At 47.7% G+C, this 288,358-nt stretch overlaps 2 protein-coding genes and 1 long non-coding RNA gene across 50 annotated transcripts; 2 read left to right on the top strand and 1 right to left on the bottom strand.

The window, feature by feature from the left end:
• The first annotated feature begins 98,285 nt into the window (after window positions 1–98,285).
• TSPAN11 (tetraspanin 11) lies at window positions 98,286–163,436 on the top strand. 2 transcript variants are annotated; one of them, XM_016923700.4, is made up of 8 exons: window positions 98,286–98,417; window positions 125,582–125,676; window positions 135,313–135,504; window positions 150,041–150,115; window positions 151,046–151,150; window positions 154,002–154,160; window positions 154,534–154,620; window positions 163,312–163,436. In XM_016923700.4, exons 2-8 carry the CDS (start codon window positions 125,593–125,595, stop codon window positions 163,369–163,371), a joined length of 762 nt encoding a protein of 253 aa, XP_016779189.1. In that variant the 5' UTR covers window positions 98,286–98,417; window positions 125,582–125,592; the 3' UTR covers window positions 163,372–163,436. The 2 variants fall into 2 exon arrangements, with proteins under 2 accessions (XP_016779189.1, XP_016779191.1); XM_016923702.4 differs by lacking the exon at window positions 163,312–163,436 and adding an exon at window positions 154,779–154,860.
• Window positions 150,035–210,602, bottom strand: LOC104001578 (uncharacterized). 5 transcript variants are annotated; one of them, XR_010148333.1, is made up of 6 exons: window positions 210,389–210,601; window positions 210,167–210,259; window positions 170,690–170,807; window positions 169,427–169,495; window positions 153,977–169,007; window positions 150,068–150,155 (listed from the first exon to the last, which is right to left on the bottom strand). It is a non-coding gene; the product is annotated as an uncharacterized LOC104001578 (long non-coding RNA). The 5 variants fall into 5 exon arrangements; XR_010148332.1 differs by having other exon boundaries at window positions 169,427–170,807; window positions 210,389–210,602; XR_008538489.2 differs by having other exon boundaries at window positions 153,977–169,495.
• Window positions 210,603–217,057: 6,455 nt separating this feature from the next.
• DDX11 (DEAD/H-box helicase 11) lies at window positions 217,058–279,716 on the top strand. 43 transcript variants are annotated; one of them, XM_063786766.1, is made up of 29 exons: window positions 217,429–217,662; window positions 218,318–218,440; window positions 247,203–248,958; window positions 253,245–253,392; window positions 258,667–258,915; window positions 259,438–259,524; window positions 259,823–259,980; window positions 262,786–262,831; window positions 263,912–264,019; window positions 264,271–264,358; window positions 264,756–264,964; window positions 266,593–266,745; window positions 267,727–267,773; window positions 268,122–268,201; window positions 269,478–269,522; window positions 269,643–269,710; window positions 271,225–271,263; window positions 271,519–271,627; window positions 271,741–271,872; window positions 272,772–272,884; window positions 275,526–275,598; window positions 275,918–276,021; window positions 276,725–276,874; window positions 277,134–277,202; window positions 277,318–277,418; window positions 277,827–277,911; window positions 278,213–278,286; window positions 278,466–278,620; window positions 278,696–279,716. In XM_063786766.1, the coding sequence occupies exons 4-29, from the start codon at window positions 253,249–253,251 to the stop codon at window positions 278,926–278,928; spliced, it is 2,919 nt and encodes a 972-aa protein (XP_063642836.1). In that variant the 5' UTR covers window positions 217,429–217,662; window positions 218,318–218,440; window positions 247,203–248,958; window positions 253,245–253,248; the 3' UTR covers window positions 278,929–279,716. The 43 variants fall into 43 exon arrangements, 41 of the variants coding, with proteins under 41 accessions (XP_063642839.1, XP_063642849.1, XP_063642843.1 ...); XM_063786776.1 differs by having other exon boundaries at window positions 217,430–217,662; window positions 278,208–278,286; XM_063786773.1 differs by lacking the exon at window positions 276,725–276,874 and having other exon boundaries at window positions 217,426–217,662.
• Window positions 279,717–288,358: the final 8,642 nt, after the last annotated feature.

Genomic DNA, 288,358 nt, shown 5'->3' with positions numbered 1-288,358 from the left:
GGCAATGAAGAGAAGGTCAGCCACCTCTTCTGTGGAGGATTCTGATGCCAGCTCAGGGACACAGAGGCTGGTCAGAATGCCTCCCTACACCTCACAGTGAAGCATTGTTCTTGGAGAAGTACGAAGCCAAATAACCCAAAACGAGTGGATAGAGTGAAGACAAGAATAAAACACGTCAGGCAGGGCATGGTGGCTCATGTCTGTAATCCCAGCACTTTGGGAGGCCAAGATAGGCAGATCACCTGAGGTCAGGAGTTTGAGATCAGCCTGGTCAACATGGTGAAACCCAGTCTCTACTAAAAATACAAAAATTAGCTGGGCATGGTGGTGGGCACCTGTAATCCCAGCTGCTCGGGAGGCTGAGGCAGGAAAATCTCTTGAACCTGGGAGGTGGAGGTTGCAGTGAACCAAGATCACGCCATTGCACTCCAGCCTGGGCAACAAGAGTGAAACTCCATCTCAAAAAACAACAGAAAGAATAAAACAGGTCTTGGTTTCACAAAGTAAGACGTGGTACAAATATACCTATCACATGATTTTAGAAAAATTGAGGGAAATGGAAGCAAACACAAGATATTCAAAACAGTAATGTCCTAACTTGTTTGCAGATACCAGAATAATGACTTACAGATACCAGAATAATGAGGGAGAAGGAAAGGAAAAAATCAGTTGGGGAATACTTGGACTGCAAAAGCAGCCTGCCTCAAAAGTCAGAGCAACAGGAAAACACACTCACACACACACACACACACAAAACAAACAAACAAAAACAAACATGGGTAAAACCTCAGGCTGCACATGCACACAGATAAGCAGACAGGGTCCTGCAGAGAAGCCCATTGTTCTTTGTATAATTAGCAAACTCCCAGGAAAAAGTTTCTTCCCCCTTTCAGGCATATACACGGTGGGCTCCACAGAAACTGGCACAGGGAGGAGGGGGACTTACCTAAAACAAACCCACAGTTATATAAATAAGAGAAGTGGCGCTTAGTGCCTGCCTAAAGACATACCTACAGCTGCATAAGGGGAATTGCACAGACAGCTTTACTGGTAAAAAGTTACTAAAACTGTTACAGGGAGGAGAGCAGTTGCTTATAGAAGTTTACTGCAATCAGCTGCAACCTGGCAATCCACTCGGACTCCCCTCTGCTGCGGAGAGCTTTCTTCTTTAGCTTATTAAACTTTTGCTCCAACCTCATCCTTGTATCCACATTCCTTAACCTTCTTGGATGTAGGACAAAGAACCCTGGGTACTAGTTCAAACAATGAGAAACTGCTACAATAAGATGCATCAGTGAGACTGCAACAATACCTTTGCTCATCATACAAATTAAAAGAAAAATCATTCCCTTTCCCTCAATCACATAGAGAAAAGCACTTAAGTGTTCAGAAGTAACCCTTGTCACACTCCAAATACAAAATGATTTACATGCAGCAAATTACACAAGAAGTGAATTAAAATATAATCATTATATTCACTTGGCACAATTGTAACTCCATTAAAAAAAATTTGAAAAATACTGAAACTGACCTGAATTTAAGTTTCTTCAACAGAAACATTACCAAAGTAATAAAAAATTACATGAGATGTATCGAAGCAAAATGCCTTCTTGAGTTTTTCCTTTAAATTTCTCTGTGTTTTTTTAAAATATAGTTTTAATGCCAAGGGAACTCACAACTATATTTTTAAATGAATATTATTGCATTGTTTTTGCATTATCTTGTGGGACAGAAATGCAAAGAGTTATGGATTACCACCTTAGAAGTAGAGACAGTGGTCTGTTTTTGTATTCAAACGGTCCCAGATTTAGATCTCCACACAATTAAGCCAGAATAGGGGGATCGTGTACTCACAGGTGCCATGGGCACACGATATGGGTGCATATACATTTGGACATATGTACACAACCTACTACATACACACATGTGTAACACACACAAAGACTCTCTCACCCATGCTCCTCCCTCCCACACCTACCTATACACCCAGGGTAAAATGGAACCGAACTCAATTACCTATATTGTGCAAGATATATCAAGTGCATTGCCAATTACCTTTACATTAGAAAACTAAACCAAGCCAGGAACAAAAAAAAAGGATTACTACTTAAGGGATTTATAACAAATTACTGGGCATACACAATACTTAGTATAATTCTCCAACAAAGGCTTCTATTGAACCCTACCTGGATAAAGGAAACCACAACCATTTAAATAATACAAGAAAACCAAACCCGAGTTACACTGGCAAAAGTGAAAACAAAGTGGGTGGCTACAGGACTTTGTAAACACTCTCCTTCCTCTCCTCTCCTCTGGGAAAATAAAAACCCAAAAAAAGAAAAAAAAAGCCCAAAACAAATCAAAAAATCAAAACTGCAAGAAAAGTGTCAAACCACAAAACAAAAGAGCGCTCCACAGAAGCTCAGCACATCTTCATTTGGTGGGCGCTGGTGCCCTTTCCCTGTGGGCGGCGCCAGCTCCTTTCTCGGCTGCCTGCCCAGCTGCTGGGCTGGAGCTCCGCGTGCTGGGTGTAGGTCAAGTGATCCCGTCGCGGGCGGGCGGAGGTGGCCGGGCAGCCGTCGCTGTGCCCGGGTCTGGGGTGAGCTGCACTGCTGCCCTGGGCCCCGGCTCCCACGCCTGTTTCCCGGAGCTCCGCGGCTCCGGCTGCTTCGCCCTCCCTCTGTGGGCTGGGCTGGGGTCCTCGCGAGAAGTCCTGCCCCGCTCCCTTCTCCAAATCCACAGGCCCTGTTTCTCTGGAGACAGGGAGGCTCATACAGGATATGTGCAAATGCTTTTATTACAAGCTGAGTTGAAAGACACCCGTTTGCTCTCGGGTCCTTTTGGTGAGCGCCGCAGGAAGCCGGGCTCCTCTCTCCCCAGAGGCGGCCGCAGGTTCGCGGGGCAGGGCCTGCAGTGCCAGGAGCAGGCAGGGGCCTCTGCCCTCCCCTCCGTCCCTGATCTCCCGCCTCCTCCTCACCCGCCGTCTCTGCGAACTCACCCTGGGCTGCGGCCTTTCTTCCCTCAAAGCAGGCCCTTTACACACCGGACTCCGCGTCTTGTCCCAATACAAATACATGAAAATGCGGTCCCTCAGGTGGCGAGAACAGTGAGCACTTCTGAAACAAGCCCATTAGGAACATTGAAGTAAATCTGAAGCCTAACGCCCCGGCGTCCTGACTACGGGCTGCCGAGCGGACTCTGCGGTCCCGCAGCTTCCCCGCACTCGCGGCCCTGGACGCGCAGCTCCCAGGCTTTTCTGCGCTGGCCCCTGCCGGCATTGGCCAGGTCCCCGCAGTTCACTAAAGGCAAGAGGGCGTCTGCAGGGCTCCGCGGGGCGCCCCGCTGAGGACGCTGTGGGCCTCGCACTCCACCTCGTCTCCTGTGCTGTCACAGGCGGAGGCCAGCTTCTGGGTTGAGACCTCTGTGAACTCCGGGTCTTGAGCAAATTGCCCCAGTCCTGAAATCAAAACCTAGGGGGCGGGGTTGGAGGCCATGAAGAATCAAAGGAACATTATCACTGGAGCTCGACTCCTCTAGAGGGTGGCAGCAAGGAGCTTTTGACGCGGAACTTCGCGGGCCAGTGCATGTGTGTGTGCGTGCGTGTGTGTGCGCATGTGTGAGGGGTTGTGAGGGGTGCTTGTAGGAAATGAGCAGAGAGGGAGCATCAACCGAAGGATTAGGGATGTGTAGGCCGGAGAAGAGAAGTTTTGCCTGGGGTATTAAAAGCCATCATCAAACAAAGACTTGGCTCACAGAGGGACGGGGAAGCCTGCCCTGCTGCTTCCTAGGCCTACCCCAGCCTGCCCTTCTCTTCTTTCTGATGCCTTTCGTATTATTCCTCCCAAGAAACCTTCATTCTCCCTGCTGAAACTGTAGCCCCGAGCCCACTGCCCATAGCCAGCTGGCTGTATTTCCTGGGGTGAGGATCCAGAAGTATGCATGGAAACACCGTGCACGCACCTGCTCGGAAGGGCCAGCAGGCGACCCCTAAAACTCCATCCTCCCTGTTGGCAGCTTTATGCCTGGCTACGGGAAAACAAGCTCCTGAGACAAAGGATGGGAGGAAGCCACAGAGCGCACCTCGCACAGCTCCTCCCGGGTGTCTATTCGTTTTTCTCCCAACCCACATCACTCTCTCCTGACGCTGCCTAATTTTACTTTGGAGCTCCTGCCCCTTCCTGACCCGTTGCATACGTGTTTATTTATTATCTGTCTCTCCTCACCACAATGTGAGTCACTAGAGCGGAGGCTCTGTTTCTCAGCTGTGTCCCCGCACCTAGAACAGCACCTGCACATGGTAGGTGCTCAGGAGAGATCTGTGAAATGAATAAAGGATAACAAGGCCACATAAAGCATCAGAGTTTTGGAGTTTCAAGGGACCTTCGAAGCCATCTGGTTTAACTCCCCATCTCCTGCATGACAGCCTGATGACTGATGGGCACCATCTCTGCTTGTATATGTCTAGTGATGGGAGGCTCGCTACATTTTAGGAAATGCCCCCTCATTTTGGGAGAGCTCAGTTGGGAATGTCTTCCCCACGTCAGCTGAAATGTCCCCGCCTGTCCGTTGAGCTAGTTGCTCCAGGAGCGTGACCCTTTCCCCGTGCCTCCCATTGCAGGTGTGAGATGCCCAGCACAGCCTCTGAAGTCATCTCCTTTCCTGGTTTACCTAATTCCTTCAACCAGTTCTCCTATGAAATGGTTCCTAGGGACCTTGCCATCCTGATCATCCTCTTTTGGGTTTGTTCCAATTTGTTGAAGGTCCCTTAAAATATGGTGCCAGGATGCTCTAGATGCTCTCACCAGGCAGAGTACAGTGGAACTGAAAGCTCTCTTGTTCTAGCTAGACAAGCGGCTCTCAAGCTGGCTGTGCATTAGAATCATCAAAGGGCTTTTAAAAATATCAGTTTCACTTGTCATGGATTTCCAAAGCACCACAGGTGATTCTTATGAGCAGTCAGCATTGAGCACCACAGATCCTGACCTTCTCTGTGCATAAATACAGTCCAAAATCACATTTCCATCTTGTGCAATCACAGCACATGGCTGGCTCATACGATGGAGCCTCGAGGCCTTTCTCGAGGTTTACCGGCCTATGGTAGGGATACTTTTCTCAGTAGCTTCTTTCTCTGCCTGTATCAGGCCCAGCCTCAAGAGAGCCAGTAACATCTTGTGTGGTCATATTTTCCCAAGCCAGCCATCCTTCTATAGCCCTGAGAGGGAAGGGAGGGTCTTTCTGGCTCAGAGGCTTGACATACCATCAGTTTGGAAAGAGCCAGGTTCTCCCTTCTCAGCTCCCCATGCCAAGTCCCCTTGCTGCCCATGGCCTCTCCCTCCCCTGTCTGCTGTGTGATGGGGAGTCATGTACCACTTCACCAGGCTGCTGGCACTGGCATGGAATTGCCTCCTAGGGTCCCAGCCTGGCTGCCCACCATGGAGAAGATAGGCCAGGCTCTTTGGTTTGTGCTGCCAACCCTGTGCCAGGGGGTGGTGTCTTCAGCACAGGAGCTGCAGTGGTTGGACAGGACACTGCTGGTGAGGTCCTTGCTGGACTCAGCCACCTCCCGCACAGGGTGGGAATCAGCTGCAGGGCCTACCTGGGCTGGGGGCTATGGCAGGGGTGGTGGAGAATGGCCTGGGAATGAGGCAGGGGAATGGCTTCTCTGAAGAAGAGGGCTCAGGCCCACCACTGAAAATGCCTGTGGACACACAAATAGTGTGAGTTGTTGGGAGTGGTTGGCACCAGGCAAGGCAGGCCCCTGCTTCTGAGCAACCACTGCTTTGCAGCTGTTGTTTCCAGCTAGTTCCACCCACCTGGGATTCACATGCCATCATCTTCACCCATCTCAATCCTACCTCATCAGACCTGGCATGAGTCTCAACCATCTCAAAATATATTTTATGATTATCTCAGTCTGATGTGGCCTGCTTCTCCTCTAACTTCAGAAAGCTGTGGTTGAGTGGAATCAAGAGAATCTGCATTTCAGCCCTGGCCCTGTCACCTAGTAGCTGTGAATTCTCTCACTCTTGGTCTTCTCATCAGTATAATAGAGAATGATGATGCCTGTATCTTCTATAAACCGGAACACAAATGCCCTCTCTATCAATCTGCCTTACAGGGTTGGTGTGAGGTTCAAGCAAAATAAGGTCTGTGAAGAAGTACAGTGCACATCTCACAGAGCTAGACCAAACCAGTATTTGCTGTTTTAATTTTTACAATTAATTGGGCCATTAACAATGCCCCATCAGCCTCTAGCTCAGGTTGTCGTTGATCCATAGTTTAAGTCTTACACTGTATTGTAATCAAACGATTTACATATCGTGTCCTCTGTCCCAGCATGTTCTTGAGCATCCTGAGGGCAGGGACCAGCCTTGACGACCCACCCTGGCAGAGGCTTCCCAGCGGCAGCTGCTCTGATGAGATGTGCTCCCGGGAGAGAGCAACACTGTGTGGGGAAAGCCCAGCTCTGAGAGGCAGAGAAAATGAGAAGATCACCACCTAGGTGGGAGGGAGGAGAAAGGGATAAAGAGGAGTACAAAATAAAGATGACCTTCTTGCCTACCAGCAGGCTGAGAACAGATGGGGGAAATCAACTGTTAGAAATATTTTAGAGTGCAGCAAACCACCATGGCACATGTGTACCTGTGTAACAAACCTGCACGTTCTGCACATGTATCCCAGAACTTAAAATAAAATAAGTAAAAAAATAATAATAATAAAAGAAAAAAAGAAATCTTTTAGAATAACGCACACAGTGTCCCCACATTTTGCCACCTCCCTATCCCAGCTCATCATGGTCCCAACCTGGGGCTCCTGGGTCCCTGGAGATCTAGGAAAAGTTTAAGGTATGTTCAATATTTTGGAAAGCCCAGTGGAAATCATACCTTTTTAGGCAACGCCACCTGGGCTAAGCAGAACAGTGCATTTCTTTGATGTCAGTTGGGTCACACTTGTCATCTTATGCAGATTATGAGCTTCGATTAGCAGCTGAATGCCTTTGGGTAAAAAAAAATTATTTAAAGCCTAGGTCCATGTAGGGAATATATAATTAAATGAGTAAAAATTCAGGAAACCAAGGTTTAGACCTCATCTTCCCTGGGGTTAATAGAATGATCTTCGATAACTCTTTAAGTGAGTAGTCCTAAATACCAAGAATACGTTTGGTACTGGCATCTTGCATTTCACTATCTCAGCTAGAGCCAGCCAGGCTGAGAGGGATTCCATCCAGGGAATCTCCCTGACATGTTTTCCTTGGATGCCATTCCCTACTCTTGGCCATGTTGCTGGCGGGTTCTTGGACCATTTCTCTACGTCGGTGGATGGATTGTTTTGCAGCTAAATTTCCAGGATGTTCAAACTCCATCTGCACGGGTGCCCCACAGCTTAAGCCTGTTTGGTGAGGAGACATCTGTGGCACCAAAAGAAGATAGCTCAGGCAGATCCTGCAGTTGCTGATTCTTCAGGATCCTGGGAAGAGTTCCTACTCAGCAGTATTTCCTAGATCCACCTTATGACATTACTGACCTTGCTAAGGCTCTCGCCTGCCCAGGAAGAGTGGGCAGCCCTAGCAAGGGGCCGTTAGGGCCAGGGGTAGGAGGTACCAGCAGTTGGAGACAGGGAAGACTGACTGATCTCTCGGGGATTTGTCTCTCATCCTGGGGACCATCTATCCTGCTGGGTGGTGGCTGGCAGCCTGTCCAAATGTATGAGCCACCAGAGGGTCAAGTAGACGCAGGGCAGGACCGTCTTCTGGGAGATGTGTCCCCCTAAATTCTTCTGTCACTTCAGACATTCCAGGTAGAAGGAGGCCCTTTGACCTGCAAAGCCAGCCAGAGAACCAGGAACAGGGCAGGGAAAGAGCATGCTAGCCTGAGACGGCTCACACCCACCTGGGGTGTGAGGAGCAATGTCTGTGGCCCCAGGCACACCTCCTTTCTCCACCCTGTCACCTTATCTCTGAGACATACTGTGCAGCATATGTCCAAGGCCCATCTGGGCACATCCTGCCTTTGGAATTCTGTTTCGCCACTTTGAAAATCTGCCCAGCCCACTTTGGGGAGGTTGTTTGAGTCAGGTTTCCATGATCTCTCAATCAACCCTCAGCACTGACCGGTGTCCCCTCAGAGGGGACCACTGGCCACATCTGGAGAGCAATGTGTGTGTTTAATAGTGAGGCAGAGCAGAGGGAGCCCGTCTTCAGGGATTGCTGGATGTCTCTCTTGTCCTCTTCTGGGGGTGTCAATTGTTGATTTTCATCACCCCAGTAGGAGAGCCTGGAACACAGAACTCTTGGGGCTCGTTCCTGGAGGCTGAGAAATGCCACTGCGTAGGGACAGCTGCCACCCCCAGAAAGCAGTTTGCTCTTTTCCTTAGTGAAGAGATCCTCCCCCTGCCCCCCCATATTGTGCTTACATACAGGTTGACGCACTTCCCTCCCAGGAAATTCCACCGTGCCCCCGGCATCACAGATGTCTCCAGACCTGCTGGTTGGGAGTTTCCAGCTCCTCATCCACAGCCTGTCCTACGAACTTGCATTTCAGATTTAGGGCAGTGAAGGCAGTCTCAGGTCAAAGGTGTCAAGAGAGTTGAAAACATTCTAGGCCCATTAGGTTCTTTCAGGGAAAGGCCTCAGCTCCTGTGTTTGCATGTGTTGCTGCTATGTGCCACAGCTACTCTCCAACTTTAACCCAGACTTATCAGCCACCCCCCATTTCTCCCTGCCCTGCCAACCTCTTCATCACCAAGGGCACATAAGCAGCTGCCTACAACAAGCATACAATCATTCAGTCAGCAACTAGATGCACTGTAAGGAACCTTGGGAGGTATTAAGTCAATGGCATCCAGATCTTTTGATGGTGACTCACAGTGAGAATGTATTTGACACATTCCCATCACGCACGGATGCACCTAATGGAATCTTGCATTTCAGTATCTCAGCTGGAGCCAGCCAGGCCAAGAGGTACTCCGTCCAGGGAATCTCCCTGACATGTTTTCCTTGGACGCCATTCTCTACTCTTGACCATGTTGCTGGCAGTTTCTTGGGTCATTTCTCCATGTCGGTGAATGGATTATTGTGCAGCTAAATTTCCAGTGTGAATACATTGCACACTGGTAAGTTCTAGTCTACTTCAGTCTGTTCTCATTCATTAAAATATTGATTTCACAATCCCTAGTGTGTCGGCCTGCAGTCTGAGAGGCACAGTTGCCTTTTAACCTCCTTTTGCAGATGAAGCCATCAACTTGCTGGTCCCTGGTGCAACCCCCACCCTGAGGAGAGACACAGCTGCCTTGATCTTCTGTGAATCCACCCTTGTTCCTGGCACAGTGACTTTGAGTCTTTATAGACGTGCAACAGCCTTTGTTGAGTGAGACCTCACATTCTTATGCCTCCAAGCCTTGCTCTCATTCTCAACTAGTCAAGCCCTCCCTATTATATTTCCTCTTAGACAAGTCACCCCTACTCTTGCACTTCCAGCTGTTTGACCTTGTGCGTCGTACATGTTAAGCTCATCCTGCCCTCAACCTTCTCTGAATGCCTGTACCCCTCAGGGTTTGTACCACCCTGTGGGCAATTAGTTAGAGCTCTCCATGTTATCTTCCTCTTCTGAGACCCTCTTAGCTTCCTAACTAGTTTGGAAAACCTCCTTGAGTATGGGGACTGGTTTATTCACAACCTATCAGAGTGCCTGCATGCACCAGGCACTCAAGAAGAGCCAAAATGGGTTAAAGCATACACTTTTCCTGACTTCTAGGATAGGTGGTTATGCATGAGTTTGTATTCCCCAAAAATCAATTTAGGGAATGTCATCTCTTAAGAAGCTTCCAATGTTTCTTTTGGTTTTGTGTTGACTGTGTTTCATTTTGTCAGGAACATGAAGGTCTATCACCCCCACCATCCTATTTTGCTGATGGGGACATGAAGGCACAGGGTGGTTGATGGATTTGTCAAGAGCTCCTTGTCTCTACTATTTCCATGCTTTTCCTTATTCACTAGATTCTTCTTTCTTCATCAGGGGGACAGGAGACACTTCTGCTACTCCTTCAACCCAATTCTGGAGCAGAAAGCTCTGGACCCCAGGAAGCCACATGCTGTGCTAGCTTGTCTGGAGCCTTTCCCCCCAACCCCCTGGGGGGCCTGGGGCCTCCCTCACTTCACCTCCAGCCACACCTTTCCTTTCTTCACAAGCCTAAAAAGCTAGTCCTTCCTCAATATAAAGTACTTTCAGGAAAGCTTCTAAAAACAGTGTGTCTTTAATGTTTTTTAATGTAACCCACTGTCATCAAGGCATTTTACAAGGAGACTTTCTAGATACACACACATATTGGCAATGAACCAAATGTTTCATCACATAATACTAACATTTGTGACTTTTGATGCACTCTGATATTTCCTATTGTGCTACGCTGTGCAATTCTTTTAAAGGGCTGACCAAATTGATGTCACGACCTCCTAATGGATCTAGGTCTGCAATTTAAACACTCTACTCCAAAAATTCCAGCAAGAACAAAAATCTCAGCCCTAGATTTGCCAACAGTGTCCTTTTCTGGGACTTTATTATAAGGCTTTGCATAAAAAATTTGTTAATTGTTAATATATGGATGTGTGCACTGAGTCTCACTGGAAAACATATTGATGACTATTGGTTACAGCCTAAAAAGAATGCTTGAAAGTTTTCCTGGTGAGGAAAGGCCAAGCTAAAAAGGGGAGTCGTGTGTGTGTGTGTGTGTGTGTGTGTGTGTGTGTGTGTGAGAGAGAGAGAGAGAGAGAGAGAGAGAGAGAGATGGGTGTGGTCCCATCCCCCTAATGAGATGCCACATGCTGTGCAGATGTTTTATAATATTTGATCTCCTCTTCTTCCCAAAATCATGTCCAGAGGAGAAATTCCATGGATCTGCCCCTGCCTCCCCCAGACCCTTCCCCACACCTTGGCTGGCCTGGGCAGAGGACTGCAGAGCTCACATCTCTGTGGGGAACAGGCTGGACTCCCTGTGGGACTCAGGGTCTTCACTCACCTTTACTTCACATGTCTCCTCCTGAGACCCCTTGTCCTGACACACTACAGCTCTCTGGCTGTCTCAGGAGTGGCACGTAAAATGTCCGAGATGCAGACAAAAAATCAGAGACTGCCAACCCTCCTGCCCTTCCCTCAGCAAGTAAGGCATCACATACACATGCAGGCATGCACACGAGCACACAGGCACACATGCACATGTGCACACCAACACAATTGCTGTGGCCTTTTTCCTCCTAAAATCACTGAGGAAGCCATGGAGCCACAAAAGTGTTAAGATTAGGGTGAGGGTTTTACGTGGGAGAAGGGTGTCTGATTTGGATCCAAGAAGATCTGAGTTCTGACCCCCACTCACTTTAGCCCAAATCACTTAGCCCACCCTATGCCTCAGTTTCCCTTTCTATGAAATTGGGTTAACACATGCCCTGCCTGACTCAAAAGCTTCTTGTGAGTCACAAATATAGTAACAGATGAGATGATGCTTTGAGTATGCAAAGAACCAACTTGAAAGAAGGGTCCTGGGCCGTACGATATAGGGCAGTGTGGCCCTAGAGAGAAGGCTGTCCCTCCCCTCCATTGTAGACAGCTGGGCCTTTGGGCCTTTGTTTGGCACAGCTGAGAAGTTCCTGATATCTTCTTTTGATAGTGTCTTTGAGCAAAGGATAGTGAGTCTGAGGCCCTGCTGAGCCTGAATCCCACCTGAGCTCCAGATCTTCCTATGCCAGGATGTGCCTTGGGATGTAACACTTTCCCCACTGGGATGGGGGCTTTTGCTCACCTAGTCACACCTTCTTGAGGTGTGAGCTAAGTGTTCTTCCTTTTCCTAGCAGTGCTTAGCTCAGTACCTCCCTCCATCTTTCTTTCTATAGACCCTGCATGCTGGGGGCCACTTTATCCTCAAGCCCCTGAGGGTACCAGGAAAAGATCCTGGCTTTGAGCCACTCAGACAGGGGAGGGGCAGAGCTCTCTCGGGGCTACCCACCTGTATTTGTCTGTCCTTGTATTGCTATAAAGGGATACCTAAGACTGGGTAATTTATAAAGAAGAGAGGTTTCATTGGCTCACAGTTCTGTGGGCTGTAGAGGAAGCATGATGCTGACATCTGCTTGGCTTCCAGGGAGGCCTCAGGAAACTTACAATCATGTTAGTAGATGAAGGGGGAGCAGACATGTCACATGGCCAGAGCAGGAGCAAGAGAGAAAGAGTGAGGTGCCACATGGTCTTAAACAGCCAGATCTTGCAAGAAGTCACCCACTATCACAAGGACAGCACCAAGGGGATGGGACTAAACCTTCATGAGTAATCCACTCCCATGAGCCAGTCACCTCCCACCAGGCCACGCCTCCAATACTGGGGATTACAATTCAACATGAGATTTGGGTGGGGAGGTATATCCAAACTATATCACTACCCCCCCCCAGTTGGAAGGAAAGATGAGCCATGGGAGCTCCAGGTAGAGCGGGAGAAGAATATGGCCTGTGCTTTGGAAAGACACAGTGGGCTGAGCTGAAGATGCAGAATGGCAGAGGGCAGGCAACACCACTTCTGAAGGGACCACGACCCACAGGACATACTGGCCCATTCTGAGCAAGAGCAATCCTGGAGCCAGACCTGCCCTTATCCTTGAGCAGCCACATAGAGGACAAGGCCCCAGAGCTAGAACTTGGGCTTTATTTTCCTTCTTCACCAGGCTGAAGCATCCTGAGTGTTGTTTTTACCAACTGCAATGGAAGAGAGGGTTATGATGTTCAATGAGCACTTACGATGTGCCGGGCATTGTGCTGAGTGCTTCGCTGTGTTTTATTTCACTGACAGATGTATCTGTGGGGAGAAGAAAACCCCTGGGGCTTCCTCCCCCAGCTCCTCTAAAAATCACTCTTCCTTAATGTAATATAGAACAAAGTTTCATATGAAAATGCCCTTAGAGGGAGGTAATTAAAACAGCAAACACTGGTTTTATCTAGCTCTACACCCTCCCCTCCCCTGCTGGGAGGGGTCAGAGGTGAAGGCCCTTGTCCAGGTCTGTCCTCAGGACAGAGCCCAGAGAGCAGGCTGTGCCCCACCTCCTCTGTGCACCCTGAGGTGGTGGCTGGGCAGCCCGTTCTCATGTATGCACAAAAAGCCCACCTCACAGCTAGGTGAATGGCACTTTCTTTGTTCAGGTTGGCAAGGGCAAAGTGGGTGAGTCCATTCACTTTAGGGAGGTGGGGGACAGAGCAGAAGTGAGGGCAGCACCCACCTCTGAACTGGCTTACCCTTTCTTCTGTCCTGTCTGAGGGTTCTCATCCACTTCTGCCTTCCGCCCCCACACCCACGCTGGAAGGCACCTTCCCTCACCTCCATCCTCCACCTCCAGCTGAAGCCACAATGGGGTGTTGATGAACCTAATGCTTTGGTGAGGGACTGGGAAGCCAAACCTGGAGAGGCAGAGGTCCTGGGAAGAGGCCCAGAAGACAGCAGACCTTCTTCCTAGGATTGTGAAACAAGGTGCTTCCAGTCCACATAGCTGCCCTGCACATTACAGTCCTAATGATACAGACAGGAGACAGGGAAATACTGGGTAGAAGAGGGTAGTTCCCCAGCAAAGGCCCCACCCCCAAGCCTGGAAGCCCACAGCCCTAAATGGGAACAGGCATTCCTGTTTTCAAGCCAAATGTTGCTTTTGGACTGCCACACCCCCCTATCCTGTACCCATACAAACCCCAAATCCCAGCCTTCACAAGCAGACAAGCAGATGAACAAAAGAGCAGGGGAGCAGAAGGGTGACGCAGTGGAGAAGGAGAGAAAAGAAGGAGCATCCGAATGTCGAGAGGAGTTCGGCTGGGGACAGTCAGAGAGATCTGCCATGGGACAGCCAAACTCCAGGAGAAGATCATCCTCCCACTCCATCCCCTTTCCAGCTCCCCATCCTTCCCTCTCAGAGCCACCTTCATCACCCAATAAAATCCCCGCATTCACCATCCTTCAAGTCCATGTGTGACCTGATTCTTCCTGGATGCCAGATAAGAACCCAGGTATCAAGAAGACACTGAGCTGGTTAACACTTAAGCCATCTACGGACAGTAGAGCTAAAAGAGCACTGTAGCATGCCCACTGGGACTTTGAGAGTCGTAGGCACACACCCCTAGATGCCACCATGGGGCCAAATCCCAAAAGCAGTCACCTCAGCTCCTGCACCTGCCCGTCTGTGTGCTTTCCCTCCCGTAAGGGATTTGAGTGGCGGCCAGACAAGCCACACCTGTGTGGCATATCCTGCACAGGGTTGTTGGGGGAGCATGGAACTCTCCTGTTTAAGAGGTGCAGCCTTAAGTTACCTTAGAGGGCTGGAAGGGACCAGAAGAGGCCACCTATCCCAGCTTCTTGCCCTGGATAGGAAATCCCCTGGGCAGTTTCTGAGGAGACCGCTCAGAGAGATAGACCACTCTCAGACCTATCCGATGTTAAAATGGGAGAAAAATGTGACTGGTTGTAAACACAGCCCTGCCTAAATTAATTTGCTGTGTTTTTTCTTTTCTATCACTATTAACTAAACAAAAGGTACATGTGACTGTGATAGGAGTTTGTAGTTAGTGGTAATCAATTATTCATAGACCTGTGGACAAGCACCCCTCACCCCTACAACTTTCTACTACCCATAAGATGCACGTATGACCTCAAGTGAAAAGATGTAGCCCAAAGAACAGGCTGAGATCCTGAAAGTTGATATCTATTAGCACGGATTTCATCTCTTGATTCTCATGTTAATTTTTATTGAACTTATTTCGCATGTGAAGAAATGGAGGCCCCAGGAGTTAAGCAAGTTACCTGAGGATAGTTGGTAGTGAGGGGCAGGGTCTGTCGGAAGCCAAATTGAAGTTTTCTGATGTTTTCACCACACCATGATAAAACACCTCCAATGAAACTCCCACCTCCAGCAGGAGAGAAACACTCCCCTCCCTCTTTATTCCTTACAGGGACATTTACAGTTCTTCTAGGTTCCTTAGAAGACAATGAAAAGGATATCTCTCCAGAAGGAACATTGGCAACTTTATGGAGGCACTACAAGTTGCTGCTAAAATGAGGGCATCTCAGACACCTTCCTGGCTCCAGCCAGGGTATGTTACAGGTAGTTAGAGAGGCATGAGCAGGGCAGAAGAGGGTTCTTCTCCGCCACTCACTAGGAATGTGATGGTTCTACAATTATCACACTGCCTCCCTAAAAATGATAATTCAGCAGCAGGGCCAGAGCACCAGGGAGAGACAACCTCCTGAGGATCCACAGCTGTTAACCTTAAAGTGTTAATTGAATGCAGACCCTGGAAAAAGCAACTTCCTAGGCATGCAAATTAAGAGACAAAATGGTGAAGTATGACCTCCTGGGTACACTCCACTGGAAACAGGAAGAAAGCCTCAGATGGGCATGCATAGGACTTCCTAAACACACTGCGCATGCTCAATTCCAAAGGGTAAGGATTTCACTGTGCATGCGGGCAGCCCACCCTAAGGGAAGAAACATGGGAAAGAGGTGAGCCTGTGAAGTCCTAGGCTCATGGTTAATCACTGCTCTTGCACTTGTTCTCCAATTTGCCCACTTGGATCTCTTCCAAGTGTTCTTTCCTGTTCTAAAGACTTTTTAATAAACTTCTACTCCTTCTCTGAAACTTTCCTTGGTGTCTATTTCTGCTTTATGTCCCCCCATCAAATTCTTCTGAGAAGGCAAGAATTGAAGTTGCTGCAGACCCAATGGATTCACTGCCAATAACTCAGACACCTTCTATTGGTAACAGGTAGACCGCCTCCATCAAGGTAGCTGGCTGGGCACATACCCAGGAGGAAGTCCTGTCAGCAGAGCACTACTTGGTCCAGTGCATTCCCAGCTCCAGGTCTGGTCACCTGTCCCGAGACTGACCCATACCTTCTGCTCCCCTGAAGCCATGGTCCAGCTTTAATCCTCTCCCTAGATCAGCTCCTCTTCTTTTCTCCACCAGGGATCATCATTCTCTTTATTCTCTCCCTTTAGCCTTCCTTTCTTCTTGAATCCCCTCTCTTCTATATTTGTTGGAAAGCAATTTTGGAGGAACCTTCAAGTTACTAGAGGTCAAAACAAAGACATCTTAAAGAACAAGATGTCAACTCCACTGTGCTAGAAGGTGACAAATATCATCACCAATTACCAGAGGACAATGGTGAGGAGCCCAGGCTTCAGGTTAGGGAATGGGGAAAGAAGGATTCCAGGTCAGAGCCCAGGAGTTCTCTTTTGGGGGACTGATGACGTTTGGAAACTAAGTGTGACTTGGGATATGAGTACCTCAAGTTTCTAAACAGTTTGCTAGAACCCATTTCTTGTATCCTGAGCACATCTTATGAACTGTGATCTGGGCGGAATTGAAGATATAGTGTTAGTGTTGGGGTAAAGGGGCAAGGCAGGAAAAATGAGATGAAAATGGGGAAGGATTGGGGATACTGGCCCCAAAGTCTGACCTGGTCCTCAGATGGTGTCCTAAACCTCCTTCTGGGATAGCTTAGGCAGTCACCTTTGTTATTACAACCAACTCATCATCCCAGTCAATTGACTGACCAGCTGTCTGCTAGTCCACCTTTAGACTAAATATCCATGCCATCTGCCTATCTATCTATTCACACACTTTTGTACTTACCTTCCTGACACTGGGTTAATCTGCCATCTATTTTCTTGGTTAACTGCTGCCTATGCGGTGTCTCTCCCAGTTTCTCTGCCTTCCCTTCGTGCACTTGTTTTCTGATCCAGACCTGTGACCCACCAGGGACTTTCCAAAGTTGCTTCCACAACTTCTGCCCACCTTCCTACCGTTCACTCATAGCTGCCGGGGAAACTCTGTGCTCTGGAAACTCCACCCCAACACGCAAGCCAGAGACTTTCCAGACTAAGAACTCGTCCCTTCTTGCCTTGTCCTTGTAGAGTGTGCCTTGCACACTCTAGGGAGCTCTTCCCCTCCATCACTGGGAAGGTGCATGTTGGATGGGGTTGGAGGCTGAGATGAGTTCCTGCCCTCTTTGTAGAAGAGAATCACTTAATGACCGAAGCTGAATCTGAGAAGCCTGGAGACTTGTTTTGGGGATGAGCCATGGAACTGTTAGATATGAGTTCTAAATTTCCTTCCAAAGAATCAATATGTCGGTATGTTCAATTCTTTGCCTTCTACTTTTAAACTTAACTTCCTCACAAAGCAACCTTTTTCGATCACCTGCTCCATCCTGACTCATTCTGATTACATGCTCCACCCTGACTCATTCCGATTACCTGCCACCTGCTCCACCCGAACTCATTCTCCACCCTGCATAACCATTTTTCCTACCAAACCACTCACCCCGTCACTCTCTTTAAATTAGCCAATCAGAATTCGTTTAGCCTGGGTGGTCTAACCCTAGCCAATAGGGGAAGGACACAGCAGCAGGGGCCACGTGCATCCAGGATAAGAACTCCTTCCCCTCCCTTGTTCAAGTGTGCGCTTACCATTGCTCCATCTGTGAGGGCGCACCCTTCTGTAGGAGTAACTTGCCTTGCTGAGAATTAAGAAGAAAATTTTATATTCAAGTGCTATTTCTTTGGTGGCACCGAAACTTTATTTAAACAGAACAGTTAATCACTCTTCTTTCAGAGGCCACATGGAGAACTGGAAGAGATGTATACCTTGGTCTGAATGGCTCTAGGGTCCCACAGCCCAGGAATGATCATCATCCAACTACGAGACAAAGTACATCTGCACACACTGCCCCCAAGGAGCCTCCTGGTGGCAGAGGGGAAACAGCCTCTGCCAGAATATAGATGCCTGTGATGGAAGTGTTAGTCTGAGAAGAGGACAGGGGCAGCCGAGGTCAGGGGCGCTGTATGGACTTTTCATTCTCCTAATCCTTCTCCCTGGGCAGCTCCACCTATGGGCCACATGTGGTGGCTCATATCTCTAATCTCAGCACTTTGGGAGCTGAGGCAGGAGGATTGCTTGAACCCAGGAGTTTGAGACCAGCCTGGGTAACATAGCAAGACCCTGTCTCTACAAAACATTTAAAAATTAGCCAAGCATAGGGTGTGCACCTGCAGTTCCAGTTACTCGGGAGGCTGAGGTGGGAGGATCACTTGAGCCCAGGAGTTCAAGGCTGCAGTGAGCTATGATCACTATGAGTGCACCACTACACTCCAGCCTGGGCAACAGAGCAAAACCCTGTCTCAAAATAAAAAAGATTATTGAGGGGGTCTGAGACCAAAAAGTTTAACTGCTGATACAGACAATAGAGCAAAGACATTACAAAACAAAATGTGTTGAGCAGCCTCACATATTAACCACTATAAAAGTAAGGAAATCTGAGGTGGGAGGACTGCCTGAGGTGAAAAGTTGGAGACCAGCCTGGGCAACACAGCAAGACCCCATCTCTACAAATTTTTTTTTTTAAATAGCCAGGTGTGGTGGCATGTGCCTGTAGCCCTAGCTACTTGGGAGGCTAAGGCAGGAGGATCTCTTGAGCACAGGAAGTCAAGGTTGTCATGAACTATGATCCTGCCACTGCACTCCAGCCTGGGTGACAGAGTGGAGAGCCTGTCTCAAAAATAAAAATTTTAAAACAGTAAGAAAATGTCATGCAGGTGTGCCCAAGGACATGTAGTTTCTTCTCAAGCAAGGAAAGTATCTAGAATGCAATAACATAAAGAGGACAGCACAGGGGTAAACAACGCCAACTTAAGCATCAATGACGTGTCAGGGTTTGTGATGACTGAGAGCAATGCAACCATGATTAAAATTCACCAACTATTCCCAAAAAGCTTACTGTGTAGAAGGAAAGAGAGACACAGCTGAAATTTTGATTGATACATGGGTAGGGAGAAGGGAGATGTATGCATGGGACATAGGAGGTCAGTGGGGAGGGGCCTTGTCCCCTTGGAAAGGGGAGAAGGGGGGCTTCCTGAGAAATGTATGTCTGCGCTGAGTCTTAGAGGATGAGTGGGAATTTGGCTACTGAGTGGGAGAGGCGCTTCGGGAGCAGGGGGTGCCCCAGCACCGGGAAGATCATGAGCCCAGGCCCAGAGGTATGAACCCGCATGGTGTATTTCAGGAAGGTATGAAAGCGGGCAGAGAAAATGAAAGCAGACTAGAATGGCCCCCCAACAAAATAAATGTAATGTCCCTCAATAAAATTAAGATTTTTAAAAAATCAAGACTTAGCAGCTCTGATAACATCAAGTATCTATTCTTCTTTTAGAAGAGAATAGGCTGGTTCATAATTTAGGTGTATGGAGACAAAGTACCTGTTTTGGAAAACAAAAACGAAACTCTGCTCTCACATCTTGATACAAAGTGAAATGCTCCTGTCACTCCTTTGCCTTCCAGGTGCCTTTCTGTCTTTGTGCAGATTCTGTCTCTGGCTCCCAAGGAATGCCCAGAGTGGCCATTGTGGGCCATTGTGGTCCTTGGGGGCCAAAGGAGGAGGAAAGTTCACCCCCTCAGGGCTCATCAACATGAACCCCCAGGACTCCACGTGGTTCAGAAATGGGTTGTGTGGCTAGGTCACGCCACGCATGTGAAATTGTTTTTTCCACCAAATGAGCTGGTCAGGATGGCTCAATGCTTATTTCAGAAGCAGCAGATCAATGCCATTCTGAAAAGTGAGTACACTGTTCTAAATCACATGGGGGCAGGGGAAAACCCTGCTAGTTACGTCAAATAAAAGAGGGGAGGGGAGAGAAAGAGAACACTTTATGATAGTAATCCATGCCCACCTATCCCACCAGCAGCCTTCATCAAAGGTTGAAATGACCCAAAAGATGCTCTGGCATTTACTCAGGGGTCCCCGGGGGGAATCTGGCATTTCCAACAGGCACTGGTAGGTGGCAGAAGAAGCCTCTTTGACACACAGCTGGGACTCTGCTTCCAGTAGAAGCCTGACTGAAACCCCTGGAATTAAAGAGGGTTAGACAAGTCTCCAGACAGGGGACCTGGGTCCCAGAACCCCTCAGAGCGCCAAGGCAGGCTGGCGGCAACCTGGGCAGGTGTCTGCCCAGAACAGCAGGCATCTGAGGCAGTGCAACCGGAGTGAGACTCTGCTGGCAGTCAGGCTGCGGGGCTGAGGCAGTGCGGGGAGAGAGCCAGCTCACACTGGTCTGCAGGTGGAGGGGATTCTGCAAACAGGGAAGAAAACTATCAAGAGAAGTAAGAGGCCCCAGGAGCCAATTGATATGAGACTCTCAGAGCAGAGCAGGGACAAACAGTAAAGGAGCGAATGTTTGAGTACAGAGAGAGAAAGCGAGCCTGTCCTTACAAGTGAAGTGGTTCAGAGACAGGCAGCCTAACACAGGATCTTACTTTAGGGACCTGGGCTTAAATCCCTCTTGCCAGTAATCCAGTGGTATAACTTCACTCACGGGGTTCGGGAACATCTATGGGCCAAGGAACAGGCGGGCAGTGATTGTGCCCAAGGAGGTGTGAGGGTGGGTGTGCGGAGGGAGCCCTATGTCCCCAGGAGGGCCTTGGCTTTCCTTTCCTCGTGTTCCAGGATGATGGTAGTGATGCAGGACAGGCAAGCTCCAAAACTGGGGCTTAGCAGGCAGTGATTGTGCCCAAGGAGGTGTGAGGGTGGGTGTGCGGAGGGAGCCCTAGGTCCCCAGGAGGGCCTTGGCTTTCCTTTCCTCGTGTTCCAGGATGATGGTAGTGATGCAGGACAGGCAAGCTCCAAAACTGGGGCTTAGCCCTGGAGAGATTTTTGCTTTGCCTGGGAAAGAATTTAAGGGTGAGCCGATTGTGTTAGCAATCTTTTATTGACTGGTACTGCTCCTTGCAGAGTAGGGCTAACTCATAAGCAGTGCACCTAGAGTTGGCAGTGTACGGACTCTCGTCAACTATATTTATACTCTCAAAAGCCCACTTTTAATAATATGCAAGTTAAAGGATGGGTCAATGCAAATTGAGGGGCAGGTTATTGAGACCTTTCTAGGAAAAGGGCAGTAACTTCCAGGTTGTTGCCATGGAAAGGAGTGGGAATTTCCGAGTTGTTGTCATGGCATTTGTAAACTGTCATGGCGCTTGGTGGGAGTGTCTAATGCAAGTGAGCAATGAGGTCAGCTAGCAATCATTTTGTCACCATCTGCTGGTTTTGTTGTTTTTTTTAACTTTAACCTGTTTGGACTGCATCCTGTTTCGGTTAGCAGGGTTGTGACTAGAAAACAAGTATTCTATTTCAGTAGGAGGCCTGACTGTGAAGGCTTATCAACCTAGTCTCTGAATCCAAGTGGAATCATATGGGATCCCCCCCCATCAATGGGGCCAGGTATTAGGTGGCTCAGAGATGGCTCTAAGTGGTCTGATGACCTCATAGCCGACCCAATAAATACCGTCTTCATGTTTCTTTCACCACTGTCAATAAATAGGATCCTGTTTCAGTAACAGAGGTACACTTCACACACATTATGCAACACATGCATGTGTACATGAGGCCATTGGAGCATATTTCATTTTCAGAAGGCACCAATATCGGATATTTGGTCAGAACAAATAACTGCATGTGGAGCGGTTCCCTCACCTTTTCCCTTTCATGTCTTTTAAGCCCATCAGGCAAATTGAGCTGATAAGCATTGCCCTGATTCCCCGGAGTAACACTGAGAGCTGATTATCTATACAGGCTGCCAGAAGTTAGTACCTGAAACACCACAGCTGCAATCATGGTGACAATTGCTACTAAATTAATATGTGACAGTGCCAGGTGCTGTTCTAAGCTCTTGACAAATAGTAACTCATTTAACTAGTAGTAGCTGATACAGCATTTTATAAGAAACTTAAATCAAAGTGATTCACCTGTGTTTGGAGACGAAAAATAAAAAAGGCATAGTATCAACCCATTACTATTCTGTGCTCTGGGCAGGCCCAGTCCTCCCATGGGAGGCAGTGACGAAGCCACAGGCTGCCAAGATCACTCTACCCCGGCACCCTCCCGAGGCACAAGGAGGATGAACATTTCCCTCTCCCTATGCCCATTTTGTTTAAGCAGCAATGACAATGAGGAGGCCACATGAGACAATGTGGATATAACTCCGGATCTATTACTTACCCTCTTGGTCTGATTAAAAGCAGGAGCAGGAGGTCCCCATGCTTAGAGGCTCTCTCCAACCCATGGCTCCAAATAACTTTTTATGCTTCATTCAAAATCTCCCATTCCTACCAGCCATTCCTTTCTGTGGTACAAAGACCTCCCTCCCCCATGTTCCCCAACCTTCCCCAAAGGGAACCAGGGGAACCACAAGGTGGCTGAGCTCCAGGTGACCACGGGCTTTAATTACCCACTGTCTTTTCATTGCAATGCCATAGCACAGGGGGTGTCTGCTGCCAGGCTATCCAGGGGAGAACATGCCAGGCAGCTCAATCTCGCTTTTCCTCAGCTTGGTCAGAAGCTCTCAGTCTTAATATTGGACAAAGACAAACCCACCACTGAACAGCCTGGGTTTTCTTCTTGTTTGACTCTCTTGTCCTACCATGTTTAGAAGCCTGTGCTGTTTCTCCTAAATGTATCATTCTAGCTCCTTAAATAGAAATTGTGTTAACTGGCATATTCTTGGTGCCTTTCCCTTTCCCTCTTATATAGACTTGACCTCTAAATTTTCCCCTTTGACCAAGACCTTCACTCAACACTTACTGATCACAAAACATGTCTAGAAGAAATCGAGAATATGACTAGAAAAGAAGGTTTTGCAAAAAGACTAAAAGTGGGTGGCTTTGGAGGACAACTACTTGCCCCTCCTAGGATTTTACCCTAGCAAGGCTAGTTCCAGGGCTACTAAGGAGAGTGGTCCCAAGGATATTACCTAAGCCAAGTGACCTTTGCCTTGGTGCCCATCCCCTTAGAGGTCTACAGGCCAAAACAGTACAAAAAGCAAGATGGCAGAGTCAGATGGAGATAATGCCTGGTTTAGAGGCAGGAGGGCCAGGATGGTATTGCATGCAGGACAGTAATGTTTACTAAGTATCTGGGAATAGGACTTCGCTTGATCCAAAATGACTGGGAAAAAGCTCCATGGCACATCTGATAAGAAAGGAAATTAACCCAAATCCTTATCTGGGTTCCTGACTAAGAAGAACTGGAACCTCTCATCACTGGTCAAGATGAACCTGTCATCACTGGCCATTCCTATTCAAGTACAGAAATGCATGAAAACTTTTAGATCACCTTGTACATAATGTATTGAAAATATAATCGGGAGTTGTGATAGGTGAATGATGGGAGGACCTCTAGTTTGGGCCTAAAGAGATGATGTTTAGGCTAAACTCAGGCAATTAAAAGAAATTAACTGTCTTTCAGGGGCATGCATTGCAGAAGAGGAAGCTTATACAAGTCTCTAAGGCAGGAACAAACTTAGGGGACAGACACAAAGACAACCATGGCTGAAGCCTACTGCCGGGAGGGGTGAGGGAGGCAAGGGCAGGCACTGGCAAGGTCCACAGGACCCAGGCCCTATGCAGCTTCTAGGGAGAGGGGTCTGGATTTCTTTGCAAATCAGATGGACAGCCCCTGGAAGCTTTTAACCAGGAGGGTGATGTGATCAACTTAGATTAAAAAGACAACCTCCAGATGGTCTATGGAGAACACCCGAAAGGGGAAGAGAATACAAATATGAAGGCCAAGCAAGAGGCTGCTGTAGTACTCCAGGCAGGATGTGATGGTAGCTTTCACCAGGCTGGACATAGTGGAGAGGGAGGAAGCTGCATCCATTTGGGAAATGCTTTAGAGGTCATCTCGACAAGACTTTATGGTGGATTGGATGTGAGTTAAACGGGAGAAGGGAATCGAGGGTGGACCTCTAGGGTTTTGGCCTGAGTGACTCTGGGTGGATGGTGGGGCTAATACAGGAGTTATTAAGAAATAATTTTCAGGCAGATAGAGAAGGTAAAAGGAGTTCTCAGTCAGGGTTTTTCTTTTAATGAAAGCAACCTCCAAACTATTTCTTTTCTAACAGAAAGGCACTTAAAGAGGGCCAGGCGGGCAAGCTTTGATATGCAAATGCATGCCATTAGAAACTGGATCCACCCAATATGGCAATTCCCACCTTCTTCTTGTCACCAGGTGTGCCAAGTGTCATGGGCACCTCCAGATAACTCCACATGTTCGGGACATCATGCCAGGTCCGCATGTTCATACTAAAGGGCTAAGTTGGGATGGCCAGGTTTTTTGCCAGCTACGTGAATGACACACCTGTTCAAACCAATCCCTTGGGCCCTATACAAATCAGACACCGCCTCGTCCAGCCTCCCATATAACCAACCACTTTTCTGCCACACAAAGGGTTTCTCTTTGCTTGGATCCCCCCTCCCTCTGTCTCTGTATGGGGGAGCTGTTTTCTTCTTCCTTTCCTCTTTCTTGCCTATTAAATTCTCTGCTCCTTAAAACCACTCCAGACTTGTGTCCATGTCGGTCATCATGAGACCAAGGACTCTGGTGTTCCTCTAGTCATGGGAGCCATATCATTTTGGTGCATTGGCCGGGAATTCATTCAACGGATTGGTGAGTACAGAGTGGAGCAAATCTCAAACTCAAATCTGTCCTTTAATCTCAAGGCTCTCTTCCTGCTATTCTGTCGCCAAACTTTCTTTCTCTTTCTATCCGTGGTCTCTTACTCTCTCTGTGTGTGTAGAATGTGCAGGAATTTTTACAGCCTAAGGGAGTAATCCTGTTAAGCAAGATCAGGAAATGCTGTAGCACTGGGGATATAGCTCAGGAAAATGTCCTTGCAATCTTCTAGGAACAGAGATTCCTACCCCTCCACGCCATCCCCCCAATGCCACCTCCCCCACCACACCACCACCTCCCCACCACGTGGTGAGGTTACTTGCTACTAATTCGCTGTTAAGACATGGTATTCCTAAGACAATAGCGCCACCTAGTGGAAATAGAAATTCTGGCCAAGTATGGTGGCTCACACCTGTAATCTCAGCATTTTGGGAGGCCGTGGCGGACGGATCACATGAGGTACGGAGTTCGAGACCAGCCTGACCAACACGGAGAAACCCCCATCTCTACTAAAAATACAAAATTAGCCGAGCATGGTGGCACATGCCTGTAATCCCAGCTACTCAGGAGGCTGAGGCAGGAGAATCGCTTGAATCTGGGAGGCGGAGTTTGCGGTGAGCCGAGATGGCGCCATTGCACACCAGCCTGGGCAACAAGAGCGAAACTCCGTGTCAAAAAAAAAAAAAAAAAAGAAAAAAAGGAAAGAAAAAAATCCTCTCCGTAAGACACATTGCTGGTTCTCTGCAGTATATTACAGCTTTCCAACTTCTCCTTTTTGCGCCTTTTCTACTGGAAGCTAGGCTCTGATCTACTTCTGTAAAAGGGAAATTTCTGCCTTTTGCAGTTAGGAGTAAGATGTCTTCTGCAGCCAAATTTTGTCACGATATTGACCCATCAGCAGAAAAATGGCCATTTAGTTCCTATGTTCTTTTAAGGAAACTATTCTGTCTTCGATTAAAATGATATTTAATTAGTAAGGGGATTTTAGCCAGAAGTTAACCGGAACCATTTTTCTAAGGGTAAATGCTTTAGCATAGGCCATAGTAGCAGGCAATCTAGCACACTGCTTCCGTTAAAGGAGCCTTGCCCTAAGGCGACACAGTCTCTCCCTAGATCCATTTTTCGGGGAGCCAGGGGGATCACACAGATTTAGGAAGTCAAAGGGGAATTACACAAGGTGGATAAGCTGAAGCTGCATGGGTAAAGTGTGGTTAGTCCCATCACTTAGTTCATCCAGTTCCATGGCTTGGAGGACCATGGATGGATTGGAGGACCACGCCTACAGCCATGGGTGGCATATTTAACATGGTGCCAGGACCCGGGAAGCAGGGAGGGAAAACAGTGGGAGGATGCTCCCTGTCTCCTCCTCCACCCTGGGTCATACGGAAAGGAAGGAGACTAAAAGGACGCTTTTATTCTTGCTTCTTTTTCTAGATGGGAAACAGATTATCTTTGGCTTGCACCCGCTGGAGTGCACTCTGAAACACTGGAACTTCCTTAACCTCAGGACTTTGAAGAAAAAAGTGACTCATTTTCTTTTACACAAGGGCATGGTGTTTTTACAAAACCCGTGCAAGCATTGTAAGATCAACCCAGGTCTTTTAGCAATCACATCGGGCAGACCCAGGGAGAACAGTTCCCCCAAATTAGAAAAGCAACTTCCAGGGGAACCATCTGAGGATCCCCCTTATTTTGGGCCCCTTCAAGTTCCCTTCTTATTACAAGACCTTAAGCAAATAAAGCAAAACTTAGGCCGATTTTCTAACAACACTGATAGGTATATAGAAGCTTTCCAAAATTTAACTCAGGTGTTTCACCTCACATGGAGGGATGTTATGCTGCTCCTAAACCATACCCTCACAGCAGCTGAAAAGCAGGCAGTTCTGCAAGCAGCAGAGATTTCGGGGATGAGCAATATATCTCCTATAATATACCAAAAGGGAAGAACGCAGATAGGGAAAGCGAAAAAATCGTGTAGACTCCATTCCCACTAGGAAGGGAAGCAGTTCTGGTAAACAACCCCGATTGGGACCCCAATAACTCAAGAGATGAATGGAAAAGGAGGCACATTTTAAGACGTATATTAAAGGGCCTATGGAAGACCAGGGCCAAACCTCTCAATTACGCTAAACTGTCTAGGATAAACCAAAAGCCAGATGAGAATCGTCTAGCCTTTATGGAAAGGCTAAGAGAGGCACCAATAAAGTACACCTCTTTATACCCTGATTCAGTCGAGGGACAGCTCATTCTAAAGGACACATTTATTACACAGGCAGCTCCCGATATTAAAAGGAATACAAAAGCAGGCTATAAGACCAGATAGCACCTTAGAGAACCTCCTGAAGGTAGCCACTTTGGTCTTCTGTAATAGGAACCAGGAGGAGGCCCAAAAGAAAGAGAGAAAGCTCAAGAGAAGGACAGAGGCTCTAGCAGCTGCTTTGCAGGTTTGCAAAATCCAGGATCCCCAAGGTGCATTCGCTAGTTGCTGTTGGTGCGGCAGCCCAGGGCATTTTAAAAAGGAACCCCCAGGAAGCAAGACAAAGCCACCTCTACCCTGTCCAGCCTGTGGCAGAGACCACTGAAGATGGAACTGCCCCCAGAGATGGAGGCCACTGGGTTCAGGACCAGTCTTACAGATGGTCCCGCAGGACTGATGGGTCCTGGGGCTCAAACCCTGGCTTCAGTGGCTCAAACTGCCATTATAGCACAGGAGCCCCGGCTAATTCTGGAAATTAAAGGAAGGAAAGTAGACCTCCTTCTAAACATTAGAGCCAGTCTCTCCCTTTTCTCCTCTCTAATCCAGACCTCTCCTCTTCCCATAGTACGACCGTAAGGGGTGTCTCAGGAAAAACTCTAATCCAATATTTTTCTCAACCATAGTTGTAGTTAGGAGGACCTATTTACACATGCTCCCAAGTCATGATAACTCTACTAGTCAGAAAAGCCTCCAAGTTAACCCTAGGAAATAATTTAACTGTTTACACTTCACATAATGTGTGAGGATTACTGTCCTCTAGGGGGAGCTCTTAGCTAACAAACAGCTGGTAAAGCAAGAAGTACATAAGGCAGGATAAGCAGTCGTCACTCTTAACGTCTCTCCCCAGGCACAAGTGCTGAATTAGCTGAGCTAATAGCTCTTACAAGAGCACTTAAATTAAGCAAGGGGAAGGTAGCTGCCATTTATACTAACTCCAAGTATGCTTTCTTAGCTCTCCATACTAATGCTGCGATTCAAAAGGAAAGGCATTTTCTTACCACTAATGAATCTCCTATAAAATATTGCCAGGAAATTGGCAGGTTATTATCCTCAGTTTTTCTTCCACAAAAAATAGCAGTCATCTGTTATAGGGGACATCAAAAGGAAACAGATAAGGTAGCCAAAGGAAATAGAATGGCTAATCAGGCAAAGCTAAGTCAGAGGCAAGGAAGCTTTAAGGCATTAATGCACTTCAAGCCCTTCTAATCTAGGAAGGCTCCAAAAAAGAAATTAAACATCAGTATTCCCCTACAGAAATAAAATAGGATCACCTTTATTTAACCCAGGAAATTTGGTATTAGTACAAACTCTCATCTCTGTCTCCTTCCCTAAGCCAAGCTGGGAAGGGCCCTACACTGTTCTTCTTTCAACCCCCTCGGCAGTAAAAGTTACAGGAATCGACTTCTAAATACATCACACTCAAGTCAAAGCCTGAAGAGCTGAGGGAGCAGCCCCTAACAGCCCAGAGAAATATCCTGAATATCAATGCGGGGAAAGAGATCTTTTTCTTTTTCTTGTTTTTGTTTTGTTGTTGTTGTTGCTGTTGTTTTGAGACGGAGGCTCCCTGTCGCCCAGGCTGGAGTGAGTGGCGCGATCTCCGCTCACTGCAGGCTCCGCCCCCCGGTTCACGCCATTCTCCTGCCTCAGCCTCCGGAGTAGCTGGGACCACAGGCGCCCACCACCACGCCCGGCTAATTTTTTTTTGTATTTTTAGTACAGACGGGGTTTCACCGTGTTAGCCAGGATGGTCTCGATTTCCTGACCTCGTGATCCGCCCGCCTCGGCCTCCCAAAGTGCTGGGATTACAGGCGCGAGCCACCGCGCCCGGCCAGAAAGAGAAGATTTTAAGCTGAAAATCATAAAAGATAAGTAACTGAGTGAGGGCTACTCATCTTACTCAGTCCCACTCCTGCCTCACCAGATACTTTTTGCTATTTCTACCCTTTACTCTCAAAGTTCACCACCAAATATTAAAACTTCTTTTTAAAGCATATTTGCAGGCAGATTTTAATTATTCATAGAATCGCATTTGTAACTTTGTAGCTCCCCAAAGAGAAATGTTATATCTTGGTAAGTGAAGTTTTAAATGGAAATTATTTACTATGCCACTCTTGTAAGAACTGTTATACTCACGCTACTGTTTACAATAGAACTACACACTGTAGCACCCAAGATGTGGAATTCTGGTTGTAAAATTCTAATTGCTGTAATATTTTGCCTAATTATCAACCTTATAACAGGATTGATAGTTGCAGGAAAGATTTAGTCAAAATTGTGTTGCTTATAGCAGGAGTAATAGTTATGGATAAGAAGCAAGGATGAAAGTTTTACTATCATTAAGTTTAATAGGACTTTTTCTGAAGGTTGGTAATATAATGTGCTCTAAGCTATAAAGAGAAGATTATAAAGAAAGCTTTTATGTAAGAAAAGATTTTCATTGGTAAATACTTGTCCTAAAAGGAAATGACTGGTTGTTTAAAGGATGAATGCTTAGGGCAAGTCAGAAAGTTTAAGTATGTTGTAAGAGGGTCTGTGAAAGTCATGAAATTATTAAAGGAAAGGAATTGTCAAGATGAACATTAAAGTTATTTTAGCCACCCACTAATGTATTTCTCCCAAGCATATTGCAAGTTAGGAAAATGGCCTAAGCTTAAAGTTATTCTCTAATGGCAAGTCAAAGGGGAAATGTGTGGTTTTCTCAAGGAAAATGTTTCTTTTATATTAACGTTTCTGGTCATGTACAGCGACATACCGGTATTGCAATCCATTGGTGTAACTAATAGGTATCAAACTCAGGGTCTATAGGACCCCCACTCACGGTGGTAATCTTAATACTCACATTCTAACCCTATATTTTAAATTTTCTTATAAAATTTATCTCTTTTCACCTAGAAGCAATCAAACTCCAAACGGTGCTGCGAGCAAAGCCACACATGTGTTTGAAATGCTTGTAAAGAAATAGCACTTGAGCATCAATTTATTTAGTAAGGCCATTTTTACTTCTTGCAGAAAGGGTACACTCGCCAGCAGTTTTGCCAGGAGAGTACACTGAACAAAGGAGACAGGGTCATTTATAACCTGACGCGTCCACCCTGCTGCTGTGTCCGGTTTCCAATAGCTGGAACGGGACCTCACATTCTGTATTTGTCCCGATTGGCTAGCAACTTAGAACTTTTTAAAAGAGGCAAAGGTAGAGGAGAACAAAAGAAGGAGGAAGTAACTTGTGGAATGCTGGGAAAGGTAAAAACACTTTTAAATAAGGAAGAGGAACAGACTGTGATCTAATGCTTGCTTGGACCAGTATAAGCATGCCAGGGCAAATATTTAGGCTAAATTGTGGGAGCTAAGAACATAAAGTACATTGATTTCTTTATTACGGCTAGCAGATATTTAAGAATGTTAGCACAGGTCTTTGAATAAATTTTGCTTTTAAGAGAAGTTACTATTTATTTCTTATTAGACGGGGCGGAAAGTCTTTGAAGAGGAACCTCTACTTTACTTTTTACACATGGTCACGCCATTCTTCCAAGAACCCTTAGATAAACCTCAGGAGAAGGCACAACTGCTGTTCCCCACACAAAACCCCTTTTCAGCAGGAAGTAGCCAGAAAGAATCGCCATCCAACACCCCCTGACAGCAGCTGGGTTTGCTTCTCTTGAGGGGGGGAATGATACAGGAGTTACTAAGAAATAATTTTTAGGCAGATAGAAAGGGTAAAAGGAATTCTCGGTAAGGCTTTTTCTTTTAATAAAAGCAACCCCAGACCTTTTCTTTTCTTTTTGAGACAGTCTCACTCTGTCGCCCAGGCTGGAGTGCAATGGTGCAATCTGGGCTCACTGTAACCTCTGCCTCCCTGGTTCAAGTGATTCTCCTGTCTCAGCCTCCCATGTAGCTAGGATTATAGGTGCCCGCCACCAAGCCTGGCTAATTTTTTTTTTTTTTTTGGATTTTTAGTAGAGATGGGGTTTCACCATGTTAGCCAGGCTGATCTCAAACTCCTGACCTCAAGTGATCCGCCTACCTCAGCCTCCCAAAGTGCTAGGATTACAGGCATCAGCCACCGCACCTGGCCAAAATCATTTCTTTTCTAACAGAAAGGCAAATTAAAGGGCCAGGCTGGCAAGCTTTGATATGCAAACGCAGGCCATTAGAAGCTGAGTCCACCCAATATGGTGATTCGTGCCTTCTTCTTGTCACCAGGTATGCCAAGTGTCATGGCCACCTCCAGGTAACTGCATGTGTTCAGGACATCAGAGCGGCCCACATTTGCACATTAAAAGGATAAGGTGGGAGGGCCGGGTTTTTCACGGGCTTCGTGAATGACACACCTGGTCAAACCAATCCCCTGGGCCCTCTGTGGGCGGCAAGCCACCCAGGTGACGAGGCAAGAGACTAAAAGCACAAGCTATTCCAGTATAATAAAGAAAATACTTAAAATAAGAATAGTTATATTAGGCATAGAATATAGATATGATTATATATGAATATTACTAATCATTAGTTTATAGCATTACTCTTTATTCTAATATTATAATAATCTTTGTTCTACAATTATAACCTAGGAAAAACCAGGACATACAGAGATAGGAGCTGAAGGGACATGGTGAGAAGTGACCAGAAGCCTAGTGTGAGCCCTCTGTCACACCCAGACAGGGCCACTAGAGGGCTCCTTGGTCTAGTGGTAACACTAGTGCCTGGGAAGGCACCCGTTACTTAGCAGACCTTGGTCTAGCTGTAGCGCCAGTGCCCGGGAAGGCACCCGTTACTTAGCAGATCGGGAAAGAGAGTCTCCCTTTCCCCGGTGGAGTTAGAGAAGACTCTGCTCCACCACCTCTTGTGGAAGGCCTGACATCAGTCAAGCCCGCCCGCAGCCATCCGGAGACCTAAACGTCTCACTGTGATGCTGTGCTTCAGAGGTCACGCTCCTGTTTCACTTTCATGTTCTGCTCTGTACACCTGGCTCCGCCTTCTAGATAGCAATAGCAGAATTAGTGAAAGTATTAAAGTCTTTGATCTTTCTGAGAAGAGCATAGAAGAAATAATGACGTAAGCTATCCTCTCTCTCTCCGCCTCGGCTACCTAAAAGGGAAAGGCCCCCTGTCCGGTGGACACGTGACTCACATGACCTTATCAATCACTGGAGATGACTCACACTCCTTACCCTGCCCCTTTGCCTTGTACACAATAAATAACAGCGCCACCAGGCATTCGGGGCCACTGCCAGTCTCCACATCTAGGTGGTAGTGGTCCGCCGGGCCCAGCTGTCTTTTCTTCTATCTCTTTGTCTTGTGTCTTTATTTCTACGACCTCTCATCTCCGCACACCAGGAGAAAAACCCACAGACCCAGTAGGGCTGGACCCTACAGCTCTATGCAAATCAGATACTGCCTCCTCCAGCCTCCCATGTAACCGACCACTTTTCTGCCCTCCCTCTGTCTCTGTACAGGGGAGCTGTTTTCTTCTTTCTTTCTTCTTTCTTCTTTCTTGCCTATTAAATTATCCGCTCCTTAAACCACTCCGCATGTGTCCATGTCATTTTATCTAAATCAGCATGAGACCAAGGACCTGATGTTCCTCCAGTCATTGGAGCCATATCAGGGCCATTTACTTTGATAGAGAGACAAAGCTGGTTTAGTGGTGGATAGGGGGCTTGGTCATTAAGGAACTCATTTTTGGACATGGTGAATTTGGGTATTAACTGCTTATAAAATGTAATGCTATCAGATCCATAACACTTTCCAGGAACTGTGGCTTTTTCACTGGGGTTTTAAGCTCCTCTGGGAAAACGAGGGGCAATGTTGGACAGGAAGAACTCCCACCCTCCAGGAAGCCCGAGTGGACCATCCCTTCCCCAAAAGCAGGCTTCCTATCAAAGCTGCGTTGTCCTTTTCATCCTTTCTCCCTGCATGCCTCCATCCAAAAATAGAAGTGTGTTACCCTGCGGGTTCACTGAGCCTCCACATAACCACACATGTCAAAATCATGGAACACTGAGGAGGCCTTCTCAAAATATTTTGGAATTATCTACATTCAGTTTTAGTTTTTAAAACTTTAAAAAAATGCAATTGTACTTTAATTCACCTTGCATCCTGATAGCATTATAAATTTGAGGATAATTTTAGAAAATGGAGATTATTTGTTATTCCCATGATATACTTTCTGGGAAATATAAGTAGGAAATTTGCATTTAATGGTTAATTCCACTACTCCCTTAAAAACATAATATCTATGAGCAGTTCAGCAGTGAGGGACATTTAAAATAGAAAAAAAAATCCTCCGTTAATATTTTTATGTTCCACAGTAGTAAAAAGGTGAAAGTTATTTGTTGGTCTCAATAAATGATGCTTGATCTTTTAAAAATCAATACTAAGTGTTTGATCTTAATATATTCCAAAAAGCTTCTCCTATAACTGTGCCTGGTTTCTGAAACAGATTCCAAGGAGACTATCACCACCAAAAGACTGCTCAACAACCACCCAATCTACGTTGTCACCCTTCTTTGATTGGATATTTCAATCAATAAAAAGTATAGAGCACATTATTCATATATGTGTGTGTATATATATGTATGTACATGTATACATACATATACATATACGTACACATACACATACATGTGTATGTATATGTATGCATACATATACATACATATACATATACATATACATACATATATACACATACATATATACACACACACAGACATATACATACTTTTTTTTGGATGGGGCAGGGGGCCTTTACTTGGGTGATAAGGTGGTCTGTGAAGGGCTTTAAGGGAAGGTCTCATCTGATCACATTGGCTTTCTGGTTGTGTCTTGAAGAATGGGTCAGAGAATCAGGAGGCTGTGGCTGCTGCAGGGGAGGGGTGAGGGGGGCCCAGGGCTAACAGTTGTGGGGTCCAGTAAAGGGTGCAAGTGGAGGCCGGCAGGTCATACATCCCACTGCCAAGAGCAGCCGCCTCTCGACCTGACATCACCCCTGGAACCAAAAAGGGGAAAACATGTCCTTCCTGCCTCTGTCTGTGGTAAGTGGGCCCCTCCAGGAGGCAGGGCTGCAGGCAGCATCCCCGTGACCCGGATATAAGGGCAGAACTGCGCCTGGGGCTCGCTGCTGTCTGCAAGGTCCAGGAGGGAGGAGGGTGCAGACACAGGCCCTATTTCTGACCCCGCAGGGCCGGGAGCGCTGGAGCCCTAGGAGGGTCTGATCTACCTGTCGCCCACCCGTGAGGTGCATGAGTGCAAAGGTGTGGGAAACCGCCAGACTCCTGAGGCCCTGTGGGGTCGCAAGGCACCAGGACCCCTGGATATGGCTTAACTGGGTTGCAGGGAGAGGGCGCCCTTGGGAAGGGCAGCCTTTAGCCAAGGGATTCTCAGGGAACCGACATGCTTGTCTGAGCTCCGGGCCGGGTCCACCTCCGCTGGCTGGACAGCTGCCTCCACACCCAGACAGACCCCGTGGGGCACAGCGTCCCGCAGGGCTCCACAGTACCCCGCTTTCCAGCGCCCCTGGAACCCCTGCCCAGCCCACGAGGTACAGATTCTGTCATCTTCACTGAGTCCTCTGGACCCTGCTAGACTAGCCCAAGGTCACACAGCCGGACAGCGGAGGAGCTATTTCTTTCTATATAATACATGTATGTACTTACTAATATATTCACTATGAAACAAATGCTTTTTAAAATATGCTATAAAAACTAAAAAGTTCTTAACATATTCACCTTTAGTTATTAATTACATAAAAATGTCTGCTCTCATTAAAATATTATCCATAATCATATTTGTAGTGAGAGCAATGTGGTAGAATTTGCACCTTTTTAAAAAACCTTGGAATTATTCTTTGAGATACATCAATTCAAATATCTCAAATACCAGACTTTTCATACATCAATTCAAAAGTTCAATTTCTTTTTTTTTTTTCGAAAGTTTCATTTATATTCAGGCTTGCTTTTAATGGTTGTCAGAGCTGAAAAAGATAACTGGCAAAGGCACAATGTGCACACTGAACAAAGTGTATTGTTAGTAAGAGGAAGAAATCCATATCTTAAGAGAATTGGGGGCCAGGCTCACTCCTGTAATCCCAGCACTTTGGGAGGCCGAGGCTGGTGGATCACCTGAGGTCAGGAGTTCGAGACCAGCCTGGCCAACATGGCAAAACCCCATCTCTACTAAAAATACAAAAAAAAAAAAAAAAATTAGCCAGGCATGGTGGAAGGTGCCTGTAATCCCAGCTACTCAGTAGGCTGAGGCAGGGGGATCTCTTGAAACTGGGAGGCAGAGGTTGCAGTGAGCTGAGATCACACCACTGTACTCCAGCTGGGACTACAGAGTGAGACTCAGTCTCAAAAAAAAATTAATTTAATTAAAAAGTTAAAAATAAAAAGAGAATTTGGGGGTTTTAAGACAACTTCTTGTTGGATCCAATTAGGTCTTCATTGTTTTTAGCTAATAGTGACACTGATTCAGAGATTATTCCAGGCACAGGAGGGTTGATTCTGACATTCGCTTGCTGTTTTCTTGTCTTTGTATAATTACTGTTCTCTTCAACCTACCCATTTCTTTGCAGAAATCTTTATTTTAATTTCTGGGATACATGTGCAGGATGTGCAGGTTTGTTACTTAGGTAAATGTGTGCCATGGTGGTTCTTTGCAGGAATCTTTAAGTCACTCATCCATTTCATGAGGGTTAGTTTAGTTCAAACCAGATAATACATTTTAATGGAGCATGAGCAAACTGCAAAACATTGCAATATGAAAGCTAACAAAGTAGTCAGGAGGCCATTGTCCACACTTTTGCATAATGAACCCCCTCCTTCCCTCAGTAACATCTATGTGCCATGACTGCCTGATGTAGGGAACCAGTCACTATCCAGATAGATTTTTTTTAAGATAGCATAATTATCCATATAAAGTCTAATATCTTCATTTTGCACCTTGGTGGTCTGTGTGGGTACCCCCACATAAAGACCAATGTATTTGTTTTCCAGATGCAGAAAGATGAGGCACAGAGGAGTGGCCACCTGCTCCAGGTCCCATAATTAAACATTACCGTCAGGATTAGAGTCCTGGGGTCCAAACACCCAGTGCTCTCTCCACACTACCATGGTGCCCAATTCATATTCCTGCCATGACTACCCTTTCCATTTCTGGCCCTGTTTGAAGCCCCTAATTCCCACTGAAAACAATAAATGCTCTAAAATTAAGGCAACAATTTCACACAGTAGAGCAAATGGGTGGCTGAGAGTGAATTTACCCAGCAGCAAAGCCAGTGTAGAAGGCACTATTTTTTGGTTACCATCAGATTAAGGTTGGGCCCCAGAGGGTCACCCCATCTTTGTTTCTCTTGTGAACCCCTCTGAGTTAAATGGTAACAATAGTTGTTGTAATTGTAAGTTATAACATTGAATTAGCGACTATTGAAAAGTGTAAATTATAATAGCAATTGTTGAGAATGAACCCTGTAACGGTGAGCTAACAAAGGAGTTTTATGCTAATGAGTCCATCAAGAAGGACATTGGGGCCAGGGGCAGCGGTTTGTGCCTGTAATCCCAACAATTTGGGAGGCCCAGGCAGGCAGATCACTCGAGCTCAGGAGTTCAACACCAGCCTGGCTAACCTGATGAAACCCCATCTCTACTAAAAATACAAAAATTAACAGGGCATTGTGGCATGCACCTGTAGTCTCAGCTACTCTGGATGCTGAGGTGGGTGAATGGCTTGAACCCAGGAGGCAGAGGTTGCAGCGAGCCGAGATCATCATGCCGCCGCACCTGCACTCCAGCCTGGACGACAGAACAAAACTCCAACTCAAAAAAAAAAAAAAAAAAAAAAAAGACATTGGGATGTAAGCTGAGAAAGGGAGAGTCTAAGGTTTTAGAAAAATAAGGAAGTTATTTTAAAATACATTACTTTTGTTTCTTTGTTTGTTTTAAATGGATTACAGAACAATCAACAAAGCAGCCAGGTGTGTTGATGACAGCTCTCAAGCTTTCACAAGGTGTAATAGGACGGATGAGCCCATTCCATTGAGACTAGCACTACCCAGGAGAGCCAGGAAGGTAAAGAGACCACGTACAACAGTGTAATCCGTCCAAATAAGGACATCAAGTCAAATGGATGGAGGGAGACAGTAAATTTAAAACATTAAATTTTAAGTAAAAACAAGTCATACACTTCATGTCTAAAACACCAAAAGCAATGGCAACAAAAGTCAACATTGACAAATTGGATCTAATTAAACTAAAGAGCTTCTGCACAGCAAAAGAAACTACCATCAGAGTGAACAGGCAACCTACAGAATGGGAGAAAACTTTTGCAACCTACTCATCTGACAAAGGGCTAATATCCAGAATCTAAAATGAACTCAAACAAATTTATAAGAAAAAAACAAACAACCCCATCAAAAAGTGGGCAAAGGATATGAAGAGACACTTCTCAAAAGAAGACATTTATGCAGCCAAAAAACACATGAAAAAATGCTCATCATCACTGGCCATCGGAGAAATGCAAATCAAAACCACAATGAGATACCATCTCACATCAGTTAGAATGGCAATCATTACAAAGTCAGGAAACAACAGGTGCTGGAGAGGATGTGGAGAAATAGGAACACTTTTACGCTGTTGGTGGGACTGTAAACTAGTTCAACCATTGTGGAAGTCGGTGTGGCGATTCCTCAGGGATCTAGAACTAGAAATCCCATTTGACCCAGCCATCCAATTACTGGGTATATACCCAAAGGATTATAAATCATGCTGCTATAAAGACACATGCACACGTATGTTTATTGCGGCACTATTCACAATAGCAAAGTCTTGGAACCAACCTAAATGTCCAACAATGATAGACTGAATTAAGAAAATGTGGCACATATACACCATGGAATACTATGCAGCCATAAAAAATGATGAGTTCATGTCCTTTGTAGGGACATGGATGAAGCTGGAAACCATCATTCTCAGCAAACTATCGCAAGGACAAAAAACCAACACCACATGTTCTCACTCATAGGTGGGAGTTGAACAATGAGAGCACATGGACACAGGAAGGGGAACATCACACACTGGGGACTGTTGTGGGGTGGGGGGAGTGGGGAGAGATAGCATTAGGAGATATACCTAATGCTAAATGACGAGTTAATGGGTGCAGCACACCAACATGGCACATGTATACATGTGTAACAAACCTGAACGTTATGCACATGTACCCTAAAACATGTACCCTAAAGTATAATAATAATATAAATAAATAAATAAATAAATACCATACTGTTTTCGCTTAAAAAAAAAAAAGAAATAGAACCATATTGATTCTCTGAAATCTTTTTTTCTCTTGGCAAGTCAAACTGTAAAGATAAACTGGAAAAATATTTTTACCCGAAAAAAAAAGTCATACAAAGTTGAGATAAGATGTAGAATAGAGTTAATTTATTTTCACGGTTTTTATTATCTAGATTGCAGAAAGAATTGAATGTGAATGCATGAAATTTAAATGCACATCAAAAAGCATGCAGGGTACATCAAATTAAGAGGCATGTGACAAACTGATATTTTCGCAAATATTTTCCATAGAAATTAATGTTTTTATTTTCAATTGTATTTATTTATTTTTCTGCTTTCCAACTTTTATTTTAGGTTCAAGGGGTGCACATGCAGGTTTGTTACATGGGTAAATTGCGTGTCATCGGGGTTTGTTGCACAGATAATTTTGTCACCCAGGTAATCAGCATAACATCCAATAGGCATTTTTTCGTTCCTCACCCTCTTTCCGCCCTTCACCCTCAAGTAGGCCCGTGTGTCTATTGAGGAGTTAATGTTTTAAAAATATATCTTGCAAATCAATGTGAAAAACATTAACATCCAGTGGAAATATGGGCGAAGTTCCTGAACAGAAAAATCACAGAAATTAATTTAAAATATTGTTTAAAATTAATCTCCCATTTGTAAAAAGAAAGGAAATTAAATACATAATAAATAAATGCTCATCATTTTTAAGAAGATATTTTAATGCCGAAAAAAGTAATCTCTGAATCCCAAAGGGTAAAGAACATCCCCACAAATAGAGTACGCTTAGCTTTGTGCAAACTCACCACTCTGTTCTTGTAGTTCTTGTTTCACTGTTAGCCAGTGACTGAAACCAGTCTGTGGGTCACTATTTGAAGCACTGACCTGGAAAGTTCTGAGTGGATAGGTAAGCCTGTGCAAACGGATAGAGGAGACCCAATCTGTGCAAACACTCAGGATTGCTGGGATATCAAAGGAGGTCACCGAGGGTGCATTTGTCTGATGGCCTTGGAGCCTCCTGGGAGAAAGAGAATCAGCAAGAGGACTTTGGGACTACCCGCCTTGCCCCTGGACCCTAGAATGAAAGGGCTCTACCAAGAGACCATGTGAATATCATGGCGGATGGGGAAGCCAGCCTGTGAAAGCAGGTGTGTTATGAAGAACGCCGTGCCTTGGAGGGCAGCAAACTGTCAGGGGGCTGACAGCCAGTCCCCACATGCTCTAAGTTCTTCAACAGAGGAGGCTAACAGGACAAGGCACTTGAGAGTTACAATCACTGAGCCTCAAGGCCATCTAGGAAAATGACCACATAGCCCTTAAGGACTGCCAGTGGTTCTCGTCACTTCACACAGGGGGTGGCAGTGGCTGCAGCCTGCCAGCCACATGTCAGAGTGTAGGGCGCCGGATTAAACCAGAGAGGTTTCTGCATCTGGAAAACAAAAAGATTGTCTCTACAAATAGGAGATGGTCCTTGCATGAGGACCTCGCATAAGACCCCTTCACCAAAGCAGCCTCCCTCTACTTCTCTGAACACAACCCCACCTAGGATAAGCAGGACCCCTCAAGGTGTGTTGCTGGCAGAGCAGAGGCAGGAGGTCCACCTCCTTCCTAGGGCTGCCCAAGGACTTCCCCAGGCTCTACCTTCAGAGGAGGCCGTGCCTTTGTCTGCAGGTATTGTAGACTTTGGAGCAGCTGGATCTGCATTTTGCCAATGACTTCCTCCTGGGAGCCCCAGGTCCTGTAAGAGTCCTATTCTTCAATTACAGCAGTGGGAATTCTGACAAGATGAAGATTTCCAAACCCCAAGTTACTGCTAGAACTAATTGGACAGTCACTGTGTGTCACACCCTGTCTTAGAAACACTCGGTGTCCATCATTCAGTCCTTACTGCGTGTGTCACTGTGAGCTGCTTGCTGCCTTCACTTTGCAGCTGAAGGCAGTGAGGCTGGGGGACCTCAGAGAACGTCCCTAAGGTCATACAGTAAGTAGCTAAGTTGAGATTCAGACCGAGGTCTATCCACTCGCAAGGCCCGTGTTTTAAGCACACTACACGCCCAGCAAGAGTAGCTAAGGGAAAAAAAAAACCACCTAGAAACAGCCTGAATGAACATCAGAAGGGAAATGATTAAACTTCACAATAGGTGTCCTATGTAATTGCATGCAGCTATTATAAAGAAGTGAGCTAGTTTTATATACGTTAACTTGGAAACTTTCTATGTTGTATGGTTAAGGAGGGAAAAGAACAAAGTTGCAAAAAGATACATCATACTATTTCATTTTTTTTTGATAAAAGTTTTACATGTGTGGATATGTTTCTAGAAGCATGGAAAACTTATGGAAGCCAATAATGCAACCTCTGGAGTTACAGGGGCGGGCCACCGGACCCCTGAGCTTAATAACCGGAAGATTTGAGAAAGGCGTGCGGCGGGCAAAGATTGCAGAAAGAGTGGAGAACTGGTGCCACTCAGACACCTTAGCTCGCTGAGAGAAATGGAGACGGCCTCCAGGACATCTTAGGACCCTGGCTGATTCCGAGAATCACAAATCACATCTCTGAAAAAAGTGAGAACTTCATTCTTTCATTCAGTGCAAAAATGTTTACTGAACACCTACTATGTGCCAGACACAACTGAGATGCTGGTGATATGATGCAGACAAAGTAGGCTCAGATCCCTGGCCGGGAAGAATTCACGTACTATTTATGCATTCTAGTCAGTCCGTCTGCTCCTCCTACATTGCCTCTGCCACCTCAACTCTGTCTCCCCCCACCCCCAACACACACACAGAGTACAATATTTGGCTGATTCATCTTGCTATGTTCAATGTTTTTCTTTCCAAGAAAAAAGTTGAACAAAATGAGAAAGCAACAGATTGGTAGGGCATTAGAGCTTGGTGATCTCAGATAACCCCACCCTTCAGTGAGGGGCTGCCCATGGAATTAATTACATATACGACAACACCTAAAATCCTGCAAAGCTTAGCCATATCAGCATTTTATGGAATAGAAAAAAAGATCAAGTCCCTGTCCTTCAAAGCTTGTACTCATGAGAAATAAGATAGCAGCACCAGGCCGGGTGCAGTGGCTCACGCCTGTAATCCCAGCACTTTGGGAGGCCAAGGCAGGCAGATCACGAGGTCAGGAGTTCGAGACCAGCCTGGCCAACATAGTGAAACCCTGTCTCTACTAAAAATACAAAAATTAGCAGGGCATGGTGGCAGGCTCCTGTAGTCCCAGCTACTTGGGAGGCTGAGGCAGGAGAATCACTTGAACCCGGGAGGCAGAGGTTGCAGTGAGCCAAGACCACACCATTGCACTCCAGCCTGGGTGACAGAGAGAGACTCTGTCTCAAAAAAAATAAAATAAAAAGATAGCAGCACCAAACATATATTTCCTTTTCTATATTGTGTATACTAAAGTTGTTTTGGAAAGTGGAAGAGGATGAGTTTGCTTGTCAAATTATAATACATTCCTGAAGAGGGCAATGAGAATCGAAAGCCAAAAATTAGTGTAGGCTTCCAAATAAAGTAGGTTCAGGGTGCTACCTTAATGAGGATTCTTGACAGCACACCGTGTAAACAGCAGGGGTAATGTTATGAAGGTGAAATAAGTACACCCACAAAAAGCGACAAGATCTAAGAATAAGTAGGGTAAAAAGACACAGATCTTAGTCCATTTAGGCTGCTAAAACAACATGCCCTCAACTGGGTAGCTCATAAACAACGGAAATTTATTTCTCACTGTTCTGGAGGCTGAGAAGTCCAGGATCAAGATGCCAGCCGATTTACTGTCCAGTGAGGACCTGCTTTCTGATTCATAGATGGTGCCTTCTAACTGTGTTCTCACAGGGCGGAATGCGCTGGCTAGCTCTCTGGGGTCTCTTTTACAAGGGTACTAATTGCATTCATGAGAGGCCAGCCCTCATGACCTATTCACCTCCCAAAGGCCCTACCTCCTTATACCATCACCTTAGCAGTTAGGATTTCAATGTATGAGTTTGGGGGGACACAAATATTCAGACCATAGCAACATTGATGAGAAGATCCACAGAAATCCTGGAATTCAGTGAGGAATAAATCAAAGTATAGTACCTTTGGTAGTTTCCATCTATGTGGAGAAATTTAATAATGAGAAATTCATCCTAAAGCATACAGGTCCTGGCATCTTGTCCATGGCAAATGCTGGACCCATCACAAACAGTTCCCAGTTTTTCATCTGCACTGCCAAGACTGAGTGGTTGGAGGGCAAGGATGTGGTCTTTGGCAAGGTGAAAGAAGGCATGAATATTGTGGAGGCCATGAAGCGCTTTGGGTCCAGTGGCAAGACCAGCAAGAAGATCACCATTGCTGACTGTGGATAACTCTAATAAGTTTGACTTGTGTTTTATCTTAACCACCAGACCATTGCATCTGTAGCTCAGTAGAGCACCCCTCCACCCCATTTGCTCGCAGTATCCTATAATCTTTGTGCTCTCACTGCAATTCCTTTGGGTTCCATATTTTGTTTCCATCCATGCCTAGCTGGATTGCAAAGTTAAGTTTATAATTATGAAATAAAAACTAAATAACAAAAATAATAATAATAATGCAACCTCAACATTGAGTACCTCAGGGAGGTGTGGTTGAAGGGGTAAGGGGGTAGCCTTCCAGCTTAACACTTAAAATGTTAGAACAAGAATATTTCATTTTCATAATCTAAAAGGAAAAAGAAGACCCTTATTTTTGTCTACTTTGGACACAGTAGGAGGTGAGTAAATGTTTGCTGAATTGAATCAAATTGAACCTACTGAATCTCCCCGTCCGCTGGGACACTAGCTGAGCAGGCTGCCCAGAAGCAGGAATGCAGAGCCTGTGCTTCCAAAGATAAAGTATCGCTCTGCCACAGAGGCTGAGGCATCCCTGGAGAGAAAGAACAGCCTTGCCTGCTAGATTCATTTCTACCATCACCCAGGCCTCCATCCTCACTGGGAGATGCTGGAAATAGCTTCACCTTGCTTCTTAACTGACTCATGGCTTTTGCATTTCCAGGCAGCAAAATCATATTAGCAGCCCCATAACCCAATAAGGACCATGAACCCAGTCAAAACTTCTCAACACAAAAGGAGACAAGTGAGCCTGGTCAGCTGCATTCTGGTCTCCTCTTAGAAAAATCACTGGTGGCATGAAATCTTTAGTTTATCAACAGACATCTCCTGCATTCTGACAATAGTAGCTCATTCAAAAACAAAAAAAGAAGAAGAAAGCAAATGGTGACCCAGGTTCTGAGGGATGAAACCAGAATTTTATCACAGTAGCTCAGCACCTGGCTCACTTGGGGCTGCTGAGCAGTGAAAAGATGGAGAACTTTTGACTTTCCAAGGCATGGACTTGAAAGTCACTCACTGTTTCTGTGGTTACTGTATTAAGGCGTTTTAAAAGCAAGTGAGTGCCAAAGATGAAGGTGATTGAGATGCGCAACAAAAAAAGCTGAATCTTTCTCCAGGACTTAGATGAACTCAGTGTGTAACTGGATCCTAACCATCTTCACACAGTCAGGATGGGGAGGGGGACATTTTTACTTATTTTATAATTAGGTAAGCAGAGCCTGAGGCACCCAGTAACATTCACTCAAAGTCACAGGGCAACTGAGGCCAAGCCTTCACCCAACCTCATCACAGGTGTGAACTCTCCATTCTGAACACATGCCATCCTCCCCTAACCCCCAAAATCATTCCTCCTAAGGAGGAATAAATTGGATATTGGGCCTCAGTTTCTTTGCAGATGCAGGGTGTCATCCAGGACCAATCCTTCGTTTTCCTGCAGATGAAATATATCAAGCTTAACTCCCATCCTAGGACTAAGAAAGGACTCACAAGCCTGTGTGGTTCAGAGAAGGCGCAGATCAAAGCACATGACATTGTCATTTCTACAGCCATATGGCACTTGACAGATTTAAAAGCATTTATGCAGGTTTAACTTCATGAACCTCACAACCTATCCCCCCTTCCCTTGAGTAGGCAGGACTGGCCTAATTTTTCCTGTTTAATAGCAGAGACTCAAACAGCTGGGAACAGGCAGAGTAAAGACAAGAAAGTCTTCTATTCCCCAATCCAATGCTCTTTCTGCAGTGCTTAAAGAGCAAAGCAAAGCAAACTTCTCCAGAGATGCCTCCGCCTCATGACCTTTGCCTGGCCTGAAAGTGAAGAATTCCACTAGGCTACAGTAGTCAAGCACCCTGTTGGGAACATTTCCTCCTGAACCCCCCCAGTCAGTCCTGCCTTTTAATCATGGCCTCATGTAAACCCTTGCACCCTGTGGGAGTCTCAGCTGGGATCTGAGTTTTTTAAAAAATGGGGCTTCATCCATGTTCACCATCCCCCACAACACACACGTCCCCTGAACACACATCCTGATCAGTGGCTTCTGGGCACCAGTGTCTGGAAACAAGCCCTGCCCTCAGCTTCATTTTCTGGGAAGCTCCTTCTGTAACTTGCTATATCAACCGTCTCCCATTGTGAGAGGGAAAAGACTGAAGAATCTGTAGGGTATCTGGACAGAGTGCCATTTTATGGTATGTGTGTTTAAATAGCTTTTGCTCCCTGATTTTATGTTGCTTAAGGTTATGTTGAAATTAGCATGTCTAGGAAATAGCAGTGAGGAAAGGTGGCCCGGAAACCTTTTTTAGATAGCATGAAGAATGTTGGCCTGCTTTTAATTCTGTGCATGTGGATATATAACAGTGAATGGGAATTGATAAAATCTGCTTTTCCCTACTATCTTTTCTTGCTTGTGCCTAGTAACCCTCAGAGAAGGGGGTCAATGTAGGGGCCTCTCGGGAGCACCTCAGTGTTAGCCTTCTCTCTTTTCTGAGCAACCTTACTCTGGGTTCCTCAACAGTCCCAAAAGATTTTAATGATGGTGGTTTCCTTCTTAACAACTGAACCTCCAATTCAGAAAGCTCAGCTTTCTCCTCTCCGGGTCATGGCAGATGATCTCACAGTTGTGTGCAAGCCCCATCATTTTTCCCTTCATCTCCCCTTCCCACTCCTACCCACAGGGACCCACTCAAATGTCCTTTCACTGAAGAATACCTAACATTTTTGAGAATGTATGTGCTTTTATTTAATAAGAGTGATACTGGGTTATATATCTCACTTTTTCATTCAACACTACTTTTTGAAGATCTTGTCACTAAATCTGATTCATGGTTTCTGACTACTGCAGAATATTTCACTGTATGCACCCCACCGTATCCCACTCTGTCTCTACTAGCTGTGTTGTCGTTGGCAAATTACTTAAGTGCTCTGTACCTCAGGTTCCTAATATAGAAAATGGGATGGTACTAGTGCCTACATCACAGGGTGGTTATGACGATTAAATGAGTTTTGGACTGGATGTATCTGAAGAGCTTCGAGAAACACTTGGCACATAATAAGTGCAGAGGAAAAAACACCTTAGTTAACATTATTGTTACTTCCCTATTCCCCTGATGAAAGATGTGTTGGTTAGACAGCTCTCTGCTACAACAAACAATTCTGAAATGGGCATCCTTGCTCATGTTTCTTCTTATAATTGTCTGCGAATTTATCTGGGACATATACCAAGCAGTGGAACTGCTGAATTACAGAGCATGTAAATTACTTTATAGAAAATGCCAGACTGCACTCCAGGATGTACAATTTACAACAGTCCCCCTGTTGCAGCTTTTTTCATTCCGGTAGTTCAGCTGACAGGAGTGTCACAGCTCTTTTATTATCACAGTTCAGTGAGTTCTGGGTCCTTGTCTCACGACCAAGAGGAATAAGGTACTGGAGAGGGGGTGTATTATAATTAGTCCATTCTCACACTGCTAATAAAGACATATCCAAGACTGGGTAATTTATGAAGAAAAAGAGGGTCAGTGGACTCACAGTTCCACATGGCTGGGGAGGTCTCACAATCATGATGAAAGACAAAGGAAGAGCAAAGGGACTTCTTAAATGGTGGTGGGTAACTGTGCAAAGGAACTACTCTATAAATCCATCAGATCTCATGAGACTTACTCACTATCATGAGAACAGCACAGGAAAGACCCACCAAGACCCACCACCATCATCCCCTTACCTTTCATCAGGTCCCTCCTATGACATGTAGGAACTGTGGGAACTACAATTCAAGATGAGATTTGGGTGGGGACACAGCCAAACCATATCATGGGGTAAGGCAGGGTAGAATTTATTGAGCAAAAGAAAAGCTCTTGACAGCAAAAAGGGACCCAAAAGTGGGTAGCTGGCTGACAGGCTGAGTCCAGGGTTTATATGGGCTTAGAATGGGGAAATGCATGCTGATTGGTTTATGGGTAGGACTGGAAAAGGCACCCTTCAATTAGTTTGTGAAAAGAACCAATCAGGAGAAAGTGGGCATATGCAAAATAGTCTTGGAAAAGGCACCATTCAATTGGTTAAGAGGCATCATTTAGAAAGAACCAATTGAGAGAGAGTAGGTAAAATGGGGATGGAAGTTCTCATTCAGGTTCATGGATTCTATCCGGAACTGTAGCTCAGTTTTCAGGGTTTACAGTGTTCTTGGCTTGAAGGTGGAGTTTCACCAGGGACCTGTCTCTGTCTGCCCAGGAATTTGTCTGTCTCCTGTTGCTATCACCACTAGCAGTCTTGAAAGCTCTCACTCCCCACAGCCTTATCAATGCTTGATAATATCTTACCTCCCACTGGCTGCTAATCTGATGGGTGGAAAGTGGCGTCTTCTTTTGTTTTGTGTGTCTTTCATCACTAGTGAAGTTAAGCATCTGTTTGTACATTAGTTAGCCTCTTGTGAGTTAATATCTTGTCTAATTGTTTCATGTCTTTTCCTTCTTGATTTGTGGTAGTCCCTGGTATATTCTAGAAATATCCTTGTTAGTTTTAAAAGTTGCATGTATCTTCAAACCTACAATCAATCTGTCATCTTGGTGTATGGTGTCTTTTATTAAACAGAAATTTTTAGTGTGGTTGCATGCAACCATTTTGTCCCTTATGATTCACGCTATTTGAATAATGCGTGAAAAATCTTTTATACCCCCAAATCACACATGTGCACACACAAGCTCCTTCATTTTTTCAATATCATAAATTTGCCTTTCACATTTAGGTCTGTATTTGGAGATTATGTTTGTATATGATAGAAGATAGAGATCTGAATAATTTTTCTACAATAGTAAACCAGTTCTCCAAATATCACCTATATAAGCCATCCTTTCTCCACTGATGAGTGCCACCTGTCTCATATAAAATGACATATAGCCACGAGTTTATTTATGCACCCTCTGTTCTGTTGCATTCACCTTAATCATCCTGTACCAGCAGGAGATTCATTGAATTACTGTGGAGTTTGTAGGATGTCTACAGTAGATGTTAGGGTGAATGTTTTCTCTTTTTTGAAATTTATTATTTCATACATATTTTAGAATCACTTTGTTATGCCAGTGCCAAAATTTTACCTTAATTCTTATTGAATTTTTATTGAATTTATGGATTAATTTGTGGAGAACTTATATTTTTAGAATTACGTTACATACACACTCTACCTCTCTGTTTAAGTCTTATAATCTTTAACAGAGTTTAAAATTTTTGTCCTTAAAGAACTTGCACATTCTTTGTTGGACACTTTCCTAGGTACTTCACAATTTTTTTTTGCCTCTGAAAATAGTATTTTTTTCCTATTCTATATGCTAGTTTAAAAAAAAAACTATTGATTTTTGTAAGTTGGCTTTGTATCCAATAAATTTGTTGACATCTCATTAGTTCTAGTGGTTTGTCTCTTGATTCTGTTGGATTTCTATGTCTGCAAATGACTTTTTGTCCCTTTTCTCTCTACCTTTATTCTTCTTATTTTTTTTCATGTATTATTGCATTGGCCAGGATCTCTAGTAGTATATTGAAAAGTAACAGTGTTTCAGAGGTACTTCATCTTTTTCCAAATCTCAAATTAATTAATAGTTTGTCTGTTAATATATATATTCACAGTAAAATCTTGGTATATAGATTTTATCAAATTTTACAAAAGCTTTTATTTCCACTTATGGCAATTTACTTTGATGGATTTTACAATTTTGAGTGATCTTTGCATTTTTAAATACACTCTTGGATTTAGTGAGTTAGTATTTAAATAGGAAATCCAAATGAAATAGATTATGATTTTCTTTTATTATACTGTTCTTATCTGATTTTGGAATCAAGGATATACTAGCATTATAAAAATAAGTCAGGCAGAGTTTTCCCTTTTTCTATTTTCTGAAACAGCTTGTATAAGATAGAGATTTTTGATTCCATTAAAGTTTGGTGAAACTAGCCTGTAAAACCGTGTGGATCTGGGCCTTAAAAAAGGGAGGATAGGGCATGGTTTTGATTACTCTTTAATTCCTTTAGCAGCTATAGTTCTGTTAACATTTTTTATTTTTGTGTAATATGTTTAGAAATAATGCATCCAACTCAAAATTTCATCCAACTAAAAATTCTATGTAGGTTTTCAAAATTTTTGCTTTCTAGATCATAGAATTCTTTTGATATTTATCAATTACTTAGGCAAATGTTTCCCATTTTGAATCCTTCATTTTGTTTGCATGTCATCTATTCTTGCTCATTTTTGTCAGAGGTTTGTTTTTCAGAGAACAAGCTTTTAGTTTTGTTAATTATCTCTGTCATTACTATTCTCTATTTCATTATGTCCTCATCTTTATGATTTCATTTTATATTATTTGCATCAGGTAACTCTGTTGCTCTTTTTCTAAATACCTGAATTGAATGCTTGGCTACTTTGTTTTCAGCCTTTCTTGTTGGGTAATAAATGTGTTATTCTAAGCTATGTCTCTCAAATTTCAACCCATTGTGCTTTCATTATTGTTCATCACTATTTTGTATTTTCCCATGTGTGTGTCTGTTTAAATAGGGATTCTTTTCAGGCAGGTAGGCTTTTTTAAAGCTATTTCTTCATTAGTAATTACTAATTTTATGGCATTACAGTCAGAGAATAAAGTCTCTCCACACACCCTCAACCATGTTAGTATCCTCTACGGTTATAGTATGAAATTACTACGGCTAGACCTCTACATTCTAAGTTCCTTTTAACATTTTGTTTTCTTCTCCTTCTCCTTCTTCTGAGACAGGGTCTTGCTCTGTCACCCAGGCTATAGTGCAGTGGTGTGATCACAGCTCACTGTAGTCTCCCCAGTTCAAGCAATCTTCCCACCCCAGTCTCTCAAGTAGCTGGGACTACAAGTGTGTATCACCACACCCAGCTATTATTTTTATTTTTAGTAGAAATGAGGTCTCCTTATGTTGCTCAGGCTGGTGTCAAGCTCCTGGGCTCAAGTGAACCTCCTGCCTTGGCCTCCCAAAGTGCTGGGATTACAGGCATGAGCCACCATACCCAGCCTTGTTTTCTTCTTGAAACCAGTTTTCCTGTTGAGAAGATGAATATCTGTTTGATTAATGTTCTTTCATGGGTTGCTTTTTCCCTTTGCTGTGCCTGCCCAGCCCCACTGCCCTCTAGGTTGAGGAGGAGAGGGGGGAAAAATCAAGGAGGATTTATCAATCACCTGTCCCTTTTACCTTCATTCCAGCCCAGCCTGGCTTCATCTCAGTCCTTAGATTAACCTCCCTCCTCTGCTGCTACTGGGTGGTGTCTGCAGTTTTCTGCCTTGTGCAAAGCAATGGGTAATGGTCCATCCAGGGCAACAACAGAAGATAATATGACTACCTAGAAAGTCCCTCTTTCCCTCAGCCTATGCCCAGTCAGTGGCATCTGGCCTACCCACTTTGTATCATTTTCCTCTTCTTCCTCAACTGAGATCTAATTTCCTTTTGTCTCTGCTAAAATTCCTTGGCCTCCCACCAACCTCCTTCTGGTGCCTCCTGTATCTCTAGATTGGTTTTGGGATCAGGGTTCAGGATCTCTGCTGGTTGACCATTTCTTCTGAGAGTATGGTGGTTCCTTCCACCTGTTCGTTTAATGTTCCTGCTCAGTTTTAGACCATCTCCATGCTTTCACCACCTCACCTCATATGTGAAGTCCCAAGTGGCTGCATTGGAAAGAAAAAGAAAGAGAAAGAAAGAAAGAAAGAAGGAAGGAAAGAAAGAAAAAGAAAGGAAGGAAGGAAGGAAGGAAGGAAGGAAGGAAGGAAGGAAGGAAGGAAGGAAGAAAGAGAAAGAGAGAGAAAGAAAGAGAAAGAGAGAAAGAAAGAGAAAGAGAGAGAGAGAGAAAGAGGGAGGGAGAGAGGGAGGGAGGGAGGGAGGAAGGAAGGAAGGGAGGGAGGGAGGGAGGAAGGAAGGAAGGAAGGAAGTCCTTCCCTGGAACTACAGATCAATCCAGATCACATGACCAAGCCATAAAGATGAATGGAAGGCCAAGCAGGCACAGGGTCCTCAGACTGTTCCCCAGGAGAGCCTTTCTCACCTCTCCCCTTGCGGCTCTCCAGCCCCATCAGCCTCCTGAGCCATCTCCTCCTTCCAGCTCTTCCTGTCTATGACAACCAGATCTCCCTCTCAGGAATCTCAGGTACTGTACCTTGGGGTTGTATGCCTTGTGTGTAATCTTCTCGGCATTCTGTTCTTATTTTTGTCTTTCCCCAAGACAGTTATTTCAAAGTATTTTCATTTTGCACAAACAAGATGGTAAGTTCCTTGAGAGCCTATCTTACCCTGTGGTCAGCCAACATACTGGATAGCAGAATCACAGTCCTAGGTTCATCTCCACAGGCTGGAGTGCAGGTCCAACTTGCTTCCTGCAAGACAGAAAGTGAAACCAAATGAAAGCCAGGAGCCCCATCTGGTAGCGAGACCTACTGTGAGCTGCGTTGTTGCATTGCAGCCCTATCCCTGCCACCAGCATCGACTCAGCCACGCCTGGCCTCTGCTCAAATCATCCTCTTATCTGGGCCTTTCACTTCAACCTGGGTCTTCTATGAGACCTTTAAGATCCCATGTCCCCTTACGACCACTTCTAAGGGCATTTGGGGGCACTTGCCCCACAGGCTGCAAAAGAAGCTTCAGCACTCTTGAAGCTTTGCAGTCTATTCCAAACTCCTCTGTCTATAAGCAAAAATTCCTGCTCCTTTAATGCCCTCACTACCCGTCAAGAGCATTCTCTACCCCTCCTTGTTGCTGCCAGGCTGCGACCTACTTACTGCTCACCTTCAATCTCTCTTGGTTCCTTCCCAGGTATGTAAATATGCTCAAGCCTCAGTCAGCTCCTCTGATGCCACCCATGTCTCACTTTCTCTAGAGAGACAAGCTTCTTCAAAGAGCAGACTGTAAACTTTGCCATTCACTCATCTCCCATTCACTTTACAACCCTTGGCTCAGACTCTCCAGGGAAATAGTTTGGGCCAATGTCTCTGGAAGTGACCTTCTACTTTGATAATTTAACTGACATTTTTTACAGCCATTATCTTGTTTGACTGCAGTACATCTCTCTCCATCTCTCTGTGTCTTTTTTTTTTTTTTTTGGAGACAAGGTCTCACTCTGTTGCCCAAGCTGGAGGACAGTGGTGCAATCACAACTCACTGCAGCCTTGGCCTCCCTGGCTCAAGTGGTCCTCCTGGCCTCCCAAGTAGCTAGTACTATAGACATGCGCTGTCACACCTGGCTACATTTTTATTTTTTGTAGACATGGGCTCTCTCTCTGTTGTGCAGGCTGGTCTTGAATTCCTGGGCTCAAGGGATCCTTCTGCCTCCCACTCCATCTTTTCTTGATCTCTGGGATGCCATCCTCTGGTGGTTTTTAAGCCTCTCCAGGCCCCTCCCTCCATTAACCCTGAAACAGGAGTGTCCCCAAGTCCAAAACTTGGTCTGCCCCTTCTGACTCCTTGATCCCAACTTCCCAAGCTCCCCATCATGGTGAATGACATCACTGGCCTCCCATACTTGGAGGCCTCTGCCTTCTGGAGGCCTTTCTGAGTCTGCTCTACCTTAAGCCCCACATTCAAGTGGTCCCCAAGTGCTAGCGACTCCAGCTTGGTGCCCTCTCTGCTATTGGGCTCTCTCTCTGTGCCCACTGTCACTGCTTTGGATCAGGCCCTCACCCTGGTCAAGCAGAACCACTGATGTCCCTTCCCTATTGGTCTCAGTCTTGCCTCCTCCCAACTCATTCTCTGAAATGCAAGCAAAAGGGTATTTCTGAAACAAAAATCTCTGCCACTGTCTTTTTGAGGTTACCCATTGACTTCAAAATCAAGTCTAAATTCCCTAGCATGTCACATAAGGCCCTGAAGGATCCGGACACTCCTTGTCTCTAAAGCCACAAGTCTCTCTGGCTAACTCATCTCATTTCTCCAGAGTCTGACAGCCACACCTTCAGGGCACCTACCCTGCACTGCCCCAGCTTCTGGCTAGGAGCTCTTCCCTTACACTCCATGAGGCCCCCTGGGCTCACTGACCTCTACCCCTGCTGATGCTGTATTAGATTGCCCCTCACCAGGCCACTAGGCTATATACTCCTTGTCTTTTGCTTCTGTGTTTCCAGCAACTGTCATAGTGCCTGGGCCTTAGCAATTGCTCCAGAAATGTTGGATGGATGGATGGATGGAAGGATGGATGGATGGATGGATGGGTGAATGTTCTACTCTGTGGTCTCAAGCCCTGCCTCAAGTATATTATGGTTAGTTCTTGGAGTCAAACAAACTAGAAAGGTTTAGATAATGTCAAACAGTGCAATTAAGTGGCTTGAAACTATGTCGCTTGACAAGTTTAAAAGGGGTAGAGAATAGGGTAAGGGAAAAGGACTTAATATTTATAGGATAGCTACTTATGACATCTTATTAGGCATTTTTAAAGATGTTATCTCATTTAACCACCATAAGAATACCCTGAATCAATATTATCTTCATTTTGTAGATCTGGAAATAAGGCATGAAAATACAAACTTGGCTGAGGTTATGCAGCTAAGTGGCAAAGCCCAAATTTAAGCACAGGTCCCTGTCTGATTCCAAAACCCATGCTCTTTCTACTACCTTATGCCAAAGTTCTGCTCAGACCACCGTGAAGTTTGACAGACAGGGGGAGGAGGCAAAGGGACCAGTGACAAGACTAATGGGATGTCCTAGTAAGAGTTCGAAATCTCAACAGGACAATGGCAGTGGGACTCTGAGACAGACAGAGTTTATGGGCTGCTATGAGGCAGCATTACCCAGGTCAATATCCAGTTGGATGTGAAGGACAGAGAAGGAAGGGTGAGAGTGAATTTTGGGGCAACTGGACAGATGAAGGTGCCATTTCAAAGAGATTTGTTTTCCATGCACTCTGCAGGGACATTACAGGGAGTCAGATTTCTGCTCTCTACAAAGAAGGACTTTCTGGTCAGAATAAAAGAGATGCCTGTAGAAGTAGAGGGAGATAGCACCAACTCATCACACCTTGGCTGGGACAGTGGACAGCAGGGTGCAGACTCCAGAAGGTGAGTGATAGAGCAGATAGGCCTCCACAGGCATGGCCTTCAAGCCCGTGGCTCTGATTCACTCAAATAGTATTGAATGAGTAGCAAAAGCAATGCTTTTTCTTTAGCTTTTTCTCAAGGTGACAAGAATGGGGTTTTTTAAGAGTGGTTTGAGAGGATGGATTTAAAAGTTGAACTTTTAAAAAGATTTACCAGGCTGGGTGTGGTGGCTTATGCCTGTAATCCCAGCACTTTGGGAGGCTGAGGTGGGTGGATCACTTGAGATCAGGAGTTCGAGACCAGCCTGGCCAACATGGTGAAACGCTGTCTCTACTAAAAATACAAAAATTAGCTGGGCGTGATGGCAGGCACCTGTTATACAGCTACTTGGAAGGCTGGGGCAGGAGAATCACATGAACCTGGGAGGCAGAGGTTGCAGTGAGCCAATATCGCATCACTGCACTCCAGCCTGAGTGACAGAGGAGATCCTGCCACACACACACACAAAAAAAGATTTACCAAATAGGTAAATCTGCCGTGGCTTTGTTCCCCTTCACAGCCACTGTCTGTTTGGTACTAACACCAGCTTTTAGCTTAGAAGGAAACACATGAACTTTCATATTAACTTCCTTTAAATTCAATAGTACTCGCTGTATAATCAAATAAACTTATTTGGTTAAAATGGAATGTTTTTGGTACAGATTTTTTTTAAGCCATCAGATTTCCCCTTTTCACTGCTTTGCACTTTGATGGTCTGATGTCTGGATCCATAGACAGTCTGATTGTCCCCAGGGCCCCTCATCAGTTTGGTCTTAGGATATAGCAAGTGGCCAGTTTCCAGTTCAGACAACCAGGGAGCTCTACCCCAGCTTTCCTTGTTTATTACCAAGATCAGCCCTTGCAGTTCCAGAGAGGCAGTTTCCCTGAAATAGTGGGACATTTATACAGTGGCTCTTGTGGGACTGCAGCTTTTGCCAGCTGAAATGGTTGATAAAAGGGAGAATGGCAGTGGCTGGGACCCCAAAGCCATAGCCCAGCCACCTGACACCTCAGAGGCTTGTGGGAAATATTGAAGCACCAAAGAAAAGCTAGACTTAGAAATGAGCTTGGGATCATTTCACAGGTGAGGAAACTGAGGCCCAAAGAGCTGAAGGAAATGTGGGCTGCTGGGCTGCTCTGTACCTCCAGGTGGACATGCACCCCTTCCAAAGTCCCAGATCAGAGTCTTCTCCCCACAGCCCCACCCCACTCACTGCCCCCAGCAACTGGAAGCCTTTGTGTGGGCTGCCCTGGGAAAAACTGAGGAGGGAAGTTGTGCAGGCCTGAGCTGGAGCCCACCCCCATGGCAGGCCGGCAGTGTGGCTGTGTGTTTGTTTCCCTGCAGAGGCACAGAGACACCTTGCAATCCCACCTCAGCAGCCGCCTTTGCCTCAATCTCCTTGGTCATTGCACTGAGTTATTCATGAGGTTAATGATTCTGCTTTCATATAAGTCAGCCTGACAACCTGCTCTTTGAAGCATTAAAAGAAAACAAACAAACAAAAAATGCTGTAATTAAATACTGTGTCTTCAAAGTGCCTCTTTCCCTGAGATGGCAGTTAAGCTGGAGGGGAGCCAGGATGAAAGTTCAAACGCAAGTCCTTTTTGTCCCCAGGGGCACATTTCAGGCTCTTGTGCCTCAATGTTTTCCAAAGTGGCCAAAACAACAGAACCTGGGCAATGGGGTAGGAAAACTCCATATCTTTTATATCCAGCCCAGACCAGTTAACGTGACAAATTGGCGGGAGCCTGGCCTCCTGTGGGCCCTGGTGCCTGCTTCCTGAGGACCAGGGATCTAAGCAAACAGAGGCGAGCTCATGGATCCTCCCAGGCAGGGAGGGGAGGGCTGGAGATCACGTTAATCTGCTGCTGCCGCTGCTGCTGCGGCCAAGTGAGGCCCAAACTCAGCTTGGAAGATGTCCTCTCCTGGAGGGAAGCCTGGGCCATGGCTAGCAGGAGTCTTTCTTTCCTTCTTCCTTACCAGAGAGGCTGCCAAAGCCAGACTCAAGACCTGACAGACTCAGTGCAGAAATAAACGTCTCCTCCTAGATGCTGACAGTCTGTGGAGATGGACATGTGCCTTTCCCCATCTGTTTTTAAATATGTATTTTTAAGCTAAATTTAAGACATGGAGGAGGAGGAGTGGAAAGGCTCTCTATTGGTAAGATAAGGAGAATGTCTTCCATCCCCGTCCATTCCAAAACACAGTCACAATATCTCATCCTCACGATGGAATAACTGCTATTCAATATAATTTTTTAATCAGTCATTTTGAGCATTATTATTTCAGCTTTATTAATAAGGTGTGTGCAGTAGATGCTACACTCCCAGCCCCGGGGTTTCCCCCCTCCCTACTGAGCTGCACTCCGACAGCACTGAAGTAGCCCCATCCTAAGCACCCTGTGAAGTAGCTGAGGACCAAGCAGGTGAGCTGAGACTTATGGTCCCATCCACAGAAACTGACTCTGGTCCCCTTACGAGCATAAATAGAATGCATTGGAGGAAATCAGGCTGCTCCCAGACCTGACAAGAAGGCATGGAAGAAAGCAAGCAAGTTCATGCCGCAGGAAGGGATCTGGACAGCATAGTGACCACCACTCCTGAGATTGTCAGTGCAACCCCCCACCCCACCACCTCTACTGGAATCACTCTCAATTGGGCCTGCATCTTTGCATTATTCTTAAGACTTGAAGACCTAGGCATGAGCACCTCACTCCCTCTCTGCCAGGAGTCAGTCATAGCATCTGGCTTTTTCAGCTTCCCAGTGGGAGACAGACCCTGCCATGGAAGCTCACACAGTAGTGGATCACCAACACGGAAGGGGGTTCATAGGCTGTGCAGCCAAAACAAACAAAAGACAGCCACACAGTAGGTCAACTGTTATCCCCATTTTACAGATGAGGAGACTGAAGCCCACAGCTTCATTATATTAAGTGACTTGCTCAGTGTCACACAGCCACTAAGAAATGTCACGCCTCTCATGGGTCGCTGTACTTTGCTCATCAAATCAGGACAAGCTATATGGAGAGAGAGAGAGCTTCATTTGCAGCCTTGCTTTGATAGGTGCCACCCACCTCTGAATCTGAAGACAGTGCCCTCTAGGTTGAGAATATCCAATACAAAGCAGGTGTTTCCATGCTGGCAGACGTTCGGTACAGCCAGGCTCAGCCTTTCCCCCTCTCTCCCCATTCCTGTGATCTTTCTCTGGCTCCCTCTGGCCCCATCACCAAAGTATCCACAGCACGATAAGGTCAGGGAACTGAGCAACCTTCTGGCTGGGGAGCTGTACGAGGCCGAGCAATGGACAAGTTGGGAGAGGGGCAGGAGCCTTGTGCTAAGGTTGGGGGGCTTCATTTAACCAGAGGGTGCTGGGAGCTTGGAAGGGTTTTCAGCAGGGGAGTAACCTTTTAGGAAGTGGGAGAATGGATAGGAGGGAATAAAGAGTGGATGTGAAGAGGCTTATTAATAGGCTTCTGGTAGGCAAGGGGTCGTAGTGCAGATGGAGAAAAGTGAGCAAGTCAAATACTAAACAGGTGGAATTCAAGGTATCGGTGATTGATTAGACACAAGGTGGGTAGGGAGGTGGCAAAGGGGAAAAGTCAAGCTGCTTGGACAGCTGAGAGCTCTAAGAGAGACAACCCTAGTAGATAAACAGGTAAAAGAAAGTGTGATGCTTCTGGAGTTGAGGGCTCAGGAAGGATGTCTGGAAATGGAAAGGTCAAATACAGCCTCTTGCTTGGTCAGTGTGGATCACTCCCCTTCCTACCTCTCTGTTCCTCCAGCTGAAAGCTGTGGCCAGTCAGCTTCTGACTTCATCACCAGGTGTTACAAAGCAAGTTAACTGAGCAAGGCGGAAGCCCCTGGCAGGTAGAAGCACAAAGCCAGGAGACCTGGGCTCTCCCATTGGTTCAGCTGCAAACTAATTCAGTGGCCTTGAGCAAATCTGGGTCTTGGTTTGCTGGCCATCACTAACATTCCAGGGGTTTATGAATGAAATGTGAGGAGGTGAACTGCTACGTAAATGTTTACTGTTAATAACCAACCATCCACAAAACACCTGTGAATCACCTGGGCAACCCAACAGTTTTAAAAATCTTAAGTGGCTCTTGTTCTTCTGATTCATCACGTTCTACGCATTTAACTTCCAGAACAAATTTAGCCCTCAAAATATCTTGGTACATTTTCTACCCATCTCTTACCCTTTAAATCCTCCATTGTTTAAATGACACGTCACCATTTCTGCACACCTGTTACCCAGCACACCCTCATCCTTTTCCTCTTGAAGCAACCAGCCCAGCCCCACCCACGCTTTCTCCAGAGGAGACAAAAGGCACTGGAGACTCTGCCTTGCTGGGTCTGCTCCAGCCATGTCCTAAAAGAGAAACTGGCAGAGCAACTCAGGCAGGGGCAGGGAAAGCAGGGCAGGGGAGTGGGAGAGAGGGGAAGTTAGCAGTCAGTGAATAGGTGCAAGGTAAGGTTGGCAATTAAAATAATTTCCACCTACATACACGGCAGCTTTGAAGGCACAGGATGGGGGAAGATTGCCACAAGATGCCAACTGCAGCATCCATTTTAAGACTTTCTGTTCACTGGCATCAGCAGCCATCGGGTGGACCAGCTTGGAATCTTAGCCCATTCTATCGCTTATATGGACCATTATCTGCTCAAAGAATGGCTAGAACCAAGGCTGGCACTGTCCTGCCAGAAGCATTTTCCTTAGCCACTCTCAGTTCATGGTCACTTTAAAAAAAAAAAAAAAAAAAGAGCAAAAATTGCCTCTGAAATATCTAGCAATTCCCTTAAATGCAGGGCTTAGAATAAGCTATGAAGTTTGCTTAAGAAAGGGCTGAAGAGCCTTTCAAAGTGTTTGCACTTGAGAAATGGAAAACTCAGAAATGTTTGCCTCCTCTGGCAGCCTCAGCTATGGGCTCTTCTGCAGTTGGCTGGGGCTTAGATGGGAAATTCTTTCAGAGCAACAGGTGCCACCATCGTGAAAGCTAATAAGAATGATAGAAAATGTTTATTGAGCACTTACTATGTGCCAGGAACTGTTCTAAGCATCTGCATGCGTTAACTCATTTACTCCTCACAACAACTGCATGAAGTAGCAACCATTATTTTTCTTCATTTTACAGGTAGGGAAATCCAGGTACAAAGAGGCTAAATATCTGGCCCCAAGTTCCCCCGCTGGTAAGCAGCAGAGCTGGGATGTGAAACCAGGCAGGTGGCTTCAAATAAGGCCTCTCTGAAGATAAAGCGCATCCAAAGTTACTCAAGGAAAAACAAGTTGAGTAGGTGAGATTTTGATCTCTTATTCTTCTTCTCTTCCCAAGTGCCATTCTAAGCCCCTTCAGTGATGAGAAGAATAATTCTCAAAGCCTCACTAGAGAGATGTGTGAGTGACAATATGGAACGAAGGCCTGATGGTGAAGTTTCAGAAATTAGTTCCTGAGAGTGGTTCATATGTTAAGCTGAGGTGAAATTACCAACCCCCTTTAAATTATGTCATGCTACTTCGATGATACATAAAGTTTCTCCTACCCTGCCCAGCTCCTCTTCCTCACCCTCCCTAAACATTTATAACATCAAAATGAGATGCTCTGGAAGCCCTTTCAAAGCTACTTCCAGCTGGGTGCGCTGGGTCACGTTTGTAATCCTAATACTTTGGGAGGCCAAGGCGTGCGGATCATTTGAGGTAAGGAGTTCAGGACCAGTCTGGCCAACATGGCAAAACCCTGTCTCTACTGAAAATACAAAAATTAGCCAAGTGTGGTGGCGCTTGCCTGTAGTCCCAGCTACTTGAGAGGCTGAGGCATGAGAATCCCTTGAACCAGGGAAGTGGAGACTGCAGAGAGCTGAGATTGCACCACTGCACTCCAGCCTGGGTGACAGAGCAAGACTCCATCACAAAAAAAAAAAAAAAAAAAAAAAAAAAAAAGCTACTTCCAAAACCTGAGGGTTTTTATTCTTTTGTGAATAACACGAGAACTGGGCATGTCTCTGCATTCCTGGCAATTTCTTGAATTAGCTCATATTGAGTGACTAGCTTTTATGAAAGTTAATTCCTTGAGCTTAACCTCTGAGAATCTGCCAAAAATCTCCCAGACAAGGTGAAGACAAGACTCATCCTCTCGCCCCATCCCTATGTTGCTCTTTGATATTTGATTGTTACACCAGCTAATTCTAATAGGATAGACTTGAAATCCTTTCCCCCCAGTAAACCTCTATGCTGCAAGGAAGAGACTCCAAGATCTATGTACTCCACGTCTCTCATTCAAACATCCTTGGTTTATAAATCTCCTAGACCTCTCTACTCCATTACATGCCTCTGCCCAGGTACCTAATGGAAGCCACTGAAAACCTGAAAAACTCTGGCTTCAGATCCATGTAACAGTTCCCTTGAAAAGGCTCCTTTTGCTAAAGAACTGGAAGTATCCCCTTCTCCATACCCAGCACATTGGTTTATCATTATTATTTGCCACCAGAAATCTCACAGGCTGTTTGTTCTCTGCCCAAATTCATATTCCAGTTATTTGTTCTCAGGGCCAGCCCACCCTGCACCTGAGAAAAGGGGCTGAAACCTGCAGGGGCCCAATCTCTCTCCAGGCAATTTCCAGTCTCTCCAGACCTGGGTTCCCATTACAATGCTTCCCCCTGACATTCTCTTTACCTCAAACAGCACAACTTGTTTTTCTTTCTCCGGTGTCTGCTCCCTCCTGACGCAGGATCCACCTAAGTCTTTCTGAAACTGACACCAGGATCAAGGGAGGAAAAACCAGGCAGCACAAAGCCTTTGGCAGGCTCCTGCAGCAAGTTCTGTGCTGCCTGCTCCTCCTGAAAATCCTCTCTCAGCTCTTTCCAGATGTGCCCCAGACTCTCACGAGCACACTTCTTTCAAACAGCCCATCAATCACTCCATGAGTGTTTACTTAGTGCCCGCTTCATGTGAGACATTGTCCTCCACGCCCGGGAGCATGCCTCCATGTGGGAGAATTGATTCCTGCCTTCCAGACCTCATGACCTCTGCAAGGAATTGTGACATCAGCCAAAGAAAATACAAAGCCTGGAGAACTCTTTCCAAATGAGAGGCACAGACTCTGCTAGCTGAAGAAGCTGAAGATTAGAATTAAACCTTGAGGGGTAGGTAGGAGAAAGGGAGGGGGAACGATACTCTTGATAGAAGATCAAGTGAGCAAAGACACAAACATATTTGGGGGCAGTAAGTTTATGACCTGGGCAGGCCGAGGAGACTTTTTTTTTTTTTTTTGAGATAGGATCTTGCTCCATTGTCCAGGCTGGAGTGCAGTGGTACCATCTCGGCTCACTGCACCCCCCTCCTCCCCGGGTTCAAGTGGTTCTTATGCCTCAGCCTCCCGAGTAGCTGGAACTATAGGCACGTGCACCACACCCAGCTAATTTTTGTATTTTTAGTAGAGATAGGGTTTCACCATGCTGCCTAGGCTAGTCTCAAACTCCTAACCTCAAGTGATCCAACTGCCTCAGCCTCTCAAAGTACTAGGATCACAGGCGTGAGCCACCATGCCCAGCTCTGAGGAAATTTTTGAATGCTGCGCTGGAAAGGTGTCTCATAGACACTGCCATCCCTTGTTGAAGCTAACCTCTCTTCAAGAAAATGGAAATAAAATAAGGGGTAGAGGGGGCAGGGCTTCCCACCAACAGGCATGGCCCTGGTGGTGCTTCTGCGTGGGAAGGTCCAGCTAGACCAGGTGACCCTTCACTGGCAGTTCTAGCCCAAAGCTATGGTCCCAGTCCTGGGAAGGAGAGCCCTGTGACTTCCCCCAGTCTGCACTTACTCCACAAATTCCTCTGGAAAGAGCACCAGCCTGGGAATCAGGGGACCTGGTTCCTGACCCAGCATTTTCACTAACTAGATGGCAAGCCACATGGCCTCATGAGCCTCCATGTCTGCACGTGTACAATGACAATGAAGAGTTTGGAGAAGATGTACTAAGTCCTTTCTAGCTCTTAGGTGTTATTTCGCAATCATTTCTGTAGCCCACCTTCCATCATCCATTATTCAATGGGTCTCATGGAAGATCTTATTTTTCAGTTCCTGGGGTATTGTGATATGGTGAAATATATATATTTGGTCTTTATCCAGTTTCCTGGCATACAACTCCAAGTCTCCATAGTGATGTCTTTTTGTATGCCAAGGAGTTGACTGGTGGCTGATAGCCCCTAAGTAGCTTCAGAATGGGGGGTGGTCATCAAGACCCAGGCTGGATGAGAGGATTGGGACTTTCAGCCCCATTCCCCAGCCTCCAGAGAAAGGAGAGGAGCTGAAGGTTAAGTTGATCACCAATGACCAATGATTTAATCAGTCATGCCTACATAACAAAGCCTCTATAAACACCCAAAAGGACTTCCATACCAACCCCAACAGGGTTTGAAGAGCTTCCAGATAGCTGAACACGTGAAGATTCCTGGAGGGTGGCACCCAAGGAGGGCATCGAAGCTCCACACCCCTGCCCACCTGCCTTTCGCTAGCATCTCTTCATCTGTACCCTTTGTAATAGCCTTTACAATAAACTCATTATTTCCCTGAGCTCTGTGAGCCACTCTAGCAAACTAACTGCACACAAGGAGCGGGCTGTGGGAACCCTGATCTATAGCCAGTGGGTCAGAAGCACAGGTAAAACAACCTGGAACTTGTGATTGGCATCGGAAGTGGGGGACATTCTCATAGGACTGAGCCGTCACCTGTGGGCTCTGATGCTACCTCCAGGTAGATAGTGTTGGAATTGAACTAAAGTGGAGGACACCCAGCTGGTGTCCGCTGCTGGAAGATTGCTTGCTGGCTGGTGGGAAGAAACTCCACCCGGCAAACACATGTCTGGTGTCAGAAGTACTGTGTGACTGCGTTGGGAGGGTGCAGTAGGAAGAAACTGGGCTTGTTACTCCTGTATGCTCTGAAGGTATCATCCTTTTTGCCAGCTTTCTTCCTCTGCCTGCTATTTCCTGGCTGTCATCTTTTTGAAAATTTGCATTTTTAAATATGAAAAGACTCATATTTATTATAGAAAATTTCGAAAATACAGGAAACACAGAGACAATATGGAAATCATCTATAATTCAATCATTCAAAGACAACCACCATTAACTATTTGACCTATATCTTTCTAATACACAGTTGTCCCTCAGTAGCCTGAGGGGAACTGGTTCCAGGACCCCTGTGCATACCAAAATCTGTGGATGCTCAAGTCCCTTATATAAAATGGTGTAGTATTTGCATATAACCTACATGTGCCTTCCTGTATACTTTAAATCATCTCTAGATTACAATATAATGTAAATTCTATGTAAATAGTTATACTGTATTTTTTATTTATATTATTTTGTATTGTATTGTGTTTTTTTCTGAATAGTCATTTACTGCATAATGACATTTTGGTCAATGACAAACTGCATATGTAATGATGGTTCCATAAGATTATAATGCAGCTGAAAATTTCCGGTCACCTAGTAACATCATAGCTCTCATAACATTGTAGGGCAATACATTACTCATGTGTTTGTGGTGGTCCTTTCAGAGGTATTCCAGAAGGAGGCATTGTTATCATAGGAGATGACAGCTCAATGCATGTTATTGCTTCTAAAGACCTTCCAATGGGACAAGACGTGGAGGTGGAAGACGGTGATGTTGATTATCCTGAGCTTGTATAAGCCTAAGCTAATGTGTGATTTGTATCTTTGTTTTTAATAATAAGGTTTAAGAAGTCAAAATTAAAATTAAAGAATTAAAGAATAGAAAAAGCTTATATTAATAGAATAAGAAACAAAGAAAATATTTTGTAGAGCTGTAAAATATATTTGTGTTTTAAGCTAAGTGTTATTACAAAAAAGTCAAAAAGTTTTTTAAAATTTTAAAGTTTATAAAGTAAAAAAGTTACAGTAGGCTAAGGTTAATTTATTATTGAAGGAAGAATAACTTTTAGAAATAAACAGTGTAGCCTAAGTCTACAGTGTTTACAAAGCCTACTGTAGCATACAGCAATGTCCTAGGCCTTCACATTCACTCACCACTCACTCACTGACTCACCCAGAGCAATTTCAGTCCTGCAAGCTCCATTCATGAAAAGTACCCTATACACGTATACCACTTTATATCTTTTATATTGTATTTTTATTTCACCTTTTCTGTGTTTAGATACACAAATACTTACCATGGTGTTACAACTGCCTACAATGTTCAGTACAGTCACATGCTTTACAGTTTTATAGCCTAGGAGCAATAGGCTATCCCATATAGCCTAGGTGTGGAGTAGGCTCTACCATCTAGGTTTGTGTAAGCACATTCTGATGTTTGCACAATGATGAAATTGTCTAACAATGCATTTCTCAGAATGTATCCCTATTGTTAAGTAATGCATGACTGTATATTCCATCCTCAGTTGGTTGAATCCATGGATGCAGAACCCATGGATACAGAGGGCCGACTGTACATACATACTGTCTTAGTCCATTTTCTGTTGCTATAACTGAATACCTGATACCAGGTAATTTATCAAGAGAAGACATTTATTTCTTAAGTTCTGGAGGCTGGGGAGTCTAACGTGAAGGTGCCAGCATCTGGTGAGAGCCTACTTCCTGCATTATAATGACAGAAGTCATTATGTGGCAAGAAGGCAAGAGCATGCCAGTTCAGATCTCCCTTCTCTTATAAAGCCACCAGTCCCATCATGGGCCCACCCTGATGACTTTATCTCATCCTAGTTACCTCCCAAAGGCCCCACCTCTAAATACCATCAACATATGAATTTGGCGATTAAAGTTTCCAAAACATTGAAACCATAGCACATGCTTTTAGTTTTAGCCAAGTTAGTACCATACAGCACATAAATTATATATTGTTGACAATTCCACTTCCTGTACGGACAGACTAGGTTGGTTTTGGACCAACCCTCCCCGAGAACTAGAAAAGCTGGATAACATATAACAAAATCTGTTTGAAGGCTTCTGAAAAATGGTCAAAGCAATGAAACTTTGTGGTGTTACAATCTGAAAGAGGAAGGAAATCAAGAGAAATGAACCTGGAATTTGGGGCCTCTCTGCCCCTCAAAGCAACAGGTAGATTCCATAAGCAAGAAGAGTGACAGGGGACTGATAAATCAATGAGCTTTCAGCCGTCTGGTGAGGCAATGTAACCAAAATGGAGGTCAGGATTCACTCGGGAGGAGGGATCCTGGTAACACCCCAGGAATTCTGCTGGGACCCCAAAGGCCTGTGCTCTAGTTATAAGAGTAAATGCACCCTCACAAAGAATGAAGCCAAGCTTCAAATCATGTCAATTCAATCTAACCTTTGACTAGCTAACAGCCAGAAGCAAACCTTCCTCTGATGGAAGATAACATCACATAAAACCTCAAATTATCCCTACATTTTTCGAACACTGTTTGACCCTTAAAATGGTAAATAATAGAGAAGGCTAGAGAGCTGTCTTTACTGGGGAAATAGCTGTGGCAGATCATTGCACCATAGAATGTGATTAGAAAAGCAGATCAATATGCAAGAGCCATAGTTAAAGGCATCACAGAGCCTAGGAGCCAATGAGGGCTATACAGGATCAGATTCTGGGGAGGGGAATCTGCAGAGAGGAAGCTGGCGATCTCTGTCAATTCTGTGAATAGGTAAAAAGCTGAGAAACTTTGCCCAGGCAGTGAGTCACTCCCAGGTGATTGAGAAACCATCAGAGCTTCAGAAGTCTTACGAGGTGTAATTGATTAAAATTGGAGACTTGAGGACTCTCAAAAATGTGGTTTGTTTTGCCTCAATAAGTTGGCTAAATTCTGTAATTGTACAAGGAATATGGCTAAAATTTCAAGCAGAGAATTTTGGGCAGTTTTATGGTGTTGAGGAGAGAAAGATTAGAATTTAGGGCCTGCCCGGGGAACATGTCTCAGTGAACGTTTCAGAGAATGAATTAGAAACCCTGGAGGTCTATGCCCCAGGTTCAGGAGCTAACCAGAGGCAACAAGCTGCACTGGAACCAGAACGACTTCATCCACCCTCCCAGTTGCTACTACACCCTGCCTCTCAGGCCCTGAGCTGAAGCAGCACCCATCTCCCAGGGCATCAATGCCTTGGCTACCCAGAGCAGTCACACTCCCTGGTGCTGGAGCTGAAGTGGCACTGTGTCTTCCAGGGAATTCTTGCCTTGGCTACTCAGGGTAGTCACACCCCCAGCACCTGAGCTGAAGTAATGCCTTACCTCCCAGGGAATCAGTGCCTTGGATGAGCCTGGCAGCTGTACATCCCAGGGCTGAATTGACATGGCACCTTGCATCCCAAGAAAACAGCATTGGGTGAGCTGAGACCACCCACCAGGCCAAACAACTGTAGAAACTTGTCTTCTTGGAACTGGACTACCTCTCGCCCTTGACACCACAAGATTCTGAGCTGCTGAGGCACCCTGCCTCCTTGGAAAGTGGAGCCATTGCTGTGCTGCTCCATGTCCCCTGGGGCCCAAGCCACAGCTGAACTCTGCCATTCCTGGTCGTTGCTGTCTCATGGAGCCAGGGATACTGCTATGTTGTCTCATCATCCCTGGGTCCAGAGTCACCACTACACAGTGCCTTATCGTCCAGGACCTGAGTTACTGCTGTGCCCTATTGGCTCCATTTCCCAAATTATAGCTGTTCTCTGCTCATGGACCTGAACCTCCAGAGCACCCCTTCTTCCCTGGAGCTGAGCCAGTGCTGTACCCTGCCCTTCAGGGTTGGAGTCAGAGCTACCATCCAGCCTAATGAGCCCGAGCTGCTGGAGTGTACCTCAAAGCCACAGACACCAGCTTTATTGACCATCTGCATCTACCTATGCCTCAGAGAGTGAACCTTCACTCCAAGTGCCAGCTGCCACAGTAGGTTTGTGAGACCGTGAGCCCAAACTCAGGTTTTAAAGCCACTCTGAGCACCTGTACCCTGGAACCTAGCACCACTGCAGCCACTTGTGGGCCATGCCAGACCCAACATGAGGAGAGATGCCCTCACCTAAGACTCTTCTTATGGAGGAAATGAGAATGGGAGGACCCTAAAAGCTCTTGCTACTGAGAACTCTAACAGCACACACTTCTGCCACTGCTGTCACAAACTCTGGCAGCCTAGGCTGGTGAGGTGCCCACAGTCATTCTTGACCTTGACTGCAGCTGAAGAAGCTGCACAGAGACTATACCACTGCCTCCACTTGGAATCAGGGCCACCACACCCTGCCCAAACAGCACCTTAAGACCCACCTGCAGGTGAAAGTCTTTACCTACAAAAGACACTCTGTAAATTTTGGAAGAGGTGACTGTTCCACCAGATGCACAGACATCAATACAAGGATAAAAGAAACATGAAAAAGCAAGAAAACATGACACCACCAAAGGAACACAATAAATCTCTAGTGACTGACCTCAAAGAAAAGAAAATTTATCAATTGCCTGAAAAGGAGTTCAAAATAATATTTTTAAGAAAATTCAGCAAGATATGAGATTCAGGATACAGATGGACAACTCAAAAAACTCAAGGAAACAATTCATGATCTGACTGAGAAATTCAACCAAGAGATAGATATTATAAAAGAGAACCAAACAGAAATCTTGTAGCTGAAGAATGCAATAAATGAAACAAAAAATACAGTAGAGAGATTCAACAGCAGACTAAATCATGCAGAAGAATCTGTGAACTTGATAATAGCCCTGACCCCTTGTGCTTCCCGGGTGAGGCAACACCCCACTCTGCTTTGGCTTGCCCTCCATGGGCTGCAACCACTGTCCGACCAGTCCCAGTGAGATGAACCAGCTACCTCAGTTAGAAATGCAGAAATCACCCGTCTTCTGTGACAATCACACTGGGAGCTGCAGACCAGAGCTGTTCCTATTCTGTAATTTCTTAAGAGATATTTCTAGATGTGGGATTCTTAGGAGCATATTTAAAGTCTTTAATCAATAATTCCCCTACCAACACCACCAGCCCTCCTCCCCAATACTTAGAAGTCAGAATGGTTCAATGCCAATTGTCATAACACTGTTATTTATTAACCCTGGAAACCAAAACACTCTTTTCTATCTGGCCTTGGGGTGGAGTCAGAGATCCACTCTCCACCAGACTCACATGCCCACTCTAGCCTGTGCCCTTCCCCAAATGCTTAGAGCTAATCTTCATACTCTGAATTCATGATGAAGGTTCTACTGGTGGGCCAGCTTAAACTAGTCTTCAAAGTGTACAAAAGGCATGTAGATAATGAGCCTCAGTCATTAAGCAACCTCCTAAGGGAATAAGGGAGGAGATGCTGTGGTGGTTGCCCCTAACTTCAATGTGAAAGAGAACACAATCCACAACCTTGACTCAACCAAGCGCAGCATTTCAGGTAGAGTTCTACTCCTTATATGGAGGTACATGGGAATTTCATGGAGTCAGGGCCCCAACTCTCTTCCATCATGTCATTTTAGTAAATTACAGGCAAACCTGCTACTTCTCAGCAGAGGAATACTAGTTTTTCTGCCCTGAATGAGTTGAAAGGAAACTGGTGATTACAGGGAGAAGTTTCTTCCTCCACTCCCCAAATTGCTGACTCTTTATTTAAACTCCCTGAAAACTTGACACTGGGGGTTCTCTGAGCCACTTAATTCCTGTCCATGCCCCAGCTCCCTGACTCCCCACCTGTGAAAGCTATGTAATACTGAAAAGGGTTGCTCATCTGCATCTGTGTCCTGTGGGTCCATGAGACCTGTGTACATCCAGGGACCATTACAGAGACCACACCGTAGGTTGAAAAGTCACTGGTAAGCTGTGCTCAGGCCTGCTCCACGATGAAACAGGGGAAGTATGGCAGGGGGAGCCAATAAGCCCTTTCAGTTGTAGACTAAGTTGGAGTGAAAGATGACAAGGTGAGACAGCCTCAGTGGTACAGAGTCAGGGTAGGAAGGTGGGACCCTTAGGTTCCAGCCTGGGAACAAGCCCATTCCCTCAAAGGAATGGCTGACAGCTTTCACCGTAACATGGACTTCCGTCTCCATCTTCAAAGGGCCTCCCAAGGCCATTTCCCCTACCACCACCAGAAGCAGCACTTCTCCCCCATACTTAGAAGCCAGATCTATCAGATGGCTACCTTTTCATTCCCCCTGCCTGGTGAGCCATAGAAGCCTCCTAAGGTCATCATGACTAATTCTTGTCTTCCAGGCTAGATAATAACTGAGTTACATGTCACCCAGGGGCAGAGCAGGTCATGTCTTGACTGTCCACCAGTCTCCTCCAGCACAGAAAAAGAAAGGAAATGAACCCAGGAGCCTTATGGCTGGTTGATTTTACATAAGGGCTAGATGGGCTGGATGAGCAGTGTAATGAAATCATCACTGCTCCCGAGCTGGACACAGGCATCCATTGGAATGCATCTGAGTAAACTGCTAAATCTTTCATTGTCCAAAGTCAGAGGGCTCCACGAAGGGGAATGCCAAAAGGCTGCTGTGAAGTATTACATCAACTCTTTCCTTCTGAATGTGACAGTATTTCTACATGCATAATTGACACAATGAACAGTATTGCCTTGCGGCCACACTGTGAGGCACTGCCTCCCTTATGCAGCACCATTCTTGGCTCTCCCTGCTGTCCTCATTGGCCTCAAGCCAAAGCCTAATGGGCTGAATCCCTTCCAAAACTGCCCCCAACTTGTAGAATCCTGCAGTGGCCCCCTATTGCCTGCAGTATGAAATCCAAACTCCTTAGCATGACATGCAAGATATTCCAGATCTGGCCCCAGGCTGATTCTGGCCTCCAGTACCACTGTGTGCTTCCTCTCATCCTGTGTACCCGAAACATTTGCAGATTCAGTATGTTCTTAGTATGTCCTGCACCTTGATGCTGCCAAACCTTTGCTTGTGTTCCTTGCTCAACCTAATATACTTTTTCCTCTTCCTCTATCTGTGGAAAGTCTTCTCATTCTTCTAGGCCTCAATTAAAAGGCACTTGCTCCGTAAAACACTCCTCGTTCCATAATTCAGAGAGCATTAGTCTGTCCTCTGGCCCCCCATCTGCACCCCAATTCAGCTTGTTCCATTCTGTTCTGTATTTTTCATGTGTTCCTTCCTTTGGTGGTCATGTGTTGAAACATCTACTATGTGCCATCACTGTGTTCAGCACTGGGAATATATACATGGTCCCAGCTTGGAGAACCCACAGTATGGAGGCAGAGACAGATACGCAAAAAGCTGCAGTACAGGATAACGTGGATAATCCAAATTATGTCCCCTGCCAAAATCTTTCAGTGGTTTCCCACCTTACTCGGAGTGAAATCCAGTCATAACTGTTACCTGCAAGACCTCACACAGCCTGGCTCTGATCACCTCTTGGGACTCTTCTCTCATCACTCCCCTCTCTCACTCCAGTGACCTCTGACCTCCCCACTGTTCCTCTCACACCCTGCATGGTTTTCCTGAGGGCATTTGCACTGCTGGTCCTTCTGCCTGGAAAGCTCCTCCCTGAGGTGTTTGCATGGCTGGTCCCCTCACTTCCCTCTAGTCTTTTGTCAAATGTCACCTTCTCAATAAGGCCTCTACTGGCCACCTATCTCCCTCACAGTTTATGTCCACCTTCCTCAGCACTTATTCCACTGTATGCACTGTGTATTTTACTCATTTATTGTTCATGGTTTGCTCCTCTGATAGATTGCAAGCTCCGTGTCAGAAGGCATCTTTATCTGTCTTGTTCCAAAGAACGACCTGGAACAGCATCTGGCACATAATAGGTGCTCATTAAAGATCTGCCAAATAAATAAATCACAGAATGAGCGCATGCTATGGGAGACAGGAGCAATGGCAAAGGAAGGAACAACTCTGGTAAATCCCCTCAAAATCCACTCCCTAGAGCCCAGATAGTTCACATAAGTGAGAAATGCAAATCCAGAGAATGGCCTGTATCACTGGCTTCTCCTGCTGGTATAATCAGCAAAATACTAAATGGCTACATGGCCTGATCCACAGCTACTCATTCAGCCCCAAATATGAATGAAATATCTACTATGTGCCAAGGGGTACTAGGATCTGGGGGCTCAGTGGTGAACAAGACCAGCTGTTCCCTGCCCTTATGGAGTTTATAATCTAATTAAAAACAAACTGAATGAACAACACAAATTGTAACAAGTGCTGGAACTCCTGCCCAAGTCATATCCTCCTGGGACTAAGTGGGAATTTTGCTTAGTGGGTAGAAATGTGGGCTCAGAATCAACTGCCTGATTCAGTTCTAGTTCCACTATTTATTAACTGTGTGACATTGAGTAAGTAACTTATCTTCTCTGAGCTTCAGTTTCTTCTTTTGCAATATAGGAATCTTAATGAAACCATCTTTAAAAAAATGTAACATGGAGAGAAATCTAACCTAACTGACTCTGCCTTGCTTCTAACCTCACAAGACTTTGTTAACTTTGAAACAGTTCCTCCAGAAATTAACCCCCTCCTTGCTAGGGGACCAAACCTCTTCTGTCAGACTCATGAAAGGCACAAAATTAGGATTATGGGGCGGGGGAGGTGGGGGCGGGGTTGAATCCTGCCAAAATATAGGCATAGTTAAACAATAATCAGCCATTGTTCCAGAGGTTACAAGATTTGTTACTTCTTCAGTTGTTCATATAGATAACATCACTATTGTCAAAACCTAAGATTGGTCTTTGAGATATTTTTCAGACATTTGTATTCTGGTGACCAGTTGACTTCACCTGGACCCATGACTCAAAGAAAGAACTGACTCCCACCCAGAAACTGACTCAGTGTGCAAAGACACTTTGGACATGCCTGTGATTTCATCCCAATTAATCAGCAGGACCTATTACCTAGCCCCATGCCTGCCAAATTATCCTTAAAAACCCTAGCCTCCAAGCTTTTGGGGAGGTGAATTTGAGAACTGTATCCCATCCTGCTTGGCTGGCCAAACGATAAACCCTTCCTCTGCAACACCACTGTCTCAGTATATCAGCATTTTTTTTTTTCTGAGGCAGGGTCTCACTCTGTCACCCAGGCTGGAGTGCAGTGCCACGATCTCGGCTCACTGCAACCTCCACCTCCTGGGTTCAAGCGATTCTCGTGCCTCAGTCTCCTAAGGAGCTGGGATTACAGGCATGCGCCACCATGCCCAGCTAGTTTTTGTATTTTTAGCAGAGATGTGGTTTTGCCATGTTGTTCAGGATGGTCTCGAACTCCTGACCTCAGGCAATCCACCTCCCTCCACCTCCCAAAGTGCTAGGATTACAGGTGAAAGCCACTGCGCCCGGCCTATATCAGCTTTTCTGTGTAGCAGCCAAGAAGTACTAGTTGGGCAGTTACATTCCTAGTACCTAATTATTGGGATACTGTGAGGATTAAATAGATAATCCATAAAGAGACTGAAACAGTAAAATATCATCCAGTTGTCACTGATGTTAGGAGAAGAAGGGCTCAACTGGGAGATCGAGCGTCACCCAAAGCTATGCTGTATGAAGTCATTACATCAGCTCACTGATAGGTAAGCACATGTTTTCTGACTAGCATGAATTGTGTCAACGGTTAGTGGCAGAAACAGAAAAAAGCAGCCAGAAGTTTTCACTGTGTTGGTCTAATCGACATAGCTACTCCCTCCTTCCAGCTTGTGATGTGATTATTCTCTTGCTCAGAATAAGATTTGGCTTACTTTAGATCCCATAACTAAGTGTCCATTATGCTGTGTACTGAGCAGCAAATAGGAAGATCACAGGGCCTCCTGTAGCTGGAGCTTCCATTAGTGCCCTAGGGCAATTGTGTGCTGGTTTCTCAGTGTCCTCACCACTTCTGGCCCCCTCCGCCATGCCCACAAACACAAGTGACTCTGGACACTGGGAAGCCATGGAGGAGGCTCAAGCTCTTTGAACTGACCAGTTTTCAGTTTTTAATGACCACCACCAGTTGCAGCCACCCCAGCTGCACCAATTAGTCCTGAGACTCTAACAGGGTATATTCCTGGGTCCCTTCCAGAATCCCCTTGACACACATCACAGCCCTGTTCTGCATTTCCTTTGCTTCCCCTACTTTTCTTCCCTTTCCTTTAGAGCTCCCACCTTCCCCAGAAAACTCTCAAGTGGCCACATAATTTCAAAGCACCCTTGCTTTTTCTGTGTCCCCAGAGCAGTAGATGACTGTTACTCTAGTATTGAGCACAATGGATCATGGTGCCAGATTATATTCCCCTCTCCACTTAAACAGTGACCTCCTTGAAGGCTAATAATGTGTTTCTTTTTCTAAATTCCTTTTTTTTTCTTTTTTTCTTGCTTTTCTTTTCCTTTCTTCTTTCTTTTCCTTTCTTCCTTTCCTTCTTTCTTCCCTTCTCTCTTTCTCTCTTTCTCTCATTTCTTTTCCTTTATTTTAATAGAGACAGGGTCTCACTTTGTTGTCCAGGCTGGTTTTGAACTCCTGGCTTCAAGGTACTGGGATTACAGGCATGAGCCACTGTGCCTGGCCAACACTGTTTCTTTTTGCTTCATACCTCCTGTGCCTAGCATGGGATCTGGCACACAGAGGGAGGATAATAAATGTTGGTTAAGAATGAACAGGGAAGGAAGAAAAGAATGAGCAAATGCCTTCCAAAAAACAAGACAGAGAAGGGAAGGGTGGGAAAGGACAGTGCAGGATCAAGGGCTGGGCAAGTGCTTGACCCCAGCAAAGGCTACACAAGAGCATATCCTTAGGGATTTTGCAGCATAATAAGCATGGAATCTATAGTTCCAGCCCCAGGTCTGTCAGTTACCAACTATGACCCTGGACATTTCACTTACCAGTCTGGGGCTCCATTTCTTCATTGACAAAGGAAGAGAGTTGGGCTCTGTCATCTCTTTCTTTGAAACAAATAGAAAAATATATTCCCCACTCCCATCTGCAGGTTTCCTCAAGTCCCCTGATATGTTTGGCTGTATCCCCACCCAAATTGTATCTTGAATTTCCATGTGTTGTGGGAGGGACCCGGTGAGAGGTAATTGAATCATGGGGGCAGGTTTTCCCATGCTGTTCTCATGAGAGTGAGTAAGTCCCATAAGATCTGATGGTTTTAAAAGTGGGAGCTTCCCTGCCCAAACTCTCTCTTTGCCTGCTGCCATCCATGTAAGACATGACTTGCTCCTTTTTGCCCTCTGCCGTGATTGTGAGACCTTCCCAGCCATATGGAACTATAAATCTATTAACCCTCTTTTTCTTCCCAGTCTCAGGTATGTCTTTATCAGTAGCGTGAAAACAAACTAATACATCCCCCTTTATGAAAGAACCCAGAAAGTGTTCTGGTCACTGCAATGCTGTCTATGGATTTATCTAGTGTGGTCTTTCTCACACGCGAATGGCTGATTCCAGAATGTAATTGCATCACTCACAGTGTGGTGCTGGCAAGCAGTTGAGGTCTTGGGCACCATGGGGTCAAATCAGAGTAGAGCTCCATAATCTAGGGTCCACTGTACAAAAGCATAATTTATTCACCACGTTTCAGGTAGTATAGTCAGAGAAGGGTGAATTGAGAGGCATCAGGCATCAGCACACACACACACACACACACACAAAGTGCTTAGGGAATAAGAAGGAAGAGACCTGAGAGGGGAGATAAATGGTCTTATATGATCTTAAATATCACTTTTTTCTTGTCTTGCCTGAAGTAAGACAGATGAGAAATGCTACCCCCAGCTAGTATAGGGTAGTAAGCAGTAAAAGTGCAGGGTTTAGAGACAGCCAGATGTGAGTTGAAATCTCAGCTCTGCCCCTTACTAGCTGTGGGACTTTGAGCAGGTCTCTTCATCTCTCTAAGACTCGGTCTTCTCATGTAAATATATGGATAAAAATAATGCTTGCCTCCCAGGGTTATTGTGAGAGTTTAAACGATAATGCACAATTATTATCAGTGGAAGCTAAAACCACTAGACAAAAGACTTACGGGGTTAGTCACATGACCTCAAAGTATCACTCCAGACTACTGTTTAGGCTCTTCAAAACTGTCAATGTCATGAAAAGGGAATGCACAAAGGGGAGGCTGAGAAACTACTCTAATTAAAGGAGATTAAAGAAACAGGAAAAGTAAATGCAATGTGTGATCCTTGGTTAGATCCTAAATTGAGAAAAAGAAGAGAGGAAGGAAGGAAGGGAGGGAGGAAGGCAAGCAGGCAGGAATTATTGAGAAATAGGGGAAATTTGAACAAAGATTATATAATAGATAATGGAATTGTTTTAATGTTAACTTTCCTGAGTACAGAGAGGGAGCAATTAATAAAACTAGATGTTTCATTGCATATTATTCCAAATTTTTGCAGGTTTTAAACGTTTTCAAAATAAGGATTAGGCAGAAAAAATAATGCACGTAAAGTTCATGGTACATAATAAGGGCTCAATGTGCAGCAAATATGATATGCTGGTGATGATATCTTGACTTGATTGAAACTATTAAAATTTCAAAATGCTTATTTTATCTCCACATCTGTTTCTGACTTGCTATGTGAGATGGCTCAAGCCAGTGACCCATTCCAAGGTTCAGTTTTCCCATCTAGAAAGCAGGAAGACATCAGAGCCACATGTGGAATACCAAAAAGAAACAAATACTGAGAGTATGATAAAGATTACACACATAATGAGGAAATCAAATTCCTCTCTAGGGTTGGGATACATTAACCCATGTTACTGTAATTATGATGGGAACACTCTCTGATTATTCAAATAAACTCTACCCTGGTGTATTTTTTTTCTTTTTGCATTTTCTTTCATACTATGATAAAGTTACTGTCACTCTGTGCTTTTAAAATGTGCTATGAAGCTTAAAAGGGGAAAAGCAATGCCTGTTTAAGAAAGCTCGAAGAGAAGGCAGGCCCTACTGCATGAGTGACACAATTCCATGAACACTGATTGAATACCTTCCTCTGTGTCAGCCACTTGGGATGCAAAAAGAGCAATAAGATGATTTTCTGCTTTTGCTTGAAGGCCTCATGACCTATTGGAGAAAAAAAAACACATAATCAAGAAATTAGATAAGCCATATATAAACTCTTTGCCGAACATTGTGTCATGTAAAACATAGTAGGTTCATAGTAAGTAGGTATTCACTAAATCACTGTTAAATGAAAGAAGACTGGATGGATGGATGGAAGGATGGATGGATGGATGGATGGATGGATGGATGGATTCATGGACAAACAGGCGGACAACAGAATGGAGAGAATGACATGAGAAACACCAGAAAGAATAACTAATTACATATAAAGACTTTAGGAGGCTGGGGAAAGGCCACTAGTTTATTGATATTTGAAGTGGATGTTGAAGGACCAGGATAATTTCACTTGGAATGAAAACCATCTTAGGGGAACAACATAATGTAAGGAATAATTTTTTACTTTTCAATCAAATCTGTCCTATTGGGAGAAAAAAATCAGAGGAATACAATGTTAGTGATGTAGTCACCTAGGTAAACCTGTTCTGAATCAAAAGAGAGGATGATAGCACTTTCTGGAAGAGGAACAACACAGTTTTGTTCCGTGAGCATTATTAAACATGCACCATGTTGAAACCATTTCTCAGTCTGATGATACAAAGACTGTCAGACATTGCCATAGGCCAGAGAGTCCCATGACTTGGTAGCAAGATTTTTTTCTACAGATCTTTCTGTACTGGTCCACAAAAGTAAAAGTTAAAGGACAAGAGACAAGCAGTCAAACTTAAAACTAGCTCTTAAGTAAAAGTCTTTGCTGAACATTGGGTGGCATGTAAAACATAGTTGGGTCAGAGTAAGTAGGAATTCAGCAAATCACTGTTGAATGAAAGAATGGCTGAGTGAATGCATGGATGGATGGATAGATAGATAGATAGATAGATAGATAGATAGATAGATAGATAGATAGATAGATAGGTGAATGGATTGACAAGCAGACAAAAGAATGGAAAAGTTGATCACAAATAACTCTAAATACAGGCAAAATAGAAATGCCCAGAGAATTGCCTCCTGAAGAATATGTCTATATCTAAGCTGCCAGGGGCTGGTTTGGGTTCAAAACAACTTGGTTTGGCTGATTGGGTTTAAAACAAAAGAGTTTTAAAATGCCTGAAATCACTTAGAAAATGCAAAAGAGTAAAGAAAGCCAAAGCTTAGAGAAGGATAATTGAAAACAGTACTTGAGTGAGACAATTTATACCCATTGCCATATTTTGATTTTGCCCTAATTATATATTTTCTTAAGAACTGTAAAGCCTAGGTTACAAGGAAGATACAGCCTAATAGTTTAACTGTTGATCTAATAAGAAGTTTTCCTTTTAGAAAAAGCAAAATAATATGGCTGAATCATGCTTTTCATCTCTTACCCCTTCTCTGTCACACAGAACTGGCGTAAATGTATTCATCTTCCCTCTCTAATTCCTCCAGCTAGTAGGAAGGAACTGAAATTGTGGGTACAGTCTAGGAGAAATTACCCGGCTTTTGGAGAATGTCTTACTACCATCCAGAATAAATGACAGTAAAAGACAACGGGCTGGGCGTTGTCCCCAGCACTTTGGGAGGTTGAGGCAGGCAAACTGCTTGAATCCCAGGATTTCAGGGCCAGCCTGGCCAACATGGCAAAACTCTGTCTACTAAAAAAAATACAAAAATTAGCCAGGCGTGGTTGTGGGCACCTCTAGTCCCAGCTACTCAGGAGGCTGAGGTAGGAGAATCTCTTGAACCCAAGAGGCGGAGGTTGCAGGGGCCAAGATTGCACCACTGCACTCCAGCCCTGGAGACAGACTGAGACTCCATCTTAATAATAATAATAATAATAATAATAATAATAATAAAAGACAACAAAGGCTTATTTTACTGGGGAAATGGTGCGGTGTAGCAGCTAATCATGCTGACTCTGGAATCAGTGTATGGGCGACATCCTTAATCTTCCTAGGCCTCAATTTCCTAATCTGTAAAATGCAGACAATGACAGTACCTATCTCATAAAGTTGTTATAAAGATTAAAATTATAAAGGATGCAAATCATTAGCATACTGTAACTCATAATAAACACAAAATAAATATTAGCTATTGCTGAGAGATGAAAAATAAAAGCAGATAATTGGGAATTTGATATATAGTGTTCAACTGAACCAGTCACAGCTTGGTCATTCCACCGGCTGACATTGGAATGAATCAAAATTTGTTTAAACCAATGGCTGTCGATGGGAAGTGGTATTGCCCCCAAGGGAAGTTTGAAAGAAGTTGTCACAGTGACTAGAAAACTCCACTGGCGCTAAATAGGTGAGAATCACGGGTTCTCCTGCAGTGAGCAGGAGAATCCTGCACAACAGTAAATTGTCATCTAAAACACCAGAAGCACCCCTAATGTGAAATCCTGGATTAAACTCTCCATGGGATTCCATTCCCCTGGCCGGATTGCTTTAGGCTTGGACATGGGCTTATTTTGGCCAACAAGACATAAAAGCCTGTTGGGATTCTGAGAAAACCTTTTCTTGTGATTAAAATAAAAGCACATCCCCCACTAGGGGAACTTGGGGCCTCCGCGGCTGACTTGCATCCATGAGGGGAAAGCCCAGAGACACAGAGCACACCCACAGCCCTGACATTCCTGAGATGCTGAATTAGCCAACCTTTAACTACTTACCTCCAGGTGTCTTGCAGGGCAAAAAAAATCATTTCTTTTAATATAATCAAGTTTTAATCTGATTTAATCCATTATTTGCAGCCTGATGCATTCTGAATAGTATATTGTTTGGCCTAAAGAAGGTGAAAGGGAAAAAAAAATTACATGATGATAGCTCTAATCCCATTAATTAAGGTGCTGCCCTCATCACCTAATCAGTTCTTAATGCCACCACATTGGGGATACCAACACATATGAATTTTGAGGGGACGCAAACATTCAGCCCATAGCTGACTTGCATGCTAACAGCTACAAAACACTGTTGGAAGAATCAAAGATCTAAATAATTTAGAGATCCACTGTGTTTGTGGTTTAAAAGACTCAACAGAGGAAAGACATTCATTGTTCCTCAAATGTATATACAGGTTTAACACAATCTCTATCAAAATCTGAGCAAGGTTTATATATATATATATACATATTATATATATATATTATATATATATACATATTATATATATATAATATATATATAATATATATAGATAGTGTATTTTAAAATTTACATGACAAGGCAAAGGAACTAGAATAGCTAAAACAAATTTGAAATAGAGGAATAAAGTGAGTGGAATTAGTCTACTCAATTTCAAGACTTATTATTTTGAAATATATAGCTACAGTGACCAAGACTGGATGGTATTGATGGAGGGATAGACACATAGCTCATTGGAACAGAATAAAGAACCCAGAAATAGACTTGCACAAATATGCAGAAGTGATTTTTAGAAAAGGTGCAGAAGTAATTCGATGGAGAAAAGAGAACCTTTTCAACAAATGGTACTAGAGGAATTGGACATTTACAGGGGAAAAAATACCTTGCCCTATCTACTATTTGGTACAGAAAAATTAACTCAAAATGTATCATGGACTTATGTACAACTATAAAACTTCTAGAAAAAAAGCACAGGAGAAAATCTTCATCATATAAGGTTAGGCAAAGAGTTGTTAGACTTGACATCAAAAGCATGATCCATAAAAGGAAAATTTGGCCGGCCGCGGTGGCTCAAGCCTGTAATCCCAGCACTTTGGGAGGCCGAGGAGGGCGGACCACGAGGTCAGGAGATCGAGACCATCCTGGCTAACATGGTGAAACCCCGTCTCTACTAAAAATACAAAAAATTAGCTGGGCGTGGTGGCAGGCGCCTGTAGTCCCAGCTACTCGGGAGACTGAGGCAGGAGAATGGTGTGAACCTGGGAGACAGAGCTTGCAGTGAGCTGAGATTGCGCCACTGAACTTTTGCTCCGTGAAAAACCCTGTCAAGAGGATGAAAAACAACCCACAAATGGAAGAAGTTACTTGTAAACCACATATCTGACAAAGAATGAGTATTTGTAATATATAAGAATTCTTAAAACTCAACAGTTAAAAAAATTAGAAAATAGACAAAAGATATGAACAAATGTTTCACCAAAAAGGCTATACAGATGGCAAATAAGAACACAAAAAGACATTCAACATCACTAGCGATTAGGGGAATGTAAATTTAAACCATTAAGATGTCATACACACTTATCAGAGTGACTAAAATGAAAGGTAGTGCCAATGAATGCAGCTGAGGACATAGAGAAACTGGATCTCTCATGCATTGCTAATGAAAATTAAAATGGTATAGCCACTGTCTAAAAATTAAATGTGCAGCTACCATATGACCCAGCAATTGTACTCCTGGACACTTATCCCAGAGAAGTGAAAACTTATGTTTACACAAAAACCTGTACATGGGCCCAGGCATGGTGGCTCACACCTATAATTCCAGCACTTTGGGAGACTGAGGTGGGAGGATTGCTTGAGCCCAGGATTCAAGGCCAGCCTGGACAACATAGTGAGATCCCCATCTCTACCAAAAAAATTTTTTTCTTAAATTAACCAACTGTTGTGGTGCATGCCAGTAGTCCCGGCTACTCAGGAGGCTGAGGTGGGAAGATCACTTGAGCCCAGGAGGTCGAGGCTGCAGTGAACCATGATGTTGCCACTGCACTTTACCTTAGGTGACAGAGCAAAACCCTGTCTCAAGCAAACAGACAAACAAACCAAAAAAGCCTGCACGCAATTGTTCATAGCACCTTTATGCATAAAAGCCAAAAACCGGAGACAGACCTGATGTCCTTCAATGAGTGAATGGTTAAACAATCTATGGTACAGCCATACACTGAAATACTGTTGATACATGCAACAACTTCTTGAATCTCCAGAGAATTATGCTGAGTGAAACAAATAAAGTTAATCACAAAAGGTTACATACTGCATGATTCCATTTATATAGCTTTCTCGAAATGACAAAATTATAGAAATGGAAAACAGATTTGTGGTTGCCAAGGGTAAAGAAAGGGGCTTGTAGGAAGAAGGGAAGTGGGTGTGGCTATAAAAGGGCAAGAGTGATGGAAATGTTCTCTATCTTGAATGTGTCAATGTCCATATACTGGTTGTGGTACTGTACTATAGTTTTATAAGACATTACCATTGAGGGAAACTGGGTAAAGGGTATGTGGAATCTCTCTGTATTATTTCTTACAACTGCATGTGAATCTACAATTGTTTCAAAATTATAAGTTTAATTGAAAGAAAACTCCGCACCACAATCCACTAGTCCGTGGAGCCATGAAGCCCAGAGCTGTGTGGCATGGACTTAGAAACAAAGACAAAAACAGGCCCTGCGGGTAAACAAGAGGGAAGAAGCCAACAGCCACACATGGGGTCAAGATAAATGTTCATTGATATTACATTTGCAGAAAGAAGAAAAGAAAGAAATCACCATATGAGCTGATCTACAAAAGAATCTTCTTTCAACCCAAATCCATCTGAAGCCAGAGATTCCATTCAACCTGGCACACGTTCAGATAGCAAGTCTGCCTGGTACAGAAATCAGAATCTCCTGCTCACACTGAGTAATTTGATCCATTTACTCCAAGTCAGCAGTTTGGACATATGTTTGCAATCTGAGGGCTTCCTGTGAGGTACACAGAGCCATAATAACATTTTTTTACGGGAACTTTCTGGTTTTGGATGCCAGGCCAGACTGGAGTTGAAGATGTGGTTAGATGTAAACAAGAGTTTTAAAGGTCAGTTCTCCAGCCAGGAGGCTGGACTCTGTGGACCTTGACGGTGGGTGGGAAACTGTTCTCAATGGGTTTTCTCATAAAAAGATCATTTGCATGTGTTTCCTCGTACCAGAGCAGAAAAAAACCCACAGGACTTTTCCACTTTGCTTCTGCATCTGATGGGAGGCAGAGGAAATGGCACAAAGCCAGCACCCCCCCATTCAACCCCAATTCTCCCAGTCCAGCCCTGAGAGAAATGCTAGCACACTGGGTCGTATGTTAAGCAAAGCCACAGCCTCTCCTCTGACTGGCCAGTACACCTAAATAATAAATATCCTCCTCAACCCCATCGGTCTCTCTAATTCCTTAAAAAATCCCACTACACTCCCAGCCCCTTGGAGAGCTGCTGCACCCTGCTCACCCTGGCTTTTGCACAGGGCCCATTTTACATGAGTCACTCCCAAAGGAACAGTTCTCTTCCCAGTGTTCTCCTTAGGCATTTCAAGTGATTCTGTAAACCACATACTAAAAAAAGTAATGTTCTCATGTATTAATTTGACTAATATCCCATCAAATATGCCCCTACTGCTCTCAATTTATTTTACCAAACACAGAGATCTGGAAAAGCTCATTCTTTCTTACTGAACGCTAACAACCTTTTAACAATTTCATCTCCTCCTTCTGCTGCAGGAAATAAAACTCTGAGTTTGAAGGGAACATTTCCTTAAATTATAGACACAAACACTGTCTCTGTCTGTGGCCTTTGATCAGGAGTCCTAAGCCCTCATGCCTCGGTCTCCAAAGGGCTGTCCTCAAAGGCCAGGGGCAATAGAAAATTGACTGACTAATTCGGCAAGAGGCTCTTGACCAGGGATTCCTAACTCATCTGTGGCCTCTCCAGCCCCCCAAACTGGAAGTCTATAGGATTATAGGAAGAGCATGAATATGCACATCTTCCACATGTAAATTGATCTTTCTCATTTCCTATGTTTTTCTTCAATGGGGGATGGGGAAGGGTACAGAGAGAAGGAAAGCAGAAAACGGGATCAAGAAAGCAAACTGCCCAAATGACTAAGAAACCTCATACCAGAATGGTTGCTGAATTCTGAAGTCCTGGCTCCCCACTCACAGGAGCCAATCTCATGTCCCAGTGAGTTGTGGGGAGTGTCTTCCTGAGCAGGTGAATGGGGCAGTGGTGTGGCTGCTCATCACCCTTCATCGCCATACTGTGAAGGTCACATGCAAGACAGGAAAAGCCATGGAGCAGATGAGGTGTGGGGCCAAGAACACTCAAGTTGGAGGTTCTCACTGTGGGCTCAGCTATGTGATTATATGCTAGGGCAAGCCTATTGTCCTGTACCTCAGTTTCCTCATTGGTAGAATTCAAATGTTAATACCCACCTCAGGAAATGATTGTGAGGAGTCAGTGTTAGGAATGTGTTCTGCTGCAAGTAACAGAAAGCCCAACAACTACACCTAAACAAATTAGGAGTTTGTTGTTCTCACATAAGAAGTCCGAAGGTAGATATTCCAGGGCTCAGATACCTGTGCAATTCTCATTGATTCTAAAACCCACTTTTTTTCACATTTGAACATCTTGGGAATCTGGTTGTGTCTTAAAAACATGTCAAGTTGTAGTTTAATTAACAGAATTTTATCTTTCCTAATGATACTTAAATACTGCTGTGTCTTATAATATTGCTTATGTAACCAATGAAGACAATATCAGGGGCTAAGACCCTTTCTAGCGTTTATCTCCTCCATCCTTAGTCTGTGGATGACTTCCTGCATCCTCAAAACCTCATGCCTTGCCTCATGGTTGCAACATAGCTGCTGCATCTCCAAGAATCACATCCATATTACAGGCAGGAGGGAGAGAGAAGTGGGAAGAAGACAAAGGGTTTTCTTTTCTTGACTTTTTTTTTCTTTTAGTTAGAAAGAGATGCCCTCTCTACCAACTTTCACTTACATATTATTGGGCAGAACTATGTCACATGGCCACCTACAGAGTTCTGGGAAGTTGAGTGTTTAGATTTCCAGGCTCTCTAAAAGAGGAAGGCAAGGGAGGAAGTAGGTGCTTGCTTGGGTACTGAGTGAGCCCACCTATTGTGTCTGCCACAGTATTTAAAGTACCTAGCACAAGTATCTGGCATGTAGCAGATGCTCAAGAGAGAGAAATCCTGTACCTACTACTCACACAGACACACACACACACAAACACACACACACACACACACACACGATTTCTCTTGGAGATGAGGGAAGCCAGCCCACCAAACAACTTCATTTCTTGGAACACTACAATCAACACTCTGTAGGAATGCAAATGAGGTTTACCCAAGAAAGAGTGATAAACACACTTCTATCCTTTCCAATTCTGCAGAACCGTTTCCGTAGGCTCATGCACCAGAAGATTCTGGCACAAAATAAATAAACAAACTGTTTTGCTTTTCTCACACGTGAGGGTATTTTGGTTTCCATCCACCAAGCTGAAGCTATCTCTCACTTCAGCTCTGCAGCAGCCACAGCCCTGCAGCCCCCACTTGGTCTCAGTGGGAAGCATTTGCAAGCTGGCATCTATGAGCCATCCTCACTTCAAATCTGTGAGCGGGGGATAAGCATTTCTATTTGCCAAAACTGCATCTCAGAGAAATCAGGAACATGTTCAAGGTCATCCAACTGGTAAGTGAGGAGTAAGACAAACCGAGGTCATTCTGGTGTCGTACCCTTCCTTGCACATCTCCATGCCCCCCAAAGGATTGCTTTCTGTTTAACTCTCAGTTTTAGGCCAGAAAAGTCAGGCATCACCCCAACATTAGGATCCCACGGAAGGGTTGTCATAGTGATGATAGAACTCTAGGGTTTTCTCTGTCCATCTGCTCCCAGGCAGGCCTGGGGCTCTGCCAGCCTCCTTGAGACTCTTCAAAGACATCTGGGTAGCAGAGTCAATCCCTGGGGGCTCATCTAGGAACTCCAGGGACTGTGTGCTTCCTTCTACTCAATAGATGGGAGACACTGAGACTTCTGCAAAGAGGAGGCGATGCCCAAGGTCATAACAGGAGTGAGAGCCTGTGTGAGGACCAGACCAAGGGCTTCATGCTGCCCTCTCTCTGGGGCCCAGGGCTGTACTGGCTCCTGTTTTGTCCTTGATTAGAGATACCAGCTCTCAGACTTCTCAGGGTCACAGACAGTAGGGCTGAGCTTGGAGGGGATGGGTTGGGAGGGAGGGATGCTGAGGTAAGACAGTGAGTCCCTGGGCAAGTATTAGTTCAAAGAGCAACAGGAGAAGGGAATGAAGTGGGGAAGCAGTGGAAGTGTGCAAATAGCCATGGTCCTTGGCCGTTTTTCAGACTTCATCAGGTAGGCCTACCCTGACCCTCATGATCTAAATGAGCCTTCTACTTCATTATTTCCTCTGTTCTTTTCCATTATAGCACTTACTACAATTTTTGACTGCCTATTTCTTTGTATGTCTTTTCTTGTTTATGTCTGTCCAGGCCACTAGACTCTAGAGTCCATAAAGGCAGGAAAGACATTGGCTGTCCATTTGCCCAGGATCCAGAAGTGCCTGGCATATAGTAAATGCCCAACAAATATGTAATGAGAAAGTGGTTTTTTTTTTAACATTCCTGATTCATCTTGGACATTGATATGAACCAAAATACATGACCATTGAATAGCTGCAACTTGTGTCTGTGAGTACTCACCATTAGGTACAAGTTTAAAACAAATGTAATTTATTATAAAACTACTTTTTTGATCATCTGTGATTTTTTTTAGTGCTGAGGCAGATAATAAAAGATTAGGCTGGGTATTGTGGTTCATGCCTGCAACCTCAGCACTTCGGGAGCCTAAGGCAGGAGGATCACTTGAGCTCAGGAGTTTGAGACCAGCCTGGGGAACATGGCAAGACCCTGTTTCTACAAAAAAAAAAAAAATTAAGATTAATATATTTTCCTATAGACATGAGTTAATTAAAAGATTATTTTTGATCTTATTATTTCTCATATTTACTTCACGGTATAATGATCAAGTCTGGCACATAATGGTTTGTAGTCTGTCTTACTTTTGTGTAGAAAATGATATTAAAGGGATTTGTATTTTGCTCCTTTGACATGAGAACACAGGGTAGAAGGTATCTTTGAGCCTCATAAGGGACCAAAAATCCTCTGGCCCACTACACACAGCCTCAGAGGGTACTGTTCCTACTGCTGTTCAGGTGCAAGGCACCCCTGGAGTTGGGCAGTGTGCAGCCTGCACAGCCTTGCAGGAGCAGCCTTGTGAAAATCCAGGTTTGACAGCTCATCTGCCTGTTTTTACTCTTGCCCCTTTCTGTTCTTCCCATGACATCCAGAATGATCTTTTCAAAATTTAAGTGAGATCATGGGATTTGTCTCCTTCAAATCCTCCAGTGACCTCTCATTGTATTGAGAACAAAAACAAAACCCCTCTCCCTGGCCCTCGGGTCCCGTAGGATCTGCCCTTCTTCGCCTGTATCTCTTACATGTTTCTTACCTCCCCTTTCTCCTTTGCTCGCTGAACTCCAAACTCCGGTCCTCGGTTAGCCAAATTCATACCTGACTAAGGGTATGTGTGCCTTCTGCCTGAACTTGGTCTCCTACCCTGGCTTCCTACTTTTGACCAATCTTCATTGGTGTATTAGTCTGCTTTCACACTGCTATAAAAGAACTACCTGAGACTGGGTAATTTATCAAGAAAAAAGGTTTAATTGACTCACAGTTCCACATGCCTGGGGAGGCCTCAGGAAACTTACAGTCATGATAGAAGGCAAAGAAGAAGCAAGGCACATCTTACATAGCAGCAGAAGAAAAAGAGTGAGATGGGGGTGAACCATCACACACTTAAACGATCAGATCTCATGAGAACTCACTAGAACAAGAACATCATGGGGGAAACCGCCCCCATGATCCAATCACTTCCCAGCAGGTCCCTCCTTTACACGTAAGGATTACAATTTGAGATGAGATTTGGATGGGGACACAAAGCCAAACCATATCAACTGGCTATTTTCTTCTCATCACTCAGATCTCATCCCCAGGAGAGCTCTTCCCTGACTCTGATTCTGCACTCCTCAGTCACTCTCCATGACATCTCTGTGTCTCTTCTCTCCACAGAACTCATCCCTATCTGATATGTCCTTGTTTCTCTATGTTCATTCACTCATTATCTGTGTGCTCCACTAGACTTTAAGCTCAGTGAGAACTGGGGCATTATCTATGTTGTTCTTTGCTGCACTTCCAGTGCTGACAGCAGTGCCAGGCCCATGGTAAGTGCCCTTGAAACATTTATTAAATGGAGGAATGAAAATCCACAAGGAGACTTGGTGGTGGTGGTCCCCAGCCTGGCTTGCTGACCAACCGGGGGAGTCCATCTGAGGACTCGAGAACCAACAGGAGCCTGCTGTGCTGGAAAGAGTCAAGAAGTCAAGAGGCCTGAGTCTACTGCCTTTTCTTGTTGCAGCCATTAGCCTCTCTCTCGCTCTCGCTCGCTCTTGCTCTCTCTCGCTCGCTCTTGCTCTCTCTCGCTCTTGCTCTCTCTCAGGACTTCCATTTCCTCATCTGACCTGTGAGGCAATTGGATTGGGAGGTCTCTGAGGTCAGAGGGTGGGAGTCATTGGGGTAGCCAAGTCCCTCACTCTCCGGAGCCACTGCAGGCCCTGAGCCTGGGGTGGGAGGGTGGGGCCAGACCCCACACACAGGCTTCCAAGAAGACACATTTGCAAAGCCTGTGTGCTGGTCCCTCCCGCAAGGCTTCAAAAACAGGTGCTTGAGACAAAATGAGGAACGTGATGGGAACTCTGTGATTGAAGAGAGTGTGGGTTTGACTTCCGGGCACTGTACGCAACACTCAGCCCGATGTGAGTGGGTCACCCACTGCCTCAGTTGCTGGCCTCCACTCTCAGCCTGTACCCCATGAGAGTCTGGCTGATTTTCTGACTCTTCATTAGCACAAATCCAGCAGTGCCAATGTGATATCTCCAGACAGAGGCCAAGCTGGCCCTCGGCACTGCCGACTGGAGAGCAGATAGACCTTGCTGCCATTTCCTCTCCCCACCCTCCTGGGGTGGGCTCTGCCACCTCTTAGAGTAGGACTAGGGAATGGCCAGAGGGCAGTTCGGGGTAGGTGGGAAGAGAAACTGCTGCAGACCTGAATGAAAGGAAGGAGTAAGGCACACACGGGACCACAGGAGGGAGGCGGAGGCTCCAAAGGCTATTCTGCCAACACCTAACCATGTGACATCACCTTCCTCTCTGGGGATCAATCTCCTGATTGTGAGATCAGACTAGGTGACCTCTAAGCCATCTCCCAGTGCTAGAATTTTCAAGTTCTCATTAAGTGCTAATTTCTAAAACTGCGCTCATCACATATGTGCTATGTAGGAAATACAGCAGGGAGAGAGATCGCAGGAATTCCTGTCTGATAAGAAGGAAGTGCATTGGTCAGCAGACTCCGGCTTTTCTTTCCACAACAGCACACTTGATGAAGGCTAATTGAGAGTTTAACATACCCCCAGGGATTTTTCTGGACTTCAGCACAGATGCAAGGGATCCAGGGCGATGCATGATTCTTGGAGGCTGGGGATTAGGGGTTGGGGTGACAGCTATAACTTTTACCATATCACATAGTGTATTGGACACCACATTTAAGAGCCACTTAAATCTGCACCAGCAGACCAGATTGGAAAATTTATGTTAACAAGGCTATAGACTAGGCCAAAATCATGTTGCACACCATTAGCAGAGTGTCTTGATGGTTTTATAATTTATTCTACATGTTTTCAGTTCTGTTATTGTCCAGCACTATAGTAAGTGCTAGGGAAGTAAAGATGAATAGAATCCAGCCCTTGCTCTCTAGCAGTTCCCAAAGAACCTGCTGTGGCACCCAGGAATGCCCAAGCCAGAGCCCCCACCATTAGTCCCAATGATACCTTTTGTACAAATTTTAAAAAGGCCTGCCTTTGGGACAGATGCAGTCCAGGGTGCACACAGCCAGGTGAGCACATTAAACTGACCATTGGTCCCCCTTTTTCCCCTCAACTGAGCACCCTGGTGCAGTCAACAATCTGTGTAACTGATCCTGGTGGTCATGGTGGGCTGCCAAATTTCAATTAACATCTAACATATATTTTCATTCTAATGGGATATACATGCTAGCAATGCCTGTCAAATGGAGCACGGACCCCAAAACGTCATATCACAATGGAGCGTGGGGTAAGCTGGCTATGATGTGAGGTGAGAAATGTAAAATCTGGCCAACTTGGTGTTTATTGGAACATAAAAAAATGTAACAGAACAGAAAACCAGTATTAAAGGGAGATCAAATGATAGTGTGGCAATAGTTGGGTGCTTTTATAGTTGCTTTGAAAATCATTTATACTGCAGTAGTAATTGCATTGTAATGATTCCTGACTTGTTTAGTGTGTTTTAGTATTTTAATGCTGTGATGTATGCACACACACACAACAAAAGTTGGGAATCATCACTCTAGTGGTTCTAGTGGAAAAGAAGTATATAAAAAAAATTCTGTTCCATATTAAGTTCTTCTTAGAGATTTGAGATAAAAACAAGTCACTTAACTCTGCCTAGAGAGGCCAGAGAGGGCTTCCTAAAGGAGGTGCTAACTAAAGCAAAACGTGAAGATTAAATAGGAATTCACCAAGCAGACAGGGTGGGAAAGGGCACTGAGAGCAATGGAAAGCACTTGGGCAAATGTGTGGAAGAAAGGACAAATTGTGTGTACTGAGCTGCAAGCTGTGATATGGACTGGAGAGGAAAGCATGAATAAGAGCATCAAGAGGTGAAGGTGAAGCCAGCTCACAAAAGAGTCCTAATGGATGTGGCTCTGGTCCTAATCCTTCCCCCAAATTCAAACCTCCCACCACTGTCACCAATCCTAAAGTAAAGGTAAGAATTTTCCCAAGATACACATGATGTATTTTTGCTTTGGGCTCAGCAAAATGCCACAAGCTATACTCTTTTAACTTGGGTAGAAAATGTATAACACTAGCTAGGTGTTTTTCAGAAATACCAAGGACTAGTACAAAATGAAAACATGGAGACTCTTTTTCAAAAATTATTGAGAATTTCAAGATAGCAACAGTAGAGCATTTAATGAAGTGCTAGGCCCATCAAAGTGTGGGGCCTTGTGTAACTGCACAGATTGCACGACCATAAAGTAGGTTTTGTCTGTAGTTGAGGGCAACCAGGAAAAAGGAAGAAAGAAAGGGTTGGGTGGTGGGGAGATAGAGAGAAAGAGAGGGAGAGGGAGAGAGAAAGAGTGATTGAGATGCTAATTCAAGGCAGTCAAAATCCTTTTTTTTAATCACGCTTCCAAAATTTTGTCCTCAAAGGATCCCTAGTAACAAGAAGAATCTGCAGTATAGCAACCCTCCACAACCTTGTATTCTATGACACAAGAACATAATTTATTTGAGTTCTTATGTCACTGGAAAATATTTTGCATGAATTCTTTGTAATGATACATAGTGTTTACTTTAATATGAAAAGTGTCTTTAGTAAGGTGACTGGTTATGAGATAAATATACAAAAACTTATATCATGATGGATCAGGAGGTCAGAGTGCATACCATCTTCTACATCTTCACCTACACAAAGTACCATGAAATAACAGAAATTATATTTTGAAAAAAATAGATTTATAATGTGGCTGGAAATCAAGGAAGAATGCTACCTGCAGACTAGAAATATTGAAGTATGATTTTTTTAGAAAGATAGGACTGAATTGATTAAAAACAAAAACAAGAGAAGGTAAGAAAAAAAAAAAACCACCAAGCCAAAATGAGTAGGAGGGACTACACAAGGCAAGAACAGTTCCAGAGCACCCCAAGTTAAGAGTGATGAGATCCATGTGGGGAAGAGAGCCTGGGATCTCAATGTCATCAGGTGAATACTTCAGAACAGCTGAGCCAGTCAGGCCTGTCCCCTTCAGGCCTCCATTTACATGGAGCAAATTTGTAGATAAAGCATTTCCTCCTAGGTTCAAGCTGTTGTCACTGCGCTCTGAAAGGGGAGTTCTGACTCAATAAATCTTGTGAGCTGGGGCCAACAGGCAGAGTAGGACCTCTGGTGCCATGGACTCCTGAGAGGGAGAGAGAATCCCTGCCATCCGGGTCATGCTATCTGCAGACCCCACCTGCATAGACACCTCCCCATAATCACTGGGAAGGGCAACAGAAATTGGTATAGGCAATAATGATTTCCATTTGAGTTGGGAAAAGCATTGTATTTGGATATCACAGCCTCTGCCAAAACTAGTTTTCACATGTTTTTGAGATCTTCCTATGGTCAGGTGATTGATCAATTTATAAATATTGCATGACTGAAAACAACATAAAATCAGGTAAGTCAAAATGTTTCTTTTCTGTAATTATTATACCATATTTGTTATTTGTGTTCATTTAAATCCTCTTCAGTGCTGTCCAATAAAAATACAATGAGAAACGCGTATGTTATTTAAAATTTTCTAGTCACCACTTTAAAATAAGCAAAAATAAACTGATGAGATTAATTTTAACAGATTTTATTTATCCATTTATTTTAGGTTGCAATCTTTTTTAACTTTTATTGTAGGTTTGAGGGTACATGTGAAGGTGTGTTACATATATAAACTCATGTCACAGAGGTTTGTCATACAGATCATTTCATCACCCAGGAATTAAGCTCAGTACCCAATATTTATATTTTCTCCTCTTCTCCCTCCTCCCAACCTCCACCCTCAAGAAGACCCTAGTGTCTGTTGTTTCCTTCTTTGTGTTCATAAGTTCTCATAATTTTAATAGATTTTATTTAACTCATATCTAAAGTATGATCTTTTCAAAATATAATCAATATTTAAAATATTCGAGCTATTTTATTTTATTTTTTCATACCAAGTCTTTGAAATCCAATGTATGTTTTACACTTTATAGCACATTTCAACTTGGATTAGCCATATTTGAAGTATTAAATAACCTAGTGACTATTGGCTATACTGTGTGGCTAGTGGCTACTATATTGGAAAGTGCACCTCTCAATCCTTGGTTATTTTTTGTCTACTTGTCCTGTCATTTTTATTTTATACATTTTGGAGCTATGCACAAAGGTTCATGGGTGGACACGAACAAAATCAAAAAAAGTCTTCTTTGGCCAGGCACAGTGGCTCACGCCTGTAGTCCCAGCACTTTGGGAGGCCAAGGCGGGCAGATCACTTGAGGTCAGGAGTTCGAGGCCAGCCTGGCCAACATGGAGAAACCCCGTCTCTACTAAAAATACAAAATTAGCTGGGCATGGTGGCATACACCTGTAATCCCAGCTACTTGGGAGGCTGAGGCAGGAGAATTGCTTGAACCTGGGAGATGGAGATTGCAGTGAGCCAAGATCATGCCACTGCACTCCAGCCTGGGTGACAGAGCAAGACCCCATCTCTAAATAAAGAAATAAATAAATAGTCTTCCGTGACCATTAATTCTTTGGGCTTTGGATTCATTTTATCTTATATTAATATTGGCATATCTACTTCTTGGTGCCAGCATTTCCTTAGTTAATATATCTTTTCCACTCCTTTATTTTGAAACTTTGTGTCATTTTTTCATGTGTGTCCCTTTTAAGTAACGTATAACTGCATTTGGTTTTGTTATCCAGAGAGTTGCCATCTTTTAATAGACACATTAACCAAATCATATTAATTCTAAATATTGGCATATTTGGACATATTTGTCCACATGCTTGTACTTTTTAGTTACTGTGCTTTCTTGTTGTTTCTTTTAATTTTTTCATTTCTTACTTTTGTTGGATTAATCAAGGTTTTAGGTGTCCTGGTTCCTTTTTTTTTCTTTCAGCAGTTTAACATTTACATATCCTATTTCTATTCTTCCAGTAGTTACCGTTAAGTATTTTCAGCAAAAGGAAGCAGATCATTTTATTTGCAATGATGTGTGATTGCCACTTGATAACTACTTTATCTTGTCCATTTTTGGTTATTGTTACCCTTAATTTTAACTAATTTTAAGTTATACATATATTTTCTCCCTGTGAAAAAACTAAAAGATTATAGGTTTGGTCAAATTCCCCTGACTGCATCCCCAATCCCAGTCTCTTCTCAAGAAGTAACAACCATATTTAAGTTTAAAACATTTTTGACTTGTTATGTGTGTATATATATATATATATATATATATATATATGCGCACATACATATGTATGTATATATGTGTGTACATGTGAATAGGTCTATATATACACATACATACGTATGTATGTATACATGTGTGTATGTGTATGTGTGAATATATCTATACGAGCGTGTGTGTGTGTTCAGCTACCAAAAGAAATACTTTCTGTGACTCATTTTGTAGGAATTTGCCATAAAGAAATAATTGAATAAGTAGGCAAGTATATATATTAAAGAATGTTTCATAACAACATCATCAAAAATCTTTTTTAATTGAAAACATCCTGGCTGGAAGTGTGGCTCACGCCTGTAATCCCAGCACTTTGGGAGGCCTAGGTGGGCAGATCTTCTGAGGTCAGGAGTTCAAGCTCAGCCTGGCCAATATGGTGAAACCCTGTCTCTACTAAAAATACAAAAATTAGCTGGGCATGGTGGTGCGTGTCTGTAATCCCAGCTACTCGGGAGGCTGAGCAGGAGAATCAACTTGAACTCACGAGGTGGAGGTTGCAGTGAGCCCAGATCACGCCACTGCACTCCAGCCTGGGCAACAGAGTGAGACTTTGTCTCAAAAAAAAAAAGAAAAGAAAACATCTTAAATATTCATTAATAGGGTATTAGTTAAATAAATTGTGGTATATCCATATATTACATTTAAAGTGATGTAACATATTCTTAAATCCATTGACATAAAAAGCTGACTAGAATATAGCCTCAAATTTAAAAAAATCTGATTACAAACACATACTCACAAACACAAACGATTAAAAGATATTCACCAAAATCCAGTAATACAGTGGTTATTTATGATAGGTAAGAGTCCAAGTGGTTTTTACGTTCTTATTTAATATTTTATACTGACCAAATTGTCTAAAATGAGCATAGATGGATGTTACACTTTTGAAAATATTTTTTTAAAACCTATTCCCTTCTTTCCAAAAAATCTTATATAAAATCTTAAACAGAACAGTTGCTCCAGGAAAATTCATGATGTTTATCCAAAGGCTTCTCTTCCTTCCCAGTATGTGACTTTGGGTCCAGAGAACCTTACAGAAGCAGGCTTTAGAAAGCTTCCTGGAGAAGATGAGAGAGGATTAGCAGTGTGCTACCTGTAGCAAAAAAAAAAAAAAAAAAAAAAAAAAAAAAAAAATTCCATTTGTAAATAATTATCATTTTGTATGTTATTTATATATTTGCTCAGCTGTCTCTACTTATGTTTCCTGTATACTAGATATGTTTTTCTGTTTTGCCCTCACTAATTTTCTCCTGGGAAAGAACCAAGCTGTAAGTTCCTTCATGTAGAATGCCAAGAGAGCATGGACATTTGAGCAATGCTTTAGACACTGCTAATGAAGATCAATATTTCAAGCACTAATTAGTGCAACTAATGTTCTTGGTGTGATTGGAAGTATGCCTGAAAACAGTTGAAAAATTCCTGCTTGTAACATCTTTCTCATGGGAATTATACCTGAGACTGTGAGGTTCAATTCCGCAGTCATTTCTTTACCTATTAAGCAGCAGATACTATTGCAAAAATCAGAAGGGTCAGTCATCAAGTTCATAGCCAAATGTAGGCTGAATTAAAGCTAAGCCTAACTGATCAATATTTAACATCTGGTCATTCCCTAGTCCTTCCAGAAGAAAGACAGACGCTAACAAAAGGCTTTTTAGCTCTATTTTTCACATGGATTAAAAAACCAAGGCTAGTTTCCACTTTCTAAGAGAGTAGAAAGAATCTTAGGAGGAGTTTCTCCCCATTTTAAAGATGGAGGCTGAGTCAGATTAGCTGTCTCTGATGGGTATCCTGAAGGGAATGTTTTCTATTAATATCTCCAAGAACCTAACTGATCTTCCTCAGAATGGCTCAGTCAGGAGTTTATACAAAGAGTACTCATTAGGGCCATATCAGGACAGCAGCTTAACCAAGCATGGATGTCAGGGAGGCAGAAGTAGCTTCATTTCCTTGCAATCCTCCTAGGTAGTGACTAGAAATTGTTTTGAAAGACAAGCTTGGCCCAGCACGGTGGCTCATGCCTGTAATCCCAGCACTTTGGGAGGCCGAGGCGGGCGGATCACGAGGTCAGGAGATCGAGACCATCCTGGCTAACACGGTGAAATTCCATCTTTACTAAAAATACAAAGAATTAGCCAGCCGTGGTGGCAGGTGCCTGTGGTCCCAGCTACTCGGGAGGCTGAGGCAGGAGAATGGCGTGAACCCGGGAGGCGGAGCTTGCAGTGAGCCGAGATCGTGCCACTGCACTCCAGCCTGGGCAACAGAGCGAGACTCCATCTCAAAAAAAGAAAAAAAAGAAAAAGAAAGACAAGCTTATGCTCGGAGGATGGAGAAAAGCAAGTTTTACAGTTCCTGACCTATGAGGGTTTACTGTAAAACCTGAATGCCAAATTAACGTGCCATATATCCGGGGGATGCCAACAATAACAGAACATTCTCCTCACTGTCGTGTGTGTGTGTGTGTGTGTGTGTGTGTGTGTGTGTGTGTGTGTGTTACCGTTAAGTTAACCACAAAACAAAAAATTACCGTTAAGCCATCCACAAAACAAAAAATGGTATTTTCTGTGACTCCATTTCTAGGAATGGATATGGACACTGTTGTTGGGTAGAGAGGCTATCAGGCCCTGTGCTGGCATGGAGCAGGGTCTCACAAGAGCTACACTATATCACCAAGTAGCAATAGATGTAGGTCATTTCAGATAACAAACAAGGAAGTCTAAGTTGGGTTTTTTGGGGGTTTTTTCCTAAATTTCTAAAGGAGTCTCTACAAACTCCATTACTACTGCATCCATTGACAGATCTCCCTATCAGATATAAAGGCAGGGAAATGGTGCCAGAGCATGGCCTAAAAGCAGAAGCTGCCAGCACCCCGCCGGGGACAGAAGATGAGCTACAGGCCTGAATATGGGGCTGTCTTAGTCAATTTGTGTTGCTATAAAGGAATATCTGAGGCTGGGTAGTTTATAAAGAAAAGGAGTTTATTTGGCTCATGGTTCTACAGGCTGTATAGGAAGCATGGTGATAACATCTGCTTCTGACAAGGGCCTCAGGAAGCTTCTACTCATGGGGGAAGGGGAGCCGCATATACAGATCACAAGTTGGGAGAGGTGGCAGAGAGTGTGGAGGAGGTGCCAGGCTCTTTTCAACAATTAGTTCTCACAGGAACTAACAGCAAGAACTCACTCTTGCAAGAATGGCACCAAGCCATTTATGAGGGATCCACCCCCTGACTTGAACCCCTCCCACCAGGCCCCACCTCCAACACTGGGGAGTAAATTTCAACATGAGACTTGGAGGGGACAAACAAACCATATCCAAACCATAGCAGGGGCACAGGTCTCCAGATCTGGGATTAAAACTCTCCTTTGGAGGATTTCACTTAGCCCCTTCCATTTTTTTTCCAAATACTTAACCACATCCTAGTGTTCGTGACTCAACCAATGCTCCATGCTCATGGGAAGCTGCTAAAATGGGAGCCTGTACAAACAGGAGTTGTCCTGTTCATTCTCACAGCACCGTCCATTCAATCTCTGGAGTACCCAACCTGGCAGAGAAACCTCCCTCCTCATACAACCACAGAATAAGAATCAAAATGGAATATTTCCAACCCCTATCTCATCTTCCTCATACCTTTTCTAGTCCAAGCTGAATTCCCATCTCCATTTTCATAGATGGTGGATTCTCATTCTTCCCCCTCACCTTCTTCAAGTATGTTTTGTGAAATAACATGGAATAGGTTAGGATCTTGTTAGTGGTGCAGTGCTGGTAGAAGAGGCCAATTCCTTCATAAAAGGTAAGGACAAAAGAAAGCCAAAATCAAAAAGTCTAGGAATTAGAATTCTAGGCCTATGTGGTCTGATATGGTAGCCACTAGCCACATGTGGCTACTGAGCACTTGAGATGTGCCACATGCAACTGAAGGGCTGGATTATTTCATTTAATTTTAATTAATATAAACAAATTTTAATTAATATAAACAAATTTAAAAACTGGCTTTTGAAAATCCATCTTCTACTACGAATAAGCTTCCTCTTCGCTCCCCATTCCCCAGGCTCTTTCCTTCACACCACCTTCTCTGAGTCTTTCTAACCATCCCTGTCTGTTTAAACTGCTCCGTTAGAGGCCAAGTTTTGTTTCCTGCGCCCCTTCTCAGTGTCCCTGTACCTCCGGTTGGATTTCTAGGAAACAGACCCTGCACAGAGATGGCGATGGTATGTGGGAGGTCTCCTGGGAGGTGCTCTTGGGAACAACACCTTGAGAGAGTGAGGGAAACAGGATTCGGCAGAGAATGAACTTTAACTGTGCTGCTTTCCACAGAGGCCTCGGCGGATCCCTTGGGAAGCTATGGAGCTGGGGTGGCCCTTCAGGGCCCTCCGTAATGGAAGCAAAGAGGTGAACCTTTGTATCTCCCCATCAACCAATTGGATCCGAGATACAGATGCCCCGCCCCAAGGAGTGGCAACCTGGTTTATATAAGCCACCACTCAAATAGTTATCTTGAACTAGCCCAGAGATCTCCTTCTTTCTAAATCTAAACCTATTTTCTTGGGCGCCCTCCTCCGTGGTGTCCCTGCAGCCCGGGCCCCGGCCCCCATTGAACCTCCCTCTTCTCCTGAGTCCTGACACCCCGCACAGTCCTGACCTTCCCTTATGGTTTCTCCTGATGGTTTCCGTTCCTTTCATGGGCTCCTTCTCGGTAGACCTAGATTCTGTCTTCAGCCCTGTTCTCTGTACCTTTTCTACCCTCTCCCTCCACCTCTTGTGTCGGCCCAACTTCTTTCCAGATGATTCCAAAATTGACATCCCTTGCCTCAGCCTCTCCTATGAACTCCAGAATCACCCTTCCAATTGCATTTGCTGGATATCTGCCCCTGGAAGAAGGTGGCCTGCTTCTCCAATCCAACTTGCTCCACACTAAACTCAGTCACATCACTCCAGGTTCTCCTCCAGACTTCCACAATGTTACAGCCCCAGTGTGCTCCTCCTACACCACACAGTCTGTAGACTCTCCTTTGCTGCAGCTTCCGCATTCATCCCCCAGTTAAGGTCTTCATCTCACGGGACTATTGGAATCATCTCCTTCCTGTGTGGACCCCCGCGAAGCCCTTCTCAGCAGCCAGCTGGGGTATTTAGAACGTTGGTGCTCCCGGTACAGTGGCTTTGTCAGCGTCCCCTGCCTCCAGTGGCTTCCCTGATCTAGCAACCTGGTAAATGGGTAATCTTCCTCACTGCAGCTAAGTTTCAAAAGAACACGGTTGGATAAGCACAAGGCCCTTGTTACTTTGGGAAATAGATAATCCATGCCCCACTGTTAGGGCCAGTCCCGTTAGGGCCAGCTTTGCACCTTCACAGGGACTCAGCAGGAACAGATGGGCTCTACTCTCTGTTACCTTTTTGCTTCAGATTAGAGAGACCTTGATTCTCCCCGGGGCCCAGGAAATGTAAAGCTGATGCTCCACAGGACTCGAAGAGGGACACGGCAGTGATGGGGGCTGGTGAGGAAGGGGGATGGAGAACCTCTCTCTTATCAGACAGGCTTGTCCCTAGGGTCCCTGGAAACCCCCAAAGGCCAACCTCTCCCAGGGGCCGACAAACGTAAAGGGCAGGGGGACCTAAGCGGGGAGCTGCGGAGCGCGGGGAGTTTGAAAGCCGCTCCACCGCCCTACTAGTCCGTCCTTTTGCCCCGCCCCCCTTAGGGATCCCCCCGGCAACCGCACAGCTGCCTCGGACTCTGACTTAATTCCCTCCGCGTGCTCTGAATCGCAGAGAGGCAAACCCCCAAACAAAGAGCCGGCAGCTCGCGTGCGGGGCTCCTGGGCGCGTCCTGCCGGCTGGGCTGGGAGAGCCGGCGCCGGGGCGTCGCGGCGGAGCGCGGGGCAGGCGGGGACGAGAGGGCCGGCAGGAAGCCTCCGTGGGCGCAGGGGCGCGGGCCGGGCTGCCCGCACGCTGACCTTCCCGGGCTGGGAGGGAGGAGCGCTGGCTGCGGGCGGTGGGCGGCTGGGCGGCCCCGGGAGCCGCCGCTCTCAGTCTCTCTAGGCGCAGCTCCCTTCGCCGCGTCCGGAGACCCTGGCAGGGTAAGTGCAGAAGCGCGCCCGAGGAGTGGGGGCGCCGCGGGAGGGGGCTGGGGGTCCAGGAGAGGCGCCTCCACCTCCGCTGCCCGCCCCGCCGGCAGTCCCGAGCTAGACTGTCCCGAGCTTCCCCCGGGCGGGCAGAGGGAAGCCGGCTGGGGATGAGGAGTGGAGGAGGCAGGAATGCCTGGGACACTCGCGGGGCATGTGAGCAGGTATTGGTGTCTGCATGGGACACGCAACACGGCGTCCATAACTACGCGCATGAGTCTGCCTTTCTGCACTTGTGCCTTGGGAGAGAGCTCTGGGCCTCTGAGGGCCTCGTGCCGTCCAGCGTGCCCGGGGCATGTCTGTTCCTCTTGAAAATGTCATTCTTTGTCCACCCTGAATTCGAGTAGCTGCCTCTCATGGCTACACCAAAATGCTGTATCGGGTGCACATTGCTTTTAGAGGGCCTGTCTGCCTGTGCAGGGATGTCCTCGTGTTCTGGGCACGTCTGTGTATTTGTGACAACATGGCTGTGTAGGCCCTGTCACCTGTGTTTTCGTGCACTTCCCTGCATGTGCAGTTGGCCGGCTCCGTGTGGAAAGAAGGCATGGAAGGTTCTGGGGTGTATCTTTTTCACCAGCCATATGTGCAGTGTGCACATGTGTGAATTGGTGGAAAGTATGAAAGGGAGGCAGCCCAGTTGGGCTTGGCGGGACAGCATCTTAACTTGAGTCTAAGCTGCTGTGTGCAGGAGGAATAAGTGTTCCAGAGGTCTCCAGTTCGTGGCAAGTATTGTGAGGTGAGCGTGGGGGTGGGGGGTGAGGAGAAGAGGCAGCTTCTGGAAAAACTCATAAGTGCACTCTGGGGCATAGGGTGTGTGCGGGGGAGCGTGAAGAAGAGAATGAGGGTGGTATTCGGCCAAAGTGGATAGTCTGTGTTCAATTTGTGGGCAGCTGGATTGCAGTGGAAAGCAGCAGTTAGAGGCTGGAGACAGGTTTGAATCAGAACTTAATGGTTGTCACTGTGTCAGTAGCATTGTTCCCTGGACAGATAGGTCATCTGGGGCTCAGTTGCTTTGTGTGCAAAATGGGACTAATAACCACTGGCCCCATCTGTCTCCCAAGGGACTGGAGGCTCCAATTAATGCCTGGAAATGCTTTGATGGTAGTTAAGACTCCTAGGGTAAGGGGCACTACTGGCCTACAGGGGCCAAGTTGGTGGTCTGGCGAGGGCTTAGGTGGCCCAGAGCGGTTTGGTTTGTGGATAGCAGAGGGAGGCATTTGTGTGCTGTTTCCCACTATATTCAGCATAGCAGGAATTTTATACCCACCTTTGGACTCGTGTGTAAAATATGTACAGGCCTGTGTGATTCCCCATAGTTCTTGTGTGAGTGCTGCAGAACAAGAGGAAAACTGGCGTTGATGTCTTTAAGTCTGCCTAGAGCACCTTGACTTTCCAGAGAGCCTTTCTTCAGATGAGCCCAGGACATTTATAACCACCAACTTGCTTTTCTTTTTATGCCGCCAAATGAAGCAGTAAGGAGCACCCTTCACAGTTTGTAGCCAGGGAGATAGGAGATGAAGAAGCTTTCCCAGCCAAGGTCACAGGCCTGGGGTGTCCACCACCAAGTTCTATCTCTTGGGTTACAGTGCCTTCAGACCCAGAGCCAACGCTGGACTGGGCTGAAGAAGGAGGGAGGCATCAAAAGTCATGCACAGACGGCACTGAATTCCAGGATGTAGTTGGGTGGTTTGTCCACCCTCGGATGTCACCTGTCACTGAGACTTCTTTGTATGTGATAGCTGTTTAGTAGTGTTTGTAAAAGGAAAGATCCTTGGATGGGAGATGCCGGCAACCCAGGTCAGGTCCCGGCTCAGCTCCCTGCCTGGGGAAGGTCACATCACCTCTCTGGGTCTGCTTCTTCTTTGGTCCAAATCAGGGCATCTTTCCAGATTATCGTTCTGTTTTCAACTGTGTTTTGCTTCCTCAGAGAGGCCTTTCCTGATCCCCCATCTAAAGTAGCCACCTCCCAGCCATGATCACATCATTGTTCCTTCCTAGCACTTGCGACCTGTCTGAACTTAGCTTTGCCACATCCTACTACAATGTGAGCTCACCAAAAGCGGGACTGCCTTTGTGCCGTTGCCTGCTGGCTCCACCTGCAACACAGTAGGTGCTCAAGAGATATTATTGTTTGTGAACGAGTGAGTGAATAAATTAGTAAGGGGATGTGCATGTGTGTTTTTCAAATTGTCCTCCCAGGAGCTCTGGAAGGGAAGAGCAGGCTCCACTGGCAGGGCGCCAGGTCCCTCACACCAGCAGCTCGGGGTCAATCTAAGTTACATGTCAGCTTTCAGATAGGATCTCCTTTGAAGAAAAGCCTCTCTCACTAAAATAAAACTAGAAAACCGTTGCACCAGAAGACTTAGAGGGGTCTTTTCAACTCCAAGTAGAAATAATAGTACCACAACTGGAAGAAATCCGCACTTGACCCTCAACGAGGATTATAGGCAGGATTCAGACGTACAAAGTGGTTATTCCACAAACCATTTCTGCTTGGCCATGGAATTCATCCTATGGCTATTTTTATGCTACTGGTTTAATTTCCTGAATTTTGGTCAGAGTTAATATGGAAATGATTTTGCTTACAACACAGCAACAAGGGCTACGTGAGAACTCTAACCCATCTATATCTGAGACAGGCACCAGACGGAGGACACGAAACATCTGCAAGGTGGACAAGCTGTGCGCAGATATTTGAGAGCTACCTATCTAGGGTGACTCTGTCTGTTATCGTCCTCTATTGGGGGTGTTCCCAGGCATACTTGCCCGGATGTGCCTCACCCCCAGTAGATGTCCACTCAGCATTGTTTTTCTTGAGTAGTTGGCAGTGCTGAGGAACTCTGGTCTCTGAGTGATTACTGAGCGTAGACGACAGCCACGTGATGAAACCTGGCTATATTTACATGTGATGACCCTGATCTGTATTTACAGCAGCCATGTTTCCTGGGGTTTCCAAGCTCTCCTCCACGTAAAATAGTCTCTTGTGCTCCCTTTTCCTAGAAATATACTTGGAAGTGGCAGCACAGCTGCTGTGTCCAACACCATGCCCAGGTTTGGGGCACAGAATCTAGATTTACCACCCTTTTCTAAGCCCCATAGGGGGAGCATTAATGACCGTGCCCATGATAGAGGAGGTGGTAGTGTTCTGTTTGGTTGGTTTAGGTGGGTTGTTGAGGACGGAGACTGTGGAGAGAAGGGTCGGGAGTAGAGAACTGGACCCTCTGTTCATTCCATTGATACTGCCCTTGCTTCGTGTAGATGCCCTGCTCTTGCTGACTCTGGTGGGTTTCTGGGCTCATAGGTTTATACTCACAAGATGGCACTCCACAGGGTAGAGGGAGTTGGGAAGGGGGCAGCAAATATACACTGTACATGTGTGTTTTCCAAGTGCCTGCTGTGAGCTTTGAACCTCCAGGCTATGAGACATCCATTAAGGACCCAGCCCCCGACCTCTGAGCACTCATTGTTGAGGACATTAAACTCATTCCCAGGAAGGGATGAGAAAACAGCTGAGTGCAGACTAAGTGGCACTCACCCAAGCCTCAGCTGGAGCTGCGAGAAGGAAAGGTGTGCAGAGAGGGCAGGCAGAGGCAGCCAGCAGCAAGGGTGGCCGGAGAGCCCAACTCTAGGGCCAGATGGTTCAGGCACAGATCCTGGCTCTGCCCCTTCCTCTCCGTGTGACCTTTCGTGTGTTATGTGACCTTGCTAAGCTTCAATTTCCTCATCTGTAAATCGAGGAAATGACCTCAACTCGTAGCAGGGTGCATGGATGCCTGCCTAAGCTGAACTCAGAAGAGGGGTACGGGGCGCCCAGGTATCTGATGACCACAGTGAAGGAGTTTGAAAAAGGTCTCATGGCAAGGAGGGGGCATGAAGGGTGGTGACTACTGTGGGACCTTGTCTAATGCTGGTCTCCCCGGTAGTAGTCAGGGGGTCTGTGGCGTCGGGCTGGGTAGGCCCCAGGCCAGTCAAGCACTCCCTTTCTCCCTGAGATGCTTTTCCAACTGGCCATGCGACTTCCACTCACAACTATGGAGGGGGAAGTGGCTGCATCCTGGCAGCCTCACCCTCCCTCTCTCACTGCCCTGCACACATACAAGCACATGGCCCTGCTTAGAGGCTTAAGGATTTTTGCTGTAAAATACCAAGAATTGAGGATGTTACAGAGGTTCAGGAAATGAGAATTGCTCTGGCGGTCCCCTGGTCTGTGTTGAAAGGGAGTAGGGGACCCTCCTTGATGGTAGTGTGGGATAAACCCCCCAGCGGTTCTCAGCCCTGTCCCGGCTTAGGCATTCATTTTTTTTTTTTAATATGTACTTCGTGTTTTGAAAGGGTTTTGTCAGCCAAACTTCAATATAAATGAGAATGTGTTTCTCTATCTTAAAAAGATTAATAATCAAAGACCCTATAACTGATAGTTTGATTCCTTTCTGCTTGATACATATCAGTTTAGGTCACTTGCTAGCAGATTCTAGTGTGTTTAAAAAGCTCAGAAGAAAAAAGGACAAAGGACAGAAGCAGACTGGTGTTGTCTGGTTTGTCTGAGGTCTGGCACAGTTAGCAAACATTTAATCACATAGCTGGTGTGGTAGCTTGACTGAAGCCTTTTGGTCAGGTAGAAATTCAGGTTTCTATGAGCGTTCTTGAAATGCGGTAAAGAGATTTCTCTCCCAGAGCTGCCTTTTATAGATAAGCACTAGGGTTTTGATAGTTGGAAACCACAGTCCTATACTGTGCTTTTAGAATTAGAGTACCTGGCTGGGCGCGGTGGCTCATGCCTGTAATCCCAGCACTTTGGGAGGTCAAGGCAGGCAGATCACCTGAGGTCAGGAGTTCAAGACCAGCCTGGCCAACATGGTGAAACCCCTTCTCTATTAAAAATACAAAAATTAGCTGCGTGTGGTGGTAGGTGCCTGTAATCCCAGCTACTCGGGAAGCTGAGGCAGAAAAATCGTTTGAATCTGGGAGATGGAGGTTGCAGTGAGCCGAGATCGCACCACTGCACTCCAGCCTGGGCGACAGAGTGAGACGCTGTATCAAAAAAAAAGAAAAAAAAAAAAGAGTCCTCATCCTATCCTACTTGAGAATACAATTGTTTATTGACTTTTTATCCCTAGCAACGAGTGCAAAGCTTGGCAAACAGTAGGAATTCAATAAATGTTCATTGAATGGACATTTCAGGAAGGAGCTCATGAGTCATCACCGAGACTGTGCCTCAGGGAGACTCAACCAGAGCCAGATAGGTAATTTGTGGGACCCAGTGCAAAATGAAAACATGGAACCCTAGCTCAAAATGCAGGAAAAGATACCATTAAAGTTATCTTTATACCTTTATAAATATAAGCCCTTTCCTTTTTTCCATGGTCTTTCTCTCAACTTGTCATGTGGTATTTTTATTTACTATTTAATGATATTCTAAGTAAAGAAAAATTAAAATTTTAAATTATTAGTATGAATTTTACTGTTCATCCTTATATTGTGCAATGCCAGTTTAAAAGACTCTGAGCATTTAACGTGTGTAGAATCACCAAACTACACAATTCCGATTTCATAGAGCATATATGCACATGTATTTTGTTCTTACCAGAGCAGTGTCATTGCTGCTCTCAACTACTCATCAATGCACTCAACATCGCTAACTCAACTGTTTTTATTCCTCTAGTAGCATCCCTGGGGCTCACTAGGTCTCTGCGACTGTGCTGGGCATATGGTCCTTCTCTCGAGAGTTGATAATTCAGGACTTGTCTGTGCCTACCCAAAAAAGAAGGAAGGGTTGGACATCAGTGATTCATACCCTGTTTGTGTGAGGGAGTCACAAACTCCTTTGGAGATCTACTAAAACCTATGGAACCGCAGCACATAGATGGTAAAAATGCTTTATACAATTTCAGGGGCCCCCAAGTTATAACTCCATGGAAGGAACTGTCTTTTAGGCTTACTGCTACACCATGGTATCCTGTTTCGGAGACAAGATAGGGACTATTTTGAAAGCAAATGAGAAATTGTTCAAATCCTCCTATCTGGGAAAGAAGATGAGATTTTAAGTCATTTGGCTTTTTAAATTCAATTCCTGATGCCTGGAAGGGAATGACGCTGCCTTTCTGATTCCCAGTGGGCAGGTTGTAAATGTCCTTAAGCATGAAATGACGTGGTCCACAATGAAGGCTTTTGTGGGAGAGCCCCTCTTTCCACCCCATAGGCTAGACTCTCCTCCAGCCTGACTGACCCCTGCCAGAGCCGCAGGATGACAAACTGCCACCATCCCCTTGCTGGGCTGCAGCTGCTGCTCTAGTGGGGAGAGGCAGCTGCACATCCAACCAACACTGACTGAATTCAGGCACAGGCTGGGGCATCACTGTCACTCTCTGGGTAATCCTTGTCCTCTAATTTAACTGGGCAGAGGAGGACACTGGCTCAGGTAGGTTAGGTGACCTGCACAAGGTCCCCCAGCCAGTAAGAGTGACATTAATCTTCCCTCCATGTATGTGACAGCCAACCCCCAAACCAGGACACTGGCTCAGATAGGTTAGGTGACCTGCCCAAGGTCCTGCAGCCAGTAAGACATTAATCTTCCCTCCATGTATGTGACAGCCCAACCCCTAAACCAAACATCAGAGAACCAGGCTCACATTTATGTTCCCCCTTCCAGCTCCTTCCTCTCAGCACTGGGGATGGGGAAGGGGAGGAAAGCCACCCCCTACCTCTGCCCAGGATGGTGCAGGAGCCTCTCCACTGAAGACCTCTCCCTGAAGCTCATGGGTGTCCTCTACAGCATCCAACCAGAGTCATTGCCCATCCAGCTCTCAGAAATTGTCAGGTCAAGCAAACAGTGGTTGCAGCTCTAGTGGCTGCAGCTCTAGTGGCTGCAGCTGTGGACCTAGGAGGGGCTGCTCTGGGGACCCTGTCCAGTGGAAGGGACAGCAGTGTTGTTGAGGCCCCTGTGTCTTAGACTCTGGGTCCCCTGTGTCAAGCCTGATGGTGAGCTCTTGGTTCAGACTGAGTTGGGATCATTGTAGATTTGAGGCCTAGAATGCTTCCCATGTCCTCTAGACAGCCATGAGGAGCCATGTTCTATACCCCTTCCCTTCACACCTACACACAGCAGTGAACACACACCAGGGCCCCCATAAGTAGAGATGCCTATGGGCCTCTAGCTCCAGTCTCAGTCCTAAATCCAAACCTGGGAGTCCCCAGAACCTGGAGGTGTCATCCACTTTGGCCCGGCTCTCTGGGGGACTGTGGATGCTGGCTTTCAGAGTCATGATTACCCAACTCTCTAGCCTTCTCAAATTTCTGCAAGGCACTAACCCCCAGCTGTTGGGTGGGCCAGGCCCAGGTGGACAGGGGTGACCGGGAAGACCCACTTCAGATGTTTCTGTCTTGGCCCCATGCCTGAGGGGCAGAGCACAGCCAACCACAGAGGACTCCTGCTCTGCACCTGCTGGAATTGGCAGCCATGTCTGCCTTGTTGTGGTCACATGGACTCAGATCCCAAGGCCTGGATACAGGCTCCAAAAAGTCCATCCAGGCTCAGCTTCTCTGGCGTCTTAGTCCATTTTCACGCTGCTGATAAAGACATACCTGAGACTGGGAAGGAAAAGAGGTTTAATTGGTCTTACAGTTCCACATGGCTGGGGAGGCTTAACACACCCCTTCAACAAAAGAAGTCCTGCTCTATCTGCCTTATATACTGAGGTTTTACATCAAGTTTGTCAAACCTCTGGCCTGCATGTGGTCCAGGACAGCTTTGAATGCGGCCCAACACAAATTCGGAAACTTAAAATATTATGAGATTTTTTTTTTATTTTGCAATTTATTTCTTTTAGCTCGTTAGCTGTCATTAGTGTTAGGGTATTTTATGTGTGGCCCAAGACAATTCTTCTTCCAATGAGGCCCAGGGAAGCCAAAACATTAGACACCCCTGCTCTACATAAAAATTTATTTGAAAGAATCTGCTGCTACAATAACTTTCTCAGTATACAGGTAAAGACACTGAGTCACAGAGAGGGTCAGTGACTTTCCTGAGATGCTGGCAAGCAGAGAGGGACCTCCTGAATCTAAGAACTCTGCCCCCTGAAACCTAGGCCTCTGCCTGTCCCCACCCCCATCTGTGTGCCATTGCCTTTATAAACACAACACAGCTGTCAGCAGATGTCCCTTGCATCACTTTGGCAATTCCCCTTTCTTTGGTCATCATGGGAAGCAAGGACTTCCTCAGCCCCTGCCCCTCTCCTGTGATCCAAGAACACACACTCTCCCCAGCCAAATTCCCCTTGTGCCAAGCACCGGTCTTCCCTGCAGAGAGGTGAGCAAACAGCTCCCACCCAGACAGGGCCTCATGCAAGATGTCTCCACGGGGTGAAGAAAGAGTGGCTCTTCTCCACAGAAATCATACATCCATTCAGTCAAGAAGACTGGGGAAATTATCACAGAAATCATTCTCTGAGTGTGGGAAAAAGTGTAGACTGTACCCTTCACTATAATTAAGCTGGGCTTCAAGGGAGCAGTGAGTATGTTAGCCAATGCTTTGTGGTTTTTTTTGTTTTGTTTTTTTTTTTTTGGAGATGGAGTTTCACTCTTGTCGCCCAGGCTGGAGTGCAATGGCGTGACCTCAGCTTACTGCATCCTCCACCTACTTGGTTCAAGCAATTCTCCTGTCTCAGCCTCCTGAGTAGCTGGGATTACAGGCACCCACCAACATGCCCGGCTAGTTTTTGTATTTTTAGTAGAGACGGGGTTTCACCATGTTGGCCAGGCTGGTCTTGAAGTCCTGACCTCACCACCCACCTCGGCCTCCTAAAGTGCTATTATATAGCGTTGTTCTTTTGGAAAAGTATTTTTGCGACCCATTGTGTGAAAATTAAAACCCTGTGCTCTTAGTGCTGAGAGGCAGTGATTTTCCTGCATGGGCTTAGGGTCACCAGCAGCCTCCTCCGCTCCCCTAGCTGGGTCCATTGGTGCAGTTAGGCAGCCTGGGTCAGCTGCCATGGACTGACCATAGGCCAGGCTGGACAGCCCTTGACTGTCCTAGGTGACATGGTCTCTGCCATGGTCTTGCAGAATCACAGGAAATCGATTAACACATGCCCAATTATCCCTGCAGAGAACCAGGCTCCTGAGTGTATTTTTAGAACTCATCTAAATGGATGCTTATTCCCTAATGCCAGCTCTGGTTTATAACCTGCTGAACCATTTGGGTTTCTTTAATTTAACCTCATAAGTGGTGGGTGACTCTAAGTCTCATTCCCTGGATCAGAAAATCCAGTGGTTCCCTATTGCTTACAAAATAAAATCCTGAAATCTTGAGCCTGGCACATACCTTCTCTGTCACCTTCTTTGCTTAATTCCTGCTCTTCCTTCAAAACCCTTGCCCACAGCTCCCTCTTCAGTACTCCTGCACACATTTTTCTTCCTGAGCTGCATACGTTGTGCTACAGTGATATTAATGTGTCTGTCTTCCCAGCTGTGAGCTCTTTGAGGTCAGGGACAGCTTCATTCATTCTCTTTTCTTCATTCTTTTTCTTTGGGAATCTCTAGCACCTAGCACATTGTGTGCCACATAGTGAGGCCTCAGATGTTCAATGAATTAATAATTAACTGGTTAATTTCAAGGGAGAAAACAGATACATGAACCACCAAACACACCCCTACAGTGATAAATGAGGAGGGCAGCCTCAGGCAGGGCAGCAGCAGGGAGAAGAGTGGAATGGTGGGTTCGCAAGATGTTCATTGAGGAGAGCTGCAGAAGGGGATGGCTTAGTGTTGGGGTGGGAAAGTGATAAAGCTAAGAAAAAGGAGTGAGCACTGCATAGGTGGATGGAGTGTCACTTACTGAGATTAGAAATACAAGATGGATGGGTTGCAGTGGGAAGATACTGACTTAGTTTCGGGCGTGCTGGATATTAGGGAGCCTGTGGTCATAGGCATGAGCCTGGAGCCCAGCAGGCTTTGAGAGTCATCAGCTTGTTGGAGGTGGATGGAGTTGGGCATGAATGGGGGTAGCAAAGAGGAGACAAGAGGCAAAGCACAGAATGTTCCCCACCTCACCCTGGAAGGAATGCCATCCTTAAAGGTGTAAACCAGGAAGAGGACGAGTTGATGAGGCCAAGGAAGAAAGGACAGTTTTGGAGATTTGGTCATGATGTTCAGATCAAGGCAAATTGGAAACTTGGAGAAGAATACAATGAGAGTGGTAACATGAAACCAGCAGTGGGGAGAGAAGGCTTCAAAAGAAGATGTGACCAACTTTTCAAATTCAGCAGAGATGAAGCAGGAGGAGATAGGAAAAGCCACCTTTGGCTCTGGCAATTGGAAGTGACTTTGGGATAAGTGGGCGGTGGAGGAGGTCAGACAGTGGTGGGGTGCAGGATGAATGGATGAAGAAGTGAAGCTTCAGAGGAAGAAAGATCTGGCAATAACTTAAGAGGGAAACAGGATCTAGGAAAATGTGACTTGAGAAACAGTATGCATGGTCATTAGGTTGAACTGTTGCATCTTAACAGCTGAGATTATATCCTGGCTCACTATACTAGTCTTACACAGGACTAATTTGTTGCTTCTAGAAGTGGAGCTAAAGCGTACTTTTGGGGGGGGCGGCAGGGGGCAGTGGGGCAGGGACATTTGTACAAAGACTCTGACCCCCAGGTATAGGAGTCAATTAAAACAAAGGCTGAGCTGCTGTGTCAGAAACCCAACAGGACTGTGGCTTAAAGAACAAAGAAGCTTCTTTTTCTTTCATGTAACAGTTCAGGCTAGGCAAGCTGTTCTGCTCCACACAGTCATACAGGGAGCCAGGTTCCTGCCCTTTTTGTCTACCATCCCCAAGGGCAGTGCGTGGTCTCAAAGTGTGGTCCCCAGACCAACAGCATCAGCCTCACCTGGAAACTTGTTAGAAATGCAGAGTCTCAGGCATGACCCCAGACTTACTCAGAATTTCTAATAGGGGAGCACTGTAGTTTTGAAAGCCCTCCAGGTGATTCTAATGTACCCTTGATTTTGAGAACCACCGCTCTGAGGTGCCGTCCTTGTCTGCATGGTTGAAGCTGATTTCAGACACATCCATGGCAAGGGAAAGACTGGAAAGGGAAAGATTGTGGCAATGTGCATGAGCAGTATTTTAAGGTCCAGGGGTGGAGTACTACTTCCACTCATCCATTGTCAAGAATACTATATGGCCAGAGCTAGCTGCTAGAAGGGTTGGGGAATGCAGTCACTTGTTAGGTGGCCACATACCCAGCTATGACCCCATTTTAATGGAAGAAGGGGAGAAAATCTTCTGGGAGACCATTAGTAGTCTTGGCTCCCTTAGGAATCAAACTGAAGGAAGTTTAATGCCACATCCCATCCTCTAGAAGGAAGAAAAGATATCTACCTACAGATCACTACGGCTTGTCTGTTTAAAGAGATCCATGGGGGTCTTTTATTGGATGAACCAGCCCCCCAAATGTCTGTCCACCCTCAATGGACATGAGCAGCCCAGCCCTTGGACACCTGCCTCAACTGCTCACCCACTATATACTGTGCTGCCAAGTCCCTGGTTGGTAACTTCCAATAAACATCAGGATTTCCCCAGCTGACTCCATCAGAAGGAAGGCACCCAGGCTGGGCAGGAAAGGATGGGTAGTTAGAAGGGGTGCTGGTTTACTAGAAATGAGAGCTAGAAGATAAGCTGCTTGTCCAATGAGCAGCTGGGCACTTGCAGGGCAGCTGTGCACACCTGCACAGACTGTGCCTTGCACAATTCCAGGGGCAGCCATTCTCATGGGTCTCAACCATGTCCCACCCTCAGGAGAACCCCAGCACCCTGGGGTCTTGGACCTTCTGCTGCTGCTGCTCTTTGCCTTACAGATCCTGAGCTCACCCTGAATGGGTCACCCCTGAAGCTTCCATCCTTGCTCTGAGCAGCTTCTCGGGAAGCATCTCAGTGCTCCAAGGACCAAGCCTAGACAGAGAAATCAATTCTGGATAGGGACAGCTTATCTTCCCTCCTCAAAGCCTACTAAAAGCCCAACCCTGAGAGACTTTGACTTTGGCATCAGCAACACCTGGGCTTGATTCCCAGGTCTGCCAAAGGAGCCTCAGCCTCCTTGTTTATAAAACAGAAGCGGGCTGGTTGTGGTGGCTCACGCCTATAATCCCAGCACTTTGGGAGGCTGAGGTGGGTGGATCACTTGACACCAGGAGTTCGAGACCAGCCTGGCCAACATGGTGAACCCTGTCTCTACTAAAAATACAAAAATTAGCCAGGTGTGGTGGGCATGGTGGTGCATGCCTGTAGTCCCAGCTACTCATGAGGCTGAGGCAGAAGAATTGCTTGAACCTGGGAGGTGAAGGTTCTATTGAGCCAAGATTGCATCACTGCACTCCAGCCTGGGCGACAGAGCAAGACTCCATCAAAAAAAAAAAAAAAAAATCCAGAAGGAGTGGCACCTGCCTCACTGAGTTATTGAGACAAGTAAGAAAACTGGGCCAGTTGAGGGCCCGACCACTGTGCTGAAGCTGCAGGGGGCTGGGTTTTTTACTACTGACCAGAGTCTGGGAGAGGTGCCAGTGGCCAGAGGTGGTTTCTCGAGGCCATAAAACACCTGTCTTCATAACTAGGAAATCACAGTTTCTGAAACAGAGACAGGATGACGCGCCTTCCTCAGATCTGGCATTTGTTTATGTAATGATCTACCTTCAAATTCAACCACATGCACGCGCTCCATCTCTAACAGTTCTGCCACTTGTGACTCTGAGTTCTGCAGCAGGAGAAGGGAGCCACTTGTGTTTGCCGACACCGAGATCACACTAGTGGTGGGTTTTAGGGGCTCTGGGCTTTCCCGGCCTCTGCTGTGGGTCCGTTTTTAAGGGCTGGAGCAAAGGCAAGAAAAAGAGGGCGAAGGGTTAGGAGAAGTGAGGAGACTGCATATACATTTTCAATCCCTGTCAGAGCTGCCCCCTTCTGCTGTGGGTTTCTTCTGAAGTCTCACTCCTCTAAGGAAGGGCCCGATTACGCCCTCAGGTGTTTCCCATCAATGGAACTGTCCTGTTCACATTGGTGCCTTGTTTGGATTATTTTCAAAAGGATTTTTTACTTTGATGTACAATGGACATAGGTCTGTGTCTCTCATCTGAGGCTGAAATTGGAAAATGAGAGAAAAGAGAAGACACTGTGGAGAGTGCAGAGAAAACTCAGGGAGAAAAAGACAGGGGAAATCCCTGGGCTGGCTTGTGAAAGACTCCCAAAGGGTCCTGTTGGGAGAACTGGCTGGTGCCTGCACTAAAGCCATCTACACAGAAATGCATCCTGCACGTTCCCACAGGCGCATGCCATAGAAGCAGTGGCCTGAGTTTCACTTCTCTCCTTTCCAATACCTTTGACTTAGGTTTCTTGGGGAACCAGGTGAGAGCCTGAGTGGGATGAGAAATATTTATGTGATTCTCAAAGAGTTCATGAGTGTTCACATGGCTCCTTAGTGCATTCCTTCCTTCATTCATTCATTCAGCATCCGACACCCATACATCAGGTACTCTGTTGGGTGTTCAGGGCCCAGAACTCAACTCATATTTTATCAGATAATATAGCTAAGGGGCATGCCTCAGGCTTCATTAATGGGGATTGTTGACCCTGGGATGTAAGAGCAGGAAGTGGGATGGAGAAATACATAGAGTGTGGAGGGAATCCGACAGGTTTGGAGGCTTGAGGAGTATTGAATATTGTTGACAAGCAGCATAACATGGTGGTAAAGAGCCAACCTGGGATTTTTTTAAGTGAATAGAAGCACTGCTCATAATTATGTCCACATAATTATGTGCAGGTGTAAACCTCTGTCTCCCTTTCCTCTTCTGTAACATGCGGACAATGCGCACGCCTACCTCATGGGGTTGTGAGGATTAAAAGAGATAACGCTTACAAGGCAGGGGTCCCTGACCCCCAGATCATGCCCCAGTAGGAACCAGCCTCACAGCAAGAGGTGAGTGGCAGGTGAACGAGCATTACCGCCTGACCGCCACCTGTCAGATAAGTGGTGGCATTAGATTCTCATAGGAGCACGAACCCTATTATGAATTCACATGTGAGAGATCTCAGTTGCACACTCCTTGTGAGAATTTAATGCCTGATGATCAGAGGTGGAACAGTTTCATCCCAAAACCATCCTCCCCCTACCTCCACCATCCGTGGAAAAATTGTCTTCCACGAAACCAGTCCCTGGTGCCAAAAAGGTTGGGGACTGCTGTTATAAGGTACAGCTGATCCTTGAACAGCATGTGTTTAAACTGTGTATGTCCACCTATATGTGCATATTTTTTAACCAAATAGAGATCAAAAATACAGTATTTGCAGGATGCAAAACCCATATATACAGAGGGCCGACTTTTCACATGCAAGGGTTCTGCGGGACCAACTGCCAACCTTGAGTATGCAGAGATTTTGCTATACTTGGGGATCTTGGAACCAATCGCCCGCATATACGTGGGACAACTGCTCTTAGTACCATGCCTGATGCATGGTACATGATAAACACTAGCCACGGTTATTCCTTGGCACACAAAATACACAGAGCCTTGGGCGATGCAGAAATGGTCCGAAACTACTGTGCCAGCAGTAAGTCTTGGAATCAGGCCACATTTTTACCCAACCCAGTAAGGAGGGTAGTCACTCCAGTTTTATAGGTGAGAAGAACTGAGGCCCAAAGGCAAGGAGCAAGTTAGAAACAGAACTGGGACTAGAACCCAGGTCCCTGGGTGTAGGCCTAGCCCCCCTTAAGTTACAATAGTGTTTGGGGGCCTATTGAGAAGGGAAGGAATGTGTAGAGGTGACCCAAGCACCAAGACAGCTGTCACCTTCTGGACTTGATGACCTCACTAGCCCTGCTGGGATGGCAGAGGCCCTGCTGGTGCTGCCTCCTGGAACCCCACCCACGGGGCACCCCAGCTGCAGTCCCGCCTGGGGGCACCTCTTCCAACCCCACCAAGGGTTCTCCTTTTGCTGTGCCTTGCTTCCATCTTGTTGAAAACAGAGATGAAGGGCTTCTCTCACTCTACAGCACTTATCACTGTAGCCATTGCCTTCTTCCCACTTCTTTTAAATGACTTTCCTGTCTGAGCCAATTTGCTTTGTTAAACTGAGGTCTTGGTTTTCTCCAAGTAGATTTTTCATGGCCACTTGGGAACAGGGCCTTCCCTCACAACCATCGGAATAGAGTGCACTAGCAGGCCGGTGGGCTGAGGGGCAGGGGTGCTGAGACTGCATCCCAGCCATCAGATTCGGGCTCTGGATGATGTATTTTTAGGGTTACCCAATCTTTTCCCATTGTCCTTCATCGGGAAGCTCTTAGAGAGTTGGGTCTAATCATTCCTTTACCCTTGTCTGGCACTGACGCCATAAAATTGAAGTGCATACTGTTCTTACAAATCCTCCATCCCATTTGGTCCTCACAGCCACCATGCAAGGGAGACAAAGCCGTCCCAGCATCATCTCCATCTTACAGAGGAGGAAGGGAGGCTCTGGAGGTCACAGGATTTGTCCAGGGTCAAACTGCTGTAGGTGGCAGCTGGTGCTCACACCCAGATCTTCAAACCTGCCAACTAGTGGCTATTTTCTGCTTGCTTCATCACTGATTTTTGTCACAAGCACTGAAGTTCTCATTTCATAGGTCAGACGGCAGCTTTTAAAAAAGAAAAAATGATCTAGGAAAAACATAGCATGCATGTGGCATTGGAATATAACCAAAAAAGAAAAAGAAACACACGTAGCAAACCATCCAGGGACTCTGTGTGTATGTCTGCGTCTGGAGAATAAGGACAAGCCAAACCACTTGCCTGATGATAGGAGCAGAGTCCTGACTAAGACATGGAATGCAATTTGTGACTTGCAAATGAAGTTAAAAAAAAAAAGTCATGTACAAAAGTCATGTACTTAGGAAAACATGTCTCTCAGGGCATAGAGACAAAGAATTCTTAGTGCTAGGGTTTTAATTCGAGTTCTACTGCACCATCCACGTGACTCTGTAGTTAGCAATCTAACCCTAAGTTTGGTCCAAAAGAGTTGCCTGAATTCATTTACCTGCACACAACGAACATGGTGATAGAAAAGGCCAGCAGTTGCTCAGAAACCCCAGCCCAGCCTGTGCCTCACTGTGGCACTGGCAGCCACTGGATCTCTTGGCCTCAGTCAAGGAGACAGAGGACCAGGGAGAAGGTGTGATTCCCTCCAGAGGGTTCTCCAAGCAGTTGGTTTCTTTGCAGTGACGGCCATCATGACACTGCTGACTCAGGTTCCCTTAAGGGTCGGAGAACACTGGCCCTGCTGCCTCCCACAGCCCCGACTGGGGTCTCTGCCCAGGGCAGATCCCCTCATTCTTAGCTTCCACCAGAGACCACCAAGCTAAAAGAAGCTACAAGAAACCCAAATTAGATCTGCACAAGGAAAAGTCAAACATCTGCTCTGGGTGTCTGGGTCTCACTTACTGGGTCTCAAACATCTGCTCTCATGTGTCTGGGTCTCCACTTACTGTTCTGTGCCTCAGTTTTCTCCTCTATAAAAAGGGATGATGATTCCATCATGGGATTATTTTTAGGATTAAATTAATTAATGCACATGCATCACTTGGTTTGCTGCCTAGCATGTAGTTAGCATTTAGTAAATGTTTATGTTTATAATTACTGTATCCGCCAATCAAAATCTTGTTGGTAGCTGTGGAAAGAACACTGGCCTGGGAGACAGGAAACCAGATCCTGCCCTGCCACTAATCTGCAGTGTGACTTTGGCCACAGTGTGACCTCCTGTTCCCCCACCCCAAGCTCCACCAAGCTTGCTTGATTCTCACACAAAGGAGCTGAGCTCGGGATCCTTTTGGCTCCTTCCAGCTGCCCCATTCCAAGAGTCTGAGGAAGTCTCACTTCTATGACTGCTTCAGGAAGATGGACAGTCACAGTGTCCACTCATCGGGAATGGAGCAGGAAAGTGAAAATTAAATAAGAGGGAAACGGGCACAGAAGGACAAGGCTGTTGGCATGGGGTGTGGAAATCCACCATGCAGGGGCTGTAACCTAGTTTCATTAGAGGCCTAAATTAAGTTATAAATTAAACCATTTAGACTGTTTTTTCCTTTCCAGCTGTCTTTGGCCATCGAGCAGGCATGACTTCTTGTTGGTCAAGAACTCAGAGGTAGAAACTGGCACTTATTTAACTGAAGGGGTGGGGAGCGGGGTCTAGCTTACCCCCATAGCAAACACACTAGTTTTGTGGAGAGTTTTCTTTTTTTTTTAAATGACAGATAAAACTGTATGTATTTACCATGTACAACATGATTTTTGAAGCATATATACATTGTGGAATGACTAAGTCTAAATAACAAAGGTAGTACTTCATATAATTATCATTTTGTGGTGAGAGCATGTAACATTCACTCTCTTAGTATTTTTCAGGAATACAATATATTATTAACTATAGTTATCATGTTGTACAATGGATCTCTTGAACTTATTCCTCTTGTCTAAAAATTCTGTACCCTTTGACCATCATCTCCCTAATCCCCCTCACAATCCCCCAGCCCCTAGGAACCACCATTCTATTTCTATGGGATCAACAATTTTAGATTTCACATGTGAGTAAGATCATATGTTATTTGTCTTCCTGTGCCTGGCTTATTTCGCTTAACATAAGCCATTTCTGTGTCTATATCCAAAGGAAGTGAAGTCAGTATGTGAAAGAGATATCTGCACTCCCATGTCCATGTCAGCACTGTTCACAATAGCCAAGATATGGAATCAACCTACGTGTCCATCAACAGATGAATGGATAAAGAGAATGTGTATATATACACAATGGAAGACTGTTTGGTCTTTTAAAAGAAGGAAATCCTGTTGCTTGTGACAATATGGTTGAACCTGGAAGACATTATTTAAAGTGAAATATGCCAGCTTTGTTTTTATTTTAGAAGCACCAAGTTCCCCAGAAGCCCTCCCCTGAGTATGGGGTTCTCCCTGAGTATGGGGTGCTCCCCTCTTAGGGAATAGAGAGTCAGAGTCCCCCAACCTGAGCTTTTGCTAATGGGAGCTTTTGCTAAAAAGCTGATAGGATCCTAACAGTAGAGGATGTGGAGAAAGGGAGGAAAGTCACAACTAAGTGAGGCCAACCAGACTGTTCCAGGCCCTAACCCGAACCTGACTTCCCAGTGCTTCCTGTTGCACTGGCCCATGCTGCCCAGCCATTCCCCCAGGCCTTTGCTCACACTGCCCCCTCTGACTGGGCAGCCCCTCCTCCTTTTCTGCCCTCAGAAACCCTGCCTGTCCTCAAGGACCAGATTAAATGCCCCTTCCTTTTGCCATCCCCCTGCCCCCACCACCCCTGTCTGGCAGAATGAACACCCCTCCCTCTGTGTTCCCATTATCAACACAGGCCAGCATCTTGAAAGCGCTCCCCAGTGTCTGGAAGTTGTTTATATGCCTATGGCCCATCCTTCATGGCTTCTGTCAGCTCCTGAAGGAGTAAGTCCAGTGGTTCTAAGTACCAGGCCTGGCACCTGCTGGGGACTCCATACATGTTTGAGTGTGTAAAGGATGCAGCTGGCCCAGGGCCTGAAAATGCCTTGTATTTATGTCTGATTTATAAAAATCAGCTCCCAAGCATTCCCCAACTCTGCCACCCATCACCATTAAAGGACTCAGCTCTGCCCCTCAGCCAACAGTTGTGGTCCCTCTGCTCCTGGTCGCTGGCCCTGGATGGAGCCTTGCCCTGTTCACTAGGACTCCCAGCACATCTGGCCAGCCAGCTGGGCCCTTTCTACATGTCCCTTGTCTTCTCGGTGCTTGAGCCTCATTCACTTAGGGAAGAGGGGATGCAGCCGAAGACACAATGATCCTCAAGTCTCACAGCCCATGACATTACACATCCGGCCCTGAAGAAAGTCGCCAAAATCCATCACCTCACCATCAAGGCATCTGCGGTTGCTTTTCTGAGATGTCGTATGGCGTGGGTCCTGCCTATGACATTAACGGCCCCCAGGGCCTGCTGGCTCCCCCTGAATCCCAGCTTTGTTCTGCAGTCAGAACCTCAGCCTGGAAGAAGGCCCGCTGAGGCCCATTACCAGGATATCTGGGAAATCCTTGACATTTCAACAGGAACTGTGTCCTAAATGTGAGTTTGCATGAGAGGACAGGGCCAGCCTTGTGCTCCACCCCGCTCAGTTAGTTTGTTTCAGATGTGAAGGATACTTACACTGCAGGGTCCTGAACTTTCAGAACTGGAAGGGGCCTTGAAGAAAATTGATTCAAAGTGTGGTTCCGAGACAAGCAGCATCTGGGAGCAGTGGCCAGCCATCCTGGTTTAACACTGAACAGCACTACCATATTCCAAGAAATCCCCCTGTCCTGGGCAAATGGAGATCATTAGTCACCCTTCTGAGAGCAAATTCTCCAGTGTCTCACCCTAAACCTAATGAATCAGAAACTTTGGGGGTAGACCCAGCAATTTGTGTTTTAACAAGCCCTCCAGATAATTCTGAGACTTGCTCAGGAGAACCACTCTACTGATAGCTGGGAAAACAAACACCCCGAGAAGACAGTAACATGCCTTACCAAGCACAGACAGCAAAGAAGGGCAGACCCAGAGAAAGGGTCCTGACTGCACTGTGTGGTTCAGCTGCTCCAGCTCAAGCCAACAGGCTCGGAGGGTTACCCAATCAAACTCCATCAGCCTGCTAAGTAAATATGGTACTGAAAAGGACCCAGATCACTTGCTGTGGTTCCTGGGCACTGGGTGCTGCTCTGGGGATCTGGGAAGGTGGGGACAGCCACCTTCAGAGAGGATGGGATTCCTCTGAGCCCTGGAACATTCAGACAGGCAGAGAGGAGCAGGTGTTTCTCATTCAGATCACAGCGTGAATGAAAGCCCGGAGCAAGGATGCAGCAGGGCCTTTCAGAGGCCAAAGAAAAGACCAGCTTCACGGAGGTGGGGGGTCTGGGGGTACGGTCCCTCTCCTTTGTCCTCCTGGGGCTGTCCGTGATTCTGTGTCCAGTGTTGATTACCACCCCCAGGTGGGAGTCTCTGCCTTGCCTGCCCCCTACTGTCTTGCTTTTGCCCCTTAGGGACACCTCCTCCCATTGGTTCAAGAAGCCCAATTCCTGTGAACAGAAATAACCTACTTAGGAAGGCCCATCTGCTTCCCAGAATTCAGAAGACACTCCCCAAAGCTCAGTGAAAACAATTTCAGGGGATTATCCAAAGCCCAGGTCCCTCCGTTCACTGGCGGGGGCAGATAAGCCCACATCAAGTGGCATATGTTTGCTTCTGTCCAGGGGCTACTGCAGCCATTACCATGCCCATCTCATGTGTCACTCTCTAGGCAAAGAAAAATTGTGGGGTACAACAAGGTCCTAGACAGGGGAGTCCATTAGGACAGCCAGGAGGAGGGCTGGAAGTGGTTGCTAGAAATAGTAGCTCCTCCTTCAGCCCTGTCCCCTTTCCCTGGAGGCAGCAGAGCTACGTAGGTTTTGGAGCCTTTCCCAGTGCACCAGGCATGCTCCAGACTCCCTTCCTTACAACACAAAAGTGCTTCTGTATTAGTCCGTTTTCATGCTGCTGATAATGACATACCTGAGACTGGGAAGAAAAAGAGGTTTAATTGGACTTACAGTTCCACATGGCTGAGGAAGCCTCAGAATCATGGCAGGAGGCAAAAGGCACTTCCTACATGGTGGTGGCAAAAGAAAATGAGAGAGAAGCAAGAACAGAAACCCTGATAAACCCATCAGATCTCATGAGACTTATTCACTGTCACGAGAATAGTATGCGAAAGACTGGTCCCATGATTCAATTACCTCCCCCTGGGTCCCTCCCACAACATATGGGAATTCTGGGAGATATAATTCAAGTTGAGATTTGGGTGAGGACACAGCCAAACCTTATCATTCTGCCCCTAGCCCCTCCAAATCTCATGTCCTCACATTTCGAAACCAATCATGCCTTCCCATCCATCCCCCAAAGTCTTATTTCAGCATTAACCCAAAGGTCCAGAGTCCAAAGTCTCATCTGAGACAAGGCAAGTCCCTTCCGCCTATGAGCCTGTAAAATCAAAAGTGAGCTAGTTACTTCCTAGGTACAATGGTGGTACAGGTATTGGGTAAATACAGCCATTCCAAATGGGAGAAATTGGCCAAAACAAAGGGGTTACAGGGCCCATGCAAGTCCAAAATCCAGCAGGGCAGTCAAATTTTAAAGCTCCAAAATGATCTCCTTTGACTCCAGCTCTCACATCCAGGTCATGTTGATGTAAGAGGTGGGTTCCCATGGTCTTAGGCAGCTCTGCTCCTATGGCTTTGCAGGGTACAGCTGCTTTCACAGGCTGGCATCAAGTGTCTGCAGCTTTTCCAGGTGCATGGTGCAAGCTGTTGGTGGATCTACCATTCTGGGGTCTGGAGGACAGTGGCCCCCTTCTCACAGCTCCACTAGGCAGTGCCCCAGTAGGGACTCTGTGTGGGGGCTCTAACCCCACATTTCCCTTCCACACTGCCCTAGCAGAGGTTCTCCAAGAGGGCCCCGCCCCTGCAGCAAACTTTTGCCTGGGCATCCAGGTGTTTCCATGTATCTTCTGAAATCTAGGCAGAGGTTCCCAAACCTCAGTTCTTGACTTCTGTGCACCCACAGGCTCAACACCACGTGGAAGCTGCCAAGGCTTGGGGCTTCCACCCTCTGAAGCCACAGCCCGAGCTTTATGTTGGCCCCTTTTAGTTACAGCTGGAGCAGCTGGAACACAGGGCACCAAGTCCCTAGGCTGCACACAGCAGAGGGACCCTGGACTCGTCCCACAAAACCACTTTTTCCTTCTTGACTTCTGGGCCTGTGATGGGAGGGGCTGCCATGAAGACCTCTGACATGCCCTGGAGATATTTTCCCCATTGTCTTGGGGATTAACATTTGGCTCCTCATTACTTATGCAAATTTCTGCAGCTGGCTTGGATTTCTCCTCAGAAAATGAAGTTTTCTACTGCATTGTCAGGCTGCGAATTTCCCAAACTCTCATGCTCTGCTTCCCTTATGAAACTGAATGCCTTTAATAGCACCCAAGTCATCTCTTGAATGCTTTGCTGCTTAGAAATTTCTTCCACCAGATACCCTAAATCATCTCTCTCAAGTTCAAGGTTTCACAAATCTCTAGGGCAGGGACAAAATGCTGGCAGTCTCTTTGGTAAAACATACAAGAGTCACCTTTGCTCCAGTTCCCAACAAGTTCCTCATCTCCATCTGAGACCACCTCAGCCTGGACCTTATTGTTCATATCACCATCAGCATTTTTGTCGAAGCCATTCAACAAATCTCTAGGAAGTTCCAAACTTTCCCACATTTTCCTGTCTTCTGAGCTCTCCAAACTGTTCCAACCTCTGCCTGTTACCCAGTTCCAAAGTTGCTTTCACATTTTCTGGTATCTATTCAGCAACATCCCACTCTACTGGTACTAATTTACTATATTAGTCCATTTTCACACAGCTGATAAAGACGTACCCGAGACTGGGAGGAAAAAGAGGTTTAATTGGACTTACAGTTCCACATGGCTGGGGAGGCCTCAGAATCATGGTGGGAGGCAAAAGGCACTTCTTACATGGTGGCAGCAAGAGAGAAAATGAGAAAGATGCAAAAGTGGAAACTCATGATAAACCCATCAGATCTCGTGAGACTTATTCACTATCATGAGAATAGTACGTGAGAATAGTATGTGAAAGACTGGCCCCCATGATTCATTTACCTCCCCTTGGGTCCCTCCCACAGCACATGGGAATTCTGGGAGATACAATTCAAGTTGAGATTTGAGTGGGGACACAGCCAAACCATATCAGCTTCCTTTCCCAGGCCTCCTAGCTGCTTCCCTCCTGGCCTTGTCATTTGAAAATATCCACCTCCAGGTCTCATTTCCTCCCACCTCATGGGGCACCCCTAACCCTCCACCTGTCCTCCACAGATGAAAGTGAGCGCTTGCTAGTCCTCATTTGACTGAGACCTCTTGACAGCATGTGGCACTGTGGGCCACCCTGTCTTCCCTGGCTTCCAGGACCCTGCACTCCCCTGGTTCTCCTTCTACCCTCCCCCTAGCACATCATTTTGCTGCCGGTTGCTTCTTCCTCCAGTGGCTCTCTTTTTAGACAGCAGGGCTCCTCCTCAGAATCTTTCCTCCCCTGCCTCTTACACACACTGCCTGCCTGATGGGACCTCCTCTCTATGCTGTTCAGGCATCTGTCCCCTACTCTCCATTCCCCCCACCCCCTTCTCTTTCTTGGACTTAAGCATCACCATCCTGGGGTTGGCATCACCTTCAGGATGTGAATCCTAGTCCCTGAGCTTGGCATGTAAGGTCGCTCTTGACTTGACCCCCTACATACCCTTCAGCTCTCACTCCCTCCACTCATACTCTGTACCAGTGGCCTCCAAAGTGGAGACAGACAGTATACTGGGGTGCAGAGAGGACTTACTAGAATCTGTATCCCTAATTATTTTTTCCTTTAAACAATGCAGAATTAAACTTTGAATATCTGCAATATAGATTGACAATAGTACGTGAATAATATTTATCAATAAATTAGCGGGGGCAGTTGTACAGTCAGAATTGCTTGGCCACCACTGCACGGCATTGTCTCTGGTCTTGCTGTGTGAGACCTGCTGTGCCTCAGCATGGGATGCTCTCACACCCCTTAGTACCCACTGCTTCCTCTGCTGTACCAGGGTGATGTTAGCTGTGAGCAATAGCATATTCAAACATGTAGCTGAAAGAAACTACAAGTTTGTCTTTCTCTCATGTAAACTCAGTTTGCAGGTAAGCAGCTCAGGGATGGTATGGCAGCTCTAAAATCACCTGAGACCCAGACTCTTTGAACTTATTGACCTGCCCTTTTCAACCCATGGTTTCCAGCTCATGGCCCAGGATGGCTGCTTGAGCTCCAGCCATAACATCAGCATTCCCACCAACAGAAAGAAAGGGAGAAGAGAGACATCCCCTACACACACACATTGAGGATACCTCTGATTATTAGAGATAAAGAATGGCATTTATTAATGATTAAGAATTTGATCTACCAGAATGATATCACAACTCCAAATTTCTTTACAACCTATAAAATATCTACAAAATATATGAAGCAAAAATTAACAGTATTAAGTGAGGGATAAATAAATTCACAATCATAGTGGGAGTCTGTAATATACCTTTTTCAATAGCCAATAGAACGTATCAGTAAGGATATAGAAGACGTGAAAAGTACAATTAACAAATTTGATCTAACTGACACATACAGAATTCTGTACCCTATAATGACAGGATTCTCACTCTTTTCAAATGTGTGTGAAACATATATCAAAAAATGATCCTTGTAAGAAGTTGCCTATACCACTTCTTATATACCATTTCCTGGCCAGCAGTGAATCCTGGCTATACCTAGCAGGACAGGAGGCTGGGAAATGTTGTCTGTTCCAGGTGACTAAGTATCTAACTAAAATTGAGAAGTTCTATTCTAACAAATATTCTAACAAATATTAGGGGAACCAGCAGTCTCTGGTCGCTCCCCTTCCTCCTTTGCCCTGGTAGATCTGGTCCTGTGAGTATTGCACAGTGGGTAAAAGCTTGAGCCCAGAGGCAGAGATTCTTTATTCAGCTCTGGCTTTGTCATGTACTTGCTATGTGACTTTGGATGAATTATTTAACCTGTCTAAACCTCGATTATATTATGAAATGGAAATAACCCTATTTCATAGGGGTATTGGGAAGATGGACCGAAATAATGAGTGTAAAGCACTTAGTTCTGTACCTGGCACATAGTAAGTGTTCCATAAATACTAGCTACACAGGGAGGTTAAATAACTTGCCCAAGGTCACACAGCCAGTAAAATGGCAAAGCTAGCTTTCAGATCCAGTCATCTGGCTGCAGGCTGGTACTGACACTTCTTTGGAGCCTCTGCCACCCTGGGCCCCAAATATGGTGTTAGGGGAAAGGAGCACCAAACGGTGGACAATAGGAAACTCAACTACAGATTAGCCATGTGACCTTAGAAAAGTCATTTTTAAATATGCATCTTAAATATGTAAAATTCCTCATTCTTTCTGCAGAAGATTGAATTAAGTGAGCCCAAAGGTTTCCCCTGACCCTGACATTTTGTGGTTCTATTTTCCCCACCACTAATGACTGAAATTTTACCATTAGAATGGTTTCTTTTCCTTAAGCCTTGTCTTCTGCCTGAAGTTCTTTTTAAAAAATACAATTTTCCTTTAGAGGGCAGGGCCCTGACTCTGTGGTTTGAGTGAGTGAATCAGGCCCCTTTGCTGCAAGTAGAGAGAAAGCTCTGGGGCAGAAGTCCAGTGGCCCTGCCTGGGAGGGGAGAGAGACTGCAGACAGGAGTGGCCAGGCCCCACAAACTCTGCCACTTGCTAAGAGCCTGCGGTGGCCCAGGAGACGCTGCACCTGGTCTCTTGTCAGGACTGACTGCATAATGGCCGTGAAATTGCTCCCATTAGATCCCCTGGCCGACCCCATCCACGGACATTTCTTACAGGCTTCCTTTTTTTCTCCTTTTATATTTATTCCACCACCCTACCTTGAAAACTGAATTGGAGAAAAATGAGTTTTGTGTTTTCTTAACAAGAAGACTAGCAGTCTTAAATTACCTTCTTCAACGTCTGCAAATAGAAATCACAAATAAGTCAGCCACATTGTCTTTTCCCTCTTCCTTTCTTCCTGTCTCAGTGAGCCCATGAGCTTGAAATAAGAGGCAGAACAGTGGCTCAGAGGAAATAATTGGGGCGTGGTCAAGCACCAGCCCAGGAGGCAAGAATAGGATGAAAGGATGGTCCAGTTGGGGGTTGGAAATAATGGAGGAAGAGATGGAAATGCTAAATTCCCCTGGCCCAGCATGTGTGTCTTCTCTGCAGGCCCAGCAGCCATGGTCCATTATAAGACTGAACAGGACGACTGGCTGATCGTCTGCCTGAATAAGCATAAGCCATGCCTCATTGCTTATGGTTCTGAAATAAAAAGAGGTTCCCAAAATGGGGGTAATTTCTTAAAGAGCAACTACTCTGTGAGTGTGGGTGTGCAGGTGCCCAGGGGCACATGCAGCTCGAGGAGAAGAGGAAACTACAAAGGCTTCAGACTTTCTGAGGTTCAGACTGAGAAGCAAACAGGATTACCAGGCACAGTAGGCCCTCTCTGCCTGTATCACCACCATTGATGTCATACTTCCCAGAGAGTCCATCAGTGGGCATCAGAGCAAGGGACAGCATGGTGCTGGGGTAAAGACGGGAGTTTTAGGACTAGAGTCTTAGGCTCTAGCCCCAGTTCTTTGACATGTAATAATAGCTAACATTGAACACTTATTACATGCCAAGGACTATGTTAAACACTTCACATAGATTATTTCATTTAATCTTCAAAACAACCCTATGATATATGTGTCATTATTATCCCCATTTACAGATGAGAATGCTGAGGGATGGGAGGTCATGTAACTTGCCCAAAGTGTCACACATCTTGTGACAGATCAGGGTGTGAACCCAGAGAGTCAGACTCCAGAGGCTCTTGTGCTTCTTCCTGCCAAACCACCAGGCCTGTCTGGGCCTGCTTCCTCATCTGAAAAGTCAAGCTGCAGCGGCCAGGTGGGGTGGACTGGGTGATCACTGGGGCCCTTTCCAACACAGGTGCTCTGCTCTGGGGCTCAGGCCACACCTGTGGATGCAGAGTCCTGTTCAAATGATGCAGAGTGCAAGTTTCCTATGCAAAGTAGTGATGCTGAGTGTGTGTGTGTGTGTGTGTAGGACAGGTAAACTTGTGTCCTGCAACCCTGGTGAGACAGGAAAAGAGATTAAGAACACAGTAAGACCAGCGCAAAGTCTGTGGGAGACTTGTAGGTTAGACCTTTGTCAGGAGGACAAAACTGACATCTAAAGGTCTGGAAGATTCTGCCCCAATTCACCTCTATTTGGTCTCCTTAGCAATTCCCACATCTTTGCTCCATGCTGCACATGCAGAGCCTCAAAGCCCCTGGCAGATAGGTTAATGAGCCCTTTGAAGGGAAACTTGCCAAGATGCTCTGGCTCTGGGAAGGACAAGGTGGTTCTCGGTGATTCCCCGGCCCAGCATATGTGTCTTCTCTGCAGGCCCAGCAGCCATGGCCCACTATAAGACTGAGCAGGACAACTGGCTGATCATCTACTTGAAGTATTTACTCTTTGTCTTCAACTTCTTCTTCTGGGTGAGTGAATTCTGCACACACATCCTCTTCCCCGAGCACTGAATGAGTCAAGCCACCTTTTGTTTTTTTGTGTCACCACTTTGAGGTTGATATATTCCAAATCAAAGATCAACGATCAACCATGGGTGAATTCTTCCCACTTTAAAGCAAATATGTACATTTGCTACTGAGAAAGAAGAAAAGAATTGGGTCTGCAGGTTGGCATGGAGTTTGTACCACATGGCATCTGAATAGAGGCACAAACATAACAATAGGCTTTGTGTTCTAGCCCTGCTGTACAAAGGGTCCAGTTCTTTCTTCCCCACTAACTTGTTGCACCAGCGCCTTTTGGAAAATGTGACTGCCTGAAATAATAACTTGTTTTCCACTGAAATCCATTCACCTTTCATGGTTAACATTCTCCAGGCCCAGGGCAGAGAAACAGAAGTCCTGGAGGCTCCAACTACTGCTGCCTGTGATGAAAATAATCTCTATGGCAACTCTCCTCAGGAGCCTGCCTGGGTGAGGTCTTCCAGAGGAGTGTAGTCTGTCCACTTGAAGCAATCATCTGGGTAATTGGGAGCAGAATACCATCAGTTCCCAAAAATAGACACTGGAATATATATATTTGTTATTACAGTCTCACTAAATTTGAGAAGGTAGAAGAGTGACAAGAGTGCAGGCTTTGCAGGCAGCTGTACCCATGCTCTGCTGACTACTAATGGTGGAGCCTTGGGCAACTTACCTAACTTCAAGGAATCTGCTTCCCCAGCTGCAATTCAATGATAATTTCTAGCCTGTTGGGGTTGCATTCAATAAATGCAGTATTTTGAATATATTAGATGTCAAATGCCTGAAAATACCAACAAATCAACCCATGATAAGGCATAGCTGGGCTTCCTGCTACCATGGTGAGGGAGAAGACACTTGACAGAGTCTTAGAAGCATCTCAGAAAGGCAAATGCAAAAGTGGGGGACATGTCTGAGTTTTCAGGGTCTTTCTTGCAGGGGCTTGCTTAAGATTGGGAAAGACCATGATGTGAGAGTTTAGAATGGGTAGACATGGCAAGGCAAGAGTTTTGAAGAGTCTTGGAGAATAAACCAGTCATTAGATGCTATCTGTTAAAAAGTTGTGCGATCTGCTATTTGTTTAAATGTTGTTTGCAAAGTTCCTGAAAGGAATAATAAAATAATTTGTCACTTTTATCTTCCTGGGCAAGAGTTTCCTGCAATAGTGAAGTTGTGATGATGAAGATGGTGCAATAATAAAGCTGTGTTGATATGGATAGTAAACTGTGTGGTAGAGATGGTTTCCATTCTGAGAGACAAATCCAATAGGATGATTAGGATTCTTGCTAAGTAAGCATTTCTTTTTAAGAATAACTATTTATTTCCTGATTATAAAAGTCTTATGTATCCACTACAGATAACCTCTAAAATATTAAAAAGTATCATAAAATAAAAATTGTTCTTATCTCATTAAGTTTATTTCAAAATGCCATAAACTGGATGGCTTCAAACAACAAAAATTTATTCTCTCACAGTTCTGGAGGCTAAAAGTCAAAAATCAAGGTGTCACAGGGTCAAGCTCCCTATGAGACTTGGATAGAATCTTTCCTCGCCTCATCCCACCTTCTGGTTGTGGCTGCTGATTCTTGGCACTCCTTGGCTTGTGGCTGCATCACTATAGTCTCCAAGGCCTCTGTCATCACACACTGTTGTCCGTGTGTGTCTCTGTCTTCACATGATGTTTTCTTCTTACAAGGACACCAGTCATATTAGATTAGGGCCCACCCTAATGACCTCATCTTAACTTGATTACATCTGTGAATATCATATTTCCAAATAAGGCCACATTCACAGGTACCAAGGGTAAGGATTTTGACATATCTTTTGGGGGACCCAGTCCAACCCAAACCACTGGCCACCCCAGGAATAGCCTCTGTTGACATTCCCTCTAGACTTTGCTTTGATCAGGGCAGGAGACGGTGGTGACTTACATTGTGGGAGTGTCAATGGGGATCTAAATATTTGCAGAGAGTGAAGGGATTTATAAGGTGAAATTGTCAAGATTGGGTCCTTAACCTAAAAAGGCATGTGGGACATGTGGATGGTGAATGGTAGAGCTCTTCATTGTAAACAAGAGACCAAGGTTCAGCTTCAGTCTCCAATAGCGCTGGCTTTAAGACTTTTGGGATCTTGTCCCGTGTAAGATATACACTGAAGCATAAGGAATAGTTACGTGGAACATTGTTCACCAAAGTAAGCTTTACGCTTATGGTGTGTGATGCACTCAGATATTTTTTTCTATTTTGATTCTTTCCTTCTTTTCGTTTTTAGTGCAGCTTACAACCCACTAAACTTATATCACAACCCTAATGGGTCACATTCCAAAGTTTGAAAAATTCAGAGCCATCTTCACCTCCACCTGAACGAGGGCAGACTTCAGGTGGCAATCCTTCCCCATCACCCTGTCCCTCACTCCCACCTCCCCCTGGCCCCTGCCACCTAGAATTTAAGTTAAGCTGATGTCGATTGGATGATCCTACAGAGCAGGGAAGGAACCAAAAACGCTGACACTTTCATGCCTCCTTTGGGACCGTAAAAGAAAATGTGGTCCAGGGTTTCCTCTGTGGCCACCCAGGAGATGTTTCTTTCCCCTCCGTTTTCTTCCATGGCTCCCTACGGTGCCCATCGCCCCTGCAATGGTGTTCTCTAACTTATTATTTTATTCAGCTGCTTGGCTGTGTTAATAATCAAAACTTTTCTAGCCCCCCAGGCACTCTGTCAGGCTATGGGGAGCACTGAGGAAGCAGCTGCTCCCTTGCCTGGAGAGGCTGCCTCTGCTCCAGAAGCTGTGTCCTGCCCTTGAGCATTAGCTGAGGCCTTGGTATTTCCCCGGGGACCAGGGATACATGGGGCTAAGACAGGTGGCAGAGAAGACGGAGGACTTGAGCCCCAGCAGGGGAGTGAGATGACTTGAGAGCATCACTTCAGGAGTCAGGGAGGCCGTGGGAGGGAAGCACCTTCTGCCGAGTCTCAAAGCCCTTCTCTTCGTACATCAACATCCCACTGAACGTGGCTGCTGCCCACCTTCCAGGCTTGCCATCTAAGAAAGAACAGGTGATGGCTTTTCTGCTGCACCCCTTTTTGAGTTGCTGAATGGCCTGGGACCCCCCCACACCATGGTCTTCTGCCCCTCTGTGCTGCCAGGATCTGCTGGGAGACAGGGTCACAGTCGAGGGGGATGTGCATTTGGTCTGCACAGTGCCATGGCAGGTGAGACAAGTCAGGATGAAGCCTGGGATAACCCCTTCTAGCTGCTCTGCTGTAGCTCAGGACTCTAGGCCTGCTGTAGCCCAGACACCAATGACTTGCTTCCCGGGCCAAGCAGCTTCATTGTGGGTCAGCAGCCCAGTTGGTTAAATGGGCACTAAACTGAGCATTAGGATTCCTAATTTCCGCTCTCCATGCTTCCTTTGGCTTTCTTGTGTGACTATGGAAAAGCCACTTCTCTCTAGGCCTTGGTTTCTCCATCCAGAATACAAAAGGGGTTGAAATCAATCAATCCCTCCCTCCCTCCCTCCCTTCCTCCCTTGCTTCCTTCCATCCTCCTGTCCTGCCTCCCTCCCTCCCTCCTTTCCTTCCTTCCTTCCCTCCTTCCTTCCTTCCCTCCTTCCCTCCCTCCCTCCCTCATTCCTTCCTTCCTTCCTTCCTTCCCTCCCTCCTTCCTTCCTTCCTTCCTTACATGTGTAGCCCTCTGCTAGGGATATTAAGATGAACGAAGTTTAATCAAGAGGCTAAAAGAGGAGGCACACAAGGTAACCAATAAAATAAATAGAGTATGAGTGTAATTATGGAAACATGCAAGACCTGGAGTTGGTACAGAGGACAGAATGATTTGCTGGGAGAGGGGGGCAGGGACAGCTCCAAGGAAGGTTTCCTCTGGGCTCTGAGCTGGGTTTGGAAGATGAACAGGTGATCTCATGTTCCCTCCCAGCTCCACCCCTCAGTAAGACTCATGAGATTTTGCTCTTGTTATAGGGGTAGATGGGACTGGGGAAGACAGCAGAGGAGGTAGTGTTCTGATTTATTTTATCAAGGGCTCTTTAAAGCCAGAAAGCCAAAAACAAGGATGCCTCAAAGTGGGAAATAGCCCTTAGCATAACAAGCCTATCCTTGAAGATTCCATAAACCAAGGCAGCAGGAGCATGGGCAGAGCTGGGGAGAAATGCATGCCTGGCACTCAGAGAAGGTCATTCATGAGGAGGGTGAGCAGCAGCACCTGATGCACGCTTTCGTGTGCCCTCCTGGAGAGCTCGGCATTTCGGGCGTGGGACTGGGGTGCCGTCCACCCTGCCTGCATGTGGGTATAGGGCTCAGCTGTGCTCTGTCGGGGCTGCAGCCTAAGGTTCAGCTGACTCTTCTGATGTGGGAATGGGAAGCCATTCTGTAAAACAAACTGAGTCTTGTTCAGACCTGGTCTCCCAGTCCTCTCCCTGAGCCCCCATGCTGTGTTTGCTCCCCAAATTAGACCCATTCACTTCTCCTTCATAGCAGAAGTCACTCTGGTGGTTACTAAGTCAGGTCTTTCAACCCAGTGTCCTACAAGTGCTCCTGGGGCAGGGGCAGTGGCAGTGTCAGGCATGGGCCCCATGATGGCCCAAGAGCGTGGCATCATTGTAGCAGGTGCACAGTGGGTATTGGTTGAAAGAAAGAATGAGGGTAACCAAGCATCAGTCTGACCTTAAGATACTGAGGGCGCAACCCCAGCCTTTCCAGGAGCCTCTTCTTAATGACCCAGAGAAAAAGCCTATTCCTCTCTGGGACTGCTGGGACTTTGTGGACTGCCCCTTTAAAAATCAAAACAGCCATAAAGCAGGAAAGAGAAACACTAGCTGTTACCCCAGGAGCTCAGCAGACAGAGGCAGGTAGGGGAGCAGATGCCATTTCCACAGCCCTCTACAGAGCCTCATCCACTGAGTCTCACACTCACTGGGGCGGCTCCCGGGTACCAGGCCGTGTGCTGGGCCGCGTTTTGAGGGGAGTGAGGGGACTTTCCCTGCCCCAAGTGTCAAGGGCTGCTGTGAGGTGAGCAGCACCACAGGCATGCAGGAGAGGGATGAACTCACCTGCCCAGGACAGAGCAGGTGCCACACTCAAAATCTCAAAATGGGCCTTAGAGGGTGTGTAGGAGTTCAACGGAAGAGAAAGGGCAGAGAGAACAATGCGTGAAAGGTGGGCAGGAAAAAGAGAGAGCCTCCCTGAGGCCCACAGAGGCTGTGTTGCTGATCCAAATCCACACAGCCAGTAAACAGAAGGCTTGGACTCGGACACCGCGCCACGCCCTGGAGTTCACGCTGTTTACCACTCTGCTAATAGTGCCTGAGTTACTAGGTAACCACACTGTTTTCAAGAAGAAGCAACTACTTAGTTCAAAGTGATTAAAACCCAGGAAAAAAAATACAAAAATTAGCCAGGCGTGGTGGCGCGTGCCTGTAATCCTAGCTACTCAGGAGACTGAGGCAGGAGAATCGCTTGAACCTGGGAGGCGGAGGTTGCAGTGAGCCGAGATCGCGCCACTGTGCTCCAGCCTGGGTGACCGAGTGAGACTGTGTCTCAAAAAAAAAAACAAAAAAAAACTGAGGTGTAGGGGGAAGAAAGTACCAGAAGATGATGCCAAAAAGTCAGGTTAAGGCCAGACAGTAAGAGCACCGAGGCCATGCAAAAGAGTTTTTGGGCTTGGTGCCCGGGGCATGGGAGCTGGTGGGGACTTCTCAGCCGGGGGTGCCTTGGGGGATCAGCCTGTGGGCGGAACAGGAGCCAGGAGCCGGGAGCCAACTGAGGTGGGGAACCGAGGTGGACAGTGTGGCGGGGAGATGGAGACAGGTTTGAGGGCAGAGGGGAATTGGCACATGGTTGTCGTTGAGAGAAGGAGGAGCCTATAGTGACCCTGTGGTGTCTGTGGGTGGGTGGGTGGGTGATTGCGCGGCGCCATGTATGAGACTGAGCAGGGAGGAGGAGCACAGATGATGAGTGTGGTTCCCATGGGTGAGCTCCTGTCCAACCCAGAGACTTTTCAGTCCAGTGTGGGGCTTGGCATGTAGCAGGTGGCCAGTAAACACAAAGTCTACTATCACCCTGTACACTTCCCGTCACCCTGTGCATTTCCCGCATCCTGAGCCATGGGCTCCTCCTCACTGAGGGTGGAGAACTCCCCTCCGCAGAGGATCCTTCCTTACTGGGATTCAAGTGTTCCTGGCTCCTGCCCCATCCCTTTCCTTCCTTCATTGCAGAAGCCCTACGGTAGCGAGACAAAGAAAAACGCCTACATTTACTTTTATACCCTCTGCCTGCTTTCCTCCAGGTCTGCTGCCTTATTTCTCTCGGCCCCTCAGGCATGTGCAGCCACTCAGGTTAATGCTTCACCCCATCATGTTTCTTTCCTATGAATATAAAGTTCCTAAAATTACACAACAGGGGTGACCTGCTCCGCCCCTCCTGGCCAGCTTGCATCCTTGTCGCCTGGCTTCACCCTCTGCAGGGCTTGCTGGCTAGTCGGCCACAGGCTATGGCTTTGAAAAATGTAGTTATTGCCCAGGCGCGCTGGCTCACACCTGTAATCCCAGCACTTTGGGAGGCCGAGGCAGGTGGATCACCTGAGGTCAAGAGTTCAAGACCAGCCTGACCAACTTGATGAAACCCCGTTTCTACTAAGGATACAAAAATTAGCCAGGCGTGGTAGTGCACTCCTGTAATCCCAGCTACTCAGAAGGCTAAGGTGGGAGAATTGCTTGAACCTGGGAGGTGGAGGTTGCAGTGAGCCAAGATCGCACCACTGTACTCCAGACTAGGCGACAGAGTGAGGAAAAAAAAAAAAGAAAAATGTAGTTATTACCCTCATGGAAAACCACGCTAGATTCTGTAAAGAGCCAAATACTGTTGAATCAACTGTATGCCAATGGTTGTTGAATAGTTCACTGGGGTCAGATCTCTCCCCACTCCATCAAGTCCCTCTTCCTGCCTCTTCTGCTGCTTTCTGCTGACTTAGGCAGTTTCCAGGCGGCTTGAATGACAGCCATGAGCCATTAATTCAGAACCATCTTGCCGGAGGTTGACAGAAGCTTGACCTCTGGTACCAGCAGGGACAGTTTAACCATATGGAAGGGACCTCAGATATGGTCCCATCCAGTGCCCCCAGTTTACAGATGAAGAAACTGAGGCTTAGAGGGGCTGCATATCTGTCCCACAATCATGTGGTTAGTCAGGGACACAGTCAGAACTAGAACCCAGGCTGCTGACTTCTGCCCTCCCGTGACCCCCTCTGGTGACCCATCCAACAGTGAGCAGTGTTAATTTTCCTGTCCAGAGAAAAGCTTGTTTTCTAAAGAGATGACCATGTCCCAAGCAGGTCTTCCAAAGGAATGAAACCCTCTCATTCCTTACAGCTAAGCCTAAGGACTGGGAGGGGGTAGAGGCCCTCAAAACATTAGATCCTGGGGAAAAGTAATCAAAGGGGTTCCCAGTATTTACAGGTTGGGAACCACTGGTCTAATACAACTCCCTGATTTAAGAGATGAAGAAGCTGAGGTCTGGAGAGGTTAAGGGACTATGTTTAGGTCACACCGCTAGTTATGCAAAGTTGGGACCCTCACCCAAGCCTTCCAGGCATGCTGAAGGGGGCAAAAAGAATTCCGTGCAGGATATTTGGCTGCAAACCCTCACTTTACACAATTTTATTGACCTAAACTCAGGAAATCCCTCACTGGTCATGGAGGTTGTGTGAGCCACAGATAACCTATACCCACAGATAATTTTAAAACCTATTCTAGGATTTCATTGAATCTAAGATATCATCAGTGGTAAGATACAATATTGTTTTTTGTGCCACTAAGAAAAACTACTGCCAAGTACAATTATAAAATACCATCAGTCATAAGATACATCCCAATTTTAGAGATGTTAAAATGTGAGAGAAAAATGTATGCATCACGGAATTGAAGAAATCTGCGTGATAGCCACTCCCATTCTGTTTGCTGTAGCCCAGATGGTGTCCTTCCACCTGGCTCTTCCACCTGGTGGAGGTGCCAATGGAGATTAAATGGCACTTTGAAGAAATAGTATCTATTAAAAACACAGAGTAGAGGAGCAGGCCCAGCCCAGTCTGTGGGATCTGGGGACAGAGTCCTGGATTTGCTCTCAGGAGACATGGGGTTGAATCTCAATTCTAAAACTCATGGTGTCATCTTGGGCACAGTCTTATTCTCTTCAAGCCTCAATTTCCTCATCTGCAAAATGCAGAATATGTGCCCTGCCACCCTGCCCCATGCTCACAGAGCTGTTGCAAAGCTCAGAAGAGAAAATGGTAAATACATGTTCGTTTGCTCAACGGATGTCTGTGACTGCCCAGAACAGAGAACTGGGAAATGACAGGGTAGGTTATATGGAGTCTTCCTGGGGCAGATGGGGAGCTCCTTTCAGTGACAAGGCTCAGGGGGCATGGACAGAGCCCAGGGCACTTCTCTAGCTTTGACCACGCCCAGGACTCCTTGAGGAAGCGTCCCACACCCATTAGAGAAAAGAGACCCATCCTTAAATGGGGGCAGGGAGACTAGCGGGCAGAAGTCCACCTTCCCAGGAGCAGATGGCAGAGACGGTCAGAGGTCCCAGGGGTCCTGTCCCCAAATCCTGGGCAAACACCCACATACTCCCCATCTGGCACCCTGAAGATGCTGTGCGTGTGTGCATACACACACATTATGCCCTTCTGGGTCCAACAGTCACAGAAAGAGTTACTTGGCTTCATTGCAAATAGAACCAGCCAAGCCGAGCCATCCCTGCTATATTTCCCAAGTACTCCAGTTTCTAAGGAGGCATCCCCCTATCTGCAAATCAGGAGGGTCCTATCCCTCCCCTCTTCTCAGGACCAAAGGGGAATCAGACAATTAGCAAAAAAGTTTCTCCTTCTGCATTCCCAGGCGGCTCCAGCCTGTTAAGAACCCTGACTCTTCAATCATGGAGGCAGTGTGACTGAGTGGGCAGGCCCTGGGCTCTGAGTTCTCCTCCTGTCTCTGCCCCTAACCCTGCCCCCAACTACAGGCAGGACCTTGGACAATTTACCTTTCCTCCGTGGGTCTCAGTTTCTTCCTCATAGAGTAGGGATAAAAAGCCCAGCTGTGCTTCCCCAATGGCAAACATAAGGATTAAACAAGGGGCGGTGCTCGAACGAGCCCCACCAGGGAAGTGTGTACAGAGGGAAGAAGTGCTCTGAAGGGATAGGAGCCAGGGGTGGCAGGAGTTGGGGAGGTGAAAAGTTGGAGAAGCAAAGGGACTCAGATACGTTGGTCATCCCTGAAACTGCAGTCCTCTCCCCCGGCCTCATACGCAATAGGCCACCATGGTAAAAAGCACCGAATTCACAGTCGGACCTGGATTCGAAACCTGGCTCTGCAGGTTGCTTACCTTGGACAAGTCTCCTAACCTCTCTCAGCCTCGATTTCCTCATCTGTAAAATTGGGTAACCATACCATTGTCGCCTCCTTTGGAGGACTGAATGAGCCAGTGCAAGAGAAGTGCCTGGCACCCTGTGGGCACTGAACGGATAGCAGCTGCCGAGGCCCCCGCCACCCCCTGCTCTAACCCGGTGGTCTCCTGCAGGTCGGGGGAGCAGCCGTCCTGGCTGTGGGCATCTGGACCCTGGTGGAGAAGAGTGGCTACCTCAGCGTCCTGGCCTCCAGCACCTTTGCCGCCTCCGCCTACATCCTCATCTTTGCGGGCGTACTTGTCATGGTGACCGGCTTCCTGGGCTTCGGTGCCATCCTCCGGGAGCAGAAGGGCTGCCTCTCCACGGTCAGTGCCCGCCCTGTGCTCTGCAGGGAGGGGGAGCCCTGCACCACCCAGTCAGGTTTCCAGCAAGTGAGAGGGGCCCCAGCCCTGGAGTGGGAGGGGCTGAGGCTGTGGGAGTGCCCGAGAGGGGGTGGCTGCTCCTGGGTCTGGGGTTTGCCACGGTCTCCAGGTTCTTAGGACCCAAGCAAGCAGGCGTCTCCGTAGCTGCAGTGGCAGCTCCTTCTCCGTATCTCCATCTCTGTCTCCTCCCACTCCCCTTCTTCCTCCTCCTCCTCCTATTTCTTCTTCTCCTATTCTTCCTGGTCCTCTCCTTCTCCTTCTCCTATTCTGTACCCTTCCCCTCCTCCTTATCCCGTTTCCTTCTTATTCTCTTTTTCCTCCTACTTCCCCTTCTCCTCTCCCTCTCCCTCTTCCTCCTCCTCTTCCTCTTCCTCTTTCTAGGTTTTTTTATGGCAATTTTCAAAGATATGCAAAAATAAAGAGTGTTTTTCATGAAGCTCCATCTTCCCTTCACCCAGAGTTCAACAATTACCATCTCATAGCCGATCTTGGTTCCGTCCACGCTCTCACCTGCATCCTGCCCACTTCCTAACCCCAGGGTGATTCTGAAACAGTCCCAGACAGCATGTCATCTGTTAGTGTTTCAGTGTGTATCTCTAAAACTTAAGTACCCTCTTCTAGAAAACATGATAACATTACCATTATCACACTTTAAAGCAATTAACAGTCATTCCTTAATATCATGAAATAACCAAGCAGTTCCACATCTTCCCAGTTGACTCATAAACTGTTGTTGCTGTGTTTACATTTGAGTTAGAATCTAAATTAGGCTCATGTGTTAAAATTGGTTGCTTATCTCCTATGTCTCCTAAAGTGAAGGCCCCCAGAGTTTGGGTTTTGAGCTCTTTTCCAGCAGGTGGGACAGGTGTGCTGAGAGCCAACCATGCCACCACCCACCCTCACATGGGGCCTACCATGAGGATTTCCAGCAGGGTGATGCAGGTCCGTCAACTGAGGTCCTTGAGAGCCACGTAGCACATCCCAGGTCTGACCAACATAGCTGGATGAAGGCACGTGACGTGACTGAATAAAACCAGGCATGTAGCGCAGCCCGGGGATATTCCCTCTGTGTGGCACTGACCAGCCATGAGGCTTATGGGGATCAGTGCAGTTGGGCCCAGAGAAAGAACCCCTCTCCTCTGCAGTGTCAGCAAGCCTGTTTGTGTCCTGTCCGGCTCTGCACCTGTTAGCAAGCAGGGCCTTCAGCCTAGCCTCAGGCTTCAGGCTGAGCCTCTGGCCCTCACGCCTGGAGGTCTGCCCATGAGCAGGCTGCCGAGCCACATGCTCTCACCTGCCTCCTTCCTTCCATTGGGTCATCTTGTTTAGAGAGGACAGGACTCACCTCTGGACAGCCCAAGAAGGAATACAGAAGCCCCCACCGAGCGCCTTCCTCTGACCCAGAGCCATCTGTCCTGCTTCTGTGGAGCCACTAAAGGCCAGTGGTCCCCTGCAGCACTGGGAAACAGGCCCTGCATTCCTCCCAGAGCCCAATTAGAACACAAATGGCCACTATTCACTAGAGCCACCTCCCTCTATCCTCACTACAGCAACCTGCAAAGTCCCGGTAGTCTGAACTCTGTGCCGAGCAAGCGCTGCACTCAACATTCATGCGCATCAACTCACTCAGTCCTCGCCCTGCCCCACAGAGCAGCAACTCTTACTCTGTGTATGGACGGGGAAGAACGGAGAGCAGAGGCAGGTGAAGCAATTTGCCCAGCGTCACCTGGCAGTTGTGTTCTTTTAGGTGATGGTCAGTCAGGTGTGGCCACAAGAGGGGGCACAGGAGAGGCACAGGACAAGAGAGTTTACCAGACTCACAGGTCCTAGACCAAGCTTGTCCAACCCGTAGCCCACGGGCCGCATGCAGCCCAGGACAGCTTTGAATGCGGCCCAACACAAATCCATAAACTTTCTCAAAACATTATGAGATTTTTTTGGTGATTTTTTTTTTTTAGCTGATCAGCTGTCGTTACTGTGTTTTATGTGTGGCCCAGGGAAGCCAAAAGATCAGACACCCTGTCCTAGACAGATTCACTGCACACAACAACAGGAGGCGGGGTCACACGGGCGGAGAGCCAAAGACTAGGGCTCCCCCAAGCAGGCAGGGAACAGAGAGTGGGTGAGACCCTTTCCTTGGGGGTCAGGGTAGAGCCATAAGAAAAGGCAGGAGGGGATTCCGTTGGTGCATTTGAATGTCACTAGGTCACAGTCAGGGGAGGGTAGCAAGGGGAACTTGTAGCAGAGCCAGCCCTATCACACTGGTGCACCTGGTCACCCCAGCAGGTGCGCACAGTCTGCATGTAGGGATGTGGAGGCAGAAGAAAAATGCGAAGTTTTAAAATGCATGATACACACTGCTGGTGAGCGGCATGCAGTCTGCCTCCAAGCCCACGCTCTGACCCACCACACTCTTCTGCAACCCAAGAGCTCATATTCACCCCCATTTTCCAGATGAAGAAATTGGGCTGAGATGTGGAGCAAGTAATGGCTGGAGCTGGACTGTGCGTTGCTGTCTGTTGGAATCACCTCTAAGAGTCTGCTTCCCTGGGGAGGAGGACAAGCCTGATGGGAGGCAGAGGGACCAGAGGCCAAGGGGGAGCATGTGTGCAGGGCACACCCTGCCCTCCATCTATGGAGAGGTCTTCATGGAGCAGTGGCTTTTGGAGATCTGGCTGGTAACAAGGGAGGGTCCCCTCCAGCACCTAGCCCAGAACCCTAAGGCAAGAGACAGGGGTGTAGTGAGGGGACCCTAGAAGCCTCAGGCATCTCAGTGCCTCGTTGCTCCCATTATAGTAAGGAAAGAACAGCACACCTGGGTCAGAGCATATTCAGCTTAGAAGGGACCTTGAGGGTCACAGAGCCCAGTGCTCCATCCAAAGGTTACAGGCTGAAAGACACTGGGTGGGTGAGTGTGTGGGTCACCCAGGCATTAGTGGGAGACACTCAGAATTATTGGATTTTTTGGAGAATAGTGTAATCATAGGAGCGCTTCCCCTTGGCCATCTCAAAGGCCAGAAGGGAAGCCTAAGCTTTAGCACCTGACCACGCTGTGCTCTCCAAGCCACTGATCACAGCCTCCCATTCCACACTTCCTCTTACACCATCTGTTCATGAGATCTGTCCAGACATCCAGGCTGATCCATGAAGAATGAATGTCTTCAGCCTCTGCGTCTCAACCTGACTGTCACTTAGTCTGGATGGCCTGCCCAGAGGGAGCCAAGCCCTGTGCCCAGAGCATGTGGGAGAGATGTGGAGAGTCAGTGAAGGTCAGGGCCTTGTGCTTGCCCAAAGCCTTGCTGGGCATCTCTTACCCTACCCTTCTGCACTTCGGGGAGTCAACAGACAGTGAGTCTTATCCCTCTGGGGCTTGAGGCAGAGAGGGGCACAGCAGCTGTTGGACAGGCTGGTGCAAGATTCCCTGCTTCTTCTCAGCTCCACTTTACCCTCTTCTCTAGAGACTTGCCTGCATTCACTCCCATCCCACACAGAACTGGTGATCTCTCTGGTCCAAGTCACTAAACAGACACATCAAGGAGGCAACAGCTTGAAACTGAGGTCAGAAAAAAGTGTGCATGCACGCACACACATTCGTGCACACACATGCATATGCACGCACACATGCACTCAGCCACCAACGCAGGACTGTGGAGACAGGCATCTCTGCCAGGGCGCTAGCAAACAGCAAACTCCATGGCCTAGAATCTGCCTTCTTTGCTTTATCTGCCCCTCTATGAAAGAACCAATGACAACTGGCCCAAGGACAGAGCAGGAGGTAAAGCTGGGGATCCTGAGTAATCCACATCCTGGCCCAACAGCCCGTGAAGCATCGAGCACTTGATTGTTTAAACCAAGAAGGTGCCTGTACAACCTTTCTTGGGCTAACATAAGTAGGAATTTTAAAACCCAGGCTCCCATTTAGAGTCAAGTGGTGTGGTTAAGGCAGTGTAAAAGTGCTGTATGGCTCTTAGCAGTTCCTTCCTTGTTTCATTTCATTTTGTCCCCTCCATGTTTAACTTCCATTTGAAATCTTGAATCAGCTGACAGGTGAGGGAAGCTCCAAAGGAGAAGGGCAGTGAGTCTATCACTAGACCAAGTGGTCCCTGAGGAGGAGAGGGAAAGATGAAAGACCAGGCATCTGAATGATGTGCAACTACCTTGGATCAGGAGGAGTTCCCAAAGAATGACCCAGAGGGGGACCATCCAGCTTCCACACAGGCACGATGTCTGTCCTGGCACAGCCCTTCCTCCTAGCTCATCTGCAGCTCCTCAAAGTCACTTTCCCAAGAAGGACGTGGCCATCGGGGACAGAAATAGCACATCTCTGCTGGTGCTGAAATGATGATCAGCTTGGCACTGGAAATCTGCCAGGCAGGAACAGGAATGGGGCTTAAATTATTCATACCAGATCTTTTTTAGCAAAGACTGCATGAGAGAGATAATTCAGGCCATCTGAGCCTATGGTCAATGACCAGAACAGAGGCCACCTAGATCAAAAGAAAGGGATATTTTTAGAGTTGTGAATGGGGGCTCTGAAAACTTCTATATTTTAAGCCAAATGAAGATCATGGTGGATGATTCAGACTAAACTGGGTCTTTATTGGGGGTTCTTTTCTATTTAGGGGATGGATAAAAAAGTAAGAAGTTCTAAAAACCAATTTCTAAAACAAGGGGATCCAGAATTGCCACACCTCCATCCAACAGGCCAAGACGTGGTCAACCAGGGCACTAAAGTCCACAATCAAAGGTGAAAATATATGGGCTCGGGTTCAAAAGCTGGTTTTCGAGTACCTTGCCTAGCTTGCTCTGGGACCTCGGGTAAGTCACTCAGCTTCTGCCTGCCTCCTTGTGTTGCCGTTTTATACAGGATGATGTGTGAGGATAACGAAGAAGTATTTTCAGGTCCTGGGAAGCAAGTCACCACATTATAAAAAGATGGTAAAAATGTGGCTCTAATGAACATTCACATCACTATTGCCATCACCATGACCAAGCTCCCTTAAGAAGGAACCTAAATAAATAAGAGTTATTCTGAGGGCCATGGCTCCCAGGGCCCTGCAGCCTGAGCTGGGCCACATCCTCTGAAGAAGCTGGCGCTGGTGGGAAGTTCAGGGTGAGGAGAGCCTGAGACCCCATGCCTGGAAACTGGACTGTGTCCTCCCTGGCTCGTTTCTTACCTACACATTCTGTTATGTTGCTCCACCAGCCACCCAGCTCCAAGGTGGGCCTTGCCTCATCTGTTTGGTGGCTCTTTAACCTTTGAGTCAGCTGTCCCCACCATTCTATAGCCAGGACTTGGGGAACCCCGACCCCTCTCCAGCATGAGTCCTTTCCTCATCCAGCGTGGCTTATGCAGTGCAGGCAGGGGAATGGACCAGGGGACCTCAGAACCCTGAAGGCTCCTTGGGAAGCAGGATGCAAACATCCCGAAGAGCTGACCGCTCAAGAGACTCATAGGGTTTGTGTTGACATCCATCCTTCTCGGGATGCAGCGGGTGTACCTGATCACCACAATCCAGCAGCATTGTCTTGATGGGGTGGTTCTATGGCCAATTAGCTTCCACCACCACCTCCCTCCGATTTTCTGCAGTGGATGTTCCATATTGCATTGATGGGACTGCCTAATTCATCAACATCAACAAGCATTTCCAGCACATTCCTGGCATGTCCTGCTCTGCTGGGCACAAGGCAGGGTGAGAAGGGGAGGAGGGAAAAAGGGACTCTGACCCAGTTCTAGGCTTAGAGTCTAGTGAGGAACATGAGGCGCCTGTATTAAAAGGCAAAGGACCATGCGGGCAGTTTAAATTTGTATTGGATTTGGTCAGAGGCTCTGACCTCTCTGGGCTTTCCCTAACTTCCAGGCTGCCCTGTTCCCTGGAGCCTGGTGTCTCCTTCTTGTTCTTTGTCCTCCCCTCTGCTCTTTGTCCTCCCCTTGCCCCTTGCACAGGTGCCTTCAGGCTGTACTATCTCCCCCACAGCCTGCAAGAAGACAGCCAATGGGAAAGTCTGGGTAATTCCAGGGCACTGGGAGGAAGTAGCAATTGGTCACTTTCCTCATGCCTGAATCCACTGAACACCAGCATCCTCTGAGTTCCCTGCGCCGTGTCTCCCTGTGGGGGGTCTGGCCCTTATTGCCCCAGCCAGCTGGCCAGGCCCTAATGCCCAGTCTGGGGGCTGCTCTCACTCAGCCTGTTCAGACTGGGCTCTCAGTAGTCCCAGCTTGAATCCTAGTAAATGCCTGTCTTTGGCTTGGAGTTCTGAAACTGTTCTCCTTCCATGACCCTCACCGCCCACTGGAACACACACAGTGTGATCTCCTTAGACCCCCAACATTTGGGCTGGGACATTGAAGGGCCTCAGCCACGTTTTCTTGATGTGCCTCTAGAAGACTTGCTGCCTCCCCAAGACCCAGTTTTTTTCCCTCCCTGCGTCTTCCAGCATGCCCTCTCTCTGTCCACCGGCTTTCTGCACCCTAGCCCTGGCCCCCTTTTCTGCTCCCAGAACCACATGTCAGTATCAGACATTGGCCAGAGCACATTCTTGAGCCCTCACTGTAAAGCCACTTCCAGGTGGAATGGCTGAATCCCAACCTTTGGTGTGGTTGCAGCTGGACAACCAAGGCATTGAGCCCTGGGCTGGGGCCAGGAGGGGTAGAGGTTACCTCCATCCTTCTAACAGTGACACTTGGTTACAGGAATGGCTGAAGGCTCCCAAGTCCACATCCTCTCTTTTCTGCACAAATGGGCCGGGCAGCTGCACCTCCAAGCCCACTGCAGTTAATGGTTAATTGCCAGAAAATAATTCCCCCAGGCTGTTGCCACTGAAACAGCTGGCTTCACTTTTCCTGTTTGGCGGGTGGTTCTGAGCTCCCTGACCCTCCCTCCGGCTTCCTCTGTAATCCTCTCACACACAGAGCCAGCTGGGAGCCTCGGGCTGGGCTCTCCTCCCTGCAACTTAACCTTGGCAGGGTCTTGGGTTTTCTTTGGCTGTTGATGCCCTGTTCTGAGAATAGGCTAGTACCTGCCTCTCATCCCAACCTGCCTGGACTGCCTTGACTAGATATGGCTTGGCAGGAAGCTTCACAAACCCTATCTCTAATTATTCAGAATGGCTGGAGATACAGAAGAGGAATGCTTCAGTGAAGCTCCCTTCTTTGTGGCAGAATCAATCCAATGGAGAAATTTTGAAATTCCAGTTTTATAAAGTTCTTCAAACTTACCTCAAAGATGGCACCAGCTGATGCTGAGCTGCCCTGTCTCTTATGCACCAGTGAATGTGCCCCAAAATCTCTATCTGGGGCTCAGCTTTCCCGCAAGCGATGTTAAGTCCAACCCTCAATTTCTGGCAGGACATGGTGGCTCATGCCTATAATCCCAGCACTTTGGGAGGCCAGGCTGGGAGGATTGCTTGAGACCAGGAGTTTGTGACCAGCCTGAGCGATATGGTGAGACCCTATCTCTACAAATAAATAAATAAATAAATTTAATTAGCCAGGCATGGTGGTATGCACCTGTAGTCCCAGCTACTTAGGAGGCTGAGGTGGGAGGATCGCTTGAGCCCAGGAGTTCGAGGCTGCAGTGAGCCATGATTGTACCACTGTACTCCAGCCAGGGTGGCAAAGCAAGACCCTATCTCAAAAAAAATAAAAAATAAAAAGGACTCAATATCTAATTACTCACCTTAATGTCACAGTGAAATATTTCTGCATATTTCCTGCAAGGCCTCGTGTAAAAAACAAACAAACAAACAAACAAAAAAAACATTGGTTTGGTTCAGAGAGTGCTATGCTGTTCTAGCTTCCCTTTGGAGCTATAGTTTTAGAAAATATCCAGTTTTGCTTCTAGTTTAAACTGTTCCATTAAAGAATTAATAGGAAATAAAATCGCTTTGCTACATGGGGAAAGATGAATGTTTGGATCCCATTCTATGCTTAACACACTGCTCCAGCTTGGCATATTTTGAAATGGGATAGTTTTTATGGAGGACTCTGGGGCAGATGCTACAGGAGCTTTCTTTGGAATTCTCGTTACCTGTTTCCATCAGACCGCAGGGGATCGATTTTGGAAGGACCGGCAGCCCTGGACCTGCAGGGGCAGACCAGTCACAGAAACCAGAGTGGAGCTGGAGGTCAGTGGGATAGGTTCAGGTCACACCAAGGGCACAGGGACCATGAAGGCAGAACAGGTAAAGATCAGAGCCAGGAGGGCAAGCAGGGATCAGCGCGTACACAGTCCCAGGGAGCGAGACAAGCAGGGAGGCCCCAGAGTCAGGGAAGCTCAGAAACAAGGATGCTAACAGTGAGACCATGGCTCAGAAACTTCTGGCTCAGGGAGGGCTTCATGGAGGCTGTGCCTGAGCTGAGAGTGTTGGTGGCTGAGCAGCCAGTAAGTAGAACACAAATGGGGTTGGAATAGGGAATTCCAGGCAGGAGGAACAGCGAGAGCAAAAGGCACAGAGGCTGGAGGCTTCGTTGTGCATGGCTCTGTGTGCACACACAGGAGTGTTTCTCAGGCTTGTACAACAGTGCCTTACCTAGCTTCTGAGGTAAGAGCAGGCTGGGTTGAATAAAGCGAAGGGCAGAGGGGGCAGAAACAGGCATTAGAATCCATGGCCATGAACCCAGGATGAGCCAAGGGGTGGAGTAGCAGGGAGGAGCAGGTGAAAGTTGCTCTCGTGCCACTCTTGGCAAAGAGGAAGGCCGGCTGCGCAGGGGGGAGGTGGGGGGAGGGCCACCTAGATTATCTCTTGCCTGCCCCACTGGTGCCCAGGACAGCTGGCAGGGGACTGAACACAGGGCAGTGACGGATGCTTATGCACCCAGGGAGGGCTTCCCTGGGCTTCCTTCTATTCTCTCCATCTTCACCTACTCATTCCTCACCTCTCCTGACACTCTGTCCTTTGCAGAGGAGCACTGACACCCCTGTGTTCACCTGAACCATACCTGCCCTAAAATGCTGAATCCACCCTAAGTGAGCCGAGTGAGCTCATCCGTCCATCCCTCCCCCATTTAGTGGGGACAGTACCATGCAGCAGGTCAGAACACAGGTTCTGCAGCTGGAACTCCTGGGTTCTGTTCCTTGCTCACCACGTACTTGCTATGTGACCTTCAGCAAGCTACTTAGCGTCTCCAAGCTCCTGTCCTCATCTATAAAGCGAGGCTGATGCTCGTGCCCATGTGGCAATGTGATGAGCAATGCTAGTACTCATCTCCAAGGGTGGACAGGAGAGACCATGCAATGTGCTTGCAAGGGGGGCTGGCACCTGGGAAAGCTTGTACATGTGGGCTGTTACTGTTACATGTGGGTACCATGTGCTAGGCTAGGCTTGGTGCTCCAGGGCTGTGCAGATGAGTAAGGCACTGCCTCTGCCAAGAAAGGGTTATTTTTTTTTCTTTTGCTGGAAGGGATGCCTGTCTATTGCTCCCACTACAGAAAACCTGCCTGCCCTCTCCTCCTCTACTAAGTTTTGAGAAGCAAGGCCAGCCTGCCCTGAATTGGGGTATTGCCTCCTAAGCCATGGGCCAGTGATTCTGGAGGCTCCCTGCAGAGAATTCTGGGCTCTATTGGTGGAGCGGGGGCCCTCTCTGGCACAGTGAGCTAGGAAAAGCAGGACACCATGAGGTCCTGTGAATTCTAACTACATGGAAATATGGGCTGAGAATTTCTTATTACTGACTTTTGTATAATAATTCAAAAAGCAATATCAAACCCAACTTAAAGAAGGCAAAAGGTGTTTCCAGAACCTTCTTGATGCTTCCTAGAGTCAACCCCTAACACAAACCTTATGGCGTCACACCCCTCCGCAGCTCACTGAGGCAACTGGAGGAATCCACAGCTGCTTCAGAAAACAGATGATCCCCAAGGAAACACTGAGAGCTCTTGGGTTGTACCTGGCCTCATGGAATTCCCTCATGGAATTCCAGCCCCGGGGTCCCATGGGGATGTGAGCTGAAGCAATATAGGCTTCCCTGATCCTTCCTTTTGTCAAGGCAAGTAGCCTTCTGCTGCAGAGGTGCCCTCCCAGGCAGGTACAGTGCTGCACATGCTTCTGTCCATGTTCTGTTTCCGGCTCCTCGGGAGCTAGGTAACATTCCTTGGATCTTATTTTTGTGGCTCCCACAGTGCATAGGGACACATAAGCAAATCAAGTCCCAGCATCAGCCTGAGAACCTGAAGGTAAATGTGTGACCCAGGGTTTTGCAACCTCGGCACTGCTGGCATTTTGTGCCAGATAATTCTTCACTGCGGGAGACTGCCCTGCACCCAGTGGGATGCTTAGCATCCGGGCCTCGACCCTCTAGATACTCCTTTTGCCAAATACCCACTGGTTGCAAAATTGTGCCAGGTTGAAAACCACTGGTGTAAATTTAACTAAGGTAACTGTGCTATGCTACTCTCAGATCAGTAAAAGATTAAGCTACTGCCCCCAGCATGGGGCTGGTTATGCTCCAGCCAGTTTCTGCTGTCTCATAGGTGTACTTTATTAGAAAGTGCACTCCTGCGTCTTTATCAGGAGATGTCTGCTAAGCGTATGTCTAGACCCAGCACCATCAGGCACTGTGGAGGAGCCAGAAGCAACCTCAGATGTGGTCCCTGTTTCTCCGAAGCTCACAGTCATGCTAGGGGACAGAGTGGTAACACCTGAAGCAAGAGCAGTGCTACGGAGCAATGGGTAAAGTTGTGTCACTCATCCGGTGATGACCTACATTGAGGAACTGCACGGCAGGCGAAGGGGAGGGACACAGAGGTGAAGCCCAGTCCAGCTGAGGAGAGAAGGGCAAAGCAGAGAGTGCAGGTGTCAGGAGACAGCAGATGACGCGCTGCAGGCATTCAGACGGTGGGGAGTGGCGGTTGCTCCTGCCCAAGGATAGCCTGGTGGAGCCAAGACTGAGCCGAGCTGGGTGTGGAAGGACAGGTAGGCACCAGCATTCCAGGCAGGGGGACAGGCAGGGCAAAGGCCCGAAGGCTGGACGCTTGGCCTGTGTGAAGAGAACTGTGTGCAGCAACACCAGGAACACTTTTCAGCTTTGCACACAGAGCCAGCGTGTGCCGCAGGGGCCCTGAGATGATCGCGCCGGACCCAGGGAGTCAGGAAAGGCTGGGTAAGGTGCAGGGTGGAGGGGCAGAGGTGATGGGTCTGTCAGAGCCCATGACCTCATCCGGCTGAAGTCCCAGCATCTTGATGAGGGACCCTTTGCCTGCCTCCTGGGCCTGTCACACACCTGTCCAGGTGAGTCACACACCCGCAGCCTCCCTGCTGTGGAAGCTGCTGCCTGGAGCCAGCACCTGTGCCCACCAGCACCCGGCCTCAGTCCCCTTGAAGCCCCAGGCCAGGCCCTCACTCCCCTTCCAGGCATCTTAACACACTGGAGCTCGAGAAGGCTATCCCCACACACCACCGCCACTGCCAAGCTCTCTCCCCTCCTCCTGACCACTCCGTAGGTCAGATAGCCTGTTTGATGCCTCTGAACCAGCCTGTGCAGGGGTAGCATGTACTAATTTAGCCAGCCACTAAACCAAGGGGTGAGGTTCAGTATCTCTACCTCCCCGTCCTCCCTGTTCCCCACCTTGTCTTCAACAGTAACTGGGGCAGTGGCTTCCCCCGAGAAGTGGCGTGACACTGCCAGCTATCCAGGAGTATCCTACGGGCCTGACTCAGCTCACAGTGGTGGTGGAGAGAAGGAAGGTGGAGAGATGCCAGGATGTGGCTCTCCTAGCTGCCAGCAGCCTGGGTGCTCCTGTCAGTTAGGGGCACTCCATCACCTCTTCCTCCCATGCCCCAGAGGTCTCTGGGAGCCACTGGCATCAATGCCTTCAGGTCCTGTGCAGCAGGAGGGATCCGGCCTCAGCACCGTAGCTGAGGATGGTGGAGGGAAGTTTGGAGCAGGCAGGAAGGGCACGCATGTCAGAGAGGAGCCGCAGGGCCCAGCAGCGCATGGCAGGGGAGAGCCCCTGAGTCAAGGAGACTCAGAAACAAGGATGCCTCACCCTGGGTGGGGTGAGGGTGAATGTGTAGCCATGCTCTGTCTGATGGGCCGGGCCGCTCCCAGGGGGATCACACTCTGGCATGGGCTGGCTACGCCTGCCTCTGGCTGACAAGGACCGCACCCCCTCATGCTGCAGGACCTGGAGCTCTGGGAGGGCAGGAGGCGGGTTAGATCACTGGAAAGCACATTTCCCCCTGGTTGGGTCCTCCTTGTCCCTAAACTTTGCGTCCTACACGAGGGGACCAAAGAAGGCTGAAATCCAGCCCATGCAACTCTTGCTGAGCCACGTTTTTCTAATTTGCACCTAAGCACTAGCAGCCATCCAGCTAGAGCCAGCATGTGGTGGAGCCTGGACCCAACCCAAGTCCACTGACATTTCCTCCAGCTTTCCTCAGTGTTTGGACCCTGCTTCTCAGAGGCTCCTCAAGCAGGGGGACCATCCACAGATGCTCTCTTCAGCCTCCTGCCTTAGCTTACCCTGCATACCACTCAGTACCACACGCAGACCCAGGCCCCTGTCCTGAGGCCCCCTTCAACCACACTCCTCCCCAGGGAGTGGAAAGTCCGTAGGGCAGAGGGAATGTCCCCTTGTGGAATCTGCAACTCCCTCCCGCCACTTCCTGACCTCCTCCCAGGGGCCCAGGAGAGTGAATCCTCTGTCCAGACAACCTGTGCCTGCAGGCAGCATCTGCAAGCATGTCCTGAGGCTGACTAGACCCCTGGCATATGTGCCCCTAGCCTGCACCACACCCAGCCCTCTCCACACACCTCCCATCCGGCAAGGGGCATCTGACCCTGGGGGAGGGGCAGACAGAGCTGGAGGTTTTTCCTGATGCAGCGAAGAGCCTGGGGTAGGAAAGGAAGGGGCAGGGACCTTGCATTTGTGCTCTTGGCCTCAGGCCCCACAAATGATGGGGCTAGGCCTGACACTGTTATTCTGAGACTGGAAACTCCGTGTCCCTGATGCTGGGAGCCTATAGGACACAGTAAAATTGCAATGAGGAGGTGGGTAATGCACTTCATTTGAAAGGAAACCTTGCTCTTGGACCACAGTTCTTTTCCTGTGAAAAGAAATGGCCCCTCTCCCGTATTCCTTAATCCCTGCCCATGCCAGGCTCCCTGCTGAGTCGTGCAGGAGATGGTTGGGCAAGGCCCATGGGCCCATGGATTAGCATTGCCTCTGAAATGCTCTGTCTATCCTGGGCACCGCCCCCGCTCCGCCGCCACCCACCACCGTATCCCTCCTGCCCACACTCCTTTCCCTGCTGGGTGAGCCCTAGAGTCTCAGTCTCACCCACAGGCTGGGCCTTCCCTAGAATCCAGCCATCCCAGTGACCACGGGTAGCTGCCCTGCTGTGGCCAGGTGGGCGGGCAGTGCCTGGGGGCAGCCTGGGTGGCAGGTGCTCATGAGTCTGGCTGAGCTTCCCCACAGTGGGGCCAATTTCCATCAGTAGTGCTCCCCCTCTCTCCTCTCTTCTCTATTCTCTCTCCTTGTCCCTGCCTGTGAGCTCCGTGGCTGCCTGTAGCCAGCTTCATCCCCCTCTCCGTGCTCCTCCAGGGTAGGGAGAGAGGGAGGCCCAACATGCCTTCTAGGCCTGTTGGCTCCTGCAAGCAGAGTTGGTCAAGCCGGGTCTCAGGAGCCCTCCTGACTGTGCAAGCCAGGTGGGAGTGAGAAGGAAGCAGGGCCCATGTCCTTCTACAGGTCACACTGAGTGCAGGGCTGGGAAGCCAGCAGCAGCAGCAGCAGGGCTGTGAGGTGGGAGGAGCAGTAGTTAGGGGAATGAGAACCCTTGCAGGGCCATGTAGAACAGGAAATGGGCATCAGGGCTGAAAGACAACACAGGAATCACCTTCCCTTGGACCTGTGATTTGCTTTTTCCTGAGCCTTGGTTGTCACAGTCCACGATTGTCCCTGCATTCCAACTACAAGGGCACTCTCCACTCCCTGAACACAAATGCCCCATGCTTCCTGCAGGCTCCAGGCTTTTCACTTGTTCTCCCCTCTTCCTGAAATGTGCCTCCCTCCTTCACTTAGCAAATGCCTATTCAGTCCTTAAAGATGTTACTTAGGTGTCACCACCTCCAGGAAGCCTTCTCTGACTGCCCACCCTACCAGGAGCCTCCTACCATTTCTAGAGCTTACCCTATAGTTGCATTTGTAACACAGCATTGCAGTCACTCATCTGTCTTCCCACCATCAATAACTTTGAGAGCAATAGTTGTCTTACTTACGCTACCTGGCATCTGGCATATGGCATGTATTTAATACATATTGGATGGGTACATGCGGTACTGAATTGTCAGCAGACCAAAGAGGGAAGGAGTAAGTGGGGAACTTGGTGCCAGCAGCCAGTGAGGCTGGTACATCCAGGAGGAAGATGGCATGGATGATAGGGGTCCCAGCAGGTATCTCTACCACCCCCACCACTGTGGGGAAACATCTGTCATAGCAGCATCCCGATCCCAGTGGTGACCGTCCTCTCTCTTTGCTGCTAGTATTTCTGCCTGTTGCTCGTCATCTTCCTGGTTGAGCTGGTGGCGGGAGTCCTGGCCCATGTGTATTACCAGAGGGTAAGTGACGTTTCCTCCTCCTGCATCCTCTGTCAGTGTCCTGAAGAAGCAATGTGGGTAGGGAGGTTTGCACTGTGATGAGGGAAGCTGAGGAAGGCACAAGGGTGGTCCTGTTTCCCAGGCCCTGGCAATCCCCCTACACATCTGCATCCCAGCTGCTGGTCCTGGCTCCAGCAATTCTGTGCTGCATCTGTGGATGCTAATGTCTTCCACATGGGAGCTGGGGACGGGGGCTTCCCAAGGGACATTGGGTCATCCCTCTCCCCTTCCAAGAATGGTCTAGAGGATGAATCCATCTGTCAGAGACATCCAAGAAGAAAGGCCTGGGCCAGGGTCACATGCCAGACCCCGAAACAGGATCGGGCCTTGCCTGCCTGGATTGAGCAAGGATGGAGTGAGTCCTAGAGTCAGTCCTATCCACTCCCACCCTTGAGCCCTCTGAATCGGGGATTCGAGGTCATGACCATGGTGATGTTTGGCTGGTAGAGACAGTGCGACCCTGCTGGTTGTTTCAAGCCAGTGCTGCTATGATGCTCACAGGGTAACAATTATAAATATTTTCAATATCACCTCATGATCACAGTTAAGATCAACAGACATTTCAAAGCACCCTGTGTCTGGCCTCACCACCGCCTCCCACCAGCTTCTGGATGTGACCCTTTACCTGAGCCATCTCCCCAGCCTCTCTCAGCTCTGCCCATCACACCTCTGCCCTAAGTTGGGGCTCAGTTTTTGTGTCTTCCTCTCCATAGCCATCTTCTACACTGTCTCTGGCTGATGGTCCCTTACCCTGTTGAGAAACCTCCGCATCACACCATCCACAGTCCGCAGTGTTCTAGAATTAGCTGGGGGGAGTTGGAAGTGGGCCCGGTGCCAGGGCAGGGGTGGGGCTGGTCCCGCTGATGGGGCCTTCGCTCCTACCCTCCTCAGCTGAGTGATGAACTGAAGCAGCACTTGAACCGGACTCTGGCTGAGAACTACGGGCAGCCCGGAGCCACGCAGATCACCGCCTCAGTGGACCGACTCCAGCAGGATGTAAGCCATGCCCCATATGGCCTTGAAGGCCAAGCCCACAAGGATTCAAATCCTGACTGTTCTTTCCTTTCTGGGTGACCCTAGGCAAGTTACTTACCCTCTCTGAGCCTCAAATGTCACATCCTTAAAATGAAGCCTCTTTAGGGCACATGAGCATTAAACCTGGCCACATCTCTAGATGTCCCCACTGCCATGAAAACTACCTGTTGAAGCCTGGTTCCTCTCCTTCCCCGACCACCTCCTCCAGGCCCCACCCCTGCTGCCTTCCCATTCTGGGGCCTCTGTGGCCAGGAAGCCGGCTGTGCCAGGAGAACTCCATCTCCTGCCGGGATCTGGGCCAGGAAGCTCCTCTCCAGGCTGCTTATATCCGTGGGGCTGCCTTCCTCCTTCCCCAGGGAGCTGGCTGCTGTGGCTCCGTAAGAGTGAGCTGTAACCAGCGGAGGTATTTCAGTTAAGCTGCCGCAAGAACCCTCCAGTGTGAGCCATCAGACAGAATGCTGGGGGACAGAAAGGTTTTCTCCTAAGAAGAGATGCAGCAAATCCCTCCAGGGACACCCACTGGCCTGACCAGACATAAGGGATGGGCAAATGGACCTCAGAGCTGTCCTGTTCAATACGGTAGTCACCACCCACATGTGGCTATTTCCAGCTCAATTAAATACAACATTCAGTTCCTCAGTCACACCAACCACATTTCTAGTGCTCATTAGCCCATGTGTCTAGTGAGCTCCGATCAGACAGCACAGATGTAGGATGCTGCCTTCATTGCAGAACGTTCTCCTGGACAGCACTGCTCTAGGATCCGGATGTGTCCGTGTCAGAAAATTCAAGGCAGTGCCACCTGCCCACTCTGGTCCCCCTTCTCTCTGCCACCCCACTCCCCACCCCCACCCCCTGGACCTGGCTTGATCTTGGCTCCGGAATGTCAGGCAAGCAGAGGTAGTAGATGTGGGGAGCTGTGAGCCCCAGCGGCGTCATGGATCAACTGGAAGGCCCCTCCCCATCTCTCCAAGACTCAGGCCCAGCTCCCAGTGGGTGCTTCAGGGAGGAGTCTCTTCTCTGAAATAGTGGCCCGGGACACGCATGTACACACAAGTGCACACCCACAGACACACTCGCACCCCATGGGCTTAGCTCAGGACCAGGAGGAGGCAGCACACACTGCTGGCCAGCCCTGTGCAAAACTAAGTGTGCACTCCACTCACTGGGCCTCACCTGTGAGGAAATGTGCTAGACAAAGAGGAACAGGACAGGATCCCTGTCCTCGGGGAAGCTGGACACACAGCAGGCGATGTGCATGCAGTGCAAGGCTGGGCCACCCTCAGAACGGAGAGCACCGCAGGTTGGGAGGGTTCCATGGGGCAGAGGCGGGGTTTGCTTAAGTGAAGAGGGTGGGAGTGGCAGGTCAGGGCCAGGGGCAGGTGAGAAAGGCACAACTGACAGCGAAGGCTGTGTCGCTGACGAAGACCTGCAGGGTGTCTGTGCATGTGGACACGGCCCTCACACAGGCCGGAAACACTTAGAACCCCAGGCCACATCTCAGGCAGGAGACAGCCCTGAGAAAGCAGTGGCTGCAGAGCCAGGGCCAGCACCCGGCCCTCCAGCAGCAGCACGTGGATGTAAATGACAGAGACACACAAAGCTGTATTCACACAAGCGTGATGGTGGAAGCAGGTGTCTCTCCTTCACCACTGACGGCGCCGGGCTCTCTTCTAAGTGCTTTATATGAATCACCTCTTTCAGTCCTCACAACAGCATAGCGTGGAGGTACTTTTGTTGTCCGCATTTTACAAATGACACAGCCATCAGGTGGCACCAGCACAGACCGGCAGAGTCACGTGGAATGTGCAGTTCCCGCATGACTCCTTCTGCGCACTGTGCCAGTCCCTGCTCTGTGTGCTGTCATGCTCTCCTCAACTCCTGGGGCCCCTGTTCATCCCTGTGGATTGTTCCTGGCCCTGGACAGAGCATTAACCCCTTCCTCCTCTGTGCCACACACAAGCTTCTGTCATCTACTACGCGACAGTGGATGCTAAGCTACCCAAGGGTAGGCCCCATGCCTTACTCAAGTTCCCTCGCTCCAGGCACATAGTAGCTGCCTAGCAAACTCTTGTTACCTGAACTAAACATACCTCCACCCCACCCACCTCCAGACATACACCAGCGACAGCCTCACAGCAGCCCTGTTCTCTGTCCTGTGTAGGAACTTTGAATCTCAGTGCCGCAACTGGGAAAGGCAAGAAGCAACCCATGTCCACTGTCTTGGAATCATTTTATATCTGGGCTGGCGCTTCCCTGCCCTGGGGTGGTACAGATGACCCCAGGTCTTAGCACTCATGACAGCCCCTCTGGTTGACACTGGTCTCCCAGTGCCATGGGCGGGTCTGGGGCTCTGAGACTTCAAAGCCTGAATGGGGGCCTGGGAGCCTCTGACCAGGCTAGATCTCTGTCCCCACGTCCTGACCCCTGGGTGACCAGGAAACTCCCCTGCCTTGTGGTTTTGTCCACCCTGGGCTCTGCCACCCAGTGGTACACAGCCTCACTCTCTGGGGACCCACCTCGCAGACCCGGCCTGCCCCCAAGACACCCAGCATAATCTCCTTAAAGGACTTGGGTGGCTAAAAAGCTGGCAAGCAGGTATCCTGCAGGCCATTCAGCAATGAGTCTGAGAAGGGCCCTGGCGTGACCAGCTCTCTGCTCAAAGCATGGGAAGGGAAAACACATTATACAAATACTAACTAACCATGGTTTGGGTAGACAAATAGGGGTTGGGTTAGTATTTGAATAATGTGTCCTGCAGCCTGGAACCCCACGCAGGCCTCTCACCTCCAGCCTCTGCCTCTGCCTCCAGTTCAAGTGCTGCGGAAGCAACAGCTCAGCCGACTGGCAGCACAGCACGTACATCCTGTCGCGGGAGGCCGAGGGCCGCCAGGTGCCCGACAGCTGCTGCAAGACAGTGGTGGCGCGCTGCGGCCAGCGGGCCCACCCCTCCAACATCTATAAGGTGGAGGTGAGCACCCAAGCTCAAGCTGGGGGTGAGGAGAGGGCCCTGGCCTGGCCGTTCAGGAGCCCCAGAAAGGCTGGGTCAGGCAGGTGGGTGTGGGAAAAGCAGGACACATGTGCTCCTTGGCCACAAGCCCACAGTGGGGCTTTCCAGAGTCTCTACAAAGCCCTGGGACAAGCAGCTCGCTCATACCGGAGAGTCTAGGACACCATGGCATGCCCCTGGGGCCACTCAAGTAGCCTGTGAGCAATTCAAGGTTGGGTCCAGCCTGTGAGTCCTCTGGCCTGTCCTCGGCCTCTGCTGCAGTGACAGCCCGCCCTCCGTCCCCACCCATGCCTGCTCCTGGGCCATGGCCGCATCACCTGCCCTTCTCTTACAGGGAGGCTGCCTCACCAAGCTGGAGCAGTTCCTGGCCGACCACCTGCTGCTTATGGGGGCGGTGGGCATCGGGGTGGCCTGCCTGCAGGTGAGTTGCAGTGCGGGGACTGCGGGGGTGGAAGGGCTCTGAACCCCTCTCCCATTGACACAGGTCTTCAGTAACCACCTGGGCTGAAATAACTGACCCTTTGCACACCCGCACCCTACCCTGCTCTCTTCTTCTCTCCCCTTCCCTCTGCAACCAAGGCTGAATCCCACGGTCAGTCTCTCCCCCAGAGAACATGAAGGAAAATAGCTGGGGACAACATGAACTTGTCAGGAACAGGGACCTGGGCGGAGTGTGAGTGTGGGCTCAGGTATGTGCATGCACCCCATGTGTGTGCACGTGGAGGTGAGCGTGCAAGCCATCTGTGGCACGTGTGTCTGCATGCTTCTGGGTCCATGTGGTTGGGGTTGTATGCACGTATAGGTGTTTAGGGGTGCTTGTGCATGTGTGTGTGAGTGTGCACGTATCTGCATTCATTCCTTTGTGTGTGCATGTGTGTTTGTGTGTGTGTATAGTCAGTCCTCCATGTCTGTGGGTTCTGCATCCGTGAGTTCCACCAACTGTAGATGAAAAATATTCCAAAAAATGGATGATTGCATCTGTACTGAACAACCTTGCCATCATTCCCTGGGTAATGCGATATACCGACTGTTTACGTAGCATTTACACTGTATGAGGTAGTATAAGTAGTCTAGAGATGAGTTAAGGTATTATATAGGGGAGAATGTGCATAGGTTATATGCAAATATTGCACCATTTTATATCAGGAATTGAGCATCCATGGATTTTGGTGTCCAGGGCAGTGACTGTGTGTGTGTGTGTGTGTGTGTGTGTGTGTGTGTGTGTGCGCGCCCTCATCCAGCTGTCTCCCTGAGGATGAGCAATGCCTTTAGCTCCCATTTCTCCCTGTACCCTCTCCCCTGGCTGCCACCCAGGAAGTCAGGGTGACTCTCTCAGGTTACTCTAGTCAAGGGTCCGAAGGAGGGGAGCCAGGAAGGCCTCCTCAGCGGCAAGGGCCCCTGCAGTCCCCAGCTCACGAACACGCCTGCTTCCGCTCAGCAGGAGCTGAGTGTGGGCTGTCCTTCTAGGAGTCTTGCTGTCCTGCGAAGCCCTTCCCACTCCAGGGCTAAGCACCATCTAGAGAAGGGGAGGAGCAGAGGCTTTGGCCCCAGAAGGCCCGGGTCCAGTCCTGGCTTTGCTCCTAGGTAACCTTGAGCTACCTAACTTCCCTGTCCATTGACTTCTTCATCTGCAAAATGTGGACCATTTCCCCAGCTCTTAAGGTCTAAGAATGAGGCAATGCTTGCAACCCACTTACGAAGTACCTGGCACATAGGAAGGCCTCCAGAAGTGGAAGCTGTCTTTCTCCAGTTTTCTGTAGACTTCAGAGGATTTCTGATGCTTCCTCTCATTGGGTCCACACAACAACCTGAGACCCAGGCCAGACAAGGAGTAGTGTTCTTCGCTTTTTTTTCTTTTTTTTTTTTTTTTTTTTGCGACAGTCTCACTCTGTCGCCAAGGCTGGAGTGCAGTGGTGCCACCTCAGCTCACTGCAACCTCCGCCTCCCAGGTTCAAGCAATTCTCCTGCCTCAGCCTCCCAAATACCTGGGATTACAGGTGCCCACCACCACGCCGCCTAGTTTTGTATTTTTAGTAGAGGCTGAGGTTTCACCATGTTGTCCAGGCTGGTCTCGAACTCTTGACCTCAGGTGATCTGCCCACCCCAGTCTCCCAAAGTGCTGGAATTACAGGCATGAGCCATGGCACCCAGCTGTTCTCCACATTTTACAGATCAGAAAGTTGAGACCCAGAGAGGTGACTTACCCAGGGCCTCACACCCTGAACCAGCACCCAGGTCTCCTGGCTTTGGTTCTTTGCTTTCCCGAACTCCCTACCATGACACAGAGATCTGTGGGAAAGAGAAGCAGGGGACAGTGGCCTTGGCTGGCTTGGAGAGACTTCCAGTGCAGGGTCCTTGGAAACCATGGTGCCACCTACCCACATCATCTGTGGGCCTGGAAGGTCTAGCTGCAGCCTAACACACTGGGAGGAGGGTCTGTCGCCTCTGGAGGGACACCCATCTTGGTTCTGCCACCTACAGCTGTGTGACTGACCTAGGGCCAGTTCTTTCATCTCTGAGCCTCAGTTACTCATTTGTAAAATGGGGCTAGTTATACCTTATCTGCTTGCCTGGTGGTGGGAATTAGCAATATCCATGTAAGTCACTTGGCTCATGGCTGAGCAGATAGCAGGTGTTCAATAAATGATACCCATCATTTTTATGATTTCTGCATTAGTACGTTGTCTCTCAAAAAAAAGCTTGGCCAGACCAGCCTGCTCCCCATCATTCTCACTCAGCTGCAGGGCCAGGGAGCCCAGGTGGCATGAGCATTGCCCCTCTATTGCACTTCCCCAGGGCAGGCCTTCTGTCCTGTGTGCTGAACCCCAGGGGAGTAGTCAGTGGGAACAGGAGAAGGTATGCTCAGCAGCACAGAGCAGTTGAACTTTCCAGAAACCTGTTACTCCAGGTGTTGAGGGGGCCTGCTCTGTCCATTTCTTCTTCACCTCTCTGGCCTTGAGAGCCTGTAGAAGCTGCAGACGAGGGCAGTGAGGCTGAGGGCAGGGAGCAGGACTGCGGATGCCCAGAGCCGACGGTCAAGGTAAACCACACAGCTGCATAAGTCTGATATTGAAGAGGTCAGGTTGTTGAGCAGTGGACCTGCAGGCCTGCCACTCCTCCTGCCCACTCACAACCCCCACCACGCAGTCTGTTCCTTCGCCGTTGCTATGGAATGGCTTTCGGTGGCTCTCAACCTCTTGCCCAGTTTTCTCTGCTGTGGCCCACTGAGCCAGCCCAGGAGCGGCCAAGCCTCGGGTTAGGGCTCCCTCTGCCAGCTGACGCTGGGCACTGCACTGCTCAAGTCCCAGGTGGGTCCTAAGCTTTGAGAAAGGGCTCATACCAGTCTCTTCCCCAGGGTCATAGTTTACCTCCTAGAGAGCAGACACCAGGCATTTATCTCCCCTACATACCCAGCCTGGCACTTCCAAGACCCCCAAGGCTCAGGAAATATCAGTCCAACATGGTGTCATAATGTTCCCCAGCCCCCAGCTACTGCAAGAAATCTTGCTTGGGAGTTACAGGGCCTGATTTCTAAACATAGCCCCACCTCTTGCTGTGTGACCTCAGGGAAATCTCATTCCCTCTCTGAGCCCTTAGTGTCCTTACCTGTAAAATGGACAGATTGGATATTTGTGAGCCTTTTTTAAGTAGCAGCATCCTCTTTTCAATGGAAATATCACGTAGGAGCCCAGTATATAAACCATAGGAGGTGGAGCTGTTTCAGGCAGGGACAAGCCTAGCATGACGGCCTCCCCTCACTGCCCTTGGTGGCCCTGAGCTACACTAAGGGTTTCCAATACAGCTTGAAAGCTGTGGGTCTAGCCCATTTCTATGGAACCTTCTGGATCTAGTGTTCTATGATTTTTCAGTAAGGTTCCCATCGCAGGAACCAGTGACCTTGAGACTGATGTCCTGCAACACCTGGAGTGTTAAAGTAGATGGTTTGTGAACACTGAAAACTAAGCAGAATATTTAATGAAGGGAGCACACCTTGATTTCAGCCAGGTATTTGGCAATGCATTCCTTGTTACCTTGTGGACGTGTGGACCAGGCACTTGTATGCTCAGGAGAAATCAGGGCAGGCTGGATGGCCACGCTGTGAGAGAGAGATGAGAGATGAGAGTTCACATCAGCTTGGCAAAAAGTCTCCAGGAGCGGGCCGTGGCCTTCAGCCTCAGACCTGTCTCTTCATTTTTCTTGGTGATCTCAACGAAGACCCAGGAAGCATGCTCAACTATTTACCTAGCATTTCTGGTCTGTTGTATGATAAAGCCATCATTGAAAAAAGAGCTCGTTGGATATGAAGATGTGCTGAAACGAAGGGTAAAACCTTTAATAGAATTAAAGTCCTTGCACTTGAGCTTTGTTTTGTTTTGCACTTAAGCCTATAACAGAGAGAGGGCATCTGCCTGAGTTACATGATAGGGTGCTGCCCACAAAGATGTGGCCTGGAACTGCACTGGTAGAAATCATGGAGAGAGTCAGGGTGTGGGAGGTGCCAGCTCAGGCCACCCTCCAGGTGGGACCAGACCTCCGCAGAGCCCCGGGGCAGTGGTCCTCAACCTTGGCTGCACATTGGGATCACCTGACAAGCTTTAAAACTACCCCAGGCCTGTAATCCCAGCACTTTGGGAGGCCGAGGCAGGTGGATCATGAACTTAAGAGATCAAGACCATTCTGGCCAACATGGTGAAACCCCGTCTCTACTAAAAATACAAAAATTAGCTGGGCATGGAGGCGCGCGCCTGTAATCCCAGCTACTCAGGAGGCTAAGGCAGGAGAAACGCTTGAACCCAGGAGGCGGAGGTTGCAGTGAGCCTAGATCGTGCCACTGCACTCCAGGGCGACAGAGTGAGACTCCGTCTCAAAGAAAAATAAAATACCCCAGGCCTGGGCTCCCCGCAGCAAAATGAAACAAAATGGTCTGGGTATGGCACCTGGGCATCAGTGTATTCGTGAAGCTCTCTAGTGATGCCACTATGCGGCCAGATGCAGAGGGAGTGGCAAGGGGAGTGTGGGGCCCAGAAGTCAGATGTGACAGAGGTCAGGAGATGGGGAGCAGATGCAGCACCCTCGTGGTCTTGAAATGCCCAAGGCAGTCATGTGGGGAAAGGAGGGACTGTTCCTGGGAGGTTCCAGAGGACAGAAGGGGAACAGTAGGTGGAATTATTTTCAAGGAGACACATTCAAGAACTTTTTAACAATTTGAACTGCTAAACAGTGGCCCTTGCAGAGTACTAAACTCCCTGCGGCTGCAGGTTGGGGCAGAGGCTGGGGGCCGGCAGGGATGCTGAAGGGAGAATCCCCTGCACTTGATCGGCAGAGGCCCCTCCATGCTGAAGTTCTGCATTCTGGGAGTGCACCTATCCCCTCAGCAGGGGCCCCCCAGGCTTCTCACCCACCTCAGTCATGGAACAGCACACCAGAGGCAGTTTCAGACCTGGACAGGATCATCACAGTGCTGAGGTACCATCCGATCAGACTCTTCCACCTGGAAAGGCCTTACAGACTACCTGGACCACTGCCACCGGCCCTGGCTGCACGCTAGAGTAGAGTTTTTTAAATACCATTGTGGCCAGGCGCAGTGGCTCACGCCTGTAATCCCAGCACTTTGGGAGGTGGAGGCAGGTGGATCACAAGGTCAGGAGATTGAGTCCAGCCTGGCTAACAAGGTGAAACCCCGTCTGTACTAAAAATACAAAAAATTAGCTGGGCGTGGTGGTACGCGCCTGTAATCCCAGCTACTCGGGAGGCTGAGGCAGGAGAATTGCTTGAACCCGGGAGGTGGAGGTTACAGTGAGCCAAGATTGTGCCACTACACTTCAACCCTGGGTGACAGAGCAATACTCCATCTAAAAAAAAAAAAAAAAAACACACACACACACACATTGCTCTGGCACCCCCTCCACAGACTGGCTCGGATTGTCTGGACTGGGCTGAGGTCTGTGCACGGGTATTTTTAAGCCTCCCAGCTGGGTCAAACATACATTCGGGGTTCAGAGTCCCTGGGCTCATCTTATTCATGCACATCTGAAGACATCAAGCCTCACCAGAAAGTCACCTGCTGAAGGTGACACAGCCGCTGTGGCAGAGCTGGCCAGGCCTCCAGCTCACAGGCCTGCTTCCTCTGCACCAGCTTCCCCTCTTGTGGGTGGAATCTGGAGGCACTCCACTTTGAGGTAACTTTAGAAGCTAATTTCTAGAATATTCTGGCTGGGGAACATTTCACTAAAAATGTCACAGTAGCCCAGCCCTTTTCCTGCAGCCCTCCTCACATCAGCGTCCTGGGAGCCTCCGCCCAGGGGGCCGGCAGAGGAGGCTGTGTTTACTTTGGAACAGAGCTGCTGTGTGCCAGGTGCTGTGCCCAGTGCCAGGGCCCCATTGCAGGCAGAGTGCCGTCCCTTCTCCCAGGGAGATTTTACTTGAAGGAAGGGGACAGGTAAGTGTATGGCAGTCACAGTGCAGTGCTAGGTGCTGTGTTAGCAGGAGTCCTTGGGTTTAAGAAGCAAACATCAGTGGCCCTAACCAGTCACGGGAGGTCAGGGAAGGCTTCCTGGAGGAAGTGATATCTCATTAAGTCCTGAAGGAGCCCGATAGGCAGTGACAGAGGGGAAAGAGCCAGGGTGAGGGAATAGCGTGTGCAAAGCCCTGGCTTGCAGGTGGGGAGCGGGGGTCTTTATCCTGCCTGGCCTCTCAAAGGATTGGGGTGTTGGAAGGACTGGGTGCTGTGCTGTTGGTTCTTGTTATCCTAGTTTTTAAAGAATCTTGCCAAGGAAGACCCTAGACCAGTGTACAGACCGGATGTTTTCCTATTGGCAGAGGGGGATTTGAGGCTCAGAGAGGGAGGTAACTTTACCCAAGATCACACAGGCCACTGGTGCAGCCTCAAGTAGAACCTAGCCCACCTCCAACATGCTCACCTTGCAAGATGGAAACATGTCTCAGAGCATGGAAAACACAAGACAGTCAAGACTGGGATCTGCAGGTCATTAAAAGGGAAACCAATCATTTTGGAATGACTTCTCAGAAGCTCTGTGGCCCTTCCTTCATGCTCTCTGCTGACAGCCAGGTGCTGACTCAGAAGCCTCAGAGGAAGCTGAAGGCAGGACGGCCTCCCTGTTAAAAATGTCCCATATGTGGCCAAGTGTCACACACAGGCAGCTGCCAGAAGATAGCACCAGGCACCACGTGGCTGGGCCTCCAAGCTGGGCCCAACCCCATCTGCCACCTCCAGCACCTGCGGTTAGCTGGCCTTGTGTTGTCTCTGTGTGCCCCCTGCTGGCTGCTGGAGCCATCCGTGCTGGTTTCTCAGTGTCCTCTGTCAGGAGGGAGATGGCAATGCCTATTCAGGAACCAGACTGGGTGGCATCCTGTACCCTCCACATGCTTCAGCGTGGTGTTCACGTGTGTGTGTGTGTGCAAGTGTGTGTGTGTGCATGTGGACGCAGTGATAAGGGTCTGGCCCACACACCTCTGCCCCTTACTGTGCCTGTCCTGGGAGGCTCGCTGGGAACACCCAGCTCACGCAGGAGCCTGTCCGCTGGGGATCGTGGCCCCTCCAGTCCTCCCCGAGCAGGAGACGTACATTGCAGGCGATGCAGACATGGTTTCCAGCACAAACCTGTGCCGGTCAAACAGCTCCCTTCTGGCCTCCCTCTTAGCACAGATAAGATCCAGAAAATCCCACAGGAAAATCATCAAACCATGAGGTAGGGACACCTGCATGGGTGGAACGGCATGACGGCCGCCTGCGTAAAGCTAGCGGGAGATGAGATAACCTCCTAAGCCGCCTTTCAGTCTGAGGCCCCAGGTGGATTAACACCAAGTCTGCAGGCTGAAAGCAGTGTTCACACTCCACACTGTCCTCCAGGTTGGGAGGGATGGAGAGGAGGAAGGAGGGGAAGAGGATGGGCCCCTTCCACACTACCTCCCCCAGCTAGCTGTCAGAGATGGTACAGGACACACGCATCTCCACCAGCCTGCTCTCCTCCCGCTGGATAGAGCTCCACCTGCGTCCAGGTTTGCACCGGCAAGGTCAGGGCAGCAGCAGCTGCTAGGAAAGTCAGGACACTGTTTCAATACTTAGGAGAGCCACCTTCACCCCAGGTATCACGGGACAGTCATGGGGCTGCTTTAGCCCAGTGCCCCCTCCTGTGTGCAGAGAGCCGAGATCCAACAACATGTCATCATCATTATCAGGATCATAATCACATTACCCTCAATGCATCCTTGGGTGGGAGGGAGGAGAGGAAGAGGAGGAAGAAGGCAGAGGAGGGCCCATGAAGAGCAAGGAGGGAGAATAAAGCTCCTCTGCATTCTGGAAGTGGGAGAAGTGAGAAGGGGGTGTGCAGGGTGATCCTCCCAGGCCTGTGTCTGCTTTGGACCAGATGCTCCAGCCCCTTGTTCAGCTGTGGATACCGACATAAGGGCTGGCAGACAGGACGCCTGGGGCCTGAGCTTGGTGCTGCATTCTACACTGATTGACAGGGTGAGCTCACCAGCTCTTATTCTATGCTGACTGACAGGGGGACAGCTCAGGGGGCTCTTCCCAGAGTCTCAGTTTCCCCCATGCCTCTTGTACACCAGCCAGAGCATCGAAGATGGACCTGAGTTTTGCTCTGGAGTCTAAGGACAGCAAAACACAGGCAGACTCTTTCCTAGAGAGACAGTCCACTTCAGACAGCTCTGATGAGGGAGTGGAAACATTACTCTTAGGGCCTAATTAAATCAGGCCATCTCTGGAGAAGATCTGGGACCACAGACCAGCAGCATCAACTGGGAGCTTGCTAGGAATGCAGACTCTCAGGCCGCCACTAGGCCTGCAGAATTGTAATAAAGAGGTCCCCAGATGATTCATGCCCATTAAAGTGTGCAAAGCCCTGCTTTTGGGTAGTAGATGGCAGAATGTGGTTCCCCCAGGCACAAAACCATCACCTGGGAGCTTGTCAGAAATGCAGAACCTCAGGCCCCACCCTGATATTTTGAGCAGGAATCTGCCCTTTGCCCAGGCCCCAGGGGATTCGAGTGAGCAGCACTGCTCCAGGGCCCTGGGGGCCAGCAGCTTCCAGGAGTTCTGATTTCTCTTTGCTCCTCTGCTTTCTCCATCTGGCAGATCTGCGGGATGGTTCTCACCTGCTGCTTGCACCAGAGGCTCCAGCGGCATTTTTACTAATGGCCAACCACCTCCTCTTCCAACTGCCCCTCAGGACAACAGGTGGCCACATGCCATCTGCAAGGCCTGCAGAGTTAGCACCAGCTCCACTAGGGCCATAGATGCCCCCCCCCCCTTTGTGCCTAGCTCCTGCGAATCCACCGAGTGCCTGAGACCATAGCTTCTACTGTGCCCACCCAGGCAGGGACCCTCGGCCCCCTCTCCTCCATTTCTGAGCCCCCATGGCCAGATCCTGGGCAGGGAAATGATCCTTTCAGGAGACAACCAGAGCCCCTCACCAGGCACGGGGGCACCCGTGGACTACGGGAGGGTGGCGGTTGGGTTCTCTGCTCCCTCCCAGCTCCTGAACCTGAAACAATCGGCAGAAAACCCAGGAACCCCGGCACTCCTGCATTCAGCACGGGATTCCCCCACCCATGCCCAGAAGCCCTGACCTTGTTGTTTCTGGAAAAAGCATGGGGTGGGGCAGGGAGGGCTGGCATTTCCCCCAAGAAGACCTTGCCCTTTGACCTGCCCACTCTCCACACTGCCTCACCTGGAAAGCCATGTCCTGCTGGGCTCATTCCTTCCTGCAGGGCCTAGGAGTGGGGAGGCCTGGGTAGGGCAGCCACAGGCTGGGTAGAGCCGCCCTGGCAGGAAGCAGGGGGTAAGGTGGCCATACCAGCACATGCTGCACTAGGAGCAGAGCCCTGCACCTGCCTAGCTGCCTTCCTGGGAGAAACCTCCCTGGGAGACCATGGCCCCAAGCCCTGGCCTCTAGTGATACGCCCCTCGGGGATCTCCTGTTCCGGGGCCTGATTCTCAGGAACACCAGGTTTTCAGACCATTTTCAGCACCTAATGTTGATGGGTGTCAAACATCTCCTGGAGTGGACCAACTCGCAACCCTGCAAAGTCGGAGCTGCTGAGAAGGGGCAGCTCTGAATAGAGGGGCATCTGCCTGAACCTCACTTTTCCTGGGACCCTCTCCTTGACCCCGTAGCCACCACCACACTGCTTCCAGGGGGTCCCGCTCTGCTTCCCTTCCCACCCGTCCTAGAGTGGACAGAGCTTTTTCCTTGGGTTCTCTCTTGCATCACTAAGTTCAGCAGGGAATTTGCAGAATTTTCAGGAAGAACTTTCCCCAGTAATAAGGGAGAACAGAAAGAAAATCCTAGAAAATACAAAGTATCCATGCTGGCAGCTTTTTGTACAACACCCATAGGGACCCCCCCCCAAATGGCTATTACAAGGGGGCAGCCCATTCACTGCACAAGAACCCCACACCTGGCTTCCACCCTCCCCAGCTCCTGCACTTCTCCCCAGAGCGGGACCCTCTTACTTCCCCCCATGAAGGGGGGCACCTTGTTGTGCTAAGGCCGAGGCTGAGCGAGGTCCCAGCTCACCTCCCTGCTTGATCCAGATTGCACTGTGATGAGCACATTGCTGACCTAGGCCAGTCCTGGGGCAGGTGTGCTCTCTCTCCCATACATAGGAGTGGCCTCAAGGCCACCCAGTGCTGACCCCAACAGAGTCCTGAACTGTCCAGAAACTGCATCCTCAGCACAGGAAGTACCCACATGGACAGAGGGAAGCCCAGCCTTGGGGCTGGTTCCTCCTCTTCTCTGGGTGTTCTCCAGTGGCTTCTTGTAGCCTAGGCTGGTTTATCTCCCCTGCCTAAAAGGCCCTGGAGTTGCCAATGCAAATTCATTAAAATGAAGACCAGATATCCCAGACTGCACGGAGGCCGAGAGAAATGGTATAGTGCGTGATTAGCGTTGCTGCCCTCCAACCTCCTGGGATTCATGCAGATAATCAAAAACTGACTATGACTCCCAGGTTCTCTGAAGGATGAGATCACAACTGACAACTCTTATGACAGAGGGAGAGTGGTGAGAGAGAGAAAGAGGGTACTGGGCTAGAGCCATGTTCTTCCTGCCGAGGTGCCAGGGGGAGGCGGCAGTGGGCAGGGGGTGCTGGGGCCTTACCTGTCTGCCCTGGTGGGGATGAAAGACAGGTGGCAGGCAGGTGCCCTGTGCACAGCCTTATCATTGAAGGCAGGCCCAGGACAGCCTGCCCCATCTGCGCCAGCCCCATGGGATGGTTGGTCCAGCCTGACTGGGGCAGGATTAGCTGCAATTCCTGCCCTGTGTGTCGTCCAGCCAGACTGCCTCTTGAAAGATGGCTTGTCCAAGCTGCAGACAGTGGTAGAACAACCCAGGGCTTGGAAATCTGACCTCCTTGTCCATGCCAACAGCCTGGGAGATGAGACAGGGTTAGAGGAAACAGAGGCCCAGTATAGGGCAGGTTCTGCCTGGGAGTGTACAATGGTTGGAGTCCAGAGCCAACGATGTGGTCCCCAGCGGGGTGTGCCCCTCCTGCTGACAAGGGTACAGATCTGTACCCAGGTCAATTCCTCCCGGGCCCCTGCTTGGAGGCTGCTACAGCCTTGAGTTCCCTGGAGAGAGAGAACACGCCTGGGGAATGTCACCATCAGTCCCGTGCGGCAAAAGGCCCCTGCACACCAGGGCCCCAGGAAGGCAGCATCAGGTGCTGGGATCCCACCCAGCTGGCACGGGCATGTCCTTGCCCTGCACACACCATGCTGTCCTTCCCTAAGCTCGCAGGGGCAGACACCAAGAGAGAAGGGCACCTCCCCGAGTCCCCCGGGGGTGACCTGTGTCAGGACAGCAGGCAAGAATGAAACGTGGCCTTGGCTGAGGGGGTGGAATGTTTTTGCCCTTTCTTCTCTTTCTCCCTCCTGCTTCCCCGGCACCCTAGCCCCATCTCCAGGAGCCCCTCAGGCAGAGTAAGTGGGAGTGTGTCCAGGGATTTTTTACCAAGGTCCTGCTGTGCACTTAGAATCTGTCACTGTAAATACTTATCTCGCAGTTACCCCAGCAAGAGGGTGTTATTTCCCCCATTTTATAAAAGGAAATTAAGGCTGGGCAAAGTTAAGACTTGTTTGTCAGTGGTCATGGCTGTTGTCTTGCCACCCCCAGCTGGGGAGAAGGAAGAAAGCTGGGCCGGGAACCCCTCTCCTCAGTGTTCCCCAGTTCTCCATCTCCGTAATGAGCCATCAGGCTGTCATTAAGGAACACAGTGTCACTCAGGGGGCACTGTCACAAAGCAGCACCTGTGGCATATGGGACGGGGGTGCAGAAGCCTGGCTTATTTCAGGCTGACAGCTGGACCCTCCGGGTGCAGGGGCTCAGGCAGCAACCGGGATCCTAAAGGGCCAAGGCCCATGACAACCACCCAGCCCATCACCCCAGGTACCAACACTAACCCCAAAGCAAGAGCAGGGACTGTCCCTCAGCCCTCAGGGTCTTCATGCAGGGTGCGGAATCTCATGTCCACATGGAGGTCACCCCTCAGGTCACACCCACTCCCAGAGCAACCTTGGGCAGGGAGGGGCACCCTGGGGGTGTGTTGACCACCTCCCCTTCAGGTGAGGCCCTTTTCTGCCTTCTTTCTAGCCCCCTGCATGGGGCACCTGCTGTTGCTGGGGCTCTGGGGTGGACCGTGGGTGATTTCTGTCAGGGAGCTTGTGCTGTGCATGGCTAGAGGTGTTTATATCCAGAAGGGCCCAGCACGGCCCTGTGGGGTGTGGGGGGAATATGGTAGATCGTTGTGATGTGCCTCGGGGCCCTCTTGCCCTGGAGCCAGCTTTGTTTCAGAATCTGCTACTTGGGTCCTCTTCAGGGTTTTGAGGCTGGAGAACTGAGTTGGAACAGTCACTGTCATCACCGCCCAAACTGTCACCCACCTGGAAAACATTCTTGATATACTGGCCATTCTGGGGCTGAGGAGGGAAGGCCAGTCTTTTGCATGGCTGCTGGGCCGGGCTCACATCCACTGAGGGTATAGTGACCAAGCAAGCGTCTAAACCAGTGGTTCTCAAACTTTGGTGAGTATCAGAATCACCTGGAAGGGCTTTTCCAAACAGATTGCTGGCCCCACCCCCAGAATTTCTCAACAGGAGTGGGCAAGACCAGTCATCTGCATTTCTCACAAGTTCCCAGGAGCTGTAGCTGCTGGCCCTGGAACCACACTTTGAGAACCACTGCTTTAGACCAAACCCCAAAGGAAGATGCAGCCACCCTCCTTTATAAGTCACAACGCTCAGGGTTCACGAGTACCTCAGGCTGTCCAGCTGAGCTCCACCTGCAGCAGCCGAGATTCCCGACTCGCTCCACCATTGGGGGCTGGGAGTGAAGCGTGTCACCATGGTCAGCTCATGGCCAGCCAGGAAAGCCTCTCTGCTGTGCATCTGCGCAGTTCTTGCTCTTCCCTGGAGGACTCTTGGATCGCCTGTGATCTTGGCCAGGAGACCAGGTGCCTGGGTCCCTTCCTGGAAGGGGACAAGTTACACACCCCAGCCCCATTTTCCCACCAACTTCTACGTGCCTTGGGAGAACCTGCTACATTCTGGCTGCCCCCTTCCCCTATTTCAGCAGTGCCCAGTCCTGCTTATAAACCTGAGGCCTGTTCCCCATAAGCTGCCCTGTGCAAGTGCCAGCCGTTATTCCAGGCAGCCCAATGTTGTTGAGGCCAGATGGATTCCTGGAAGCAGCTGGCCCATGGATGTGAGTCATCACAGTATTCTAGAAACAGAGAAGATGTCTTAACCTAATGCATATAGAGAAATTGTTCTCATTGTAAACATACCCCTGTCCTTAGCTGATCTCGGTGGAAGCCCAGCTTCATGTGCTAGGGGGCATGATAATGATAATAAAGGAATTGTATCTAGGACTACCTTCTGTTGAATTTTTTTCTCCTCTGCAAGGAACCCCCAGGCCATCAGTTCATTAAATGTACCGTGACCCACTGCTACATCGTGAAGCTGCTGTGTTAGCCACGGCTCCCCATGAGTAAACCATTGGCCACATTGGATAGGGTCCTGCTTACCCTTTTTTTGTCAGCCCTCATCACTGATGTGTTTGAACTGACTTCTCCTGCTCACAAGTGTCATTAGCTCCTGGCTGCAAAGGACAGCCAGGCTCAAACACATGTACTTAAATTGTATTCCTCTTCAGGCTTCCTCCCTTCAGTCAGTCCATGTTTTCCTACCATTTACCATGACACACAACCAGCATCTGTTCATGAACCTGCAGTGAGCTCTTACCACTGCAGGCACCACCCTCTGCTTGGCTGCAGCAGATGCAGAGTGTGGCGAAAAGTCAGGAGCAAGGGGGCTCTGTCTGTTGAGACACACACTCCTACTGCAAGCCGCACCCCCAGACCAACTCACTCTACTGTGACAGGGTTTCTCCACCGTGGACCAGCTGATTTGTCCTCATCCCCAAACCTGGAGTTGGACATGTTTTTACTGCAAATGCAGAAAGATGAATCTTTGCTGAGGGGACCAGTAGTTGCCCAGTCCAGAGCTAAAAGGAAGTACATGTTTTTGTCTTCTATAATATAAAACGGTCATATTATTTCATTCACTGTTCTGTCTAGAAAACTTGCTTGAGAGGTGGTGTATTCATTTGTATTCACACTGCTAAAAAGAACTACCTGAGAGTGGGTAATTTATAAAGAGAAGAGGTTTAATTGACTCACAGTTTCATAGGCTTAACAGGAAGCATGGCTGGGAGGCCTCAGGAAACTTATAATCATGGCAGAAGGCAAAGGCGAAGGGGAAGCAGGCACCTTCTTCACATGGCGGCAGGAGAGAGAGAGTGAGGGGATAGGTGCCACACACTTTTAAACAACCAGATCTCATGAGAACTCACCTTCACGAGAACAACAAGGGGGAAGTCCGCCCCCATGATCCAATCACCTCCCACCAGGCCCCTCCCCCAACATTGAGAATTACAATTTGACATGAGATTTGGGGGACACAGAACCAAACCATATCAGGCAGTGAGGAGCCTGAAGAGTACTCAGGTAGTCTGGGCTCAGGGGGATCCCCAGACAGAGGGCTGGGGGTGGTCAGGGGGGTGGCTGAGAGCCGACCCACACAGCTGCTGTGAACCCAACAGGGCCCTGCCACTTGCGGTGTAAGCACATTGATCCACCCAGGGAGGTCCCCAGGCAGGGACCCACTTTGCAGGGGAGCTCCAGTCGCTCACCTGTGTCTGCAGGGCCTCTTTGGTCAAGGTCCAGTTGTCCACTGAAAGGTCATAGTAGCGGCCTTCTGACTGTTTAGATGTTGGGCAAGGGAATGGAGCCAGCCTAGGGCATGCTCACAGTCATCTGTCCCACTGGAGTGACTTGCCTGCTCCCCTCCACCATCACTATGAGTGTGTGCATGTGTGTGTGTGCAAATCATCCAACACGAATGTACCAAGAAGGGACAGGTGCCCTCCAGGCCCTTTCCTGCTGCAAATAGGCAGTGCTGTTACTGGCTTACAACTGCTGCCTACACAGCCCCAACAGCCAACAAGAGCCTTGTCAGCCAGGCAGGCAGCATGATGCCATTGCTGAAGCTGTGCCTTTGGTGGCTGCTGGCTGGCCTGCCAGCTGCCACTACTTCCCAGCAAGTGCTGATGCCTCATGTCAGCCCCAAAGACCAAGTTGTCATTGCTGCCTCTGGGTGGGGACGCTGGTTCCCACTGCCTCTCCATGGCTGAAGAGAGAGAGGCTGCCCATGGGAAGGAGAGGACATGGGGCAAAGAGCCATTTTCTTCTTAAAAGCAAATGCATGAAAGCCCCTATTTCCTTTTCCCTCTGGCTTCAGTCTCTAGCTGAAACCCTGTCTGGCAGTGGCTTGAGCAGAAAGGGGAGGATCCTGCCGGGCACCTGGTGGGGGCCTTTGCATCAGGCCAGAGGACAAGAGGGAAAGAGTGAAGCGGGAATTCAGCCCTTTCCATCAGCAAGGAACGTCACTGCAGTAAGGACGTAACAACGTCACTGCAGTAAGGACATAGTAAAGCCAGCCAGAGGCAAGAACATTAATGTTCCCATGATGGGGACGAGGAGCAACTTCCGCTGGACTTTTAAAACACACTGTAGTTCACGAAGCCCAAATTCTACTTTAGAGAACCCTGAGTTAGGGGCCAGAGGTCAAATTCAACATCCTCTCCCCAAGTTGCCCGTTGGTAAATAAGAAGGTTGGGTCATTTTAGGAACTGGGGTCTCGCCAGAGAAAAGAAATATATTGAGAATATACAGATGCTCCTCAACATATGATGGGGCTACATCTTGATAAATACATCGTAAGTTTAAAATATTGTAACTAAGTTAGGCGTGGTGGCTCACGTCTGTAATCCCAACACTTTGGGAAGCTGAGGTGGGAGGATTGCTTGAGTCCAGGAGTTCTAGCCTGGGCAACATAGAGAGACCCCGCCTCTACAAAAAAATAAACAAAATTGGCCGGGCATGGTGGCACATACCTGTGGTCCCAACTGCTGTGGAGGCTGAGGTAGGAGGATTGCTTGAGCCCAGGAGTTCAAGGCTGCAGTGAGCCGTGGTTGCACCACTGTACTCCAGTCTGGATGACAGAGCAAGACCCTGTCAACCAAAAGAAAATAAAAAAAGAAAAAGAAAGAAAGAAAGAAAAAGAGGAAAGAAAAGAAAGAAAAGAAAATATCAAGAAAGAAAAGTCAAAAATTCATGTTAAATACACCTAACCTACCAAACATCATAGCTTAGCCTGGCCTACCTTAAATGTGCTCAGAACAATTACATTAGCCTACGTTTCAGCAAAGTCATCTAACACAAAGCCTATTTTATAACAAAGTGTTGAATGTCTCATGTAATTTATTAAATACTAGTTTGAAAGTGAAAAACAGAAATGGTTTTTGTATGGGTACTGAAAGTACGGTTTCTACTGAATGTATATGGCTTTCACACCATCATAAAGTTGAAAAATCATAATTTGAACCACCGTAAATAGGGTACCATCTGTCTTGGGATTCCAGAAATTTGCCCACTGGTCGGACTGGCCCTGCTCTGGATGTTGGACATGGGTAAGTTCCAGAACTTGGTAACCAGAAGAAAAATTTCTAAGCAACAGGTACTAACCACAGGCCACTGTGCAGCCTTCCTCTACCAGTTCACCTCTCTCCTCTCACAGGGCCAAGGGAAACTAGGCAGTGTCCAGGTCTGTCCCCGCTGGCTCTCGGCTATCTGATAGTCTCTGGAGCCACAAAGGGGAAGTCCCAAATAGCAGCATCAATCAGGAGAGCTTGGCTCAAGTGTGCCCTGTGGAGTGTTGTTACTCTTTCTGTTAGTTTGAGGAGACAGTAGGCTGTCTCATGGCTGTCATTAAACTCAGCAAAAGCAAGATGGCTAAATCCATAGCCTCCCAACTGATGAATGCTTTAAGAAGAGACCATCCCAGTGCCAATATCTTTGAGTCCAAAATGACATTTATTTAATCTGGCTTCCCCCTTGCTTCTGTGGAATATTGAGTGCTGCTGCTGAGCTAACCCAGAGCAAACTGAGGCATGGGGAAGCTTGTTCCCTGAGCTCCTGCAGGCAGCAGCTCATCCACCTCGATACACCAACTCCCCTTCCCTGACCACCCCCTTCCCACACCACTCTCCTGTATCCCCGGCTTTCAGCCTGGAGGATGCTCTTCCTTGGGGACCTGATTTTAATTTTTTAGGGGCTCATGTCCGACCGATTTCTTGCCAAGCTCCTATCCTGGTCTAGGAACAAGCTGGACGCCTCTATACGCATGCTTTTATTTAATCCCCACAGCAACTCTGTAAAATAGGCGTTATTCTCATTTTGCAGATGACAAAACCAAGACAAGTTCAATGACTGCCCAAGGTTCACATCGACACCAAAGGCAGAGTGGGAATTTAACCCAGGTTCTCCAACTCCCAAACCAGTGCCCTTTCCATCTGTGCCACAGTTCATGTCTAATGGTGAAATTTCAAGGGTGGCGACGGCTGATAAGATAGTTTTTGTCTGGAGGAATCTCGATAATGTTTTGCAAGCTATGAAGCTCAATACACACAAAAGAAGACGTTTAATTACACCATGCTGGTCTCTGCCCTCTCCTGCACAGGAGCACTGAGCCCAGAAAATCCATTCATCCATCTATTTGGTACAAACAAGTCATCTTCCTGTTTATGCTGGATGAATAGCAAAAATGCTGCCTCTCCCACCAATAAATCTAGTTAACCACAAAGGCTGTGCATCTCTCAGATCTGCTGGCTTTGTCTCCACCCCACTGCCCTTCCCTGTGGCTCTATCATCTCTCACCTAAATCACTGCAGCGCCTGTGCCTGATTTCCCTGCAGGCTCCCCTGTCCCTCTGACCACTCTTCACACTGTAGCTGCAGCCAACTTTCTAAAGGCCAGATCTGAGCCCATCACATTTGGGCTGAAAACCTTTCCATGGCTCCCACTGCTCTCAGCCTAAACTTCAAGCTCCTTGACCAGGTTTTCAAGGTTGTGATCTGGCAGTGTCTCCAGATAGTCCTGCTTCACCCTCTGTGCTTCAACTCTGTGGACCATGCCCATCCACAGGACACATCTCCTTCCACTCCTTGCTAGGTTAACTAACACATCCTGTCTTCAGCTCTTAGCATCAACATCACCTCCCCTGGAGGGCCTCCTTCTCCCCAGGTTGGGTCACTGCCTCTCCCACACAGCCAGCCAGCATCCTGTGAATATAACCATCAGCATTGACCTGCAATCATGTTCACTCTTCTGGGGCCCCCACTGGATGGTTGGCCCTGCAAGCACAGGGACTGTGTCTGCATCTTTCTTGACTGTTGTCTAGGTGCTTGGCATGAGTTACTTGAGTATTCAGTAAGTCTGAGCCAATAGACATTTGTGTGTGCCGGCACCAGTGTTAGCCACTTGAAGGGCTGGCAGGGTTCTGCCACAGCTCGTAAGCCACCCTTTCTCAATTGTGCTTTGCTGAGCACCAGTGGGGAGGCAGTTCCCCCACCACATCACACAACAGTGAGGGGGCTCCCAGAGTCATCCCAGCCACTCCCATGGACTGAAGAGCCCAGATCCATCCCAGAAGGCTCTAGCACAGTCACCAGATGTCCCCAGGGAAGGAAGATGACCCTCTCATATACAGCCAGGGCAGCCTGCCTTCCACGGCTCCGCTTGTGTGACTGGGGCCCAGTGCTAAGAGAGAGGCCGATGTTTTCCACTGCCCTGTGAGCCACAAGCACACAGGTGGGTCCACAGACCTGGTGGCAGGAGCCAAAGCAAGAACAAGCAGAGATAGGGTGGCTTCCACCAAAATTCCCATGACTTGGCTGGTCTTCCACAGATAATGGGGGTCACCTGCCCCTCTAACCAGTCCACATCCTGCAGCTACTGAGTCTGTCTCGGTAAATCTCCTGGGGAGGCTCTCAGGGACCCTGCTCCAGTGGGACCTGTGTCAGAGGGTCCCTTCAGACACAGAGTGGTCTCTGCAGGCTTTGGGACATGGCGGCTGCAGGATGGGGCCCTGGAGGCTGATGCCTTGGGACAATTTCATGTGGACCTGGCCACCCCCTTGAGGACAGGAAGTAGAGCTCCACACACAGAGGGGTTTCAAGATGCCCACTTCCAACTGCTGTCAGACCCACGTGCACACTCGTTCTTTATGCCTGCCTCCTCTCCGGGGACATAGGGTTTAGCAATGACCCAGGACAAGGGGAATTCTCAGCTGCTCTCATCTACCATGTGTCACTGTGACTGTGACAGCCAAGGAAACCCCATACACCAGGACCCAACCAAGGCCACTGCGAGACTTCTACTGCAGTAGGGCGGTGGGATGCCTCTCAGGCCCCGCCTCCTCAGAGTGCCTGTTTGGAGCAGGGACCCATCCTGGACTACTGCCTCACTGCAGCAGAGGGGCAGGCCAGACTCTGAGGGTCTGCAGGACAAAGAATGGACCCCAGGCACCTGGCACCCAGCTCCCATCCTGTGCCATGTCCCTGCTAGTTAGCACCTCCACCTATATAGGGGCCAGAGAGGAAGGGACAGTCACTTCCATCCACCTGAACTGCTCTTTGGCCACCAAAACCTGGAGGGATGGCCATCTAGTTTCAAGTCAAAACAGAACATCTACAAGAGGTTCTAGGGCAGGGCAGCAACCTCCCCAGAGAGCCCAAGATGCAGGCCCATGTTGGAAGGAGAGAGGGTGACACCGCTCCAGCTGGGGGCTGTGGGGAGGAGATTTGTACCCTGACACCCACTGCCAGCCGCCCGGAGGCAGTTCTCACCCCCTGCCTGCTCACCCCTTCTGTGAGATGGCTGCAAAGAAAGGCTGAGTCCACATCAGACATCCCACTGTAATCATCTACAAACTCAAAGGGACTTTCTGAGACAAGTTTGTAAATTGTTTACATCAGACCTGATTGAACTAACTCTGATGTTGGCAAGGGAAGCAGACAGTGAGGGAATTCACTCAGGGGAATTCTGCCCCAATGAGATCATAGTCAGGAGACACTGAGGAGAGACACTTAGCCACCTTCACTGGCATCACAGGATGTGGCCCTCTGGGAGGTGTGGGGACCGTTCTGCAAGACAGGCAAGGGGCTTGGAGGAACATCTACTCTATTCTATGCATGGAGACTTCCACCCAATGTAGACTTGGCCAAATGATGAAACTGCCAAGCACCGGGTGAGCCAAGAAGGCAGTTTGAGGACCTGTGAACAAGGCTCTGCAAACAGACAGATGAGCTGGGGGGTGGCCGGGGGAGCAGACACTGCAGCAAAGGCTCCAGGGCCAGAGGATGCCCCTAAAGCACTCCAGAAACAAGACTTTCAGGGAGGCCACACGTCTCCCAATGCACTGGACTATTGCTGTTGATATTAACAAAAACTAAACATTACATAAACAAACCTACCCACTCCACCCACATCAGAAACACATGATGCTCCAGGTCCCACTGGGTGACTTGAGCACTTGTTTGGTGAGCATCTGTCTACAGGAGTGTGTTTGCTCTGGAATCTGCACTTTGGGGTTCCCAGGGAGGACTCCTTACCAGGAAGACCGGCCAGAGGACTAGGGAAGGGCAGTTTTGCTCAAATGTGCGCCTCTCTCATATTCCATCAGCACCATGGCTCCTGTCTCAGAGAAGCTGTCTTTACCCCATCCAGCCTACTCCCCACTCCCACCTGCCAAAAATATGAATCCTGAACACATCAAAAGTTATATCCTCCTGGTCCCAATTTATATGTTACTTAAAGATGAAGAGAGGAGTGACTAGGAGCTGGGTGGCCATGACTCAGCCCTGGGAGCAGACAGGCAGGTGGAGGCTGGAGAAGAGACCTCGTCTGGCTGGGAAACCAGGGTATGGAGCCAAACTGTAGGAAGAAGTGCTGCCACCCACCAATGCCCCAGCCAGCGACATGCACTGGATCCTGGCTAGTGGATAACCTTAGCATGCTGAGTCCCATAGATTCTTGACTTTTTCATAACTGCAAAACATTACACTAGACCAGCCTCAGTTCTGAGGGGTGCATCCTGCCATTGAATACCTGACCCTGCCTGTTCATCTCACACGTCCGGTTGTGTGCATGCCATGACCCCAGCTCTTTCTTCCTGGGGCTATGGTAGTCTAGGGCCAGTCTGATCTCTCTTGGGCTTTCTGTATTTCTTCTCTTTGAGATCACAGAGGATGTGATTGCCACCCGCCCACTGCTGATGTCGATGAACGCTGGGAAGGAGATAGATATCATAGGACCAAACTGGACATCTTTCCCTCCCTCTCAGCAAGGCAACCTGTGGCTGGGTGAAGCTGGCAGGAACAATCAGGGGCGCCACTTCCACTTGCCCACTGGGGTCCTCTGTCGCTGTCTGAGTAGCAAAACTTAAGGATGGCTTCCCAACCCAGAAGCAAGGGGAGAAAGTGAGTAGCATCCACACTAGAGAGAAATTTGAGAGTTTCTAGCAGGGATGTCTGTGAAAGGAACTGGGGTGTGCAGAGCCTGTCTCGAGAAGGCCCACATGTGGTGGAAGGGGCGGCCTCCCATGCAGTGGAGGGCAGGAGGAAGGAAGAGGGAAAAACCCAACAACTGCTCCTCAGTGAAAAGCACAGGGACCTGCCAGCTCTGCTGCATTTCTGGCAAAGCACTTCACCAGCCCCCAGGGGACCCTCACTGCTCTGGCATCTGAGCTCTGTTAGCAAACACCATCACCCTGTGATGAGTTGCCTCTAGCCTCCTTCCCACTCCTCTCTCCACCTGCCTCTCCCAGGCTCCTGTCCGCAGATGCCAGGACTGGCAGGACCCCTGTGTCCTCTCCACGCATTCTGAGCAAAGGCTGGTGAGTCTCATCTGAGAGCCTTGTGGGGGGCGCATAGTGATTTGTCCTGACTGAGACTGAATGGGGGTCCTGTATTCCCACTGGTCCCCCACACTTAGGGAAAAAAGAAATTAAGCCATTAAAGAAATCAACACAGTAAAAAGTTATCAATCAGACAGCCAACCCTTAACTTACCTCAGAGGTAGTATTCCTGAACAATTAATCACAGTAAAATAAAGTTAAGAGGTTACACTGTAAGGTATAAAAAGCCTGGCGAGGTGCTCCAGGGATCTCGCCCAATAGCAGGCAGACCCCACCCTGCCAACTCCCCCACAGTGGCCACGGATAGCAGTAGCCTCCGCAAGGGTAGTCTCTCCACAGGCAGAAGCACTGTGCTGCCTACCCCATTGGGGGAACAAAATGTCAGTGTGAGGAAGGGCAGGAGACAGACACCCATCGGTGGGGGGGGTTCCTCCAGAGCACACCCCAGCCCACCCCATCATCTCTGGCAAATACACAGACACAGACGCAGGCATCCAGGTGCCCCGTGCCCAAGGTCTCCATGTGCCGACAACTCCTCCTCGCCCCTCCACCACTGAGAAGGCTGAGGCTGAGGCAGGGGTGGGTGGGCGCAGGGGTCGTATCTGGAGAATGCAGGCTGGCAACACAAAGCTCAAATCCTCTGCCTCCACAGAGCATCCAGTAGAGGAGCGGGGAGTGGGGAGGGGCTTGTGGGGACACTCTGGCCAGCCCACACACACGTCCTACTTCTTACCAGTCCAGTGGATGTGCTGGGTGATGGTTATGGAGAAGGCCAAGCCCAGGATCTGAAAGACACATGGAAGGACCTTCTACAGGAGCTTCAGCACTTCAGCACTCTGGGCCTGACCTCCGCCCAAGTTGGGGTGTCACAGGGCTCCTAGTGCAAGTGGGAGTAGCCACTGGTGTGGTGGGAAAATGTCCATGGAATGGAGAAAATGGTGAGCAGAGGTCACCCCGGGTGTGGCAGGAAGGGAGAGGGAGGAACAGGGCAGGAGGACGCCCAGTACAGGAAGGAGGCAAGGCCTGTGGTAGCACAGCCAAAGCTCAGAGCCAGAGAGCTTAGCTGGTGGCATTCAGGAAAATTCCCTTTCAAAACCACAGAGTTGTCTCAGTGGACATGGCCAAGCTATCATCTAGTCTATGGCAGGAGAATCTAGGGCGAGGCAGGGTGACTCAGGGGATCAGGCCCCAGCCAATGTCAGCACCAACCAGCCAGAAGTCGCCAACCACCCCAGTGTGGTCCAGGCCTGATCAGTGCCCTTCTCCGAGCAGGGGCAGGCCTAGGGGCCAGCCTGAGTATCAAGCCTCCCCTGCCTGCTTTCCCAGTTGAGGGCATTTCAAACTAACTTTAATTCAGGGCTCCAAATAAACCCACATCGAAATTTGAGAAGATGAACTCCCATCCTCGCATTTGCTTATGGCCTCCTCAAGGGCCAGGATTTGGGTCTGTTGTACTTGTGGTTAAATCCCCAGACTGGGGCCTCACCCTTGGCAATTCCTTTGGGTTGTCCTCCTAGGATGATCCTGTCTGGGCCCTGCCCTGATTTTGCAGGAGGGAGAAGGTGCAGGCCCCTGGCATAGGGAGGAGCCCTGAGCCAATGGGCATCTCAGGTCTCCCTCATCACCACTGGCCCATTCAACACATGCACAGCAGGTAAACTGAGGCCAGTCAGGCTATGGCTGTATAGTGAGCCCGCACTTCAGACTCCTCATTTATTAATTCTTGTAATTAGCCCAGTATCCCTATGGCATTTTTTTCTTGTTTTGTTTGAACCATATTGAGTTGTAGTTTTAATATATGTTTCTGCCATAGGTATATTTCATGCAGACACCCCATTTCTCTGGGGGTGGGGCCCATGATTTCCCCTTGAAGCTACCCTCCCTCCTGAGCTTCTACCCGCACTTGCACGCTGCTTAGGACCCATGGACAGCCACTGCCCATAGCTGTTCATAGCTGCCACCAGTCTCCCATCGGTGTAGGGGTGGCCCCTCCCCAGGGGTGACTGCTTGTGCTGGGGCTGGGCCCAGAGCAGAACATTAGGAACGCTCCTAGGCTTCTGTGTAGACTCGCTGTCCACCCTCTCTAAAAACACGAGCATTTCCAAGACCTGGGTTCATATCTTACCCATTTTTTTTCCCCACTGTAAGGTCTAGAATATGCCTGGAATACCAGATAAATATTTGCTTGAGGAATGAATAAATGAGTGATGGGGACAGGTGGGGGTTCCTGAGCAGACCACAGCCCGGGTCAGGGCCACACCCAGACCCACAAACCCACAGAGAAAGCCCTCTGTGCACCCTATTTTCCCCACTCCCAGAAACCCCAGGGCCCCCAAATTACTCCCCTTTCAGTCACCCTTGGCTCCTCACTGACCTGGGATAGGTCGCCTGCCCTACCTGCCCCAGCCCCCATCACAGCCCATCATATCCCCTGGCTATTTTGGTCACCACTGCCTCATGCCTCTCTGTGGAGACAACCAGCCTCCTGGGGTTGGGTGTCACTGGTGGCCCCCACCCTGACCCCTTGGCCCCTCTGCCACCCTCATCACCTCTTTGCTTCCAGGAGATTTTCAAATGCTAGGGCTCAGCACTCCCCGATGCTTTCTGTGGGCCAGGGCCAGGCCCAACATTTAATAACATTTAATAAATTAGTGAATGGGAAGACTTTTTTTTTTAAGGCTTTAATTTCACAGCCTGACATGCCTGCTAGTAATGAACCTGCCAAGAACTTCGTCTCGGGGAGCAGGGACAACATGTCAGTTCCAGGAGTGTCCCTGTTTTGACTTTCAGTGCCCCTTGCCCCCAGGGACCCCACAGCTCCTTCATTCTCACAGCCATAGAGGCGGGGCCAGGGAGGAGGGAGAACTGGATGGTGCTTCCACTTCCGCATGGAGAGACATGAAGGGCAGAGGCATCTTGGTCAAAGCTACCCAGTAGGCAGAAGGGCCACAGCTCCCTGGAACCACAGAGAGGCAGGCGGCCACACAGGGCCTCCCAGGATCGGAGTGTTCACTCTCCAACAACTTATTCCATTTCTTTTTTTTTTTTTTTTTTTTTTTTTTGCATAACTTTACTCAAGAATTCTTTCTTATTAACTGAAGAATCTACTTCCCTGTGGCTAACACACATCAGTCCTAGTTTTGCTCGAGAAATCTACCAAGAACAAGTAAAACAGGCCTTTAAATATTTGAAGGTATGCATGGAACAATTCAGGTTCCTCTGCTGAAAGCTGCCTGTCCACAGTTTCCCCAGAGAAACATGTCCACAGTCACAGAGCTCCTCATGGTACAGCCATGCCTGCTCCCGGCACCCAGAGCCCCCTTCCCTGTCCTTCCTCATTGGTGCTGTGCTGCTGTGGATGGTGCCTGCAGCCCCAGGCTAAATGCGCTAGGCTAAAGAGACCAGGCTGAAGCAGGGCAGCCATGAGTCAGGAGCTGGTAGTGGAGAGAGGTGAGGAGGTCCTGCCACTGCCCCAGCTGCTCCAGCCCCAGCCTGCACACCAGGGGGCCACTCTGCTGGCCTCCCGGAGCCCATCCACCCAGGACCAGCAGCAGCATCTGGCCAGACAGGCTCTACTCCCTCCACCATCCTCCTGGGAGGCAGCCCGCTTTTCCGATTTGCAGGCACGCTTTCTTTTGGCAGGGAGCTGCTGCCATCTGTGCTCTGGACCATAAAACAAGTTTTCGTCAATAAATTAAGATAGTGACTGAGATGAGAAGTCATTCTGCAACACAGAAGGGGCCAATGCGAATCTAAAGCAAGACTGGGTTCCCACCCATTTCCCTGAGTTCCCTGTGCGCCATTCGACCCAGGCTTCTAAGAGAAGGAGAGACTCGGAAGGTCACCTGCCTCCCTCTGGCCCCATTACATCCTTGAGGTGGGTAAGCCAAGGGTCACAGTGACAGGTAAGCTAGGCTTTCAGCAATGCTCTGAGCCAAAATAATGACCCCAATTGCTGTGTTAGACGAGCTAAGTCACTCAGACACTGCCTGCCCAATGACTAACACTATAAAACCTCCCTGCAAATCAAAATGCTCTTCCCCGGAGCCTCCCCGCTCTTCAGCATGAACCTTGGTTCTCGCAAATGTGCCTTCCACACCTCTGCCTCCAGACCCTGCTCACAGCACATCTTCCTACCCAAAAAGCCTTCCTTGTCTTCTCTGCCCTGTTCTCAATCCAATCCAGGGCCTTCAAGGCCAGCTGAAGCCCCACCTCCTCCTCCAGGCCTGCCGGCCCCCTATTGCTCTGCAGTGGCTGCAACTGTCTGTACCCCTCATCAGCCTTAGAGCATTCTCCCGCCCTGTGAGCACTGACCTTTTGCCGGGTGCCTGTTCTGGCTACAAATGGCTGCATGAGGGCAGGAGCCTCTGTTCAGACTTCTCTGTGCAGTGTCCTAGCATCAAGCATGATGCTGGGCACAGAGGGAATCTCGTTCATAAACAGCCAGATATGGGCTGTGTGAGCCATGAAGGAGGGAAGCAGCAAGCAAGACACGTTTTCAGCCCAGCAACAGAAGTGCCGCCCCACCTTGGTGCGATGATACATGACCTCCTTCAGCCCGGCTTGTACAAGCCAGAGCAGATGGCAGGAGAGGGGCCATCTGTCCGTCCACCGCCACACAGAGAAAGGTGAGCCTCTCTGCATATGCTTATGAGTTAACAAACAAGTAGGCCTTTAGACGAAGCAGTGTCATAAGGCCAAACATCACGGCACCCTGACCACATGCTGCTAACGGGCCGCATCATCCTGGGCATCATTCACTCCTCTAAGCCTTGGTTTTTCCATCTATAAAACAAAAAGTTGAAACTAATAATATCCAAAGCCCTTTCCAGCCCTAAGAGCCTATGACTGCTCTTCTATTTAGTCCTCCTTCTAGCTGTATGAGATAGGTAAGACAACTGCTATTAGTTTATTTTACAGATGAGCAGGCTGAGGCCTCTGAGGCTAAGTGACTTGCCCGCAGAGCTAGGAGCTGGAACCAGGCACTTCTGCCTCTGTAAGAGTGGCCCCACTTCTCTCAGGGAAGAGTGCAGGAAAGAAATGATGTCCACCAAGTGCTATGTGAGCTGGGCCTGAGAAGTGCTGTTATTTGCCCCTCACACCCTTGTGAGATGACATCATGATCCCCTGGTGCAGGAACCCAAGGCTCAGAGGTGTGACTTGCTCAGGGACCCCGGGGTCAAAGTCTGATGTCATTTCACCACCCTACCTTGGGAGCTGACCATTTAAATACACATAAACAGAGACGGAGAAGATGGCAAAGTTTCAGGCCACATTGACATTAAATCACAACTACTAATTATACTCCAACCTGGATATAAATCAGAATCATTACTTCTGAGTTCAGGCACTTCCCATATGTGGAGTGAACAGAGTCATGTGAGGCCTTTGGTCAAGTGTAGGCTGGGGTAGGCTCAGGGTGGGCAACTTTAAAGCAGATCTCAGGCTGGGCATGGTGACTCACACCGGTAAGCTCAACTTAGGGAGGCTGAGGCAGGAGGATCACTTGAGTTCAGGTGTTTGAAACCAGCCTGGGCAACATAGTGAGACCCCATCTCTAAAAAGAAAAAAATTTTTAATTTGCTGGGTGTGGTGACACGTGCCTGCAGTCCCAGCTACATGAGAGGCTGAGGTGGAAGGATCCCTTAAGCCTGGGAGGTCAAGGCTGCAATGAGCCATGATTATGCCAATGCACTCCAGCCTGGGTGGCAGAGTGAGACCCTGTCTAAAAAAAAATAAATAAAATCAAAGTAGATCCCAACAGGCCCTCCCTCCACTCCTCCAACCCTTCATGAGAAAGATAAGCACTCCCACCACCAAGACCTGGAGGTGGGAAATGATGTTGTATTATAAAGATCGAACAGAGGAGTTAGGAGAGCACCTATGTTAAATTGTGAGCTGGCAAGAGGAGCTAAGAACAAAGTTCAATGAACAGAACAGAAACAGATTGACAACAGCAAAAAGAAACACTTACTGTACATTTTCATATAAGATCTGAGGAATAAATTTGTTCTTGCTCTTGCTTATTCAACAGAAACAACCAGGCCAGGTGCATTGTGGCTCATGCCTGTAATGCCAGCACTTTGGGAGGATGAGGAGGGCAGATCACCTGAGGTCAGGAGTTTGAGACCAACCTGGCCAACATGGTGAAACCCCATCTCTACTGAAAATACAAAAATTAGCCAGGTGTGATGATGCATGCCTGTCATCCCAGCTACTCAGGAGGCTGTCTTTTAGGCAATGCAGAATAGTCATGACTTATGTAGTCCCCCTGAAAGATTTAACCTGGCCTCCAAAGTCAAGATCAGGGGTGCCGCTGGGGAGCTTCTCTGACCTCCTGAAGGAATTAGTATCCAACTCAAGAAATGCCAATCAGCCAATGAGGCCACATTTAACCACTTCCATCCCTCCCAGCCCTAGCCAAGGCACTCCCAAAATAAAAAATTACACTAGAGGCAACTCTCACTGCAGCCCGGCATCAGCTTCTTACAACCCACTCACCTCCTGCGGGGAACCAGACACCTCCCATCACAGCGCATGCAGGCCACCAGGCCTATGGCCTTGCCCTCAGGGACTCTGTCACACTGCCCACAGTATGGGCACAGGACCCCTGTGCCACCAAAAAAAAAAGGAAAACCCATTGGTGATACCATGAAACTAACACAGGCCCCCATGCTGTCCTCCCTATACCAGCTTACAAAGGCCACAAACCTTTGGGGTGGCACAGGGGCAATCTCAGGTATATGGCGGCAAAGGCTTGAGAAGGAAGAAAGTGCTAGAGAAAAGTTTAACAGAGCTGGGTTGGGCTCCTTTTTCAGTTGCCCTGGTCAGCTTCTCCCATTACTTGATGTGGGCTGTGGGTAGGGCCAGTCAGCTGCTGGGAAGATTCAAGCCCAGGTCAGTCCGGGGTCCCCGTCTCCTTAGACCACCTCTGCAAAGGGTTGGCATGCCACAGTCAGATGAGGTCCATGCACAGCTCACTCCAGGCTCACCTAACACAGCCTCTTTATAAAAAGCCCGAAGCTGGCGGGACAGACAGAGCCAGGCCTGATGGCCCAAGGCTGACTGTCCCTGCACCATCAGCCCTCCAGCCCAGCCACGTGCCTTGCTCCTCATTGTCTCTCCTGGCTGTGCACCGCTATTTTGGCCTCTGGGGGACAAAGCAGAGCTGAAGACTTGTAGCAGGGAACCCCCAGGATGGGGAGGCTGGCGCCAGAGCAGCTCTCCTGGTGGTGGGACAGCTGCTGCCCTCCCTCCAGCCTCTCCCCTGCCCCTTGGAAACCAATAAATACATTTCACTCAACAGTCAACACACATGGTGCATGATGCATGTGTATCATACATAACGCACTGCACCTCTTCACCATGCTGGCACCTACTCCTCTGCTCCCCCTGCCGGCTTCCTCAGCCCCTTCTTCTACCCCGATGGTTCTCTCCTTGCCTCCTCAGGCCAGCACTTCCCATGATCTGAGATGTCCGTCCTCCTTCCTCTTCAACTTTTTCTCCAGCAGTGAGTTCCTCCTCCTAACTCAGGCTTCCAGGAAGGATATCCTCGGCTTCTCAGACCTGAACCTGCCTCGAATACTCATGAGGACCCAGGAGCTACTCCTCACCTCCCACTTCTCTTCTATCCTGTCAGATAACCAAGGCACGGCCAACTGATCCTCCACCATCCGAGGAACCCGATCGTGTGAGACCACCACACCCGTTTTCAGAATATTCTCCTTTCCCCTTCTTTGTATTTATACTGATGGAAATTTGCTGGTCATTCTAACTTAGTTCTGTGCCTCAGTTTTCCCATCTGTAAGATGAGGCGGAGGATAAAGATACAAGATATTTTCTGTGCACATCTTAACGTGAATTTCTTGTTAGTTACCACATCTGAGGGTGTCTGTGTGTGTTTACTGTACTATCCACATGAGAGGATTGTACAGACACAGATCTAAGCAACGTAGTAGCAAGCCCATTCAAGCATTAAGAGACTGATTGGTGGTTTATTCATTCTGTCTGCAAACATCTACTGATCCTCTCTTCTGTGCAGACCATGATCACAACAAAGATGAATAAGACACTACACTACAGCCAGGGAAATAGCCACAAAAACAATTAAACTTTAATCCAGCCATGAGTACAATGATAAGGAGGGACAAATCCCTTCTAGGGTTAGGGAAGTCAGGAAAAGCCTCTTAGCAGAATGTGTGCCTCTCTACCAAGCCCAGGGAGAAGGTGCAGAGACAGCATTCCAGGTAGGGAGCACTGGCTCACACCTATAATCCCAGAAGTCTGGGAGGCTGTGGTGGAAGAATCAAGACCAGCCTGGTCAACACAGACTCCTATCTCTACCAAAAAAAAAAATTTTTTTTTAATTAGCTGGGCATGGTGGCACAGGTCTGTAGTCTCAGCTACTCAGGAGGGATGAGGTGAGAGGATCATCTGAGCCCCAGGAGGTCGATCCAGGCTGCAGTGAGCCATGATCATGCCAGTGTACTCCAGCCTGGGCAACAGAGTAAGATCCTGTCTCAAAAAACAAAACAAAACAAAACGAGGGAGCATCCCAGGTAAAAGAAACAGCTTGAACAAAGGTATGTAGTGAAACGGCAGGTGGTCTTGAGTGGTGGGAACACAGTCATCCTTGAGGAAGTACCAGGAAAAAGAATGATAAAGAGAGGCCAGTTTGTGAAAAACACCCAAAACCAAGGCTAGGAGTCTGGTCTTGAACCAGGAATGAAATCCTTAGACCTGTGCTGTCCAGTATGGTAGCCACCAGGTACATGCAGCCACTCAGCACTGGAAATGTGGCTAGTCTAAATTGAGATGTGCTGTCAGTGTAAATACACACTGAATTTCGAAGACTTAGAAAAAAAGAACATAGACTATCTCATTAAAATCTATATTGATTACATGCTAAAATGACCATATTTTGGATATATTGGATTAAATAAAATATATCACTAATTTCTTCTGTTACTTTTTACTTTTAAAATCACTTATGTGATTTCCATATTTTTCTTTTCTTTTTGCCACACTCAGTGTCCTGTGATTCCAAAGAAATGAGTCCCAGTTCTTTTCAGGCAGGAGCTATCCTAGAATGGATTCTGGCATAAGCATCAAAATCAATCATAACATTATCATTTTACAGCCCCTTCGTTCTGTATCTGGTAGCTCTTAAACTATTATCATGAACATAACCATTATTGTGCCTCTCTCAGCAGATGGTATTTCCTTATGCTACAATGGTACTACAAATATGAGCTCATAATACCCATGTATGTTAGAACCATTCTAACACCTTCTCAAGAACTCTTCCATTTAACTCTTAATCACAGTGAATTTATTAATATCTCCAATGTTACATAAGGAAATGAAGTTGGAAAGACCACATGGCATTTTTTTTCAACATTGAAACCCTAGTTGAGATCAAGCCGAAACTTGAACCTATGTTGTCTGACTATAGGGCTTTTGTTATTTATCAGTATGTTTTATTGTTTTCATACATTAAAATTGCACAACTGGGAGTTCAAAATTTTTGTTAGTACTACCAATTTTAAGATACCTCATCATGATACTTTGTCTTTATGTAAACCTTAAAGGACAGATGTTTTCTTGATACTGACAGAACAAGGGAGTCTGACAGTAACCAGCCCCTCCTGTGTGGTCAACATTTTTGTTACTTTAGTATACATCATGTCAATTGTTTGTCTTTATAACAAACTTTGGAGTCATGTAGTAATATTTTTAGAAATTAGAAAATCCAGGCACAAAGGTTAATTGGCAATTATCTTTTGCAAAGCCTGTGGCGCTCATCTGAAAAGATGACGATCACTTCTTGTTTAGTGGAAAGACAATAAATAGTTGATAAATAATAGTCTTCCATCAGGGAGTTTTGTAATGAGAAACCCTGACTCCTCAGTTCCCCAGTGGATGACTGCAATTCACTCTCGGTCTTTGCTATTGTGTTACCTGCTTATCCATTTTGTTACCTTTTAATGCATTACATAAACGCGTATTCTTTAATAATGGTGCTTTCCTCACATCTATGCCATCCATGTTCATCAAGATCTTCTTTCAGTTTCTTTGACAACTAAAACTGTACATACGTATTGTGTATGGCGTAATATTTCTACTGCACAGCGTTGCTTTACACAATGTGGTAAAAACTATGGAGTCTCCCAGGAAAATGCACACACACCGTACCCCTGTCTCATAAGGCAGTTTATAATTTCAAAGTGCATGGAGCCCGTCCTGCACACCGCTCTCCCACACCCCGCTCCAGCGCCTCTCCCTGAGTTACAGACCTCACTGTGGGCCCCCGGGGAACCAGCGCAGAGGTTTAAGCGGTGTGGGGTCAACTCCAAGGGTCAGGAGTTGGCAACTGGTTTGTTCCCCGTATAATTGGTGCCCCCGACACAGCATCTCCCCGAACCAATAATAGAAGCTTCTGACTCCTTCGCCCATCCTTCTGACTTCTTCTTGCTTCTCCCATAGAAGCAGGTGTGGGAACCGCTGAGCAGCACACCCTCCCCCAGCAGGAAATTTGGGACACGCAGGAGCCTCAGTGAATCCGACCATTGTCTCATCTCACCAGGCAGATGCCTCCGTGAATCTGACCATTGTCTCACCTCACCAGGCAGGTGCCTCCTCCATCCTACCTGCGATCAACTTTATTACTACAATTATTAATATAAAGCCAGCAGCCATGTCCCAATATCAACCCCCTTTATTTGTTTGACGGGCACTCGTTACTCCGGGAGGGTTGGCAGCTGCGGAAGAGCTGGGCGAGGCTTCCCAGAACCAGGGCCCCTGCCTTCCAGAACTGCCCCTGCCTTCCAGCCCTACACCCTGACCTGCTTTCCTGCTTCTCTCAGCACAACCAACACTGTCTTCACCTCTGCAGGCAGCTCCTCTGTGGCCCGCTTAGTTCCTACCGGCCTTTAAAAATTAAATTAAAAATCCAGGCATGGTGAGGCAGGAGGATAACCAGAGGCCAGGAGTTCGTGACCAGCCTGGGCAACATAACGAGACCACGTCTCTAAAAAAGTTTTATTTAAAAAAATTAAATAGAGAAGTCAGACGCAAAAGGACAGATATTGTATGAGTCCACTTATGTGAGGTGCCTGGAACAGTCAGATTCATAGCAGCAGAAGCAGTGGCCACCAGGGATAGGGACGCAAGGTGGGAGTTGGGCAGCTTGTGTTTCATGGGTGGAGTTTGAGGTTGGGATGATGGAAAAGTCCTGGAAATGGCTGGTGGCGACAGCTGCACAGCAGTGTGATGTGCTAACACCACTGAACTGTGTGCTTCAAAATGGTTTCCACGGTAAATTTTAGCTTAGGTTTATTTTACCACAATAAAGAGCTAGGAAAAGCTGGTAGAAAGAAAAGGAAAGGAAAGGAAAGGAGAGGAGAGGAGAGAAGAGAAGAAAGGAATGAAGGAAGGAAGGGAGCCAGGGAGGAAGAGAAGGAAGGAGGGTGGAAAGAGGCTAAAAACCGTTAAGTGTTATAAAGGGAGCATGGGCCCAGAAGCCCAGCAATAGTCCCTCCTGGAATCCATTGGCTTGCCTCAAGAGTGTCTGAGCCTTCTCTTTTAGGGTTACCAGATAAATACAGGATGCAGAGTTAATATGCATTGGAGAAAATATTAATTTATTATTAGATAATACATAATTTCTTTAGCATAAGCATGTCCTGTGCCATGTTTAGTTAAGGGCATACTTATGCTAAAAAATTATTTCTTCTTATCTGAAATTCAGAATTAACTAGGCATTTTATATTTTTATTTGCTAAATCTGGCTACCCTATTCTCTTCGTAATATTCTTCAACTCTCCCAGCTTTGCCCTCCTTCCCTGTCCGCTCTTCTACGGGAGTCGGATCGAGTTGTAAGGAGAACATGCCCACTGTCTTGATGGCTGCAGTGTGTGGTCCCCACAGGTGGTGAGGAAGAGATGGGTTTCCACCCATGCTGTACACGGAATGTTTGTGTCCTCCCCAAATTCCTATGTTGAAGCCCTAACCACCAATGTAATGGTATTTGGAGATGGGCCTTTGGTAGGTAATTAGGGTTATATGAGGCCATGGGGTGGGGCCCTCATGATGGATCTGGTAAGAAAAGAGAACACTGTCTCTCTCTACCCACCAAGTGAGGACACAAAGAGAATGTGGCTGCGTGCAAACCAGGAGGAGAGCCCTCACCAGGAACCAATCTAACTGACACCTTGAACTTGGACTTCCAAACCTCCAGTACTGTGAAAAATAAATGTATGTTTTTAAAGTCATCTAGTCTACACTATTTTGGTTTGACTAATACAACCTGAAAATACATTTTCCCCTCACCCTACCTGAGCAATATCTAAGTTGCTTAAGGCACCCAGGGCACATCAGAGGAGAAATGTCCCATGCACAAGGCACAGCCATGCTCAGGAGAAGCAGCCCGGCACAGAAGGGAGCACACAGGCTCAGGGCTCTGCCACTCATTCTTCCTGTGACCCTGGGCAAGTCACTGAGTGGGGGCTTCAGCTGACCTGTTTATAGCGGGCTTAATAGTGCTTGCCTTGCCTCCTGTGGAAGGCTGCAGAGACCGGATGTTAAAGCACTTTGTTATCTGTAGGGTTTATTTGAATGAGAAAGGAAATATGCATATGCTCCAGGATGTCTGTGTATCCAAAGACACACACTCACACACACACTCTCACACACACTCTCTCTCACACACTCACACACACACTCACACGCACACATGCTCACACACACGCTCACACACACCCACACATGCTCACACACACTATACTCACACTCACAACTTGCACACACTCATACACACACACACATTCACACACTCTCTTTCACACACACACACACACACACTCTATCACATACCAAGCCTGGTTGCGTGTTCTCAAAGATGTGTTGCTAGGCACCAAGGTACTACTCCCAGTTCTAGAACCAGACCAGACAGTTCACCCTCCAGACGGTTCACCCTCAACTGTATAAAAGTTCTCTACCTAATCTACTACTGACAGACTCATCTCAGACCTAATTTTAAAGATTTCCTAGGAACTGAATTGCAAAAACTTTTACCCTCACCCTAGAGCTGCAATGGGAATCCTTGACCTCAGCCTAGACAAAGAAAAGCTGCAGGTCATTCTCATGTGTGGACAAGGAGGCCCTGCCTGCCTTTGCTGGCCAGCTGGGCTGAGTGGGCCTAGGGAAGGAGGGCTGCAGGGTTGGTCCCAGGCAGTCTTGATGAGGCGTGCCTGCATCCTCCAACCTCCTTGATTCCCAGGATCCGTGAGCATGGACTTTAGGAACTCTGGTGGAGGGGTGAAGAGCATGCAGTAGGGTGTCCTGAGCCCTGATCTATAGGAAGAAAATCGTAATGATTTCCTAGGAGACTGAGGACTTAGTTTAAGAGTTTAAGATGTTCCCTTGTATCACAGTTCATGGAACAGACTCCCCTCTCTCCTGGAAACCACTTTCCTCAATGGCATTAAACTTCTCCAAGGTGCATTGCTTTTTGGGAAGTCTTCCAAGGATAGTTGGATTAAAGAGGAAGGAAATGTCTCACTCTCTAAACTGTTAGACAGATGCAGCCAGACAGAAGATACAGCCAGCTTCTGTTGCTGTTTATAAGGTATTTGAAAGAAGCTTGGGTCCAGAACTCTGCCCAGAATGCTCTGTGCTGTGCAGGCAAAGACAAGCACTTTCCCTTGTGGGATCCTTGGGCTGAAGTCATCACTGGTTCTAGAGCCGGTTTTACTGAACACCCATGAATGTCTGTGTTCCGAGTGAGTTGGTCACTCACATCACCCTGACCTGCCCTGAGTTAGAACTTACATGATCCTACTTCTCCAGGAAGCTTCTGTGACAGCCAGGGACCTCCCCATTCTCTGAAACGTACAGCATTTGAAGCTTCACTAGACTGCTTAGTCCCTGTGGTTGTTCTCTGAGAGGTGGTAAAGCACAGCGATTACAAGGAAGGCCTTTGGTACTAGACTGCCTGGACTGGAGTCCTTATTCTGCTTAATAGCTGTGTGATCCTAGGCATGTTATTTGTGCCTCAGTTTCTACTCTACAATAATTTAGGGACAATAACTGCATCTGTCTCTGTGGTTAGGATTCAGTGAGTTAATATATTTCAAGTGCTTAAAATGATGCCTGTGTCCATAGATGGATGAATGGATAAACAAACTGTGGTACGTACAAACAATGGAATATTACTAAGCCAGGAAAAGGAATGCAGAACTGATGCATGGCACCATGTGGTTAAACCTCAAAAGCATTATGTGAAGTGAAAGAAGCCAGACACAGGTCACATATTATGTAATTCAATTTATATGAAATATCCAGACTAGGTAAATCTATGGAAACAGAAAGCAGATTGGTGGTTTCCAGGGGCCGAGTGGAGGGGAGAATGGGAAGTGGCTACTTCATGGGTACAAGTTTTCATTTTGGGATGATGAAAATGTTTTGGAACTACAGAGAGGGAGTGGTGGGACAACATTGTGAATGTACTAAATGCCACTGATTGTTCACTTTAAAATGGTCAATTTTATGTGCATTTCACCTGGGGCATAAGAAGTGCTGTGCAAGTGCTAGTTGTCATCCTGCATGCATTCCTTGACTTCCTCGATGGAAGGACCAGGGCTATGTTTCGTACTTTCATATCCTCCTTGGTGTGGACATTTACTGGCTATGAGGTGGAATCAGAGGAAGTGAGAGCCTGAAAGACTTCAGTGATCGCAGAGCTGATGCTCCACTGATAGAGGAGATGGGGCGGGGATGCCACTGGGATTTTCTGTGTGCTCCAGGGAAACCTTTCCTTTCCTCAGGTCCAGGATGAGGAGACACAGCAACGTCCCTGTCACCACAGTTATTGAGTGCTTGCCCCGTGCCTTCAACAAGCCAGGGAAACAGACACATAACCAGATGATGCGAGTGCGATGCGTGTTTTGATAGGCACCGCGGAGGGCAGCCAGGTGCCTGGGAGCACTCACAGAGGAGCTCGTCTAGTTAAGATTACTTTCAGCTGTGCCCAAGAGAAACCCGACCACAGGGCTCAAGCACCGGGGTTCATATCCTCCACACAACAGGAGAAAGGAGGTCGGTAGCCCAGGGCGGATGTGGTGGCTCCATGATGCCTTCAGGAACCCAGGACTTCCTTCTACTCTGCCTGAGCACGTGGGTTTCAGCCTAAGAGTTGTAATATGTGTCCGCATTCGCAGGTGCTGCATCGGAGTCCCAGGCAGGAAGTAGGCAAGCACATAGAAAAAGGGTAAAAGGCAGAAATGAGGCCAATCTCTTCCTTTTTAAAAGGAGATTCCTAAGAATCTCTGCCCAGCTGCTTCCTCTTACATCTTATTGACCGGCACTGGATCACACGAGTGCTTCTAGCTGCATGGGAGTCTTGGGATTCTAACAGGAGGAAGGAGAGGGCAGGCAGAGGGCAGCTGTGCAGCTTCTGCTGGAGACACCAAACCGTTGGTGGAGGGATTGGGGTGCTCAGAGAAGGCTTCCTGGAGGGTGTGATGGCAGAGATGAACTTAAAGGCCAAGTGGGGGTTACCCTGGGGAAGCAGGGCAGGGTTACAAGCATTCCAGGGACAGGAGGCAGCATCAGTGTTTTAATGAAAAGATGGCAGTTCCTATAACAAACTATAAACAATCAAATAAAGGCTTAAACACAATGGAAGTTTATTTCTCAATAACGGAAAGTCCAAATCCATGATGCTTTAAGTCAGGGACCCAGGCTCCTCCCATCGATGCCTCCCAATCTGCCATTGCTAACCTGGGGCTTCCACGATGGCCATGCTCCTTGGAAGTGAGAAGAGCAGACAGAGGACATGTGGGAGGTTTGAGGGACAGGCCTGGAAGCAGCATGTGTCACTCCAGTGCAGTCCATTGGCCTGCGCCGGCTCCAATGGCTACCTCTCACTGCAGGGGCAGCGGGGAAATACAGCCTGGCTGTCTACCCAGGAGGAAGAGTAGCCAGTTTCTGCTACAGTGATAAGGTTAGAAAATGTTCAGTCGGGTGTGGAGTGATTATTTCTCCTTTGTACACAGCAGGTGGAGAGGGGAAGGTGCCCTAGATATTGGACAAGAAAACTAAAGTCTTTGGAAGTTTGTCTTTTGCTCTAAACTTAAGGCCTTGGCTCTCTCATTTGTAAATCAGGCTCTTGGTGAATTTGGTTAGAATGAATTCATTCTCCAGCACCAACTTACTCCAAAGTGAGCTAGACTTGATGAGCTTCTGCCAGACTAAGCACGAGATCTTTAGCTCATGAGTCTATCACGTGCAGTCTTCTGAGTCCCAGCTGCATCCCCCAGCTCACCTTCTTCATTTCTTGGTATGAAAATAAATCTGATTAGAGAGTCCACTGAAAACAACGTCCTCCACAGTAGCAGCTTCAGTTGGAAGAGATCTTTGTACACATCTAGTCTGATCCCTGCCCCATTAGAGGTCCCATAAGTGATGATCTAAGCCAGCAGTGAGCTTATCATCTCAAAATTTATTCTCTTTGGGATAGATCTAATTGTGAAAATTTGTTTTTCTTTATATACTGAGCTGAAATTTTTCAGTTTGTAAGTTCATTTCTCTAGAGCTACACAGGGTAAATGTACTTCAGCCACAGGAAAACCTTTTGAAACATTACACTTGCAGGAATTATACACAAAATGTAAACATTCCTTACAATGAATTTCTCCTTTTCTTAACCATGTAAGGACTGTTCAATTTAAGACAAGAATATGATTGAGTGACTTCTGTATTGTAGGCAGAGGAATGAGGCTGACTGGAACAAGAGCTGAGCTTGTCTTTTAATCTTCTATTACACGGTGACTATCAGGAGCTGTGAAGGTTCTGAAATTTGACCTTATTTGCAAAGTTAACAAGTGAGTCTGCCATAGTTTCAGGATGCTGGCAGAAGATGTGAGATTCCTGGGTTAGAGATAAAGGGTGGTTAATTACTCATAGCAATAGCAGTAGCCTGACCACCATCATTTTCTTGTGCTGGTTCCCCAAGTCCCAATTCATGGGAGACAAGCAGAGCCAGGTGACAACTCCATATACAGGGTGTGTTACAGGAGAGGAGCCCTGAGTTTAGGAAACCCCAATCTTTTATTATGGGCCATAAGTAAACCTGCTGAGCTTTGCCTAGGGGAAAACATGATCTTTATTGTACCGAACAGCAAACAAACCAGTCATTTCCTCCGGAGGGAGACACTACCTCTGTTTTCCAAGGCTCATCTCATGCAAACATCCTTGAAAAGATTATCCAGAACAAAGACAGCCAGCTCTGCTGCTTGTAATATGTGCAGAAACAAGAGGCCCCTGGAGAAATGTCTCCCATTAGCATTCATGTTTGACTTCATTTCAACTCTTTCATAAAATATGCAAATCACCTAAACTTGTGCACTTATTTTTCTAAACCTCCCACCAAACCAAAATTCCATGCTAAAAGATACAGGAGCTGTTACAGAAAAAGGAAAAGGGAAGGTGGGAGCTACATTATCTCATTATTTCCCTACTCAATTTTATTTACAAGTTTCTCTATTCTTTTCATTCACATCCAAGAGAGTGCTTTTCCTCCACATAATGCAGATAGAAGAAACTGATTGGTAGCAATGCATGAATTCAACTGAAACTTTATATAGATTATATAAAAACTGGAAGCTTTGGTGGAGGGATCATGACAGACGAGAGGCAGGACTAGATTGCAGCTCCAAACAGAGCAGCATGCGAAGGCTTGCATTGTGAATTTTAGCTCCAGATTGACTGCAAGAACAAACTAGCAATCCTAAGAGGACCCACAGACCCTCTGAAAGAAGCAGACTGCTCCTGTAGGACCCAGGAGACCCTCAAATACTGTGAGTGCCCCAATGTGGAAGTGGGAAAGGGAGACCCTCCTCTCCCGAACACACACCCCTCACTGGAGAAGTTTCTGACTTTACCTGGAGGTGAGTCAAGTTAGAGAGCTGAGCCAAGCAAAATACAAGGGTAGAGGAAGCAGCAGAAAGGCGCTGGGAGCTCGCTGGATACCCAAGCAGCCCATTCCTGCCCGGTACCACAGGGATCCATCAGGAGGATGGCAGAGGAGCAGGAGATAAAACTCCATAGGAAGGAGGACTTCTCTAGCTGAACTTTGTTACAATTTGAACGGGGCAAGAAGCCTCCTGGCCAGAACTCGGGGAAGGGCGTGAATCCGGCTTGCAGACTTCACAGACGGGGGAAGAACTAAAGCCCTTTTCTTTGGCAGCTGGGAGGTGGAAAGCCTGGGGCAAGTTTTCAAGCCCGACTTGCCCTCCACCCGGAAACAGACTCAGGGCTATTCGTGGTGGGGCATGGTGGGAGTGAGACCAACCCTTCAGTTTGTTCTAGGGCCCCTGCCCACCACTGGTCCCTTGCCACACTAGTACAGCTGATGCTTTCTGGAAAATGCCACCTCTTGGCAGAAGGCCAACCATCACAAAAATAGAGTATTTTTTTTTTCTGGTTATTTGCTTTATTTGCAGCTATATTTTCACAGCCAGCAGTATTAGCATCTCCATGTACCCAAATCAGAATCCTACAGATAAAACTTGAAATCTACTAACAATCAAAGTCACTTTTGACAGCAGAGTTGGTTCCTATTTCTTCTCCAGATGAAATGGTGCATCTTGAATCAGGCCAGCTCTGTGTGCAGGGCTCCATGGCGCCTAGGCTGCACAGGTCACAGTCATCTAGGAGGCCACACCATGACAGCCCCACCACAAGACCTAACAAGAATGCACAGCTGGCCCAACAAGACCGATTATAATCAGCTTCGTATTGTTTTATTTTACTCTCTTCATTTGATAGAAACAAAATCACCAAATTCAAAAGATTACTAAGCAGCAAAGGTGAATGAAGCAGACAGCTAATATCAGACACCATTTCAAAAGCAACTGCCCGGATAAGCCTCTAATGGAATTTCCTAGTTTACAGCTCTGAAGATGAAGAAGGCAAGTTACCATGGAAACAAATAGTCTCTTTAAAGAGAGACAGGCTCTTCTCTTAGTCTGAGCTCTTTCCAGAAGGGAGGAGGGAGGAGGTGGAAAAGGCAGGCCAAGGATCTGTGACTAGAACAATGAAGGGAAGTTTTCTTCTCATTATTAAAATTTTACCAATGAAATCTGTGTGAAGATTCAACTCAAGATTATTTCATTTCCTTGGCTGTACCATTAAAAAAAACTTCAAGTTAGATATTTTGAGATACTTAAGCAAGGTGACTTTTTTTTTTTTTTTTTTTTTAATTGATCATTCTTGGGTGTTTCTCGCAGAGGGGGATTTGGCAGGGTCACAGGACAATAGTGGAGGGAAGGTCAGCAGATAAACAAGTGAACAAAGTTCTCTGGTTTTCCTAGGCAGAGGACCCTGCGGCCTTCCGCAGTGTTTGTGTCCCTGGGTACTTGAGATTAGGGAGTGGTGATGACTCTTAACGAACATGCTGCCTTCAAGCATCTGTTTAACAAAGCACATCTTGCACCGCCCTTAATCCATTCAACCCTGAGTGGATACAGCACATGTTTCAGAGAGCACAGGGTTGGGGGTAAGGTCACAGATCAACAGGATCCCAAGGCAGAAGAATTTTTCTTAGTACAGAACAAAATGAAAAGTCTCCCATGTCTACCCCTTTCTACACAGACACGGCAACCATCCGATTTCTCAATCTTTTCCCCACCTTTCCCCCCTTTCTATTCCACAAAACCGCCATTGTCTTCATGGCCCGTTCTCAATGAGCTGTTGAGTACACCTCCCAGATGGGGTGGTGGCCGGGCAGAGGAGCTCCTCACTTCCCAGTAGGGGTGGCCGGGCAGAAGCGCCCCTCACCTCCCGGACAGGGCGGCTGGCCGGGCGGGGGGCTGACCCCCCCCACCTCCCTCCCGGATGGGGCGGCTGGCCGGGCAGAGGGGCTCCTCACTTCCCAGTAGGGGCGGCCGGGCAGAGGCGCCCCTCACTTCCCCGACGGGGCGGCTGGCCCGGCGAGGGGCTGACCCCCCCACCTCCCTCCCGGACGGGGCGGCTGGCCGGGCAGAGGGGCTCCTCACTTCCTGGTAGGGGCGGCCGGGCAGAGGCGCCCCTCACCTCCCGGACAGGGCGGCTGGCCGGGCGGGGGGCTGACCCCCCCACCTCCCTCCCAGACGGGGAGGCTGGCCAGGCTGGGGGCTGACCCCCCCCACCTCCCTCCTGGACGGGGCGGCTGGCCGGGCGGGGGGCTGACCTCCCCACCTCCCTCCCAGATGAGGCGGCTGGCCGGGCGGGGGGCTGACCCCCCCACCTCCCTCCCGGATGGGGCGGCTGGCCGGGCGGGGGGCTGACCCCCCCACCTCCCTCCCGGACGGGGCGGCTGGCCGAGCAGAGGGGCTCCTCACTTCCCAGTAGGGGCGGCCGGGCAGAGGCACCCCTCACCTCCTGGACGGGGCGGCTGGCCAGGTGGGGGGCTGACCCCCCCACCTCCCTCCCGGACGGGGCGGCTGGCCGGGCAGAGGGGCTCCTCACTTCCCGGTAGGCGCGGCCGGGCAGAGGCGCCCCTCACCCCCCGGACGGGGCAGCTGGCCGGGCGGGGGGCTGACCCCCCCACCTCCCTCCCGGACGAGGAGGGAGGACGCTCCTCACTTCTCAGATGGGGTGGCTGCCGGGCGGAGGGGCTCCTCACTTCTCAGACAGGGCGGTTGCCAGGCAGAGGGTCTCCTCACTTCTCAGACGGGGCGGCCGGGCAGAGACGCTCCTCACATCCCGGACGGGGTGGCAGGGCAGAGGTGCTCCCCACATCTCAGACGATGGGCGGCCGGGCAGAGACGCTCCTCACTTCCCAGATGTGATGGCGGCCGGGAAGAGGCGCTCCTCACTTCCTAGATGGGATGGCGGCCGGGCAGAGACGCTCCTCACTTTCCAGACTGGGCAGCCAGGCAGAGGGGCTCCTCACATCCCAGACGATGGGCGGTCAGGCGGAGACGCTCCTCACTTCCCAGACAGGGTGGCTGCCAGGCAGAGGCTGCAATCTCGGCACTTAGGGAGGCCAAGGCAGGCGGCTGGGAGGTGGTTGTAGCGAGCCGAGATCACGCCACTGCACTCCAGCCTGGGCGCCATTGAGCACTCAAAAATAGAGTATTAAATCCCCAAAGCTAAGGTCCTTCACAGAGTCCACTGCACCCTCCGCCACCTCCACTGAAACAGGCGCTGGTATCCACGGCTGAGAAACCCATACATGGTTCACATCACAGGACTCTGTGCAGACAACCCCCAGTACCAGCCCGGAGCTGGGTAGACTCACTAAGTGGCTAGACCCAGAAGAGAGGAAACAATCACTGCAGTTCGGCTCACAGGAAGCCACATCCACAGGAAAAGAGGGAGAGTACTACATCAAGGGAACACCCTGTGGGACAAAAAAGTCTGAACAATAACCATCAGCCCTAGACTTTCCCTCTGACACAGCCTACCCAAATGAGAAGGAACCAGAAAAACAACCCTGGTAATATGACAAACAAGGCTGATCAACACCCCCCAAAATTCCCACTAGTTCACCAGCAATGGATCCAAACCAAGAAGAAATCCCTGATTTACCTGAAAAAGAATTCAGGAAGTTAGTTATTAAGCTAATCAAGGAAAGACCAGAGAAAGGCGAAGGCCAATGTAAGGAAATCCAAAAAATGATACAAGAAGTGAAGGGAGAAATATTCAAGGAAATAGATAGCTTAAAGAAAAAACAATAAAAAAAATTCAGGAAACTTTGGACACACTTTTAGAAATGCAAAATGCTCTGGAACATCTCAGCAATAGAATTGAACAAGTAGAAGAAAGAAATTCAGAGCTCGAAGACAAGGTATTTAAATTAACCCAATCCATCAAAGACAAAGAAATAGAATAAGTAAATATGAACAAAGCCTCCAAGACCGCCTGGTATTATGTTAAATGACCAAACCTAAGAATAATCAGTGTTCCTGAGGAAGAAGACAATTTTAAATGCTTGGGAAACATATTTGAGGGAATAATTGAGGGAAACTTCCCTGGCCTTTCTAGAGACCTAGACATGCAAATACAAGAAGCACAAATTTGGGAAATTCATTGCAAAAAGATCTTCACCTAACCACATTGTCATCAGGTTACCCAAAGTTAAGATGAAGGAAAGAATCTTAAGAGCTATGAGACAGAAGCACCAGGTAACCTAATCTATAAAGGAAAGCCTATCAGATTAACAGCAGATTTTTCAGCAGAAACCCTATAAGCTAAAAGGGATTAAGGCCCTATCTTCAGCCTCCCCAAACAATTATCAGCCAAGAATTTTGTATCCAGTGAAACTAAGCATCATACATGAAGGAAAGATACAGTCGTTTTCAGACAAACAAATGCTGAGAGAATTTGTCATTATCAAGCCATCACTACAAGAACTGCTAAAAGGAGCTCTAAATCTTGAAACAAATCCTGGAAACACATCAAAACAGAACCTCTTTAAAGCATAAATCACAAAGGCCCTATAAAACAAAAATACAAGTTAAAAAGCAAAAACAAAAAAACAAAAATAAACAAAGTAGGCAGGCAACAAAGAGCACGATGAATGCAACGGTACCTCACATTTCAATACTAACATTGAATGGAAATGGCCTAAATGCTCCACTTAAAAGATACAGAACCACAGAATGCATAAGAACTCACCAACCAACTACCTGCTGCCTTCAGGAGACTCATCTAACACGAGGACTCACATAAACTTAAAGTAAAGGGGTGGAAAAATGCATTTCATGCAAATGGACACCAAAAGCAAGCAGGGGTTGCTATTCTTATATCAGACAAAACAAACTTTAAAGCAACAGCAGTTAAAGGAGACAAAGAGGGACATTATATAATGGTAAAAGGCCTTGTCCAATAGGAAAATATCACAATCCTAAACATATATGAACCTAACACTGGAGCTCCCAAATTTATTAAACAATTACAAACAGACCTAAGAAATGAGATTAAACAGCAACACAATAATAGTGGGGGACTTCAATACTCCACTGACAGCAGTAGACAGGTCATCAAGACAGAAAATCAACAAAGAAACAATGGATTTAAACTGTATCTTGGAACAAATGGACTTAACAGATCTATACATAACATTTCATCCAACGACCACAGAATACACATTCTATTCAACAGCAATGGAACTTTTTCCAAGATAGACCATATGATAGGTCATAAAATGAGCCTCAAGAAATTTAAGAAAATTGAAATTATATCAAGCACTCTCTCAGACCACAGTGGAATAAAACTGGAAATCAACCCCAAAAGGTACCTTTGAAACCACGTAAATACATGGCAATTAAATAACCTACTCCTGAATGAACATTGGGTCAAAAATGAAAACAAGATGGAAATTTAAAAATTCTTCGAACTAAATAACAATGATGACACAACCTATCAAAAGCTCTGGGATACAGCTAAGGTGGTGCTAAGAGGAAAGTTCATAGCCCTAAATGCCTACATCAAAAAGCCCGAAAGAGCACAAACAGACGATCTAAGGTTACACGTCAAGGAACTAGAGAAACAAGGACAAACCAAACCCAAACCCAGAAGAAGAAAGGAAATAACCAAGATCATACCAGAACTAAATGAAATTGAAATAAACAACAACAAAAAATATCTCTACTTTGATGATTTTTTTTTTTTTTCTGAGATGGAGTCTTGCTCTGTCACCCAGGCTGGGGTGCAGTGGTGCGATCTCGGCTCACTGCAAGCTCCGCCTCCCGGGTTCACGCCATTCTCCTGACTCAGCCTCCTGAGTAGCTGGGACTACAGGTGCCCGCCACCATGCCTGGCCTCCTTTGATGATTTTAGGTCGTATCCCTGGGCTATGGATTCCTGTTAATCTGCCTGAGCCTTGGGCTGCCACACCTGCTTTGCATTTTGTGAAACTTCTTCTAACTTAGCTTACTCATCACGTCCATAGAGCCTTAGGCATGATAATTTTTGCTACTGTTTCCTTGGTCACACTAATGTCTTTTGTTGTGATGTCCTATGTAGCTTTGCATATTGCTATTCAAACAGCTCAGTATGTGGAGAACTGGACACGCACAGCCAACCAAGCGTGGCTACTTCAGAACGGAATTAACACTGAGCTACAAACTGAAGTGGCAGTGTTGAAATCCATGGTTCTATGGTTAGGGGAACAAGCACAAAGCTTGCAGTTGCAGCAGCAATTGCATTGTCCTTTTAATCACACTCATATTTGTGTAACCAACTTAGAATACAACCGAAGTGAGTATCCGTGGGACCTTGTGAAAACCCATTTGCAGGGAGCTTTCACATCCAACGTCACCTTTGATATTGGTGAATTACAAAACAACATTATTAATTTAAATGGGCAAACACAAGACTTTCAGCCTTCTTTAGAAGACTGGACCGAATTCCAGCAAGGCCTGGAGAGCCTCAACCCTTGGACCTATCTAAGGCACCACATTAACATCTTATATGTAGGTCCTGGAATAATGTTTTGTCTCTGTCTTCTGTTCATAGTCTGTAAAATCAGATGGACCATCAATCAGAAAATGAGAGCTGCCCAGTCTGGCCTTACATTCTTTCAATTAATACATAAACACAAAGGTGAGATGTTGGGAGCCAAAAAGGCCAAAGTGATTGTGACCAACTCACCATTCCACTGGAGGCTATATGATCAAACAGCAAACTGTTTATCATGAATGCAGGATGTGAGCAAACTCACATTGTGCCCGCTGCCAAAAGGTTTGCTGAGGGCCTCACTCCCTGGTGCCGGGCTCCTTGAAGTTATCTACTGGGAAATCTAGCACCTATTGTTCAAAGAATGCAGTCTTGCAAGCCTGCTGTGAATCTAACCGCCAGCTGAAAACCAGCCCCCGACTTCTCGCTATCTCTTTTGTCTACTAAATATGGAGGGCTGTGTAAAGCTCAGGGCTCTTGTCCACTAGAGGCAAGGTGCCCCCTGACTCCTTCTTCTAAACATATTCTTTTGTCTTTGTCTTTTATTCCTGCATTCGCCCCCATTTGTTCAGTTCCCCCAAGGTCTGGGCAGGTTACAAATCGCCACTAAAGAACTTACTCATGTAACCAAATACCACCTGTACCCCAATAACTTATGGTAAAATAAAATAAAATAATAAAAATTGAAAAAAAAAACTAGAAGTTTTATATGACAAAAGATAAAATGAAGGACTGTATTAAAAGTCAGGTGAGAGACTTGGATAAAACATTTGTGACTTTTTAAATAGACCAAAGATTAATATCCAGGCTATTGCTCCTAACTGTCCCCCATCTGCAAAAAAATACCGACAAGCCCATAGAAAAAGGACAGAGAATCTGAATTAGTAATTCCTAAAAAGGGAAATGGAATGGGCTGATAATCTTTGAAGACGTGTTTAACCTCAAGCACTCAGCAGGTAGAAGCACATTTAGGGAATGAGATAGCCTCAATATATTGGTAAAAATGTGAAAGGCTGATAATAGCTGGCCTTGGTGAGGTTAGAAATAAGCACTTTCAATGTGAGGGATGGTAATATAAATTGACACAACCTTTTTGGAGGTCAGCTTCTTAGTTGAATCTCATGAGAATGCTACTTTAATATTTCTGGTAATAGTAAAATATTGGAAATAATGTAAGTAGCCATCAATAGGTAGATGGTTAAATAGACTATAATATGTCCATATTATAAAATATAGCTATACAGCTATTTTTCTTTTTTTCTTACATTTCCTCTGACCGGCTTTAAAATATATATGTAAATTCCCTTTATAATTTATTTTATTACAATTATTTTTTTTTTTTTAGAGACAAGGTCTCACTCTGTTGCCCAGACTGAAGTACAGTGACCTAATCATAGCTCACTGTCACCTCAAACTCCTGGTCTCAAACTGTCTTCCCACCTCAGCCTCTAAAATAGCTGGGATTACAGGTGCTCACCACCATGTCTGGATAATATTTTATTTTTTTGTAGAGTTGGGGGAGTCTCACAATGTTGCCCAGGCTGGTTTCAAACTCCTGGCTTCAAACAATTCTCTCACCTCAGCCTCCCAAAGCACTGAGATTATATTAAATAGGTGTGAGCCACCACACCTAGCCTATGCAGCTTTAAAAAGAATGGAGAGTCTATTTATAGATTTTTAAATATCCCCAAGAAATGATACTAATTAATAAAATGAAATTACCAAGCAATACTTGTAGTATGATCTTATTTTTTCTTAAGAAATCCAAAACATATTTTTTTTTTTTTTTGAGAGACTCTGTCGCCCAGGCTGGAGTACAGTGGCACAATCTCGGCTCACTGCAAGCTCCGCCTCCCAGGTTCATGCCATTCTCCTGCCTCAGTCTCCTGAGTAGCTGGGACTACAGGCGCCCACCATCATGCCTGGCTAATTTTTTGTATTTTTAGTAGAGACGGGGTTTCACTGTGTTAGCCAGGATGGCCTCGATCTCCTGACCTCGTGATCTGCCCGCCTCGGCCTCCCAAAGTGCTGGGATTACAGGCGTGAGCCACCGTGCCCGGCCTAAGAAATCCAAAACATATTTCTACATGTAAATGCCAAGGTATGTACACACATATGACAGGCACAGAAGATTACACACCAGCCGCCAATGTTCACTAGCTCTGAGGAGGAGTGTAACAAGCCCCTCATGGACCAGCGGTGTAACTCCAGATGAAGAAACAGGTAGAATTTTAGAACAACCACATGGGAGAAAAAAGTAGGATTTTCATGAAATCCTCCCATTTTTGCACAGCACAGAACTAACTGGCTTTCTGAGACTAGGGCTTCCTAATGACAAAGAGAGAGAAACATACTGAAATCAAGAAAGAGATCAAAGATGATTAAGAGAACACAGTAATTCTGGAGATTGAAGAAGCCAGCATACATACTATAGAGATGCTCTAGATTCTCGGTGACCTGGGAATTAAGGTGTCACAAAACACCTGCTCAAGGAAGACTTACCAGAGGTTCCCAAAGTATGGTCCTGGACAGGTGGTGTTATCGCCAGGAAAGTTAGAAATGTTATAATGCAAATTCACAGACCCTGACCCAGACTTATTGAATCAGAAACTTGGGTATGGGGCCCAGCAAGGTTTTAACGAGCCTTGCAGGGATTTGATGTTCACTTAGGTTTGACAAACACAACTTCAGACGGGTGCTTCTAAAGTTAAACACATGCGAATCACCTGGGAGAGTGTGAAACAGCGCGTTCCGATTCAGCAGGAAAGCCGGGGAGCCTGAGGTTCCGCATTCTCACAAACTCCCAGGTGATCCTGCTGCTGCTGCTTCTCAGCCGCACGCTGAGTCACTTTTGAAAGAAGATGGAGTGAGCATTTAATGACTGGAAGGCTTCACAAGGAAATAGTCCAGGAAAACACAAATAGCAGCATCAGTTTATCTCCACTGGCATTTCGAAGAATAGGAGCAAAAAAAATGCCGCTCTCTTTCAGTAGCGTGTTGCCTGGTGTTCTGTGGATGCTTTCACCAACAGCAATATCTGTGCATGTCTATAACTGAAAGCTGCAAGCATTACTTGCTACCCCTAATTTTTGTTAACCACTTCTCTTTGCAGATGCAGAAGCTGAGGCTAGCACACAGACCTATTTTTGTTCCAATGTCACAGAGGCCTTGGACAGACTGAGTTGGCAAAAGTCTCCTGACTGCGTGGCTGGAGCGCTTCTGCAGGGCCCTTGAGGCTGTTTTCGTCAAGCCACAGTGGGAAGTAGTGACAGAGCGCATGAGATTGACATTGCTGTGGCTCAGTCATCAAAACTGGACCAGCTCAGTCTCCAGGCTCACTGGTGAATAATAGGAATCTTTGTCGTCCTTTCCATCAGAAAGCATATTACTTAAAACCCCTTGCTAACTCACAGGGTGAGCTGTCCTGTCACACATCATATGGAATGGAAACTAGCAACTGAATATAGCAACACACCTCAGCAAACTCAGACTGAGATGTTTACAGGCCAGCCCAGCCCAGGAGGAGGAAGGGGCTTTTATTCCTAAATCAAGAAGTTTCCAGAAAAAGGGAAATAAGGCTTAGGTGTGTTATGCTGAATTTTGGGCACCTGTCCCCACCAATAACTTGGCATCCTGAAAATGCTACAGCAGGACTCCAAGGGCCAAGAATGCCTGTTCTCTACACAGCTGAGGGATGGCCAGTGGCCTCATTGCAGAGCTGCCACTCAAAAACTGAAAGATGCCAAAAGGGAAGAGCTTGCTCCACGGATAACTTGTTTGTTTACCGACTCTGGGGATGGAGAGAGACACATTACTCAAATAACAAATGCCATTTCCCCTGCACACCCTGGAAAGAGTGCTGCACCTGCAGCCTGTGGTTTAACTGTAGCAATGCAGGTGAGCAACTCAAGTGCATTTCTGTGATGGCAAACAGCAAGGTGGGCATAGTGAGTAGTGAGTTTCCTGGCTTATGGGGAGCAATCAGAATTATGGCCTGAATGCATTGGCACAACTCTGCCTGCAGTCCAGGAAGCTTTTCTGTTGTAAAGGTCTCCTTTCTAGACCACCTTTGAAGTCATAAATTAGCTAAAGTGGAGTTGGTGTGCACTTGCTGGATCTGGTGGTGTGTGCTTGGATGCCTAAACAAGAGGAGTTGCCACTACTCATTTTAGCCAAAGACTCAGCCAGAATCCTATGCTTTAGTGGGACTGGGAATGTGATGGTGAGAGGGAGGTAAGAGGATGAGTCTTGCACAAGCTAGACTCATTAGTCACATCTTTCCCAACCTTTGATGTGCCTGGTAAATGATGTCTGCCCAAGTGCTGTGAGGGCTTGTCTTCAACAGGAGTCCAGATCTGCTGCTGCAGGAGGGGAGATGAGGACCCTTGCAGCCCTAAGGGAAGGTGCTGAATACCACTCTCTCTCTCTCTCTCTGTGTGTGTGTGTGTGTGTGTGTGTGTGAAAGCACCCACTGTTCAGATTCAGATAAACACGTTTCAGCTCTAGCACACCCACGAGTACCTGTTCTCCTCCCTTGCACAACAGCAGCTTACAGAACAGAGAACAAAACTTGAACTGTCATAAACTGTGCTCTGAGGGGAGGAAAAGGCTGGCTGACAGTGGGAGCTACTCCTGCTCAGAAATGAAGGGGAGGGACTCTGTTTTCTTCTGAATATAAAACCCTAGTGAATTTCCAATAATGCTGGGTGATGACAGGAAGGCATCAAAGCCCTAAAGGCTGGTAACTGAGCTGCCAAGCCAGGCTCTCCACATGCCGACATTAAGAACAGTGGCAAGGCGTTAGCGTCTATCCTGCCCCTGCCAGGCCCTGTCTTTATCTCCACTTTCCTCCCTTCCCTTTTTCTGCTGCTTCCTCTTCTCTCTTGTTTCCTCTCCCCTTTCTAGACCTAAAAGCAAAGAGTGTCACCCTCCAGATGTCCCTTGGCTACACCGTGGCCCTGGGTTAAGGAGGTAACTGGTTCTCCACAGCTCACAAGAAATGGGCCAGGGCCAACACGCGTGTGGCCTTGAGCCTAATGCCAGCCTGACCACTGTGCGGGTTGTTGTCTATTTTCAGTGCCTGGATTCTCCTCTAAAGATGAGGATAATGGTCCCTCCCTCCCACACCTTCACAAGGATGATTCCAAGGACAAGCAAGATTGTTCTTCAGAGCACGCCTCAGAGGAAGGGCATGGTGTGAGTGCTGGGCATTGTTAGGATTGTTCGTTTACCTTCCAGGGTCCCTCGCTGGAAGTGACAGGGGTGTGCATTTACAAAATAATTCTTGACCCAAAGTACCTCTTGCTTTTAAAAGAAGACAGGTAGTTTTTGCTCCCATGATATCTCAAGTGGCACTTAGATTGCCGGGGGCCTGTTGTCCAGTAAGTAATGTCACCTAGCGGGGTTATGACTGGTTTGGAGTCTGGGTCTGAGAACTGGGGTAAACCACTTCTTCATGTCTTAGTCCCCTCATGCATAAAACAGAGGGATTGCACAGGGTGATCACTAAAGGACCTTCCAATGTTAAGATTTAAAGGGTAAATGGCTCTTTGATAAAGAGAGATCATAGAAAAGTAAGAACCACACAGCTTAACCTTCCAGGGGACAATTAAGATGCTTTAATGTGAAGTGAATGACGATGTGGTAGAGTTTGATGTGAATGTAATAGCATAGGAAGGCCGGAGGGCATGGGGGCCTCTCAACCTCATACTCTGTACTAGATGCGGCATCTGGAGCATCTGAAGAGGGGCTAAGAGATTCAGTCCTCACCCCAGCTCTCACAGTTGAAGATGTCTCAACTGTGAAAAAGAGACAGGGAGTCCCTGACTCTCTGTCTGCTCCTTCACTCGTTACTCCCATGTTGGAAGGCAGGGAAGGAGGAAGGCCCCAGCATCTTCCATCACTGCTGCAGACACCGACCAACCCTCCTTCCTCCCCACTCCTCTGCTTCAACTCTCACCTGAGTCCCCACCCCAAACAGCCCTCTGCTAGCCATTAGGTGTTAGCTGCACTTCACCTGCAAAAGGCCTTCCTTTGCCAGTTTTTGTCAAAAATGTTAGCATAGTGTTTGCATAAATTTGCAGGTTTGATTCAAGAAGCCCTGATTCCAATAGTGTAGGAGAAAATACACTGACTGCACCTGGAGTCAAGGAGGCTTTCAGGAGGGCACACTTGATTCGCCACACAGGGCTCGAAGAGGCACTCAGTATGTGAGGCTGGGATGCCCAGACAGAAGCTTCCCTCACGATCCAGGAAATCGAAACTTTTTCAATGTTGGCTTGAAATCATGGCTAATAGGAATAAAAAAGCTCTTCTCACCCTGGGGAAGACTGGGGAGGTAGGGAGGGGAAGAGTTCCCAACTATTCCATCCAAGAGGGGGCAAGGAAGGACAGTGGCAAGCCCAAGTCTGGAGCTATTTCCTCCCAATAGTGAATGTCTGGTAACTTTACCCAGAAGTTCTGATTTTTCTCGTTAGTCAAACAGGACTCTGACTTCCAAGATTAGGCTAAATCCAGAGCAGTTTGGGGAATGAAGGAATCTGGCTGAACAATGGAAGTTGGAATCATTGCCCTACCATCAGCAACTCCTTAACAGAAACAAACTCCTCTGCCCACTCGTCATATCCACAAACTATTTTCATAGAAGAGAATGTCCCAGCTAGAAATGCAAGTGGACGAGTGCCAACCCGATAAGGCTAATGATTTGCAAGTGGAGACCTCTGAGCAACTTGGTAAAGAAAGCAGGGCTCGGCCTTCGCCCGGGAGGCTTGGGACCCCTGACCACCCCCTACCCCATCACCAATAAACCTCTCAGAAGGAGGAATTCTGTGACAGCCCTCAGAAGAGAGTGGCTATCCACTGGCCACAGCGATGATTAAAGCGAGGTTCATGCCACAGAAGAACACAAAGGTCACCAAAGCTGTCTAAAGCAGACACTGAATTTATTATTCGCTGAAGAAGGGGAGACACTCATTTCATTAAGAAAGGTCAGAACAGCTCTCCAAACTGAAGGTGAACAGGACAGATACACTGTGGAAAAGAGGACATTTTGTTCAAAGGTCTGATTGGCTCAAAAAGCAAGTTGTAAACTCTCTTTTGGGACTGACTGCTTTTCTGACTTTGTGTCACAGAGGCATGAGAACAGCTCGTGGGAGATTCTGGATGGATCTGACCTGTGGTGCACGGCCCTGGCAGCCTGGTGTCTGTGCCTCCTCTCGAGGTGAGATTTTTCTCTGGCACCCACTTGGGTTAAGGTGAGGAACCCTGGAGCCCATGGGCCTGCTGCATGGCTCTGCACCCATCACCCGGCTCTCTGATCCTCACTGCCTAGGATGGAGAGATATGCAGCCCTCCTGGCTGCAGGTATGAGGAAACCACATGAAAGCTGTTAAAGAAATTTGTTAGCATGTAGCCATCATATTTTCTAACCAGGAAAACTGAGTCACAGAGCTCCAAGCCCCAGTAAGTTGGAGGATACATTACTAAAATGCTCCTGAATAGGCAAAAAAAAAAATAAAAATAAAAAAAATAAAGAAAAGAAAAAGAAAAAAAAAGGCAAACTGGAAAGAGCTAACCCCAAATTAATCATGTCTAAATCCCAGTGGTAGGTTTGCAGGAGATTTCTAACTTCTCTTCTGTATTGATTTTCTGTATTAATCTTTTCTGTGTTGGTGTTCTGTATTCTCCAAATTCTTTACTATGTGTGGTTTTGAAATCATATTTTTTTAAAATTTGATTTTTAAAGGATGAGCTCCAGGTCAAGGTTGCTATTAAGTCAAAGGTATGCATAGTTCTGGCACAGTGACTCACGCCTGCAATCTCAGAACTTTGGGAAGCTGAGGCAGGCAGATCACTGGAGGCCAGGAGTTTGAGACCAGCCTGGGCAACATAGAGAGACTCCATTTCTACTAAAAACTTAAAAAGTTAGCTGGGCATGGTGGCATGCATGTGCAGCCCTAGCTACTCAGGAGACTGAGGCAGGAGGATTGCTGGAGCCTGGGAGTTTGAGGTTACAGTGAACTATGATCCCTCTACTGTATTCCAGCCTGGGTGACAGAGGGAGATCTTGTCTCTATTGAAAAATGATAATAAAAAAAAAGATCTGTGCTCAGCAAAGTCAGGATATTATCCCAGAATCAGAGTTGAGAATTCAGAGCTGGTGGCTACGTCTGGCAGCCCTATGCTGGCTAGAGCCCAGGGCTCCATCTCCAGCATCCCAGTCCAATTACCCTCTTCCTCCTTAGCAATGAGTAATACACCACCTCTTGAAGCCGCATGCTGGTGTCTCCTCCTTGACAATTTCTTGTGCTTGCTGTTCTCCGCCTTGTTACCCAGTGGCCCTGTGCCACATCAAGGACTTAGGCTTTCTATTTCCTCCTAGGACCCTCCCTGAGTCCCCTCAGCCTCTTCACTTGCTTCTCCGTGGCCCATCCCATCAGTTACTTCAGCAATCCCTCATCCCCTTGACCTCACCGTCTGCCCCTGGGGACAATCACAGGAGGACTCCCCTTGACTCAGTCCAGCTGCCACCTTCTCTGTCCTGTGTGGGGCGGCTGAGCGCTGCTGAGACCACACGGCCTCATGGATCTAGACGGGTATGAGCTCCTGGCCTCTGCTTCGTCCTTGGTGCTGCCCGTAAGTCCTGTGGTCTCTGGCCAGCTTTATGTCCTACTCCCCCAATGGCTATGACAGACCCTCGCCGGTCTCCTGAAGCTTTCTTTCCTACTGACTCGCCCCTCGCCAGCCCCAGCTCCCAGCGACCTTGCCCTCTGCTTCAAGGAAGATGAAAAGTTTCTTATGTGGGAGGAATGTTTGCACTTTCTAGACTCCCTCTGCAGAGACCCTCTTCCTGGCAGCCTCTCCTTCTACAGCCATGGGAAAGGGCCTTGCTTTTGAGTAAAGCTAATGCCTCCTCACAGCACTGAGTCCCCTCTCATCCCTCTTTCTCAGGGAGCTTATTCCATTTCTAGTCCTCTCATATTTTAAATATGAAGCCAGAATACAGCCATGGAACTGCTTCTCCCTCAGAGCCTCCAGTAGAAAGTCACCCCGCCAACACCTTGACTTTGCACTTCTAGCCTTCTCAACTGAGAGAGAACGAATGTCTGTTGTTTTAAGCCAGGGAGCCCTAGGAACCGAATACACCAACTTTCAAGGGTGTCATCCCACTGACCTCCAAGCAGGCCTGGATCTGTCTGTGTGTTGTCTCAGTTCTGAAAGCTCCCATGAGCCTGCAGAGAAACTGTAGGGTCTTCCTGAATTGTGCCTGAGGAGAAGACAGAGACTCAGAGGATTGCCCAGATATCGCCCCTCACTCCTTCTAAACTCTGCTGGGCTCTCCCACTCCCCCAGGAAGGCTTCCCTGCAAAATCCTGCCCTGCAACTTGTCCCCTACCTTTTCAAGTGCCACCTGCCCCTGTGAACTTGCATGGATTGCTCTGTTCTTTGCACAAGAGCAGAAACGTCTGCCTGAGGTGCAGCTGAGTGCTGCTGCTCCTAGTGGCTGGGATTTCTCTGACACACAGCTCCCCCTATCTGCCAGGGAGCGGTCTCACTGACACCTGGGCAAGCAACTGGAAGAAGCTTCAGCCCCAGTTCCAAAGGTTCACAGTGACTGGCAGCTGGTGTTGAGACAGACCCGCCTTCTGCAGGTGAACTGTGGTGCTGGCCTCGATTGTCCTTTTATAGACATTACCTATTGTGAGGGGCATGACTTTCACCCTCCTGCCCCACCAGTGTGGCAGTGCATTTTTTATTCTTTATATTTTATTGATTTTATGTATTGGTGAATTGAAGATATGATTCTTCCTGCCCAGCCAGTTTAGTGGTGAGTTATTTAGCCTTTGAAGCTATTTGTTTCTCTGTGTTTCATGAAATGAAATGCAGATGGAATTAAACATATGCTTCTTTGGGGGAGTGGGTTTAGCACCAAAGGCTCTCCAGAAGGAGGTGCTCAGGCCAAGGAGGGCTCCCCTGCTGAAGAGGGGAAGGAGGAGTCGCCAGGAGCAGCCACCCTACCTATAAAATTCACTGCAGCCATCCTCAGGGAGACCTGTGGGCTGTTTAGGAAGACAAAGCTCTGTGAAGTAACTGCCCCACAAGCTAAGTTTGGCTTGTGTGGACCTGTGGAGCCAAAGAGGGGCGGTGCTGACCAGGAGAGGAGCCACTGGGAGTCCTGTAGAAGGCCTCCTGGCAGCCACGGCCTCCCCACTGTCCCCAGCAGCAGCAGTGCATCTTCAGGCAGCTCTGACTGCTGGCTCCTGCAGACTCAGACCCCCACCCCTCTGCAGCAGGAAGTTTACTGCTTCTGGGAACCCACAGGATGTGAGAGAAAACAACTCCATGGGGCTGGGAGCCTTGGGTTTGAAAGTTGGACCTGGCACCCACTGGCTTCACTTTCTTGAGAGTAGAGTGGAAGGCAATCCCGCCCAACCTCCCACACACCATGACAAGCGCCCGTGGGTAATAAATGGAAAAGTGCTTTGTAAAATGCTCCCGCTATGTGAAGGATTTATGCTATAAATCCTTAGAATGACTCATCTGAGCTCTTAACCTACTTTCTTAGCCCTTAAATGTTTGCTTTTCAACAGGGATTCCTGAGCCCTGGCTTGTTCTTGAATTTGCAGGAGCCACAGACCCTTCACCCCATGCCAACTGACCAGAGGCCTGATGCTCCTGCCCTCTTCTCTCCCTGCCCCTCCAACCAGAAGACCTCTGGCCAGTCGCCATCCAGGGACCTGGCATGACCTCCCCAGCCTTCGAGGCAGTGATCTGGATGCCCAGAGAGTCAAATACAGAGAACCAGGGACAGGCACCCCAGCTGTGGGTTCTCAGAGTGGGCTCATGTGAAGGAGTGAGAAGCAAGGAGCACAGGAACCTCTCTCTGGCAGCCCACCCCTCTGTGCCCACGGAACCCGCTGCTGAGGGCCCAGCATGAGGACTGTGCGCAGCCTCCCCTGAGACCCTCACTCACCAGGTACTTGCAGATTTCCTCCAGGACCTACATGCATGTGGTCGCTGAGCGTGGCATGCGGCAATGGCTGGATGAGTGAGGACCAGCCAATCATGTCAGCCCACACTGCCAGAGCCTTTCCCCAGGCCTATGGGATGGAGAGAAGGGAGGCCTCAACCTCACTCCTGTGACTCTCCAGCCAGGGGGCTGAGTGGAAGCCCTTCCGTCATAAAGAGAGGGCAGATATATTCAGAGCCACCCAGAGGACAATGTCAAAGAGGTGAATGTAGAGCCTACAGGCAAGGCTGGGCTCATGGAAATGGCCACAGGGAAGGGGCCCTGCTCTCAAGGAAAGGGGACACATATCAGGCCTGGCAGTGGTCAGACAAGTGACAGCCAGTGTACCTGGAGCACTTCCATGTTATTTTCCTGAATGCTGAGCACCAATGGTATCAGAAGTGTGAAAAAATTTTGGGGGGTGATGCCTCCAGGCTTATATGTTTTTAGTTGCTGCAGCATGTGGCCCACAGCAGAGGTGGCTGAGATCCTCACCTTCTCCTGCTCCTGCCAGGAAGCGCAAAGTGGAGATGAGAGGCAGTGGCTTCCCTGGCCTTGCCTGGCCTGGCTTCCGTCCTTCCACGTCTTGGTCTCCGTGTGCAAGGGGCCCCAGCTGTACTGTGCTTAGCTGATGCATAGACAACATGATGTGTGTATGTGAGGGGTTCTCACATACACACAAGAGACCAAGAGACCAAGAGCTAAGAAGCCCGTTGATGAAGGCACAGTGCTAGGAAATAAGGTCATCATTTCAGTTCTACCGTGGACTATATCCGCAGCTTGTGACATTGTTTCCAAAGTGTTCAAGCAATTCTCCTGGCTCAGCCTCCTGAGTAGCTGGGATTATAGGCACCTGCCACCACACCTGGCTAATTTTTGTATTTTTAGTGGAGACAGGGTTTCGTCATGTTGGTCAGGCTGGTCTCAAACCCCTGACCTCAAGTGATCTGCCTCCCAAAGTGTTCGGATTACAGGTATGAGCCACAGCGCCCAGCCCTGCACACCTTTAGACCAAGTATTCATGTCATCTACCTGCCTGTCCATCCACACACTTGTGTACTTACCTTCCTGACACTGGCTTAATCTGCTATTTTATTTTCTTGGCTACCTACTACCTATGAGTAGGTTTCCTTGCCTTCCCTTGGCATGCATGTCTTCTGACCTAGACCTCTGAGGTACCAGGGAATTTCCAAAGTTGCTTCCACAACTTCTTCCCACCTTCCTGATGGTTTATTCACAGCTTCAGAAGAAGCTCTGTGCTCCAGAAACTGGTCCCCACCCTCACCTTGACACATAAGCCAGAGACTTCACAGACTAAGAACAGGTCCCTTCCTCTTGTCCTCTTGCACCCTCTAGAGAGCTCTTTCCCTCCATCACTGGGAAGGTGTATGTTGGACGGGGTGGGAGGTTGAGGTAAGTGAGTCCCTGCCCTCCTGATAGGAGAGAATCACTTAATGAACTAAGCTCATTCGCAGATGCCTGGGGACTTTCCTTGGGGATCAGCCTTGGAACCTTCTCTTTCCAAAAGCCACAAGGAGAACTGGAGGAGATGTGTACCTTGGTCCTAATGACTGTGAGGTACTACAACCCAGAAAGGGTCATCAGGAAGCTGTGGGTTAAATCACGTCTCTACAAACTGCCTCCAAGGAGCTTCCAGGTGGCAGTGGAGAAACATATCACCTGCCAGGGTACAGATGCCTGAGATGGAAGCATTAGTTTGATCAGAGAACAAGGGCAGCAGTGGGTGGGAGTGTTCTATGGATTCTTAATTCTCCTAATTCTTCTCACTGGACAGCATCACTTATGGGCCTGGTGTGGTGGCTCATGCCTGTAATCATAGCACTTGGGAGGCTGAGGTGGGAGCATCACTTGAGCCAGGGAGGTCTATGCTGCAGTGAGCCATGATTGCGCCACTGCACTGCAGCCTGGGGGACAGAGTGAGACCCTGTCTCAAAAATAAAAAGGAGATTATGCAGAGGGTCTGAAACTAAGAAATTTAGCTCAAGATGTAGACAATAGAGCATGGCAATTGGAAGACTGAATGTGCTGAGCCACCCTGTACACAAGTCCCTATAAAAATCAGAAGATGTCATGGCAGGTGTGCCCAAGGACGTGTAGTTTTCTCCTCACGAAAAGAATGTCTTAAGCACTGTAAAGAGGTCAGTGCAGGGGTGAACAACACCAATTTAAGCATTGACATGTGTTGGGGTTTGTGATGGCTGCGAGAGATGCAACCATGAGTGAAATTCCTCACTATTCCCAGAAAGCTAGTGTGTAGAAGGAGAGAGATACAGCTGAGATTTGGATTGACATGTGGTAGGGAGAAGGGGGATGTATGCACGGGTACAGGAGGTCAGTGGGGAGGGGCTTGGGTTAGAGGTGAGGCAAGGGACAAGGGAGGCTTCTTGAGAAAGGGATGTCTGCACTGCATTTTGAAGAATGAGTGGGAATTTGGAGACTGAGTGTGAGAGGCACTGCAGGCAGTGAAGAACCTGCATAACATCCTCTGCCATATGCAGGGCAGGGACATCAAGCCACTCTTCTGCAGTATTGCCAGGCAGCTGCATCCACTGATTAATGATGTATGTGCCCAGGTCCCTAGGATCAGTTGGACACAATATGGGCTTAGCTTAGGATACTGGGTTAGGGCAAGGCACCGTGGTGTGAGGCCTAGGTCACCAAGGGACAGAAGAAAGGAGACTTGGCTACTTGAAGCTGAGCATAGGACATGTCCCAAATGCATTACTTACCCCATGCAATGGAGCACACACTCCTCCACTGACTCACCAGAATTTTCTGGAGGAGCCACTGGTACCCAAATAAGAAACCAACTGACTGATATGAAGATGGTTCTCACTCGAAGGATCTTATTCTGCAGACTCCACTTATGGAGTGAAGCGGGGAGAGAACAAGTGGCTCTACCCCCCTCCCAAACCATACAGAAGCCTTAGGATCCCAGGGTCCTCATGGCAAGAGGAACGTAAGACTCAGAAAGTTGAACTGACCAGATCTGTCCCACTCCTTCTCACATCTCGTCTTCCTTGCAGGTGACACAAGTTTAGAGCTGGGAAGGACCTGGCATCCCTGAGACACAGGTTTATGGGACTCCAGCTCTGGCATCTATAACTCTCTCAACTTGCGAGCCTTGGATTTCAACTGTTTTTGTATTGGTCTCATCTCCTCTATGACTTTGGACACCTGCTGGTGGCAAGGCCAATGTCAGACTCACCTATCTTTCTGTTATGTTTAAAATTTACCATGTGTACTGTACTTGACTTAACTAAGTCTGAAGATAATATCTTTTTCCTTCCTCCAAACGATACAATCCATGGATCTTAGAATGCTTGAATTCTGATCACAGCCTCCGACATGATATACTAATGTTGCCCAGTATTTTAGCTCCACCTTTGTATTTAATCTGTAAATTTGCTCTTTATGTCATCATCTTCATGACTGTCATGATTTTGTACAGTTAATACTGGTTTAGATCTACCCATATGCTTAAAAATTTCTTGGCTTATTTTTCTTTCTTCCAGCTCTTTCCTCCCTTTTAGATTTATTTTGTTTTTCCTTCCTTTGTGGTTCCTTCAGTGAGGGTCTCTTAGTAGTAAACATTTTTAGTCTTTGAAAATGTCTTTATTTGGCCTTATATTTGTCTCTGCTTTCAGCAGTCTGTGATGTTTCTAGGCATACATTTCCTTGGTTTTAGTCTGTTTGAGGTTCACTGAGCAACTTTAATCTCTAAATTGATACCTTTCACCAAACTTGGAAAGTTTTTACTATTATTTCTAGAATTGTTGTTCAGCCCCACCATGCTCTTTCTCTTCTTTTAGGACTCTCACGACACAAATGTTACACCTTTTGTTATGGTCTCAGGTCACAAGATACTTTTGGTTTTGAATCACTTTTCTCTCTGTTCAGAGTGGATAATTTTTATTGATCTGTTTTCAAGTTCACTGATTCTTTCCTTTGGCATCTCCATTTTACTATGGAGCCTACCCAAGCTTATATTTTTCAGTTCTAAAGCTTTCCACGGTTTTTCTGTATGTCTTCTATTTCTTTGCTGAGACTATTTCTGTTATTTCAAGAGTGTTCACCGTGGCTTTTTGGAACACTTTGCACAGTAACCGCTTTAAAGTTTTTATTACATAATTCCAATCTCTTTCCCCTTGACTTCAGGGCATGTTCATTTTCTTCCCACGTGAGTTGAAATGTTCCTGGTCCTTTGCATGCTGAGTGATTATCGATTGAATCATAGACATTATGAATATGATATTATGTGACTGTGGGTCTTCCAAGAGAGTCCTGGTAATTTTAGCAGGCAATTGACCTATTTACCTTCAGGCTGCCAATCCTGTCAGCCGTCCGTGGGTTGTGATTCCAATGCCAGTTCTTGGTTCGAAGCCTCTACTATTGTGCATTTGGGCCACCAGCCAGCCTGGGACCTGGATAGCAGTCCATCCTGTAGTTCAGTTCTCATTGTCTATGACGTGCTGGTCAGGGTCAGACCTGGGTATGTAATGAGCTCGGGAGTTCATAAACACCTTTATAGGATCACTTTCCTCCTCTCTGCAACCTCCCTGGTACTTTACAGTTCCTTGGGGCTCCCCTTCTTCAGTGGCCAGAAAGCTGAGGCTTTTGTTACTCCACAGTGCCAGGCACTTCTGTGACTGTCCCAACATCTGGTGCTAACTGGCAGGCGGCAGAGAAGAAATAAAGCAATGGGAATTTTCCTCATCCTTTTGGGCCCACAGTAACTGCAAATGGAGAGGAAGGCTTCCCTCCCTCAGTTTTGTTTTCTACAGGTTCCCATGGGGCCTGCTTGGAGGCTGAGGCTTGAGAGACCGAGAGAAAAAGAAACGAGGGATTTCTTCACTTCCTTTGAGCATTGTGAAGTGTTTCCTGGCTCCTTGGGTGTTACCTAGAGGGATTCTCTCAGAGCTCTCTCTGTATCCCGGTGCATACACCTCAGTTTCTGGTTGTGTGGCTTGCAGGCTGTGGATCCCAGGAGATATTACAACCCATGCCCTGGGGGGTTATTGGGACCAGTGATGCCCTCCAACCCCTAGTAGGTGGAGTGTCAGCAAACTTTTTGTTTTTGGTCCCTAGAGATTTCTCTTACTCTCCTGCAAGCTCAGCTATGCATATATATCATATTTTATCTAGTATATCAAGGTGTTTAGAGTAAGAAGGTTGTTATCTTCCATATTGCTGAATTTGGAAGTCAGGAGCTATAGTCCAAGTGAGAAGTACTAAGTGGCCATCACCTACACAGAGGCCACCTGGGGAAATGGTAAGATCTGTACCACAGGGCCCCTCAGATGTGGGTGCTGGGTGCTGCTTTGCCATTCACCCAGTCATGTGGAGGGAGGCAGGGCACTGAGGCAAAGCTTACTGGTCTCATCATCTGTGAAACTTTCTTCTACTATTTTGGTTCACATGCCCTCTTTTCTCTTCTGTCTGTTCCATTTTTGGAATTTACTTGGATTTATTCTCTATGTTTCTTAATTTCTCTTTCATATTTCCCATTTCTTTGTCTACTTTGGAAGAATTTCTTGGCTGATTCACTTTTAACGAATTCACCCTTTAGTTGTGGTTATTCTGCTATTCAACCCACCTATTGAATTTTCATTTAACTTTTTGTTTTTCTAATGCAGAAGGTACTCTATATTTTTCTCTTCTGGATGATGTTGTGGTATCTTGAAAGTTATTTCATTATTCTGTAGCGATATTGCCTGACCAGTGCCTGTATTGATTTATTTATTGATTTATATATAACTTCAAATTTTGAATTTCTAAGCACTTTAGGAACTGAACTCAATATCTTTTAAGAAAAAGTTTCTGGGGATTCAATAGGACTTTCTCTAAAGTTTTGTTCAGATTTTATTATTAACTCCATCCTTGGATGGTGGGTTTTCTTTTGGTTTTGCTTGCTTGAAACAGGGTCTGGATCTGTCACCCAGGCTGGACTGCAGTGGCAGGATCATGACTCATGGCGGCCTTAACCTCCCAGGCTCGTGATCCTCCCACCTCAGCCTCCCAGCTGGTACTACAGGCACATGTCACCATGCCTGGCTAATTTTGCACTTTTTTGTAGAGCTGGGGATCACCATGTTGCACAGTCTGGTCTTGAACTCCTGGGCTCAAGCAATCCTGTGCCTCTGCCTCCAAAAGTGCTGGGATAATAGGTGTGAGCCACTGTGCCCGGCTGGATGCTGGGTGTTTTGTTTCTTGAATGTTTCCTTTCCTCTGTAGTGCTGGTTTTCCTAAATGTATATCGATCCTTGGTAGTGACTTCTGGCATTTTTATACTAGAATTTCTTGGCTGGCCCTGTGTGAAAGCAACGCCCGTGACTGCAGATGAATCTTTAGGATTCACAGTCAAATGGGTGAACATCTACCAGATCCACGATGAGGATATGCAGCTGATATGGGATGGTGAGTCTGGGCCTTGCACCTGGGTTCTGGGTGACACTAGGGGGTGGGGTGAGAGAGAATGGGGGATGAAGACATTTCTTAAGAACATGGTTCATCATTTTATTTTTACCATTATCAATGTCATATAGAAAAGTAGAAAATGGAGAAAAGTATTTGGAACGAATAAATTATACATTGTCCCACTAGTGAGATAAAAAGACTGCTAATATTTTGGGGATCTCTCCTTCCAGTCCATGAACATTTATAATGTGCTATAGGTGCTTACAGTGCAATGGTGTTCAAGACAGACACATCCCTGCTCTTCATAAACTTGCAGTTTTTTGTTTTTTATTGCACTGAACTCTTCTAACATTAATTTATATTTACAGAAGAAAATGCACAAATACAGTGTCTTTATAAAAAAGTAGAAATGTGACCAACAAGGGTAAAGTTGCACTCACCCCACTCCACCTCGCTCCTCTGCCCTCCTCCCCTGCCTGTTTGCTGTAGAGTCCTGTGTTCTTTGTCTTTATATACATTCTATAAATACACATATACACATACAATTTTTATTTATTAGTAGTATTTCAATAGTTTTGGGGGAACAGGCTGTTTGGTTAGATGGATACATTCTTTAGTGGTGATTTCTGAGATTTTGGTGCACTCATCACCCAAGCAGTGTACACTGCATTGAATGTATAGTCTTTTATCCCTCACCACCCTCCCACCCCTTCCCAAGTCTCCAGAGTTCAGTGTATCTTTCTTATGCCTTTGCATCCTCATAGCTTAGCTCCCACTTATAAGTGAGAACATATGATGTTTGGTTTTCCATTCCTGAGTTACTTCACTTAGAATAATGGTCTCCAACTGCATCCAGGTTGCTGCAAATGCCATTATTTTGTTACTTTTTTATGGCTGAGTAGTAGTTTATGTTGTGTGTGTGTGTGTGTATATATATATACACCACAATTCCTTTACTCACTCGTTGGTTGATGGACATTTAGGCTGGTTCCATATTTTTGCAATTGTGAATTGTGATGCTATAAACACATGTGTGCAAGTGTCTTTTTCATATAATGACTTATTTTGGGAAGGCAGATACCCAGTAGTGGGATTGCTGGGTCAAATGGTAATTCTACTTTTAGTTCTTTAAGGAACCTCCATAAGGTTTTCCAGCATGGTTGTACTAGTTTACATTTCCACCGGCAGTGTAAAAGTGTTTCCTTTTCACCACATCCACACCAACATCTATTGTTTTTTGATTTTTAAATTTTGGACATTCTTGCAGAAATAAGGTGGTATCTGTGGTTTTGATTTGCATTTCCCTGATAGTGATATTGAGCATTTTCTCACATGTTTGATGGCCATTTGTATATCTTCTTTTGAGAATTGTCTCTTCATGTCCCTAACCCTCTTTTTGATGGAATTGTTTTTTTCTTGCTGGTTTGAGTTCCTGGTAGATTCTACATATTAGTCCTTTGTTGGATGCGTAGTTTGCAAATATTTTCTTCCACTCTGTGGGTTGTTTACTCTGCTGATTATTTCTTTTTCTGTGCAGAAGCTTTTTTAGTTTAATTAAGTCTCATCTATTTATATTTGTTTTTGTTGTATTTGCTTTTAAGTTTTCGGTGATGAACCCTTTGCCTAGGCCAATGTCTGGAAGAATTTTTCTGTTAGCTTCTAGAATTGTTATGGTTTCAGGTCTTAGATATAAGTCTTTGATCCATCTTGAGTTGATTTTTGTGTAAGGTGAGAGATGAGGATCCAGTTTCATTCTTCTACATGTGGCTTGCCAATTATCTCAGCACCATTTATTGGTTAGGGTGTCCGTTCCCCACTTTATGTTGTTGTTTGCTTTGTTGAAGATCGGTTGGCTGTATTTGGCTTTATTTCTGGGTTTTATTCTGTTCCATTGGTCTATGCACCTGTTTTTATACTAATATCATGCTTTTTTGGTAACTATAGCCTTATAGTATAGTTTGATGTTGGGTAATGTGATATTTCCAGATTTGTTGTTTTTGTTTAGTCTTGCTTTGACTATGTAGTTTGCATTGCAGAGATCTTTCACCTCTTTGATTAGGTATATTCCTAAGTTGTTTTTTTTTTAAGCTGTTGTAAAAGGGGTTGAGTTCTTGATTTGATTCTCAGCTTAGTCACTGTTGGTGTATAGCAGTGCTACTGATTTGTGTACATTGATCTTGTATTCTGAAAGTTTACTGAATTCATTTATCAGATATAGGAGCTTTCTGGATGAGTCTTTAGGGTTTTCTAGGTATACGATCATATCATCAGCAAACAGCAACAGTTTGACTTCCTCTTTACCAATTGGGATGCCCTTTATTTCATTCTCTTGTCTCATTGCTCTGGCTAGGACTTCCAGTACTAAGCTGAATAGAAGTGGTAAAAGTGGGCATCCTTATGTTGCTCCAGTTCTCAAAGGAAATGCTTTCCACTTTTCCCTGTTCAGTATAATGTTGGCTATGGGTCTGTCATAGATGGCTTCTATTACCTTAAGATTTGTCCCTTCCATGCTAATTTTGCTGAGGGTCTTAATAATAAAGAAATGCTGGATTTTTATCAAATGCTTTTTCTGTGTCTATTGAGATGATCACGATTTTTGCTTTTACTTCTGTTTATGTGGTGTATCACATTTATTAACTCATATATTTTTCAGGGGTGGGGGACAGAGTCTTGCTCTGTCACCCAGTCTGGAGTATAATGGCATGATCTTGGCTCATTGCAACCTCCACCTCCCGGGTTCAAAGGATATTCATACCTCAGCTTCACAAGTGGCAGGGATTGCAGGTGTGTGTCACCATGCCCAATTAATTTATTTGTATTTTTTAGTAGAGTCAGGGTTTTGCCATGTTGGCCAGGCTGGTCTCAAACTCCTGGCCTTAAGTGATCCAACAGCCATGGCTTCCCAATGTGCTAGATTACAGGTGTGAGCCACTGTGCCCGGCCTGACTTATGTATGTTAAACCAACCCTGAATCCCTGGTATGGAGCCCACTTGATCATGGTGTATTATCTTTTTGATACGCTGTTGAATTTGGTTAGCTAGTATTTTGTTGAGGATTTTTGCATTGATGTTCATAAGGGATATTTATAAACATGTGTATGAAAAGTTTCAGACACTTGTTTGTTTCCCACTGAAATGTTGGTTCCAACAGATCTACTGCATTCCCAGTAGTGTTCCGTGGTATTGATATTCTAGAGTTTAGAAATCATTTCCCATGTAGATGAACATTGAAGTTGTTCCCAGGATGTTACTATTCAAGCAATACTAGCATGAACTTTTTTTTATTGTTATATTAAATTCTGGGGTACATGTGCAGGATGTGTAGGTTTGTTAAATAGGTAAATGTGTGCCATGGTGGTTTGCTGCACCTATCAACCCATCATCTAGGTATTAAGCCCAGCATGCATTAGTTATTTTTCCTGATGCTGTTCCTCCCACTGTCCCCAGAACGTTTTTAAATATGCCTCCTTATACACAATTGTGAAGGGTTCTCCGGGCTAGGTACCAAAAAGTAGACTTTTATCATACATTCTAAACTTAACAGAGTGTGAAGTAAAACCACATTATAACCTTCTGTCCTGTCTTGACATTCATTCCAATCACTGTCCTTCCCAATTACAGGCTTTTGATGGCCATTATTTTAGTTCTATCTAGCCCAGAAATTAGAGGCTGTATTAGTTCGTTCTCACACGGCTACGAAGAGACTGGGTAATTTATTCAGGAAAGAGGTTTAATTGACTCACAGTTCTGCATGGCTGGGGAGGCAGGAAACTTACAATCATGATGGAAGGTGAAGAGGAAGCAAGGCGCCTTCTTTGCAAGGCAGCAGGTGGAAGAATTGCTAGCAAGAGCAGGGAAATCTCCCTTATAAAACCATGAGACCTCATGAGAACTCACTATCATGAGGACGGCATGGAGGAAACCGCCCCCATGATCCAATTACCTCCACCTGATCTCTCCCTTGACACCTGGCATTAGGGGGATTACAATTCAAGATGAGATTTTGGGTGGGGACACAGCCAAACCATTATCAGAGGCTATGACTGCTATCATTTTATACAAACTGTTTAGACTTACATACATTCTTACATTTCTTTTTGCATGTCTGACCTTCCTTTGGGGCCCATCCACTTCTCTTCATTGCAGAGTCAGCTTTTAAAAGTTTCTTTAGTGCTCTTAAGTGAGCTCCCTTAGTTTTTGTTTGAAATGTTATTTACTGTCATTCTTGAAAGACCACTGTACTGGTGACTCAATTCTAGAGTGACAATTGTTTTCCCTTGGCACTTTGAAGATATTATATAGTATAGTTTTCTGGCTTTCTTTGTCGGTGTGAAGAAGCCTGGGGTCATTCTAATTTTTGTTCCTCTGTAGGTGATCTTTTTTCTCTAGGTGGTTTAAGATTTTCCTTTTTTTTCATTTATTTATTCACTTTTATTTTAAGTTCATTGGTACATGTGCAAGCTTGTTATCTAGGTAAACATGTGTCATGGGGGTTGGTTGTACAGATTATTTCATCACCCAGGTACTAAGCCTATTACTCAATAGTTATTCTTCCTGGTCCTCTTTCTCCTTCCACCCTCCACCACTTGATAGGCCCCAGTGTGTGTTGTTCCCCTCTATGTGTCCATGTGTTCTCATCATTTAGCTCCCACTTATAAGTGAGATCAAGCAGTATTTGGTTTTCTGTTCCTGTGTTAGTTTGCTAAATATAATCGACACTAGTTCCATCCATGTCCCTGAAAAATACATGATCTTGTTTTTTTCTTTATGGCTGCAAAGATTTTCAGTTGTGTTTTCAGTGCTCTACAGAAGTATAGAGAATGGTTATCACAAACTCCCATGTGCCCATTCCCCAGCCACAGCAACTCACGCCACCCGTGTTTTTCTGTCTCCTTACTTACACTGTCTCCCTGCCAGGATTATTGTGAATCAGATCCCAGACTTCTTGTTGTTTCATCTATAACTACTTTGGTGCATATTTCTAAAATCATATTCTTTTAAAATTGAAACATTTTTAAAAATTGTAGTGGACAAATTATTGAGTAAAGTGCAAGCTAGGCATAAATTTCTAAGATAAAGGAGATCCCAAGATTGTGTAGAATAGAGAGGCCCCGAGCAATTCATCCAGACACCAGAGATTGCCAGCTCACTCTCATTTACCCATCCTGACATCCAACCCTACCCATTTCAGAGGCTAAGCCATTTGTCCGAGGTCACATAGAGAATGACTGGGAGAATCAGTAGAATTCCAATTCAGGGCTCTTCCCACAGCCCGTGTTCCCTACATTGTTCTTGAATCTTCCCAAAGTCCTGAGAAAGAAAAGAGGTAGGGAGTGGGAGTTGTGGCTATGGAGAAAGAGGAGTTGATATTTCCAATGTATATCAGAAGCAAACTTGAACTCACCTTTCACAGCCTTCCTTAGCACCAACAGCCAAACACAAATACCTGTGTTTTATACAGAACGCACTTCTGCCAACTCCCACTCTTGCTGTTTACACAAATTTGTTTCTTAATTATTGAAAACCTCCTGTGTGCCAGGTGATTCTCTAAGCCCTGGGGATGCTGCACTGAATTAAGCTGATGTCCCTGGCTTCATGCAACTTACATTCTAGCCAAGGAGAGGAAGCAAGCCCTCAACAAGGGCATACATGTCAGGGAAGCACCATGGAGAAAATAAAGCAAGGGGAGGGACTGAGCAGTATATGAGGGTGAGGTGACAGAGATGTCCTCTCCAATAAGGAGGCATTTCACCAGAGACCCGTGTTAAACTAAAGGATGCAAGAAGGTCAGAATTTACCTTAAACAGAGTTGATTTAAGCACAAACGTTGAGGACAGGCCTGTGTGGGAAGCCCAGATTCCACAGAATGGAAGTCTGTATTCCAAAGTGAAGTTTGGGATCCTTTATACAGAGGAAGCTTGGGAAAGCCTAGCAGAATTTCAACATCTTTCTATGTAAGGTTTAATGCATCATTTAAATGATCTAATTAGTCCAGGTGGTCTTTTTCTTTGTGGAAAGGTAGATTAAACATTCCTCACTGAAGATTTAACAGTCTTGGCATCTCAGGTGTCATCTGGTCTTAGCAAGGTACACGACAATAAAGGAGTCAGTTAACCTATAACAAAGATCTGGGTTCGGTAGTGGGCAAGGCCTGGTTTCTGGTCTCTCCTACTCATTCACAGAAGAAGAACAATGGGAAAGAGAGTTCTCCTTTAATCTGAGAAGCAGAATTGGAAACCGGTGGTGCGACTCAGTCTTGGGTCTTAATATCCTTCTGGGTGTAATAAACTTGGAGGGTGCTGAAACAGTATTTTCTTTGACACCTTGAAGGAAGGGAGAAAGGGAGCTCTATGGCTCTCTAAGGGAAGAGTCCTTGGCATGTTCAAGGATCAAGAAGCCAGTATGATGATCATGGAGGGAGCAGAAGGAAGAGCAGGAGATGAGATGAGAGAAGAGTAGTGGGGCCAGAATCCTCTTGGGTCTTCTAGGCACAGTCACGATTGAGGGTTTTACTTTGAGTGGGATGGGAGCTCACTGAAGCACAGTTTTTAACTTCTCTAAGAAGGAAGAGAGGGGTGAACAGTGCTTGTGATAGGGTGTGAGGATAGTCAGTCCATTCTAGGACCAAGCAGAAATGGGTTATAAATTATTTGTTCCTGTTTTCCATGTAACAATTTCCTTCCTTTGATGTGGAGACAAAACAGAAAGAATGTTTGCTTTGGTAGATCATCTTCAGAGTCCCTCTGTGCTTAAGGAGGTGTATGCACACTGGAATGTCCTGACATGAGTGTCCAGGGCGCTGTTGTTGCCTTTTTTTGTTGCAAACTCTTGTCCTTGAGGTGTTTGCCTTCTGATTTGAACCTAATCAGGGTATTGAATACTGTGGCTGCTAAGAGATCATATTTTGCATAAGCTGCTTTTGAGAGAATGGTGAATGATTGATTCCTCAGAGAAAATGCCTAGCAGACCTCTGCAGATGGAGAATTCCTTATTTCCCGTATGTGTCATTCCCAGTTCTTTGTCTAGAGAGTCAAGTATTGAACTAAACGATATTTCAGGGTCCTCTCTCTCCTCCAAGTCAGTGGTGAAATGGAAAAGCAGGGGCTCCAGAAGCAGCCAGATCAGTTTCCATACCAGCTCTATGAGTCAGGACCCTGCAGACTTGGGCACGTGACTTCATCTCTAGGCCTTTCTTCATCTGTGTCATGAGGGTAACAGCGCTGATCTTGAACATCGTTGTCATTATTGAATAAAAATGCACATAATGTGCTGAGCTTTGCTGGGCACATAGATGTCCCACAAGACAATTTCATTGCCTTGATTCGGGTGTCTAGGTGCGGGCGGGGGATGATATGGAGGGTGGCAGGTAGGGAGCGTCCTTATAGCTGTAGTCAGGGAAAACTGAAATAGTCAGTTGCTTCTCCGAGAGCAGCTGTGCCACCTCTGAAGCACCAGTAACTGGCAGGGCTGTCTGTCCCCTTTGGGCTGCAACCTGGCTTCAATTCTGACCCTGACATTGTGTGCTTCTGAAGCCTTCTCCTCTTGTTTTGACACCTGAAGTCCCCCTGTATATCCTAGACTTCTCAGTCTACCAGAGCATTCACCTTACTTTCTTCATCCCACCCTGCCTTTGATAATGATGCCTAAGTCCCCGAGACAGGAGGAAGTCTTCCCCAGAAAGGTACTATAGCAGCACTTATACCCATGTTTAATGTCCGAGAAACCTGGTGTTCAAGTAATGCTTTCTCAAGGGTCTTATGTCTTTTCTGTTAGAGCTTCAGCCCCGTTCTTGTGTTCTGTTCTAAGTGAATGAAACGAACATGATGCTGTAGACACTGATGGGTTTGAAGGCCTAAAACGAACAAGTTTTGTTGAACCAAGATTCTTTCTCGTCTTTACCCTTTTCATGCTAAGGAATTTCCTGTCTCCATTCCTTCTGTTCCCACCCTACCCTGCACCCTCCTGATTCCCTAACGGGACCACTTTAACAGCCTCCCAACACCCTCTTCCTCTTCTCTATACAATTCTGCTCTTAGCAGCCAGATTCTCTTTAGAACATGCATGCTGGAACATGCCACTCCTTGCTTTAAACCCCTCAGCAGCTCCCTACTGCTCTTACGGTCTCAGTCTGCTCCCATATTCTCACTCACCCGACTCAGAATGTCCTGACCTCTGAGGCCTCTCACCCTTAGCCTACACCACTTCCTGCCCCTGTGGGAACTGCAGTCACACTGGTACTTTCTATGACACAAAGAGACCCCACACACACACCATGTGGAAGTCTTCTGCCCTTGCCCTGTGTGTTCGTAGGCTGGCTCTCAACGTCGGGTCTGAGCTGGAGCATCACCTTCTCAGAGAAACATCCCCTGATGGGCCTAAGGGCTCCTCCCCAGTCATTTGGTCTCAGAACTCCCCTCAACTTCCTCCCTTTTACTTAATTTGCATTTAACTGCTGATTTGTCTTTCCCCCACCAGAATGCTAACTTCTCAAGAGTGGGAATCTGTTTTTCTTGTCCTCCCCTGGATCCCCAGCCCCTAGCAGTGACTGGTAATAGTAAGTCCTCAATATATAGTTGCTGAATGAATTTATGATTACTTTTTATAACAGTGAAAGATTGCAAAGAATCTAATTATTCAGAAATAGGGTATTCACCAAAAAAATTATGATAGAATTAGTCAGATGTGGTGGCTCACACCTATAGTCCCAATGACTCAGGAGGCTGAGGTAGGAGGATCACCTGAGCCCAGAAGGTTGAGGCTGCAGTGAGATATGATCACGCCATTATACTTTAGCCTGGTTGACTGGTTGAGGCCCTGTTTTTTTTTAAAAAAAGTTATGGTAGAATCATGTGATTGCCTGTTATGCTGTATAGAGGAATATATTATGGAATGAAAAAAATTACTAGTCCTATTTTGTGAAAAAAAAAATCTATCAACATTCGGTTGTTTTTTGTTGTTGTTTGTTTGTTTGTTTTTTTGGTTGCTGTTTTAAAAAAAGACTGCAAGGACAGCTACCAAATATTAGCAGTGTTATCTCTGGGGTGAGTGATTTTTCTTCTTTTCCTTAGAAAAAATTGTGTATTAAGTATTTCCTACAGTGAAACAAGTATTGCTTTTATAGTGGAAACATGATTCTAAGCAGAGCTGTGCAATGCTGACCTGGCATGGGGTGGGAAGAAGGGGGTTAGGGAGGCGGTGCTTAGGGTCCAGAGTCTGAATTGGCCTCATTCTGGTTTCAGCTCTGGAAGGAGTGAAGAATGAGTCCCCGGAGCCCATCCAGTCCCTCATGGATGACATACTGAGGGCTCAGGAAGATGCCCCCTTGCCACCTGCCTCAGCTTCCAGGCTGAGTCACCTAAGCAGCTTCTTTCGGAAAGCCTCTTGTGCCACAGGCACACTCAGGAAGAAGTACACCTTCAATTGAACAAGAAATAATATGAATAAAAAATGTAAAGAATAAAAAATGCACCACGACACTGGTGGGGCAGGAGGGTGAAAGTCGTGCCCCTCACAATAGGTAATGTCTATAAAAGGACAACCAAGGCCAGCACCAAAGTTCACTTGCAGAAGGCGGGTCTGTCTCAACCCCAGCTGTCAGTCACTGTGAACCTTTAGAACTGGGGCTGAAGCTTCTTCCAGTTGCTTGCTCAGATGTCAGTGAGACCACTCCACAACAGATAAGGGGAGCTGTGTGTCAGGGAAGTCCCAGCCACTAGGACAAGCTGCACTCCAGGCAGACGTTTCTGTTCTTGTGCAAAGAACAGCGCAATCCATTGAAGTTCACAGGGGCAGGTGGCACTTGAAAATGTCAGGGTCAACTTGCAGGGCAGAAGTTAGCAGGGAAGTCTTGCTGGGGGAGTGGGAGAGCCCAGCAGAGTTTAGGAGGAGGGAAGGGCGACATCGGGGCAATCCTCTGAGTCTCTCTTTCCTCCTCAGGAACTGTTCAGGAAGACCCTGCAGTCTCTCTGCAGGCTCATGGGAGCTCCCAGAACTGAAGCAACATACAGATCCAGGCCACTCTAAGCTCTGCCTGCATTTTCACAGGGCACATTCTTGTGTATATGTGTGTGTGTGTGTTTGGTGCATGTGTGTCTGTGTGTGTGTTCTCTTCTTAATAAAACCAGCAATCACTGGACTAGGTAGGGCCCACTCTAATCCACTGAGCTCCCCTTACCTTGGTAACATCTGAAAAGACCCTATTTTCAAACAAGGTCACATTCCGGGTTCTGAGTGGACATGAACTTTTTCAACCCAGTACATCTGGGAATAGAGCAGTCAAGGGTAGAAGAGATCAACCTGAGGATGAGGTTTGGATGCAGAGTTTTGAGAGAAGGGTGATCAGAGCTAGGGTCTAAGCAACATTGGTCTGCTCCCTTGGAGGAGAATTTTCCCTTTTTCCTTCTGCCCTTTAGCCAGTGCTGCGGCCACCTCCTCTCTCATAGCTGGCATTTAAAAGCCAAATGGATGCCACTACCTTCTAACACATCTAGATATGCAGCTAAAATATTCAAAAAATTCCAGCAAGGTCAAAATAATCTCAGGCCTAGATTTGCCACCAGTGCCCTCTTCTGGGCAGCTTTATTTTATAGTAGTGTCACGAAACACTTGTTTGTCAATATATGTATTTGTGCACTAAGTGTCACCAGAAAATATATTTATGTCTGTTGGTTACAGCCTAAAAAGTTTAAGAAACCATGTTTAGATGTTTTCCCAGTCAGGAACGGCCAAACTAAAAAGGGCTGTGTGTGTGTGTGTGTGTGTGTGTGTGTGTGTGTGTGTGAGAAAAAGAGAGATGGGGGCCCCCATTCCACTAAGAAGATGACAGGATGACAGAGGCTGCGCAGGTTTTTTCTCTGTGATCTCCCCTCCTCCTACAAATCATGCCCAGAGGAGGGATCTTGAGGACCTGCCCCTGCCTCCCCAGACCCATCTCCACACCCAGGCCATCCTGGGCAGAGGACAGCAGAGCTCACATCTCTGTGGAGAGCAGACTGGGCTCACTGCAGGCCTCTGTGTCATTGTTCATCTTCACTTCATAAGTCTCATTCTGAGACCTCTCCTGACACACCATGGCTATCTGGCTCTCCTGGGAAAAGCACTTACAACATTCAAGATAGAGAAAATCAGCAGCAGCTGCCAACCCTCCTCCCCTTCCCTCAGCAAGTAAGGCATCATTCATGCACATATGCACACATGCACAAACACATGAACTTGTGTACACACACACAGGCACACACACACATGAACATGCATGCAATTTCTGTGGCCTCATTTTCTTGTGATGGCTGATGAAGCCATGACGCCATGGAAGTGTTAAGATTAGGGAGAGGGTTCCATGTGGGAGGATGTCTGGTGTGGGTCCAAGGAGATCTGAGTCCTGACTCCAATTCACTTACCCTCTGGCCCAAGTCACTTAGCCCACCCCATGCCTCAGTTTCTCTTTCTATGAAATAGGAGTGACATATGCCCTGCCTGACTCAGAGGCCTGTTGTGAGTTACAAATAAAGCAACAGATAAGACGGCGATTTGAGACTGGGAAAAGTCAGCTTTGACCTAAGGGTCCTGGGCTGTGCCATAAAGGGCAGGGTGGGCCTGTGAGGAGGCCCACCTGTGAGGGCCTGCCCTCCCACCCCTACCTGCAAGAGCTGAGCCTTTGGGCATTAGTTTGGCACAGCTGAGATGTCTGTGGCATCCTATTTTGATGGTGCCCTTGTTCTGACACCAGCTCCCTGCAGTAAAGGCACAGAAAGGAAACCTCATCTAGGAGGGTTTGCTCTCCCAAGCAGAGGGCAGTGAGCCGGAGTCCCTACTGAGCCTGAATCCTTCCTGAACTCCAGACCTGCCTGTACCAGAACATGTCTTTCCCTATGGGGACACAGTCCTCTGCTCACTGGGTCCTGTCTTCTTCAGCTCTGAGCCATGAGCTTTTCCTTTTCCTGTTTGTGCTCAGCTCAGTGCCTCTCTCCATCTTTATCCTCAGACCCCAGAAGGCATTAAGGGAAGATCCCAGTCCATCTTCTTGGAGCTGAGAGCTGGATCAGTGCCCCTGGCTTTGAGGCAGGGTAGGGGCAGTTCTCTCTCAGGGAGGCCTGCAGATCGCCACCCGCCCCACAGTGGGAAGGAAAGATGACAGGTGGGAGCTCCAGGTGGATTGGGAGGGGAGGGAGATGGAGTGGGCTTTGGCAAGGCATGGGGGGATAAGCTTGAGATGCAGAGTGGCAGCAGGCAGGCAACAGCATTTCCGGAGACCACCAGGCACAGCACGTGCTGGCCTGTCCTCAGGACAAGCAATGCCAGGGCCTGAGCTGCCCTTACCCTTCAGGACGAGGCCCGGGAACTGGAATGTGGGCTATGCTTTTCTTCACCAAACTGAAGCTTGGCACCCTGAGTGTTGTTTGTACCAACTGCAGTAGGCAGACAGGGAACCAACGCTTCATGAGCACTGACTGTGTGCTGTGCACTGTACTGCGTGCTTTCTGTTTGTTTGTTTCATGGAGAGATGTATCTCTGGGGAGAGGGAAATCCCCTGAGAATCCCCCCTCTCCTCTAAAGCCCCCGCCACCCCAGGTTCTCTAAAAATCCCTCTCCCCTTATGTCACAGAGAATAAAGCTTCACAGGAAAATGCCCTTAGAAAGGGGGATTTAATTCACTCTGAGATGCTAAAGATGGCCACGGAGACCTCCTTAAACAGAGGCTTTCAGGAGACCAACAGAGAAGAAGGCAGTGCAGGGACCCAGCGTGTCCTCATCTTTGGCTAAATAAACCTGTAATCGATTGAAACATGTCGCAGTCACTTTTTGGTTAACAAGGTCAACGGAGGCACAAGCACCAAAGTCCACCTGAAGAAGTTGGGTCTATCTACGAACCACTTGTGAGTCACTGTGAATATTTAGAACTGGGGGCTAAAGCTTATTCCAGTCGTCTGTCTGGATGTCAGTGAGGCCACTCCATAGTAGATTCTCCCACCTTTGGTTTAATGGGATGGACAACTTTGGATTAGGACTAAGGAGGTAGATTTGATCTTGGAAGATACCTTAGGCTTCTTGTCTCTTATCTCCCTAGGAAACTGTTGGCTGTCAGTATCTATACTAGGGGTAAGCCCAAGTGACAGAACAGTTCTGGAAGCATCTCCTTGAGTTTTCAGGAAAGGTTTCACTGACACAAGAAGAGAGTAGGGTGGCAGAGCAGCATCGGGTTTGGTTTTCAATTCCCTTTTCTATCTCCACACGTGTTGGGTGAAATTCACAGGGTTGCCACACTCCCGTGGGTATATTTGGATTACGGATGAGAGCATAAGAAGGTGGGCTGTGGGATACATACAGTGGAGTGCTGCTGACTACAGCCCCCGTCATGTAAGAAAGCACGTCAGATTGCCATAGAAAAAGTTATGCTATTGTTGGAATAACTGAAGTTCATTCTAATTTAGTTTTTAAAATCATTCTGAAACTTTGTCCCCCCCACCGCATAGTAGTTGAAGGGTACTCCGTTTTCCCTTTTTCTGTCCTAACCAAGAAACAGAGCGTGCCTCAACTGTCCTGTGACCCCATCAGCTGCACAATTTGCCCTGCAGGCTGGAACCCAAGGTTACGCTTCAAACATTCCCAGACACCTACAAAGGTGTTTAGGTTGTTGCCCCAAACACTGAGAGGAACTGGCCAGGCCCTGAGCCAAATGCCTTAATCTCTCATCAACTCCATTCCCTGATCCTCGTGCTGCAGACCTCGCTAGGTAGAGCACCTCTTTCCCTAACTGCCTATATGGAGGAAATGGTGAAACCCAGTTTCTACCTAAGTTCTCGTAATAAATGCTTTGAACTGATCACCCTGGCATCTAGTGCTTCTTTCTTTGGGATTCCAACTGGTCCCATCTTGGGATGGCTTGGGGTACTCCCTTGTGGGAACTCCCCTGATGCCAGCACTGGCACCCCAGATGCCACTGCTGGGGTGACTCCAGCTGTGAATTCACTGGAAAAGAACACAGGTATTCCTGACTAGTTCTTTATGCTCCTTCAAAGGTCAGAGCTCAATTTCCTTGCACCTGATTTCTCATCCACAAAATGGTATTTATAACACCTCTGTGGAACTGTCCTCCAATACCCTTCTTCCTTTTTAAAAAACCATGCATTTGGCTGCCTGGAATGGAGAACATGTTTTCCACCCTCCCTTGCAGCTAGGTGTGGCCACGTAACTAAGTTCTGACCAAGCAGTGGAAGGCAAGAGTCCCATATGGCACTTTCAAGAAGTATTCTTAAAGAGCAAGGGCACATGCATTTCTATCCTGCCTGTCTTCTTTGTGACTAGAATTAAACACGATGCCTGGGGCTAAACAGTGATCTTAAACCATCAGGAGGAAGTGATATATTAAAAGGTAGAAGAGCCAAAAGATAGAAAGAACCTAGATCACTTATGCTAGAAGAGCTATTCATCATTTTGCACAGTTTACCTTCAGACTTTGTTCATAAGGGGGCAAGGGAGTGTGAGTTTTCTATCACAGGCAAACCCAATCCTGAGGGATTGACTTAATCTATCAACATTGCTGTGAGGATTTAAGGAGATAATATAAAATCCTTAGCAGTTTTTCTGGCATGAAGTCAGAGGGTAACTTTTTTTTTTCTCAAAAGTAATGAAATATTAAGGCTATTGAAACTTGGTTCTGAGAACACTGAAAGATATGGAAAGACCATAGAACCTGTTTCCACATTGGCCAGAATGGACTGACATTACATCTTTGAAGTCAGTCATAATCAGAATGTTTTTCACTGCTTCTAAATTGTATGCACTATTGGATAAAACTGGAACAGTACATGGCCAGGCACGGTGGCTCATGCCTGTAATCCCAGCACTCTGGGAGGCCGAGGCGGGTGGATCACGAGGTCAGGAGATCGAGACCATCCTGGCTAACATGGTGAAACCCCGTTTCTACTAAAAATACAAAAAAAAATGAGCCGGGCATGATGGCAGGTGCCTGTAGTCCCAGGTACTCGGGAGGCTGAGGCAAAAGAATGGTGTGAACCCAGGAGGCAGAGCTTGCAGTGAGCAGAGATCACGCCACTGCACTCCAGCCTGGGCGACAGAGAGAGATTCTGTCTCAAAAAAAAACAAAAAAATAAAAAAAAATAAAAAACTATAACAGTACTGACTCCATGTTAGAGAAAAGCTTGTTTGCTTGAATACAGTTTTTGCTTTTCCTGAGACTGTAGATTATTCATTAAAAACAGCCTCAGAAATACAGGACCTTCAGCAGACATAAAAGAAAAAACACTGACAAACAACTCTGGCAATGGGCTAAGTGGTTTGATAAGAATAGCCTGATGGTACCTGCAGAAGGTCATACAACATTGACCAAGAAAATAGTGATTGCCTGCCTGCCTGCCTGAGACTTCACATGTTTCATAAGAATGCTCTGATCAGCCAGGTACAGTGGTTCAGACTGGTGTTCCTAGCACTTCAGGAAGCTGAGGTAGGAGGATTGCTTGAGGCCAGGAGGATGAAACCAGCCTGTGCAAAAAAGCGAGACCCTGCCTATACACAAACAAAAATAATAATAATAATTAATAATAATAATAGCTAGGTATGGTGGTGCATGCCTGTCATCTTATCTACTCAGGAGGATCACTTGAGTCCAAGAGGTCAAGGCTGCACTGAGCCAAGATAACATCACTGCACTCCAGCCTGGGTGACAAAGTGAGACCCTGTATCTAAAAAGAGAGAGAGAAAAAAAGCTAAGGCTATTTTCAGGTTAGGTCAGGCCTAGTAACAAAAACTTTTTGTGAAATGCTTCGATCCTTGTTTGCCCTGCTCCTAATTTCCCTTAAAACCTCCCGGATCAGAGAGGTGGTCTTTGAAGATGAGTTCACAGCCTCCCTCGAGTTTTTGGCTTCCTGAATGTAGCTAACTTTCCCTTTCACCAACATTCGTCTCTAGACTTTTGGCTTTCAAGCAACAAGTGGCCTAGATCTGGGTTTGGTTACAAATTTTGGCAAGCCCAGCCAGAAGCCGTGTGCTCTGGGCTGTTTGCACCCTGTCAGCTCCCAACAGACAAAGCAATTGGTCACAGCTTCATACCAGGACTAACTCATCCATATTGTTGGGAGGACTTCTTGGTTCCCAAGAGGTGGAGCAATTGATGGCGGCAGCAGGTCAGGGCTAACTCACTCACATTACCAGAGGTTAGCGGCAAATGCTCCGTGGCACTGGCTACTCATGGCAGAAGGGAACTGCAGAGACAGCCCCAAAGTCTGCCAAAGAGAGGCTGCCAAAACTCTTTCTACTTCAGGGAAACTTCCTCCTTTCCCCCATTCAGTACTGACTGCCTACTTTTGCTTTTAGTTGGTGAAAGGAAACTAGCTTTATTTTTTTTATTTTTATTTTTTTTGAGATGGAGTCTCGCTCTGTCGCCCAGGCTGGCGTGCAGTGGCGCAATCTCGGCTCACTGCAAACTCTGCCTCCTGGGTTCATGCCATTCTCCTGCCTCAGCATCCTAGGAGTAGCTGGGACTACAGGCGCCCACCACCATGCCCGGCTAATTTTTGTATTTTTAGTAGAGACGGGGTTTCACCTTGTTAGCCAGGATGGTCTCCATCTCCTGACCTCATGATCCGCCCGCCTTGGCCTCCCAAAGTGCTGGGAAACTAGCTTTTTGGATGAGCTGATGAGCTGTACAACCGGGTAAGTCTACTGGGGTGCAAAGTAGTAGTCCACTTTCTTTACCATTTGGGCCTTTGGACCATTTGTGGTACCACTGGTAGAAGAAATGACTCATAGTGACTCCATACCAGTCTCTTCCTTTGTGAAAGCCTGGGCTGGAAAAGTGCTTCATTTGTTTTGGTTGTGTTTTGTTTGTGTCCACCATGGGAAGTTTTTTTCATCAATCCCCTCTCAGAGCCCACTGTGGTTCATATTGGCTGACTGGTAAGCCTACAGTGATAACCCTATGACAAAAAAGATAATCTACTGCAATAAGGTGTGGCCAATGTATGTGATACATGAGGAAGATAGGTGGCCATTACATGGTTCTTTGAATTTAATGTTATACAGCTTGAACATTTCAATCTGAAATCAGGAAATTGGGACTGCATACCTTATATTCAAGCTTTTATGTTGGTACATAATAAGCATGCTTCCCAGAAAGGTTGCTGGCTGATGGTGCAAACAGGACCATATCAGGTAAAATCTCCTCACTCTCCATTACCTGAGGAGGAAAAGAAGGGGATAGGATAATCTTGCCAACTATAAACCCTCCACAGGCAAATGATGCTGAGGCTTTGCAGGTGCCTGTCCCATTGCAGCCTGCTCTGGTGCCTGTGCAGGCTCCCATGGAGGCCCCAGCTGCAGTACCAGCACAGTACCCTGAGTTGCCCCATCTCTGCCCCCTCCACCAGAGGATTATCCAGATAATACAGACTTACAGGGTGTGGTGGCCCCTCCTCATTTTAAAGGTAGCCAAGAAATAGGCTCCCCTTTTAAGACCTGACAAGGCAACTAAATTTGACCACAGCGTACACCCTCATGCGGCAGAACAATTTCTGTTATGCAAATTCCCCCCTAGAGGATTAAATGCACAGGGCCATACTCCTGGGCTATTTTGGTTATTCACCATTTTCTATCTTTGACTAAGTAAATTGAAAAATATTCAAGTCCATCCTATAGGGATGATCCATAGGAGATGACTGAAATATTCACCAGTATTTTTTCTACTCATCATTCCACAATAGCAGGTGTACAAGCATTATTAAATTTTATGATGAAAGGGGATTATTTTTAGACAAGACTAATGATGGAGCCAGAAGGCTATACCAGGAAGACCCTGCTGGGTCCTCCAACCTCCCAGAGGCAATTTCCTTAGTGAAACGCAAATGAAACCTTAATAATGAGGTTATATCTTGACTGTAGGATTACTCCTAAGAAAGGGAGTACCTAAGCAGCGAAGCCTCAATAAAAAACATCCATGACCTCTGGTAGGAGGCCAGTGAAAACCCAGCCGCTTGGTTGGAACAAGTGTATCAGGCTTACAGAAAATATTCAGATATTGATCCAGAGGCTCTGGAACATGTTTGGGTCATAAATATAACTTTCATCAACCAAAGTGCTTCTGACATTAACAGAAAATTAGAAAAGCAGGTAGGGACTGTTGGAATGAACTCTTCCCAGTTTACAGATATTGCTTACAAAGACTTCAATGCTAGAGAAACAAGAAAAGCTAGACAGGCAACCATTTTCATGGAGACTGTTCAAAAAGGTGGAAGAATGAGGGCTGAAATAGAAAGGAATCCCTAGACAAGGACCAGTGTGCCTACAGTGGGGAAATCTGGACATGAGAAGTATGCCCCCCAAAGCTACAGAGAAAAGATGGTAATAAAAAAGACAAGGGAGAGGAAAAGGGAAATATATGCCAAAGAAGGAGATGGTGGAGCAGGATTGTGACTCTGATGAAGACTGATGGGGCACAGGGACTCCGCCTGATTTAACAGAGCAACAATAATTTCCCTACAGGAGCCCTGGGTACAAGCGACAGTGGGGAACAAAATGACTGGCTTATTGGTTGATACTGTAGCAATGTTTCCAGCCAAGGCTGGAGTCACTGGGAAGTTACAACAGAGACTCTTTCTTAAGCCCTAAGAATATAAATTGAGGGATATAAGATTGAGGTATAGCTTTCTGTATATGCCACATTGCCCTATTCCATTGTTGGGCCAAGATTTGTTATGTAAATTAAATGCCCAAGTCACTTTTGCTCCTGAGAAACAACATCTAAGAATCCAGGTATCACCCAAACATGTCCTATGCCTACAGACACTGGTGATTCAGCCAGAGAAAAGAACTCAAGAACCATTCCCGCTGGAAGTCTACAACAGAGGGAGTAGCACTGTTTCGGAAGACAAGGGAACCTGAACTAGCAGTCAAAGCTCAGCCTGTGCACGTTGAATTTAAAAAAGCATTAATTCCACATAAAAACAACACTGCTTAAAAGGTAAAGAATTAGAAGTCATACAGGGGGATTACACAGGTTTCTAAAGCACAGACTTATTCAATCATGACAGTCTCAATACAATACCACTATCTTGCCAGTGAAGAAACCAAACTCCAATTAGTATCAATTTGTGCAAATTTGAGAGCTATTAATGACATCGTTCAACATACCCACCCAATCGTGGCTAACCCATATACCCCACTTACAGCTACCCCAGGGGATTATGGCTGGTTCTCAGCATAGGAATTAAAAGATGCTTTTGTTTAGTGTCTACTAATTGAGGAGAAAGCCCAGTTGTTTTTGCACTTGAATGGCAAGATCTGGAGACTAGGGCAAACTTCCAAAACTGCTAGACTGTACTGCCCAAATATTTAAGTATTCCTTTACCATTTTTGAAAAAAATCTTACTAAAAGATTTGAGAAGCTTGCAATTAAACAGGGGAATACTATTACAATGCATGGGTAATTTACTCATTGCTAGCCCCACTTATGAAGACTGTTTATACCAGTTTTTGTTTGATTGTTTTGAAACAAGGTCTCACTCTGCCACCCATGCTAGAGTGCAGTGGTGTGATCATGGGTCACTGCAGCCTTGCCCTCCTAGGCTCAAGCGAGCTTCCCACCTTAGCCTCCCAAGTAGCTGGGACTGCATGTGTGTACCACTGCACATGGCTAATTTTTAAAATTTATTTGTTGTAGAGATGGAGTCTCACAGTGTTGTCCAGGCTGGCCTTGAACTTTTGTGCTTAAGCGATCCTTCAACTGTGGCCTCCCAAAGTGTCTGGATTACAGGCGTGAGCCACCGCACCTGGCCAATACTAGTTTTAAACAGCCTGGTGGAATTGGATCATAAAGTGTCTCTTTGCAAATATGCAAAGAGCAGGTAGTCTATTCAGGGGTTTGCCTGCAATAAGGTAGGCAGAGTCTGATGCCTGACAGGTAACAAGCAATAGCCACTATCAAGGCTCTCAAAAATCAGATAACTAAAAGGAGTCTTAGGTATAGTTGGCTTTTGTCACCTTTGATCCCTAATTTTGGTCTCCTAGTAAAGCACTTATCTGAGGCATTTAAAATGTCAGAGTCAGAACCTTTATATTAGACAGTGGAATGCCAACAGTCATTCAATAACATTAAAGAAAAACTAAGGAAATTCTTTATGGGCCCCCAAGATGTTTACCCTAAGATAGTTACCTTGAATTTCACCCTGACCATGTAAATTGATGGCTTATCTTCACAGGCATGGAACAAGAGACATAAGTCATCCCTCTTCTCACCTGAGACAAATGCATATCTGATTGCTCCCCCTGCCTGTTTATCTTATGTAAAAATGCAGATTCATTGAACTAGATGAATGTTTAAGTGACTGTTCCCCTACCCTCTTACATGTGAAGGCTAATCAAAGACTCAAAAGAATGCAACTGCTTGCCTCTTATCTACCCATACCCTTTTAAAAATGTATCTTCCTCTTTCAATACCTGGCCTTTTCCCTTTAAATATTGGGATCCCAAGACCCTCTTTGGAAAAAGCATGAAACACAATGTTTCCTGTGGATCTACGTTCTTTCCTGGGCATGTCCTCAACCTCAGCAAATAAACCTAAAATGATCAGGACTCACCTTGGTTATTTTTCTTTAGTTTACATTTCCTAAGCTACAGACCTGTGCAGCACATGACTATACTGAATACTGTGGGCAACTTCAACATGATGGTATCTGTGTCTCCAAATGTCTCAACAAAGAAAAGGTACAGTAAACATATGGTTTGAAAGATAAAAGTGGTATGCCTCTAAAGGGCACTATAGCATTATAGTATTTATATGTCTTTGTCCAGGGTTCCTGGCTCATAACTTCTATAAGCCCTCATTATAGTCTTGTTATAGTGCTGGGACACTTTAGGCTCAGAAAACAGACTCTCTCTGTCTCTGACTTTCTCCTGCCCTCCTTTCACCTGCCGAAGGCAGGACTCTGCACATCATAAGATCCTCATTCCAGAGAGGGTCCTGCCCATCCTTAGGAGGTGGGAATGCTGCACAGAGAGGCCAAGAAGAATCTGGATAAGCCTTGGTGGGTTTTCGCATCTCAGACAACTAGTGTTAGATCATCCCTTCCAGTCCAGTTGTATTTGTACATGGTTGTCAATCATGTCTACCCAATGATGTCTCCATTGAAGGCTCAAGAGGACAGGGTTCAGGGAGCTTCCGGAAAGCTGAACACGTGGAGGCTGACAAAACTCTTCCCTATGCCAGGAGGGTGGCACACCCCAACTCCACAGAAGCTCCTAGGTTAGGGACCCCTCCAGACTCACCCTATGTATCTCTTCATCTGGCTGTTTATTTGTATCATGTAAAATACCCTTTGTAATAAACCAGTAAACATAAGTGTTTCCCTGAGTTGTGTGAGCACTCTAGCAAATTAATCAAACACAAAGAAGAGGTCATAGGAACCCTAACTTGAAGCTGGTGGGTCAGATGTTCTAGAGACCTGGACTTGCTATCTTGGGAAGGAGGGGACAGTCTTCGGAGACTGAGCCTACAACCTGTGGGATCTGATGCTATCTCCAGGTAGGCGGTGTCACAACTGAACTGGAGGACACCTAGCTGGTGTCCCCTCCAGAACTGCTTGCTTGCTTGGTGTGTGGGGAGAAATTCCCCTGTATGTGGTCATAGAAGTCTCCCATGTTGATGGTTGCTGTGGTGTGAGAGCAGAAGAAAAACACATTGGAGGTGGTTTTTCCACACACAGGCACTTACTATGAATGGAGCTTGCAGGACTGGAAGTTGCTCTGGGTGAGTCAGGGAGTGTGTGTTGCGTGCAGGTGAAAGCCTAGGACATTACTGCACACTGTTGTGGACTTTATAAACAGTGGACACTAAGGCTACACTAAATTTGTTAAAATATTGTTCTTTCTTCAGTAAATTAACCTTAGGTTTCTGTATCTCTTTCACTTTATAAACGTTTTAATTTTTTAAACTTTTTGACTCTTGTAATAACGCTTAATTTAAAACACAACTGTACAGCTTTTCTTTATAAGCTTTTTTCTATTTAAAAAAATGTTTTTATTTTTAAACTTTTCTGTTAAAAATTAAGACATAAACACACACATTAGCTCAGGCCCAAACAGGGTCAGGATCATCAATATCACTGTCTTCCACGTGTTGTCCCACTGGAAGGTCTTCAGGGGCAGTAACACGTATGAAGCTGCCGCGTCTTATGGTAACAATGCTTCCTTCTGGGATATTTCCTGAAGGATCTTGGCTGAATCTGCTTTTCAGTCAGCTTCGTTTTTGGAAAGCAGAGGCCGGGCATGGTGGCTCACACCTGTAATCCCCATACTTTGGGAGGACAAGGTAGAAGGATCACATATAGCCAGGAGTTCAAGACCAGTTTAGACAACAGAGCAAGAACCTGTCTCTACAAAAAGTAAAGATAAAAAAATTAGTTGGGTGTGATAGTGTGCATCTGTTGTCCAGCTACTTGGGGGACTGAGGTGAGAGGATGGCATGAGCCCAGTTCAACACTTTAGTGAGCTATGATTATGCCGCTGCAGTCCAGCCTGGGCAACAGAGCGAGACTCTGTCTCAAAAACAAAACAAAACTAGAAAGAGTACACTCTAAAATAATAATAAAAGTATTGTAAACACATAAACCAGTAACAGTCATTTATGATCATTATCAAGTATTGTGTACTGTATGTAACTCTCCAAGCTATACTCTTATACACTGGCAACTCAGGTTTGCTTATACCAGGACCACCACAAACATGTGAGTCATGCGTTGTGCTACCATGTTATGATAGTTACTATGCCACTAGGTCACAGAAATTGCTTAGCTCTGTTATAATCTATGGAACCACCTTCCTATATGCAGTCTGTTGTTGGCTGAAATATCGTTATGCAGCCCGTGACTGTGCATTGGCATTTGTCCACTTGGTCTTCAGCCTAGCTTTGTACTTTGTCTTTGACATTTTGGCTTCCACTGCAATTTACTTCAGGCTTAGACTCCTTGAGGATCTCTCCAAACCTGCCATGGTCTGTTTCTTGCCACCAGTCCCTAGCTGCACATTCTTAGGGCAGCTGCCCCAGCTTAGTCTGATTTATGGGGCCCCTTATCTCATAACTTTTAGAATCTTGACCAAGTCAGGCTACCCGGCAGGAGGAAATGTCAAAGGCAGAGGCAAAAGTGGCCCTCTCACATTATCTGTATCTCCAGGGTCTTCCTTTGCATGGTCTCCTTTCCTTCCACCCTCAAGTCCATTCCTCTCCTGTTTCTCTCCGCCCCTCCAGGTTTCCTCCTTTAACCGCATCACCTAGAGTCATCTTCACCGTGCAAAGTGGTTTTGTTCAAACTAATGTATTAACACTCAACTCAGTGCAGTTGCCCTTTGAATGATCACACCCAGGAGACTTTTTTCTAATTAGTGTTCACCTTGACTGTACTATATTTCAGTGTTGATCATTTTGTCCTTTGGCTCAGATAGCTGTAAACTGCCTTCTATTTCACTGATTCATCATTCTCTCATCTTCCTTTCCCATCTTCAAATATGGACATTTCTTAAAGGTCATTCTCTGTTCCTCATTTTTTTTCAAAAACTTTCAATAAAATATACGTAATAAAATGTACCTTAACCCTGTTCAAATGTACACTTCATTCATGTTGAACATATTCGCATTGTTGTGCGACCAGTCTCCAGAACTTTTCCTCTTGCAAAACTGAAATTCTTACACCCGTAAAACAACTCCCTATTTGCCCTTCCCCCAGCCCCTGACAATCACTCTTCTACTTTCTGTCTCTATGAATCTGACTACTCTAGCAACCTCATGTAAGTAGAATAATACAGTATTTGTCTTTTGACTGGCTTTTTCACTGAGTCTAATGTGATGGTTAATTTTATGTGTCAACTTGGCTGAGCCACCATACCCATACATTTGGCCAACATTATTCTGGGTGTTTCTGTGAAGGTGTTTTTTGGATGAGATTAACATTTAAATCAATGGACTCTAAGTAAAGCAGATTACCCTCCGTAATGTGGGTGGACCTCATCCAATTAGGTGAAGACCTTACTAGAGCGAAGACTGACTTCCCCTGAACAAGGAGTTGTGCCAGCAGACTGCCTTTGGCCTTGAACCATAACTCTTCCCTAGGTCTCCAGCCTGCCAGCCAATACAATCAGATTTTCACTCACCAGTCCTCCACAACTGCATGAGCTAATTCTTTAAGCCTCTTTTTCGCTCTGTGTAGACACACACACACACACACACACACACACACACACCCTGCTGGTTGTTTCTCTGGAGAACCCTAATACAAATAATAGCCTCAGGGCTCATCCATGTCGTAGCATGTGTCAGAACTTCCTTCCAAGACTGAATCATATTCCATTGTATGTATATACCACACTTTATCCACTCATCTGTCAATAGACACTTGGGTTGCTTCTACCTTTTGGCTGTTGCGAATAATGCTGTTATAAACACAGGTGTGCAAAAATGTCTTCAAGACACTGCTTTTACTTCTGTTGTTTACAAACCCAGACGTGAAATTGTTGGATCATATGGTAATTCTATTTTTAATTTTTTTTCATAGCGGCTACACCATTTTACATTCCCACCAGCCATGTACAAAAGTTCTAATTTCTCTATATCCTTGCCATCATTTATTTTTTGTTTTGCTCCTTTTGGGTTGAGGTTTTTTCTTTCTTTTTTTTTTTTTGAGACAGGGTCTTGCTCTGTCACCCAGGCTGGAGTGCAGTGGTGCAATTATAGCTCACTACATCCTTGAACTCCTGGGCTCACACAATCCTCCTACCTCAGCCTCTTGGGTAGCTGGGACTACAGGTGTGTGCCACGATTCCCCCCTAATTTTTTTTAAATTTTTTGCAGAGATCTGGTCTCACTATGTTACACAGGATGGTCTTGAACACCTGCCCTCAAGTTATCCTCTCGCTTCAGCTTCCCAAAGTGCTGGAATTGCAAGTATAAGCCACTGTGCCTGGCTGTGTGTGTGTGTGTGTGTGTGTGTCTGTGTGTGTAATAGTAGCCATCCCAATGGATTGCAGTGGTACCTCATCGTGGCTTTGAGTTGCATTTTCCCAGTGACTGGGATGTCGAGCATCTTTTCGTGTGCCTGTGGGCCATTTCCACATCTTTTTTGGAGAAATATCTATTTAAGTATTTTGCCCATTTTTTTAATCAGATTGTTTTCATGTTGCTGAGATATAGAAGTTCTTTATATATTCTGGTTATTAACCCCTTATCAGATAGATGATTTACAAATACTTGCTGCCATTCTGTAGGTTGCCTTTTCACTCTGTTGATCCTGTCCTTCAATGCACAGAAGTTGTAACTTTTGTTGTTGTCCAATTCATCTATTTTTATGTTATTTTACAAATCCCTCAACTCATCATCAATTTTTTTGTTGCCTGTGCTTTTTGGTGTCATAGCCAAGGAATCATTGCCAAATGCAATGTCATAAAGCTTTTCCCCTGTTTTCTTCTACCAGTTTTATAATTTTATAGCTTTTAACTTTAATTTTTAATTTTAACTTCATTTTAACTTTAGAAAATCCATCAAGTTAATTTGGATATATTGTATAAGACAAGGATCCTACTTCATTCTTTTATATGTGGATACCTCCTTCTTTTTGGAAACTTTTCCTTTCAGTAATCTTACTACCTCCACAGCTTTAGTTTAGATGTTTTTTTTTGTTGTTGTTGTTTCCCAGGGGTGATCAAATCCATATATCCAGCTTTTACCACCTTCCTGAGTTCTAGTCCCCCCATTTTCAAACACCACTGAAAATTTAGTTTGACTAAGTACATTATGTGAAGAAACACCATGTCCCACCCCCACTATGGTGTGGCTTAATGAGCTAAAGTAATATATCAAGATAGGCATAATAATCCAAGAAACTGGGGTTCAGAGAAGTAAATATTATTAGGGTGCATCTTGCGCTGTTCCAGAGTGAGGCATATAGGGTTTTGGGGACAGAACAATCTATTCTCTAATAATGTTTTCTCTTATAGCACAGGCACACTTCATGAGCCTTTCCCACTACCTAGGTGTTCCAGTTTGGATGTGGTTTGTTTGGCCTAAGTCTCATGTTGAAATCTGATTTCCAGTGTTGGAGGTGGCATCTGGTGGGCAATGTTTGGACCATGGGGGTACATCCCTCATGAAAGGCTTGCTGCCCTTATGGCAGAAGTGACTCAGTTCTCACTCTTAGTTCCCGAGAGAATTGCTTGTTGAAAACAAACTTGTACCTCCTACATGCTCTCCTTCTAGAAGAGGATCTAAGGAAATTTATAATAAAAGCAGAGGAACGCTGAAACCAAACCCAATTCATATCAGTAATAGCTACCATTTGTTAAGCTTCCACAATGACATGTTAGATGTTAAGCCCTTTATGTTACCAGGATTATCTCATTTATCTCATAAGAATTCTAGAACATAGGTCCTATTATTATCTTTATTTTATTCGTGAGAAAAGCAGAGACTCAGAAGGCTTAAGTCATAGGCCAAGGTCATCCAGCCAGTTGAATGGTGGAGTGGGGAATATCTGGATCCAGGCAGTCAGACTTTTTTTTTTTTTTTTTTTTTTTTTTGAGACGGAGTCTCACTCTGTCGCCCAGGCTGGAGTGCAGTGCTGTGATCTCGACTCACTGCAAGCTCCGCCTCCCAGGTTCACGCCATTCTCCTGCCTCAGCCTCCCAAGTAGCTGGGACTACAGGCGCCCACCACCACGCCCGGCTATTTTTTTTTTTTTTTTTTTTTTTTTGTATTTTTAGTAGAGACGGGGTTTCACCGTGTTAGCCAGGATGGTCTCGATCTCCAGACCTCGTGATCTGCCCGCCAGGCAGTCAGACTTTATTAGAATATGCACTTAAAATTAGTAAGAAGGAATGAGAACAACAACAACAAAATTAAAAAACGCTTGCCGAAGAAAACTAAAACAATGTACAATATTTAGCCCTGAGATCACTAGCAGTGAAGGCAAAGAAGAATGCATAATGGGTTTCTATAGCTCTCACTGTCCGGTTATAGAAAATATTTCTACATTAGTACAAGCACTTTTCTTCCTAAGCCCTGAGTTTTGAGAGTTTATCAAGAAGGCCTCTGAGTTCATTCAATTAATGGCATCATCTAAGGCTGTTTAATAACAAATGCAGAGGTAGTCCACATAAGGAACTTTTGCCTTTACCTTTGAGACAAAGCCCAGGGCCTCACGTTAGGAGTACAGCTCTCTAAATATAAGCCTCCAGGGCAGAAGCGAGGGGAGGATGGAGGGACACAATGCAGATTTACAGCCTGGTGGGTACGGCCTTTGTCCTCTCCATGTCTATTGTCACTCTTGAGGTCCAAGCCTCTACTGCACTGCCTGGTTTACTGCACAACCCAACTTGGCTGCTTGCTTCTGGTCTCTCCCCACCAAACCATCCTTCACACTGCTTCCGGCTTAATATTTCCAAGACACTGCATTTGCAAATCCACTCCTCTGTTTAAAAATGTTTCAGTGACTTGCAACTTGTCTACAGTGTGAAGTATAAATTTATTAGCTTGTTGTTTAAAGCCTTCTACAACCAGACCCCGACCGACCTTCACGTCCTATTGAGAGGTGACAGCCTGCTGGCAGCCCTCGCAGCCCTGGCTCGCTCTTGGCGCCTCCTCGGCCTTGGCACCCACTCTGGCCGCGCTTGAGGAGCCCCTCAGCCCGCAGCTGCACTGTAGGAGCCCCTTTCTGGGCTGGCCAAGGCCGGAGCCAGCTCCCTCAGCTTGCAGGGAGGTGTGGAGGGAGAGGCGCAGGCGGGAACCGGGGCTGTGCTCGGCGCTTGCGGGCCAGCGCGAGTTCCCGGTGGGCGTGGGCTCGGCGGGCCCCGCACTCGGAGCGGCCGGCCCGCCAGCCCCGGGCAGTGAGGGGTTTAGTACCTGGGCCTGCAGCTGCCGTGCTCCATTTCTCGCCGGGCCTTAGCTGCCTCCCCGCGGGGCAGGGCTCGGGACCTGCAGCCCACCATGACTGAGCAGCCCGCCATGACTGAGCCGCCCGCCGGCGCCCCAGTCATGGGCTCCTATGCGGCCGGAGCCTCCCCGACGAGCGCCGCCCCCTAATCCACGGTGCCCAGTCCCATCAACCCCCAAAGGGCTGAGGAGTGCCGGTGCACAGCGCGGGATTGGCAGGCAGCTCCACCTGCTGCCCCCTGCCGCATCCACTTGGTGAAGCCAGCTGAGTTCCTAAGTCTAGTGGGGACTTGGAGAAACTTTATGTCTAGCTGAGGGATTGTAAATACACCAATCGGCACTCTGTATCTAGCTCAAGGTTTGTAAACACACCAATCAGCACCCTGTGTCTAGCTCAGGGTTTGTGAATGAACCAATGGGCACTCTGTATCTAGTTAATCTGGTGGGGACTTGGAGAACCTTTGTCTAGCTAAGGGATTGTGAATGCACCAATCGGCACTCTGTATCTAGCTCAAAGTTTGTAAATGCACCAATCAGCACTCTGTGTCTAGCTCACGGTTTGTAAATACACCAATCGACACTCTGTATCTAGCTAATCTAGTGGTGACCTGGAGAACTTTTGTGTCTAGCTCAGGGATTATAAACGCACCAATCAGCACCCTGTCAAAACGGATCAATCAGCTCTGTAAAACAGACCAATGAGCTCTCTGTAAAATGGACCAATCAGCAGGAAGTGGGTGGGGCCAGAGAAGAGAATAAACACAGGCTGCCCTAAGCCAGCAGCGGAAACTCACTGGGATTCGCTTACCACAGTATGGGAGCTTTGTTCTTTTTGTTTTTTAGGTCTGCACTGCCTTTACGAGCTGTAACACTCACTGCAAATGTCTGTAGCTTCACTCCTGAAGCTAGTGCAGAGCACGAACCCACCGGGGTGAACGAGCAACTCCAGTACATGCCGTCTTAAAAGCTGTAACACTCAGGCGAAGGTCTGCAGCTTCACTCCTGAGCCAGCAAGACCACAAACCCACCAGAAGGAAAAAACTCCGAACCCATCGGAACATCTGAGGGAACAAACTCCAGACACACCGCCTTTAAAAAGTAACACCGCGAGGGTCTGCAGCTTCAGTCTTGCGTTAGTGAGACCAAGAACCCATCAATTACTGGACACACTATCAACTTTGTTTCTCCAAGGGTGCTTCTTAAACTGGATGATTCACACCCTAGGAGTGTGTGTGTGTGTAGGATGGGGTTTGAAGCAGTAGGGTAAAAAACCTAGCATACGTTCTATTCCAGAGGTGTCAATTTACCAGACAACAGTTATTTTAAAACCTTTTTTATGCAAAAACATAGGGTGGAATGCAACATTTTTATGGGCCTGTGGGCCATTCGTATACATCTTTGGAGAAATGGCTATTTAAGTACTCTGCCCATTAATTCTAAACTTAAAACTAAGACTTCAAAGATCCTCTAAGGATTTTGCTGGGCCACATCCCATAGACCCTGAAGGGTATTACTTACTCGCCCTCTCCAAACTGCCGAAGTCGGAAGCAGGTGACAAAAAAGCTGACCCTGGAATCACCTTTTGTAAATTTTCCACCTCCAAGCTTTTCGATAGTTTGTAACACTGGCTCCTCTCCCCGAAAGCCTTTCTTTCAAGTCCCAGCAACTCTCCCTGACCCTGCTGGGAAGGCGCACCAATTACCTGTCATTCCAGGAAAGCTTATAGCATAAGATGATCCCATTGGTCATCTCCCAGAACCAGACTTTCTGAAAAGTCCTTAAGGACCAGCTAGTCCAATCCCTCACTGAATAAAGGAGAAGCAAAGTCTAGGGAGGTGAGGTGATTCGTTGTCCTCCTAATTAGCAGGTGAGCTCCTGGCAGGGCTGGGGTTTCATCTTCTGGGCTCTCTGCAAGGTCGTGCCCGGCACGGGCCAGGAACAATTTCATAAACTCGTCATCTAGACGGCCTTTGACTGACACCATCTCTCCGTGTGGAGGAGCCGCTGGGGTGTGCGCGGCAGGTGTCGTCCGTTTCAGAGGTAAAATAACCCAGCTGCAGACCTCCAGAGGCCGACTAGAGCCGGGGTCAGAAAACAGGTTTTCCCCCTCGGGGACAGCGCCCAGGGCACGGGCATTAGAACATCGGCTGATGTTTCATCTGGTCAGGGAACCATCCAGCGCTTAGTACACCTGGCGCTAATCGGCGGGGATTAATCTCACACCCCGCAGCTGGCGGAAAGCAACGGGAGGAGGCACCTAGCCCTGGGGTTGAGATCCCAGTTCCCGCGTGCGCAAACCACGCCCCTGTAGATTCTGGCTGCTGCGTGTTCGCGCGCGTCCCGGAGTGCGCATGCGCAGCGGCGGGGGTTGTTCCGGCAGCCTTTCACTGAGGGGATCCGCCAGTTTCAAACTGAGTGGCGTTTGCCCTGATTCCCGGGGCCTGACTTTCAGCGTAGCAATTCTGCCGGCGAAGAAGGTGAGCGCAGTGCTGTGTGGCAGCAGAGCTCCTTAGGACGAGGAGCAGCGGGACGAGGAAGGGCAGACTGGTGAAATCGCAAACTGGGCGTCTGTTCCGGCGCCGGACCCCTGCTTGCAAAGGTGGGTGGCCCGTCCGGAGCGGGAAAACATTCCGGAAGTGGAGGGCCGGGCCAGCGTGATTGACAAGCGGGAACCCCTGTGTGGGGACGGGTAGGCCTAGGAAGGTTGTGCTTGCGGTGGAACTGGGCGGTGCGCAGGAGTGGGCATTAACAGCAGCCGCGTGTCTGGGTCTTAGATTTGGCCCAGCTGTGTTGAGCTTTTCATGGATTATCTTACGTAGATAAGACACTGCAACAGTGAGTGAGCGCTTGTAACCCACCTGTCTCTTACAGAAACTGAGCCCCAGCGATGCTAACTTTAGCAAGGATACAGCTGGGATCCTAAACTTGGCAATCAGAGCCCAGAGCCGATAAAGTTAGCTGCATGAGTCCAGCTTCCCCCAGGGCGGGAATCGAGGCGGAGCAGGGTACAGTACGGAGGCCAGGGATGAGTGCAGTTGACCAGATTGTTGACGGAAGTGTCATAAAAATGGACTTAAATGCTGATAAGCAGCTGGTTGGGTTCCACACAGGGTGCGAGCTCAGGATGCACGTTGGAGGGGACACAGGGCCAGAGCAAGGTGGGAATGCGGGTATTATGGGCCAGGCCATCCTCCAGCTGGTGGAGCACCGCAGCACTGCAGTGTGTGGCCCTGGCTTAACAGCAGTGCGGAAAAGCTTTTCTCTTGGGACTGTGGTGCTTTCCAGGTGTGTGAAGTTAAAACATTTTAGGGCCATACGGTAGATAGTACCTGCCACATAGTTGTCTTGGTAAGCCCCGGCTGCCATGACAAAATACCATAAACTGGGTGGCTTAGACACAGAAATGTGTTTTCTCACAGTCCCAGAGGCTTGGGATGTCCAAGATCAATGTGGGGAGGACATAACTGAGCCCACAACAATAGTCTGTACTCAGTAATGAGTGATAATTGGGGACTGAAGAAAATGAACGCGTTAAGAACTAATATGTTCCTGAAGTGCTTTCACAACTCTAACCTCGTTTTATGAGCGTGAGCTTTGCTGTCCTGGTGTGTGCCTTGGCACTGGGAGGTAATGGTTGTCCTCCACACAGCCAACCTGAAGAGGGCTGAACAAGTCACTGCAAATGTTTTTAATAGGGTTTAGTGAATCCGTTATACTCAGATTTATCTAAACCTCTATGATTTAGCCTGTGCTGCTTCTGGAATAATGAGATCCATAATTACCACTGATGGGGAAGTGAAATAATACTTACGTTTCTTCTGTATTGTTTAGTGTTGTCATTCTAGAGTTTGGTAACCAAGTCTGTCTTTTTTATCCCACTTATCCTGGTGGGAGGAAAAGTGAGGAGATAGAAAGTTTCAGGTGGCTTGGGGGTCTGGCACATGTGGTTCAAATCCTGAGTTCAAGCACTTGCTGAGTGACCTTGGGCAAGTCATATAAGGTTACTGAGTCTCAGTTTCTTTCTCTATAAAATAGAGCTTATAAAAATACCACACAAGGTTTTTGTGGGGTTATCTGAAAACGGTTTGAAACCATTAAAGAACTGGCCATTTAACTAATAGGTATTCAAGTCATGGGACCTCCGTTACCCAGCCTCGGAAGAGAAACCTTTACTTACAGCCCCGATGTCTGGCTGGCTACTCATTCGTTCATCAGATTTTTGTTGAATGCCTATGAGGTGTTGAAGCACCTAGTTCTGAGTCCTGGAGCCAGAGAAGAGCAAGACAGACAAGGTTCCTCTATTTATGGAACGTATATTCCAGTGAGGAAGAATAAATAGGTTCAGATGGTGCTAAGAGCTATGAATAAATTAGATACAGAGTAATGTGATTTTTAAAAAGTGACTTAGAGCAAGCTAGGGGGTGAGGAGTGGGGGTGGTGTTTGACCACTGTCCAGCGGCCAGACAGCCGGAGAGGCTTCTCTGAGGAGGTGAGCCAAAGCCTGGATATTGAGGAGGACTCCTTCTCCAGGCCAAGGGGAGCAGCAAGTGCAAGGCCCGAGCTGAGTAGATGAGGCTGGGAGCCTGACCAGTCTCAGGCTGAGCAGTGCTCTGTCTTGAGAGGAGCTGCTGGTCAGCTTTTTGTCTTGGGATTCAGAACGAGGAGACATGAAGACTTTTTACTTGGCAGTGGGAGCTGAAGCTGAAAGGTCCAGGAGCTGATGAGGCCACGTGTAAGCGAAAGTTCGGGATAAGCAGAAACCGAGTGCGCTGAGGGAGTGAGATTGTGGCTGTATCCGGCACCTGGCTGAGCAGGAGAGTGAACCCCGTGGGTGTGTGTTTGCTGGTGACGTTCCTGGAGCTGTCTTGAAGTCCGAGCCGCCTTGCAGCTCTAGTCTGCTTCTGTTTTTGGCTTTCCCAGATAGTTTCAATTCTTACTCTCAGTTTGTGAACCTCCCTTCACTTATGCTGGATATCTCTTGCAACCGGATGAGCTTCACTAAAGCACAGTCATTTGGACCTGGATTCGAATCCCTGGTTTTCCACTTTTTAGCTGTGACTTATTTAATTTCTGTAAGCATCAGTATCCAGTAGCTGTATCCTTATAGTGTTGTACAGATTAAATGAGATAATAAAAGCAAAAGACCACTGTAGAGTGTTTAACACATAGGAGGTACTCAAAAATTTGTTAGGTACCTTTCTTCCCCTTTCCTTCATGTGTTAAAGCTTTTTCAGTACATACCTCTCTCTCAGGATTGAATTGTAAATCATGTTTTTTAATTACCCTTCTTGTAATAATTCCTCTACCTCTGTAGTCATGTTTTTCTTTTTTCATTTTTTCTTATCCCCGGAATGGCTAACAAAACAGCCAAATACACCTCTGTAAAGACAGAGGGTAAAATAATGCTAGTTCTGTGAGTTCTCTCTTCTTGTGCAAATCCATAAACTGCCACCAATCTGTAGTCATTTTAATTGCCCCTAAACCGAAGAGCATCGTGGCAACTACCTTTCCCCTCGTAAATAGAGTGACACTATCACTAGTCTTATTGAAGCCAAAGTTATAAAGATGGGCTCTCGATCTACTAATATTAGTAAAATGGGTTTGGGACTTACTAACGTTTGTGCTTAGAAGAGACAGACCTGGCAAAGAGCTTGGAAAAGTGAGTTCCAAAGAGAGAGGTGTGGGAACCAGGATGGAAGAGTCAGGCCTCCAGATAGCGTTTACCTCTCCTTTCTTCCTTGAATCACTGTCTCAGAGATAATTAGGTTCAGAAGAGGAGAAAAAAAAAGATGACGTCAACGTGGAGCAGAGTTTTTCTTAGACCTTAGCCTAGCAAGGAAAGAAAAATGCCTGGTCTCAGTACTGGGAAGCTGTTTCAGCCAGAGGTCCGTGGCTGTGAAGAGAGCTCTCCTGTCTGGAGCCAAACAGAAAGCTCATAGGTCTTGAGGCCAGAAAAGTTAGTAGGTGGCGGCTCTAGTTGGTGCTGGAAATGGAGGCCAGGATGAACTAAGAAGCAAACTAAAGATACTTGTAAGATAAGGACATGTAGGCCGGGTGCGGTGGCTCACGCCTGTAATCCCAGCAGTTCGGGAGGCCGAGGCGGGCGGATCACGAGGTCAGGAGATCGAGACCATCCTGGCTAACACGGTGAAACCCCGTCTCTACCAAAAAAAAAAAAAAAAAAATTAGCCAGCTGTGGTGGCGGGCGCCTGTAGTCCCAGCTACTCGGAAGGCTGAGGCAGGAGAATGGTGTGAACCCAGGAGGCAGAGCTTGCAGTGAGCCGAGATCGCGCCACTGCACTCCAGCCTGGGCGACAGAGTGAGACTCTGTCTCGGGAAAAAAAAAAAAAAAAAAAAAAAGGACGTGTATGTTAACTTGCGCTATCCAAACAAGCTGTGCTTATGGTCCTCTGCCTGTGCGTCATGATTTTCCAGGACTTCACAACGGGATAAAGTGAAGTAGCTTCGGCTTGTGAATGTGCATTTCAGAGGCGTGGGAGAAGAAAGCTGCAAAAGTCATTATAAGCAATACCCTTGATCTTAGGGGTGCTGGTCTTTGAGAAGAGAGCTCTAAGCCTTTTGTAGAGGCATTAGAAAGGTATCGGAGCCACGGTGAAATGCAGGGGAGATTGGGTTTAGGGGCTTTCCTGGTCTGCATTCTGCTACAGCCGTTAAATGCCGCTAGATGGAGTGCGTGATTCTGGTATGGCCCCATGACCTGCGAAGGATGGAGAGAACATGGTCTCTGCTTCCCAGAAAAATGTACAACTCAAGGAGAAATTTGGTAACAAGTGTGGAGACTGCTCTTAAATAATGCTCCAGATTTCAAGCCACTTCTTCCTGGACCATGAGAGAGCTCCCTAATGTTGTATTTATTTTTCCTAGGTCCATGGCTAATGAAACACAGAAGGTTGGTGCCATCCATTTTCCTTTTCCCTTCACGCCCTATTCCATCCAGGAAGACTTCATGGCAGAGCTGTACCGGGTTTTGGAGGCTGGCAAGATTGGGATATTTGAAAGTCCAACTGGCACTGTGAGTGTGAACAGTGAGAGATACTGAAAAGGACAACTTAACGGCAGCCATGCTAGCTTTTCCTGTTTGCCCATCCAGAGATTTTCATAGTTTGAAGTTGGGCAGAGTAGTCTCTCAGTTTATCTTTCTGAGTAGTAGTCACTTCCTCTATTAAAGTCTTTTTTTTTTTTTTTTTTTTTTTTTTTGAGACGGAGTCTCGCTGTGACGCCCAGGCTGGAATGCAGTGGGACGATCTCGGCTCACTGCAAGCTCCGCCTCCCAGGTTCACGCCATTCTCCTGCCTCAGCCTCCCGAGTTGCTGGGACTACAGGTGCCCGCCGCCACACCCGGCTAATTTTTGTAGTTTTAATACAGACGGGGTTTCACCGTGTTAGCCAGGATGGTCTCAGTCTCCTGACCTTGTGATCCGCCCGCTTCGGCCTCCCAAAGTGCTAGGATTGCAGGCATGAGCCACCGTGCCCAGCCTAAAGTCTTAAACATAGCTCTGTGGTCTGAGAAAGTCATTGGTGCCTACCTATTACGGTAGATGAGACGGCTTTCTTACCAACTCTTTTCCCTCCCTTTCCCCATCCTTCAAATATAATTCTAAGTTTTAGTCTCTGCTGAGTGAACCAGTGTGTTATGATTATGTTTTGAACATAATTTTGTCTTGAATAATATGTCTTAATATTCTGTTTTTCTAGAGTTAATAATTGCGTTTTTAAAGTTAGTTTAGTTTTTAATATACCTATGCCAGTTCCTCCCACATCATCCAGTGGCCTCTCAATATGATTTTCCATACAGATAACTCCTGTCTTAGTCGGCCAGGACTGCCATAGTAAAATACCGTAGACTGGGTGACTTAACAGGAATTTATTTTCTCACCATTCTGGAGGCTGGAAAGTTGAAGATCCAGATTCTGGCAGGGTGCTGGTTCTGGGCGGGGGGTCTCTTCCTGGCTTGCAGATGGCTGCGTTCTTACTGTGGAGCACGAAAAGAGGAGGAGGAGAAAAACAAATCTTTGGTGTCTCTTTCTCTTTTATGAGGACAAGGGCTGCTCCCTTATGGCTGCTCCCTTATGATCTCCTTTACCCTTGAAGGCCAGATCTGTAGTACAGTCACATGGTGGGGTTAGGATTTCAACATATGTTTGTTTGTTAAGATGGGCAGTCTCACTATGTGGCCCAGGCTGGTCTCGAACTCAACCGATCCTCCCCTGTCAGCCTCCCAAGTACCTGGTGGCTGGTAAGATCCAAGATTACCGGTGCACACCACCATACACAGCTTCTTTTGTTTTGTTTTTGTTCTTTAAAAACATTTTTTTAACATGCATTTTGGTGGGGATACAATTCAGTCCACAGCAGTGACCAATTCCATTTTTACCTTGGAGCCCTCCTGGAATCCTCCATCCTTTCCCTGTCATTTGAATTAGTTGCTCCTCAGACTGACTTGACAGATTTCAGCATGAGTGTTAGTGGGGACAGACGGCCGCACCCACACTGCATCAGGGTATATGTCCGTTTGGAGGCTTTCCTCAAACGTCTAGCAGCCCTGGACTGCCTGTGTATGCTGAAGAAGAGGGCACAGAAAGGCTGAGTCTGCAGGGCAGGCTGGCTGTGGCTGCCAGGCTGCGCTCCTTTGTTGGGGGCCTCCAGTTGCCAGCACATCTGTGGGATTTTCCCTAGAGTCTTCGGTCTCTCCAGAGCAGGTGCCTCTGAGCTCTGGCCCAGCAGGTACAGGGGCTGAAGCCCAATAGCCGGTCTTCCGGGAGGTGGTCTGGGGAAGGGGATCCAGGTGGAGAGTCCCCCTCAGTGCCTGCTTTCAGCCTGGCCCTCCTCCCCCTCCCTCTTGCCTCCTCAATCTGCTGGTTGCCTCCAGGGCTCTCCTAGCTCAGCTTCCACTTAGAGCCCACTTCCTGTCTTCTGCAAGGAGCAGGAGCAGGGATTGCAACCTGGGGATCTAATTGTTCTTGAAAAGAATTTCAACCCGTCCCTTTGTTTTCAGTGGCCTGCCATGTTCCTACCACTTCCTGAGTCTTTCTGAGAATGAGTGGGGGAGATCTCTGGGGACACTTGGGCTTGAGTGTCTCTGCCGAATCACTTCCATGTCTCCGCCTTCTTTCCCTCTCTCCTAAAACATATTACTCCTTCCACTTTCTTTGTTTTTGTGGGTGTAAGCCTCCATATTACTTTGGTTAATTTTAGTGTGCTTTGGAACACAGATGAGTGCATGTTCATTCTGCCTTGTTTAATTTTAGAGACAGGGTGTCGCTCTGTTGCCCAGGGCCGAGTGCAGTGTTAAGATCATGGTTCACTGCAGCCTCGACCTTCTGGCATCAAGTGATCTTCCCACGTCAGCCTCCTGAGCAGCTGGGACTACAGGTGTGCACCATCACACCTAGCTAATTTTTTAATTTGTAGAAATGAGATCTCACTATGCTGCTTAGGCCGGTGGTCTTAACCCCTAGGCTCAAGCAATCCTCCCACCTTGGCCTCCCATAGTGCTGAGATTACAGGCATGAGCCACTGTACTTGACCCCTTTCACCTTGTTTAGCCTGACAACCCAACCTCTCCCTCTCAGGTCTTTCCATCTCAGTCTTCTGCACTCCAGACTTCTGCGTCTTCTTCCTCTGCTCAGCCTTTAATTGTCGATGTTTCTGGTTCTATAGCCTCATCTTCTTGTGTGCACTCTCTGTGAATGTACCCTGTGGCTTTATTACCTTTGACATTCTTCTGTCTTCTAAATCATCTCCTGAATAGAGTGTTTTCTCCTGTCCTGGGTGTCCCGCAGCCCATAGGAGCAGCCATGCTGTGGGACACCCTGAATGGGGTTTGTGTTACCTGTTGTGCCTACCATGCCCTTCCCCACTTTGGATGCACAGGTGTCCCACCTTAGCTGCCCGAGATGCTGTTTATCCTTGATAGTCACCTTTTAAGCCTTATACAGGTCTATCAAGTTGAGTCACCATTACCACTTGGTGTGTGCTGTGCCTTGTGTAACACTGCAGTTCCGGGAGTCCTCCAACCTGGAATGCATGCTTTGCGGGGATCTATGATGCCCTCGAATTGTATGTTACATGTGAACCTGTGAGCATTTTCTAGGGGCTCTGCACCTTTGTGTCTTCAGCTCTGAGCCCCATGCTTGCTGCAACCAGCAGGTGTTCAGAGTGAATGAATTTGCTTATCTTGGCATAAATCATGTAACTGTTGATGATACCCCAGGAAGGTGAGCCTTTGGTTATAAATCCTTTTAACATTTTCCAGTCTAAAAGTTTTGTGGTCTTATTACAGGATGTAGAAAACAGTGGGCCTCAGTTACTCTTTTGTTGTTGTGCCGGAGTGTACCACGGTTGTTTTTGAAAGATAACTTTGACCATACCCTTAGGAACTTCCTCAGCTCACTTTCAAATGGAGGGCACTGGCTTTCTAACCATTGTGTTTCCCAGCCCAGTGACAGCTGAAGCTGACTGCTTCCGATGTCACAGGCAGCACAGAAGAGCCGCCCTCCAGGTGCTGCTGGGAAATGCCTGGAACTCTTTGCCATTTACTTTCTATCAAAAGCTGAGGGAAATGGTACATATGGGGCTTTCCTAAAAATATGGGATCCATCCATTTGTCAGCAATGTCATTCTATCCTATCCCAGGGCCTTTCAAGATTTTGATGAAAACTAATAGATCCCATATCCCAGAATAATGCTATTAATAATTTTATTATTATTACTTAATGATAGCAAAAAGTTGGCTAACTCCAACCGCTCACTTGTTATTTGCCAGGTAATCCTCTAATCCAGAGGATTTGGCCTTTTGTGTGTCTTAATGTCCTGCTTGCACCAGCTCTATGAGGAAGGTGCTGCTGTTGTCATTTCCATTTCTGCACTCGTGGAAACAAGCGTAGTGAGGCCAGCCTGAGCCACAGAGCTGCAGGTAGGGGAGGCAGCTGGAACCCTGGTGCCTGGCTGTGGAGTTTGAGACTCTGACTTCTGTGCCACGCTGCTGCCCCAACCCTAGTCATACGAGGTGTCTCACCCCGCCCTGGATACTCTGAGATCCCCTCTGGGTTCAGCAGGCTCAGAGAGCTGACTGCTTGGAGCAGAAGGCATGGGGTCCTCCAGAGACTCCCCTGAGCTGAGTTCCCCTGTGGACACCAGGGCCACCTCCTTGTGGCACTCCCTGAAGGTTCCTCTCTGGAAGAACTGTATTGGTTCCCTGGGGCTGCTAGAGGAAAGCTTCACAAACTGGGGCTTAAACAACAGAAACTGACATCCCACAGCACTGGAGGCTGGAGTCTGAGATCAAGGTGTCAGCATGCTTGGTCCCTTCTAAGGGTCGCGAGGGAAAGATCTCTTCAGGCCCCTTTGCTTGGCTTATAGGTGGCGTGTTCTCCTTGGATATCATCACATCGCCTGCCTTCTGTGCATGTCTGCATCCACGTGTCCCCTTTCCAATAAGGATATTAGCCCTTTAGGCTGGGTCCCGTCCTAGTAGTCTCATCTTAACTAATTACATTTGTGACAGTCCTATTTCCAGATAAGGCCACATTCTGAGATGCTGGGGGTTAGGATTTCAACACAGGAATTTGGAGGAATACAATTCAATCAGGCTTATGGAAAATTCTGGTCTTAAGTCAAGAGTAGTGTTCTCCAGTCTGTATATGGAGGCGCACACCTATGGTCCCAGCCACTTGGGAGGCTGAGGCCAGAGAATTGTGTGAGCCCAGGAGTTCCATACCAGCCTGAGCAACATAGCAAGACTTCCTCTCAAAAACAGACAAAAAGAGTGGTGTCTTCCAGAGTGATTAGTTTGCTTTCAAAAACAAAACACAAACCGTAAGCACTGGCACTCGTGACTGATCATCCTGTATCCACGCACGAGCTGCACAAAGGCCACGCGGTCACTCTGGCTCCCCGTTGGCGAGTACCTGGGATTTCTTGCTCAGCATTTTGGGGCCTTAATTCTTTCAGGGGACTTTTTGTCTAATGTCTCCCCTTCTTCTAATTATGTGCGATATTTACATAGAATCTGATAAACTGCTTCAAATTTGTTTTCAGAACAGTGAGCTGGATAATTAAAGAAGCTTTTTCCTGCTTCTTGGGCCCAGTTTCCATTTCTTCCTTTTTTCTGTTTTTCTTGGCTATTCTAGTGCTAATTTCCTTCCTTTCCTTTCCTAGGCTGGCCTTAGAGCATCCTCTCATATGTACAGCCAGACCTTCTTTCAAGCTTTTATTAAAATGGGGAAAGGTCATTTGGGAGGCTTTGTTGTTTTCCTGTTTCTAAAGATCATTTTTCTTCCTGCAGGGGAAGTCCTTAAGTCTTATTTGTGGGGCCCTCTCCTGGCTCCGTGACTTTGAACAGAAGAAGCGTGAAGAAGAGGCACGACTCATTGAAACTGGAACTGGCTCCTTACATGATGAGAAAGATGAATCCCTGTGTCTGTCTTCTTCCTGCGAAGGGGCTGCAGGCACCCCGAGGCCTGCTGGAGAACCGGCCTGGGTTACTCAGTTTGTGCAGAAGAAAGAAGAGAGGGACCTGGTGGACCGACTAAAGGTGAGACCTGGGGTATCAGGAAGTGGGAGTGCTGGAGGAAACAGGGCTTCAGCGATTGTTCTGGGGCGATTCTGAGACTCAGGTAGTGCATGTTCCCCTGCCGTTGCCATGCCTCTCAGCTCTTCCATCAGCTTCTTGGGTCGATGGTGCTGCCGCTGTGCTGTCTTTTTTGAGCTGGAGGTCAGCAGGCCTTCTCCACACAAGGAACTGTTGGTGCCCATTTATTACTCACCTGGGAAAGGACCTGATCATTGCCATTGGCAGCATGGTTCAATGGCTGCAAATGGATCTGATGGAGAGCGTGTGGCTTTGGGAGGAGTGTGCGGCCTTCCGCAGTGAGCAGCGAGGCTGGGACCTGCAGGGATGAGGTCCCGGGAAGGGGATGCGGCAGCCCTTGAGTGCTGGCCGGGGAAGGAGAGATGCCCCCAGTGAGGAGGCACCGGGCTGAGTGGCCCAGACTCCTTAGGAGAGGCCTGGTTTTGGGCTTCCTTGGTGATTTTCCTTCATGTCTGCCTTCTGTAGGCGGAGCAGGCCAGGAGGAAGCAGCGAGAAGAACGCCTGCAGCAGCTGCAGCACAGGGTGCAGCTCAAGTATGCAGCCAAGCGCCTGGTGAGCCTCATTTCTTGGGGGGCAGGATTCTGTCCAGGCAGGGTTGCTCTGCTTGGAGGCTCATGGGTGCGTGGTCAGCGCCTTGGTCTCCCCTCCATGACCCTCACTGGCTATGTGCTCCCGTAAAGAAGCTGGGCTGTGAGTGGTTGAGGCGTGGATCCTAGGAGTCGACCTCTCTCCAGCCAGGCAGCCAGGCCTATGTGAATGGGCGTGGTGTGCTTTGTCTCTGGCATGTGGGGAGGTGGGTACTGGTGCTGAGACTTCTTCCTCCCTCACCACCTCCACTACCCCTGTCCAGAGGCAGGAAGAAGAAGAAACAGAGAATCTCCTCCGCCTCAGCAGGGAGATGCTAGAGACAGGCCCGGAGGCTGAGCGGCTGGAGCAGCTGGAGTCTGGGGAGGAGGAGCTGGTCCTCGCCGAATACGAGAGTGATGAGGAGAAAAAGGTGGCAAGCGGGTGAGACAGAGGCGGTAGCACAACCCTGCCCCAGGCCAGGGGGCACCCTTGAAGACAGCTCTTTCCCTCATGCCACAGATGCCATGAAGCACCTGGCAAGAGGCATGGTGACTTCTGCCCTCTGCTCTAAGCTGGGTCCTTCCTAGGGTCCATGAGTGCCAGTGGCAGTGAGGACAGTCACCGGCCTGGTCTGTGTCCTCTCAGCTGTCCTCACAGCAGCTCAGGCAGGGCAGGAACATTTGTGTCTGCGCCTTATACACAAGGAGGCTGCAGCCTCACAAGGAGAGACTCCTTGGCTGAGGCCACAAGCCTCGGCAGTGGAGAGCTGGGCTAGAACTCAGCCGGCCTGGCTCTAGATCTCAGGCTCTGAGGCAGCTGACTGCACTGGGTAACATGTGAGGTGCCAACCGTCAAGGCGTCCTTAGCCTGAGCTTTCCCTCTCCCATAAAGCCTCTGTTGGTCGAGACTCAAGGTTTCCACTTGATGAGCCATGAGCTGCTGGGTGACTTAGCCCTGAACAGGCCACCCAGGCCATTTCGGGCCCACAGGATCCCTGGTGACAGCCCCGTTCCCATTCACACTGGAACCTCACCACCATCCCTGAGTGTCTGCTCTGAGTATGGCACTGTCCAGATGCTGTGGACATAGAAGGGAAGAAGACATGGGACAGTTAATAGACATGAAAATAAATAGCACCTATGTGAAGTCAGCATGTTTGCCTACAAGGAAAACAAAATGGTGATGTGGATGGGGTGGGGGGCTGCACCTGATGATGAGTCCCATGTGTCCTATGACATCCTGGCCACCACGTCTGTCGGAGGGTAACTGCAAGACCAGAGACCCTCCATGGATATTCCTGAAGGTTCATCCCCAGCCTTCACGGTCTGTCTGCAGGGCGCCTTCTGACGCCACCTCCAGCCGCCATCCACCAGGCACCAGCTTCCCCGCTGCCCTGAACTTCCTCCAGCGCACCAGGCCTTCCTCTGTCCTGTCTGAGGATTTGCTCATGCAACGTGCTGTGGCCAAACACCCTGCCCTCCTCCCTTGGCAGATGTCTTCCTCTCCTTTAAGGCCTGGCTCAGGTGTCGTCTTGGTGGCTTCGGGTGTCAGCTGCTCTGTTTTGCTCACGCACCTGCTTGTGCTTCTGTTATTGCCTCCTCTCCCTGGCTGGGCTCGAGCTGCTTCAGGGCAGGAACCACGTCTTTATAGTTTGATGTTCCCAGAGCTGACCCAGTGTTTGGCATAGAGGTGTGCTCAATAAAATCGAGTTGACATGAATGAGCAGATGCTGCCTCGTTGCAGTCTGGTAGTGTAATTCCAGGCTGCGCATGTGGACTTCAACTTCTGCCCCTGCCCAGGGCAGACCACCGTGTTGCTTTATGCCTCGCTGGTGAGAGGAGGTCATAAACAGTTTGTGCTCCATGAACCCTTCCTGCCCACCTCCGAGGTCGTGTTTCTGCTCCCTCTCTTCTCCCTTACAGCCCGTGGGGACAAGGCAGAGAACTTGAGTGGAGATGGAGGTGGTGAATATTAAAGGAACAAAGTGCTCCTTCAGGTCTGGGCAAGAACCATGGATCCTGTAGGTCAGCTTCCGGGGCTTCCCATGCCCTCACGTTTCAGGAGATAACGTGAGCCTCAGAGGACCTGAGTTCTGAATAGAAAATTTTTGCTCTTCATTTCTTCACACACCCAGCCTCTCAGTGAGCCCCTGCTGGCTTTGTCCAGCATGCGACATAAGATTATATCCAAGCCTTTTAAGATAAAGCTGCCTACTCTTTAGTGACCATGAAGCCAAGCCTGTAATAATTACTCTTCTGATAGCCCAAGACAATTGTATTCTGCTTTGTTAGAAAGGAATTTCGAGGTGAACAAAAATGTTTTCTTTTTATGTGATGTTGCCATAGGTATCGTGGGCCTGTCAGATGGTTTTGTGTTTTCTGAGGAGCATAGACTAGTAGAGCTAGCTCAGCTTCAGGCCATGGGATGCAGGGCTGGCTTCCCTGCCAACGCCTGGCGCTGATGGATTCTTCCCACATTGCTGGAAAGGGCAGACTGAGGCGCTGACAAAAGAAGAGTTGTAGCTGGTCATAAGTGACAGCATCCTCTGTTCACTCGATTGGTCAGTTGTAGCTTCATCCAGGAGATGGTCATGGGGTTCCTGCTGCATACCAAGCTCTAGGTGAGGCCACGGGGACTCAGCAGAAACAAGGCCGACCTGGGTCCTCCCTTGTGGACATGACAGTCTGGGGAGATAGACCGAGAGGAAGCGATTTTGAATGAGATGGGTGAGAAGAGCAGGGGCCATGAATCTGTGTCAGAGCAGCCAGGCCTACCAGGGAAGGTCAAAGAAGGCTTCCTGGAGGAGGTGATGTTTCTGCTGCTATCTCAGAGTTGACTGGGAGCTGGTGAGGGGAGACAACATTCCAGGCACAGAACATCCGAAGGCCCGAGATGATGAAGAGCAAATATCCCCCCTGGGGCCTCAGAGGGATCCAGCTTGCTGGAGGGAGGGCAGAGAGGAGAGCAGCCTGCCATGAGTCCTGAGGCTTCCAACTCAAGACTTGGGTTGGGGGTGCTGAGCCCCTTTCTCCTTTTTACATTTCCCTACCCACAGACCTGAGTGGCCATGGGAGGTTGGGGTTGGCATTTGCCTGGGGGAGTTTCTGAGCGAGCAGCACCTGCTACCTTGGTGGAACCCATTGCTGGGAATGGCCAGGGCTCAGCACCAGCGCTCAGCAGATGCTCAGTGCGTTTTGCTGAGTTTGCTGAGGGAAGACTGTTTTCTGTTCTCTCTCACACACACAGAGTGGATGAGGATGAGGATGACCTGGAGGAAGAACACATAACTAAGGTAACACGAGTGTCCTCAGCTGGTGCTGTGCTGGGGGCTATGGGCTGGGCTGTGCACCCCTGGGGAGGAGGCTGGAGTCACTTGGCTACTTCTCACCCTCCTCTCCACAAAGGAGGAGTTTCCAGCACTTGGATTCTGTTGCTTCTTGCACACAACCCTGGTCCTAAGTTGCTCCCTTGGCCAGCTGCAGTGGACCCTGGAGTCCTCTCCTGGGGTCAGGGCCTGGGGAGTCCTCTCCTGGGGAGACCTTTCCTGGTAGCATGGACCTGAGGAGACCTCTCTTGAGTTTGGGGCCTGGGGAGACATCTCCTGGGTTTGGGGCCTGGGGAGACCTCTCCTGGGTTTGGGGCCTGGGGAGACCTCTCCTGGGGGCAGGGCCATGCTTGCCACCCCAGGGCATCAAGGAACAGCTGTTCTGGGCTGAAATCTGGGTGTTTTCTGTCCCTGCTGGGTGGTGCGGGTAGGACAGACATGAGTCCCCTGCCCTTTGGGTCTCTCATGGTGTGCTTCTCCCTTTGTCTGTGTTCCCATTTGCATGGAGGGCTATGGGTTGTTTATGGTCTGACATTTCCCATTTGGTTTCATTGATTTATGACTTGTTTTCTGTGGGAAGTAGGTATTTTCTTTTTTTCCTCCCTTCACTCTTGCCTTAGAGGAGTAGAGAGAGGGTATTCTGGTCAGCCTTCCTTTTTCCCTTTGGGGGATGTGTGTGACACACTCCCTCCCCTCCCACCGACAACCCACCCTCCCCAAGTGGGGACTCTTTGCCACGGGAGATGGTCACCCGTGTCCTAAGATTGGCCAACCCCCCAAAAGCGGTTGATTAGAGGCTGGATATGACTCGTGGAAGGAGCTGCCTTTGGGGCATTCCCTTGAACTTCTGGAGCTGTGGGTGACTTGGGAACCCCTGGGTCCCTCGATAGATGCCTGACATGGGACATTGCTGTCCTGCCTCGGCTTTGTGCATTGGGAGCCACTCCCTTTCCCTCAGCCTCTCAGGCCCTGGCGTGCCTTGATGTTAGAGAATGCTGTGGGATGTTTTGGTTCCCTCTTTGAAGCGCCTTTCTTTCTCTCTGCTAGATTTATTACTGTAGTCGGACACACTCCCAGCTGGCCCAGTTTGTGCATGAGGTGAAGAAGAGCCCCTTTGGCAAGGATGTTCGGCTGGTCTCCCTCGGCTCCCGGCAGGTAAACAGTAGCCAGTATTTCCACCAGGGGCCATCCTGCTCCTTTCGCCACAATTTTGTCCTGCTCGTCCAGGCCTGGGAGACACTGGGTCTGTGACAGGCTGAACCATGCGAGGAGCAGCCCCCTCCCTGGCCTGGCTGGCTCATCACTGGAAGGCAAAGGAGAGGTGGCGGGGGCAGGTCCACGTGTGTTGGTAGGATGTCATTTAGCTGGCACCATCTCTTTGCCTCTTTCTTTCTCCTTTGCTGCAGAACCTTTGTGTAAATGAAGACGTGAAAAGCCTAGGTTCTGTGCAGCTTATCAACGACCGCTGCGTGGATATGCAGAGAAGCAGGCACGGTAGCCACTGGGACCATGGTGTAGCCGCAGGTGGTCTGGAGAGAGTGAGGTGGGGGGGTGGCAGTGACTGAAGACCATTAAGTGTCTTTCGTAGAAAGAATGGCAGAGGAGACCCCAGTTCCTTCCTGAGTCCCCTCTCCTTGGGAAAAAGTGTTCCTACTCTCTGGGTCAGTGTCTGGTCCGAATCCTTGGCTTGGAGATGATTTTACGGGCTCTTTCGGGAGAACAAAAGTAAAACCTTACAGTGTTCCAATGAGACCACAGTAGGCAGTACTTGGGAGGGTCTTATAGACCCCACCCCGTGGAATTGGGTCTCAATATTACAGAACCCTCTCTCAGGCCCGTGGACAGTTGCTATCCTCTCTGTTTTCTCTCTTTGTGCCTGCGCCACTCTCAGAGAAGAAGAAAGGAGCTGAGGAGGAGAAGCCAAAGAGAAGGAGGCAGGAGAAGCAGGCAGCCTGCCCCTTCTACAACCATGAGCAGATGGGCCTCCTCCGGGATGAGGCCCTGGCAGAGGTGAAGGACATTGAGCAGCTGCTGGCCCTTGGGAAGGAGGCCCGGGCCTGTCCCTATTACGGGAGCCGCCTTGCCATCCCTGCAGCCCAGGTGAGGGCCCTGCAGGGCCAGAAAGCCACTCTTGGCTCTCACTGTGGTCTAGGCCATGAGGGGGGGGTCCTCATCACACTGTAGTTTGGGGGATGCCCCCCACCGTGGTCCAGTTGATGGCACCTTAGCCCATTCTCTCCTGATGCGTGAGTTGGAGGAGGCGCGTGGGATCCCTTGGGGGCTCCAGGCAGCAGGGCCAGTTTGGCATTACTGGGGATAGTATTTAGGAGCCAGGAAAGCCGGTGCATTCCTAGTGAAACCACAGGGAGAGGGGGGATGCCAGGAGCTGAGAAGAGTGCGCTGCGTACATCTATTTACAAATGGCTCTCCAAGTGATGCTCCCAACTTCCATGCCTATGATGTGATGGAGGATGTCAGTGATGGAACCATTCAGTTTTCCAGTTTTTCCTTTTTGTAATATCAGTACTCTTAACTGGAAAGCTTTCCTAACTTACACCTACCTGCAGCACGTGAGAATACTGTCTTCTCTGCCTCAACTTCTCTTGATTTTTAAACAGAAGGAAGAACTGCTAATGTAGCAGATGAAAAGTAGTATCTCACTGTTATTTGGTGGGTGCAGTTTCACTATTTCCTTGCTACTTCTTTAATTTGAGTGACTTTGGAAACAGAATATCACTTGAGGAAAATTCTGTATAATCCAGAAAAAAATGTAAGGTTTTAAAAGATTCGGGGAACTAAGTAACCGTTTTGCACAGCAGCTAAATGCTCACCAGCATACCTGCTGAGCTGTGTGGGCACTGGCAGAGAAACTGAGGAAAGCTGCCAGGCCCCATGGTGTCCCAGGCCTTCCCTCCGGTCTGTTTGCCTTTAGAGCAAGATTAGTGCTATAGGCATTTATACACAAATACCATAATATGGCCCAAAATCTTTACGATTTTTGAATTTTTAAAGTACTTTGACCATATTTTGCTTTTATGTTAATAGTATTCCAGTGAAATTCTGTGCATGGGGACACTGGAGCCCAGAAAAGTTAAGTGACTCATATTTTCTCACCAAGCGTGGGTGAGGGAGCCATTCAGTTTTCCCATATTTTATTTTTTATATGAGTATTCCTTTAACTGGAAACTTTCCTAACAACAAACACCTAAAGATCTGCAGAGTTGCTTTTATTTTTGTTACCCCAGCTCCACGCCTTAACCCTCACTTTGAAATAGGATGTATCAACCCTATTTTGCAGATGAGGAAAGCGAGGGTCAGAGAGGTTAGACAACTCTTCCAGAGTCACACAGCTGGGAAGTAGCAGCTCCAGGAGCAGAAGCTGGGGCCGCTTCCTGGTGCACCGATGGTCTTCAGGTGTTTTGTGGAAACTCGGGGGCCTCCGGGACGACCTTGAGGACATGGACAAGGCTAAGCAGGGGTTCCCTTCACCCAGCCCTGCCCTTGGTTTACTCAGGAGTCAGACCAGCCCTAGTTTCCTGTGTTTCATGTATTGGCTTTTCATGTGAAACTCGAGGAGAGCTTGTCCGTTGCCACAAGCTGTTTTTCGAATGTCTCTACACAGTCCAGGCAGGAAATAGAAGCACTCACATCAGGAGCTCAGTGTCAGGCAGGCAAGGCTCCTGCAGGGGAGCCCCGCCCTGCTCAGGTGGCCTCATCTCCCCTCCCAGCTGGTGGTGCTGCCCTATCAGATGCTGCTGCATGCAGCCACTCGGCAGGCCGCGGGCATCCGGCTGCAGGACCAGGTGGTGATCATCGACGAGGCGCACAACCTGATCGACACCATCACGGGCATGCACAGCGTGGAGGTCAGCGGCTCCCAGGTGCGTGGGCCTCCCCTTCCCGGGCCAGGGCCTGCCGTGAGGTAAAGGGACTTGGATGGTTCCTCCAGACACCTGGGCCAAGAATTCCTCCGGAGGTGGGGCTTGCTAGAGGGTGCACGAGTCCAGGCGGTGACCTCATCGGAGCCTGACCATGGCTTTCCAGTGCATCCGAGAACTCTGGGGACCCCACTATGACAGAGTGCCTCATTTCCCTGCACTTCATCTGCCCCCATGCTCCTGAGTCCCTCCAGCCCTGGATGCCAGCAGCCAGTTCTGCAAGCCAGGGAGATGGCATGTGTGAGGCAGAAGTCCCCTCAGGATTGGATTTTGTCATTACTGAAGTTGTCTGGAGGGGACTGAATTGAGGAATGCTCAAGATCAGTGCAGGCTCCTCCTGCTGCCCTATCATGCGCCATGCATGGCACCAGGTGTCTCTGGTCTTCACGCTGACTCTGCCATGGGGGTGGTGTTCCTGTTTTACATTGGAAACTTGGAGATTCAAAGATGGTCAAGCTCTGTCCTGAGGTCATGCAGCTCATGAGTGTGGAGCTGGGGTGTGCCCACTGGTTTCTGACTGTGAAACCCCCACGACATCCCACCAGCTCTACTGACCTGTGCCTGGGCTGAATTGAGGCTGGGATGTGATGGTGACCTTGAACCATCACTCTTTGTAGACTCCAGGTCTTTTCCCAACCCGGTGGAAACTAGCAGGGAGATTCCATACTTGAGGAATTCAGCCTCTTGCTTTTTCTCTGACCCACAGTGGACACTGGAGGAAAACTTCCCTTCCTTCCCTTTTCTCTTAGCTCCCACCAGCCTAAGGGCTGTGGAAACCCGTACCTTTTGTCTGCACCCAGCCCCCTCTCCTCCCTTTGGTGGCTTCCTGTGTGTCCAGGGCCAGCATCTTCTAGGTGAATCTAAGATGTCAGTACCTTAGCCCTGGGCTGCTTGCTCAGAGCCTGGTTTGTGTTCTTTCCCCAGCTCTGCCAGGCCCATTCCCAGCTGCTGCAGTACATGGAGCAATATGGGTGAGATGTGACCCTCTGAGGTAGTGGGACAGTCCCTTGGTGGCCCCCTGCATGGGCCTCTGAGAGGCAGCACTTTGGTTCCCACCTCTGGCCCGGGCTGTGGCGGGGTGGAGCTGCATGCCATTCATGTCCTAGGCACATCATGGTGTGTGCTGCACACAGACCTGGAAGGCTGGGGACTGACCGCTGGCTCTGAGGCCTGGGGCCGTGGCCAGCCTGCTCTCTGGGAAAGGATTTGTAGCTTGTGACCCAGTTTGAGAGGCACCGGGCAGCAAGGCTTCCATTGGGGTGGGCGGGGCGAGTCGCCATCAGGGCACCACCACTTAATGTCCGTTGGCTTCTTCTCAGGAAGCGTTTGAAGGCCAAGAACCTGATGTACCTGAAGCAGATCCTGTATTTGCTGGAGAAATTCGTGGCTGTGCTAGGGGGTGAGAGCCTCATCCCCCTGCTGACCCCAGGCCTGCAAAACTTGCTGGGCTGCTTTTTCCTTGGATGCCCATCAGGACACCTCAGTTCTCTGTGTTTTTAAGAAGGGTCAGCCGGGTGCGGTGGCTCACGCCTGTAATCCCATCACTTGGGAGGCCGAGGCAGGTGGTTCACCTGAGGTCAGGAGTTTTGAGACCAGCCTGGCCAACATGGTGAAATCCCATCTCTACTAAAAATACAAAAAAATTAGCTGGGAGTGTTGCCGTGGCCTGTAGTCCCAGCTGCTCCAGAGGCTGAGACAAGAGAATTGCTTGCTCAAACCCGGGAGGCGGAGGTTGCAGTGAGCCGAGATTGTGCCACTGCAGTCCAGTCTGGGCGACAGAGTGAGAATCAGTCTCAAAAAAAAAAAAAAAAAAAAAAAAAAAAAAAAAAAAAAAAGAAGGGTCTTGGTCATTGAGAAAATTCTTGTTCTTTGTAGCTTAGTTGAGTTGTCTGACTTGAGCTTTTTTTAGACCCATGGGTTCTTTGCCCATGTTCTGAGGACTTTTTATTTCAGGCCCTGCTCTGGGGGGATATTAAGGATACAGCATCACATGGACACACGGTGTTTCCGTGATAGGCATAGTTCTGTGGGTTGTTCGAAGCACTTGCATATGCGGTTTTGTGTGCCCTGTGAGAACGCAGTGCTGGTATTTGAATCCTTGTTGATAGACGCATAAACTAGAGCTCGGAGCAAGGGCTGCTCCCAGCACGGGAGCCTGGGATCTTCTGACTCCAGCTCCCACGCCTCTTTGCATGACCCTGTCACGTCCCTTCTTTTATGATGGGGCACCCCCTTGGAAGGCGTCTGTGGAAGTGGAAGCTGCAGAAAGCCTGTGGGAGCTCCTGGCGGGAGCTGGTCTCGTGTTGCTGCTCTGAGCCACCAGCTCTGCTTTGCCTCAGGCTCACCAGTGGCCTGGGCAGCTCCTCTGTGCTCCGATGCCCTGCATACCTTGGTCTGGCTGCTGTGTCCCGGCCTCCTGGAGAAGGGGTGAAAAACATGAACTTACAGGGCTTTGGGTTCCACGTGCAAGCACGTGAGTCAGACATGGGAAGCTCCTGGACCCACCTGCCCTCTCAGTGGGTCCGTTGCATGCTATAAACAGTGAAAAGCAAAACAAAGCCATTCAAATACAGATGCTCTTCTTACTTGATGTGCAGTGTGGAGGGAGAGAAGATAGGGAAGGGTTGGGGGGCCTGAGAACCGCCACTGTGACCTATTTCCATTCTCTTTTTTAGGGAACATTAAGCAAAATCCCAATACACAGAGTCTGTCACAGACAGGTAAGAGAGTTGCCCTCAGAGGGCCCAGAGCTGATCTGAGCCACTTCCTAGCTTAACCCTGGGACTGAAACCTGAGGCTAAGGGTGAAGCTCCCAAGGCCCTTCATGTGTTTGTTCTCAGGGACGGAGCTGAAGACCATCAACGACTTTCTCTTCCAGAGCCAGATCGACAACATCAACCTGTTCAAGGTAGAGGTTTCCACTTTTCCACATTCCACATCCAATTTCCTTCCTGTCACCACCTGTGGGTAAAGTACTATGTTAAGACTATAGAAGAAAGAAAAAGCAAAACAGATGTGTAATTACTTAACCCTTAACGCAACACGCCTGTGAGACAAAAGTCATCTTTTAGAGTGAAGGCCACAGGGATGAGGGATGGGTGAGAAAGGGACCTTTCTTGGTGCCCCATAGAACAGATAGAGACTCCAGGTCCTTGCTGTCTCACTCCATCTTCTGGCACAGTCTCCCTCAGGCTTATGGACAGGAATAGGACGTTGATTTGTTCTGTGCAACCCCTGTCACGTCTTCCCACTTGGGCCTTGGGTCTGGTTGCAGCCTCAGACCTCTGCTCACTCCAGGTCTGTGTACCCAGCGCTCCCCAGATGAAACACGGCCACTGCCGCCTGAACCCCAAGCTCGTAACTCAAATCAGCAACAGTGACTGCCCCCGGGTACAGGGTTCTGCCTCTGTTCTAGGCGGCATGCCATGTGCTGTGCTCTGAGCTAGGATATCCTTTTGCCCCGGCAAGGAAAGCAAACAGGCCCATAGAGGTGACTTCAGGAGGGTGGCGAGCACAGGCTTCCCACAAGTGAGCCAATAGCAAGTGGCAGAGACAGCGTCCAAACCTGGCTGCACTGACTTGGGGCCCCACATTCTTCCCATCCTGCCTGCCTTTTTTCTTAAAACCAGCTTTTCCCCTGAATTACACATTTGGGTCACTGTCACTGCCGCCATCCCTGCCAGACAGGCTGGATCCAGGTCATCCTTGATGCCTTTCTCCCCTTGTCTCCCACATGCCTGTGACAGCTGCCAGGCCTGACAGCCTCAGACAGTCCTGCCGTCCCCGCGCTTCTCCCACAGCTGGGACATGGGTGCAGGCGCTCCTTCTCTCGCCTTCCCTTTGCCCTCCTTGCTTTCCTTCTCCCCTCTTCTTCCCATGGGTCTCGGGTCTCATCACTCACCATTGAGGGAATCCTCATCGAAGGACGTCGCTCTTTTTAGAAACCCGTTTAAAGGCTCCAAACTCCTCATCTCTGCATCCCAAGCTAAGATCTGGCACCAAACCACACACATTGGATGCACCGACTGAGTGGCACTGCCCCAGCCCCTGAGCAGGTCCCAGCCATCATCTCCTCTGTGGCTTTGCTCATAGAAGTTCCTTTTTTTTTTTTTTAACTCTCTGTCACCTGGAAGGAAAGCCAAGGGGACCTAGATTTTACTGAGCACTCTTAGACTTGAGAGACATTTGGAAAGAGGGTCTCCCCCCTGAGGAGGACACTGCGTTGTGGGCAGGGGCAGTAGAGGAGGGGGTGGCCTCGGAGAGGGGATGACAAGGTTGGTGGCAGGGAGGCTCCAGGTGCCTCAGAAGGTAGCACTGCGTTGTGCTGCCTGGGTGGTAGAATTGGTGTTTTTTGTTTTGTTTTTAAGATTACAGCTTGCTCAGTTTGCACACATGCCTACAGCTGGGCTTGGTTTTTTGCAGGTGCAGCGATACTGTGAGAAGAGCATGATCAGCAGAAAGGTAACTGCTCCCATCTTGTGGTCCTGAATAAGACCCAGCTGTGCCCCAACCCCCTGCCCTTGCCATGCTTTCCTCCCCTGCCCTCAGGGAACTCCAGAGTCCCCTTCGTCTCCACTCTCCTTGGTGCAGTGGGCCTTGCTGGGGTGGTGGGATGTGTGCTGCAGGTGTCTTGGGCCTGGCAGAGCCTCCGATCCACCCAGCCTCTCTCTCATGGCTGTACCTGGTTCCTCTCCACTGCTCTCTCATCCCACCCAGCTCTTTGGATTCACTGAACGGTACGGAGCAGTGTTCTCATCCCGGGAGCAGCCCAAACTGGCTGGGTTTCAGCAATTCCTGCAGAGCCTGCAGCCCAGGATGACTGAAGGTGAGGCAGGAGGGTGGGCAGGCAGAGCCGGCTGCACGCATGGGCAAGGACTTCTGTTCCTCATGTGTGGACCTGACCAGAGGGAGGCCTCCTCCCTGTTCTGCTCTGTGCAGCTCTTGCAGCCCCTGCAGACGAGAGTCAGGCCAGCACCCCGCGACCAGCTTCCCCACTGATGCACATCGAAGGCTTCCTGGCAGCTCTCACTACGGCCAACCAGGACGGCAGGGTCATCCTGAGCCGCCAAGGTAATCAGGTGGTTCTTGGCCAGGTTCAGTTCCCAGGAAGGAGCCAAGCTGAGCCCAGGAGCCGCAGCATGAAAGGATTCTTTCCTTCCATCCTGGGAACTTCCTGGGTTAGGAGGAAGCAGTGCAGTGGGCACTGGCCTGCTGTGACCTGGGCAAGCAGTGGAGGTGGATGGGAGGAGATCGAGGGGCTGGGATGGGGGTCCCGTGACCAGGGTAAGCAGTGGAGGTGGACGGGAGGAGATCGAGGAGCTGGGATGGGGGTCCTCTAGGGCAGGGGTCCTAGGGAAACTTCTACTGTGGGGTAGGTGGGCTTTGGTTTGGGTCATGATTTTGTCATCTATGAGCCTTGTGATTTGGACTATTTTCTTTCTCAACTTCAGTTTCCTCATATGAAAATGGAGAGGATAGGCCGGGCGCGGTGGCTCACGCCTATAATCCCAGCACTTTGGGAGGCTGAGGGGGGCGGATCGTGAGGTCAGGAGATCGAGACCATCCTGGCTAACACAGTGAAACCCCGTCTCTACTAAAAATACAAAAAATTAGCAGGGTGTGGTGGTGGGTGCCTGTAGTCCCAGCTACTCGGGAGGCTGAGGCAGGAAAATTGCTGGAACCCAGGAGGTGGAGGTTGCAGAGAGCCGAGATTGAGCCACTGCACTCCAGCCTGGGCAACAGATCGAGACTCCATCTCAAAAAAAAAAAAAAAAAAAAAAAAGATGGAGAGGATAGTATGGTCCACCTCTGTGGGCTGGTTGTCCTAGAGATTAAATGGTGTTTAATTTAAAGAGAAAGCACTAGCACTTGTGCCTCAGACCTGGACTCACCTGGGGGACCCCCTTTGCTGGGACGATAGAAGTGTCTGTTGGGCTTGCACTCATCTCCCCACCGATCTGTTTTTCCAGGCAGCCTCAGTCAGAGCACCCTGAAGTTTTTGCTCCTGAATCCAGCTGTGCACTTTGCTCAAGTGGTGAAGGAATGCCGGGCAGTGGTCATTGCAGGGGGTACCATGCAGCCGGTAAGGACACCTTTCCCAGCCCCTCATGCCCCAGGTGTTGGGATGAGATGGGAGCTTGGGAGAGATGCGTTATCAGTCCTATTCTCTCCTGGGGCCCCAAGCCAGAAAGGGTCAGCTCGAGCAGGCCCAGTGGTGTCCACTGGGTGACACTGCTATTCTCTCACTGCTGTGCCTTTTAGGCTGCAGGAGCAGTGGAGACTTCTCTGCTGCTCCATTCTGTAGCCCCAGGATCACACGTCTCCCAGAGAAAGCTGTTCTGTGGTTTCAAACTCAAGGAAAAAAATCATGATTCCACTTTTAAAAGGTTCATTTTGATGTATACGAATATAATAGTCTTTGTAGGCATAATTTTTACTTATGTGCATAGCTATTTTAAAAACAAAAGTGCGGCTCCCTCCATGTGCCTGTCACTGGAACTTGCTCTTTTCACTCAGCAGCCAGAGGGGTCATAAACCCTGTCTCCTTGTCAGCAAGCATGCACGTATTTCAGTATCCCAGCTGTGCTGGATTCCAGTTACCCAGATATGTAGCATTTCATGTACCTGCTTCTCTCTTGTTAGGTGTGCAAGCTATTTGCAGTTTTCTGTTTTGAGCATGACTGTGATGAATATAACCGCATTTCTGCACAGTGGTGACTCCTACCTAGCAAAGGGCCTCCTGGACAAAAAGCTGCTGGGAATCCTGAAGCAGTGCTTCCCAGCCCCAGCTGCCTTAGCTTTTGACTTTTATATTTTTGTATGGATAGATTCATAGTTTTATTCATTCGGCATATTAAAGTTGTTTACAGTAATTATTGTTTCTGACGTTCACATTGTGAGAGCCCCTTCCTGCTAGCTCAGGTCCTCCCCGTGGCCTGGTCAGTCTCGCCTCCAGCACAGCAGAATGTCATGGGATCACCATGGGTGTCCTTGCCCCACACTGGATTGATTCATTTCTCCAAGCCACTCTGGTTTCTTGTAATGGGGAATGACATTTAGAAGTCAAGTTGTGGGTGCTAGGGTGTTTGTCGTGCTCCTGGGGTGTTTTTAGTAGACAGATCTAGGAAATGTTTTCAGAATGAATCCATACTGGTATTTCTTTCTTTCTTTCTTTCTTTTTTTTTTTTTTTTTTGAGACAGAGTCTCACTCTGTCTCCCAGGCTGGAGCGCAGTGAACCCGATCACGGCTCTCTGCAACCTCTGCCTCCGGGGTTCAAGCGATTCTCATGCCTCAACCTCCTGAGTAGCTGTGATTACAGGCATGTGCCACCACACCCAGCTAATTTTTGTATTTTAGTAGAGATGGGGTTTTACCATGTTGGCCAGGCTGGTCTTGAACTCAGGTGATCCACCAGCCTTGGCATCCCAAAGAGCTGGGATTACAGGCATGAGCCACCACGCCTGGCCCATATTGGTGTTTCTAAGTAAAAATCAAAGGATTTGTTTACTTGACCTTTTATTGTACCTCTTTTTCTCTTAAGCCTGAACATGTGCGCTACATTAACATACTTATCTGCTCTATCCTATAATATACTTAAAAGTTTTGAAATCATAGTACCAATATTACTTCTAACAATAGATCTGATTGAAATTGCCTTTCCTCTTTGCCCTTAGAGTGTAACCCACTAAGGATGCCTGGTCACTAGGCTCTAAAGTCACGTGGAACCAGGCTTCTCTCTGTGTGCTTCTGTTGTCAGTTTCATAGATAGCTACGCTGTTTTTGTTTCATTTTCTTTTCAATTTTAGAATTTGCTTTTTTCTTTCCTGACTTGTAGTTTTTAAATATGTAAATATTTGTATGGCTCAAAAGTCAAAGCAATATAAAAAGATCTATTCAGGAAAGCCTCACTCTCATCCCTTTCCAGCCCATTCCCCACCCCCATAGGGAATCCGTTTTACTAGCTTATCCTTTCGGTCTTTCTTTTTCCCCTAAATGAGCAAAAACGTGTCTTCATTTTTCCCTTTCCTGTTTTATTTACATGGAAGGCATCTTAGTCAGTTGTCTGGCCATCGCTCCTCTAGTGGGCTGCGTGGTTCTCTGTTGGACAGGTGTAGGGAGCTTATCCAACCAGTACCCTCTGGATAGGCAGGCGCATGATTACAGGGAAAGGTCTGGGGGCACATGCTGTTTGGTATTTGTGGGCTGTATCTTCTCACTGGACTCCTAAATATGGGATTCCTGGGTTAAAAAGTATAAATATGTTTAATTTGTTAACTACTGTGAAATTTCATGAGAATTGTACCATTCTGTATCCCACCAGTACTGTCTAGGAATGCCTGTTTCTCCAGAGTGGTTACTTTTGGATTTTTGCCAGTCTAACAGGTGAAAGCCTGGAGATTCTTATTCAGTAGTTTGGGCTGGGGCCTGGCCACGTGTATTTTTGAAAATTTTCGCTGGTGATTTTGCTGCATGGCCAGGGTTGATAATGACTGTGCCAGATTTGCTGGATTTCCTTTGCTGTTCCTGCACATAGTTTAAACGAGACTGCCAGCACTGGGTATCAGTCACCATTTTTCTTTTTGTTAGTTTGCCATCAGCCTTTTCTTGGACCTCTTCTTTCAGTTTGTGTGTACTTGCTGTCTCTTAGCCCAGACTTCTCGCTTCCTTTCTGCTGGGCCTCTGAGGGGTCATGGGGCCGTGACGCTGTGGCCTTGGTCTACAGGTGTCTGACTTCCGGCAGCAGCTGCTGGCCTGTGCTGGGGTGGAAGCTGAGCGCGTGGTGGAGTTTTCCTGTGGTGAGAAGCTGTGCCCAGGGTGGGGCAGGCTAGAGGTCAGGTTCTGGCCCCCGTTTTCTGTGTGTAATACCTCATACTGCGACCAGGCACAGGGGCGGAGGAGACCCCGGGATGGGAGCCTCACCCTTCGTGCGCTCGCCCAGGCTCTCCTGCTTTGCTCCCTGCTGCCTGCTGCCCAGTGTGACTGGCGATGGTGGGCGGGTGAGCGCTGTCAGTCGCTGTTCCTGTGCTGGATGATGGGGCAGGGAAATGCCCTTTCTGCAGTGTCTTGCAGCACACCTGCATCTCCAGTTTTCGGCCCCTCCCTGGCTCTTACCAGGTCACGTGATCCCTCCAGACAACATCCTGCCCCTTGTCATCTGCAGCGGGATCTCCAACCAGCCACTGGAATTCACGTTCCAGAAAAGAGAGCTGCCTCAGATGGTCAGTCCCAGCCAGCTCGCCGCACCACAGCCTGGCCTCAGGCAGCAAAGGGTTTTCTGGGGCAGGGGCGCTCTGGCCCACCCTGAGTGTTTTCAGGTGTTGGGGAAATTGCACAGGGACACCCGCTTAGAGCCACACAGAATAAGCGGCGTCGATCTAGATGCTTATGGAGGAAGGTCTGAGCTTCCCCGCCCCTCACGCCTTAGGCTGCGAAATATGTATTCATAAAACCTCCAGGCATCCTCTGAGGACGCCTCACGCAGGAGAAAGCTGCTAGTTCCCTTTGGCTCTCTTGCCCTTTGGTTATATCTGCCCCTGCCGGGGGCAGGGATGTGGGGCTTGGGGGCATCTCCTGTGGTGTGCCTGGGGTATGCAGCCCCTGATTGTCATTGTGGTGCCCATCAGGACCCTGGACAGAAGAAGGGAGGACTCAGTGCCAGGGCAATAGGGAGGCCCCCCAGGGACGCTAGTGCTGTGACATGTGTCAGAAAGGCGCAGTCAGCAGCAGCGGCTGGGTGTGTTTGGTGGGAGGTGGCACCTACCACCCCATGGTTCCCACCCAGGGGAGCCAAGTCCTCTTCCTTGGCTGTAGTTCTGCCGAGGGTCTCTCCTCAGTTTTGAGTCTCAAGGTGAAGACGTGGTTTGTGGGTGGCTGAGGGGTTGCTCCATGGGGGCTCCCTCCCTCCCTTCCTTCCTTCCTTAGATGGACGAGGTGGGTCGCATTCTCTGTAACCTGTGCGGTGTGGTTCCTGGAGGGGTGGTCTGTTTCTTCCCCTCCTACGAGTACCTGCGCCAGGTCCATGCCCACTGGGAGAAGGGTGGCCTGCTGGGCCGTCTGGCTGCCAGGAAGAAGGTGAGTGGCCTGTCGGCAGCCTTCCCACTTGTGAGGACAGTGCCACTGAGTCCTCCTGGGAGCTCTTGTGCTCATTGGGTCAGGACAGGCTTCTGGCTCCTCATCCCCACCGCTCCCAGTCCCTGACTACAGAGGATTTCCCCAAAGTCCCTGGCTGTGAGGTTCTCCAGTCCCCTGGCCAGAAAACACAAGGCCACGAGCAGACCCGAGACCTGGCACCCTGAACCTGTCTCTGGGAAATGTCCTCTGTCTTTCTCAGATATTCCAGGAACCTAAGAGCGCACACCAGGTGGAGCAGGTGCTGCTGGCGTATTCCAGGTGCATCCAGGTGCGGGCGTCATGCTGAGCTTGGGTCTGAGACCGTGTGGGGGTGGCAGCTGGAAACGTTGTGGGTGTCATCCAAGTTTTGGCTCAGCAACTCAGCGTCTGGGTTTCTCCTACAGGCCTGTGGCCAGGAGAGAGGCCAGGTGACAGGGGCCCTGCTCCTCTCTGTGGTTGGAGGAAAGATGAGTGAAGGGATCAACTTCTCTGACAACCTAGGCCGGTAAGTAGTGGTTCTGCTCATCTCCTGGGCCGTGATACATGGCCGGCCCTCACTCCCAGCAGCTGGGCCCCTGCCTGCTGTCTGCTGCCATTAGAGCCCACAGCTGGGCTGCGACTGCTCAGACCAGCCAGCTGGAGGGAGGGGCTCAGCAGCTCTGGGTTTGGCCCTGGGAAAGCAGTTGGATTTTAGACTGCCCATTGCTGTATCAGGACCCAGTCAATTGGCCTAGATGGGATCTCTCAGCTGAACAAGCCCTTTCCAGGTGGTAGGTACAGAGTGGAGAGAGGCTGAGTTTTGATCACAGTCGGAGAGGGCTGAGGGAAGGGGTAGAACGGAGCAGCTGGTGACGTGGGTGATGACCCGGGAGGTCCTGATGTCCACCCGCTGGGCTCTTGTCTCCCCCCCCAGGTGTGTGGTGATGGTGGGCATGCCCTTCCCCAACATCAGGTCTGCAGAGCTGCAGGAGAAGATGGCCTACTTGGATCAAACCCTCGTGAGTGACCCCAGTGTCACAGAGGGTGACAGGAGAGTAGGCAGTGGGTGGGAGTGTCATCACCCCCAGAGCTGATACAGCCAGGCCTTCCCTGCTGCACTGGCGTCTCCTGCCCCCTCCGGAAGCTTGGATGCCCCTCCACACCCTCTTGATCTTCCCTGTGATGTCACCTGGACCACTGCTGCTGGCATTGGCCACGAAGCCTCCTGGTCTGGCTCCAAAGCCTGGCAGGGTCTTTTCCCAGGGGGAGCTGCAGGCAGGGAACAGTCCTGATGGGTCATCCCCTTCACTCCCAGCCCAGAGCCCCCGGCCAGGCACCCCCAGGGAAGGCTTTGGTGGAGAACCTGTGCATGAAGGCCGTCAACCAGTCTATAGGTGAGCCTGGCTGCCTCCAGCTGGGTGGACAGATGGGGGCTGGAGAGGGGGAGAACAGGAAAGAGGGGTTGCCTGCCCTGTTTCCTATATAAGTCTGAGGAAGGGGAGGGGGTCGCCATGGGAATGTGCTGTAGGGGAGGCAGGTGTTGCTCGGAGCCCCAGCCTCTGTTCCTATGCAGGCAGGGCCATCAGGCACCAGAAGGATTTTGCCAGCATAGTGCTCCTGGACCAGCGATACGCCCGGCCCCCTGTCCTGGCCAAGCTGCCGGCCTGGATCCGAGCCCGTGTGGAGGTCAAAGCTACCTTTGGCCCCGCCATTGCTGCTATGCAGAAGGTCAGTCCTACCTTTTTCTTTCTGAGAGCCTCCCCACCCCGAGATCACATTTCTCACTGCCTTCTGTCTGCCCAGTTTCACCGGGAGAAGTCGGCCTCGTCCTGATGGGCAGCCACACGACCGCCTGGCGCCGTGCCCTTCCTTTGTCCTGCCCGCTGGAGACAGTGTTTGTCGTGGGCGTGGTCTGCGGGGATCCTGTTACAAAGGTGAAACCCAGGAGGAGAGTGTGGAGTCCAGAGCGCTGCCAGGACCCAGGCACAGGCGTTAGCTCTAGCTCCCGTAGGAGAAAATGCGGGAATCCTGAATGAACAGTGGGTCCTGGCTGTCCTTGGGGCGTTCCAGGGCAGCTCCCCTCCTGGAATAGAATCTTTCTTTCCACCCTGCATGGCTGAGAGCCAGGCTTCCTGCCTGTTCTCCGCAGGAGGCTGTGGCAGCTGTGGCATCCACTGTGGCATCTCCGTCCTGTCCACCTTCTTAAGAGGCGAGATGGAGCAGGCCCATCTGCCTCTGCCCTTTCTAGCCAAGGTTATAGCTGCCCTGGACTGCTCACTCTCTGGTCTCAATTTAAAATGATCCCATGGCCACAGGGCTCCTGCCCAGGGGCTTGTCACCTTCCCCTCCTCCTTCCTGAGTCACTCCTTCAATAGAAGGCCCTGCTCCCTATCCTGCCCCACAGCCCTGCCTGGATTTGTATCCTTGGTTTCATGCCAGTTCCTCCAAGTCTGTGGCACCTCCCTCCAAGTCTATGGCACCTCCCTCCCTCTCAACCACTTGAGCAAACTCCAAGACACCTTCTACCCTGACACCAGTAATTATGCCAAGGGCCATTAGGCTCTCAACATGACTATAGAGACCCCATGTCATCACGGAGACCTTTGTTCCTGTGGGAAAATATCCCTCCCACCTGCAACAGCTGCCCCTGCTGACTGTGCCTGTCTTCTCCCTCTGACCCCAGAGAAAGGGGCCGTGGTCAGCTGGGATCTTGTGCCACCATCAGGGACAAACGGGGGCAGGAGGAAAGTCACTGATGCCCAGATGTTTGCATCCTGCACAGCTACAGGTCCTTAATTAAAAGTGTACTGTTGGTTTCTGCTCAGTTTTTTATTGATATGTGCTGCTGTTTTCTCTGGAAGCCTCTTTAGGGAATCGAGGAGCGCACTGGTGCAGGGGCTGGGTGGAGCCATCCTCCGATGGAGTACAGGCAGACGGAAGTCCCCACCCCAGCTGCGTGGCCTCAAGCCAGCCTCCCGCTCCCCGAATGTGGTCTCCACACAGACCTGGGACAGTTCCATACCCGTCCCTTCCAGGGCAGCAGGGCTGAGGATCCCATTCTGGGTGTGTCCACGTCCGGGCCATGGCTGGAGTCTGGGTTTAGGGGAGGAAGGCATGGCGGCGCCCGCTAGGATTTCCAGTTGTCCTCTTCTTCCTCTGCCTGTGGCTGCTGGGGGTTAGCACAGACGGTTTGTTGTCTGACATACGGGCTCTCTCCTTCCGGCCCCTCACCAGCCCCAGAGGTGAAAAGGCTGGAGGGCAAAGGCCGAGTGAGGGAGGTCTGTGGGGAGCACTGGTTTCCCCAGGCCCCAGAGACTTAAACACAGGAAGAAAAAGGCAAGAGAGAATTAACCATGCCACAGCCCATGGCAGACAGCGGCCCTGCCTCCTACCCTTGCGTCTCAGGACCAGCTTGTTGAAGAGATCCCACATCAGTTCCCTGCCTTGGCTTACGGCTCTCACTGCAATAGGAAAGCCACAGAGTGGGGGGGGGTTCAGTCACATTTGACCCCCGGCTCCGTGTTCCTGTCCCCTGTAGTGTTTTTGTTATTAGACCCTTTTTTCTCCTTGGTTTAGGAATGGGGGCCCCAGGGCCACCCTTGTCCAGGCTCCCTCTACTGTGGAGGTGAGAATTCCAGGGCGCTACAGTTTGAAAACCACTATTTTATGAGCCAAGTAGAACAAGAAATGACAACTATTAAAAAAAAATAAGGGATTTCTGACCAGCTAACAACCCCACAGAAAATCCGCCAGGGAGCCAGAAATGAGACTGAGGTGGCCTCAGAGAGCTGCTCCCTCCTGAAGGGGATGCTGCTGCTGTCGTCCTGCCCGGCGCCTTGGACTGCAGTGGCCGGGGCCTGGGGTGGGGATGAGGGTGCACTGACCAGCACCGCAGCAGCTGGGGGAGGTTGGGGTGCTGTTAACATGCCATCTTATAGGTCGGAAGTGGAAATGGGAGAAAGTGTGGGGTGCCTAGGGAAGGAGGTGACTGAGCAGGGAGCCTGGCTGCCATCCTAACACCCAGCTCACTGGGCTTGAGAGACTTGAGCCTGGTGCCAGGGCAGAGTGGGTGATGCTGGGGCCCAGGCTGGCACCATATTTGAGGTCTGTCAGGCAGGTCAGGTAGGTAGGATGGCACATCGACCTTGGGGACTTGGCCCAGGTCTGGCATGTAGAAGTAGTTCTCTGGGACCCGCGGGATTAGGTGGGGACATGTGAGAGGTGACAGGGACCTGCAGGAGCAGCTAGGGAGACCTCATGTGCACCCTGCACAGCTGTGGTGGCATAAGGGGTTCAATAGAGCCTCTCCTAGAGAGGAGCCTGGCAGGGCCCCCAGCCCCTGCACCTGCCCCTGCCCCTCCCTCTCCACCTGCTGCTCCAGCTGCTCTCTCATTGATGGACAAGGGGCACTGAACAGTTTCTTCTCTCTCTGCCCCCAGCATCACATGGGTCTTTGTTACAGCACCAGCCAGTTGGTCCGGGAAGACAGACTTCTTGTATCTACAGGGGTGACGTGGAGGCAGTCAAGCCGGCACCTGCTGTCCTGGGACCATGTTCCTGACATACCTCTCCCATGTCATCAGGGACACTGCACTGAGGGGTCCCAGGCCACCAAGCCAAGCCACCCTGGTCATCTTCTGGCTCCTGCCTCTGTGCTGCACCTGAGTGTGATGCCCTGGGACCCCATTAAGTCAGGCTGAGTCTTGCACCCACACCCTGCGACTCCATTTTCTGCTACACAGGATCTCTCTGATGTTGACGAGCAGCATGGAGACCTGGGGAGACCCCCCCAAGCGCCTCCTCCATGTCATCCTTGGGCGCCAGCTTGGCGCTCACACACACAGGAAAGGACTTCAGTTTCTCCTGGGAGGGCTGGGTGGCTGAGGGGTGGTGGATTTCGGAGTTGGACCAGCAGCTGGCCTAGAGGCTACTGGGGAGGAGGGAGCAGGGAGCACCCACTCCTGATCCAGATTCACTGCTTCCCTCGCCTCTGTCATGACCCCAAAGAAGCAGATCCTGAACCTGGGCTCTTGTCTTCACCTTTGTTCTCTTCCACTCTGGGGTAATTAAGAATGATTTGCTGGCCAGGCGCGGTGGCTCATGCCTGTAATCCCAGGACTTTGGGAGGCTGAGGCAGGTGAATCACAAGGTCAGGAGATCAAAACCATCCTGGCTAACACGGTGAAACCCTGTCTCTACTAAAAATACAAAAAAAATTAGCCGGTCCTGGTGGCGCGCATCTGTAGTCTCAGCTACTCGGGAGGCTGAGGCAGGAGGATGGCGTGAACCTGGGAGGCGGAGTTTGCAGTGAGTGGAGATTGCGCCACTGCACTCCAGCCTGGGCGACAGAGTGAGACTCCGTCTCAAAAAAAGAAAAAAAGAATGATTTGCTAATTATGCAGGCAGCTGATCCAGTGCTGTGTAACCTTGGGGGCCACTAGATGCCAATCAGTAGAATGGGAGAGAAGGAAGGCTGGAGGAAGTGAGGACAAGGGGCAAGGAGGAAGGTCTGTCCACCTGTCTCTTCTGTGCAGGAGGTGTCCAAGCAGGAGGAGCACGTCACATCCCCACTGAAAAAGCCCACAGAAAATGAAAAGCCCACATGCTTGTCCATTGCTGCAGGATGGGGGCAAGTGGAGGGGGAGAGGTGTCGGCGCTCCCACCTTACTCCCAGTCATGGCTGACTCCTCCCTTTCCTTCGTTCTTGTTCCTAATCTGTCACCATGTCCTGTCGTTTTCTTTGTCTCACCCAACCCTCTCTGCCTGCAAATCCCCTGACTGCAGCCTCATCCCTGTCACCTCCTGACTGTAGTTGGTGACAGAAGAGGAGGCTGCACCAGTGAAGGAGCAGGGACTCCAGGTCTGGCAACAATCAGGGATGGGGCCGGGTGGGGGTGACTTGGACCAGGAGAGGGGCCTGAGTCAGGCAGTCACATACTTCATGCTGGGGTCCCCCAAGTGAGGCACATTTAGCAAGATCTGAAATACAGGGAAACAGTCTTGTTTCTTCAATAAGTAAATTGCAAAGGAGAAACAATTGATGAAAGGAGAAACCTATAGATCCAGAAATACTAACAGGCAAATCAAACAATCATAAGGAGAGACTTTATTTGGATTTTGATTCAAACAAACTAATAAAAAAATGAAATTACTGGAAATTTGGAGACAGTAGGGTAGTTGGTAGTATTAAAGAATAGTAGTGTGCGATGGTTGGTATGATAATGGTATTGCAATTTTGCTTTTTTTTTAAAAGAGTTCTTGGCTGGGCACAGTGGCTCATGCCTGTAATCCCAGCATTTTGGGATGCTAAGGCGGGAGGCTCATTTGAGGCCAGGAGTTCATGACCAGCCTAGCCAACATGGCAAAACCCCATTTCTACTAAAAAACAAAAAAACAAACAAACAAACAAAAAAAAATTAGCCTGATGTGGTGGCACACACCTGTAATCCCAGCTACTCGTGCAGCTGAAGCAGGAGAATCACTTGAACCCAGGAGGCGGACGTTGCAGTGAACTGAGATTCCGCCACTGCATTCCAGCATGGATACAGAGCAAGACTCTGTTTCAAAAATAAATAAATAATCATAAGTTCTTATCACTGGGTATGGTGTCTCATGCCTATAATCCCAGCACATTTGGGAAGCACAATTTGGGAAGAATTGAAGTCGTTATTAAGTATTTCTACCCATGGATCCATGTATTTCTTCATTGATTTAGGTCTTCTGTGATTTTGTTTACAGCATTTTGTACATTTTCAGCATACAGATCTTATATAGACAATCATTTTTTCAGAGATAGTACAAATGCAATTATTTTAAAATGTTGACTTTCTGTTAGTTATTGTTAGTATATACAAATTGAGTTTTGTATTTTGAACTTGTGCTACTTCTGGAATGTGTGTGTGTGTGTTTATGTAGTCCTTGGAATACACCATAACCAAGTGGGTTTTTCCTGGGAATGCAAGACTGCTTCAATACTTGAAGATCAGTCAACGTAATCTGCCATAGTAATAATCTAACAAGAAAAGCAACATGATCACATCAATTGATATAGAAAAAAAATTTACAGAATTCAACATATTTTCCTATTACAGATTTTCTGCAAACTAGGAATAGAAGCAAGCTTCTTAACTTGATGTATGGCACCTTCAAAAAGCCTACAGCAAACATCTTACTTAGTGATGAAAACCTGATTGCCTTCCCCATAAGATTTGAGAACCAGGCAAGGATGTTTACTCGCATCACTCCAACATGGTACTGGAAGTCCTAGCCAATACAATAAGGGAAGAAAATGACACAAAATAAAGGTAGTAAGATTAGAAAGAAAGAAATTGTCTCTATTCACAAACAAGGTGATTTCTTTTCCTTTTTTTTTTTTTTTTTTTTTAAAGAGGGTCCTTTTCTGTCACCCAGGCTTAAGTGCGATCATGGCTCACTGTATCCTCAAACTCCTGGGCACACACAAACAGTCCTCCTGCCTCAGCCTCCCAAGTAGCTAGGACTACCGGTGCATGCTGCCAAGCCCAGATAATTTTTTTTATTTTTTGGAGACACAGGTAGTCTCATTCTGGTTTCAGCTCTGGAAGAGGTGAAGAACAAGTCCCCAGAGCCCATCCTGTCCCTCATGGATGACATACTGAGGGCTCAGGAAGACGCTCCCTCACAGCCTGCCCCAGTTTCCAGGCTGAGCCACCTGAGCAGCTGCTTCGGAAAGCCTCTTGTGCCATAGCCATGCTTAGGAAAAAGCATATCTTCCATTCAATTCACCAAGAAACACCAAGAAATAACTGGATACAAAGAATAAAAAATACTCTGCCACACTGGCAGGGCAGGAGGGTGAAAATTGTGCCCCCTCCAAAGGTAATGTCTATAAAAGGATAACTAAGGCCAGCGCCAAAGTCCACCTACAGAAGGCGGGTCTGTCTCAACCCCAGCTGTCAGTCACTGTGAACCTTTAGAACTGGGGCTGAAGCTTCTTCCAGTTGCTTGCTCAGATGACAGTGAGACCACTCCACAGCAGATGGGGGAGAGCTGTGTGTCAGGGAAGTCCCAGCCACTAGGACAAGCTGCACTCCAGGCAGACGTTTCTGTTCTTGTGCAAAGAACAGCACAATCCATTCAAGTTCACAGGGGCAGGTGGCACTTGAAAATGTCAGGGTCAACTTGCAGGGCAGAAGTTAGCAGGGAAGTCTTCCTGGGGGAGTGGGAGAGCCCAGCAGAGTTTAGGAGGAGGGAGGGGCAACATCGGGGCAATCCTCTGAGTCTCTCTTTCCTCCTCAGGAACTGTCCAGGAAGACCCTGCAGTCTCTCTGCAGGCTCATGGGAGCTCCCAGAACTGAGACAACACACGGATCCAGGCCTGCTTCGAAGTCAGTGGGATGCGGCCCTTGAAAGTCGATGTATTGGGTTCCTAGGGCTCTCGTAAAAACATGCCACACCTGGCTGGTTTTAAACAACAGGAGTTTCTTCTGTCAGTTGAGAAGGCTAGAAGTGCAAAATCAAGGTATTGACAGGATGAGTTCCAACTAGAGGCTGTGAGGCAGATCAACTCCATGGCTCTCTCCTGGCTTCTGCTGGTTTCTGGCAACCGTTCACTTCCCATGCCTGGTAGACACATCACTCTAAACTCTGCCTCCCTTTTTCACGGGCACATTCGCGCGCGCGCGCGTGTGTGTGTGTGTGTGTGTGTGTGTGTGTGTGTGTTAAGGACAGCAATCATTAGACTAGGTGGGGCCCACGCTAATCCACTGTGAGCTTCTCTTACTTTGGTAACATCTGCAAAGACCCTACTTCCAAACAAGGTCACATTCCATGTTCTGGGACTGTCTTCTGAGAGATGTCTCCCCCAGGATCCTTCCAGGTGGAAGGATGCCCTTTGACCTGCAAAGCCAGGCAGACCAGGATCAGGGCAGGACAAGAGGATGCTAGCCTGTGATGGCTCCCACTCATGTGGGATGTGAGAAGTGCCTGTGGCCTGGGACACACCAACTTGCTCCCATTACCTCATCTGAGATGGATTGCACAGTGTATGTCCAGGGCCCATCCCGGCACACTGTGCCTTTGCAATGCTGTCTCTGCGCTTTGGAAATTTACTCAGCCCACTGCGTGGGGTGGTCTGAGGCGGGCCACAACCATTTCTCAACCATCCCTGAGTACCTGACCAGTATCCCCCGGGGGTGACAACTGGCTACATCTGGAGCATGAGGAGCGTGTTTACCTGGTGAGTAAGGATGCAGGCATAGGACGTCCTGGCCAATCCTCTGCACAAGCAATGCCTTTGCTCCAACGGGATGGGCAACGTTGGATTAGGCCTGAGGCAGATTTGATCTCGGAAGATACATTCGAGTCTACGTGTTTTGTGCGTTTATTTTCGTTTCCTTGAATTAACATGGAGTCCATTTCAACTTTCACTTAGTCTCCTTCTTTCTCTTCCCCCACTTCTCTCTCTCTCTTTCTTTGTATATGGAAGAATTTAACTCTGTGTTCCATAATGTCTAAATACTCAAATTTAGAGTTGACAGCCATACAGCAAATTATTCAAGTTGCTGTCAAAAAAAAATCCCTGCGTTTTCTAGAATTAAAACTGTGAATAGAGTACTGGAAGAAAAAAAAGTCATAGACTCAGATGCAAAATGACAACATTTAATGGGATGATAAGGAAATAAGACTTGACAAGAAACCATAGCCCACTGCAGACTGTTCATGATGTCAGATGGTTCATGATTTTTTTCCAGGTTTGATACAGAAGAATCAGTTTGTTAAAAGAAATGCTTCTCCACCTGGGATTTAAAACATCGTTTAAACAATAAACACATTTGTATGTATATATAAATAGATATTTAGATATAAAAACATGCATATATAGGCACATAGACATGTACATACATATACACACATATGTACAAATATATATGCCTAAATTTTTACTGACCTGTCAACTTACAAAACAAAAATGAGAGATTTATAAAAGGTACATATATAGCTGTGAATTCTTTAAAGCTATTTTTAAAGAAATTAATCTTAATGATTATCAGATTACTCATGCAGTACACAGCTACACAAGTCTAATGAAGTACCAGACACTTTTCTTTCTTCAACTATTGTCCTATCTTATTCAGGTTTTCATTTTCTTACTAGATGTGTTTTCGATGGTTTATGACGTAATAAAATTTCTTTACCTCTTCCAGTAATTGCTTTGTCTCACTCGGAAACTGAACTACTGTCGATGTGGTAAAAAGCTAGGGCATATTCTTCTGAAAAAATAAAGGGAACGTGTATTTTTATTAAATAGATGATATAAGCACATTAGATCTACTCCTTCCAATAATTTTGAAATAGAGACAATTACTTTCCCATTTTATACATCCAGAAATATGCTAATACTTAAGACACTTGATGAAATATATTCTATTAGTAAATGATAGAGACAGAATTCAAACACTCCACAAACTTCACACAGCATTCAACAAGAAATAAATAGTACCAACCTTCCAGGGAACAGTTGTATGGTCTCTACAACATCTTAGTATATGTTTTAGAAATTAATCTATCAAATTTTTAAGTTAACATTTCACAATATTCCCCACTCCTCTTTTTAAGTCAAAGTCCACAGAAGTAGCTTGGAACAGTCAGTCTTAGCATGAACAACAATGACAATAACAAAAAGACCTGGAAGCTTAGTGTGGCTTGTATTTCAAGTTCAAGTGGAGCCCTGTCAGGTTATATTGCAAGGATTCTGGTGTTGAAAAACTCTGGTAACTGGAAAATGGGTTCAGTCAGAAGACACATCATGGGATAAAGAAACCAGTATACAAAGTAATGCCATCTATTGTTTACTCTGTGAAGACGGAGGTTGATTTTGTAAAGTTTAGTAGCTCAGGGAATGTTAGATATAAATACCACATTCAATAACCTTAGGGCATGGCTGTTGCTTGCCTACCTTTTTCGTAGTAATCGTAGACCATGACTGGGGCTGGCTGAATGTTGAACACAAGGTTGCTCTGCTCAACAGAAAAAGTGAAACTGTCTGCTCGACCAAAAACCTATCATGACACAAATTATAATTACATTGTAGCAGGTCTGAGAAAAGATAATCACTGAGAAAATTATCCGCAGAGGTTTATGATCTACATAATTAAATAGATCTAGGGTATGATTAACTTACATATTGGCAAAATAATGAGTTGTTAACCTTAAATCATATAAAATTTCAAGTTCCTTTGCTTACATTGAGGTGAGAGGAATTTAGCTGGAAGTCTTAGAGGAATGTAGGCATTTATGTGAGTGGTAACAATACACATAGAAAGGATGTCTCTAAAGCGCATGCCACAGTTTGGCATTTCCTCAGTAAAATAAAAATAGAACTACCCTATGATCCAGCAATCCCATTTCTGGGTATGCATCCAAAGAAAATGAATATTTTGAAGAGACAGCTGCAGTCCCATGCTAATTCTTTCATTAATCACAATA

This window comes from Pan troglodytes, chromosome 10, assembly GCF_028858775.2.
Source record: "Pan troglodytes isolate AG18354 chromosome 10, NHGRI_mPanTro3-v2.0_pri, whole genome shotgun sequence".
Lineage (NCBI taxonomy): Eukaryota > Metazoa > Chordata > Mammalia > Primates > Hominidae > Pan > Pan troglodytes.
Note: the sequence above shows the minus strand (reverse complement) of the source record. Positions and strands in the feature narration are given on the sequence as shown.

Coding starts and splice junctions, on each gene's coding strand:
- TSPAN11 (XM_016923700.4), top strand. CDS start 125,593: ATGGCCCACTATAAGACTGAGCAGGACAACTGGCTGATCATCTACTTG. Junction 151,151..154,001: donor TGGACCGACTCCAGCAGGAT/GTAAGCCATGCC, acceptor CTCTGCCTCCAG/TTCAAGTGCTGCGGAAGCAA. Junction 154,621..163,311: donor TCGGGGTGGCCTGCCTGCAG/GTGAGTTGCAGT, acceptor TCCATCTGGCAG/ATCTGCGGGATGGTTCTCAC.
- DDX11 (XM_054664384.2), top strand. CDS start 249,322: ATGAGTCCAGCTTCCCCCAGGGCGGGAATCGAGGCGGAGCAGGGTACA. Junction 262,832..263,911: donor AGGAAGAACACATAACTAAG/GTAACACGAGTG, acceptor TCTCTCTGCTAG/ATTTATTACTGTAGTCGGAC. Junction 278,287..278,465: donor GGCCGTCAACCAGTCTATAG/GTGAGCCTGGCT, acceptor GTTCCTATGCAG/GCAGGGCCATCAGGCACCAG.